This window comes from Capra hircus, chromosome 2 (assembly GCF_001704415.2).
Source record: "Capra hircus breed San Clemente chromosome 2, ASM170441v1, whole genome shotgun sequence".
Taxonomy (NCBI): domain Eukaryota; kingdom Metazoa; phylum Chordata; class Mammalia; order Artiodactyla; family Bovidae; genus Capra; species Capra hircus.
In genome coordinates, this window is record NC_030809.1 from 28556269 (window position 1) to 28818857 (window position 262589).

At 48.6% G+C, this 262589-nt stretch overlaps 15 protein-coding genes, 1 long non-coding RNA gene and 1 other non-coding gene across 42 annotated transcripts; 11 read left to right on the top strand and 6 right to left on the bottom strand.

The window, feature by feature from the left end:
* PTPRN (protein tyrosine phosphatase, receptor type N) lies at window positions 224–19635 on the top strand. Of its 2 annotated transcripts, none has more exons than XM_018058998.1 (23): window positions 224–569; window positions 2008–2058; window positions 2325–2438; window positions 5110–5206; window positions 6204–6465; window positions 6548–6902; window positions 7327–7458; window positions 8669–8703; window positions 9380–9654; window positions 9869–9955; window positions 10267–10346; window positions 10542–10606; window positions 11259–11477; window positions 11891–12091; window positions 12192–12339; window positions 12491–12564; window positions 12773–12850; window positions 12973–13092; window positions 14309–14475; window positions 17705–17758; window positions 18413–18477; window positions 18692–18765; window positions 18979–19635. In XM_018058998.1, the coding sequence occupies exons 1-23, from the start codon at window positions 455–457 to the stop codon at window positions 19048–19050; spliced, it is 2940 nt and encodes a 979-aa protein (XP_017914487.1). In that variant the 5' UTR covers window positions 224–454; the 3' UTR covers window positions 19051–19635. The 2 variants fall into 2 exon arrangements, with proteins under 2 accessions (XP_017914487.1, XP_017914491.1); XM_018059002.1 differs by having other exon boundaries at window positions 492–569; window positions 1939–2058.
* Window positions 15360–15496, top strand: MIR153 (microRNA 153). Its single transcript, NR_129601.1, has one exon. It is a non-coding gene; the product is annotated as a microRNA 153 (primary transcript).
* Window positions 21537–29091, bottom strand: DNAJB2 (DnaJ heat shock protein family (Hsp40) member B2). 5 transcript variants are annotated; one of them, XM_018059013.1, is made up of 10 exons: window positions 28899–29087; window positions 28548–28649; window positions 27746–27855; window positions 26622–26675; window positions 26317–26439; window positions 25193–25285; window positions 24884–24986; window positions 24624–24694; window positions 23572–23778; window positions 21537–22469 (listed from the first exon to the last, which is right to left on the bottom strand). In XM_018059013.1, the coding sequence occupies exons 2-10, from the start codon at window positions 28610–28612 to the stop codon at window positions 22459–22461; spliced, it is 837 nt and encodes a 278-aa protein (XP_017914502.1). In that variant the 5' UTR covers window positions 28613–28649; window positions 28899–29087; the 3' UTR covers window positions 21537–22458. The 5 variants fall into 5 exon arrangements, with proteins under 5 accessions (XP_017914502.1, XP_017914492.1, XP_017914509.1 ...); XM_018059003.1 differs by having other exon boundaries at window positions 21537–23778; window positions 28899–29089; XM_018059020.1 differs by lacking the exon at window positions 25193–25285 and having other exon boundaries at window positions 28899–29088.
* Window positions 36463–42443, bottom strand: LOC102178119 (tubulin alpha-1D chain). Its single transcript, XM_005676582.3, has 4 exons — window positions 42331–42443; window positions 38697–38919; window positions 38241–38389; window positions 36463–37497 (listed from the first exon to the last, which is right to left on the bottom strand). The coding sequence occupies exons 1-4, from the start codon at window positions 42331–42333 to the stop codon at window positions 36514–36516; spliced, it is 1359 nt and encodes a 452-aa protein (XP_005676639.2). The 5' UTR covers window positions 42334–42443; the 3' UTR covers window positions 36463–36513.
* LOC102177846 (tubulin alpha-4A chain) lies at window positions 53325–57117 on the top strand. Its single transcript, XM_018059034.1, has 4 exons — window positions 53325–53405; window positions 55183–55405; window positions 55680–55828; window positions 56073–57117. The coding sequence occupies exons 1-4, from the start codon at window positions 53403–53405 to the stop codon at window positions 57042–57044; spliced, it is 1347 nt and encodes a 448-aa protein (XP_017914523.1). The 5' UTR covers window positions 53325–53402; the 3' UTR covers window positions 57045–57117.
* Window positions 58547–61948, bottom strand: STK16 (serine/threonine kinase 16). Of its 5 annotated transcripts, none has more exons than XM_018059087.1 (8): window positions 61884–61948; window positions 61335–61524; window positions 60571–60790; window positions 60187–60320; window positions 59896–60016; window positions 59675–59770; window positions 59143–59264; window positions 58547–59036 (listed from the first exon to the last, which is right to left on the bottom strand). In XM_018059087.1, exons 2-8 carry the CDS (start codon window positions 61418–61420, stop codon window positions 58898–58900), a joined length of 918 nt encoding a protein of 305 aa, XP_017914576.1. In that variant the 5' UTR covers window positions 61421–61524; window positions 61884–61948; the 3' UTR covers window positions 58547–58897. The 5 variants fall into 5 exon arrangements, with proteins under 5 accessions (XP_017914576.1, XP_017914599.1, XP_017914593.1 ...); XM_018059110.1 differs by lacking the exon at window positions 61884–61948 and adding an exon at window positions 61824–61880; XM_018059104.1 differs by lacking the exon at window positions 61884–61948 and adding an exon at window positions 61760–61877.
* GLB1L (galactosidase beta 1 like) lies at window positions 62001–70049 on the top strand. 3 transcript variants are annotated; one of them, XM_005676574.3, is made up of 17 exons: window positions 62001–62176; window positions 63380–63506; window positions 63673–63839; window positions 64090–64240; window positions 64402–64462; window positions 66605–66699; window positions 66798–66972; window positions 67061–67119; window positions 67223–67344; window positions 67455–67495; window positions 67692–67810; window positions 68123–68197; window positions 68288–68377; window positions 68491–68604; window positions 68892–69023; window positions 69248–69463; window positions 69634–70049. In XM_005676574.3, exons 2-17 carry the CDS (start codon window positions 63438–63440, stop codon window positions 69889–69891), a joined length of 1944 nt encoding a protein of 647 aa, XP_005676631.1. In that variant the 5' UTR covers window positions 62001–62176; window positions 63380–63437; the 3' UTR covers window positions 69892–70049. The 3 variants fall into 3 exon arrangements, with proteins under 3 accessions (XP_005676631.1, XP_017914565.1, XP_017914572.1); XM_018059076.1 differs by lacking the exon at window positions 68892–69023 and having other exon boundaries at window positions 62012–62176; XM_018059083.1 differs by lacking the exons at window positions 63673–63839; window positions 64090–64240 and having other exon boundaries at window positions 62055–62176.
* On the bottom strand, window positions 70006–76490 carry ANKZF1 (ankyrin repeat and zinc finger domain containing 1). 3 transcript variants are annotated; one of them, XM_013972832.2, is made up of 14 exons: window positions 76334–76490; window positions 75900–76075; window positions 74715–74827; window positions 74397–74499; window positions 74081–74274; window positions 73578–73690; window positions 73337–73484; window positions 72839–73067; window positions 72522–72668; window positions 71358–71829; window positions 71086–71197; window positions 70786–70953; window positions 70558–70649; window positions 70006–70335 (listed from the first exon to the last, which is right to left on the bottom strand). In XM_013972832.2, the coding sequence occupies exons 2-14, from the start codon at window positions 76045–76047 to the stop codon at window positions 70212–70214; spliced, it is 2163 nt and encodes a 720-aa protein (XP_013828286.1). In that variant the 5' UTR covers window positions 76048–76075; window positions 76334–76490; the 3' UTR covers window positions 70006–70211. The 3 variants fall into 3 exon arrangements, with proteins under 3 accessions (XP_013828286.1, XP_005676637.1, XP_013828282.1); XM_005676580.3 differs by having other exon boundaries at window positions 76184–76490; XM_013972828.2 differs by having other exon boundaries at window positions 75900–76078; window positions 76184–76490.
* ATG9A (autophagy related 9A) lies at window positions 76667–86145 on the top strand. 5 transcript variants are annotated; one of them, XM_005676570.3, is made up of 16 exons: window positions 76667–76821; window positions 77830–77887; window positions 78317–78448; window positions 78571–78614; window positions 79139–79203; window positions 79955–80116; window positions 80298–80439; window positions 80665–81413; window positions 81493–81646; window positions 81756–81935; window positions 82335–82583; window positions 82786–82964; window positions 83070–83187; window positions 84158–84380; window positions 84581–84726; window positions 85009–86145. In XM_005676570.3, the coding sequence occupies exons 3-16, from the start codon at window positions 78346–78348 to the stop codon at window positions 85012–85014; spliced, it is 2520 nt and encodes an 839-aa protein (XP_005676627.1). In that variant the 5' UTR covers window positions 76667–76821; window positions 77830–77887; window positions 78317–78345; the 3' UTR covers window positions 85015–86145. The 5 variants fall into 5 exon arrangements, with proteins under 5 accessions (XP_005676627.1, XP_013828250.1, XP_013828247.1 ...); XM_013972796.2 differs by having other exon boundaries at window positions 77833–77887; XM_013972793.2 differs by lacking the exon at window positions 76667–76821 and adding an exon at window positions 76941–77188.
* ABCB6 (ATP binding cassette subfamily B member 6 (Langereis blood group)) lies at window positions 86686–94313 on the top strand. The gene is made up of 19 exons (XM_005676573.3): window positions 86686–87393; window positions 87692–87829; window positions 88076–88262; window positions 88459–88560; window positions 88728–88911; window positions 89731–89852; window positions 90358–90467; window positions 90652–90717; window positions 90888–91013; window positions 91154–91230; window positions 91319–91382; window positions 91493–91578; window positions 91791–91848; window positions 92417–92521; window positions 92945–93119; window positions 93263–93375; window positions 93619–93713; window positions 93785–93853; window positions 94041–94313. Exons 1-19 carry the CDS (start codon window positions 86845–86847, stop codon window positions 94144–94146), a joined length of 2532 nt encoding a protein of 843 aa, XP_005676630.2. The 5' UTR covers window positions 86686–86844; the 3' UTR covers window positions 94147–94313.
* ZFAND2B (zinc finger AN1-type containing 2B) lies at window positions 94418–97289 on the bottom strand. Of its 5 annotated transcripts, none has more exons than XM_013972816.2 (10): window positions 97211–97289; window positions 97024–97088; window positions 96667–96761; window positions 96295–96426; window positions 96015–96166; window positions 95693–95788; window positions 95557–95617; window positions 95404–95471; window positions 95045–95117; window positions 94418–94706 (listed from the first exon to the last, which is right to left on the bottom strand). In XM_013972816.2, exons 2-10 carry the CDS (start codon window positions 97064–97066, stop codon window positions 94653–94655), a joined length of 774 nt encoding a protein of 257 aa, XP_013828270.1. In that variant the 5' UTR covers window positions 97067–97088; window positions 97211–97289; the 3' UTR covers window positions 94418–94652. The 5 variants fall into 5 exon arrangements, with proteins under 5 accessions (XP_013828270.1, XP_005676618.1, XP_005676620.1 ...); XM_005676561.3 differs by having other exon boundaries at window positions 97012–97088; XM_005676563.2 differs by having other exon boundaries at window positions 97024–97085; window positions 97211–97275.
* Window positions 97352–105774, top strand: LOC108637653. Its single transcript, XR_001919209.1, has 2 exons — window positions 97352–97659; window positions 105499–105774. It is a non-coding gene; the product is annotated as an uncharacterized LOC108637653 (long non-coding RNA).
* On the bottom strand, window positions 120850–126926 carry FAM134A (family with sequence similarity 134 member A). 2 transcript variants are annotated; one of them, XM_018059231.1, is made up of 9 exons: window positions 126532–126926; window positions 126136–126242; window positions 125322–125352; window positions 124825–124872; window positions 124331–124415; window positions 123906–124049; window positions 123654–123748; window positions 123346–123481; window positions 120850–123090 (listed from the first exon to the last, which is right to left on the bottom strand). In XM_018059231.1, exons 5-9 carry the CDS (start codon window positions 124347–124349, stop codon window positions 122471–122473), a joined length of 1014 nt encoding a protein of 337 aa, XP_017914720.1. In that variant the 5' UTR covers window positions 124350–124415; window positions 124825–124872; window positions 125322–125352; window positions 126136–126242; window positions 126532–126926; the 3' UTR covers window positions 120850–122470. The 2 variants fall into 2 exon arrangements, with proteins under 2 accessions (XP_017914720.1, XP_017914715.1); XM_018059226.1 differs by having other exon boundaries at window positions 124825–124960; window positions 126532–126922.
* CNPPD1 (cyclin Pas1/PHO80 domain containing 1) lies at window positions 127765–131957 on the top strand. 2 transcript variants are annotated; one of them, XM_018059240.1, is made up of 9 exons: window positions 127765–128039; window positions 128286–128373; window positions 128835–128943; window positions 129490–129571; window positions 129734–129854; window positions 129940–130068; window positions 130642–130703; window positions 131078–131195; window positions 131412–131957. In XM_018059240.1, exons 2-9 carry the CDS (start codon window positions 128305–128307, stop codon window positions 131955–131957), a joined length of 1236 nt encoding a protein of 411 aa, XP_017914729.1. In that variant the 5' UTR covers window positions 127765–128039; window positions 128286–128304. The 2 variants fall into 2 exon arrangements, with proteins under 2 accessions (XP_017914729.1, XP_017914737.1); XM_018059248.1 differs by having other exon boundaries at window positions 127765–128034.
* Window positions 134418–140734, top strand: SLC23A3 (solute carrier family 23 member 3). 2 transcript variants are annotated; one of them, XM_005676557.3, is made up of 12 exons: window positions 134418–134815; window positions 134927–135084; window positions 135189–135286; window positions 135471–135544; window positions 135881–136062; window positions 136379–136502; window positions 136673–136787; window positions 137552–137805; window positions 138301–138406; window positions 138715–138882; window positions 139911–140006; window positions 140101–140734. In XM_005676557.3, exons 1-12 carry the CDS (start codon window positions 134651–134653, stop codon window positions 140385–140387), a joined length of 1827 nt encoding a protein of 608 aa, XP_005676614.1. In that variant the 5' UTR covers window positions 134418–134650; the 3' UTR covers window positions 140388–140734. The 2 variants fall into 2 exon arrangements, with proteins under 2 accessions (XP_005676614.1, XP_005676615.1); XM_005676558.3 differs by lacking the exon at window positions 137552–137805 and having other exon boundaries at window positions 136410–136502; window positions 136742–136787.
* Window positions 141652–232085, top strand: NHEJ1 (non-homologous end joining factor 1). Of its 2 annotated transcripts, none has more exons than XM_005676555.3 (8): window positions 141652–141891; window positions 145007–145278; window positions 146199–146411; window positions 153190–153328; window positions 154261–154319; window positions 228711–228828; window positions 229626–229744; window positions 230502–232085. In XM_005676555.3, the coding sequence occupies exons 2-8, from the start codon at window positions 145102–145104 to the stop codon at window positions 230574–230576; spliced, it is 900 nt and encodes a 299-aa protein (XP_005676612.2). In that variant the 5' UTR covers window positions 141652–141891; window positions 145007–145101; the 3' UTR covers window positions 230577–232085. The 2 variants fall into 2 exon arrangements, with proteins under 2 accessions (XP_005676612.2, XP_017914773.1); XM_018059284.1 differs by having other exon boundaries at window positions 145102–145278.
* Window positions 244162–250356, top strand: IHH (indian hedgehog). Its single transcript, XM_018059293.1, has 3 exons — window positions 244162–244616; window positions 246934–247195; window positions 248935–250356. Exons 1-3 carry the CDS (start codon window positions 244305–244307, stop codon window positions 249591–249593), a joined length of 1233 nt encoding a protein of 410 aa, XP_017914782.1. The 5' UTR covers window positions 244162–244304; the 3' UTR covers window positions 249594–250356.

Consider the following 262589-nt stretch of genomic DNA (forward strand, 5'->3'; position numbering starts at 1 on the left):
AGAGGACACATTCTATTCACTTTTATGCTTCACATCTTAAGGTTTATACTACCGGACTCACTTATCCTTCCTGGTCCCCACCCAACGGGACCCCTTCTCGCCAACCCTGAGACTGGGTGATAGAGGCGGTGGCCCTTGGGGAGAAGAATATGTCAAGTTGAGGCCAAGTGAGAATTCTAAAGAGGCTCCTACTGTTGGGTGTAGGAGGGCTGGGGTGAGTAGGAGCCCCACGAAAACTGCGCTTTTACGCCACGAATGACGCAAATCGACGCCAGAGCCGGGGGTGGGGATGTCGTCACCAGCCGCCTGGGGTTGGCAGAGTTGCGGAGAGAGGGGCGTGTAGACCCCGCCTCGGTGGGTGGGGAGTGGCAGGCCCCGCCTCGGCCCCGCTGGCAGGCTCGGGCCGGCGTCGCTGCGGCTCTGGCTGCCGGGCTGGAGAGCCGAGCCGGGAAGGATGCGGCTCCCGGGGCGGCCTGGGGGTCCCGGGGGATCGGGGGGTCTCCGGGTGCTACTATGTCTGCTGTTGCTGGGCAGCCGCCCGGGAGGCTGCAACGCCATTAGTGCCCACGGTCAGGAGGAAATGGGGGTGGGGGAGGGTGCCGAGAGCAGAACTCGGTGGGGTGTGCTGCGGGTGTGGAGGGGAGGGAATGGGAAGTATCACGAAGGTCGGAACCTCGGCTGGAAGGTGTGTGTGGAGTGGGGAGGGGGAGGCCCGGTGAGCGGAGAGAGAAGAGAGGGCGTCTGCGAGGAAAGGGGCGTAGGCCTGGAGGTGGGGCTGGGAACCCGGGGGCGGGACCTAAGAGAAGAGGGCTCAGGGCAAGTTCGGGGTTTGGGGAGAAGAAAAGGGGGTGCGTGTGGACAGAGAGACCTAGAGACGGGATACGAGAGAAGGACGTGTCCCCGAGGCGCCAAAAAGTGGCGGCGCTGAGGGGTGGAGGAGGGGAAGGAAAGAGAGAACCCTGGTTTCCAGGCAGTAGAAGTCGGGCCCACGAGCTCCGGGGTCCCAGATTTCCGTAGAGGATCAGGCCAAAGGAGGGGCCAGGGTTTCTCTCCTAGTCTGGAGAGGCCGATCGCTGTAATCTGATCTCCGATGAGAAGCAGACGGCTGGGGAAGGGGGCCAAAGAGGGTGAAGAGGGAGGGGTCGTCTCCCGCCCCCTCCCCACAGCCAGGCCTGGTGCTGACTCACATCTGAGCGGACCGAGACAGTCAGCGCTGACTCATGGGCAGGGGGAGGGTGGGGGCCAGGGGCGCGTGGGGGAAGGGGCGCAAGCTCGCAATCTGACGCCCTCCTCCCCCATCGGGCTTGAAGGCCAGGGCAAGGTACTTCCTGTGGCGCTGCGGGTTGGTTAGGGTGGAAGATGAAGGCTGGAATGGCGGAGAGGTCAGGTCTTTTGAAGGCTCCTCACCCGGTCGCCCTTCCCTCCCCTATAACTGCTTCCAGGCAAACCCTCAGAGGCGCCGGGCTCAGAGCTTCAGCACCGCGAACAGCGCCAACAGCTCTAGGGCCACGGACTTAGAGGGACAGTGTGGGGAGCACTGCCTTAGAGCCATCCCACCCTTTCCCATGCGAAGCGGAAGTGTGCTAGGGTTCCCGTCTCTTCTGAGCCCCAGGCCATCATAAGATACTTTTGGAGATATGGGAAGGAAAGTCCCTTTTCCCTCTGAATTTGAACAGAAACTACCCCGCAGTAATTCTATCAGAGTAGAAGTTTATCATTCTCCACCATCACCATCCCCATGCACCTGAAGGGCTTCTTCTCCCCATTACTTAGTTAAACAAACTGAGGCTTTTAGGGAAAGAATCGAAACTTGCAGATCTTTGAAATCCAAACCAGATCCCCCTCTTAAGAAGAGGAGGCCTCTTCCCTCCTCTCCTCCCAGCTTAAAGCCTTCCTTAGAATGAAAGACTGGATCCCATCTGCTTCCCCCTTCCCTAGCCTCTTCATCCATCTGACCACTGTATGCCTGGGGGTATCTGAGCCTCTCTGCTCACCTGTTCTCTACAGGCTGTCTGTTTGACCGCAGACTCTGCTCTCATCTTGAAGTCTGTATTCAGGGTGAGTGAAACCAAACATAGGACTTACAAGTCGGTGGGGGTGGGCAGGGTACACAATGAGAAAGTAGTGTGTGTGGGGGTGGGGGCGGGGGGTGGTGCCTGGAAGTCAGAAGGGGAATTGCACTTGGAGAGAAGGGGGAATGACCTGGAGGAGCAAAGCCCTCTGAAGCCAAGAGAGGAGATAGAGACAGAGCTCTCTATTTGCAACCTGGACTTTGGAAGGCCTCTTGTCCAAGCCCCCTGCTAACACCACTTTTGTGCTCTTAGATGGCTTGTTTGGACAGTGCCAGGTGGGAGTGGGGCAAGCCCGGCCCCTTTTGCAAGTCACATCCCCAGTTCTTCAACGCTTACAAGGTGTGCTCCGGCAGCTCATGTCCCAAGGTGAGGTCTGGAGGAGAGAGGCTGTAACTTGGTTAGATGAAATGGGGAAGGGAGGGACCGTCTGATTCTAGATTTTCTCTCATGGAACATTCCTATCACATCCACTGTGGAGCCTCAACTTCCCAGAACTTACTGGAGACAGGAGTGGGAGTAGAACCCTAGAGACATGCTGTTCACACTTAGACTCTCTGGAGGAATCCAGAGGAGGCTTCTGGAAGAAGCCACTGGAAGAGGCCAGCATTCATCTCTTTGAGATCAGCCCACTCTCTGGAACTGACTGAGTATTCCAGAGCTGTGAATCCTGGGGTCCTCAGCCAGGAGAACACTCCGCTCATTCAATTCATTCATTCAAACAAATTCATTCATTTATTGGGTACTTTTATGTGGCAAACATAGTTTAAGGTGCTTAAGATTTATCAAGGGGTGAAATGAAGGTCTCTGCCTTCTGGGGTTTATATTCAGGAGATGAAGGGAGGTGCTACATTATATAAATTAGAAAATATTCATATGTTAGAAGGGGATAAATGCCATGGAAAAAAAACAATTACAGCAGGATAAAGGGATCAGAAATGGTGAGGTAGGAAGCCATACTATTAAAATGAGTGGTCAAGATAGATCTTAGTGAGGCTAGGAAATTTGAATAAATACATCAAGGAGGTGGGGATGTTTTCCAGAAGGTTATCTTAGGAAAGAGTATTTTGGTTGGCCAATGATCTGGAACAAAAGCCCTAAGCATGAGTTTGAGGAGCACCATGGAAAACACCTCTACAGAAGGCTGTAGAGGAGTGATGGAGAGGCAGAGCAGAAGAAGCAGTCAGGTAGGTAATGATGTTCTAAGATTTTATAGGAGAATGTGTAGACTCTGACTATACTCTGAGTAAAAGAGGAAACCATCACAAGTTTTGAGCATAGGGGTGCTTGATATTACTTCTACTTTAAAAGGATCACTCTTGCTGCTGTGTTGAGAATAGAATGTAGGGAATCAATGGTACAAACAGAAGCACTAAACATTAAAGAATTAACTATGCAGAAGTATAAACTTGGGGAAGGGGGGCTCAGTTTTGATTATACTGAGTTCAAGATGTCCACTTAATTAGAATAGAAAGTTGAGTGTATAAAATTGGGGTTTGAAAGAGAGAGAGAAGTCTGAAGTCGAGATATAAATTTGGAATTCTTTGGTGTATAGATGGTAATTAAACCCATGAGATGGATGAAATAGTCAAGGGATTGAGTCAATATGAAGAAAAACCCTAAAGAATTCTATTAAGAGGACCAGGAGAAGGAGTGGAATCAACAAGGGAGGCTAAGAAGGGAGAGCTAATGGGGTAGAAGGAGAAACAGGAGTGTTTGGTATCCTAGAAGCTAAGTGAGAGTGTATCAAGCGGGAAGGAGTGATCAACAGTGTCAAATGATGGTGGTAGCTTGAGTAAGATGAGATCTGAGAACTGACCCTAGGTTTAGATACGCAGAAGCCACTGGTGATCTTGATGATAGTTTTAGTAGACTAGTTGGGGGGTGGGGAAATCCTGAATAGAGTGAGTAAGAGGGAATGGGAGGAAAGGAAGTGGATACAGCCAGCAGAGATAACACTTTCAAAGAGTCTTGCTACAAATAAATGGGGTGACATTTGGAGGGGAATGTGGGATTCAAGCAGTATTTTTATTATAACATGGGAAAAATTGCATTGTGTTTGTGTGTGAATGGGAATAATTCAGTAAACAACAGGAGAAAATGATGATACAAGAAAAAGGGGAGAATTGTGGGGAAGATGTTCTTGAGTAGGTAGCAGGGGATGAAATCTAGTGCCCAAATGGAGGATTGGCCTTTTATAGAAACACAGATAGTTCATCCAATGTTAATAGGCAAAAAAGCAGGTATAGATCCCATGATATGAGTTAAAAGCAGTATGAGTGTTAATCCAGAAGCAAGCAAAAAGGAATGGGAGTAGGTGGGACTGGAGAGTGGGAGGTTATCCTTTTAGAATAGATGACTGACTTTTCCTGCAAGCAGATTTCATGGAGGGAAATGGTCAAACAGGAGATCTGCCTTCAGGATAAGATGATGTTGATGAAGGCTTAAAACAGGTATATAATGCTTTGGAGGTTTCCAAGCATTTTCAAGTCCCTGATTGCATTTAATCTTTACTACAGATCCATAAAGTATATGTTATTCCCACTTAAACCGCCACCACCACCACAAATAAAGAAAACTAAGGTTCAGGATCAATAAAAATAAGATGAATAATAATATTGATGATGATGATAATACTCATGATGTGTCAGGTACTATTCTAACTGTTTATATTGTGTTTTAATATCACAAAAATTTTAGGAGGTATAAACCCCTATTTTCCAGATGAGCGCACTAAGGCTCACAGAGGTTCAGCTAAGGACATACAGTTAGTAAGTGGCAGAGGATTTAAACCCAGTCTCACTGGAGGCAGTCTCACTTCCAGATCTGCACCTGGGGATGGAGTTGGGGGGTAGAAGGGACAACTCAGATCACCCACCAGGTCTCTGGACCCCCTCCACTGCTCCTGGACTCTGCCCAGTTCAGTACACTGCAAGGTAGAGGGTACAGTTTTGATCTGCACTGGCCCCTGTTACTGAGCCCTCAGACTGTCCCAAGCCTGAGGGACAATCTCCATCTCACTCTTTTCTCTCCCTGGAAGGACTGTCCTGGCATGATGACCTCACCCAGTATGTGATCTCCCAGGAGATGGAGCGTATCCCCAGGCTTCGCCCCCCAGAGCCTCATCCAAGGGACAGGTAGAAATCATTTGTCATCAACTCTAGCATTGCAAGGCTTGTGCATCTGTGGTCCTCCTGATGGAGAGAGGAAATTATGTACAGAGACCAGCAGACTGGGGCATGGGGGAAAGAGGCTCTGGAGTGGTCATTTGATATGCCCACATGCCCAACATGAGCTGAGCTCATCCCTGGGGATCTAGCAAAACAAGAGCATTCAAAACTGGGGGATTTTTTTTTTTTGCCGGATAAAGTCTTTTCTTAAAATTGTTATCATAGCATAGTTGATTCACAATGTTAAAGACTGCTTTGAAACATTTGGACATTTGATATTTTAAAAGAAGCATCAAAGCAGTCATCATGGAACAGATTAGAACTTTGTCAGACTGAGGCTGATTAATGTTCAGTTTTATTACTGCATGGTAGGAGGCACCATCTTCCTATCGTGGTTAGGGGCTCTGAAGGCATCATTCAGGCCCTGTAAAGCAAAGGAAAGTAAATGAGGGCTTGGGGCTCAGAGGATGATACCAGCTGAAGAAGGCAGAGTGGGGTAGGGCGGGACACGGCATTGAATGTTTGGATGTGTACTTGGGGACATGCACACAGGGGCAACGGGGCAAGTTGCAGCCACAGTTCATCTAGAACAGTTCCCAGCTCCCTTCCCCTACTCCCCACTCTCCCCTTTTCTGTCCTTAGCCTCATGCTTCATCAGCTCTGCTGCTGTGTTTCAGGGACCCAGGCACCCTTACCAGGGAGGTGATGACCTCTACCCAGGCGTAGACCTCTGGCCCTTCTCCATGCTACTCTCTCCTCTCCTGAGGCTACCTCATCTCTTGAGAGATCAGGTTTACTTTAGGCTAATCCTGCCTGGCCCCCAGCATCTCTGCCTCATAAATTCTGTACACCGTTGCCCCATACAACCAACACATGCCCGCACACACATGCGCTCACACACACACGCGCACACACACACGTGCACACACACACACCCCCACACACACTTTGCTTTCCTCCTCAGATCTGGCTTGGTGCCCAGGAGACCTGGTCCCGCTGGGGAGCTGCTTTTACAGGGCATCCCCACTGGCTCCGCCCCAGCTCCGCAGCATCGGCTTCCTCGACCTTCAGTAGGTGGGGGAGGAGCTGGGGCGGGCTCCCCCCTGTCCCCTTTGCAGGCTGAGCTGCTGCCCCCTCTCTTGGAGCATCTGCTGCTGCCCCCGCAGCCCCCGCATCCTGCCCTGAGTTATGAACCTGCCCTGCTTCAGCCCTACCTGCTCCATCAGGTGAGCTCTAGACACTGGCCCCCTCCCAGCCCCAATCCCCATGCTGACATCTGCTCTTACCCCAATCTCTGGTTTCCCACAGTTTGGCTCCCGCGATGGCTCCCGGGGCTCAGAGAGCGCCCCAGGCATGGTCAGTGTTGACCCCCTGCCCAAGGCTGAAGCCCCTGCCTTCCTCAGCCGAACTGCTTCCAAGAGCATGTTTGGGGCTCACCCTGGCCACTCCTATGGGGACCCTCCAGGGCCTCCACCTGCTCAGCTTTTCCAGGAGTCAGAGCTGTTCTACCTGGCCCAGGAGTCACAAGTGCCCAGCAGGGCCAGGGCACCAAGGCTGCCAGAGCCAGGGGGCAGCAGCCGGGCAGGGGACTCCTCGGAGGGCTATGAGGAGGAAGGACTAGAGGGTCGTGAGGAGAAGCCTCCCGCCCCAGCAGAGCAGCCAGGTAACCATGGCCTCAGCATCCACTCCATGCCTATGGGGCTGCTTTCTGAGGGGGCAGAGATGAGGGGGTCTGTCCTGACTATGCACGCACTTGTTAATTTGTCCTTAAAGTCATCTGTACACTCAACTAATGCCTATTGACTGCCTGCTCTCTGCCAGGCATAAGTAGGCACTGGGATACAGTAGCGGGTGGAGCTGACATGTCTTCTCCAGCTAGGGAATTGAGGAGTCCCTACTGGGCCTGAAGTTTGGTCTTGGCATCCGAAGGGCTTTCCCCCAAAGTGTGGACATGGACGGGAAGGGGAGGGCATCAGTGTCCTGGTGTTTGAGAAGTTCCTAAATGTGGGGGTCCCTTCCCACCTGCAAACTCATCCCGTAAGTTCATCCCTGCACTAGTCCTGAGCTCCATGTTTGGTTCCCAGCAGATGCGACTCTGCAGAGAGTGGCCGCTGTGCTGGCGGGCTATGGCGTGGAGCTGCGTCAGCTGACCCCAGAGCAGCTCTCTACCCTCTCGACCCTGCTGCAGCTGCTGCCCAAGGGTGCCGGACGAAATCTGGGTGAGTGTCAGGGCAGAGAGACTGCCAGCCCCACAGAGGCCTCTTGCCCCACTTCTCAAGGCCACAAGAAACAGTCTAGAGAGGAAGGGCCAAGCTCAGGGGAGGGAGTTGGTTTGAGACACAGAGTTATTGACAGCCACAGTCAGGAAGCAGGGGTGAGGTGGTGAGCTGAAGAGTTAGAGCAGGAAAGGACTGGGAGATGGAAGTAATGGGAAAAGAAGCCAATGAAGGTGTGAGCTGGGGATCTGGAGGCACTGGAAAGGCTAGGCAGAAGATGCTGAGGACCTAAGGTCATTGCCAAGAAGCCACTAATTGACAGGTAAGAGGACTGCGCAAAGAATAGCTTTGAGGGATGTGGCCAAAAATAGGGAGGAGTTGATCAAGCAATGGTTGCTCAGAAGGTGAAGAGTCTGCCTGCAATGTGGGAGACCCGGGTTCCATCCCTGGGTCGGGAAGATCCCCTGGAGAAGGAAATGGCAATCCCACTCAAGTATTCTTGCCTGGAAAATCCCACGGGTGGAGGAGCCTGGTGGGCTACTGTCCGTGGGGTCGTAAAGAATCAGATACGACTGAAGTGACTGAGCGTGCATGCATGAAGCAGAAGGGACTTCCCAGGTGGCGCCAGTGGTAAAGAACCTGCTACCAATGCAGGAGACACAAGAGACATGGGTTTGATCTCTGGTTGGGAAGATCTCCTAGAGGAGGGCATGGGATCCTGCTCCAGAATCCCGTGGATAGAGGAGCCTGGCGGGATACAATTCATGGGGTCACAAAGAGGCGAATACCACTGAAGTAACTGAGCCCATGGTGCAGAAGCCCAGAAACATGGGGCTTCCTAGGCGGTACAGTGGTAAAGAATCCACTTGCTAATGCGGGAGAAACAAAAGAAGTGGGTTCATCCCTGGGTCAGGAAGACACCCTGGAGAAGGGCATGGAAATCCAGTCCAGTATTCTTGCTTGGAGAATCCCATGGACAGAGGAACCTGGTAGGCTACAGTCCCTGCAGTCACAAAGAGTCAGACACGACTGAGGAATTAACACACACAGAGGCATGTTAGGATGAGCTCAACAACAGCCTTGGTTACTGACTGCGGGGAGAACCCATAGCAGATGTCTCAGACTCAGAGCTACCAGCCCTTTCTCCTGCCTGCGTTGTGTGGACCTTGGTCTTGGCCCTTTGCCCAGAGTCTTGTTTTTCCTGTCCCTACAGGAGGGGTTGTAAACGTTGGAGCTGACATCAAGAAAGTGAGTTTGCAACACCTCCCAGACCCCTAAGGCAGCAAAAACCCTTAGCTGAAATCTAAATCTCAGGCTCAGGACGCAGAATCTGCATTCTCTGACCCTGCAACAGAGACCCAGAGGCTGCAAGTCATTGTTTAAAGTCTCACCTCAGGCTGAAGGCAGAGCTGGGACCAGAAGTGAGAATTCTTGATTCAGTCCTTTTTTTTCACTACAGTCGTGTCAGACCACGGTTTTGAAATGAGATCCTTAGGCGAAGGGAGGGAAGGGAGTAGGCAGACTCCTGATTGCCCTACGGCTTAAGGCGCTCTGTCTGTTTCACACGTTGGATTTCTAAGATTTTGTGGCTAAACAAAAGTCAAAAGAGCACTGCCTGTCTGTTCATCATCTCCCCTAACTCCAGCTTTCCTCACTCTCGAGTTTCTCCCCACTCCAGCCCCATCCTGTCGATTATTGCTTATCATGAATAGTCACTCATTCAGCCCTTTACTCATTCATTCATTCATCCACTTGGCTCACTTTCCTGAATGCCCTCTCGGTACCCAATGCTGACCTGGGTCTGGGGATAGAAAGATAATCAAGTCATAAGCACCCCATGGGAGCTCAGGGTCCAGATTGTAGACCCCCTTTCCTTAACCCCTTCACTGTTAGAGACCTTACCTCTAGCCTCTCTTCTAAACAGACAATGGAGGAGCAGGTTCAGGGCATAGACCCAGCAGAGCCTCCGCCCCCGATGCCCTCCCTGCCTGGATCCCCCACGGGCGGTTCCACCTCCACTAAAGCCCAGAAGGAGCTGAGCGCCAGATCCTCTGAGTCCCCCAAAGCTGCCGGTGCCCCCGCCACACCAGTCCTGGTAGAGAAGAAAAGCCCGCTGGGCCAGAGCCAGCCCACCGTGGCAGGGCAGCCCTCCGCTCGACCATCAGCAGAGGAATACGGCTACATTGTCACTGACCAGAAGTAAGGGCTCCCGTGTGGGGCAGCCTCTTGGTCCCTTGGGGGTTGGGCTGGCCTGCCTTGGGAGGCAGAGAGCAGAATTGCAGATGTGAAGTAGATAGGGGTGGAGGGGGGACTGCTCTGCACCCCTGGATGTCTTGGCACCCTTGGAGGGTGTTTCAAGAAAGTGGCCAAGAGGGTCCCCACTTTCCTTCCTCTACTGGCTCTGCAACTCCAGGCCCCTGAGTCTGGCTGCAGGAGTAAGGCTGCTGGAGATCCTGGCTGAGCATGTGCACATGTCCTCGGGCAGCTTCATCAACATCAGGTGGGGCTCTATCTGGCTGGGGTGGCAGGTAGCTTGAAGGGAGTGGGGCCTGAGGGGCTCGGGGAAGGAGGGGAAGACATACTCCAGGTTAAGGGGCCGAGGTCAGGTCACAGATGTTTCCAGCTGCATTGAAGTTACAGCCACACTTCTCCCTGCTGCTGGCTTGTCCAATATCTTCCCTCCTGAAACACCCCCGTATGGCATGGGTTTCAGCCCCATCCTCTAATAGGGAGAGAGGACCAGAGCGGATCTCTCATTTTGAATCTGGGATCTGTGATGGGTGAGGCAGTAATATACCTCCTATTCGGCAGTGTCGTGGGACCAGCCCTTACCTTCCGCATCCGCCACAATGAACAGAACCTGTCTTTGGCCGATGTGACCCAGCAAGCCGGTAAATACTTCTTGGCCCCAGCCCTAGTTGTATAGATCCAGACCGGTGGCTGATGCTCTCCTTGAAATATTCCCAGACCCAGGAATATTCCCAGACCCAGGCCATGTGGGCCCGGCCTGCCACGGGGCATTGCATGGCATGGGGTGGAGACCATATGGGGGGCTGGAGAGGATCTGACCTCCGTCCTCCCTGCAGGGTTGGTGAAGTCTGAACTGGAAGCACAGACAGGGCTCCAGATCTTGCAGACAGGAGTGGGACAGGTATGAGATAACTGAAGAACCAGTCAAAGTCCCCGCTGGCTGATGCTGCCCACCAGAAATGAAGGCAGTCTTGGCAGAACAGGAGCTGAAATACACCACCTTTGCTGAAGCAGCCCTCCTCCATGCAGTTTTCTTTCCGACCAGCAGATGGCCCCAGTGGCTCCAGCTCCCTGCAGGATCAGCCTTCTATAGGCAGCCAGCTCACCTGGAAGAACTACCTGAGATGGCCCAGCCGTCCATAGATATGCTAGAGCAAAGTCTCAAATTCCAGGGGAAAACACTACACAGAAAGGACTTTGAACTCAAAATATGCTTCTATTATGCATCCAACACTGATGCCTCATGTTCTACTGTTTGACTTCCTGGGTCTCTATACTTCTCTACATCCATTTTTTAATGTAAAAACTCCTAGGGAGAGTCACCCACTAAGTCTCTGGCAGTACAGTGTGGTTGAGTTGGTCCCATGGGGATTGAGAAAGAAGGATCTTGAGTCTGTGTGAGTCCCTCTGCCTGTACCACCATGTCCCTGCCTCTCAGCTTTTCCCCAGGAGATATACTAGCAGGGAGTGGGGTGTGGGACAAGGGTGAGGAGCAGCTCCTAAGTCTCCCCCCACCATCACTGCCCACCTTGATTCTAACCTTGTTCCCACAGAGGGAGGAGGCAGCCGCCATCCTTCCCCGACCGGCCCACAGCACTTCTCCCATGCGGTCCGTGCTCCTTACTCTGGTGGCCCTGGCAGGTGTGGCTGGGCTGCTCGTGGCCCTGGCAGTGGCTCTGTGTGTGCGGCAGCATGCACGACAGCGGGACAAGGAGCGCCTGGCTGCCCTGGGACCCGAGGGGGCCCATGGTGACACTACCTTTGAGTACCAGGTGTGCAGCCCCAGAAGCTTGTTGATGAAAGGGAATGGAAGGGGCTCAGGAGTCTGGGTCTCATGTAAGATGAGGGCAGGGAGTTGGGTATCCAGGAATGGGCTGGAGAAGCCCCAGAAGGGGTGTCGTGGAGGCATTTTGAATGGATGGGAATTGAGGACAGGTGGTTCCTGTTCCCCAGTGGTTCCCCAGTACCACCATTCAGGGGGTTCTGGATTCTGCTCTGTAATATCTGAGGTTGTCATGGGCCACACCCAAGCAGAACAGCCCTGGAAGGGATGAGACCCAGGGCAGAAGACCCTACCCCAGGGGAGCAATCCAGGACCATCCTAAGGACTCTGTTGAATTGAGTCCAGAACTCTGTTGAAAAGGCTTCAGGAGAACATGGATCCTGCCCTGTCTTTCTTCTGCAGGATCTATGCCGCCAGCACATGGCTACAAAGTCCCTGTTCAACCGGGCGGAGGGTCCACCTGAGCCTTCTCGGGTGAGCAGCGTGTCCTCACAGTTCAGTGATGCCGCCCAGGCCAGCCCCAGCTCCCACAGCAGCACCCCATCCTGGTGTGAGGAGCCCGCCCAAGCCAACATGGACATCTCCACGGGACACATGATTCTGGTCAGGATGGGGCATGGGCCCAGAGGCGGGGAGGGGTCCAAGTGGTGGGAGGGGCAAGGCTGGCAGTGGGGGCCGGCGCCAGGCTGTGGTGTCCCTGCAGGCCTACATGGAGGACCACCTTAGGAACAGGGACCGCCTGGCCAAGGAGTGGCAGGCCCTGTGTGCCTACCAAGCAGAGCCCAACACCTGTGCCACCGCCCAGGGCGAGGGCAACATCAAAAAGAACCGCCACCCTGACTTCCTTCCCTGTGAGTGAGTCTTGCTGGCCCAGCCTTCTGTCTGCTGGGAGTCCGGAGGGCTTGGGGTAGGGGCTGGGCTCCTGGCTCAGGCTGAGTGGCAGAGGTGCCAGGACCCCAGTGACCGGAGGGGTTTCTGGGGTGGGGTGTGGGGTCTGTGCAGATGACCATGCTCGCATCAAGCTGAAGGTGGAGAGCAGCCCTTCTCGGAGCGATTACATCAATGCCAGCCCCATTGTGAGTGGCTCCTATCTCCTCCCCATTTTCATCCTGCCCCCATAGACTCCATTTCCTGCTCCACAAGGCCCTGGAATTGTGGGCCTGATATCCGGCATGGAAACGGGAGTTCTGAGGGTCCCCCAGACCCTAGCCTGCTCCCTTTGACCAGACCTCTCCATAATGGCATTTCCTATTCTGGTTCATGATGTATTTTCCCTGCCCCCAGATTGAGCACGACCCTCGGATGCCAGCCTACATAGCCACACAGGGCCCGCTGTCGCATACCATTGCAGACTTCTGGCAGGTGGGCTTTTGGAGGGAGGGTGTCTCCAGGGACCGGGGTCCCTTGTGGGCAGCCAGGGCCAACCAGGTCCCAGGGAGGTTGGAGTGGAGCTTACCTGGGTGCTAGACATCATCCGTCCCTAGATGGTGTGGGAGAGTGGCTGCACTGTCATCGTCATGCTGACCCCGCTGGTGGAGGATGGTGTCAAGCAGTGTGATCGCTACTGGCCGGACGAGGGCTCCTCCCTCTACCACGTATATGAGGTCAGCAAACCCCATGGCCAGGAGACAATGGGGGTGGGGACAGTGGGCGGTGCACAGTTCATGCATGTGCAACTGTATGTGTATATAAACATCCATGTGTCACACATATTCATGCATGCTGTGCCGTGGTGTTCTTACTCACTTAGTCATGTCCAACTCTTTGAGACCCCATGGACTGTAGCCTGCCAGGCTCCTCTGTCCTGGGGATTCTCCAGGCAAGAATACTGGAGTGGGTTGCCATGTGCTTCTCCAGGGGATCTTCCCAACCCAAGAATTGAACCCAGGTCTCCTGAGTTGCAGGTGGATTCTTTATTGTCTGAGCCACCAGGAAAGCATTCACATACATACATATATGCATATACATGTGTGTATGTGTGTGTCCAGTCTAGGGCTGAAAAGCACTTGTAGGGACCTGTGATGAAAGGTACAGATATAAAACTATAAAGCCACTGAAACTAAGGTAAGAAGCTAAGAGCCAGGAGTACAGTTTTGAGACAGGGAAGATAAGTATACTCGAAGACCAAGACTTAATCCTACTTTTATTGAGTCTAGTTTAGATCTGAGTTTCCTGGAGGCCAAAGCAAAGAAAAAAATGCTGCCAATCACACATGTTGCTTATGAAAAATAGAAAAACACTGGGGGGTCTGGGCAGAGACAAAGTAGAGGAAGGAGAAACATTCCTGACCAATGGGAAGTGACCCCCTCCCCCCGTAAAACAGATGTTATTTGCACAATAGAAGCTTCTTATCTCTAAATGAGCTCTGGATAACAAATTTTCAGCATTAGATGAGCATACAATACTTTTTCTTTTTAAGCTTTAAAAATTGGTCCTGCTTGGGGTTAAAGAAAAAAATCAAATGAAAATACAGAATTTTATCAAAGTTTATGGTGTGTGTGTAGCACAGACACTGTGCTAGTCTTTGCGCAAAAGAGGAAGGAGAAACTGATTCCAGGAAACACACAGGACTTCCCGGAGGGCCCAATGGTTAAGAATCCGAGCTGCCACTGCAGGGGGCACGGGTTCGATCCCTAGTCGGGGAGCTAGGCTCCCGCTGTGTCTAGATGGAGAAGCCGCCAGTTGTCGTGAGCAGTCCATAAGTGACACAGATGGCTAGGGTTCCTGGGGACAGTTGAGTGAGCTTCTTGACTGGCCTGGGAGGCCGGGAGGATTTGGAGGGGCCCTGCCGCGCTCAGGCCTGCGCCCCCACCCTCGCAGGTGAACCTGGTGTCGGAGCACATCTGGTGCGAGGATTTCCTAGTGCGGAGCTTCTACCTGAAGAACGTGCAGACCCAGGAGACGCGCACGCTCACGCAGTTCCACTTCCTCAGCTGGCCGGCAGAGGGCACCCCGGCCTCCACCCGGCCCCTCCTGGACTTCCGCAGGTAAGCGGGCACCCCTGGGCGGTGGGGCGGCCCGAGGAAGGCTCCCAGGAGCCCGGGAGAGAGCAGCCCAGGAGCAGGGGGGCCGGGAGCCGGGCTCTGGAGCCTCCCCGCAGCCCATCAGCTCCTCCTGGGGCCCCCGGTCAGGAGAGGCAGGCCCTCTCGCCCGACCTGGAGCCTCAGCTTCTGGTCCGCTGGTGCCCCCTTCTAGACACCCCCAAACCAGGACTGACTCTGACCTCCTGGCATCCCCTTCTGGACACCACCCCCCAAACCAGGACTGACGCCCTGTCTCGCTGTGCCCATCCGTCCACTGCTGTGGTCCAGCTCCTGACTGCTCGCTCTCTCTGCTGTCTGGCTGCCTCTTCCCTCTCTCTTGCCCTCTTTTTCTATCTCCCAGTCTTCCTCCATAACCTTCCTCTCCCTCCACCCCCCTGTACCCTGAAAGGCTCATCTTGTTTGTAGCCGCCTCCCTCTCTCCTCTCCTCCTCCTTGGTCCTTGCTGTCTATTTCCTCCTGTCCCGTGCTTCCTGGTGCCCAGTCTCTATGCCTGCTGTCCCCTTGCTTTCTCTCACTAACCCGTGCCTTCCCCCTTCTTCACCCTCTGTGTCTCTTTGCCTCTATTTTTATTTCTTTCCCTCTTTCCCTCCCTTCCTTCCCACTTTTCTCTCCTCCACCCTCCCTCTCCCCCTCAGCTCTCTCCCATGGTTCTCACTGTCTCACTCCCCCACTCCATCGACAGTTCCCCCCTCTGCACCCCTCCCTGTTCCATCTCTCAGCTGTTTCCTCCACCTCCCTCCCATCTCTGCCTATTTACTCTGCCTCTCTTTGTCTCTCTCTCCCCACTCCTCTCTCTCTTTCTCTACATGTCTCTGTCTCTCCGTTGCTGTCTGTCTCCCCTCTCTGTCTCCTCCCTCTTCTCTCTCTCTCACGGCTGCCAGCGTCATTTTTGTGATCTGCAGCTAGTATTCTCACTCCAGTTGCATAGTCACAAAAGTGATCACTGGCAGGTGTGGCCGCTGCATGGATGGGACATGAGGACGTGTGGCCCAGGGACCACCCTGAAGGGCGCTGGGAGAGCTGGGGCTGGGGAGATTCAGGGAAGGGACAAATGCTATCAAAGGGAGTGGGGGGGATCTCTGGACTCTTGGGGACTCATGGAACCAGGTGGGGGCTGGGACAGGAAACCAACAGGGGGACTTGCCCTCTTCAGATGCTAAAACCATGTCCAGGCCTCCAGAGTCCCCTGCCTTCCCTCCACAGATTGGTGGCTGAGAAGCCTGCTGCCATGGCAGGGACCTCACCCACACTGCAGCTTCCTTCTGCTTCTCTGCCCCTTGCCAGGCCAGTCTGAGGTCTCTAGGTGCTGGGCAGAAAGCAGAGGAACAGAACTGGGGTGGGAACCTGGGGGTAGTTTCTGACCCTCAGGACAATGGTTTCTAACTGGGGTCCATGCAACCTGAGGTACCGGCTTCTTGAAGGTGCCATCAGGGGTATCAGGGGTATTTTTTGTTTTCCATATTTAAAAATCTTTATAAAATGAGTGCATGGACCTATTTTAAGACTGCACAGGTAAGCGAAAAGGTTATGTTTCTTTGCTTCAGGCTGGAATTATGTAAACTCAATTGGCTTAGACACACAGAACAAATTAATTGCTGCTTAATAAATACTGTTTTGGTGAAGGTCCATCAGAGGAAAGGCAAAATAAATTTTGAAGTCTTAGAAAATGACTCTGATCAAGTTCCTTGACCTCCATCTGTTTTCTTATCTGTGAAATGAGATTGATGACCCATACCTTAAGGGATTGTTACAAAAGTCAATAGCATGAAATCTATAAAATCTACTTTAAGTGCCAGGTACATAGCAAAAGTAAAAGTGAAAGTGGCTCAGTCGTGTCCAACTGTTTGTGACCCCCTGGACTATATAGTCCATGGGATTCTCCAGGCCAGAATACTGGAATGGGTAGCTTTTCCCTTCTCCAAGGGATCTTCCCAACTCAGGGATAGAATCCAGGTCTCCTGCATTGCAGGTGGATTCTTTACCAGCTGAGCTACCAAGGAAGCCCCAGCACATAGCAAAGGCTCTGTTAATTCTAAGTACTATTTGTTGTCATTATTATTAACTGATTGGGAGCCACTGTGACAACTTCTGTTCAACCCCAGCCCTGATCTACCAGCCGATACGCTAAGGAATCATGTGGACTCCTAGAAAACCATTCAAAGTCACCTGGCCCCAGTAAGTCTGGGGGTACCAGACTGGGGAACCACTAAGTTCTAAGCTCCTCTGAAATGCTCTAATAACCCTTCAAAATGTTCTCCCTCGCCCTTGTCCTTTGGGAGTATCAGGAGTCTGCAAGTGACTCTCAAATCAGGAATGTGATAAGGAACAAGGGCAGGTTAGACTGGGCCACGAGAGAGGGAGAACCCACCTGCCCCTTGCTGAGCTGTGGTCCAAGAAGCAGAGTCTGAGGTCCAGGTGGACCCACAGTCTGACTATGACCCAATCACAGAGCACCTGTGCTTACCTGCTGGGGTAAGACTTACCCAGGGAGACAGTGGGCGGCAGCATATTCAGAGCTGAGGGGTTGTCATCCCCTCGCCAGAGGAACTCTGCGCCCAGGGCTGCAACCAGACCTCACTGCTGGTGAGGACCACAGGAGCCCGGGTGGGGAGGGGAACACCCGGGGCAGAGCAATAGTGTGCTCTGACAGCCTTGAAGTCACCAGAACACCTATCCTCCCTGAACTTCAGGCAGGGGAGACTGTTAATATTATGACATATTATCTTTAATAGTGCCATCATTTAATGAGTACCTGCTGTGTGCCAGATTTATCACTTAGTCCTTTATATGGATTACCTCATAATCTATGTAATAAGAACGCTAAGAAGGAGGTTACTATTACTATCATCCCCGTTTTACAGGTAAGAAAACTGAAGCTTGAAAGGTTTTTATCAGTTGATCTGATTTATCAGGTTTTATCTGATAAATCAGACCAACTGATTTATCAGTCGTTCCAGGTGCATAGCCTAGGCCGATAGTGACAAGGCAAGCCCAGTGCCCCCCACACCATCTCTGGTTCTTGGCCTCCAGCCACGACTCCTCTGTCCAGCCCTCTTCCCTCCTCGGCCCTGGGCATGTGGAGAGAAAAGGAAGACAGGCCCGCAGGTGTGTGTCTCAGCTCCCCTTCCCCTCTGCTGGTGCCCCTGGCCCTCATGCCCATTTCTTGTTGCAGGAAGGTGAACAAGTGCTACCGGGGCCGCTCCTGCCCCATCATTGTGCACTGCAGGTGCGTACAGGATTGGAGGGGGGTGGGGGCAGGCCAGGCCCAAGCCAGAGGGCCCTGAAGGGGGCAGCTTCGCGGTTCCCACCCCTTCTCTGGCCCTGCCCTCCATGTGCATCTCCCGAGCACGCTGTTTGCCTGTCCCCTTGATACCAGCAAACAACAGCCCATGGGCCAAATTCAGCATACCATCTATTTTCTTAATGGCCCATGAGCTAAGAATAATGTTCCCATTTCTAAATAGTTGAAGGAAAAAAAAGAACACACGACAGAGGCTATATGTGGCCCACAAAGTTGAAAATATTTACCATCTTGCCATTTACATAAGACGTTGGCTGAAGGAAAGCCTGGCCAGTGGCTGGAAATGGCTATTCCCATTCCTTCTCACTGCCTCCACCTCAGGGTGGAGCCAGGGCTCTCCTTTTCAGTTGGCTCTCTGCCCAAGAGACACCCCACGAGTCCCAGGCTCCCCACTCAAGGCCCAGTTCCCAGGACCCAGGAGCCATGACCCCATCCCTCATCCTCGGCTCACTCATGCCCTCCAACCCCGCAGCTAACCCTAACGGCTCCACCAGCGTCTCCACCCCAAGCCTCCATGTCCCCTCCCCTCCCCCTTCTTGCTGGGTCCCCAGCTCAGCCTGTCACCCTCTCTTCCTGCAGTGACGGTGCAGGCAGGACAGGGACTTACATCCTCATCGACATGGTACTGAACCGCATGGCGAAAGGTGAGGCCCCTCCCCACCACGTCCCCAGCCCAGCCCCAGATTAGAGTCTCCCCAGCCCCTGGGGTCACAGGAGTTCATGGAGGGCAGGTCACCATACCCCCAGGCTTTATCCAGTCCTCTGAGCCTCCCATCCCAAGATGCCCTAGGCTTTCTGGGTCCTACCCTCCTCTGGACACCCTCTGAGCATCTCTGTCCCCACACCCCTCCCCACCAGGAGTGAAGGAGATTGACATCGCTGCCACCCTGGAGCATGTCCGTGACCAGCGGCCTGGCCTTGTTCGCTCTAAGGTGACTGTTTCTCTCTATACCCACCCTAGCCATGACCTTTCCCCAGGGAAAGTGGCAGGGGCCTGCCTCTCCTGCCTGCCTGCCTCCAAATCTCCCCCAGAAGGGCTCCCTCCTTCTCCCCCAAGTGACCACCCCAAAGCCCCCCCAACCCATCCCAGGGCAGGAGCAAAGGCTGGGCCTCCCCATGACCTTTCTCCCTCTACCCTGCCCCAGGACCAGTTTGAGTTTGCCCTGACAGCTGTGGCGGAGGAGGTAAATGCCATCCTCAAGGCCTTGCCCCAGTGAGACCCCTGGGGCCCCTCGGTGGGCAGCCCAGCCTCCACCCCCTCCTTGCCTGCGTGAGCATCTATCTGTGCACTCGCTCTCACTGCCACACCCGCCAACTCAGCCCCTCCTGGGCATGTCCAGCCCTTCCAAGAGGAGCGTGTAAGGAAGGGGAAGCAAGATGGGGCATACAGGAACCCCCGGTGTCCCCTGGGGGAGCTGGCAGCCGGTCAGGAGAGGAAAGTCATGGGCACCAAATTCTACCCACAATCTCCTCCTGTCCAAGTTCCCTGACCCCCATTTCCTGCCACTCTAGATGCTCCCAATATATCTGTGTGGATGCCCTCTGCCATCCAATGTGGCTAGAATGGGGCAGAGGGGCCACCATGCCCAGATCGTCCTGCTCCCCTAGCCCCTGCTGCCCGCTGTCCTGCCTCCACGACCCACACTGTGGCCCTTGCCCCTCCTGCCCCCTCCCGCCCCCTCCCCCCACCCTTCTGCCACGTGCCACTCAACTTGCTCCCCCTGGCACAAGAGAACATTTCTGGAAAAATCTACTTTTGTATCAATGTGAATAAAGTTAGTGTGTCGTGTGTGCAGCTGCAACCCAGACCTCCTATGCGTTTCTCTGCTCTGCTTCCAAGCTTCAGCCCCAGTCTCAGCCTGGAGCAGGCCCTGCTGCGTTTCAGGAGATGCAGACAATTAACGGGAGAGCCGGGCGGTGGAGTCAGGCTCTCCAAGGCTTGCATGGAAGCAAATGACAATCAGGCAGTAGTTTTTTATGCTGTACTTCCTACATGTCTGATAGCCTCCAAGGTGCTTGATAACCATTAACTGGTTTAATCTTCAGGACATGCTACCAATTATTAGCCCCATTTTACAGACAGAGAGACTGCACAGAACTTGCCTGAGGTACCACGACTAGTTAAGTGGTGGAATTGGGATTCCAACACAGGCACGCTTAGCCTCTTTGCTGCATCCCCTCTTAGTTCTAGGGCAGCAGCTTCGCACCTTTTGGCCTCAGGAATAATATACATCACGCAGGACGGAGGTTAGGACTAAATGAGGTGATACAGGCCAAGTGCTCACCACAGCTTAAGCAGAATTAGCTAAACTTTGGTAAAGACTCACAGATAGGCCTGTGAGATGTCACAACATTCATTCACCTGGGGGCAAAGGGCACTTTCTCCCCATTCCCCCAGAATGCCCCCACTCTGTGTGGCCTGAGGAGACTCCATCCACATGTTCCTTGGACAACCGTGGTATACATAGAAATGAGGCAAAAAGAGCCTTGAGCCTGGAGCTACTCAGGAATTAATTAGGGCCACCTCACCTTGCCAAGGCTCAGAAAGTGAAAGTGTTGGTCACTCAGTCCTTTCCAGCTCTTTGCGCCCCCATGGACTGTAGCCCACCAGGCTCCTCTGTCCATGGGATTTTCCAGGCAAGAATACTGGAGTGGGTTGCCATTTCCTTCTCCAGGGGATCTTCCTGACCCAGGGATCAAACCCGTGTCTCCTGCATTTCAGGCAAGATTCTTTACCATCTGAGTCTCCAGGGAAGCCCAAGGCTCAGGCCCCCACATCAAAGATGGGCAAGTACCACCTGTCCTGCTCAGAGAATGAAGGGACAGTGTGTGGACCTGTGGCCCTCCACCCCTCATCTGTGCTCTGCTGCAGCTCAACACCACTGTTGGTCATCGTAAAGGCGGGAAGTGGGCAGAAACTTCCAACAGATTCTCTCTCTCTCTCTCTCAAGACGGAGGCTTGAAATTCCTTTCAGGGCATGCTGCTTCCTTGTTTTGAGGAAAATACAATATAGGTCCTTTGGCTATTGAGGATGAAGCCCAGTGCTTACCCCCGAATGGAAGAGAGAGTTGGAGGCGAACCACACTGCCCTGCAAGATGATGGAAAAGTGCTTGTCCCGTGGCTGGGAGGGCCTCTCTGCAGGTGTCTGAAGAGACAGGATGGGAGAGGTACCTAGTTTTCACCTCCCTGGACCCTGGACCCTGCGTGGGGCAGACTTATGCTACTCCATGTGAGAGAGGCAGGCTTCTGACCCTGGGTGCTAGCCATAAGCTAAGAGGACCTGTGGAGGTGGTGCTTAGTCTCTGGGCCTCAGGAGGAGGTTTTTAGAGGTGTTTCACCACGTTTCTGGCTTTCTGTTGGCCTCAGGTTTCAGTCCAGTCAGCTCTGGTCCTAGCTGTGCTTGCAGACCCTGCAGTAGTTGGGTGGTGGGGTCCTGCATTTGGAGAACAATAGCTGCCTGTGAAAGCCCAGTGCGGGGTGGTGGGGGGGCCCGGGGGGGGCCCCAGAGGTGAGGCATGTGAGCACAGCCTGGGATTCCACACCATATTAGGGGAGGGCCGCCTGGTCAAAGAGGGGACTTCTGCTGTCAGCTGGGAAGGCTTGCGACCTCTGGATGCCTGAGAAATAAAGGGAGGTGTGTCACCCGCTGGCCCCACAGGGTTGGCTGGCGGGAAGGAAGCACACAGGACACAGCACACCACTAAGCTCTCGAAACTCAGCTTTATTGACTTCCAGTGTTTCCCTCTTGGTCTGAGCTCAGCCCAGCTGGCTTTGATAGGTCACTGAGACTCAATGGCACAGGGGCTGGCAACACTCCAGCTCCACCACTTCCCTCCCCGGCCACCGGGCTCCCCAGGGAGGGAGGAGGAGAGGCAGTTTCTGTGGTGTTGGAGAGAAAGAATGGGCAGCAGGGTCAGAGGCCAAAGGAGCCATACAAGCAGCGGCATGCCCGGAGCACCCATCACACGCTGATTCCAGCCACACACACACACACTCAACACACCCCAGAGCGCTAGGGTGGCCTTCCACCTTCCAAGCTCTCACCAGCCCATGCCCATCAGCCCTCTTGAGACCACGCCCTGCTCAGCCAATCCGCCCTGGCTCATTCTCAGACCCCAGGACTGCCCACAGGAAAATAACCTCTCCCAGATGCCTCGGGGCCTTGATTTGTACACTCTAACCCCAGCGCTAGCAAGAGGTATCAGGGGAAACGAAGCTCACATTCCCCCTTCATCCACATTCTTGCCACCCCTGCCAGGGACAAATCAAATGACAAGATGTCCCCATCTCACGACGAGTTAACAGGCCGACCAGAGCTGGAACTACATATCCCAAGATGCACAGCTCCGTTAACTGCGCACCACTTCCTCCAAGCATGATCTAACAGAAAGGAGGCGAGGTGCGTTGCATTCTGGGACTTGTAGTCCCCAGGAAACAGCACCAAACACCCTGGGAAGCATTTACAGGCTAAGCCTACCTCCCACCCGGCCCCCGCCCACCACCCAGGCCCAGCTCTATGCTCAGCACGGGTGAGCGAGAGGGATGGAGGGTCCCTCCCAGTGCACAGGGTTGGGCGCTGTCCTGTTGGAACTGTGCAGCAACTCTGGGTCCCGGACATCCAGCTCAGAACACATCTGGGGAGAGAGCGGGGGTGGGGTGACAGGAGAGAGGATCAGCCGCAAGCCGTGGAGGGCAGAGCTAAGCATGCAGCCCTGGGCTAGCCCTGTGGCCTCTCCCTGAGCCCTGATGCATGGTGCGGGAGGATGGGATGCGGTCCCTCCTAGACCTCCCTCCTGGGGCACCCTGGCCCTATCCCCCCTCTCCAGGGTTAGCCGGCCTCACCTCTGGCTAGTCCGGAGGCTGGGGGCAGGCTGAGGCAGCAAGAGGAAGGGAGGAGGAGTAGGCTCCGGTTCTGAATCTGGACGGGCCGAGAGGCTCCCGCCCCACCCAGCTAGCCTCCCCGGAAGACCTTATGGCCCTACGGGCCACAGCATCTTCCTCGCCACAAAGAGGCTTTCTGGGGAAAAGGAAGAAGGGAGTCCCAGCCAGGCAGGAGGCAGTGAAAGCAAGCGATGTAGCCCGCGGGGAATTGCAGAGAGAAGAGTGCGAGGGAGGAGAAGCAGCACCAGGAGGGAAGCAACAGAGACATCAGAGCTCAACACTGCGCACGGAAACCGGGGTGGGGGTGTCTGCAGCCGACCAGGAGAGCTGTGGCTGCCCACTCTGGCTCAGAGAACCTCAGGCCAAGTCCTCCTTCCTTGACATCATTCAGCAACACAGGTGGCAGAAGGCCTGGGCATGAAAGGCCCAACCCAAGCCACTAATGCCCCTTAGAAACTCCCCGTCTAATAAGAATTAAGTTCATCCTGGCTCCTCAGGCCCTCCCGCTGCCCTGAGGTCCCCCCACGCTGGACTTCACCAGGGACCCATCAGCCGTGGGCTGAGCACAGCAAATCCACACTGGAGGGAGGGGTGGACCTGGGGAGGGAGCGCCGAGGTGGAGAGGGGCTCCTGCAACTCAGGCCATGCCCTTCTCTGACCAGGACTCCCAGTCCCCCCGAATCGGGTGGGCTGGGCCTGGTGATCAGAGGATGAGGCAGCGAGTGGCCTTCTCCTCCGGAGAGGGGCTGGGCTTGGCTGTGTCACCCCTTGCACCCTCATGGGGCTCCCGCACGCCTGGATCGTGGTTCTGGGTCTTGGGCTGCCCCTGCCGTCGTCGCTGTGCCCCCCGCCCACCTGCCGGTTTCTTCCCAGATGCCTCCATCTCTGACAGGCTGTAGGCCATGGCAAGCTGCAGGTCCTCATCCTCCTCAGAGAGGCTGCCATCGAGGGGTCGTGACACAGGGGTCTGCCGGACCTGCGTGGCCCCTGACCTGGAGGTGACAGACTGCTGCTGCTCACGACGGCTCAGCTCCAAGCCCAGGGCCAGGTCGTCTGGGATACCTGCAGGAGTCACGGCCACCATGAGGCCCTTTGATCCAGGCCTCGGGAAGCCTGCCAGGTGGCCTCATGCACTCTAGCCACTCTCAGCCCCTCCTTTGGAAGTGGGGGTGCATGCATTTTGAAACCTACATGGTTATGAGCATGGCCAGTTATTCAGCTTCAGCAAGTACAAGCTGTCTCTTTGGACAAATTACTCAATCTCCCTAAGCCTCCCTTTCCTCATCCATAAAATGGGAATGACAAGAGTGCCTACACTGTCAAATGGTTCCAGTGATTAAATAAGACAGCTTACGAAGTGTCCTTATTAGCACACAGAGCTCCCAGGGTCAGCGGGCACCAAAGGGTGACCATCCTGTACCGCGTGGCATTGTGGGAAGAAGAGGTCAGCCCCAGGAACCCTGCATCCTGTAGTATCATTCCTGGCTTCACCCTTCACTAAGTAGGTCAAAGCCCTGGGCGTGGGGCTACCCAGGAGTTAGGACCGTTTAGCTATGCTCAGGGTCCGTCCCTGCAAATCAAATGTAGGGCGAGTGCAAACTGCCCTGCTTTCCCCTGGTTCTTGTAAGAATACTGGGGATATGGTGGTGTGTGTGCAAGGGCTTTGAAACTAGTCACGTGCTCTGCAAACTCCAGGCATCCCAACTCATGACAATGGTGGCTAGCGGGCCCTCTGAGAACCCATGATTCTGTGTCCCGGCACCCCCACCCCTTCCCCCAGATCACCATCTCTGATCCTGCCAGTCTGGCCTCCCTGGCCCAGGGGAGTTCAGAGAGGAGTAGGTTGGGGAGGGGGCTCTGGGGCCCCGGGCTTCCTGCTAGGGATTGGTGGCTGGGCCCTTCCTCACCGTTGATCGTGACGGACTTCAGCTGCCCATCCTCCTCCACTTCTACCCGTTCCTGCCCATTCTCCATAATCCTGTGGGAGACAGCATCGTTCACTGGGCAGGCCGGCCTGAATCCTGCGGGAGTCTGTCCGGGTTCCGTGCTGCACTGGACAAGACATACTGGGCTCTGCCCTCAGGGAGCTGCCTCTCGAGTCGTCTGCAGGCCCCCCCACTGCCACTTCACCCTGCAGCCCTGGCATGGTCCCAGAAGAAGCCCTCACCTGCGTGTGGTGATGCGGCGTCCTTGGACAAAGGTGGTGGATGTAGAGACGGAGCGAAAAGCACCAGCCCCAGGACTGAAGGAGAAAGACGAGGAGGAGAAATCTGGCATCGGGATAAGGGGGGTGGGGGAGGAGGGGGCATTAGACAGAGGCTGCACCCGGCAGGCAGGCTGTGCTCACAAAGGGCCGGGAACCTCTGTGAGGCAGGGCTCTGGAGACATGAGAGAGAAGGCGTGGGAGAACAACGAGCTGAGGTGAGGGGCTCCAGGACTCCAAACGTTTGCAGGCATGGGAAAGAATGGCACTTACCAGAGTGCCCAGGGAAGGAGGAAGAGAAGGTGAAGAAAGGGCCCGAGTGTCGGGAACCCCGGTTCTGAAGCTCTGAGAAGGGGCCCAGGTCATCTGCAATGAGTAAGCAGATGAACCATCATCTGGTGAAAAGATCCTCCCCTGCCCCCCAGAATGTGTGAACCCTGCTCTTATTATTATTTTTTTTAATATTTATTTGTCTGCACTGGGTGTAAGTTATGGCATGTGGGATCTAGTTCCCTGACCAGGGATTGAACCCCAGTCCCCTGCATTGGGAGCACTGAGTCTTAAGCCACTGGACCACCAAAGAAGACCCTGCTGCTGCTGCTGCTGCTGCTGCTGCTAAGTCACTTCAGTTGTGTCCGACTCTGTGTGACCCATAGAGGGCAGCCCACCAGGCTCCCCCGTCCCTGGGATTCACCGGGCAGGAGTATTGGAGTGGGGTGCCATTTCCTTCTCCAAAAGAAGAAGACCCTGAACCCTGCTTAATCTTAGTCTTGAAATAGAAGCTGCTAAGCAACTGGGTATATTTCAGCTTGGACTGATCTATAAATCAAATTCATTTTTAGTATTATATATGATAAAGTTCCCTGGTCAATTGCGGCCACTGTAAATAAAGGAAGACGGGCAGAAAGAACATCTCCTTCAGTTTTAGGCATAAGCCTGGTGTGATGTCAGGCAGACACAGCTACAAGTCTCCGCTCTGCCATCTGCTGTGTGACTCTAAGCAAGTTGTTTGAATGTGCCTCAGTTCTCTCATCTCTAAGTGGGGATAAAGTTATCCATTCAAACAGGTAGCGTCTGTTGTTGTTTGTAACGGCATTATCACTGGTCTCATGATGCTCTGAGTCTTGCTTTCATGGCTGTCACTGTGGAGGTTTAACAATGAATTACTGTTGTGATCATTTACGTAAGGCGAGTCTCTGAAGTGTCGCTATAGGGTCACGTGGGTTCTGGCATGTGTGAGGTTCTGTCCCAGTGCTCACTTCGATCCACCCCCACAAAGTCTTCTGTCTGTGGAATTCTGTTTCCCTCTCAGCCTCCTGCCTAAGGCCTCCTGGCTGATGGAGGGCAGGCCTGGAGAGAGAAGTCCAGCTCGTCAGACGCCCACCAAGTCCACTCACCAAAGAGCTCTGCAAAAGGGTCTCCGCTCCCGAAGAACTCCCGGAAGACCTCCTCTGGGCTGCGGAAGGTGAAGGTGAAGCCAGGCCCGCCACTACCAGCTTCCGCGCGAGACGGGCCGGTTCCTGGAGGAAAGGCAGCATGGGGAGGGGGCTCAGGGCAGGCACCTTGCCCTGAGTGAGGGGACCCCACCCGAGGCTCGGAGACTCCAGGAGCCTGGAGTGAGAGCAAGAATCCACTGCAGAAGACTGGCCTCCCTGCTCCTCCCTGACCCACTTCTGTCCTGGGGTGTCCCCACTCCACCTACCTGCCCCAGTCAGCCCTTCCCGGCCATAGAGGTCGTAGATCTCACGCTTACGCTCTGAAAAGAGAGACTGGATCATTTTTCCCTCCCTCTGGGATGACGGCCACCACTCCCCCAACTTCCAGGCTAGGCCCCTCTGAAGACTGTCCAGAGACTGACACTTGAGGGGCAGGAGGGTGAACAGGGGACATGAACATGGCCATGGTTTTAGCAGCAGCTCAGCCCTTCACACAAGGGATCCTTCCCATCTGTATAATGGACACAATAACAACACCGACCTCATAGCTGCAAGGATTAAATGAGATAATCCACCTAAACTGCCTAGCACAGTCCCTGACACTCACTGCTTCATAAATGTTAACTAACGATTACTGTGTTATCATTAATCAGGGCTTTAACCTAAATGTCACAGAGAGACCTTCTGTGACTACCTAACAAAAGTTGGTGCCTGTGATTCCCTACTCCCTATCACATCACCCTATTATTCCTTTAGCGTAACCGTGTCTCTGCATTTACTTGGTTAACGTCCATCCTTCCTGACCAGACTGTGACAAACCCATCAGGGCAAGGACAGAGCCTGTTTGTCCTTCACTGTTCCTCTGCCCAACAAGAGCCTGGCACCTTAAGCACTCAGTGAATATTTTTTGAATTAATGAATGAAAGACCTGGAGTCATATTCCTTGAGCAAGTTACTCACTTCTCTCAGCCTCAGTTTTCTTGTCTGACAAATGGGATGATAAATCCTGTCTTGAAGAATGACTATGAAGACTCATGGAGATTACACCCCTAAGGCCTGGCTCAGAGAAGGCTCAGCATACCTTGGTTCCCTGCCTTGCTTCCTTCCCCTTATCAGGACCTATGCCGCAACTATCAGACCCTGGGGAACAGACACTGAGACGGGGGATAAGGGGAAAAAAAAAAAGGGTGCTTGGCACACAGTAGGTGCTCCTCTGAATTGAAACAAAGAATTCCAGAGTCCCTGTGAGAGAGGAGCACTTAATTGCCAGGTTGAAAGAGGCATGGAGGCGATGAGGGTGGTGGCAGCATGGCTTTGGGAAGCAATGTGATGGGCATGAAGTTGGAGTGACAGGTGCTGGCCTGCCCTGACCCCTGACCCTGGCCCTTACTGTCAGACAGCACTTCATACGCCTCGGCCACCTCCTTGAACTTCTTCTCAGCAAACTCTTTATTATCTGGGTTCTTGTCTGGGTGCCACTGTAATGCCTTCTTCCTATACCTGCAGGAAGTGGGTTCAGAGCGGAGGGTCAGGGGACAAAGGCAGGCACTTCCCACCAGGAAACACAATGACCCATTTCCTGTTAGTCCACCATAGCCCTTCCACCACTCAGATCCGGGTCAGTCCCAGCCGCTAGGGCTGCCTCTGCAGCAGTGTTTTAGTGGAGTCCCTCTCTCTCCACTCTGCAGCCAGTGCTAGGACTACATACTGTATCAGCAGACGATAACCTGAGAGTGAGAAAGTCCCAGCCCTAACCCCTCCTTGGGGCTAGCTGGGTCTGGGGTTGCAAAGGACGGTAGGTACATGTGTCCATGCAGGGTACGGGGGCCGCTGGTCCCTCCTGGTCTCAGTGCTTGAGCATGTCTGCACTGCACGCTCAGAAATCCCACACTTAAGAGGCTGGGGGATGGGGTAGGAGTGAAGACTGAGGGAAAGAAAGGACGGGAGGGTGCACTGGAAAAAGAGCTCACACTGCAGCTCGTAAACAGATCTTCTCGCTACACATTTTCCCCTATCCATCCAGAGGTTTCCTTCCTCCGTGCAGGGGGTCACTCTCTGAGGAAGCCTCCCACCCCACCCCAGTCTTTTCTAAGGACCTGGCTCTCTCCGCACTGCCTCTGAAGGGCCCCAGGGTGGTGGTGGCGGGGTGGGGTGGGGTGAGTGGCTTTCTGATGCACGGCGGAGGCACTTACGCCTTTTTGATGTCATCAGCGGACGCACTTCGCGGTACGTCTAGGATCTCGTAGTAGGATGCCATGGCAACTCGTTAGTCGTCAGGCGGGTCTCCTTGGGGGCTGCGGGGTAGAGAAGGTAGAGTCAGACCCGAAAGAACCGAGAGCCCCTCCCTGGGGCTGGAGACCCCCGCAGGGGGCAGCAGAGCCCGCCGGCTCTCCTCGCGGCCGGTGACTAGACTCCCTCCGGCAGCCTTATCGGCCCTGGCAGGCGGGTGCCACCGGCTATCTCGGGACTCAGAGTCGGGGCGCCCTATCGCAGCCAGCAAACGCCAAGGGCCCCCCAGCCTGACCGGGGCCCCCCGCCCGCACCTCCTCCGCCAGGAGTCCCTGGCCTCCTGCAGCGCCCCTCCCCTGCCCCCCTCCGGGAACCGTCTGGCACCGGCTGCCCGGCTCGCGGCTGCTGCGTAGGACGCGGCCGGCCCAGCTGTGCGCGCAAGCGTGCGTCAGCAGCACGGAAACTACTAGAGACCCAGAGGAGGCCGGCTCGGCCTGTCACCTCGGGGGTGGACTGGGGGGCGTGCTGCTGCAGGGGCTGCCGGGAGATGGAGGCGGAGCCGGCTATTTTGGGCTTGCACCAGGACAACGTCATCCCCAGATGGGACCTGGGAGACAGCGGCAGGTTCCATTCAAGCGTGACGCATTCGCCAATAAACAAGCCGCCCAGCCCCTGGCCCCTCTGTGGCCTTCCTACAGACAGACTCGGTGACCCGGGGAAAATCATCACCTCAAGGGCTCACAGACTCCCCTCGCGGCCTAAATCCTCCTCTTTCTTTCAGATCCCTGCTCCAGCCCCATCGTCAAAAGAGGCCGCCTGATTTCCCTGAGTAGGTCAGACCTGCCTCTCACAGCTGTTCTTGGCATATTTCCTCACACTGGTCACAGATACAGATTAGCATTTGTTTATTTGACTGATATTCACCTCCCCCACTAGAATGTCAATTTCGGAGGGCAGAGATTATGTCCTTTTTTTTTTTCTCTCTCTCACTAGAGTATTAAGGACAGTTAGTGGGATTCAAAAATAATCCGTTGGATGATTAAATAATGAACAGATGGGAACATGTTGTTATGACACATTTGACACATTTGGGGTGGGGGGCAGAAAGAGAGGAAATTCCCCAGATTCGAGGTTTTTCTTTCCAAACTGATCCTGAATAGACCTCTTCCACTTTAAAGTGATTTCTAGCCCATGGCCTCATGGGAAATTGAGAGAACCTTCTAGAACTGGCTTCCACTTGCTATCCAGGCCAATCCACAAACATTAATTGAGCATCTTATATATTGTAGATGCTGTCAGGATGTAAAAAGAAGACTGTGGCCCAGTCCCTAGCTTCACAGAGCTCCAACCTAAGATACCAGCCCAGCAGTATAGACCACTGGGAAACCTCAAGGCTTTGGAAACAGACAGACCTGGGTTTGCAACCTGGTGCTACTGTGTGACAGGAAAACTTCTAAGGACTCGTTTTTTCCTCCCTAAATACAGGTAATGCCTAGGGCTCTTTGAAAGTCACATGAGGTATCGTGAATAGGTGGTACAAGTGGGAAAGAATCCACCTTCAAATGCAGGAGACACAAGAGATGCAGGTTTGATCCCTGGGTTGGGAAGATCCTCTGGAGTAGGAAATGGCAACCCACTCCAGTATTCTTGCCTGGAAAATTCCATAGACAGAGGAGCTGGCAGGTTATACAGTCCATGGGGTCGCAAAGAGTCAGACACTACTAAGCACACAGCACAGGCTCTTAGTACAAAAACTCTGGCATCATTACCGGCTGAACAATAATGGCTATGGGAATCCAGTATTTTGAGCTGGGTGACCCAGAAATGCTTTCATCAAAGAGAAGGGCTTGAGCCAGACATGAAAGCAGAGCCTGGAGTGCATTTGTCCGGTTTTCCTGGCTGCTCAGTCTCTGAGCCTCCTACCTACCTACACCTGGCGAATTCCCACTGTGTAGGCTTTGATGGGAAGCAGGCCACTACCTGCCACAAGACCCGAAACTTGCTCTCCCAGACTCCCTGGCTCCAAGGGTGCAGGCAAAAGCCAGACATTCTGCCAGTCGGGAGGGCCAACTGGGAATCTGGAATCTGGAACAAGTCACAGAGAGGCAGGGGCAGTTGAGAATTCATTTCTACAGCGGTGGCGGCAGAGCCAGCAGTGGCCTCTAGTGTCTGGAGGAGGGAATGTCAACCTCAATGCCTGGGTGGGAGGAGGCCTCTCTGCAGTGAATGGAGGGGACAGGGGTCTTTTAGGCAATCTGTCCCATGCCCTGACCTTGACTGTACCTGTTTGCAGAGTCTTGTTTGGCAGCCCTTGTATCGATTCTGTATGCTACCCAGTATCTCTCCAGTTGTGTGTGTGTGTGTGTGTGTGTGTGTGTGTGTGTGTGTGTTGGGTGAGGGTGGGATTGGGTGGATGATTTCCTGTTTGTTTGTTTTTTTATTTTGCCAAAGTTTCTACTGTTTCCAGTCTTGACTGACCTTGGTATAAGAGGAAGGAATCAATTAGGTTCAGTCAGTTCAGTCACTCAGTTGTGTCCAACTCTTTGCAACCCCATGGACTGCAGCATGCCAGGCTTCCCTGTCCATCACCAACTCCCAGAGCTTGCTCAAACTCAAGTCCACCAAGTTGGTGATGCCATCCAACCATCTCATCCTCTGTCGTCCCCATCTCCTGCTTTTTAAAAATCTTTCCCAGCATCAGAATCTTTTCAAATAGGTCAGTTCTTCACATCAGGTGGCCAAAGTATTATAGTTTCAGCTTCAGCATCAGTCCTTCCAGTGAATATTCAGGACTGATTTCCTTTAGGATTGACTAGTTTGATCTCCTTGCAGTCCAAGGGACTCGCAAGAGTCTTCTCCACAGTTCAAAGGCATCAGTTCTTCGGTGCTCAGCTTTCTTTAGAGTCCAACTCTCACATCCATACATGACTACTGGAAAAACCATAGTTGTGACTAGACGGACCTTTGTTGGCAAAGTAATGTGCCTGCTTGTTAACATGCTGTCTAGGCTTGTCATAGCTTTTCTTGATTAGTTTAGGTCAATCCAAAGTCTTCCAAATCTCTTTCTTTTTACTTCTTTTATCTCAACAGAGTTTTGTCTAGCACTTACCATGTATGTGGTATTATGTTAAGACTAGGAATATAAAGAGATTTAAGTTTCAGTCCCTGTACTGAGGGAAATGAAAACCTTGTTGGGGCACAGGCCAATGACAGCTGAGGAGAATTATGTGGAACACAAGTAGCAAGCAAAGGGTTAATTTCCTTTGTTCACAAGGATTCCAACAAACTTATGAGCAAAGACGAGCAATGTAATTTTTAAATGGGCAAAGGGCACAGAAAGGACAGTTCACAGAAGAGAAAGTACTGGCTTTTAAATATGGAAAGTTGTTCAATCTCATTCATAGTAAGAGAACTATAAAGGAAAGCTGCAAGAAAATACTTTCACTTCTCAGATGATTGATGCAGATCAAAAGGTGTGTGTAATATGGGCAAGGCTGTGAGCACAGGTGGTCTCATACATTGGTAGTGGGAGGGGTAATTTGGATAACTTTTAAAGAGAGCAGTGTGAGGTATATTTCAAAATTAAAGATGTGTGCCCTTTGACCCAGTAATACCAATTATAGTAATCTGTAGTTGTACATATATGCAAAAAAGTATGTGCAAGTGTTGCAGCATTCTTTTCAATAGCAAAGAATTAGAAATAACCTAAATACTACCACCATTAATAGCAGACTGGTTAAGTAAGTAATGATACAATGCACTATGGAATACTATATTGTCACCAAAAGAATGAGGCATATCTATATGTGATGCTATGTTATTGTTAAGTGGAAAAACAAGATGTAGAGCAAAGTATATTTAAATGTGTACACACATTAGTATACATTAGTGTGCACACTTCAGCAGTCTGGAAGGAAATACTATAATAACAAAAAACATGAGCAATGATGGCTGCCAAGAGGGGACTAAATGAAGAGGACTTATTTTTGCTGTTTGTCAATCTCTTTGGTACCTTTTGAATTCTGAAGTGTGTGTACATAATAACTGGTCAAATACGCATGTAATCTTTTAAAATCTAGTTGGGGAAATGGGATATCAGAAAGGAGCTGAGTGCTACGCTGCAAGGCAATGCATGCCAAGTATCGCCTGAGCAACAGAGACAGAAGAGAGAGGCTGTAGAGGAAGGAGAGGCCTCAGAGCTGGACAGGTCCTGGGTGACTGTGGCCTAAACTGGAAGGAATGGCAACAGGCAAGAAGGGGAGGGAGGCTAGAAGGGAATGCAACTTTGGAGGCAGGCATGTTCCTGACTCATCAGAGGTAAGGGAGGAAATGTATTGGGTGGAATCCAAAGTTGGGGCTCTGTCTCTTGTGTCTGCCTGCAGGAGGTAATTGTACCCTGGCTTTAGAAGCCTCGGGGATGAAAGCATTCCCCTACACTGAGGGAGTCCTCAGGAGCCGGGCTAGATGGGCACTCCCAGCTACCCCATGGAGATCTGGGTTGCCACCTCCCACACCCACACCCACACCCAGCCCAACCTAAGCCTGCCAGAGCTTGCCCACAGAGTTACTAACTGGGAGGCCTCACCAGATCCGAGAGGAGGTGATCCTCCAACTACCCAGAGTGGGCTGGCTGGTACAGCCATCAGGAGGGGAGCCTGGCCACCTCTGTGGATGCCCAGCCATGTTGCCAGGTGAAGACCTCACCTTTCTCAGGGCCTTTCCTCACCTATTGGAGGTCAGTTGTGGGGAGCTTTTGAAGCTTGGCCCCAGAGACGCCTTGGCCCTTGTTCAGCCCTGGAAGCTGAGTCCCTGCACCGGCCCCCCCTAGCCCTCTCCCACAGTGCCTGGCCAAGGGAGTGTCAAGCGTCACCCCCTCCCTGCCTTCGAGGCAACTGAGTCACCGTCTGGGCACCGGGGACCTGGCAGGTCTAGACGAGGTGACGTCTGGAGGGGTGCCCCGATCTATTGCAGGCGGGAGAAGAGAACACCGAGGAAGAGGAGGCAGCAGTTTTGGCCAGACTGACCCAGGTTTCAATCCCAGCTCCTCCACTTCCTCGCTGAGTAGCCTTGTGCAAGTCACGTGACTTCTCCAAGCCTGTGTCACCACATCTATAAAAGAGGCATTCATTAAACAGATTTGAGAATCTAATATGTGTCAGGCAGCATTCTGGATCCTGAGAGAAGAATAGGTCTTGTTCCCATGGACCTTCCAGTCCAGTGGGTACAATAATTATATTTACCTCAGAAGGCAATGGCATCCCACTCCAGTACTCTTGCCTGGAGAATCCCATGGACGGAAGAGCCTGGAAGGCTGCAGTCCATGGGGTTGAGAAGAGTCGGACACGACTGAGCGACTTCGCTTTCACTTTTCACTTTCATGCATTGGAGAAGGAAATGGCAAACCACTCCAGTGTTCTTGCCTGGAGAATCCCAGGGACAGAGGAGCCTGGTGGGCTGCTGTTTATGGGGTCGCACAGAGTCGGACATGACTGAAGCGACATAGCAGCAGCAGCAGCAGGATTAAAGAAGGTAGCATTGGGCATTCCTTGGTGATCCCATGGTTAGAATTCCATGCTTCTACTGCAGGGGCACAGGTTCAATCCCTGGTCAGGGAACTAAGATCCCATCAGCCTTGAGGGATGGCCAATAAAAATTCATTAATTAAAAAAATCAAGAAGATAGTATGAATGTGGGGCCTAGTATATAGTAGGTGCTTAATAAACAACAACAATTTTTCTTGGGTTTTAAAAGCTCCTCAAATAACCCCTCTTCCCTCCCCAAGTTTGAATCCAGTTGATAGAAAGACACAGGATAGAGATTTGAAATTCAGCCCTTTTAGAGGAGAAAAAAATCAATAAAAGCAGATTGGAGGATATAGCTGAGCTAGCTATTCAGCCAAAATGGATTTCAGAATAATTAAATGATTCTCCGAAGCCCGTCGCACAAATATACACACAATTGCAGGCCTCTGTCTTCCCAGGAGAGAGTTTACCTGTCAGCTGAAATCCTCAGAGAGGCACTGAGAATCCTTTCTGTCTCTGAGAAAATCATTGCAAAATAGAGGGAGGAAACTGTTGGGCTGGGTGTGCCTGTTTTCTCCTCTAAACTTCTCACCATCGTGGTGCCACCACTCCATCCTCTAATTACAAAATAATTGTTGAGACAAGAGACAAGAGTGACAGGGACAGGTGAGGGGGACCATATGGGGAAGGGGAGGAGCCACTCCCTTTCCAGTTTTACCTGAGTGGCCTCCTGGGCTAGGCCCAGGTGCAGGTGTGTGGAGGTAAGTGTTTTATTCACCTCATTCTGGAATCACCCACCTTTCCTGCCCTGGTTTGTATCTCACAGGCTGCACCTCCTTTTCCCTAGGTCCTCTCTTACCAGCTAGTGTGTGTCTCCGTTCACCCAGTGGGAACCACTGGCTGGAGATTGAGGGTGTAAGGAAAGGCGAAGCCAGTTTATTTCTCTTTCTCTCAAAATCAGAAAGTAACTCAGGTGATGCTGTGTCTCCTGCACGGCTCTGGTATAGTATAGTGTTATTTGCTCAGGCATGGCCTATGGGGTCGCACAGAGTCGGACACGACTGAAGTGACTTAGCAGCAGCAGCAGCAGCAGGCCTACTGTTTGCAACCCCAGGGATTGTAGCCCGCCAGGCTCCTCTGTCCATGGAATTCTCCAGGCAAGAATACTGGAGTGGGTAGCCATTTCCTTCTTCAGGGTATCTTCCTGACCCAGGGATCAAACCCGTGTCTCCTGCATTGCAGGTGTATTCTTTACCGTCTAAGTCCACCAGGGAAGACCCTGACAAACACCCCTCCCTCCTCCCCGCTCCTGCTCCCTCTGGGTAGCTCTACTGTGGCTCCAGATGTCACCTGGTGATCTCAGCTCCAAAGCTCTGGCATCATCATCTCATACCTTGACTCTTCCAGCCCTAAGGGTGATAGCAGCTTTCTGGCTTTGCTGACTTTGGGATTTCCTTGCCAGCATCCAAGCCTGGGAAAGGGAGGCTGCAGGGAGGACAGTGCCAAGGACAACACTAGGCACTGTATCTCTGGGGCTGCAGTAGGGGCGGGGATTGCCCTTGCTCTAGACCTTCAGTAGTCAAACCATCCCTCCACCCCAGAAGGCATTACAGAAAATCTACACACAAGGATTTTGGGGCCGTCGTCCGGTTGGAAGTTGTGCTTGTGGCATAGGTTTGAAGACAGGTTGTTTGTCTTTATCGAAAAGTGGTGAGTGAGATGGTCATTTCCTGGGGGTAGGTTCCCCCTTGACCCCTAGCCATTGCTCCACGGTTGCTGCCGCTATGCCACCATTCTGTCTCAATGCCAGCTTCTGGACTCTACCTCTCTTCACTCAAACCCCCTGCCTGAAGAGGACAGGAGTGGCGCTAGTGAGCACCAGCTCTATCAGACACCATGTCAAATCTCCTGGCCTTGACCAGGCTCTTGTTGCAGCCCTGTGTGGCTCAGACCAGCTTCACAACTTAACAGCGCCTCGCCTCCTGCCCCCAGGTCTTCCCTGTTGCCCTTCCGCCCAAGTGTGTGCGACCTGGAAGTAGAGGTGAGTTAATGCTTGATGTGGGGAAGGTTTAACCAAGGCAAGAATGGAGCCAGTATAGAAATTCCCCACCCTCACCTCCTCTCCTGCCCAGTCTCCCAAGGAATGGTTCTAAGTTGCCATTTATCCCGCTACATCCTCTCCAGGATGAATTCTTCCTCCTTCTCTGCTTTACCCACATCAGCCTTCATTCTGCTCCCTGGAATGAAATCTGAAGTCAGATCTGATTTCTGGGGAACCCAGGCTAAGATACTAGCCTTCTTATTTCTTATGAAGGAACCCACCCCCAGTGGTTTTCCCAAGAGAAAAAGACATTTGGGAGACAATGAGGCCACAGCACTTTATTTAGGACAGACACAAAGGATTCTGCTAGTATTCGTCCCCCTCTTCCTCTTCTCCCTCCCCCTCCACACTATCCATGCCCACCTCCTCATAATCCTTCTCCAGGGCAGCCATATCCTCCCGGGCCTCAGAGAACTCACCCTCCTCCATGCCCTCGCCCACATACCAGTGCACAAACGCCCTCTTGGCATACATCAGGTCAAACTTGTGGTCCAGGCGGGCCCAGGCCTCAGCGATGGCGGTCGTGTTGCTCAGCATGCACACAGCACGCTGCACCTTGGCCAGGTCTCCCCCGGGCACCACAGTGGGGGGCTGGTAATTGATACCGACCTTGAAGCCCGTGGGGCACCAGTCCACAAACTGGATGGTACGCTTGGTCTTGATGGTAGCGATGGCGGCGTTGACATCCTTGGGTACCACGTCTCCACGGTACAGCAGGCAGCAGGCCATGTACTTGCCGTGGCGGGGATCACACTTCACCATCTGGTTGGCAGGCTCGAAGCAGGCATTGGTGATCTCTGCCACCGACAGCTGCTCGTGGTAGGCCTTCTCTGCAGAGATGACTGGTGCATAGGTGGCCAGGGGGAAGTGGATGCGAGGGTAGGGCACCAGGTTGGTCTGGAACTCGGTCAGGTCCACGTTGAGGGCGCCATCAAAGCGCAGGGAGGCTGTGATGGAGGAGACAATCTGGCCGATGAGGCGGTTGAGGTTGGTGTAAGTCGGGCGCTCGATGTCCAGGTTGCGGCGACAGATGTCATAGATGGCCTCGTTGTCCACCATGAAGGCACAATCTGAGTGCTCCAGGGTGGTGTGAGTGGTCAGGATGGAGTTGTAGGGCTCCACCACGGCCGTGGACACCTGGGGGGCTGGGTAGATGGAGAACTCCAGCTTGGATTTCTTGCCATAGTCAACAGAGAGCCGCTCCATCAGCAGTGAGGTGAAGCCAGAGCCAGTGCCCCCTCCAAAGCTGTGGAAGATGAGGAACCCTTGGAGTCCCGTGCACTGGTCAGCCTAGAGCGAAGAGAAACGTGAGCTCTGAAGCACTGCTGACCAACAGCAGAGAACCAGCTTGTGCTGTTTGCCATTTCCCCAAAAGTTTCATAAAATCCTTGGAAGACTTTTCCAAGGGCAAAAAATAGGCTCTGATACGGTGGTCCCACTCTCCTCTCCTTGCCCCTCCTCCTCTCTCAAACCTCCTGAGACCTTCCACAGACATTTCTCTTGATTCTTGTGCCAACAGTCATTTATTATCATAACTTGCCAATTCCACCTGGTTTTCTACCCATGCCCATCTCCCGATCTAACTTCTGATGTCTCTGGAGGGCTTCTTTACTGAGATCAATAACCCAGAAACCTGGTCCACATTCTTGCTGAAGGCCCAAGTTGATCAGAGAGCCTTGGGCTGGTGTTGTTTGGATCCCTGTTTTTCACAGGGCCTTCTGTCCACATCCCTACAATACAGGCTGACAATCTGGGACTGCTTATGGGCGCTCATAGCTTGGGCAGGCAGCCTATCGACTGATGGCCACTCTGCACAGCATCGGGCCAGTTACTGCAGTAGATAAAGGAGACACCCAGCTCTGGGGTGGAACCCACCCTTTGCCTCCCCTCCTCACTAGTCCTGATCCTGTGTGTTTAATTCTTGTCTGGGAGACTCTCCCAAGGATGGAAGCTGCCCTTCCTTATCTGCCCTCCAGATCACTTCATGACAGGAATGCAAATTCCCCTTCTCCAGCCCTCAACTCTTCTCTCACCAGCTTCCGAATCCGGTCCAGCACCAGGTCAATGAGCTCTTTTCCAATGGTGTAGTGGCCTCGGGCATAGTTATTGGCAGCATCCTCTTTGCCAGTGATGAGCTGCTCTGGATGGAAGAGCTGGCGGTACGTGCCCGTCCGAACCTCATCTGCAATGGACAGAATTTTAGGTGCCCCGCCCCTTGCAGCCTGGCTCCCAGAGCCCCAGGGTACACAGAAGGGGTGGGGTCACCAGGCCCATTCAGGCAGTTGCTATTGCTCTTGGCTTTAAGGGTACGTCAATAAAAAGGAAAGGGATGTGTGGTGACCTTGAGACTCTGGAGCTGAGTGATTGGAGATCTGGAGTTCTGATTGGCTGCAGCAACTGGGAACCGGAACTCCAGGGCTCTCCAGTTATGGAGAAGGACTTGACGGGGTACCTGGGGCAAAGCGTGACAGGGCCTGATCATTACTCACCGATCACAGTGGGCTCCAGATCCACAAATACCGCCCGGGGCACATGTTTTCCAGCCCCAGTTTCACTAAAGAAGGTGTTGAAGGAGTCGTCCCCTCCCCCGATGGTCTTGTCACTGGGCATCTGCCCATCTGGTTGGATCCCATGTTCCAAGCAGTAGAGCTCCCAGCAGGCATTGCCAATCTGCACGCCGGCCTGCCCCACGTGGACTGAGATGCACTCACGCTGAGTGGGCAAAGGGCAGAGAGAAGGGTATCATGTCTGGACACGATTCCTGCCTTCCTTCCTTGAGTGGTTCTCCAGCTGAGAGCAGAAGTTCCTAGACTTTGCTCTCTGTGCCCCCATCTCCCGGGGGATGTGGGGTGGGGATAAAACCCGCAGGGGAAGCAGAAGATGTGACCATTTCTAAAATTATAGAGTCCTTCTCAGTGACTAAGCATTTAAGGAACATTGAGGGGCTCAGAAGAGTCTGCCAGAGCACAATAGTCAACCCACTCACGTCTAGAAAGAAAGTCGCATCCATTAATAAGGAAAGCAAGAACCAAGTGAGGTTTCAGGGCTGAGAAGCAAGGATGAGGTTTATAAGAGCAGAAAGAACTCTGGATTCACTTTACAGTCAGAAATGCCAGTGAAGAAGGGGGACGAGGGCCTGGAATGGATGTGTGTGTGCTGTTCTTTCCTCTTGGGTGTGTGTGGTTCTGGAGCGAAGAGAGTCTGGGAAGAAAGTTCTTCCTCACATGGTTCAAGGCTGGTGGTCAAAGAACTGCCCATGAAGTAGGACTAGGGTAACCTGCTTGGTCCTAGAAAAGAGAAAGGTCTCGGCTCTGGGGAGCCCCATGAGCATCAGAGAGGCTTGACTCACTTGCTTCATCTTGTATTGAGCCTCCATTCTGTGCCTGACGTTGTGCAGGTGCTGGAAATTCATAACACTTAACACCTGGTCCCTGTGCTTAAGAAGCTCACTGTCTAGGAAAGGGAGACTTTCATATGATTAAGATATGTGACAGTGTGGGAAGTGGGATCCCAGAGTGTTTCTTCCTGCTCCCCTTGAGAAGTGTTTATGACAGACCTTAAAAACAAAATGAAGGAATTCCCTGGCCATCCGGTAATTAGGACTCTGTACTTTCACTGATGAGGGTCAGGGTTCAGTCCCATTGTATGGCCATAAAAAAAAGAAAAACAGAAAACTCAAGCACATTCACCAAATTTCCCCAAGCTTTAAGGCTTAGTCATGTGGCAGTTGTGGAGACATGAGAATTCTCACACTGCTGCTAGAAGCCCAAAGTGCTGCATCTGTCTTGGAAAGTGATTTGGCAATAGCAGAAAAGCTGAAGATGCTCTTGCTCTAGAGAAATTCTCACACAGGTACACAAGAAAACAGGTGCAGGAACAGTCACAGCACAATAGCGCCGGAAGCCAATTAGAAGGCCCTCAACAGGAGAAAGTGGATAAAGAATGATTCAGACGTGGGCGTGGGTGAATACAAGAAAGAATCTTACCCCAAAACATTCTTACCAGAAAAAAAGCAAATTAAGAGGAATCATGACGTTACTGTTTATGTAAATCTTCAGCTTGTATGCATCATCTACAGATACATTTTTATGTTTGCTATATATTCTTGGAATGTGTTACCAAAATAAAAAAAGCAAAGGAAATATTAACACCCAATTTGGAATAATGGTTTTGTTTGGTAGAGGAGGGAAGTGAATACAGTCAGAGGATTCTCTTGCTTAAGCTGGGTAGCAGGTGTTCATCATATTATCCTTTATACCTTTTTGCATATCTGAAATATTTCAGAATTTTTTAAAAGAGGATGCTTTCCCCACAAATTGAACACTTCTCTGACTTTGTAAATATGACACAAGGGCCTTAGCTTCTTGTGATTTCTTTGGATGACTGGGATTAATACAGAGAACATCTGTATCCCAGCCCCATTACTTCCCCACTTGCCTCAAGCAAGAGTCTTCAATACTCTGAAGGCATCTTCCCTGAGAAATGACAATAATAAGAGCCCCCTCCTAGAATTACTGGGCAGATGAAAGAATGCAAGTTGCCTGGCTCACTGCACAACACAGACTAGGTCAGGCCATATTTCTATTGGATCCCCTTATCCATTCCCCCATCACCCAACCCCGGGGGTCATAGTAAGAGAAAGTCACAGGGACTTCCCTGGTGGCTTAGTGGTAAAGAATCTGCCTGCCAATGCAGGAGACACACGTTCGATCCCTGATCCGGGAAGATCCCACATGCCGCAGAACAACTTAGCCCGTGTGCCACAACTACTGAGCCTGTGCTCTAGAGCCCGGGAGCCGCAACTATTGAGCCCTCGACCTGTAACTACTGAAGCCCGAGCGCCCTAGAGCCTGCGCTCCACAACAAGAGAAGCTACCGTGACAAGAAGCCCACACCCGGAGGCTAGAGAATAGCCCTCGCTTGCCACAGCCAGAGAAAGCTTACATAGCAACAAAGACCCAGCACAGACAAAAAGAAAGAAAGAAAAATTTAAAAAGAGAAAATAATGAATTAAGCTGGGAGGGGTTCAGGGTCAAAGGACTCCAGAAATCCCCAGGTCCATGAGGGAGGGCTGACTCAGCTCACCAATCACCCAGCAGGGCCGGCGCCTGCTGCTGTATCTCAGAGCCTGCCCAGGTCCCATGCACAGAGCCAGACACTGACCTGGCCTCCACAGCTGAGGGCCCATGCAAGGCATGTCTGACGTGGAGAATGCCTGAGACTCTGGAAACAATGCCCCTCACTCTGGGTGTGGGCACAGAACCCAGGCCCTGGAGTCACACAGACTTGGCCTCAAACCCCAGTCCCTCTGGGACGTGGACAGAGTCGCTTCAAGGCGGCTTCTCCCACTGCCTTTCCTTATCGGTGAAAATAGTATAATTTCATACTCTGCAGGCTTTGTCATTTGGGTGCTTAGTTCCATGTGTTAAGTGCTGATTAGGTGCCAGGCACTGTGCTAAGCGGTTCACACACTATCTCATTTAATCTTCATAACGGCCCCCTTAGGTAGGTATTTTTATTACCCTATTTTACTGACTCTCAGTGGAGTCAAACAACTTGCTCAAGGTCATGAGCAAAACTAAGAATATTCAGAGAAGGGACAGCCTGGCTCCAACCACACTTCTAACTGCTCTTCTGTCCTGCCTGGGAGGCAGGTTTTCGGAACAGATATCAAATAAGCCCCACCCCCCATAGCACCCTCCCACCCCTTCTTTCTCTCCCTCCTGGTACATAGCTGAAATGAGGAGTCAGATCAAGGCACAGGGAGAGGACAGTCTAGGAGGATGGGTCCTTACAGCTGGGAGCTGGAACCAGAGGCCAGTAGGGGCCCAGGTTTACAGGAAATTGCCTGCACTTTCTACTTGTGTCCTGCTCACCCCATTCTACCCCTAAATTCAAAGCCCTTCAGCAGCTGCTCAGGCTCTTACCCAGGTCCTAGTTACCATCACCTGTCCCTCTCCACCCCCTGAACAGGCCCCCACATACTAGCACATTTGGGGGGCCACACTCCCATCTGCAAGTCTCTTTCCCTTTCCCCTACCTCACCTGCCTCAACACTATAGCCCATGAACCCCTGGACACAAGGGACTCTCATTTGTGTCCTCAGCCCCCACCTCTGCTTACCATGCTGCCTGGCTGGGACTAGCTGGGGTTCTGTCTGTCTGCTGCAAGACCGAGGCTGGGGACAGATCTGTGAGGGACACAGAGCCTGCTGGCCTCCTTATACTCTCTGGTCTGCTCTCAGTGGGGGGGAATGTTGTTAGAAACGGCCCCAGGAGGGCAGGTCTGTTGACTTGGTTACCGGGCAGCAGGCAGGCGCTGGGCCCGGGCCCAGGCAGGGAGGAGGTGCCTGCGGAGGAGGGGCCCACTGGTAGCCCCACACGTAGCCCCACAGGTATCCAGGTCTCTGGGTACACGGTGTCTGTTGCTCAGTCATACAACCCCTGGTGCTTCAGCCTGGCCCTCACAGGTGGGAGAGGATTTAGAAATTAAGCTGTCTGAGCTCCAGCACCACCCCCCACCCCTCCTAACCCCCCAGGGTTGGTGAGGACTGGAAGAGGAGTGGGCGGGGCTCAGAAAAGTCTGCAGTGGACCAGAAACAATGAGTTACCTAGGGCAGGAGTTCAACTTGGGCCTTTCTGGGTAGAAACTCAGAATATTAGAGAACAGCAGAAACTAGAGCTCAGGTTAGCCCCATCTCCAGGAGACATAAGAGACATGAGTTTGATCCCCAGGTCAGGAAGATCCCCTGGAGAAGGAAATGGCAGCCCACTCCAGTATTCTGGACTAGAAGATCCCATGGACAGAGGAGCCTGGTGGGCTATGGTCCAGAGGGTCACAAAGAGTCAGACATGACTGAAGTGACTTAGCACACACTTAACTTCTTTTGCCTCAGTTTTCTCATCTGTAGACTGGGGAGAGGTGGTATACTGTGAGATTAAACAAGATACATGTGCTTAGTCCAGAATTGGCTGTTGTCCACAGGCAAGGCAAGATACTGAGCAGGGTTTCAAGGCTATTCCTCACAGTCTCTCCCTGTTCTAATGCAAGTCTTTGCTTGTCTAGTCTGGCCTTATTTCCCACAGAAGTAGTCACCATATGGCCTGGGACAAAATTATGAAATAAAAATGTTACTCTCTCCCGTTTGTATCCTGCTTTGTTGTTCTCAAGGCAGCCTCAACCCCCGACCCCCCATGCCCTTATCTCCTTTGAGTCCCTCAACAACTTTGTGTGAGGTAGGCAAGGGAAGGCCTCTACTCCCTGAGGAATAAAAGGAAATTGCTGCCTCTTGGCACGAGGGAGTTAATTAGGGGCAGAATTACGGTTCCTCTGGGACTCAGGATCTGTGCCTCTCCCATTTCCACATGGCAGAGTTTTTGATGTTCCTCATCCTCTCCTGTGTTTTTATTTTAAATTCTGTGGTCAGTGGTGATCATTCCCTTGCATACTCCTCAACTGCCTTGTCTCCCTCTAGCTTCAGTTTCCTTGACTGACCAAACCACAACTCTGGTTAAATCCATTTGTTCACCAATTCTGCCTGCACTGACCCGCTAAACAGTGGCTGTAGAAAACCCCAGAACTATATTGACTGATCTAACTTCAAATGCATGACCACTAACCTCAAATGGTCCCTAATGTTGCCTTGAAACCATGTTGCCTCTCTCTAGTCATACTTCCAGCCAGCGCCATGACCAGGAATAGGAATGTCAAATTTAGCAAATAAAAGAATCTTGTCTATTAATAGCAACCCTCTCCAGGAAGTAGTTTCTAATGTGAATCTTCAGTCAGTATGGCAAATGGTGAAAGAATTATCTTGAGGGTGGGGCTTTATCAGAGCCCTTTTCATCCTAGAATACCAGGGTGTGACCCAGAATATTAAGATGGTTAACTCTAGTTTGGGCCATGAACTGAGGTCTTCTCTGTTCTGCTGCTGCTAATTCGCTTCAGTCATGTCCGACTCTGTGCGACCCCATACATGGCAGCCCACCAGGCTCCCCCATCCCTGAGATTCTCCAGGCAAGAACACTGGAGTGGGTAGCCATTTCCTTCTCCAATGCATGAAAGTGAAAAGTGAAAGTGAAGTCGCTCAGTCATATCCTACTCTTCGCAACCCCATGGACTGCAGCCCACCAGGCTCCTCCATCCATGGGATTTTCCAGGCAAGAGTACTGGAGTGGGGTGCCATCGCCTTCTCTGCTTCTCTCACCTACCTGGAACTAAAAGGCCAGGATCCCTGGAGAGAAGACACAACCAACCAACACTTCAAAGGTGAGAAAGCCCAGTCTACACTGGGTTGATCCACGAAGCCACAGAACTCTGGAATTATTATCCAGATGGAAGGATTTGGGGCCCACTGTGCCCCAGAGTGTCCTGCTAGCACTCCACCTTCTACCAACTGGTCTTTGAAGATAGGCATCTCAAAGTCAACCTTGACAACACTAATTCTGCAAAGAAAATTGTCTTCAAGGCAGGCAGGGGGAGGGGTCTCATATAAAACAAGAATAAAGAGACTTATTTTTTTTAAGGTTTTTTAAATATGGATGATTTTTAAAGTCTTATTTAATTTGTTACAATATTGTTTCTGTTTTATGTTTTGTTTTTTTGGCCATATGAGGCATATGGGATCTTAGTTCCTGGATCAGGGATTGAACCCCCACCCCCTGCACTGGAAGCTGAAGCCTTAACCACTGGACCACCAGGGAAGTCCTGAGATTTTTTTTAAGAGCATGTAATGTATCTAAGTTATAAAATGAGAGGTGATCAATATTCTTCATTCCTTGAACAAGGTTTATTGTCTGCAGTATGCCAAGCACTGTTGCCAGAGATACAGTGGTAGTAGACAAAAAGAGTCTGTGCTTTCAAGGAGTTTGTATTTTTGTGGGAAGACAGAATAACTAAACAAACAAGAGAATTTCAGATAGCAATGAACACTTGAAGAAAACAAAACAGATAATGGCACAGAAAGAGATGGGGTGGGGGCAGAGTAGGAGAGGGGGCTACTACTGAGAAGAAGCCACTCTCCAGGAAAGTGATGTTTGAAATTAATAAGGAGTGGGCCACACCAAGATCTGAACTGTAGTGCTCTGGGCAGAGAGAATAGCAAGTGCAAAGGAGCAAGCCTGGTGTATATAAGGAAATGGAGGGAGGGAGTTCACAGAGGGAAAGGGACCTGGGAAGGAGAATGGCTTAAAAAACAAAAAGAATTATTTACTTATTTGGCTGCACCAGGTCTTAGTTGAAGGCTGCGGGATCTTTAGCAGCAGCATGCACACTCAGGTGTGGTGTGTGGGATCTAGTTCCCTGACCAGGGATGGAATCCGGGCCTCCCGAATTAGGAGCTTGGAGTTTTAGCCAATGGACTACCAGGGAAGTCCTGAGAATGGCTTTTATTACAAGTGTGATGGGGGGTGGGGGGTTAAGCAAGCCTCATGGCTTACTTCGTGTTTTGTTTTAGAGAGAGTATTGCAGCTGCTATGTGGAGAGAACATTATAGAGATTCAAGAGTGGGAGCAGGAAGCTGTGAGGAGACCATGGCTAATATCCAGAAATGAGGGGATGGTAGCTTGGACTAAACTGGGGGTGAGGGAAGTAGCTGAGTTGAAGTGATAGGACATGCTAATCTGGGCTGTGCAGAACTACCCAACAGCCTTACCTGACCCCTGCCTCCATGTCTTCTTTGCTGGCATGGTCCTGATTTTGTATAATTTTTCACCCTTCCACTTGGTCAAGGAAGATGGCCTTTCTCTAGACCTAAGGGTAAGTATGCTGCTGCTAAGTCACTTAAGTTGTGTCTGACTCTGTGCGACCCCATAGACGGCAGCCCACCAGGCTCCCCCATCCCTGGGATTCTCCAGGCAAGAACACTGGAGCGGGTTGCCATTTCCTTCTCCAATGCATGACAGTGAAAAGTGAAAGTGAAGTTGCTCAGTCATGTCTGACTCTTCTCGACCCCATGGACTGCAGCCTACCAGGCTCCACCATCCATGGGATTTTCCAGGCAAGAGTACCAGAGTGGGTTGCCATTGCCTTCTCCAAGGGTTAGTCCAAACCATTCATGGTAGTTCCAGTGCCCCCTTCCAATGACTAGTTTAGGCCTGAGGTCAGTGAGATACAAGGGAAAGTCTGCTGGGGTGCTTTAAGGAAAGGTTTTTCTCTCTGATAAAAAGAGATGTGGGAGGAAACCATCCCCCCTTTCCTGCCTTAGGATGGTGTCATATGAGGGCATGATACTTGGAGCTGTGGTTGTCATCCTGTGATCAGGAGAGAAGACGTCACCAAGCCATTGAGGATGCCAGAGAAGAAAGCTGGACATACTGGACTTACTGGTGACATCACTGAACCAATCCTGGAACTGCCTTCCATTCAGATTTCTTGCGGGATAATAATATACCCATTGTTTAAGCTGCTGGTAGCTAGGCTTTCCATGATTTGAAGCTAAAACATTCTAATTAATAAAAGAGTGGAGGAAGAGAATGAAAGAGGAATAGAGGACAGTCCTCCGTTTTTACCTAAGGACTTGGGAGGAAGGTGGTATTATTCACTCAGACCCGGGGCTTCCCTTGTGGCTCAGCTGGTAAAGAATCTTCCTACAGTGTGGGAGACTCAGGTTTGACCCCTGGGTTGGGAAGACCCCCTGGAGAAGGGAAAAGCTACCCATGCCAGTATTCTGGCCTAGAGAATTCCATGGACTGGTATAGACATGACTGAGCAACTTTCACTTTTAGGAGCCTAAGACAGAAGCAGGTTTGGCAGGGAGTGTAATAAGAGTTCTACTTTGTGTTGTGTTGAGATGTCTAAGGGGCTTTCAAGGTATGATATCAAAATGCCAAACAGTCATGTGACTCTGAACCTCAGAGGAGAGGTCCAAAATGGAGGAGTACTTTTGAGAACCATCAACATATAGGTGATATGGCTTTCTTTTTATTCTATTCTTGCACTGCAGCTTGGGATGTTTATACTCTAGCTATTCTTTTTTGAGTAACCCTAGATAAGTTACAATTGCTTTTAATTACAGACATTTAAAAATACACCCCTTGCAGTCCAAGGGACTCTCAAGAGTCTTCTCCAACACCACAGTTCAAAAGCATCAATTTGGCATGCTGAGATTCATGGGGTCGCAAAGAGTTGGACACGACTGAGTGACTGAACTGAACTGAAAAAATACACCCCACAGTAGAGATAACATAATAAAACCCCATATACTCATCACCCACTTTCAACTATTGCTCCTTCAGGGAGAAAAAGCATGTGGAAAGCCTGGGAATGAGCTATGAGGAACACCCTTTAGAGGTAAGCCATCAAAGACCACCAAGAAGGAGTGGCTAGGACAAAAAACAGAAGCAGAAGTGTCATCAAAGCCAAGAACGAAGTATTTCAACTATAAAACACTATAAAGAAAGGATCAGTTATGTCATACTGCTGAGAGGCTGAGAAAGATGAAGAGAGAGGCATGATCTCTGGTTTGGCAAGGTGGAGGTCACTGGCGACCTTAGCAAGAACATCTCAGTGGAGCATCTGAACCAAGCCAGCGTGGACAGCAGGGAGGAGAGAAGACATGGAGCTATCCCATAGGAAAGATGGTGCTGTGAGGAGGAGGACAGCTAGTAGATGCTCCAACTGAAAAAAAAAAAAAAAAATGGGTGTGTAGTAAGGCTCAGCTCCACCTCTCCCTAATGGAATCCATGGAGACATTTTAAACTTTGATGGGGACTTTTCTGGTGGCTAAGACTTTGAGCTTCCAGTGTAAGGGGCTCAGGTTTGATCCCTGGTCAGGGAACTAAGCTCCCACGTGCCACATGGCACAGCCAAAAGCAAACAAAGAACTTTGATGACCTTGCCACACTGCTTCAAGATGGAGGTGAGACTCTGAGAAGGAGTTAGGAAAGAGGGAGATAACAGTAGGCACGGTGAAGAGGGAGAGCGATCCAGAGAGTTGACACCCACGTTGGGTGAGTGGACTAAACAATACCTCATCAGGAAGTGTTTGGCGTTGTCTTCTAGATTCTATGTGAATGTCCAAGAGTTTTCTGTGTGGTAATATGGACTATTACCTGCACAACTACCAAGAGCTTATGGCCCTTATTCAGGGGATCTGTCTATATCCTGAGAAAATACATGCTCACTCAGTCATGCCTGTTTGTGCATGAGCATGCACGCTCAGACACACATGCCCAACCAGATGCAGACTCTCTATTCCACCAACATGCCTTGGGCGTGTCTCTCTGCACCCTGTCTTCTCCGTTTTCTCTGTCAGGAAGCCTGCTTAGGGCTGTGAACTCATTGCTGCAGGAGCCAGGCTAACATAAATGTGTGATGTGGGTTGAGCATGTGATGTTAAATGACAGTGGTCACTGGTCTTCTGTGTCAGGGAGACACAGAGTAACGAGGGCTGGGTGAACTGGAGCAGCTTGTTGCCCATCCTAAGAAGGTAGCCATCACCCAGCTACATTTGTTGCCGCATTGTTTTCCTATCCAGGCTGTAACAAATTGCTACAAACTTAGTAGCTTAAAACAACAAAAATGTATTTATTATCTCACGTTCTGGAGATCAAAAGTCCAAAATAAATCTTATGGGGAATGCAATATTATGATTTATAAGAAAAAAACTGTGACTACTCAGATGACCAAAATGTATTTCTTATATATTATTTGGTCTTTGTCCATTCTTCTTGGCTTACAGTTCTCAAAACCCTGAGAATTCCCTAAGTGTTGAGAGTGGTCAAGGCGTCTTGCTATGTTAATGAGGTGACTTTTGGACCCACCTAAGGATGGGGGCTGCTTGCCAGTGGAGCCAACTGAGCAATTAGAGGTTTAGAAATTTTGGTCCCATCATGCCCTTTCTGACCTCCTGAGAGGGGTGGGTAACTGGAGATTGAGTTCAATCACCAATGGTCACTGATTTAATCAACCATGTTTATGTAATGAAGCCTTCATCAAAACTCAAAAGGATGGGGTTTGGAGACCTTCCAAGGTGGTGAACACATGGAGATGCTGGGAGAGTAGAGCACCTGGAGATGGTATGGAAGCTCACGTCCTTTTACCATACATGGCCTTCTGCATCCCTTCTATCTGACTGCTCCTGGCTTATATCCTTGTGTAATAAACCAGTGATCTAGTAGGTAAAATGTTTCTCTGAACCCTATGAGCCTCTCTAGTAAATTAGTTGAACCCAAGAAAGAGGTGATGGTAAGCTCTAATCTTCAGCCCATCAGTCAGGACAAGTAACCATATGGACTTGTGGTTGGTATCCAGAGTTGGAGGGGGGTGTTGGAACTTCCAGTTCGTAGCTTGCGGGTCAGAAGCTTAGGTAACAACTGGGACTTGTGACTGGCATCTGAAGCAGGAAATGGGGGGTCAGTTTTGCAGGATCAGACCTTTAACCTGTGGAACCTGATGCTATCTCCAGGCAGAAAGTGCAGAATGGAGCTGTATTCTCGAACCCCTTGCTGGTGTCTGAGAATTGCTTGGTGGTGTGTGGGGAAGCCCCCTCTCCCACCATTGGAATTGGAAACCCGTTTATGGATAAATTCAAGGCATTGGCACGGTTGCTTTCCTTCTAAAGACTTTAGAGGAAAACATGTCCCTTGCCTTTCCCGTCTTCTAGAGGCTGTCTGCATTCCTTCACCACGGCCTCCTTCCATCTTGAGAGCCTTCACTCTGACCTCTCCCCTTCCCTGACTTGACTCTCCTGCCTCCTCCTTCCATTTAGAAGGACCCTTCTATTTCTCTTGGTAAATGTCACATTCCACTTGAAAATAGGTGGGTTATTTTCAAATATCTTTTGATATTAATTTCTAACATGATTCTACAGTGATAAGAGGAGCGATTCTGTATGATTTCAATACCTTTAGATGGTGAAAGTTTTGCACCTTGTTTTATTCCAGTGTCTTCTAGTTTACAGTCTGTGGGAACTTGAACAGAATTTGTATTCTATTGCTGTGTGAAAATTGTATAATCTTAACTATGTTGAATTGGTTCATAGTGCTTTTCAGGTCTACTAGATCCTTCTACTCTGTAGAAGATAATTAATTTTTGAGAAAATGGTATTGTATTCATTGTATTAATTTTTGAGAGTTTGATATTGAAAGCCCAACTAAAAATCTTAATTTATCTACTTTTAAAAATAACTATAATGTATAGTGGAACTATATGTAACCTTGTTCTCTATTTTCCAAGTCTCTTGTTAATGTGTTATCATACTTTCATAATTAAAAAAAATTTTTTAATTAAAACAAGGACTTGTGATTACACTGGGCCCACCCAGAAAACCCCAAATCTCCCCATCTCAAGACCTTTACCTTAATCACACTCACACTGTGTTTAGCCATGGCAGGTAACGTAGTCACGGATTTCAGGGACTAGAATGTGGACATCTTGGGGGGAGTGCTATTCTGCCTATCACAGTTGCTAAGTGGGAATACAGGCCTAGAATAGCCATCTCTTCCAATTTGTTTCATGATAAGCTAGAATCTGGATTTTTACATGATCAAAACAGTTAACCTAGCAGGCCTGAGACAGCTATCCTTGGAAAGGCCTGCTCACAAGGTTGGCCCTCAGCTAGCATCTCAGAACTTGGCTCTTAGAGTACTCCCAGTCAACAGCTGATTGATCAAGATGGTTTGTTGTGCCTGGACAGTGTGCATAAATGATGTGATTTATGCTGAACACCCATTTTTCTTCTGAGTCTGGAATTTTGGCACATGCAAGGCAGAAGTGCCTCTGTGAACAGCCCCCACTAAAGACCTTGGGTGCTGAGTCTCTAATGGGCTTTCTTGGGCAAAAGCACTGCAGGGAAATGTTGCTCCATTTTCATTTAGGAAAACAAGTACATCGTGTAAGCTCTTATGGAGGGGAGGGGGCATGGATTCCTTCAGACTCCTGTTGTGTCTTTTCCCCTTATTATCCAGCTGTGTATTGTTCTTGCATCACTGTAATAAACCCTAGCTGTAAGTACAAGTTTATGCTGAGTCCTGTGAGTCTGTCTAGTAAGTCTCCTAACATAGGGGTGGTCTTTGGCGATGCCCCATACATTTTTTTCATATTCTAAACGCAATAGGGGTTAACACTGTGGGAGCCAGATGAAACATTTCAGAGAAGGAATTTGTTTTCCAGGCTGCTAATTTGAAACTTCTGGAGTCTTAAGAGTTTTACCTTACTTTCAGTCCCATCTCTATAATGAAACAATTCATCTGACACACACTTAGCAAATGTTACCATGTGCCAAGTGCCATACTAGGAACTGGGGAACACAAAAGTGAACAAGACACAGTCTTTTGCTTCAGCAAGATCACTGTCTAATAAGATGGACATATGCATGAATAACTGCAGCATGAGGTGCTACACGCACTAAAATAAGTGAACAAAATGCTCTAAGAGTCCAGGCAGCTGGATACATAGTGCTTTCCTGTGTGCGTATGCATCCTCCAGTTCATCTGGTCCTCACAATCCAAAGTTATTATCCCAGTTTTACAGAAAAAGAAGCAGAACCTGAAGAACAAATAGGTTTGGGGTTTTGCCTAAGAGAGCACAAGTCTCTTAAAATACTCACTCTGCAGGGTTGGGCTGCACAAGGAAAACAGAGGGCCAGGGAAAGTCTGAACGAGGCCGCGTATTCTGTAGTCACCAAGGCTCCTTGCTCTGTAGAGACCATGACCCCATTTCCCAAAGCAACCTCATTATGTGCCCTTGCCAGGTTTCTTTTCTATGAATGAGTCTTGTTCTCCCGACCATATGGTTAGTCTACTGGGAAAAGAGACCTTGTCATATTTCACGGTGTTTCTTTCCATGCCTTGGTAAAGTAAGGTATCAGTTAGCTATTTTGTTGGTAGAAAGTTGCCATTGCTAGTTATTTTATCCTGCTGTGTTATATTGTCAGGCAGTCTTGGCCCTAGGAAACACTAGGAGAAACAAATAGGAGAGACAGGTGAATCTTTTCCCAGGAGACAGGATGTACCAATAGGCACGTAGGGCACTTCTGATGATTTCTGCAGTGAAGAGAGACAGGTAGAAAATGTAAGGCATGCAAGGGAAAGCAGAAGTGGGTTGAAAAGCCCATTCTTGCGAGACATGGGGATGAAAAGTAGAAACAAGGAATAGCTTTAGCTGAGACCTCTGCCAGAGCTCGGAGGGCTTTGAGATGCAGGTAGCAGATCCTGCCCATGGCTTAAGGACAGAAGAGGATGGAAAAGTCAAAACCAGCCATGACATCAGAATCTCCATTTTCTTTTTTCCTGCTCAGAGTCAACAAACGTTATAACACCTCACAATGCTTTCTGGGGATGGGATCGTTATCTCCTTTAACCGGTGAAGATGCCTAGAATTCAGTGAGGTTAAGTCACTTGCCCAAGGTCACATAGGGTAGTCAGGATGCGAATCCCAGAAGCTCCAGCGGTTCTGGGTGCAGGAGAGTGGGCAGGTGGCTATGGCGAGGGCCGGCTAATAGTGACGGTGCTGATGACGGGGCCACTGACCAGCGGGCAGCCGGCGAGACGCGAGAGATTCTGGGGGTCGGCCCTCGCAGACAGACTGTGGGGTTCGGCTCTGCGGAGCAACCTAAGGGATCGGCAACCTGGGGCTCAGACTGTGCAGCTCCCGGTCCTCGGCCGCCCGCGGGCGTTGGCGAAGGCCAGCCGTCCCGGCCGGGGACCAGCAGGCCTCCTGCGACGACTGCAAGCCGTTCCTGGGGGACGCGCCAGAGCCAGGCAGTCGGCCGGAGCCTCCAGAGAGGCGGGACGAGGAGGGCACAGGCGAAAGCTGGCTGCAGCCACTCCGGAAAAACAGCCTCTGCCGCACCCGGCCTAAGTCAGAACACCTTAGCGACAGGCGCCCCCACGAAGTAGGTGCAGGAGAGACACATCCTGGCACCGCGCCTTGCGTCCCAACAGCGGAGCTCGGGAGCTCCGAGTGTCGGCGCAAAGCCGGGAGAGAAGGGTTTAAGCTCGGGTCGCTGCTGCTCACTCACGCGGGACAGGTGAGGGACTCTGGCACGCCCCGGGGAGGGGACTCGCTCTGGCCCCACCCCTCCGGGCCGCCTACCTTTCGGGGGCGTGGCGTTTGGGCCGCCCCGCTCCTAGTGGGCGGTCGGAGCGCGCGGGCCCGCCCCCCGCATATAAGAGCGGTGCGGCACTGCAGCTAGCGCAGTTCTCACTGAGACCCGTCACCCGGACTCTACGTGAGACCCACCGCCCGGACTCACCATGGTGAGTGCGGCCCCGCCGGCATCGCGCCCGTCCCCTAAGTTCTCCTCTTCTTCGGGGAACCTCGCTCTAGGGCTGCTCGGGGCCCTCTATCCGGAGTTTCAGGTCTCGAGGTGTTGGAGGGGGGTTGCCTTCCCCCCCGCCCCCCCGCCTCTCCCGGTGACTTTGGCTGGGCCAAGTTGTCCACTTTCGGATGCTAGGGAGGGTGGTAGAGCGGGGTGGGAATCTTCAGTAGCAGAGAGGAGTCCTCCTGGAATCCCCTCCTGCTCCGCCAAGTATTTGTGTCCTAACCCTCCTGAGGGGAGTCACGCGGTCCCGCGGCCCGTCCTTTCTGCAGTCGAGGGAGACCCCGCTTGGCTGCCCTCCGCCCCTAGCCTCCCCCTCACTCCCGAGTCCTTGGAACTGACCAAACACGTGCTTGGTGCAAGAAGGTGGGAAGGGGTCAGATCACTTGGTTCAGCATCTCCCTTTCCTCCGACTGTGGGCGCATCCCTTCTACCCACAGCACCCCCACCTCGTGACTCAGCACCCCTCTTTTGATCCTGGAGGGGTGGCGAGAATGGGGTTCGGCCTAGTGAGGCGAGCCGGAATCTCTCCGGCCGGAGTCCGTGTGCACGGACGGGCAGAGACAGCTGGCGCTTGAGCGAGAGCGCGGGCCGAGGCCAGGTTGGGGGGAGGGGAAAGAGGTGTGTGTAGGGGGTGGTATTTATAGCCCAGCGACGGGGGCCGAAATCCAATCCTCGCTTTCCACTGGGATGGACCTGGAAAGAATCTAGAAGGGGCAAATACGGGGCCAGACCGCAGAATGGCGCTCACCCCGCCCAGGGCAAGGCAGGTTACCTTCGGGGCCTCACCGCAGGTTCCGCTTCCTTTTCTGGGTGTTTGCAAACCGTCACCCCGCCATTTCGGTGTCGAAAAGGGAGGCCGCGCCGGCCCTGCGCTGCACCACTTTGGCTCTTCAGAGGTTAATTCCAGACTGGCAGGAATGAGCCTAGGGCAGCGAGTGCCCCAGTGCCCACAACCCTTACTGCCGGCGCCTTACTGCTCTCTGCAGTTTCCATAAGGGCGCCGCAGTGGATGAACGTGGTGAAGATACCCAGGGTGTGGGGGTAGAGGTGGAGAGAGCAGCCAGATGGGATTGATCCCCAGAGCCAGATGGGATTTAAAGGTGGTGAGGGCGAGGGCATCCTGCTGGCCAGCATGGTCAGTTGATGCCTGACCGGAAGGCTGAGACATCTCTACAGTTCGCAAGAATGAAAGGGACAGAGGGTTATATGATATTCTAGTTGTTCATCCTCAAAGCAAAGAATTAATCAAGGGCGGACCTCTAGCTATAAATTCTTAGCTCTGGAAAACCTTCTGTCCCTTCTCAAGCTCTTGAGAAGCTGATCTGTGGGAGTAGGGATTGGTAACAGCTGAAAAAATCGCTTGTCCTTGTCTCAGTGACTGCAGTGTCCGCCTGTCTCATATGCACTTGACCTCTCCGTCCTGCCTGAGTGTCCTGTGAATATGGCAGGGTCATATGGAGCCACAGCTCTTACTTGACAAGGTCCCCATGGAGAAGTAGGCTGAGGAAACTGGCCTGCCCTACTGGGTGCCTCCAGTTGGAAAGTCCTATGCAGGAGAGCCTGGGCAGCATGCCAGCCTCTTTGACCTCTGCTCAGGCCCTTTTGCCAACTGAGTCATCCTAACTGGTAGGTGATAGGGTGGGAGAGAGGCTCATGAGGTAAGGACTTATGTATGTGGGGCTTATGTCATGTCCCCTCTCTTTACCCTTCAGCGTGAATGCATCTCAGTCCATGTGGGGCAGGCAGGTGTCCAGATGGGCAATGCCTGCTGGGAGCTCTACTGTCTGGAACATGGAATTCAGCCGGATGGACAGATGCCCAGTGACAAGACCATCGGTGGAGGGGACGACTCCTTCACCACCTTTTTCTGTGAAACCGGTGCCGGAAAGCATGTGCCCCGGGCAGTTTTTGTGGATTTGGAGCCTACCGTAATTGGTGAGCAGAAGAGAGGGTGGAATTAAGGATGTCTAGATCTGGCTTTCCTGGCTCTGCAAAACCCCTTGCCCTGTTGGAAGCTAAAGAACGGAGGCTGACCGCAGACTGGCCTGGGCAGCAGGTCTGGGTTTCTCTCACACACTGCTATCTCAGGCTGGCAGGAGGATGAATGCTTCCATATATCTGACCACAGCCACCAGGCTGAGGGAGGGAGGTCTGTGCTGAGCATAGCCTTGTGGTTTCTGCTCTAACGATGTGATGAATGCCTTTTCAGATGAGATCCGAAATGGCCCATACCGGCAACTCTTCCACCCCGAGCAGCTCATCACTGGGAAAGAGGATGCCGCTAACAACTATGCTCGTGGTCACTACACCATTGGCAAGGAAATCATTGACCCAGTACTGGACCGGATCCGCAAGCTGGTAAGAATTGGGGGTAGAAGGAAGGAAGCTTTTGAAATGATGCTAATGGTCAGAAACATTTTTTTCCAAATCCATTTCATGGAGTCATCTTTAATTATATATGTCCCAGAGCATGCTGTGGCTTTGGGATACTCATTAGTCTGCCTTAACACCTGAGAAATTTTAGACTTTTGTGAAGCCAGAACATAAGAGATCCTCAGGTCCTTTCCCCACCCACATTGCTCTTTTCCTTCTTGTCTTTCAGTCTGATCAGTGCACAGGACTTCAGGGCTTCCTGGTGTTCCACAGCTTTGGAGGGGGCACTGGCTCTGGCTTCACCTCACTGCTGATGGAGCGGCTCTCTGTTGACTATGGCAAGAAATCCAAGCTGGAGTTCTCCATCTACCCAGCCCCCCAGGTGTCCACGGCCGTGGTGGAGCCCTACAACTCCATCCTGACCACTCACACCACCCTGGAGCACTCAGATTGTGCCTTCATGGTGGACAACGAGGCCATCTATGACATCTGTCGCCGCAACCTGGACATCGAGCGCCCGACTTACACCAACCTCAACCGCCTCATCAGCCAGATAGTCTCCTCCATCACAGCCTCCCTGCGCTTTGATGGCGCCCTCAACGTGGACCTGACCGAGTTCCAGACCAACCTGGTGCCCTACCCTCGCATCCACTTCCCCCTGGCCACCTATGCACCAGTCATCTCTGCAGAGAAGGCCTACCACGAGCAGCTGTCGGTGGCAGAGATCACCAATGCCTGCTTCGAGCCTGCCAACCAGATGGTGAAGTGTGATCCCCGCCACGGCAAGTACATGGCCTGCTGCCTGCTGTACCGTGGAGACGTGGTACCCAAGGATGTCAACGCCGCCATTGCTGCCATCAAGACCAAGCGCAGTATTCAGTTTGTGGACTGGTGCCCCACAGGCTTCAAGGTTGGTATCAACTACCAGCCCCCCACTGTGGTGCCCGGGGGAGACCTGGCCAAGGTGCAGCGTGCTGTGTGCATGCTGAGCAACACGACCGCCATCGCTGAGGCCTGGGCCCGCCTGGACCACAAGTTCGACCTGATGTATGCCAAGAGGGCGTTTGTGCACTGGTATGTGGGCGAGGGCATGGAGGAGGGTGAGTTCTCTGAGGCCCGGGAGGATATGGCTGCCCTGGAGAAGGATTACGAGGAAGTGGGCATCGACTCCTATGAGGACGAGGATGAGGGAGAAGAATAGAACCGCTGCCTGGAGCCCACTCACTATGTTTATTGCAAAATCCTTTCGAAATAAACAGTCTCCTTGCACGGTTTCTCGTCCCTCTGTGAGTGCTTGAGCTTTGCTGCCTTCTCCTTTTGTGCTGCTGCTGCTGTTTCTGCTGCCGCCCTAACTATGTGCTGCTCATGACTTTTTCCTTCCATGGATGAAGGTTAAACCTGCCAAGGGGCCCTTGCCAGGCCCGGGAAACATGACCCCATGTATTATCCTAGGAGTGCCCAGGATAGGGGGGAGATGAGGACCGGATCTTGGACCTGTCCAACATGAGCCATTAAAGGATCTGAGGCTTCACTTCCTTTCCAAGTAGGAGTTTAAGCCCAGCCGTTTCTGTATTTGAGAGTTAGACTGCTACCCTATTCTTCCTGCTGCTCTGCATTCACCGAGACTGGAAGCAAAGCTTGGCCCAGACACCTCTGTGCGTTTTAAGGGCTTGGGAGTGGGGCTGAACAGGCCCAGAGTTCCTGGGCATGGAGCCTAGTCATAAGCTTGGGGGCTGGGAGGGAACAAGGGCGATCTCCCAGAGTTGTTTGTGTCCGTGCACCTCCCAGCAGCTTTGCAAAGCTTACTTTTGGTCTTGCTGTTTTGCTGGGGCCTAGGGTTGTGCCATTAAAAGCCAGGTCATCTCCCCTCTGTTTGTGCTTTCTTTCTGGCCTCAGCTTCTGTGCTAGCTGGTGGGAGCCTCCTGCCAGGGCCCTGGGGAAAACTTCAAGGTTGCTAATAGGCACCCCAGGACCCACACTGACGTCAGCAGTTGGGGGGTGGGCACAGTTGGCTGAGGGGGGGCCTCACTCTCAGGAGCAGGAGGTGCCAACCCTGCCCTCCCCTCCCCTCCCTGGTGATTCAGGGACGCAGTGCCCTTCCCAAGGGAACAGGTTTCCAGCCCAGCAAAGGCAGGGCCCCTGTTTACTCAGCAGAGGAGGCAGGAAGTGGCAGCTGGATACTGCCACACCACACAGGCCCCATTAATCATTAACCATGTGTGAACCAGAACCATCTGGGAGAGATTCTGGACTAAAATATCCACCACTTCCACTCCCCTTGCCCCCAGGCAGAGGCTGGAAACCAGTTGTGTGCTTGTCCCAAAGCTTCCTCAGGTGTCTCCACCCAGAAGCCCTTCCTGGAAAACCAGCTGGGCTTCTCTGACTAAGCTACCCAGCCATGGGAATGAAGAAAGAATGAGGTGAGGGTGCTTTAAGGGGGCCCTTAGCTCAGTTCTTGGAATAGAAAGCAGCTCAGGCCAGAGCAGTTTGAAGTTTTTGACTAAGACAAGCTAGGAGAAGAAGTGCCCACTCCCCCACCGGCCAGATCTAAGGTAGGGACACCTGCCTCCAAATGTGGAGGGATGGTCACGCCACTCCTGAGGCTTTGCCAGTCCCTCTTCTCTCCAGGCTCTCCCTCAGAAAAGGCAGCCAGCCTTTGGGTGCCCTGCACCTCCTCTCACTCCAGGAACAACAAGACTAAGATCACACCAAGCTGCTTTCACTTTATTCTTGTTTTATACATTCTCCTGCCCCCAGATTTGGAAGCAGATCATGATGTATGCTCAGCAGTCCTGCTCAGAGCCTTGACTATATTCTACCAGTTCCCCTCTCCCCATCCCCCACTCCCCCCCAGGCAGGCCTCCAGTCCAGTTACTGCTCTTGGGGGTGAGAGAGCAGAATCAGAGACAAAAGACCGAGCAAACTGTCCCAGGCCCCAGCTGCCCCCAGTGACAAGGGCACGGTCCTGGACTGAATGGATGGAGATTCTAATGAGGGAGGGCGGCTCCTTGCCAAGGCACAGGGGCCAACTTCTCAACGTGGCCACGGGTTTGTTCAGATGTGGGTAGTGTGCTCGTCCCGAGCCGAGGGCTGCAGCACCTCCAACTGACTCAGGAGCAGAGGAATGTGAGGGCGCTGCTGGGGGTCCACAGTCATCATTGAGGTCAGCAGCTGCCGCAAGGCTGAAGAATGCCTGCAGAAGGAGGAGGGGAGCGTGAAGGAGGCGGCCGCCCCCTGTGCTCTGACCCCTGCAAACGGAAGGGAGGAGCCTGGAGTGCCCCTGCTCCTTTCAAGCTCACCTGGGGCTCTGCGGGATGCTGAGTTGGTTCTGCACTGCAAGGGCCACGCTGTCACCCTTCTGGAACACCATGTCGTAAGGGCCTTCCCCAAACATCATGGCATATAGCACACAGCCTAGGGACTGAGCATAACTTGGTTATTCCTTGGAAGAGGACCAATGGAGTCATCTCTCTCTGTTTCATTCTGTAGTGAAAGGAGGCTACAGTATGCAGACTTCAGTCACGTGACACCACCAGGGCCCCAGAGAAACTGCCAGTTAGCTGGAGGCCTCTGCATCTTGTGCTGAGCTGCTGCCTCCAGCCCTGACATTTAGTTATACTTATCCTGCTCAAAGGGCAAGATTATATCACTTCCTGAGCAACTGAGTACAGTGTCAGTGACAGTTCCCAGGAAGGAAGTCAATGGGGGGATTGGGACATACATGCTTCCTGGGGCCCCATGCACTGGAAACCAAAGACTTGCTCCTCCAGTTCACAGCAGCTACAGAGCAGCACTCCTCCCCTTCCATGTTCCCACCCACACGCTCCTCACCCAAACATCAGTCCGCTCATCGATGACACAGTGGCTTTGCACGGAAAAGAGCTCCGGGGCCCGGTAGGAGATGGTGCACCGCTGGGCTGCCCAGTCCTGGAACAGTGGCCCCAGAGCTCAGAAGCAGGGCACAGGTTTTGGTCATGTGACAAAACTGGGGCATGTACCAGAAGGGGTTGAGGATGAGGAAGAGATGGGCAAAGGACTCTGGAAACTCTTACCTGGAGGGCCAGAGCCTGGCGGGACCCCTCCACGTGGATGCATGCTTGATTCATGGACCCCAAGTCCATCAGAACCGGCTGCCCCTCATCGCCAAGCAAGATATTGGTGGGTTTCAGGTCCCTGCAGGCAAGTAGAAATGACCCATGAGCATCCCTGAACCAAAAGCCCAAGATCCTAGGGGGGCAAAAGAATCACGGGGACTGTTCCTGGAGAAGAGCACAGAGATCTCTCATTTCTCTTCATGAGGCTCTTCCTTTCTGTCCAGCAAGTACATGGAGCCTCCCACTGACCTGTGGGCATAACCCTTGGTGTGAATAGCCTCAAGGCCTCTGCAGATACCCAGCAGCAGCTGAATGATTTGCTCTTCAGTCAAGAAGTTGCCTTTGTCCTTCAGCTTTTCTATCTCATTCCACAGCGTACCTCTCTGCAAAACAAGTTTCCCCGCAGCTGATGTTTTTAGCCTCTGCTCCCTGAGCCTGATTCTTTCCCTATGTCAGAATTTATAGCAATTTCACCACACACCCTACAGCCCCAGGTGGGTTCCTTAAACCCCAAATCTGAAATGCTCAAACCAGAACATGACTTCTGCTTCCTAATGTGCTTGAGTGCTCATAATAGCCCTTGGCACACACCGCTCTGTTGCAATCCCATCCATAGCCAGGAGACTTTCTGACCTTGAAGAAGGGTAGCAGCAGCCAGGCCTCATGTTTAGTGCCTCGCTCTCTCAGACAATAAGCCACGAGGTGAAGGATGTTGGGGTGATGGAAGAGGCGATGCATGTCTGCTTCTCGTTGGGCCTCCTCCCGGTCCTGCTGCTCATGACACAGGATTCGCTTCAGGGCGTAGAACTGTCCATCATGCAACCCCTCCACTAGGTCCACAAAGCTGAACCCACTGTGGGCCAAAGGGGTCAGTGAAGGACCAAGGTCATCTCCCATACTGCTGGGATCCAGAGGAATTCCCTGGGAAGAAGTGCGGGGGGGGGGGGGGGGGTGTCTCCCATTTACTAGCAACCCTCCCAAGGTGTGACTCTAAAAAGAAGTCTGAAGATTATTCACATAGAGCAAGGACACAGTCACTTTCTAGGTCCTATGGTCTTAATGCAGGGCTTCAATAAATACTAAATAAATAACAGCCAACCTTTATGAAGTGCTATTTATCAGGCAATAGGGGAGACACTTGATACGAATTATCTCATTTAGTCCTCACAGCCCCATCATTGAAGCAAAATTAGCTCTAATAAGCAGATAAAGCAACTAGGGCTTATCAAGGCCATACATGGTGACTCTAGGAAGACTGGTTCCACAATCCACTTTCTTGACCATCAAGGAGCTGGGCTCCGGCCGGTGAATTAGAGGCTCTGTGCCCCTATCTTGTGCTGACTGCTGTCCTTCAAACACCACAATTCTTGGGACTAAATGATTTCCAAAACACTCACCCCTCCCCCAGTTTATGGATGAAGAGGTAGCGCTTATGGTCAATGGTGACAGTTCCCCGAGAGCAGATGCAAAGCGCGTGGCCCATAGTGTCTCAGTCATCCTTCTCAAGGACGGTCTGAAGCTGCCAAAGGGTTCGTCCAGGTCGAGTAGTCTCTTTCAGGCAAGTTGCTGGGGCTCCAGCAGATCATGCTGGAAGGAAAAGAATGGCAGGTCATGGGCGGGGCACAATCCAGATGACCCCCCCTAAAGGGCCAACGTGAAGCGCTCAGGCCCAGGTCTCCAAACCTAGAGAAAATAAGCCCTGGCAACGCCCGCTCCAAGAAGGCTCGGGTCAGGTGCCTTAAAAAGGCCCAGGCCCCGCGGCGACTCCCAGGCCACTTCCTCCAACCCCGGCCCACCTTCAGGCAGCCCCTCACTCGCACACCCCGTTGGGCTGTAGAGGCAGGGCACGGGGTAGATCCGGAGAGGAATGGGAGGCCTGGACCCACCGCTTGCAGAACCCACTCCGGGTCTCGGTCTGGGTGGGCCAGCCAGGACACCACACTCACCCGGCTTCAGCGGGAAGGAAGCGCCAGGGACCGGAAGCAGTAGTACGTCATCAGTCCGCGCCGGCGTAACGGCCCGCAGTATCCTAGCAACCGCTGAGCACTAGGACGATGTGGGGGCGTGGAGCTGAGAGGCCGGGGGCGGGTTAGGCCTGGGGGAGAACGGGTCCCAGGACCCGGGTGAGGGTTCCCCACCTGGCCTGCAGTGAGGGTCAAGACGCAGGCACCTACGTCAAAGGGGAGCAAAGCCGGGCTCGGCCCGAGGCCCCCAGGACCTGCCTCTCCCAATGCCAGAGGTAGGAGGCGTCATACCTCCCGTGCACCGGGTGGCCGACTGGGGTCCAGCCTGGAGGTGGATGCTCAGAGGGGGCGGGAGCTGGCAGTTTGCACCCCTTTGCAGCTCTGATCAGTACAACCTTGGGGGCTCTGGCCTGTATCTTATTACCGTAATCACAGTAGTTAAGAGCTCAAGCTCTTCAACTAGACTAGGGTCGGAATCTTAATAGCCCATTAGCTGTGTCACCTGGACAAGTTACTTAGCCTCTAGGAACCTCACTTTCCTTAACTGTAAAATAGGTGTAAGAGTACCTAAAGTTAAATGCATGAACTTTGAGGCCAGACTGCCTCATTCAAATCCCAGCTCTACTAAACTAGTTATGTGACCTTGTTAACGGGCTAATATTTCTATCCTCCAATCACCTCATCAGTAAAATGGAGATTATTATCTACTTCATGGAGTTGTTTGAAGATTAAATGAGAGGTGAAGTGCTTACTATAGCGATTGATGCATAGCCCTGAGTAGTGTCCATAAGCAGAAATAACAATAATAACTATCCTGGTCTTCACATCCCAGGCTTGGGACTGTGAAGGCAGTGAGTGATGGAAATTCACAAATTTCCAAACCTTGGAACTTTGATGTCTCTTGCCCAGGCAGGGGTAAATTGGAAAGGGGCGCACATCCAAAGATGATAGGATGGCCTAGATGGTCTCTTTTGTTGAAACAGGACAGGATTCTCTAGGAAGAAGATTCCTCTTGTAACCTGATCCCCACCCCAACTCCCACTCCCCTTTCATATACTGAGAAGATATCCTCTGGTTTCCCTTGGGTCTGAACCTAGATCTGACATTCATCTAGATTTAACCTGCTGTGTACTGAACCCTGTGATAGCAGCAGAGGACTCAGGATGGACAAGGCTCTCCCTATCCTCAGGGGGCTCAGTGTAGTAGAGATCTACTTCTCAATCCTGAATGTGCTCAGAGCACCCGGAAATCTTGTTAAAATACAACTTCTGATTCTACAGGTCTGAGGTAGGGTCTGAGACTCTGCATTTCTAACAAGCTCCCATGATGAAGCTGGTTCATGAACCAGTAGCAAGATCTAGAGGGGTTTACAAACTAGTAGAGTAGCAGGCAGTTGCAGGCTGGAGACAAAGTCCAGGCTAATCGCCTGACAACTTGCAGTGGTCTCCGCCCACTTGCTCGCTGAAGTTCTCTCCCAGGAATCTGCCACGTGACCGTCGGACCACCGTCTCTGACTGGAAGAGCCCCGAAAGCGCCATGGCTCCCAAGAAACCTCTCTGCCTTCCCTCCCTGCTGCTCCCGCTCCTGACGCTGCTGCTGCCCCAGGTAGGATGGGAGAATCGAACCAGCCGCTGGGTGCGGTGAGACAGGCGGAGGAGAGAGTGAAAGTGAAAACAACAAAATACTGGGAAGGGCTAGTTCAGTCTCCTCTGCTTTTGGGAGACGCTGACCCCGGACTCCAGACCCGTGAGCACGGTCTCTCCCCTTACAGGCAGACACTCGGTCTTTCGTAGTGGATCGGGATCATAACAGATTCCTCCTGGACGGGGCCCCTTTCCGCTACGTGTCTGGCAGCCTGCACTACTTTCGCGTACCGCGGGTGCTTTGGGCAGACCGGCTTTTCAAGATGCGAATGAGTGGCCTCAACGTAGTACAGTTGTAAGAAGTGCTCATGAGAGTCATGGAAGGGTGGGATTCACTCCTCCTATCATGCCCTTAAGAAGGGGACCAGGACAGGAAGACTGGCTGGGTATGAGGATTGTAGCTCCAGGGCTTCCCTGCCAAGGGTGGGAAAGGGGAAGGCCAGGACCTCCTTCCCACAGCTTCCTGGAGATTCCTGCAGGCCTGAGCCCCTTGGCCTCCCTGGCTTCTCCCTGTCTTGGGCCCTGTTAACCTCTTCCTTTTTCAGTTATGTGCCCTGGAACTACCATGAGCCAGAGCCTGGGGTCTATAACTTTAATGGCAGCCGTGACCTCTTTGCATTTCTGCAAGAGGCAACTTTAGCGAACCTGTTGGTCATACTGAGACCAGGACCTTACATCTGTGCAGAGTGGGAGATGGTGAGTTAGTTGGAGAAGGGATAGAAGCAAAGCTTCCCATGTGCCTTGACTCTGGGGCCACTTCCATCACTATCCTCAACTTCCTCCCTTCTTACCTACCCTATTCTACTCTCACACAACAAAGCCCACTCACTTTTTTGTTGTCTTTATGTTTGTCTCAGGGGGGTCTCCCAGCTTGGTTGCTTCGAAAGCCTAAAATTCATCTGAGAACCTCAGATCCAGGTGGGTAGAGAAAAAAACAGACTGGACTCAGAAAAAAGCAAACAACAAAATGGGTCATTTGGGTACCCAAAACAGAGATCACTCATTCAAATTATTTAGTTTTAATCATGCCCAGCAGGATGCTGGGAACTGGGGGACCAGAGGACTCAGTGTGGAAGACACATTAATTAAAAAAAAAAAAAAAACCTATATAAGATTATTTTAAAAATACTACACAAGAAAATGGACAAGGAGTTGAGATAGTAAGTAACAGGGCCTCTTTAGGTAGGAAAGCCAGAAAGGCTTTTCTGAGATGATATTTCAGTTACTCTAGGAAAGGGAAAGCACTGGTCATATGAAGAGTGAAGTCAGAATGACCAGGTAGAGGAATGGCGTACTTTTCTGGGGGGAGGGCTGTGCTGTGAGTCTTGTGGGATCGTGGTTCAGATAAGGGATTGAACCTGGCCCCTTGGCAGTGAAAGCTCAGAGCCCTAACTACTGGACCACAGGGAATTCCCAGGTATGGTATGTTTTAAGGCCCAGAGGTAGGACAGAACACTGTTATGAGTGAGGCCAGCATGGCTGGAACACAGCGGGTAAGGGAGAGTAGTATGAGAAATTGGAGCTATATAGTGAGTGTTAATGCAGGACCTTTCAGACCATTGTAAGGGGTTTGCCTTTTATTATAAGCACAGTAGAAAGTCATTGAAAGAGTTTAACCAAAATTATCTGATTTGTTTTCAGACTACGTTAGCCTGGATGTGGAAAATGGATTGAGGGGAGCAAGGGTAGAGGTGGAGAAACTTAACTGGGAGACTATGATTGTAGTTGAGGAGAGAGAGATGGCTCCTGGTTGTGGTAGTGGTGGAAATGCAAAGAAGAGGGAAGAAATGAGCTATAGGTTGGAGATAAAGGTCAACAGGACTCAACTGACAGATTTTGATGAGAAAGGGAGCAGTGGCGGAGGGGCGGGAGGTCAGTATAGGTAAGATGAGGAAAGAAGGGAATTAAGTATCCAGCCAGTCAAGGTGGTGGTGCCATTTACTGACTTAGGGAAGACAGAGAAGACTAGGGGTGGCAAAAGATCAACATTTGGGGGAAAAACAATAGTTCTGGTCATGTTAAATTTTTATCATTCAAGGGACGCGATTTAATGTATGCTTGGATTAAAGGAGGCAGTGCAACCTGGCCCTCCTTTATACAGAACACAAAATGTAAAGGAATTAAATGTTTTAAGAATATAAAGATAGCCTCTAAAACATCTTTCATTGACTCCACCTTTGAGAGTCCGCTGTCTTCTAGGCATTGTCCTCAATGACAGGGATGCAGCCAATGAACCTGACAGACGAAGGTTCCTGCTCACTAGTAGGGGAGACAGACACAAACGCTTAATTTTAATTTCTTAAGCACTTGAAAAGGGAGTACGAGGTGATGTGAGAGAGTGTAACGGGGAATCTACCCTCATCTAGGATATCAGAGGTTTTCTTGGGGAAGTGAAATGTAAGTTGAGACCTGAAGCCTGAGTTGGAGTCACCTAGGTAAGGAGGCAGAGGTCATGCATGAAGACCCTGAGGGTGAGTCAACAAAAATCACCAACAGGAGTTGAGAATTGAAGGCATGCCACCTCATATAATGATCTTTCATTTGCTGACTTAAATGTCCTGGACTGGCAGTTCCATCAGGTGTGGGTCAGACATTCTACAATTTTGTGAATTCCCATGCTACTTCATACCTGAGTCTGGTGGGAGCCTGTAACCCCTAGAGTCCATGGGGTCACAAAGAATCAGACACGACTGAGCACACAGGCACACAAGCGTGTGTGCTATGTCATAGCGATCTCAAGTGTATATTACATCTGGTTACCTAATAGCTCCATGTGATGTGTTTTACCATTTTTTTATGACATTTAAAAAATGAATTCTCAAGAAACACTGCTTTGTTTCCTATGCTTAAATTTCATTGCCATGCAAATATACAAGTGCCTAGGGTTCAGAGTTTCCTCTGACAAGTCACTGCTTCCCAGACGGAGTTATGGACAAGTGGGATGGTACACAGTGCTTCCCTGAGTTCAGGTGGCACTCAAAGATGCTAGCACTGATGCTATGGGTGGGGGCCAAGGAGGTGGCAGTGTCCTAACTAGCAGAGCACTGCCCCTTCCTTTAGACTTCCTTGCCGCAGTGGACTCCTGGTTCAAGGTCTTGCTGCCCAGGATATATCCATGGCTCTACCACAATGGGGGCAACATCATTAGCATTCAGGTACCAGTGGAAAGTTGACTGGGCTAGGGGAAGGAGGTGCCAGTGCCCTTAATTTCTCCACCTCAGAGCTGACCTCCACTTTTCCTTTCCCTTGGCAGGTGGAGAATGAATACGGTAGCTACAGAGCCTGTGACGTGAGCTACATGAGGCACCTAGCTGGGCTCTTCCGATCGCTGCTTGGAGACAAGATTTTGCTCTTCACCACAGATGGGCCTGAAGGACTCAAATGTGGCTCCCTCCAGGGACTCTATACCACTGTAGATTTTGGCCCAGGTCTCCCAAGCAAGGGTTCAGAATGAAGTCTGGGAAAGGGGCACCTGTTTCACGTTGCTTACCTTGCACCTTTGCCTCTTTTCTGCAGCTGACAACATGACCAAGATCTTTGGCCTGCTTCGGAAGTATGAACCCCGCGGGCCCCTGGTGAGGAGCCAGAGGGGAGGCCAATCAAAGCAAGAGGCAGCGTGGGGAATGGGTGGAGCTCAGGTCCCATCTTGCTCACAGCTCCTTTCACTTCACACTCTAGGTGAACTCTGAGTACTACACAGGCTGGCTGGATTACTGGGGCCAGAATCACTCCACACGTTCCATTCCAGCTGTAACCAAAGGACTAGAGAAAATGCTCAAGTTGGGAGCCAGTGTGAACATGTAACTGGAGGCACTGGGGCCAACATGAAATCTGTAACTGGGTGTTAGGGATGAAGGTTAAGATTCAGTGGGTCAGCTTCTACCTTTCCCCCCACTCTCCCCCACTTCAGGTACATGTTCCACGGAGGTACCAACTTTGGATACTGGAATGGTGAGTCTAGATGGTCTCTGGGGTGGAGGCAGGGAGGCAGCAAGGAATTAGAGTCTGAGGAATGTGTGGATTAGGATGTCTAGAAGCTGGATAGGCTACCACCATCCCTTCTGAGAGCAAAATTCTCTGCATGAATTTCTTTGCTTAGGCCTGTCATCTGAACGATGCATTGAATTAATTAAATTGGTTTGACTAGGTGCTGATGAGAAGGGACGCTTTCTTCCAATTACTACCAGCTATGACTACGACGCACCCATATCTGAAGCAGGGGACCCCACACCCAAGCTTTTTGCTATTCGAAATGTCATCAGCAAGGTGCCCTACCACTTCATTAAGTGCCAAAGGCTTTTACTAATTTAGGGGGAGGGGTGCCCAAATTGTTCGTAAAGGGGTCCCATAAGTCAATGATTGTTGTCTGGACCACAAAACCCTCTGAGCAGCCTATTGCAGCATTTCTCACTCAGATGGGACTTCCTGGGGAGATACAAATACATACAATATTAGAGAATCTTCATGACCCCTGAAGCCCTTCCCTGGACCCCCGGTTAAGAACCCTGCACACTAGGGTCTTGGAATAGGGTTTCTTTGTGTGCTTTTCCTATGGCTCCTGAGAGAATTTGGGCTCAGTTCCAGGAAGTTCCCTTGGGACCTTTACCTCCCCCCAGCCCCAAGATGACGCTTGGACCTTTGACCCTACACCTGGTAAGCTCCTCCCCATTATTCTCTGATTCTGCCCAGCCCTCTATTCTGAAAGTTCCCTTATATTCTGATACTTTCCCCTTATTCTAATAGGATGGGAATTTGCTGGACTTCTTAGACTTCCTATGCCCCCAAGGTCCCATCCATTCAGTCCTGCCAATGACCTTTGAGGCTGTCAACCAGGTAAAGCATAATCCACCAACAGCTATACCAAGGGATCCCGAGTTATGCGTCTTCCCCACAGTATCCTTTCTTGTCTCTCAGCACATCTTATTTACTCGTTCTTCCACACCTAGGTCCATGGCTATATGTTGTATCGGACCTATCTGACCGATACTGTTTCTGAGCCAACACAACTCTGGGTGCCAAACAATGGAGTCCATGACCGTGCCTACGTGATGGTGGATGGGGTGAGAACCTAATTCCAGGCTACCTATGAGCCCATTTCCTTTCCTCCCCAGCAAAGTTTCCGGTATCTACCTTTTCCCATTGCCTGCTCACATTTGCAGAGGATAAGGTGGGATGAGGAAGAGTTTGACAAAGGATAAGGTTCTAGAAGGAACTGACAGAAGGGCTTCGTTCTCTTTGCCCTCTAAATAATAGTGTCTATTATTAGTGTCTATTAATGTAGCTTCCTGGGTGGTGGCCACAAGCTAGATGCTGAGCCGCTCCCTTTCACAGATACTCTCATCCACAGGTGTTTCAGGGTGTTTTGGAACGAAACATGAAACATAACCTATTTTTGATGGGGAAAATAGGGGCCACACTGGATGTCCTGCTGGAGAACATGGGGAGGCTCAGTTTTGGGTCTAACAGCAGTGACTTCAAGGTGAGCTCGTTTTGCCCACTCCCTCGCCCCCATACTCTTCTTTACTGAACTCCCTAGAAAAGATAAGGGCCTAAAGGAAGAGCTACAGCCTTAGGGCTTAGAGAGCAAAGCAGCAGCTGGTGGGGGATCTGGACATGGCCACTAGGTGCATTCCAGGGCTTGAGTAGCAGTAGTCTGGCCTTAGAACTTAGTAAATGATGATTTTTCATTTGCCTTCTTCACAGGGCCTGTTACAGCCACCAATTCTGGGGCAGACAGTCCTTACCCAATGGCTGATGTTCCCCCTGAAAGTTGACAATCTTGTCAAAGAGTGGTTTCCCATCCAGCCGCTGAAAAGCTCACATCCTCAGGCCCCCTCTGGCCCCACCTTCTACTCTACCACCTTCCCAATTTTAAACTCAGGCGGGGACACATTTCTGTTTCTACCTGGATGGACGAAGGTATTGCTGATGGTGGGGGTGGGGTGAGAGGTAGGGTGGTAAGAGGGGAAAACCATGGAAGAAGGGAGAGCACAGATTATTCCTCTGATTAGGAAACCCCCCCAACCCCCCAGCAAGGGGATAATTCTACCCCTCTGAGAGCTGATCCTTTCTTTTCCTCTACTCCCCAGGGCCAAGTCTGGATCAATGGGTTTAACTTGGGCCGCTACTGGACAAAGCGGGGGCCGCAACAGACCCTCTATGTGCCAAGACCCCTGCTGTTTCCCAGGGGAGCCCACAACAGAATCACGTTGCTGGAGCTAGAAAACGTGCCTCCTCAGCCCCAAATCCAGTTCCTGGATAGGCCCATCCTCAATAGCACCAAGCACAGGACGTACATCTATTCCCTCTCAAGTGCCTCTGAACCAATGGAGTTAAGTGGGCACTGAAAGAAAGGTAATCCTTGGACGTGGGACAAGCGCAGTGGGCAGGATCCATTCGTGCTAGCCATGGTGACCGTAAGGAAACAAAGGCCACGGGCCTGAATGGAAGTACAAGTGCAGTTTCCTTGCCAAACTTTATTGTGATTAAAGTTCCAGAGACAGTACCAGCTCCACAAACCTCTGTGGCCCTGTCTTTGCCCTGGTTCCTGAAATGTCCTTCACCCTAATCTTCCAAACACTGGTTCCGTGGGGGAAGAAGCAGCCTAGGGCCAGGGGGAGTGTGCCTTCTCAGGCCTAGCACTGGCCCCAGGTGGAGCTGTAAGGGATCAGGAAGAGGGCTTCCCAGCCTGACTGCGATGATCCCGGAGGCAGCGTGTGGAGCAGAAAGAGAAGTCAAGGTAGTGAAAAGGAACAAGGCCTTGGAGAGACATCCCACAACTCCAGCAGCGTCTGAATAAGAGGGAGAAAATGGCTGGAGAGGAATCCCAGAAACGTTCCAATCCAAGCCTTCCCCACCCACCCTCCTGTCACTTGTTTTTATTCCAGAGGTTCCCAAAACATCTCATATCCCCTCAACAGCCGTTGTGAACACAGAGCAGCACTTGCTCTACTTGTACAGAATGGCCCCGCCCACATCACTGCCCACCCCCCACACCTGCCCCCTCCACATACGGAATATTGCTGACGGTGACGGCAGGGTCGGGGGTCTGAGGGTTGGGGGCTCCCAACTGGGCAGCTAGTCTGCGCTCTGCAGCCAGAGCTCTCTGAGGGGAAAAGAAGCTGTGTAAGCACAAGGCCTCAGCAGTGGAGAACGTGTCTAAGAAGTGACGGCTGCACACCAGGGAAGAGATCAGACCTCTGGGGAAGTGTTGCTGTGGAAGGAAGAACCCCCAGCCTCACCTTCTCCCGGTCGCTGAGGGCAGCAAATCGCTGCTGCTCTTCTTGCTCCTGCTTCTCCTGCTCCTGCCGCTTCCGCTGCTGTTCCTCCCGGTGCCGCCGGGCTGCCTTCTGCTCCCTTCTCCGAGTGGCCTGCCGTGCCTCCATTTCTGCTGTTAGCGGCCCCGGCACCTGGAGGATTTCCAGGAAAGCAAAAGGTAAAGATCTGTATAGACTATCCTTGATAAGACTGTAGGAGAGTAGAAAAGATCTAGCGAGCATCTCTGATGCCTTCCCATTCTGCTGCTTCCTTCTCCAGCTGACCTGAGCTTTGCTGTAATCACAAGCATCTGGATTCTTCTCCATGAACCTCCGGAACTCATTGCGTGTCAATCTGTCAGCTGCAACTGTATACGGTGGCCGAGCTCGGGAATCCCTAAGTGCGAAAAACCCCCAAACAGGTTCGGTTTGCCTGCTGCACCTCCCAACATCGCCCAAGCAGACCAAGGGAAATATTGTCAATTAGGCAAGGCCAAGATTAGCATCCAGATCATCCTCTGTACCCTAGCGGGGATCGGCATGAAGACCTCACTTACTGCACAGTGGGGTCCGCACCTGCCTCCAGCAGCAGGCGAACCACTGAGCCTCTCCCAGCTGCGGCCGCTGCGTGCAGAAGAGTGAAGCCACCAGAACCCAAGGGGGCACTGAGCAGAGGCAGAACTCCAGGGTCTAGGGGGCTGGCAGTGAGTCGGTCCTTCAGCATCCCCACATCTCCAGCTCGGCAAGCAGCTAGAAGCACATCCCAGAGCTCCGACTGACAGGGGGACGTGGCCTCATCCCAGGGAGGCTGCAAGGGGGCTGACCCTGAAAGGGCCTCATCTTCCTTTGGTTGCTGGGAAAGAGTCATTTGTGCCCCAGACTCCAGGTCTTGCTTTCTCTCCCTCTTATTCTTTTTTCTCCTCCTTTGCTTGGGAAATACCTCAAACTCACGAAGATCCAGCGTTCCCAGTGTCACCTCTACTACTTCCAACTCTACCTGGGAGCCAGCCTCTCCCTCTGACTCTGATCCTAGGGGGAAAAAGTTGCTATGTTAGATCCATCTAAGGAATAAGCAGAGGGTAGAAGGGTGTGGGCTGCCCCAGATGCCTAAGAATGTACATAGAGAGATAATCCAGATCACTTGAAATAAAATTGTATTTTGTCACCCAAGATAAAGTAGCATATCAAGAGTTGAAGCCATTAGTATCTTGTGAAGATATAAGGCTCACAGCCCCAGGGCAGACCCAGAAGAAGCTATTCAGGGACGAGAGTCCCTGGACATTCCCATGACAGCCTTAGGGTAGTCGGAACAGAGGAGCATGGAGCAGCTGACAACCATGCAGGTGATAGTCTGCCTCATGGGAAGCAAACCCTAGCTCCAAACCAGTGCATCCAAGAAGGCAAGTAAATTATGTTAAGATCCACACAACACACGTCCAAGCATCGACTTCATGCTAAGACTTTTCTAAGACCTAGAAATACATCAGTGATCAAAAGAGATGATAGGAGATTTGGAAAAATCACAAAATATATTTCAGTAATTGCTACCACGAACTGAACAGATGTGTCTGTGTGTGGGGGAGGGGGGGCGGGGTTAGTATGTAAGGGCTTACCTATAAATAGAGAAGCGGGTAAAGTTATGACAGTAGATTTACCGCTGCATTTCTAGGACAGACATCCCCCCAGAGAGAGACCTGACAATTGCCAGATGGTGTGCAAACCCTGTTTGGGAGCTTCCTTGTTCTGCCCAAGTGCCTCATTTTCATCACTGGGGACCTTTCTTTCTTCCTCGATAACTTTCCTTTCTCTCACTCTCTTCCTGTGTGTCTGAGGTAAATCCAACCTGCTTGTCTCCCGGGGGTCTTCTCCTGCCATAAAACAAAAGACTTAGCTAAGGAGAAGCCAGCTCAGGTTTCTGTCAATGAAAATGGCATCAGACTGCAGTCCAAGGGCTAGAAAACCATCTGGATGCATGAATGAGAACCTGAGGCTCGGATGGAACATTTAGAGAGTATGGGGATCTAGAAAGAAAGCTCACCATGGACGTATAACGTGGTCAGCTTATGGAGTACACGCTGTAGCTCCTGAAAGGTGGGTCTTCGGGTAGCGAGGGGGATATCCCAAAGTCGGGGATCTCCCTGGCGCAGGGGAGCCTCACGGCCCCCGAAGAACAAGGACCGGCCAGAGCGGGGGGCACGCAGCAGTATTGTCCCAGCCTCCTCCAGTGCCTTAGCCCAGTCTGGCCCTGCCAGCAGGTCACGAACTTCCTAGAGAAGACAGTAACTCAGCTCTGTAATTCTTCACTTGCTACTTTTAAACCTCCAACCAAACACTGACGTACAGATGACGTGTAGGGAATGGGGAGTGGAGAATGAGAGGATTCAGACTCCTGGGCATCCACCCCATTCTACCTTCATCTACCCAGAAAGAACAAAGACAGGGAACAAAGGAGCCAGCCTCCCTGCTGTACCATTTAATTAGTCAAGAGGAGAGAAGTGGGGATTAGGGGCACACCTGACTTGGACACATAACTCACCTTATAGAGTGCAGCTTCATTGTAGCGCCTCAGACTGGCCCCAGCAGAGTGAGCAGCTGCACCCCGGGCATCCCGAAGCCCCTGGGCTGTGCCCCGCTTGGCCCGCACTGTGTAGCGGTGAAAGGTTTTGTGTGTCAACACTTCTCGTCTGTAGACAGCACAGACTCAGTACTGGAAATCAGATGGTACTCCCAGACTAACAGGATCCATTCCATCCTTGCCCCATGCAGCACCCTCTCACCCTTGGAAAATGGCACCAGCAAAGTGCCCAGCAGCAGCCATGAGCACCACACAGTCCCTGGGACCTCCACTCTGCAGATTCTGAAGCAGCAGTTCTGGTTCTTCAAGGGGCACCTGGAGACACAGGAGTAGCACAAACATCTCTGTGGCACTTACTGGGAGTAAGAAACAAGTGCCAGGGCTACGTGATTCACAGGCACCATCTCTTTTGATACAATAGCTTCATGCTTGCCTCCATTTTATAATAAGAAAATTAGAGACTTGCAGAGGTAGTCAAGATCAAGTAGGAGAACCACAATTCCAACCTAGATCCGTCTGTTTCCAAACTGAATTCCACTACACTTGACCCTTCTAAGATTCAGGCCAGTTCAAGACTGTGCCATCAAGTGTGACACCCACCCTGAACAGGAAGGAAGGGAAGAAATGAGAGACTGTGCTGAGGGGAAATCTAGGCTGAGTGTACAAAAGGCTGGGACTGACCACACAATGTGTGCTGGCACTTGCCTGGCGAGGGCCTAGGACACAGCGATAGGCATAAAGAAACTGGCCCTGGGCATTTTGGAAAAGAACCCGATGCGGGTGGAAGCCTCGGGGTCGCGTAGGCTTCTCAAAGTCAGCCCTCTCCTTATCCAGTATCTGCAGGTCCTCCTCACTGTCTGAGTCTGAGTCTTCTGATCCTGAGATGCTGGAAAGATCACCTGAGAACAACAAAAGATACGAAAGCTTGGTGCCCCATCTTTGACCTTTCTTCAAGCTCCTCAACTAGGGTCGTTCTCCATCCCCATGACTGATTCGCACATGCTTTCCCACCAGTCATCACCTGTGGAACTCTGCTTTTCAAAATCCAGGGCAGACAGGAGAGGCTTGTCCTTGAGACGCTGCTTTAGGTTAAACCGATGCCAGTCAAGCTTGTAATGTTCCCTCTGGTACAAGGCAAAGAGAGAAGAACAATGTGGAAATATGCCTGACCCAGCCTTTTATGTTACACGAGACCTAAACAAGAACTCCACCAAGTATGACCAGGTAATACTAACTTCCTTACTTAAAATGTAGACCTTCACTAAAGACAAATTTCTACCTCTTTACCCCAACCATGACATTTTTGTTTCCACATTTAGCTCTGCACCTGGTCTTTTACCTGTTCCTGGTGGTTCTGGAAGACCTGGTCACAGGTTGAACAAAACAACTTCTCTGAAATATCCAGAGGACCCTGGAATGGTCTTCTTTCTGGGCTTATTCGCTCCTCTGAACCTAAATAAGGGGAGGGTAAACAGAGGTAGAATGGGCCTAAATCCGCACTATCTAGGATTACATTCAGTGTCTGATATACAAAGCAGAAGATATAAATGAGAGAGATGGCATGTCATTGCCTTCAAGGAATTTAACAATCTAGTAGTCACGAAATAAATGACACAGCAATCACTTTATACAATAAATATGCTTCTGAAAAGATATGCATAGGATGAATATAAACATTGTGTGTAAATAAACAACAGGGATTGTTTAGAGGAATTCTGAAAGTGAAAGTGTTAGTCGCTTAGTCCTCTGACTCTTTGCAATCGCATGGACTGTAGCCCACCAGGCTCCTCTGTCCATGAAATTCTCCAGGAAAGAACACGGAAGTGGGTTGTCATGCCCTTCTCCAGATCTTCCCCACCCAGGGATCAAACCTGGGTCTCCCACATTGCAGGCAGATTCTTTACCATGTGAGCCACCAGTGAATGGTTTCTGGTAAGGTTAAGATTATTTTTAAACTGTGCAAATAACTCTTCCCCAATACCATCTTTTTAGCTTATATTTCCTATTACAGTATGCAGTTGATTTTTTTTTTAAAAAGTATAAGAAAACAGCCAAACTAAAGTAGTATGAAACCAACAGTAAGTTGTTCTATATTCAGCAAGAAGGAATGATTTGATTGGAATAGTTATATTTGGGTGATATCAAGGAATGGTGAAGTGTTTTTGCAGGCAGTGGTGTTAATGTGATGAGGCATAAGCAATGGCAAGAGATTTGCTTGGAGACAATTCAGGAGCCTGTTCTAGAAATCCAGCGATCGAGTGAAATTTTTTCTTTTTTAATCAGAAAACATGTACAAATGTTGCCTTAAATTCATAAGTTAAGAAAAATATACACAAACTTCAGCGTAAAAGTAAAAAAACAAACACTCTGCAGTTGGGAGCTGATAAATTTTATCCAGTGGAAGATGTCAAGAAGAGCTCCTAAGCTGGGAAACACAAGTAAGAATGTGTTCCCTGGAGGAGCAATAAGCTCCAAAGTGTCCTGTCATATCTCTCACGGGTCCACCCCACACCTTCCCAGATACCTGGACAGGAAGTCTGCAGAGACTGGGCCAAGGCCTCCTCGGGAAAGTGGCTCACCAGGCGCAGGCCCTGAAGAACCGGAGCATCCGTGCTGAGGTCAAACAGGGAGACCGACACAGGAGCCTGGGCTGCAGCTGGAGCCGGCGACATGGCTGAGCAGAAATTTACTTAGAAGCAGCTGCTGGAGCAGAAAGGAGGTTAAGAAACAGAGCTTCCCAAAGCAAGGTCCTGTGCCGCGTCCCCAGCCAGCGTTTCTCCCACTCCGCAAGGAACCACGGCCACTCACCCGGGTATCAGGGGTGGGCCCAAGGTTAATACGTGATCCCAGCCCGCTTTCTGAAATTCCCAGTCTCCGACCACACAAGAGTGAAATGGGCGCGAATTCAGCAACCAAATCGACTCCAGCAGTGTTAAAATCACCGTTCCCTTAACCAACCTCTCCTCGTTACCCGTGCGGTGAGTTCCAGCAGTGACTACACCGCGTGGCCTCGCCCCCGCCCACAGTAGCTGCACTTAAGGTCACAGGGAGCGGAGAGGCACGGGAGTCTACAGTTCGAAGCCCGGATTTTTGCAACACCGTAACAAACTCGTCACTACGGAGTAGCGAAGAGGACCAAAGGCATTGCCTGCATCTGAGCTCCGCCCCATATAGAGCGCACAATTGGTTCTCTGACCTCCAGGGCCCGCCTCTAGCCTTTAGTCCCGCCTAGGACGCCGAGCATTGGCCATCGTGTCTCCACCCCCATGTTCATTGGCCAGGCTAACTGCGGCTGACAGTGAGTGGCAGACGCCAGGCCTAGCTCTCCGGGTCGGGTCGAGCCCAGTGGAGGCGACGGAGCCCCTGGAATCACCCGGGTCACCGTTCCTGAGGTGAAACGCGAGCCCGGTTACCGAAATCTCACGACCCGTGTCGGGCCTGGCCAGGTATGCCCGCGGAGTCCTAAGCGGACTTGCGGCTGGTAACGGGGGAAGGGGGCACCGCGGGCGGGGCGGAGGCGCGCAGCCGGAATGTTTTGATAGCGGGGGCGCGCGGACGGGGGCGCGCGTGAGCGGCGGAGCCGCGCGCAAGATTGTCCGCTGTTGGGAGCCGAGCCCTTGGCCTGGGGCTGGGCGATCTGGGGGCGCGCTGGGCTCGGGTCGTGGCAGCTGGGTGTAGGAAGGCAACCCAGCTCAGCTTGGGGTATCGGCTGTCGGACTGGCTCGATTCTTCCAACGTCCGCAGGAACCCCTGAGCCCGGGCCCGGCTGACACGGGCTCTATGGGCCCTGGGTCTACACTGACCCAGTGAGTGGTGAGTTCCCTGAGGGCTTGGTCAGCTTCTTAGGATCCAGGGCTCTCACTAACTCGGGGAATCCCACTGGGGCCAGGCTGGGCAGTGCTCCACAGCTTCGGTGTCTGCACTGACTGGGTGAGTGCCACCTAGATCATGCCTGTCTCCAGGACCAAGAGAACCCACAGTTGAGCCAGGATCTGAGTCTACATTGACCCAGTCAGGATATCCCATTTAGGAACTTAGCCTGCCCGCTGGGTGTTTGCTAGGGAAGCAAGAGCAGCTCCTTTTTAGGAGAGACTCTCTTCTTGGGTTTTGGATTTGGGACTTTGCAAACCCCGAAAGGTCCACCTAATTCCTGAGGCTAAGGTGGGGCATGGAGAAACAGTCCAGCCCTGTACAGACTCAGTCTCGACGGGTTCATTAAGCCACAGCACAGGACCCTACAGTTGAATGAGTGGCCTCATATGTTACAACCAGAGGAAGTGTGCATAGCCTTAGGCTAGGAGGGGTGCCTCTTTCTCACTGCAGCCTCCCTGCCCCTTGCTTGGCTTCCCCTGAGCAGGGTTGGGAAGTTTGGTGGGGGTTGGGGGGAGTGGTAGGGTTGGGTTTATTTCTGTTCCCACTCCCCACTCTCTGGGGCCTGACACCTTCTCCTCCAGCAGCTGCAGAGCCAGGGCATCGAGGGCTGGAGTGGAGCTGACACTGTCCATGGAGCTGGTAGGGCCATGTGCTTATCTCAAACCTCTGTTTACAAAGTGCTTCCAAACTGCTAGTCTCTTGGGAGACCAGAGTTTCTCTAGGAGGGGAGTGGGAGGGCCCCTTCTCTCCACTGAATAGAAGATGAAACAGACCCTGCCGCCTACCCCCCCCAAAGGGGCAGAGTCTGTCTTCAGGCCAGCAAGGCCTCAGTAGACACTCAGTAAAGGCTACGGGAATGACTGACCTCATTGGTCAGTGAGTGTCTCCCAAGCCCTAAGCATGTTGCTTTCATTGGGGTACTACTCTTCCTCTGCCTTTGATCCAAGACGACTAGTAGTGGAGACCAAGCCCAAGGATTCTTTCTCATTCATTTCTGTCCTAGTAGGCAGGGAAGAAGATGAAGGCAGAAGGTCTAAACCTGGGTCTCTCTTTCCTCTGTATCCACAGGTGGACAGGGTGGACAGGGGGCGGTGGTGATGGCGCAGTTTGACACTGAATACCAGCGCCTAGAGGCCTCCTACAGCGATTCACCCCCTGGAGAGGAGGACCTGTTGGTGCATGTTCCTGAGGGGAGCAAGTGTGAGTTCTTGGACAGGACAGCCAGAACTGGGACTTGGGGGGAGATTTGGTGGAGGGACGCTGAGGGAGCAAGGGGCTTCCATTTCTTCGGGGCTCTGACATCTCTGCTCCTGTACCCACAGCACCTTGGCACCACATCGAAAATCTTGACCTCTTCTTCTCTCGAATATCCTTTGTGTCTCTGTGTTGGAGCTCTTGAACTTTCAGTCCCTCTCTAAGCCAGGCCCCTTGAGGGGAAGAACTTGGTGTGGGTTTGGCTCTAATCCCTCAAAGGAGAATGGAGTGCACCTTGAACCTAAACAGAGGCTAGGGAAATAATGACAGTTATAAATAATAATATCCTATATCTATTAAGAGCCATGTGTGTTGTACTTTGTACTATTAATTTATAAGGAGCCTCTCTGAGGGTGATTCTCTTGATGGTGTGCTAATAATTGTAATAATTAATGTCTTTTTGATTTTGTGTCAGTTCTTTGTTAAATACTTTACATGCACTATCTCAGACCTAACAATCCTATAAGACAGGTGCTATTATACTACTACAGACAGAAGCTTAGAGAGGTTAAGTAACTTGGCCAGAGTCACACAGCTCAAAAGTCAGAAAGCCAGGACTTCATCTCAGGTACATGACACCAAAGTATGTGCTTTTAACTGCTGTCTCTACCAACCACTTTTTCTTAACAATTGCACGTTTATAATCTACACCAGAAGAATGGTTTCACTTGTATGCTCATCGGGGAGATCTTTGAGCTCATGTAAGTACAAGGGACGGATGGTGCGGTGAAGGAACACATCACAGTGTTTCCTGTCTCTGAGCTCAACTCCTGGCCCAAACTGCCAATGCAGCTAGGTGCAAGGCTCCAAACTGCAACCTTTATAGTTTAAGCCTGGGTGTGGCACCACGTTTTACAGCCTTATCTTTTTTAATCACCCTTACAAGGAAGGCTTTCCAAGTCCTGTCTCTTCCACAGAGAGAATTCAGACTCATCAGAGCTCCAGTAGAATGAGCATGGTTCAGTCAGGAGGTATCAGATGCCAGATGCTTACTTGAGAAAAATGTCTCTGTTCTGCCTTGGATGTACCTTAGACCCACTGCTGAGTAGAGGGGCTTCTGGGAGCCATATGGCTTTGCCAAAGAGTAAAGGGTGGAAAACCTGCCCTCCTTAAGAGAAGAATTTAAATCTGCAAAGGGGTTCTATAATCTCAACAGGAAATCAGGGACCGGGGACCAGAGACCACACAGTCTAAAACCTTTGAAAGAGTGAGTGTTGGCAGAGATTACCATGAGATAGAAAAGCAGGCTGATTCTGTGGTGCCTGAAGCTAGGAGCCAAAAACAGGTGCTGCCTTGGGTCTCCCGGGGCCAAGCAGTAGAGAGAGGCCCTCCATTTCTCCAGAGGCTGCTCCCTAGTCTTAGTCTGCCACTTCCAGACTCTCACTTTTTCCCGGTTATTTCACTGGTGTCTCTCTGACTCTCAGACCGCACCCCCTATGCCCAACTCCCCAGGCAGTTCCTCTTTGTGGTTGCCTTTACCACCTTCCTGGTCAGCTGTGTGGACTACGACATCCTATTCGCCAACAAGATGGTGAACCACAGTCTTCACCCGACCGAGCCCGTCAAGGTCACTCTGCCAGATGCCTTTCTGCCTGCCCAAGTCTGTAGTGCCAGGTGAGCACTGCAGGTCAGAGGGCACTAGAGCCTGTAGTTCAGCTAGCAGGTGGGGGATGGGGTGTGAGGCAGTAACATTACCCAGAACACAGGTTCAGCCTCTCCGAATCTTTCAGGACAGCAGCATTTCCGCCCAGAGGCCTCAGGCCACTCTTCCTCCCCTTTCCTGTTCCCCCACCAGGATTCAGGAAAATGGCTCCCTTATCACCATCCTGGTCATCGCTGGTGTCTTCTGGGTCCACCGGCTCATCAAGTTTATCTATAACATTTGCTGCTACTGGGAGATCCACTCCTTCTACCTGCATGCTCTGCGCATCCCCATGGTGAGACTGGGAAGCTGGGCAGTTAGCGCCACAGTCCAGGATGTCTTCCACCGCCTGGGAAGGGTGGGGTATATTCCTGGGCACCAGGCAACCTCCTCCATCCTTGGTAGGTCAGGCAGGGTCTGCTTGAAGGCTCCCAAGGACCCCTGAGCCTCACAGCTCATGGAGGGCAAGGGGCTGAGGCAACCACCCCGCCTTCCATCCCCTGTCTCTTCCCCACCCCAGTCGGCACTTCCATACTGCACGTGGCAAGAAGTGCAGGCCCGGATCGTGCAGACCCAGAAGGAGCACCAGATCTGCATCCACAAGCGTGAGTTGACAGAGCTGGACATCTACCACCGCATCCTCCGGTTCCAGAACTACATGGTGGCGCTGGTGAACAAGTCCCTCCTGCCCCTGCGCTTCCGCCTGCCTGGTCTCGGGGAGGTTGTCTTCTTCACCCGGGGCCTCAAGTACAACTTCGAGCTGATCCTCTTCTGGGGACCAGGCTCTCTCTTTCTCAACGAATGGAGCCTCAAGGCTGAGTACAAACGTGGGGGGCAACGGCTGGAGCTGGCCCAGCGCCTCAGCAACCGTATCCTGTGGATCGGCATTGCCAACTTCCTGCTGTGCCCCCTCATCCTCATCTGGCAGATCCTCTACGCCTTCTTCAGTTACGCTGAGGTGCTTAAGCGGGAGCCAGGTGCCCTGGGTGCGCGCTGCTGGTCGCTCTACGGCCGCTGCTACCTCCGCCACTTCAATGAGCTGGAGCATGAGCTGCAGTCCCGCCTCAACCGAGGCTACAAGCCTGCGTCCAAGTACATGAATTGCTTCTTGTCACCACTGCTGACACTGCTGGCCAAGAACTGCGCCTTCTTCGCTGGCTCCATCCTGGCCGTGCTTATTGCCCTCACCATCTATGATGAAGACGTGCTGGCTGTGGAACACGTCCTCACCACCGTCACACTCCTGGGGGTCACCGTGACCGTGTGCAGGTGGGCCAGGGCAGCAGGGGGGAGCAGGCTGGCATTTCCGGGAAGGGCTTCCGTCTCACCACAGCCCTGATCCCACCAGGTCCTTTATCCCGGACCAGCACATGGTGTTCTGCCCTGAGCAGCTGCTCCGCGTGATCCTCGCTCACATCCACTACATGCCTGACCACTGGCAGGGTAATGCCCACCGCTCGCAGACCCGGGACGAGTTTGCCCAGCTCTTCCAGTACAAGGCAGTGAGTGGAGTTGGAGTCAGGGCCTGCTAGAGACTGGCTGACAGCTTGGTGCCAAGGGCTGGTCTCCTTTCTGCTCTCTTGTGACCTCAGTCCCTTTCTTCCTCTCTAGGTGTTCATCCTGGAGGAGTTACTGAGCCCCATTGTCACACCTCTCATCCTCATCTTCTGCCTGCGTCCACGGGCCCTGGAGATTATAGACTTCTTCCGCAATTTCACCGTGGAGGTTGTCGGTGTTGGAGACACCTGCTCCTTCGCTCAGATGGATGTTCGCCAGCATGGGCATCCCCAGGTATTAGGAAAGGCGGGGGGGAGGCAGTTGGCCAGAGGTGATGCTGGCCTATGCAGCATTTTGGGGCAAACTGCAAAAAGATACCCCTTCTGAGCCAACGAATCACAAAGTGGCAGCCCTGCACCAGGGCACACACGGCTTTGTAAACAGGAGCCTGGACTGGATTATAGCCTTAAACTTGTACCCTTGGCCAAGCTCCCCTGAGAAAGGCACAAACCAAGCAGCTAGCATAGTATGTGGCTACTCTTAGGGTGGCCACTAGGGCCCCTGGACGAGATACAGCAGTGCACTGTGGTCTCTGTCCTCCAGGGGCAAGGCCTCCCCCCTCCACCGCAGGAAAAGTACCAAAAGGGCTTCTGTAAGGGGCCAGTCCTGCTCACTGCAGCCTCCCTTGTGCAGTGGCTGTCCGGTGGGCAGACGGAGGCCTCAGTGTACCAGCAGGCCGAGGATGGGAAGACAGAGTTGTCACTCATGCACTTTGCCATCACCAACCCTGGCTGGCAGCCACCACGTGAGAGCACGGCCTTCCTAGGTTTCCTCAAGGAGCAAGTTCAGCGGGACGGAGCAGCTGCTGGCCTTGCCCAAGGGGGTCTGCTCCCGGAAAATGCCCTCTTTACGTCCATCCAGTCCTTACAATCCGAGTCTGAGGTGCGTTCCTAGGGACTAGGATATGATGGGCAGAGTGGACGCCAGGAGCTGGGACTTGAGGGTGTGGGGCAGAAGGGTCCACCCTGTCAGTTTCCTTCTCTCTATTCATTCAGTCTGTGCCACTGGGTTCTAATGTGCAGAGTCCTGGGGGACCAGAGGCCTCCCTGTGCCCTGAGAATTCTACCACCCTTTTTATTCACAGCCACTGAGCCTTATTGCAAACGTGGTAGCCGGCTCATCCTGCCGGGGTCCCCCACTGCCTAGAGACCTGCAGGGCTCCAGGCACAGGGCTGAAGTCGCCTCTGCTCTGCGCTCCTTCTCACCTCTGCAGCCTGGTCAGGCTCCCACGGGCCGGGCTCCCAGCACCATGACAGGCTCTGGGTGAGTAGCAGCGGGCCATGAGGGGAGGGTGTGGCAGTACCCCCAGCAGTTTGTGCCGGTCTCAGAAATGTTGATGACTGCTGTCTGTGCTGGTGGTGGGGACAGGGTGGATGCCAGGACAGCCAGCTCCGGGAGCAGCGTGTGGGAAGGCCAGCTGCAGAGCCTGGTGCTGTCAGAATATGCATCCACTGAGATGAGCCTACATGCCCTCTACATGCACCAGGTGAGTGGGCAGGAAGGGGCAGGGCCGTAGAACCAAGATGGCAACTGAAAATAGAATAGAGGGTTTTAGACGTGGAGAAGCAAGACATGGGCTCGAATCCCTTCTCGGCCATTTACCTGCTCTGCAATTTTCATTCCCCATATTTCCTCTTCCTATCCTTTTCAGACAAGCTTACTTTCACCCAGGGCTTTTCCACACTTGTGGTTTCCCCTGCTAAGAATCCGCTTCCCTGACATAGCCGCATGGCTCCCTCCTTCTCATTCAGAACTGTACCATCTCTGGCCACCCTGAGTAAAAGCCTCCCTTGCCTAGGGATCTGAATCTTCCAGTTCTGTTTTTCTCTCCATAGCATTTAGCATCATCTGACACTGTATTTTTTCCCTATTTATTGGTTTATTGTCTGTCTCCTCCCACCCCATCCAAGTATATAAGCCCCAGGGAGTTGGGGTTTTTGACTATTTTGTTTACTGCTGTATCCCCAGCACCTAAAAGAGCTCCTGGCACTTAGATTCACAAACAGTTTATTCTGGAATCAGATGACTGGGGAAAATGAGAGCCATTACAATCTGTGCACAGGCTTGTTCCTGGAATCTGCTGAGAATTTAACTTGGAAAACATTACATGTATGTTACATGTTATTAACACGACAGGTACTCTGAGTGAGTGGTTCTAGATGAGGCAATATAAATCAGAACTGGCCAATACCATGGTGGAGAGTAACTATTTCAGATATTTTTCTGTCCCCAACTGCTTCCCTGTGGCTCAGCGAGTAAAGAATCCACCTGCAATGCGGGAGACCTGGGTTCAATCCCTGGGTTGGGAAGATGCCCTGGAGAAGGAAAGGCTACCCACTCCAGTGTCCTGGCCTGGAGAGTTCCACAGACTGTACAGTCCATGGGGTAGGAAAGAGTCAGACACAACTGAGTGACCGCACTTTCTGTCCCCAACTAACGAATTTCCCACTTCTCAGCTCCACAAGCAGCAGGCCCAGGCTGAACCTGAACGGCATGTGTGGCACCGCCGGGAGAGTGATGAGAGTGGGGAGAGTGCCCCTGAAGAGGGGGGCGAGGGGGCCCGGGCCGCCCAGCCTATCCCCCGCTCTGCCAGCTATCCCTGTGCTGCACCCCGGCCTGGAGCTCCTGAGACTGCTGCCCTGCATGGGGGCTTCCAGAGGCGTTATGGAGGCATCACAGGTATGCACTGGGGGTACAGAAGACAGAGCTTTCAGGGAAGAGTGGTCCTTCTGGGGCCTCTAGGGGAGGAAAGAGGTCAGAGGGACTAGACCCAAGAAGACTAGTCCCTCCCTGGCGCCTCCAACTCCCCCAGTAGCCCCAGAGCCTGTCTCCTCATTCCTGTCTGTGTGCAGACTAAGAGTACTCACTTGTGTCTGTAGATCCTGGCACAGTGCCCCGGGCTCCCTCTCACTTCTCTCGGCTGCCCCTGGGAGGATGGGCTGAAGATGGGCAGTCAGCATCAAGGCACCCGGAGCCTGTGCCTGAAGAGGGCTCAGAGGATGAGCTCCCCCCTCAAGTGCACAAGGTAAGGGCTCCAAGACCTGAAACCGACAGCCAGAAGTAGTAACTTCCAGGCTGAGGTCAAGCTTCTCATGTGAAGGGAGGTGGCCTCCTGAGCAGATGACACTGCAACTTCTCCAAAGTAGACTTCCTTCTCTCCCCTCACCAACTATGAAACCCAGGACTTGATTTTTCCTTTGCTTACCTGCCCCAGAATCAAATTTTCCTTTTCCTTTATCTCCAGGCCTCTGTTGTGTAAGCAGATTGCTGAAGACCATCTCCATCACCAACCCATTTCTCTCCACAGGTATAGACGAGGCGGAGGAGGGTCCCTATGCCTCAGGATGGAGGCCATCGTTGCCCTGCCGTCCCAGAGGAGGGTCCCTGTGCCCCAGGATGGAGGCCATTGCTGCCCTGCCATCCCATCCGTCCGTCATGGAGGGCTCCCGAGTGCTGCCTGGCTCCATGCGTGTGGTGTTTGTGTGTCCGTGCCTGGCCAAGGGAGGTGCCAATGCTGGGCTCGCCACAGCCCCAGGAGAGAGACGGGGGGCCTGGGAAACAGGGCACACGGGACTCTAGCCTCATCCCCAGGACCCCCCTTGGCTCAGAGTGTGGTGCTAGAAACTGGTCCCCAGCCCAGCCCCAGTATTGCCACCTTTGCACCCACCCCTGCAAGTCTCCAGAGGACTCCCCACCCCAGAAGCTGCCAAGCAGGGAGAAGGTGTGCCAACTGTGGAGTGGGAAGGTTGGGCCTGGACCGTCAACCTCTGCAGCCTCCTTCCCCACCCCCGAACAGATGAGCAGCTCAGGCTGTGGCCCTTACCTCACCCCCAGTTCTATCCCAGCGCTGCAGCCTGCTCACCTCTCCCCTGCTTCCTGCACATACATCACTGGCATGTTTGCCACTTGCTCCCTTTCTGTTCCCTTGCTCCCCCCTTCTGTTCAGCTTTTGCTTTGTGTTGGTGTGGAGGCTTTAGCTCCCAGCTCCCCTCATGCTATCTTTTGACACTAAGAAGGAAGGTTTCTAAACTGTGGAGCAGGGATGGAAAGTCTTTGCTGTCTTCTCCAACTTTTTAGGATGGGCCCCTGGGAGACTCGAGGCCTTCCTGGCCCCCATTGCTGCTTATTGTACTCCGTACCACCTGCACATGGGATGGAAAGGGCCGGAGTGTGACCTCGGCTGTCTGTCTCCCAGCAAGAGCGCTCTGGCCTGCATCCCGCTGTTCCGAGAGGGGGATGCAGGGGCGACAGGATGGCTTCGCCCTCGGCTTTGGGCTGCCGCATTGCATGCTGGGACCCAGCTCCTTTCCCTCCCCCCGCCCCCCTTCCCCAGCTCGGGTCGGCTGTGGGTGAGCGGTTGAACTACCCAGCCGAACTTACAGCGGAATGGGGTGGGGGACCGTGTACAGCTTGACAACCTTTAATAAAGAAGGGACTGACTAGGTCGCGGCTTGTTGTCCCGAGCGGCCAGGTTTTGGGGGGGCAGGAGGGATGGGGTGTCTGTGAACCACCCAGGTGGCTGGGAACTGCCCGTGAGAAAGCTCTCCGCCCCGTGAGAAAGCTGGTCTATGCGATCACTTGGATCTACCGACCTAGCGGGCGAGCAGAAGGGCAGCTTTCCGAACCACGGTTCCTTGGAGGTCAAGGACTCCGGCAGGACGTGCGGTCAGATTTCCCGCCCTGAGCACGTGACTATGCCGGCTCCGCCCGTCTATTTTGCCCTTCCCTGCGTGCGCCATCCCCCTCACCCCCCTTTCGGAGACTCTCGCCCAATGGGGACCTGGGTAGGGGCCAGGGGCAGCCCTGGTGGGCGGGGCTGCTGAGGAAGAGAGTCGGCGGAGTCGGACGTTGAACACTCCCGTGGGCTCGGACCCGGCCGGAGGGTGCCGTGCCCCGATCACCGGCCGAACGGCGGAGACAGCGTACGTGCCCGGCGTGAGTGCGTGGCGGCGGCGCGTGCGCGAAGCGAGTGAGTGGTGTGGCCGGGTCCACGTGCGACCCTGCCCAGCGACCCCCGCGGCTCAGCGCCCAGAGGATCCATGATCCGAGATACTCCGGATTCTGCGCCCCGCCCCGAGCGGCCGCCGCTCCAGTTCTCCCGTCCCTTAGTCCCCGCAGTCTCGGTTGGTGGCCACGCATTGCCATGGTGACTGTGGGCAACTTCTGTGAGGCCGAGGGACCCGCGGGTCCGGTCTGGGCGAAGGGTGGGCTCAGCCCCTGCTTCTTCTTCACGCTCGTGCCCTCGACTCTGATGGCCCTAGGGGCCCTGGCCTTGGTGCCGGCTTTTCCCTGCAGACGGCCGGAGCGGCCTGGTGGCACCGACAGGGTGTCTTGGGCTGCCGGCCCTCGCGTCGCTCCCTACGTGCTGCAGCTGCTTCTGGCCACAGTTCAGGTAGCGCTGCCCCTAGCTGGCCTCGTTGGCCGGGTGGGCACTGCCCAGGGTTCCCCACTACCAGGCTACCTTTTCCTGGCTTCTGTACTGGGGACAGTGGCCAGCGCCTGTGGTCTCGCGATGCTCGTGACAGAACGGAGCCAGGCACTGCAGAAGCTGGCAATGGGCGTCTGGATCAAGTTCAGGCACAGCCCAGGTCTCCTGCTCCTCTGGACTGTGTCTTTTGCAGCGGAGAATTTGGCCCTGGTGTCTTGGAACAACCCACAATGGTGGTGGGCAAGGGCGAACTTGAGCCAGCAGGTGAGGGACCTCGTAGGGGGAGGGGGAAGCCTGGCGTGTCTGCTCACATTGCTTCCACGCTTTTCAAATGCCTTTAAGAAAGGGAAGAAAGGAGGGGCCAGTGCTGCTGGGAGCTGATAGCCAGCTGGTGGGGAGTGGCGGTGCTGAGTCACTGTAGACTTTTTTAAAGCCTATTAGATGCTGGGCCCCTGAAGAGGACCTGGGTGTGTGTACTACCCCAGTGCCCAGCTGTGTTACAAGGAGTGAAAATGGGACTTTGGCCCTCAGTGATAGTCTCCCCGCCTATGTTTAATTCTAGGTTCAGTTTAGCCTGTGGGTGCTGCGGTATGTGGTCTCCGGAGGGCTTTTTGTCCTGGGGCTCTGGGCCCCTGGACTTCGACCGCAGTCTTACACCTTGCGGGTCAATGAAGATGATCAAGATGTAGAGAGGAGCCAGGTACACCTCAATTTCTAAAACTTAGGGTCTATTGTAATTCCATTCCCCGTCATCATTTCTTCTCACCTTAATAACTCACTTCTTTCCTAAATCTGAATCCCTGTTAGCCTTTCTGAGCCCATCAGGGGTCACCTGTGGGTCCAAGTTACCTGGGAGCTATAATCCCATATGTTTTCCTTAGGGGGTTTCTGGCTAATGCCGTTTTGATTTCTGAGCTCCCCTCCCCTACATGTTTCACCATCCTAGGTTCCATCAACAGAGGGGCCATCGAGGTCTACCTGGCGAGATCTAGGCAGGAAGCTCCGCCTACTGAGTGGCTACCTGTGGCCTCGGGGGAGTCCAGCTCTGCAGTTTGTTGTGCTCATCTGCCTGGGGCTCATGGGGTTGGAGCGGGGACTGAACATGTTGGTACCCATCTTCTATAGGGACATAGGTGAGGGGGAGAAGGAGGAGGTCAGCTTAGCTCTCTGGTCCTTCATTGGCCTGGATGGTGGTGGAGACTAGCCCAGGGAAGTGTGACAGAGTTGAGAACTGGGTGGTCAGTAGAGGCTGTGGCTGGTGCCTAGGGCAGTTTCTCCCAAAGAGAGTGCTAGGGTCTCTGAGTGGGGTTGGACTCATTTTCTCCATAGTGAACTTGCTGACCCAGAAGGCACCTTGGAACTCCCTGGTCTGGACGGTCATCATCTATGTCTTCCTCAAGTTTCTCCAGGGGGGTGGCACTGGCAGTACAGGTATGAGGGACTCTGCTCTCACCCTGGTTGGTATTGGCCACTGTCCTTCCTCCCACAGGCGTCCCTCCCCCAGCCCCCTTGGTGCTCTCAGACCTTTCACATCTTGCTGCTGGGCTGACGTCATTGGGCTGCTCAGCCCTACCGAGGCCTTCCCTGGCTCCCCGCAGGCTTCGTGACCAACTTGCGCACGTTCCTATGGATCCGGGTGCAGCAGTTCACCTCGAGACAGGTGGAACTGCGCCTCTTCTCCCATCTGCACGAGCTTTCACTGCGCTGGCACCTGGGGCGCCGCACAGGGGAGGTGCTGCGGATCGTGGACCGGGGCACATCCAGTGTCACGGGGCTGCTCAGGTGCCATGCCAATGGAAAGGAATTGCGGGAGGGCAGGCCTGGGGAAGCAGGTGGAGGGGCTGTCAGGACAACCCACCCAGCTGGAGGAGTTGCCTCTCTGTCCTCTTTTTTTTCTTAAATTATAAAATTAGCATACACATGCCCTCAGAATTCCAGTAAAGCAGACAGAACAAATCTCTCTTGAATTCCACTCACTAGAGGTTCCCAGTCTGTATAGTATGTAGAGTTCTGCTTTTTTGCATTTTTTTACATATGGACATGTAGAACTAGTAGGTATTGTGGAGGTGTTTCTTAAAACAGATGGTAGCATGATGTAGGCATCGTTTCTCAGAATGGCTTTATTATCAAAATGTTAGGGAGATGTATTCTTATCTGGGCTTCCCTGGTGGCTCAGTGGTAAAGAATCTGCCTTCCAAGCAGGAGACACAGGTTCAGTCTCTGGGCTGGGAAGATCCCCTGGAGAAGGAAATGGCAACCCACTCCAGTATTCTTGCCTGGAGAATTCCATGGACAGAGGAGCCTGGCATGCTATAGTCCACAGGGTTGCAAAGAGTCAGACACGACTTAGTGATTAAACAACAACATTCTCATTCATACGTGAAGATCTTTCTCATGCATTGTAATTGATCCAAAGCATTCTATAGTTTGGGCATGCTATGGTTTATTTAGCCATATATAAGGGGCATTGATTCTTAAGGGGCATTTAGCTTGACTCTAGTCTGTTGCTATGGAAAACAAAACACTGTCGAAATCCTCCTAGGTAGAGTTGCTGGCTCTGAGCCCTTAAACTATTCTTCATCGCTTGACTTTGCCTCCTAGCTACCTAGTATTCAACATCATCCCCACACTGGCCGACATCATCATTGGCATTGTCTACTTCAGCACGTTCTTCAATGCTTGGTTTGGCCTCATTGTGTTCCTGTGCATGGGTTTTTACCTTGGTGAGTGATGAGAGATGGCTTGGTGAAACCATCTCCCTGAACCATTTATGGAGTGCCTTGAACATGAGTCCTGCCCCGACTCAGATGGCCCAGCTTTGAGAGGCTGTAGATCAGTGGGCTCCAATCGGCTCCTGCTGCTCCCCACTGTGATGGATGAGCATCCTCTGTCAAGGAAACCCCAGCTCTCCCTAGGGAAGGACATCCTGGTCACTTTAGATTCCCGCTGTGAACCTCAAGTCAAGGAGGAACTTCATGTGATAGGATGCAGCTTGCCTCCATTGGTTCACAAAAACTGTTTTCACACAGGCTTTATGCAGACTGTGATGATGTCTTGGACACAGCCCCTTCCCTCAGGGAGCTTAAGACTCCCACCCTTGGGAATCTGGGTCCCTGGGTTATAGCACAGGGTTAGTGTACGCGTGACTAGCAGCAGACATACACATCGTCTCTGCTGCTGGGAGTGACTTGCTCTCTTCTCCTTCCTCTCCCTTCTGTCACTCTCTAGCCCTGACCATTGTGGTCACTGAGTGGAGAACAAAGTTTCGACGGGCTATGAACATGCAGGAGAATGCTACCCGGGCCCGGGCTGTGGACTCTTTGCTAAACTTTGAGACGGTAACAGAGACCTCGGTGGCAGTTTTGTGAGGTTTGGAGATGTAGAGGAGTGTGCCTGGGGTCGTTGGGGCCGAAAAGGAGCAGGGAGGGTGCGAAGTGTGCTGCTTACAATCAGGGAGGAGGGATGGAGAATGGAGCTGAAAGCTGTGGCTGTGTGAAACAGCGCTGGTTTGAAATTCATCAGGTGAAGTATTACAATGCAGAGAGTTATGAAGTGGAACGCTATCGTGAGGCCATCATCAAATATCAGGTGAGGATGCTGGTTTGAGGCCTACTGAGAGCAACAGCCGGGACTTGTGGAATCACCAGGCCTGAGAGGAGTAAAATTTGGGCTGTGAGGTTGATGTGCCTGGGCTCAGGTTGGGATTTGGTGACTGTCAACATGTGTATGACATTCCTTCCTGTTTGTCATTGCCCAAGAGTTTAGAGTGGAAGTCAAATGCTTCACTGGTTCTACTAAATCAGACCCAGAACCTGGTGATTGGCCTTGGGCTCCTTGCCGGCTCCCTGCTTTGTGCCTACTTTGTCACTGAGCAGAAGCTACAGGTGAGGGAATCGTCCTGGGCCTGGGGGCTTTGTCTAGGCCATCAGGTTCACAGGTGGGAAGGAGGTAGGGGGTAGCTAGTGGGCAGGGTGACAGCCCAACAGTCTCCTGTGACCCAGTTCTCATCCCTGGATGTCCACAGGTCGGGGACTTTGTGCTGTTTGGCACCTACATCATCCAGCTGTACATGCCTCTCAACTGGTTTGGCACCTACTACAGGTAACCTGATGCCAGCCCTCACCTGTCCAGGATGCAGTGTTATCTCCCCAGCTCCCAGGAGGAGCTCCAACTAGCCCTCTTCTTGCAGGATGATTCAGACCAACTTCATCGACATGGAGAACATGTTTGACCTGCTGAAAGAGAAGACAGAAGTGAGTGAGGAGAGAGGAGTGGGTTTGTAGGGAGTGGGAGCTGGCGTGGTGTTCCTCATGTCTGTAAGGTACCAGGCCTGTAATGGCACACAATGGTGGCACTCTCCCAGGTGAAGGACCTTCCCGGCGCAGGGCCCCTTCGTTTTCAGAGGGGTCAGATTGAGTTTGAAAACGTGCACTTCAGTTATACTGATGGGTGAGCCCCTCCCCTTCCACTGTCCTGCAATCCCCTTTCCCATGTCCATTTACACACTGCTCCTCCCCTTGCCCTGCCCCCCACTTCTCAGCTCACCACCATCTGGGAAGACAGTCTGAGCGAGAGGTGGCAGGGCCCAGTAGTAGTTCTAGTGGTGGAGGGGACCCTGGCAGTATAGCCAGCCTACCGACCATGCTCACCGTTCCTTGCAGGCGAGAGACCCTGCAGGATGTGTCCTTCACCGTGATGCCTGGACAGACACTGGCCCTGGTGAGAGGGGACCCAGCCAGCTGACCCAGACTCCTTGAGCTTCCCTTATTCCAGTGCCCATGGTAGCTGGGGACCCAGGCTGTGGAGGTCAGAGGGCCCTGTCTTATTGGGTCACAGGACTGAATGTGGCAGCCTCCATGGACATTGGTGGCCTCTTGGAGAGAAAGCCTTCAGCCAACAGGCCTGAGAATGTTTTTCCATCCTTTTTTTAAAAAAATTGTTTTTTTGGTTGTGGTGGGTCTTAATTGCTATGTGAAGGCTTTCTCCAGCTGCAGTGAGCAGGAGCTACTCTGTTGCAGTGCACAGGCTTCTCATTGTGGTGGCTTCTCCTGTTACAGAGCACAGGCTTCAGGCACATGGGCTTCAGGAGTTGCAGCATGCAGGCTCAGTAGTTATGGCTCTCGGGCTCTAGAGTACAAGCTCAGTAGTTGTGGTGCATGGGCTGAGGTGCTCCAAGACATGTGGAATCTTCCCAGACCAGGGAGCAAACTCATGTGCCCAGGTGGGCAGATTCTTAGCCACTGCACCACCAGGGAAGTCCTTTCTCCCTCTCTTTTTCATGCAACAGGTGGGCCCATCAGGAGCAGGGAAGAGCACAGTTTTGCGTCTGCTGTTTCGCTTCTATGACGTCAGCTCTGGCTGCATCCGAATAGATGGGCAGGATGTTTCACAGGTAAGGATGCTCGGGGGAAGACTATAATTTAGGGGCCCATATGTCAAAGAACGGTGGGTGCTGGGCATCCAGGGAGTAGAGAAAGAGCTGTCACCCCTGCAAAAAGCTGGGTCAGGAGACATCAGCCTTTCTAGTGGCACATGGTCTGTATAAGGAAAGTAGTCACGGGAGTGATTCCTAGGATGCCGTATGAGGCACAAAGATCTGCAGCCATCTAGGGCAGCAGGGAGAAAAAATGAATTTTCTATCAATGGGGAAACAGAGTTAGAGAGATTAAGTGATTTGCCCACACAGCCGGGGTCTGAGGAGGTGAAAGCAGGACTCTCACACAGAGTCTCATCCCACGTGCTTCCCACCAGCCCATCCTACCTTCCAGGCCTGGAGGGATCTCACAGGCCAGAGTATATGGTCTTTTGGCCCCAGGTGACCCAGACCTCTCTCCGGTCTCACATTGGAGTCGTGCCCCAGGACACTGTCCTCTTCAACGACACCATTGCCAACAATATCCGCTACGGCCGCATCACAGCTGGGAACGACGAGGTGAAGGCTGCGGCTCAGGCTGCGGGCATCCATGACACCATCATGGCTTTCCCTGAAGGTGAGCCTCCCCTTCAGGGTCTCTCCCTGCCCAGTTCAGGCCTATTACTGCCTCTGACCTCCATTCTACCCCGTCCTTGCCCACCTGGTCGCAGAAACCAAGTGTAGTACGTGTGACTTGAGAGAGGTGGGCAATTTCCACAGGGTATGATACCCAGGTGGGCGAGCGGGGACTGAAGCTGAGTGGTGGGGAGAAACAGCGTGTTGCCATCGCTCGCACCATTCTGAAGGCTCCAGACATTGTTCTGCTGGACGAGGTGAGGGCCCTGAGATGCCTTACCCCACTCCTTCCTCCCTGAGCCTGTGCCCAGCCATTCCTGCTGAGCACCGTTCTTTGTGTAGAGAGCCAGCACCAATGCATGTTTCACAAAAACACTTCTCAGTTTTCAAGCGCAAAACAAGGTCCTTTTTGATTCCTGAGGCCTCGGCCAGCCACTTGCATCCTCCTCCTACCAGGGGTCTGGTGGGATGGACAGTTTTACCTAAGTCCCTCTCTGTAGGCAACGTCTGCGTTGGATACCCATAATGAGAGGGCCATCCAGGCTTCTCTGGCCAAAGTCTGTGCCAACCGCACCACCATCGTGGTGGCACACAGGTATGGAACGGGCAGCAGGTGGAGGGGCCCCCTCGGGTGTTGTGGTGGGTGACTGACCTCTGACCTCTCAGGCTCTCTACGGTGGTCAGTGCTGACCAGATCCTCGTCATCAAGGATGGCCGCATTGTGGAGCGAGGACGGTAAGGGACACAGCATGATAAACAGGGATGGGCCTCTGAAGTGGGGGCCCCAAGGAAAGGTCGTGGAATCCCAGGGGTTTCTGGAAGGATCTCCCTCACCAGTTCCTTGTCATCTCAGACTGGTGGTGAGGACTCTTGGGGTACAAATAACAATTGGTTGGGACTTACATTTTTCTCCTTGCCCCAGGCATGAGGCTCTATTGTCCCGAGGTGGGGTGTATGCTGACATGTGGCAGATACAGCAGCAGGGACAAGAAGTCTCTGAAGATACCAATTCCCAGACTAAGGCATGATGACAAAAGTTGTGGCCACTTCCTTCCTGAAGGATAACTCTGAGGGGAATACACAGTATCCCTCTTCCCTGCCATGTTTCATCCTGGTCTTGGTGCTAGCTACAGTGATGGAACGGGGACTTTCAGAAGAGTATTGTGGGGAAATAAAAGCGTGGACTGTGTTAGGATCACTATGACTTTGCGGTGTGGGGAACTACAGCAGGTCAGATGAGCATTCTTGATGGGACTCTTCTGTTTTTGATTGGAAAAGAGAAAGACACACACCACTTTGTTGTCTTACAGACTGCCCATCCTTTATTGTTTCTAGCCTGTCTCCCTGCCCCCTATACATGGAGGGGAGCCCCAGTATATGGGGGATGACAAGATGCAGGGGGGCCGAGTGGGACCTGGCCAGGGAGCAGTTCAGAGCAGCTCACTCCCATGCAGCTGGAGCAGCCAGCAGAGCCCTCTGTAGGCTCAGCTCCACATGCTGTTTCTCCAGATGCTCCCTGGAGGTGGCCTCCATGTCACTCCTCTTCGTCTTCACTCTGGCTGCTCTGGGCCTCCTTTCCCTGTGGACCCTAGAGGTGCGAGGGCCACAGTCTTCCTCAGCTGAGCCTCCCTCCCCAAGCCCAGGGCCCTAGCACAGGCTGCAGTTGGACGGCTTCAAGCTGCGGCTTTGAGCCTGGAGCAGGGGGAAGGGAAGGAGAGGAAGACAGGGTGCAACGTCAAGGAAATGAGGGACAGTCCTTACTGCAGAGCTCAGCATGGGCTATGAGTGGAATCATAAGGAAAACAAAAGGATAAACACCACCGTAAACTCAACCACTTGGAAGAACACCCTCCCTGCCTTCCCCCCTACCCTGCAAACTCCTTACTTACTCCCAGCACAGGGCCCATCTCTATGCCGTCCTCATACCTGCTGCTGTCGGTATTCTGCCTCACTGGCCGATAGTGCTTGTGCTAAAGCTAAGTCTTCTTCCTCCTGAGAACTGGGAGGGAGGAACAGCTTAACTTAGTATCTAAAGTGTGAGCATCTCCTCTGTTAGGCATCACTGTGCTGAGCCCTTCTAAGTACTGTTTCAATTTTCACATGTAGGTTTTTACAGGATGTTGGTATTGTCTTCCTTTTATTGAACATATAAACATGGGCTAAAGAACTTGTCCAAGGTCATATAGTTCAAAAACTTAACTTTGAGCCCAAGTTCCTACTATCCTGCGTTGGATGATAAACTGAGCCTTCGCCCACGCCCCACCCTTTTACCAGTGAGTAGGTACCTTGGGACCTGGGGTTTGGTCTCTGCCAGGGACAGTTCCAGGGCTCGTTGCAGAGCCTCATCCTCACTCTGCAAAAGGAAAAATAAGACCAGGTGCCTTGGACTTCACTCTCTGTGGGTCTGCTTCTGTCCATCCAACCTCTGCCCCACTCACCAAGCCACTTTGCAAAGTAATCACTGGAGCAGCTGTCCGGGTTGGAGACTGAGTTGAGGCTCTATGGCAGATATTCAAGAGGCTCAGGTCAGAGATGCGAAGGGAAAAAAGGGGGAGGGGAAACAGGCAGGCCTACCTGCTGGCAGAGGAAGACGAAGGCAAGGTCTGGTTCGGGCTGGGGATGGTCTTTGTAGAAGAAGCCAGGCTTTGTGCTCTGGAGATGGCAGCCAGTCTGTAGGAAGAGACACTCTGGGCATGCCTCCAGGCACCTTTGGCTTACAAGTTCCTCCCACCCCTGACCCAGGAAGTCAGGAGGGGAGCTCCTCCAAAAGATCTGGAAAACATGCACTTGAAAGAAAAGACTCCCTAGCCAAAGGAGATAGGGTGAAGCTTCCCAACTGTTATGACAAAGGTTCATTCAGGTCCCAAAGGCAAGTAGAGAACTTGGTTGCAATTACCCTGCCCTACTGGTGGGATGCCCCTCCCCAGAGCAATCATGGTCCAGTGGGTGACGGTGCTTGATGCAGAAATTTCGGCCACAGCGGTCGCAGGTCAGTTTCATCATTTCCCGCTGCCGGCAGCCAGCGCGTTCACACTTATTGGTGAAGATCTGAGGTGGAGTAGGAAGGATTGTCTCTGCTGAGATCTCTGCTCCCTTTTCAATCCTGTCCTAACAGCTGTGCAGAGTTCCAGGCATTTGTAGTCCCAGGTGACCATGGTTGATCCTCCAACACTTACCTTACGTTTTTGTTGAGCTGGATCTGAGCGACAGTCTCGGTCAATGTGCTCTCCAACAGCTCGGTCAGGGGACTCCCCTCTGGCCACAGGAACAGGCACGTTACAGAGTGGGCATACAGGCACCTGGATATCCTATAGTTAGGGAGCAGGGTTCGGTCTGTGGCCTACTCCCAGTCCAGCCAGATCTCTGATCCTGAGAGAATCCCCCTGAAAGAACCTGGACATACCCTCCACAAACGCAAAAGAAAATAATGTTCCCAGCACTGAGCCTCAAGAAGACAATAAAGGAGGGGAAATGTGAGGCAGAGGGGTTCCGGAGATTTTTCACGCATCCTCCACCCGCCCCCTTTCATCCTCAGACCGCCCCCTCACCTTTTGGTAAGCAGATCCACAGTGATGCTGGGCGTAGGCCACATGGTCTGCGCAGAAGATGCCCGAACAGGCATCGCACTTGAGCGGCAGAAAATCTGCAGGAAATGGGTCAGACTGCAGGTCCAGTGGGACCTCGACGTTCCTGCTCACTCAAGCCTTCCACTCAGGGGCAGGAAAACGCTGCCTCACTCGGAATCAACTGCACCCTGGCCCTACTCCACCATCTCCTACGCCACGCCCCAAGCCCGAGCTCCGCCCTCCTCGGGCACTCCCAGCCCAGGAGCCCGCCACTCCGCCCAGCCCCGCCTCTCGAATGCTCCGCCCCTCACCCCTTCACCCGCTTACCCAAGCGCTTACAGCTCGGCTCCGAACAGTGAGCCCCAAGGTCCGGAAACTCCATCGCCGGGCTGGACGGGGACCTGCTGGGAGAGGACGCGATGCTGAGCTCCCCGAGGGCTTCAGCTCTGGGTCCAAATCGCGATCCCGTACTCTGGGGGGAACTCCTCGTCCCGCCCCTTCCTCTCCCCGACCCAGCCCGCTTTACCGGAGCGTCAGAGCCTCCCGGACCGCAGTTCTCACTCCTCCCTTGGCGCGCGCGGGCGCGTGACGTCATCGCGCAGGGCGGGCACGTCCCTCGCTGTCGGCGGGGGCGGGGCGCATCCCGGAAGAGCCGAGGCCCGCCTCTCCTGTTTTGCCAGGCGTCCGGGAGCTGGATGTTGTCTCCTGGGCTACCGAGTGTCCGCGGGTGGGTTTGGCCGCGAAGGCGTTAGGGCGGGCGAAGACAAAGAGAGATTACATCTTCGAGGCTCAAGTGGTTTGGGGTCTTTCACAATTGGGTGCTTCGCCTGCTTCTCACTCTGCATCCTCCCCCAGCCATTTAGTTCACAGCCGCTGCTATACCTGCTCTACGAACTGCAAACACCCATGTTTCTGTGAGATCCACATTTCTCTTCAGAACCTTCGCTCCTCCACGTTTGGTTTCGCTGTCCTTTGGTAAGACTTCTCTGACCCTCCTCAGTTTGAGCCCAGTGCATCTCTTGTGGTTTCCCGTCGTTCTTTTCTAGCATCCTATCACCTTATTGTAATCATCTCTTCTCTCACTCCCTTACTGCCCCCTTCCCACATTAATATAGTGGTAAGACGAACCACGTCTGCCTTCCCTTGAGTTGGGCCCAGCACCCAGTGCAGTGCCTGGAACTGTGAATCACCTGCTTTAAAATGCGGATTCCTGAGCTCCCGCCCCCTCCCCACCCCCGGAAGCACAGGCGAGAATTCGGACAGATTATCCATCTACTACAATTTGAAAAACACATGCCTGGAATATTCTGAATGCTTACTTAATGTTTCTTGAGTGAAGCTAGAGAGTGGCTGGATTGGTGTCCTGCTTGACCCTAGGGAGCCCCAGGTTGAGACTTCCATTTCAACACATTTTCTCACATGCCTCTCTGGCCCTTCGTGCATGGGCTTGGTTGCCCTAGCTTCACATAAATTTGGGCATGAAGATAAGTAAACAGATGAAATGCTTAGAGTTGAACATGTTCTCCAAAATGGAGAGAGAACCAGCTACAACTGGGAATGAGACAGCTTTCTTCTCTTCTCCCTCTCTCCCTCCAGCTTTTGTTTTTTTTCCCCTCTGTGTCTGTTTCTTACATCCTTACAGCTCTAAGGCTACTGGAAATTAAAATCATTTTTTTCTCGGTTCTTTAAGCAGAAGGCCTAATTTCAGCTCCGACTGTGCCCATTTCCCTTGACTTGGATCGTCCGCCAAGCTCTGACCTGTGGCCTAGGGTCAGGGTATGTGATGTTCTGACGTGCCAGGCGTGAGTCTCATGTTTGGGGGAAGGGAGTCAGCAACACTAAAGTGAAAATTAACAAACTGGCTTGGACAATCCTAGAAAACCCAAGAGAGTCCATTCAATTCCTTCCTTCATTCAAGAATATACTGAGTGTCCTTCCATGTTCTTGTCACTGGATGACATATGCAAAGACTAGGAAGTACTAGGCAAGACGGCAGTGCATTTCAGGTACACCCATTCTGGAGTTGACAAGGCAAAGCCTGAAGGGTAAGTAGATGTTGGCTAGGTGAAGGCCAAGGGAGAAAGGAAGGAGGAGGAAGTAGGTGCTATTTCAAGCAGAGGAATCAGCAGGGACAAAGACCTGGAGATAAGAGAGAACAAGATCCTTTAGGTAAAGCTTTTAAAAAGCTGATAACATCAGGATCTTAGAGTGTAAGAAACAGCTTGGCAGGAGATAAAGCTGGAGAGTTAGCAGGGGTAAAATCTCCTCAGATCATGGAGGCCACATTAGTTGTTGAGAATTTTAACATAAACATAATATCAGCTTCCCTTGTGACTCAGTGGTAAAAAAAATCTGCCTACAATATGGCAGACTCAGGTTCGATCCCTGGGTCAGGAATATCCCCTGGAGAAGGAAATCACAACCCACTCCAGTATTCTTGCCTGGAAAATCCCATGGACAGAGGAGCCCGGTGGGCTACAGTCCTTGGGGTCACAAGAACTGAACAACAACAAATGAGGAACTATAATAGCTTTAAGAAGGAGAGTAATATGATCAGATTTGTATTCTGGGAAAGTCACTCTGGCTTCAGAGTGGAGAACAGACTGGTAGAAGGGAGGCTAGGCTGAAGGCTGTTGCTATAATAGAAGCAAGAGATAATCATGGCCTGAACTAGGTGGGGATGATGCTTAGAATTAATGAAAGCTCAGTATAGAACTTAGATGTGAGATAGATATTTTAAAATAAGTAACTTTCAGGACTTCCCTGGTGATTCAGTGGTTAAGGCTTTGTCTTCCAGTGTAGAGATTGTGGGTTCAATCCCACAAGCTAAGCTCCCACATGTCTTGGGGCCATGAAAGTGGAAACTTAAAACAGAAGCAATATTGTAACAAATTCAATAAAGGCTTTAAAAATGGTCCACATCAAAAATCTTTAAGTAGCTTTCCAATGTATCACTGAGAGGATAAAATGGTTTTGAAAAAAAGGAAAGAGCTCTCCCGACTTTTCCTGGTAGCATAGTAGATAAGAATCTGCCAGCCAGTACAGGGGACATGAGTTCAATCCCTCCTCTGGGAAGATTCCACATGCCACAGGGCAACTAATTCTGAGCACAATAACTACTGAGCCCATGCTCTAGAGCCCATGAGCCGAAACTACTGAGCCCTCGCCTAGAGCCCGTGCTCCACAAGAGAAGCCACCACAAGGAGAAGCCTGTGCACCACAGCAAAGAGTAGCCCCCACTCGCTGCAACTAGAGAAAGCTTGTGCAAAGCAACAAAGAGCCACCACAACCAAAAATAAAAATAAATAAATGACTATTTAAAAAAAAAATGTTTTGGCTACACCACACGGATTATAGGATCTTACTGCCCCAACAAGGAATTGAGCCCCAGCCCTTGACAGTGAGAACAAGTCTTTCAGGGAAATTCTGGCAGCTTCTTCTTCAATCCATCCTCACCCCTGGGGTAGGCTCTGGGCAGCAGTGTTTCTGCCAAAGATGATTGGTCTGGGAGTGGTCATCTGACCCATACTGGTTATCTGAGTTTGTGTTCGCCAAAAGCATAACCTGAAACAAGGATTTCAGTGCAGATAATTCATATAGGAGGTAATCCTAGCCAGAGTAAGAGAGTAGGGAAGAGGGAGACAGGGAAGGAAGGGAAACCAATGAAGAGTTATTGAACTGGTTACTACTGGGAACCATCAGAGAAGGCATATAAGATATGCCTCAGAATCATCCTTCTAAAGGACAGAAGGCTGGGCTGACTCCTGTCTTCAAGTTGAAAGTTTTTCCTAGGAGGTGATAACTCCCCCATATCCACCTGGCACAGTGAACCTGTACCTATGTGCAAGCTGATTCAAGCTGATTGAAGTATGAGGGATTTGGGGAAAATCCTGGAGGCAGGAATACTGAATCTGGCTTGGCTTGGAAGTGGGAAGCCATGAGGACTCATAGGAGCTGTCCACAGTGACATGTGAAGTCCAAGATGCACCAAGCAGCCAAGGCACCAGGAGCATCTGCTATATTTGGCCAATCAGATTCCTTCCTGGGAATTTGAAATAAAGGCCGGAAGAATCAGTATTCATAAAGCCATTGGACCTGTAGCATATAAGCTATAGGCTTGCCATCTGCCATACTACCATACTGTCATACTGACTGAGGGACAGGGAGGGATTGTTATCTACCATCCTCTGACTGATGGAACACAGTCCCATAAAAAGAGACTGATCTTGTAGCTTACACACAGGGTTTTAAGTCATATCATTACCTGATTCTTGCCTCCTCCCAAAGTCTACACTGCCCAACAAAACTATGGCTAACTGCCATTATTGCATTAGTTTAACATTGTCCCTTTTAAGATGGTTGAATCTTAGATTCAAGATATTTCTCATGGCACTATCACACTCTCTGGTCATACCATGAAGTCAGGCTATTGATGTGTGGGAGACTCTTGATCTGAGTATGCACCTGTCATGGGGATTCAACTTTCAGCCTAGGCCCTTTAGAAAAGACAGTTGTTGAAGAGCTTGTTGTTTGTGAGTTCCAAGACTCCAAAATCCAGCAACAGTTCTGACAGATACAAGCATATGAAATTGCTAAGACTTGACAATTTTTTTTTACCAAAATAATTACATGTGGTTTAATCTATTAATAAGCAGCACATGTCACAGGCACGAATTATTTTTCTTCTGATTTTCTGTCTAATTCTCACCCTGCTGGGTTTTGGAGCCCAGATAAGAAGACAAACAAGCACCATGAGAGTATGATGTGCAGTCTAGCAACTTCCTGGTGGTTCAGCAATTAAGACACTGTGCTTCCAATGCAGTGGGTGCAGTTTTGATCCTTGGTCAGGGAATTAAGATCCCACATGCTGCCCAGTGCAAAAAAAAAAAAAAAATGTCCACACACCTTAAAATCAGATGTGTCAAATGTCTGTGTACCTTCAGTTCAGTCATTCAGTCGTGTCTGACTCTTTGCGACCCCATGGACTGCAGCATGCCAGGCTTCCCTGCCCATCACCAACTCCCGGAGCTTGCTCAAACTCATGTCCATCGAGTTGGCAATGCCATCCAACCATCTCATCCTCTGTCGTCTCTTTTTCTTCCTGCCTTCTATCTTTCCCAACAGCAGGGTCTTTTCCAAGGAGTCAGCTCTTCGCATCAGGTAGCCGAAGTATTGAAGCTTTAGCTTCAGCATCAGTCCCTCGAATGAATATTCAGGACTGATTTCCTTTAGGATTGATTGATTTGCTCTCCTTGTTGTCCAAGGGACTCTCAAGAGTCTTCTCCAACACCACAGTTCAAAAGCATCAATTCTTTGGCAGTGAGCTTTCTTTATGGTCCATATGTGTCTACTGGAAAAACCATAGCTTTCACTAGATGGACCTTTGTTGGCAAAGTAATGTCTCTGCTTTTTAATAAGTCTGTGTACCTTAGCACTTTAAACTTGTACTGTTTTCTGCTAACAGTGTATAAAGAGAGCATATTGGTTAGGATATAGGTTAAGCTGCCATAACAGGGACTCAAAAATAGTGGCATAAATGAGAAAGAAGTTTAATTTCTTCCTTATGTAATTATACAGGGCTGGCTGGTATGACAGCACCTGTCAGGGACTTGGACACCTCCTATTTTGTTGCATCACCATCCCTAAGGTGTTGCCTTTGTCTGTGTGGTCCCAGATGAGTTCTTGTTCTAGGCAGCAGAAAGAGGGAGAAGAAAAAGAAGGCATCTCCTCCATCCTCTCCCTGCCCCCTGTCCCCCACCATTTAAAGGTATGACCCTGATTTTGCCTACATCATTTCTGTGACCCTAGTATAGCCCAGCACTTAGACACATGATCATACTTAGCTCCAGAGAGACTGGGAAAATAGTCTTTAGCTGGGTGGCCATGTTCCCAGATAAAATTTCAATTATGTCAGTTAAGGAGAGCAGATATTTGGGGGACAACTAGTATCAAAAAAGCGGGGGCCAGGGAGGGTGACTTTAATGATATTTGAGCCATCCTGAGCTTGAAGTAATGAAGCAGATAGTGAAACACAGATATACAGTAGCTAGAAGGCATTTCTCTCAGCTCAAGGGGTTTGAGGAGGAGAACAACAAGACCAATCACTGCTTGGTCAGTCTTCAGTTGTAGGCTACTCGACCAAAAAGTCATTCCCCAGTTCCCTCCTCAAGGACAAAACTCTGATTTTAATCATCCTTTTCCAAGCAGTTGTGTTTCTCATGGGTCCCTTTCCTGCTCCCACGAAGAGTCTTAAATGGTTTAAGTCAATATTTTTCAAACTTTTAAACAATTTCTCACAATAAGAATTACATTTTATAACCTAACACACACATACCTAATACTTGATCTTATTGTGCTTAATATACTTTGATGTTCTATTTCATTTTTAAAAAATTTTAGTTGCCAAACACTACATTGATTTCCATCTACCATCCCATAAGCATCTGAATGCAGAGTTCCAAAGAATAGCAAGGAGAGATAAGAAAGCCTTCCTCAGCGACCAATGCAAAGAAATAGAGGAAAAGAACAGAATGTGAAAGACTAGAGAGCTCTTCAAGAAAATTAGAGATACCAAGGGAACATTTCATGCAAAGATGGGCTCGATAAAGGACAGAAATGGTATGGACCTAACAGAAGCAGAAGATATTAAGAAGAGATGGCAAGAATACACAGAAGAACTGTACAAAAAAGATCTTCACGACCCAGATAATCATGATGGTGTGATCACTCACCTTGAGCCAGACATCCTGGAATGTGAAGTCAAGTGAGCCTTAGAAAGCATCACTACAAACAAAGCTAGTGGAGGTGATAGAATTCCAGTGGAGCTGTTTCAAATCCTGAGAGATGATGCTGTGAAAGTGCTGCACTCAATATGCCAGCACATTTGGAAAACTCAGCAGTGGCCACAGGACTGGAAAAGGTCAGTTTTCATTGCAATCTCAAAGAAAGGCAATGCCAAAGAATGCTCAAACTACCACACAATTGCACTCATCTCACATGCTAGTAAAGTAATGCTCAAAATTCTCCAAGCCAGGCTTCAGCAATACGTGAACCATGAACTTCCTAATGTTCAAGCTGGTTTTAGAAAAGGCAGAGGAACCAGAGATCAAATTGCCAACATCCGCTGGATCATGGAAAAAGCAAGAGAGTTCCAGAAAAACATCTATTTCTGCTTTATTGACTATGCCAAAGCCTTTGACTGTGTGGATCACAATAAACTGTGGAAAATTCTTCAAGAGATGGGAATACCAGACCACCTGACCTGCCTCTTGAGAAATCTGTATGCAGGTCAGGAAGCAACAGTTAGAACTGGACATGGAACAACAGACTGGTTTCAAATAGGAAAAGGAGTATGTCAAGGCTGTATATTGTCACCCTGCTTGTTTAACTTATATGCAGAGTACATCATGAGAAACGCTGGACTGGAAGAAACACAAGCTGGAATCAAGATTACTGGGAGAAATATCAATCACCTCAGATATGCAGATAACACCACTCATGGCAGAAAGTGAAGAGGAACTAAAGAGCCTCTTGATGAAAGTGAAAGAGGAGAGCGAAAAAGTTGGCTTAAAGCTCAACATTCAGAAAAGGAAGATCATGGCATCTGGTCCCATGAGTTCATGGGAAATAGATGGGGAAACAGTGGAAACAGTGTCAGACTTTATTTTGGGGGGCTCCAAAATCACTGCAGATGATGATTGCAGCCATGAGATTAATAGATGCTTACTTTGGAAGGAAAGTTATGACCAACCTAGATCAGCATATTGAAAAGCAGAGATATTACTTTGTCATCAAAGGTCCGTCTAGTCAAGCCTATGGTTTTTCCTGTGGTCATGTATGGATGTGAGAGTTGGACTGTGAAGAAAGCTGAGCACAGAAGAATTGATGCTTTTGAACTGTGGTGTTGGAGGAAACTCTTGCGAGTCACTTGGACTGCAAGGAGATCCAACCAGTCCATTCTAAAGGAGCTCAGTCCTAGGTGTTCATTGGAAGGATTGATGCTAAAACTGAAACTCCAATACTTTGGCCACCTCATGCAAAGAGTTGACTCATTGGAAAAGCCCCTGATGCTGGGAGGGATTGGAGGCAGGAGGAAAAGGGGATGACAGAGGATAAGATGGCTGGATGGCATCACCGACTCAATGGACATGAACTCCGGGAGATAGTGATGGACAGGGAGGCCTGGCATGCTGCGATTCATGGGGTTGCAAAGAGTTCGACATGACTGAGCAACTGAACTGAACTGAACTGAACTGATAACCTTCAGTTTGGAGAGAGAAAAAAAAAATACAATTTTTCTAAGCCAGCAAAACTTCCCCTTTGTTGAGGCATGTAAAACAATTTGTGTCTGGAAGAAAAATTTATCCCAAACTTTAGAGAAGAAAAAAATTGATCATTCTTTTAAAAATATACTTCTAGAGTTTTCCTAATAAGCCAACTTAACCTTTACCTGATACTCTTGGGAATATAACTGTTGTCATGGTATATTTGATTACGTCCACTACCGATAAAAGCACAGAGTTTACACTTCCGTAACATTAACCTGTAGAAACTGATAAGGTTTTGTTCTTGTATAGCCTTGAAGAAACATTAACCTGAAAGGTGTTATTTTTTAGTCCTGTGAAATGTTAATCAGTTTTGTACCTAACCTAATAATTTTGTTCATTTATTGATATGTATACATTTCTCACCTGAAAACACTCAGAGAATTAACTTTTTGTATTTTTTATCAGCTCCCTCATTAATGATTTAAATGAAACCTTTATATGTGTATACAATCTGGATGAAAATTTTTTCTGCTCTGTTTTTTTTCAGCTGTGACATCTAGCACTCAGGCAGCTGTTTTGTGACCATGAGTGGAGCCAAGCAGAGAGGACAAGCCAACATGTTGAAGATGGATGAGAAGAAAGATGGGAAAGTTCCAGGGTCGCTGATAAATTAACCAGCCTGGGGATATTACATGTGGCCTCGTGTTATGTAAGAGAGTAAATGTCCTTATTAGCAACATATTCTACATTTTGCAACCCAAAGCTCCCTTGGTGATACACCTGTTGTGGCAGCTCATCTTAATAAAAATGAACATTTGATTCACCCAGGTGGAATTTTTGCCATGTATTGGCAACATATGTTGGTAGCTGTGATGGTAGCAGTGGAATGATCATTGGGCTTCCCAATCAACTTTAGAGAGCCTCCCCTCACAGCTCTGGAAAGACTCCTGATACAGTGACATCATATCCTGTGGATTCATATTCTGTTTACTTGTTTTTATTTTTATTGATTTATTTTTGTTTACTTTTTTTAATTTTAAATTACTGCCAGGGCCTTATAAATACGTTTAATATATAGCTGTCTGATTTTTAAGAACATGTGTATTTATTTATTTTTGGCTATGTTGTGAAAGTTTTTCTCTGGCTGTGGCGAGAGGGCAGCAGCTCTCCAGTTGTACTGCCGCGGCTTCTCATTGCTGTGACTTCTCTTGTTGCAGAGCACAAACTCTAGGTGTCGAGGCTTCAGTAGTCGCGGCTCCTCTGGGATCGACAGCACAGGCTCAATAGTAGAGGTATATGGGCTTTAATTGTTCTGTGACATGTGGGATCTTCCCAGATCAGGGATTGAACCCATGTTTCCTGCACTGACAAGCAGATTCTTTACCACTGAGCCACCGGAGAAGCCCTAGCTGTCTGATTTTAAATATTTTTAAAATTTATTTATCTATTTATTTTATTGTTTTTGGCTGTGCTGGGTCTTCATTTGTGTGTGTGGGCTTTCTCTAGTTGCAGAGAGCAGGCTCTAGAACTGGGCTTAGTCGTTGTAGTACACAGGCTTAGTTGCTCCATGGCGTGTGGGAGCCTCCGAGATCAGGGATCAAACAAATGTCCCCTGCATTGGCAGGCGAATTCTTAACCACTGGACCACCAAAAGCAAAAATATTTAGTCGCTCAGTCGAGTGTGACTCTTTGCAACTCCATGGACTGTAGCCCACTAGGCTCCTCTGTCCATGGAATTCTCCAGGCAAGAAAATGGAGTGGGTAGCCATTTCCTTCTTCAGGGGATCTTTCTGACCTAGGGAGCAAACCTGGGTCTCCTGCATTACAGGCAGATTCTTTACCCTCAGAACCACCAGGGAAGGCCTATTTTTTTTTCATGTTAAAATATAATCATTTGGTTTTAAGAATTTTACTTATTCATTTTCTCCCCCTCTACACTCATGACTTTAGAGTTGTTGGTTTTCAATTTCTGAAACCTTATTTGGAACAGACCTCAGCTGGTAAAGAATCCACCTGCAATTCGGGAAACCTGGGTTCAATCCCTGGATTGGGAAGATCCCCTGGAAGGGAACAGCTACCCACTCCAATATTCTAACCTGGAGAATTCCATGGACTGTATAGTCCATGGGGTTGCAAAGAGTCGGACATGACTGAGCGACTTTCACTTCACTTCACAAACAAAGAGAAACGCTGCCTCTCTCCTTCTCCTACTCCATGAATGCTCAGATAGTTAAAAGCTTAGAGAACCCTAAAAGTAAATTCTATGCAGCTCTGTCTTGAGCATGAGCCAGAGTGTTTTAACTGCCAGAGACCCCGAGAGACCACAAGAGAGAATGAAGCCCTCATAGTTTCTTTTTTCTCAGGCCAGACTTTTCTTGACTGATGGGATATAGTCCAGATTAAGCTATTCATGCCAATCAGCAGCCTAGGAGCTTCCCAAGATTTGAAAGGATGACGAACAGACCAAAGCCACCACCTCCCTACACAGTGTGGATGTAGGTTCCTTGTGTCCTGAATAAAGGAATAAGGAGGAACAGTGAGAAATCCAGTAACACTTTCCACATTGAAAGGGCTGTGTCAAAAGATCAGTCTGTTGAGTTCAGTCACTCAGTTGTGTCCGACTCTTTCAGACCCCATGAATCGCAGCACACCAGGCCTCCCTGTCCATCACCAACTCCCAGAGTTCACTCAGACTCACATCCATAGAGTCAGTGATGCCATCCAGCCATCTGTTGTCCCCTTCTCCTCCTGCCCCCAATCCCTCCCAGCATCAGAGTCTTTTCCAGTGAGTCAACTCTTCACATGAGGTGGCCAAAGTACTGGAGTTTCAGCTTTAGCATCATTCCTTCCAAAGAAATCCCAGGGCTGATCTCCTTTAGAATGGATTGGTTGGATCTCCTTGCAGTCCAAGGGACTCTCAAGAGTCTTCTCCAACACCACAGTTCAAAAGCATCAATTCTTCGGCGCTCAGCCTTCTTCACAGTCCAACTCTCACATCCATACATGACCACTGGAAAAACCATAGTCTTGACTAGACGGACCTTAGTTGGCAAAGTAATGTCTCTGCTTTTGAATATGCTATCTAGGTTGGTCATAACTTTCCTTCCAAGGAGTAAGTGTCTTTTTTAATTTCATGGCTGCAATCACCATCTGCAGTGATTTTGGAGCCCCCCAAAATAAAGTCTGACACTGTTTCCACTATTTCCCCACCTATTTCCCATGAACTGATGGGGCCAGATGCCATGATCTTCGTTTTCTGAGTGTTGAGCTTTAAGCCAACTTTTTCGCTCTCCTCTTTCACTTTCATCAAGAGGCTCTTTAGTTCCTCTTCACTTTCTGCCATAAGGGTGGTGTTATCTGCATATCTGAGGTGATTGATATTTCTCCCAGTAATCTTGATTCCAGCTTGTGTTTCTTCCAGTCCAGTGTTTCTCATGATGTACTCTGCATATAAGTTAAACAAGCAGGGTGACAATATACAGCCTTGACATACTCCTTTTCCTATTTGAAACCAGTCTGTTGTTCCATGTCCAGTTCTAACTGTTGCTTCCTGACCTGCATACAGATTTCTCAAGAGGCAGGTCATGTGGTCTGGTATTCCCATCTCTTGAAGCATTTTCCACAGCTTATTGTGATCCACACAGTCAAAGGCTTTGGCATAGTCAATAAAGCAGAAATAGATGTTTTTCTGGAACTCTCTTGTTTTTTCCACAATCCAGCGGATGTTGGCAATTTGATCTCTGGTTCCTCTGCCTTTTCTAAAACCAGCTTGAACATCAGGAAGTTCACAGTTCAAGTATTGCTGAAGCCTGGCTTGGAGAATTTTGAGCATTACTTTACTAGCATGTGAGATGAGTGGGCGGGTCACGGTGGAGAGGTCGGACAGAATGTGGTCCACTGGAGAAGGGAATGGCAAGCCACTTCAGTATTCTTGCCTTGAGAACCCCATGAACAGTATGAAAAGGCAAAATGATAGGATACTGAAAGAGGAACTTCCCAGGTCAGTAGGTGCCCAACACACTACTGGAGCTCAGTGGAGAAATAACTCCAGAAAGAATGAAGGGATGCAGCCAAAGCAAAAACAATACCCAGCTGTGGATGTGACTGGTGATAGAAGCAAGGTCCGATGCTGTAAAGAGCAATATTGCATAGGAACCTGGAAGGTCAGGTCCATGAATCAAGGCAAATTGGAAGTGGTCAAACAAGAGATGGCAAGGGTGAACGTCGACATTCTAGGAATCAGTGAACTAAAATGGACTGGAATGGGTGAATTTAACTCAGCAGACCATTATATCTACCACTGCGGGCAGGAATCCCTCAGAAGAAATGGAGTAGCCATCATGGTCAACAAAAGAGTCCGAAATGCAGTACTTGAATGCAATCTCAAAAATGACAGAATGATCTCTGTTCATTTCCAAGGCAAACCATTCAATATCACAGTAATCCAAGTCTATGCCCTAACCAGTAACGCTGAAGAAGCTGAAGTGTCAAAAGATATCAATTAGCAATTGAGTATTGCTTCAATTGTTTGTCTTGTAGATCAACAAAGCACACGCAAACTTGCTAAGCAGCTTTGTGCTTCAGCTGAGCTGCAGTCTCCCACAGGCACAGCAGGAATCGGCTCCTCTACAAATCAGCAGGTGGAGCCGCAGCCAGACACTTCCTATATCAGCTTCAGCAGGTTTAAAGCAGACAAGGTCAAAGTGAAGGTGTCAGTAAGGATGTCTCGGGCCCAAATCTACTCAAATATTAATTTAACGGTTTTCTCTTTAGTGGTTTTCCTCCTCCTCAGTTGACTCTTTAGTGAGGTTCCCCAGTGGCTCAGTGGTAAAGAATCTGCCTGCAATTCAGGAGCCACAGGAGAGGTGGGTCAGGAGTATCCTCTGGAGAAGGAAATGGCACCCTGCTCCAGTATTCTTGCTTGGAAAATCCCCTGAACAGAGGAGCCTGGTGGGCTACAGTCCACAGGGTCACAAAGAGTCAAACATGACTTAGTAACTAAACAATAACTGTTGACTCTTAGAGAAACAGTGCATACTAAAAGGGAAAGAAAAACCATATTGCTGACTGTCCTGTCCTACGATTACTCATCTTTTAGTTTATTTAATTCCCCATGAAAGCCTTTTGAAGTGGATATTACGCATTCCCATTTTGTAGATAAAGAAAACTGAGATTGGAAGAGATGAAGTCATTGGCTTATGGAGATGGACTTTGAACCCAAGAATGGGCATAGCCTTAAGTCCCATGTTCTTTCATTGTACAACACTGCCTCTCCCACATCGACTCTGTAACCTCGTCAGTAACTGCAAAGATCTTAAGTGGTGATTTTCTCAGAGTGTGGAAAATCTCAAATCTCTCCATGCGTTATCAATATTCAAACACCCTTTCAGCCCAAGTGAAGTGTGTTAGTCGCTCAGTTGTGTCCAACTGTTTCTGACCCCACAGACTATAGCCTGCCAAGCTCCTTTGTCCATGTTAAAATTTTGAGCACAAAAAGGTTTGTTTATAAAGCATTGTTGCATCCCACAGACTTCAAGAGAAATCAGAGATGTCAATGGACAAAATAAACTTCCATTGCAAGAATAATAGTGTCTTCGTTCTACTTTAAACAAGTATATTAGGAACAGGATACTGTCAAAATTAATATAGGGACTTCCCCAGTGGTCCAGTGGTTAAGAATCTGCCTTCCAGGACTTCCTTGGTGGTTCAGTGGCTAAGACTCTGATCTCCCAACACAGGGGCCCTGGGTTCCTTTCCTGGTCAGCGAGCTAGATCCCACAGGCTGCAACTAAGAGTTCTAATGCTGCAACCAAAGATCCCACATACCACAACTAAAGCCCTAGAGTGGCCAAATAAATAAATAAAACTAAATATATTTAAAAAAAAAATACTCCTTCCAATGCAGGGGAAGCTGGTTTGATCCCTGACTTGGGAACTAAGATCCCACAAGCCACAGAGCAACTAAGCCATGAGCTGAAACTAGAGAAAAGCCTGAGCACTCCAATGAAGACCCAGTGCAGCCAAAAAATTTTAAAGTTAATATAGGTCCTCTGCATCCGAATCTCAATCTACAGTCAATGAAATTGAAGAAGATGGATACAAATCGGAAATTTTCCACTTGAAACAAAACTTTACCTTGCTACAAAATTTACCTTGCTACAAATTAAAAAAAAAACACACACACAAAAAACATATAACCACGTAAAGAAACAAAAAGATCTCAAAGTTACCAAATGAGGTAAAATTATTTGAACAAGAAAAAGTTGGGGAACTGTATTTGAAGTTAGATTCATAACCATCTCTTAACATTCTTTTGAGTAGTACAACACCAGAAAGAGCTTCTACCAATCCCTGTCAGGCTCTCCTGTCCATAGAATTCTCTAGGCAAGAATACTGGAGTGGGCTGCCATTTCCTTCTCCAAAGGATCTTTCTGACTCAGGGATCAAACCCAGGTCTCCTGCATTGCAGCCAGCTTCTTGAGCCACCAGGGAAACCCAAAGGAAAACACGAGGTGTAAAACTAATGCCATGATTTGGAGCAAGGTACTATTCAAATATCTATCACTATTTAAATAGCCAGGTGTGGAAGCTCTTTGATTGGAAATGACTTCAGATCCCAGGAGATTTGAAGATGGGCCTGGCTCTTCCTTCACGGAGGTTTGCCTTGCTTTCTCAGGTATACGATATAGTGAAACAAACTTTGTGATGACATTCAGTTACTTGTCCTGAAGTGCCTTAGCTCTCCCATGGATCAATTGAAGACTCTTAATTTAGCATATAGTTCAAATTCACATGATTTTACAGGTTACATTTATTTGATTCAATCCAAGACTTATCAGATTTTATACAAGGCCCTGGGCATAGAGGTGACTAACTTAAGGTCTCTACCCTGTAGTTGTTCAATGTCCAGAGGAGGAGGGGGATAGAAAGGGAGAGGGGCTCCTTGCATCTAATAAGTTGGATGCTGCTAAACATTCGACAATGAACAGGACAGCTCCTATCACCACCAGCAAAGAATTATTTGGATCAAAATGTCAGTAGTGCATTTAGTCAATAGTACTGATAAAGCCTGATTTAGATGAAGTATAAAACTGGAGTTCTTCTGAGTGAGCTCAAATTGCAGTGCCAATAACTACTAGCTGTTAGAGGTTGACAGATTGGCAAATAACTTCACTGGTATTTCAGTATTTATTTTACAGAAAACAATAGTTTACTTTAAAAGCCAAATGTTAAGCATTTTAAAAAGTAAAATTTCTTGATATCTTTGAAAGACACACACACACAACTAAATGTAAAAATGTAAGCTTAAAATTCATGAATGTTAAATATACATTAATATTTTAATATGGATGTTAGATATAAAATTAATGAAGTATTATTTTAGAGTAAAAAACTAAATGCCAATAAAAGTAAAAATATAAAAATAATTGGAAATAAAATTATTTGCTCTTTCTTTTAAATGAAATTTATTTTTACATCTTTATTTTATTTTATTTTGGTCACCTGGTTTGTGGGATCTTAGTTCCTGGTTGTTTGTTGTTCAGTTGCTAAGTTGTCTTACTCTATGCAGTCCCATGGGCTGCAGCACACAAAGCTCCCTTGTCCTTCACTATCTCCTGGAGTTTGCTCAAACTCATGTCCATTGAATTGGTGATGCTATCTAGCCATGGGACCAGGGCTCAAACCTGAGCCCATGGAAGCATGGAATCTTAATCACTGGACCATCAGGGAATTCCCTATTTGCCCTTTTTAAAACTAGTGATCTCTTAAAGAAATATATTAAGATATCACTGTTAAACTGTAAGTGTATTTTTGGTACAAATTTTTCTAGCTGCTTTAAAAAGCTCTTTCTGGTGTTGTATTTCTCAAAGAAATGGGAAGAGATGGTTATAAATCTAACTTCAAATATAGTTCCCCAACTTCTCCTCGTTCAAATAATTTCACCTCATTTGGTAACTTTGAGTTATTTTTGTTTCCTAGGTGGATATATGGGCTTCCCTCAGTTGGTAAAAGAATCTACCTGCAATGCAGGAGACCCAGGTTCAATCCCTGGGTCAGGAAGATTCCCCTGGAGAAGGAAATGGCAACCCAGTCCAGTATTCTTGCCTGGAGAATCCCATGGACAGAGGAGCCTAGCAGGCTACAGTCCATGGGGTCGGCAAGAGTTGGACATGACTTAGTGACTAAACCACCACCAGGTTCAGTTCAGTTCAGTTCAGTTCAGTCACTCAGTCATGTCCGACTCTTTGCGACCCCATGAATTGCAGCACGCCAGGCCTCCCTGTCCATCACCAACTCCCGGAGTTCACCCAGACTCACGTCCATCGAGTCAGTGATGCCATCCATCTCATCCTCTGTCATCCCCTTCTCCTCCTGCCCCCAATCCCTCCCAGCATCAGAGTCTTTTCCAATGAGTCAACTCTTTGCATGAGGTGGCCAAAGTACTGGGGTTTCAGCTTTAGCATCATTCCTTCCAAAGAAATCCCAGGGCTGATCTCCTTCAGAATGGACTGGTTGGATCTCCTTGCAGTCCAAGGGACTCTCAAGAGTCTTCTCCAACACCACAGTTCAAAAGCATCAGTTCTTCGGCGCTCAGCCTTCTTCACAGTCCAACTCTCACATCCATACATGACCACAGGAAAAACCATAGCCTTGACTAGACGGACCTTAGTCAGGTGGATATATATAAATATATTTTTAATTTCTAGCAAAATATAGTTTTGTTTCAAGTGGAAAATTTCTGATTTGTATCCATCTTCTTCAATTTAATTGACTCTAGATTGAGATTCTGATGCAGAAGACCTATATTAATTAAAAAAATTTTGGCTGCCCTGGGTCTTTTTTGGGGTTCTTGGGCTTTTCTCCAGTTGTGGTTTAGTTGCTCTGTGGCATCTGGGATCTTATTTCTCAGATCAGGGGTCGAACCAGCTTCCCCTGCATTGGAAGAAGGATTCTTCCTTTTCTTTTTTTTTTTTTTTAAGTTTTACTAATTTATTTGGCCGCTCCATGGCTTTAGTTGCAGTACGTGGCATCTTTAGTCGCAGCATTAGAACTCTTAGTTGCGGCCTGTGGGATCTAGCTCCCTGACTAGGAATGGAACCCAGGGCATCTGTGTTGGGAGCTCAGAGTCTTAGCCACTGAACCACCAAGGACGTCCCGGAAGGCAGATTCTTAACCACTAGACCACTGGGGAAGTCCTTATATTAATTTTGACAGTATCCTGTTCCTAATATACTTGTTTAAAGTGTCTTTGAACTAGAATAATTATTCTTGCAATAGAATTGACATCTTTTGATTCCTCTTGAAGTCTGTGGGATGCAACAATGTTTTATAAACAAACCTTTGTGTGTTCAAAATTTTAACATGGCTATACCTCATTTATAAATCATTCAGAATTCAGATTTCTTTTTCCAATGTTGAAAGAATATTTCTACCTCAACTAAAATTCTATTTTGGTACTTTAAGATATGAGTATGTGAGAATAACAAAATGCTGAAAACCAGTATTTTAATCACAACCAGCTATGCAACTTTGGGCAAGCCATTTTACCACTATGCCTCAATTTCGTCATCTGTAAAATGGGGGTAGGGTGGATGGTTCCTACAGTAAAGCAGGATGGTGAAGATTACAGAAAGGATACATAAACTTAACATATGTGTATTTTTTATATCCTGTGTATAATATATTGTTGCAAATTTGTTCATTTATTTGTCTTTATATTTATAATGTGCAGCTTGTTGGCCCAAATTCTTGAATATATTTTCCAGATCAGTTTGGTGTAATTGTTTTAAAATATGTCCACAAGGGAATTCCCTGGCAGTCCAATGGTTAGGCCTCAGTGCTTTCACTTCCATGACCTAGGTTCAATCCATGGTCAGGGAACTAAGATCCTGCAATCAGCATGGCCCCCTGAAAAAAAGTCCACAATTTTTTTTTTTCCACAATTTTTTTTTCCTACTTTTCCCTTAAAGAGCATGAGCTGGACTCAGTAGCTTGCTTCTAATGTATATAGTGTGGTGGAAGTGATAGAGCGTGACTTTTGACACTAGGTCATAAAAAGCACTGTGGCTTTCTTCTTGCTCTCCTGGACCATTTGCTCCAGTGAAGGAAGCTTTGGTGTTGTCATGACACTCAAACAACCATGTGCTGTGCTGCTGTCAGTTGCTCAGTCATGTCTGACTCTTTGTGACCCCATGGACCATACATAGCCTGCCAGACTCCTCCGTCCATGGGGATTCTCAGGCGAGAATACTGGAGTGGGTAGCCTATCCCTTCTCCAGGGGGTCTTCCGACCCTGGAATCAAACCAGGATCTCCTGCATTGCAGGAGGATTCTTTACCAGCTGAGCTACCAGGGAAGCCCCCAAGCAACCAGGTTAGTGTGATGAGGGAGAGGTTAGTATCATGAGGAACTGAAGCCTCTTGTCAACAGCAGGTATCATGGGAGCAATCTATCCACATACACATACACCCATATGTGCCATACACTGTGCTCATACGAAGATTCTATGTGATCTTTGGAAAAACAGCAGTATACTGAGTAAGCATTATATAGGTCTCCTATCAGGGCATGATGTGGGACATCAGGGGAGCCTTCAAATATGGGGTGTGGTCTGAAGTACATCTTAAAAGACAAGTGTTTAGCAAGTGGAGGAATGAGAGGTGGGAGTGTAGAGCAGGGGTGGAGGAGGGCAATGCAGCTGAGTAGAGGAAAGGATAATCTTTTGGGGGTTTGGTGCTGTAAAGAGCAAGACAGGGCAGATCTCAGAAGGCTTCTTAACAGTATTAGGAAGCTTGAATGATACCTTGTAGGAGAGCCTTGATTACTATTAAACAGCAGAAAGATCATCTAATTTGTATTTTTCAATTATTTAGCCACATTGTTGGGCATAAATTTTGGTAGGAGACAAGAGTGTGGGCAGAGAAACTGTTGAGATGAGGAGGGTGTGAATCAAGGCTGTGGCAGGGAGTGAATCAAGAAATAATTAGAACATCAATTTAGCAGCAACTCGGGATTGACTGGGTATGGGATGAGAGAGAAGGATGTAGGTCTTTAGAGTTAGTGGTGGAAACAAGCATGATAAAAAACACAGAAAAAGCCTATCTGTGTAGGGAAGTTGGGGGGTGGAAGGTGAGGGGAGAGACCATGTGTTTAGTTTTTGGTATGTTGAGCAGAAGTGCCCATGGGACATTCAAATGGAGATGCCTAGTCAAAAGTTCTGGGAAAGGAGCTAAGATTTAGAAGTCATCAGTTTCCATATGAGTGGAAACTAGATGGGTGAACATGTGAAACTGTCCAGGCAGAGTGCAAAGAAAAAGTGAGCCAGGGATAGACTCAGTGAAAAACCAAAACTTAAGGGATTAGGAGGAGGAAGTCCATGAGACTTCAGACACTAAAAGCAAAATAACACGGTGATATACTGTCCTTGCATGATGGAAAATTCTTACACTCTCTGTCCTTGATCTTTGTACTTCTAAAGATCTTTTAAATCTGTTTTGCAATATCCCTTGAACAGAGAAACAAATTCTGCCTACGCGGTTATTTTTTTAAATTTTTTTTTTATTGAAGGATAATTGCTTTACAGAATTTTGCTGTTTTCTGTCAAACCTCAACATGAATCAGCCATAGGTATATATATATATATCCCCTCCCTTTTGAAACTCCTTCCCATCTCTCTCCCCATTCCACCCCTCTAGGTTGATACAGAGCCCCTGTTTGAGTTTCCTGAGCCATACAGAAAATTCCCATTGGCTATCTATTTTACATATGGTAATATAAGTTTCCATGTTATTCTTTCCATACATCTCACCCTCTCCTCCCCTCCCTCCACGTCCATAAGTCTATTCTCTATGTCTGTTTCTCCACTGTTGCCCTGTAAATAAATTCTTCAGTACCATTTTTCTAGATTCTGTATATATGTGTTAGAATATCTTTCCCTTTCTGATTCACTTCACTCTGTATAATAGGTTCTAAATTCATCCACCTCATTAGAACCGACTCAAATGCATTCCTTTTTATGACTGAGAAATATTCCATTGTGTGTATATACCACAACTTCTTTATCCATTCATCTGTTGATGGACCTGCCTACACGATTATTAATCAAACTCTGCTCAAAGATTTTCTACCTCAGAAGTCCTACAGATAACCCTGCAAAGTTTGATAGCCACTGAAGTGATTTAATTTTGCATTCCCTTCTTGGCTTAAACATTCTCTGTTCCTTCACAATTCCCCATGTGCTCCATGTGATGGAATTTTCAGCATTTATTTCTGGTGATTCCCTTCTGGGCACGCGTCAATTTGTCACTTTGTCCACAAGGGTAGCAAGGCACCCTGTGGAAGTATTCTAATTTGTGCACAGTACACCTTAGCTATCATATTCTCCCCAGTAATACAGCCCAAATTTAAGTTTATGAGCAGCAACATTATACTATTAGCTGTTAGAACACATAAAGTGCATTGCCCTCCCCTGCAAACATAACCATGTAACTAAGCCTGATGAACTATGGACGGAGGTTCATGACATTGTACAGGAGACAGGGATCAAGACCATCCCCATGGAAAAGAAATGCAAAAAAGCAAAATGGCTGTCTGAGGAGTTACAAATAGCTGTGAATAGAAGAGAAGCAAAAAGCAAAGGAGACAAGGAAAGATAAGCATCTGAATGCAGAGTTCCAAAGAATAGCAAGAAGAGATAAGAAAGCCTTCCTCTGCTATCAATGCAAAGAAATAGAGGAAAAGAACAGAATGGGAAAGACTAGAGATCTCTTCAAGAAAATTAGAGATACCAAGGGAACATTTCATGCAAAGATGGGCTCGATAAAGGACAGAAATGGTATGGACCTAACAGAAGCAGAAGATATTAAGAAGAGGTGGCAAGAATACACAGAAGAACTGTACAAAAAAGATCTTCACGACCCAGATAATCACAATGGTGTGATCACTCATCTAGAGCCAGACATCCTGGAATGTGAAGTCAAGTGGGCCTTAGAAAGCATCACTACGAACAAAGCTAGTGGAGGTGATGGAATTCCAGTTGAACTCTTTCAAATCCTGAAAGATGAGGCTGTGAAAGTGCTGTACTCAATATGCCAGCAAGTTTGGAAAACTCAGCAGTGGTCACAGGACTAGAAAAGGTCAGTTTTCATTGCAATCCCAAAGAAAGGCAATGCCAAAGAATGCTCAAACTATCACACAATTGCACTCATCTCACACGCTAGTAAAGTAATGCTCAAAATTGTCCAAGCCAGGCTTCAGCAATACGTGAACCATGAACTTCCTGATGTTCAAACTGGTTTTAGAAGAGGCAGAGGAACCAGAGATCAAATTGCCAACATCCGCTGGATCATGGAAAAAGCAAGAGAGTTCCAGAAAAACATCTATTTCTGCTTTATTGACTATGCCAAAGCCTTTGACTGTGTGGATCACAATAAACTGTGGAAAATTCTTCAAGAGATGGGAATACCAGACCACCTGACCTGACTCTTGAGAAATCTGTATGCAGGTCAGGAAGCAACAGTTAGAATTGGACATGGAACAACAGACTGGTTCCAAACAGGAAAAGAGTACATCAAGGCTGTATATTGCCACCCTGCTTATTTAACTTCTATGCAGAGTACATCATGAGAAACGCTGGGCTGCAAGAAGCACAAGCTGGAATCAAGATTGCTGGGAGAAATATCAATCACCTCAGACATGCAGATAACACCACCCTTTTGGCAGAAAGTGAAGAGGAATTAAAGAGCCTCTTGATGAAAGAGGAGAGTGAAAAAGTTGGCTTAAAGCTCAACATTCAGAAAAGGAAGATCATGGCATCTGGTCCCATGAGTTCATGGGAAATAGATGGGGAAACAGTGGAAACAGTGTCAGACTTTATTTTTGTGGGCTCCAATATCACTGCAGATGGTGACTGCAGCCATAAGATTAAAAGACGCTTACTCCTTGGAAGGAAAGTTATGACCAACCCAGACAGCATATTCAAAAGCAGAGATATTACTTTGCCAACAAAGGTCTGTCTAGTCAAGGCTATGGTTTTTCCAGTGGTCATGCACGGATGTGAGAGTTGGACTGTGAAGAAAGCTGAGCACAGAAAAATTGATGCTTTTGAAGTGTGGTGTTGGAGAAGACTCTTGAGAGTCCCTTGGACTGCAAGGAGATCCAACCAATCCATTCTAAAGGAGATCAGTCCTGGGTGTTCATTGGAAGGACTGATGTTGAAGCTGAAACTCCAATACTTTGGCCACCTCATGCAAAGAGTTGACTCATTGGAAAAGCCCCTGATGCTGGGAGGGATTGGTGGCAGGAGGAGAAGGGGACGACAGAGGATGAGATGGCAGGATGGCATCACCGACTTGATGGACATGAGTTTGAATGAACTCTGGGAGATGGTGATGGACAGGGAGGCCTGGCATGCTGTGATTCATGGGGTTGCAAAGAGTCGGACATGACTGAGTGACTGAACTGAACTGAACTGAATCCTTCTTTCCCCAGGCTGTACTTCTAGTTTTTTGTTTAGCCTAACTGTAGGTTTCATATTTCTGCTTAATTTTTCTTTCATTCATATGAAAAGCTTTCTTCTTGTCCCTTTCATCATGAGGCAGGAAATGGCCAGAATACCTGGTAATGAAAAACTGTAGACAAACATATAACAGCCATCGGACCAGGGCAAGTGTCAAGAATGGACTCTCATGGAACTCCAAACATTTGGTTAATGTTCTGACCCAGTACAGTCTTCTGGCTCTGTCTTCAAACTGCAGGTTAAACAAGGAAATAAAGGTGGGGCCACGGCAGCAATTGTTTTTTGGATTAATTCTATTTTTTCCTGAATTGTCTGTTTGATGATTAGAATTGTCTGTTTGATGATTAGAATTGTTTGGCCATTCTCTTCAGACATTTCTAGATGATTACAAGTTCATGTTCCTCCAACAGCAAGACAGGGAGGACACTTGAATCCCTGAAAGCCTTTCAGGCAAATGTGAAACACATGGAAGGAAAAAATTCTCACACACTTAGAAGAGATGCAGCACAGAAATCAACCTCAAGGAGCCAGGCAGCATTGCCAGATCGAGCTTCCAGCTGAATGGAGGCCAAGGCTGTGAACTCATGAAAAAAGCCATCTGTCCAGTTTTGGGCTCTCCTCTGAATGCTGTTCTTCCCCAAAGAGCAAGGACTGCTAAGAGACCAGTCTTTGTGGAGCTAGGATAAGCAGACTGCTCCTGTATCATTCCCACATCTTTGAGCATATTCGCATCTGGGCCCTATTGATGGACTGCTACTGCTAAGTTGCTTCAGTCGTGTCCGACTGTGCGACCCCATAGACGGCAGCCCACCAGGCTCCCCAGTCCCTGGGATTCTCCAGGCAAGAACACTGGAGTGGGTTGCCATTTCCTTCTCCAATGCATGAAAGTGAAAAGTGAAAGTGAAGTCGCTCAGTCGAGTCCGACCCTCAGCGACCCCATGGACTGCAGCCTTCCAGGCTCCTCCGTCCATGGGATTTTCCAGGCAAGAGTACTGGAGTGGGGTGCTATTACCTTCTCTGTATTGATGGACAGGGGCTCCCTATTATAGGGTGACTGCTGGAGCCAGACTGCCTGGATTTGGATTCTGGCTCCATCATGAACTAAGGCCCTGACTTTGTGAAAGGTAACTTCTATAAAAGTATCTATGTCAGGGTTCTGATGGAAAAACAGTTAGTATAAATCACCTAGAGGAGTGCTGAGCAGGAATGTTGCATTGTTAGTGTAAACACTGTTTCTTTCATGTTCCTGGGCTTGGAATCAGTCTTGTGTCTCTTTTTGACTGTGCTCTGTGGCATGTGGGATCTTAGTTCCATGACTAGGGATCTAACCCTCGCCCCCTCTAGTGGAAGCGTAGTCTTAACCACCAGACTGCCAGGAAAGTTTTTTAATATTCTTTTATTGATGGATTGATGGCTGCACTGGGTGGGTCTTTGTTGCTGCACACAAGCTTTCTCTAGTTGTGGCGAGTGGAAGCTCCTCTCCAGTTGTGATGGGACGCACAGGATTCTCTTGTTGTGGAGCACAGGCTCTGAGAGGGCTTCAGCAGTTATGGTGCAGGGGCTCAGTAGGTGAAGATCAAGGGCTCAGTAGTTTTGGCACATGGGCATAGTTGCCCTGCAGCATGTTGGATCTTCCTAGACTAGGGGTCAAACCGGTGTCTCCTGCACTGGCAGGATTCTTAACCACTGGATCATGAGGGAAGCCCCTCGGAATCAATTTTAATGCAGGTATCCAAGTCCTGCTTGTTTGCTTCTATCAGGAGAGACAAATGAGGATTGAGGGAGTTAACCGTCAGTACACAGATGGGTAAGGACTTCTTACCTAAGTGTTAAGCTTGTGGACAACACTAGAAAACAACTGTTGTGGTGCACAGTGGTCTCAAGTTTCTGATTGGGAAGCTGAAGCAGCTTCCTCCTGCACATACTTATTTGCACATGCTAAACCTTACTAAGCATATCACAGAGAACTCAGCTAAGGGCAGGTTAGGGCTGTCAGGGTAATCCTTGCTTCTGGCCTTGTTTTGCACCAAAGTAAATAAACAGCCAGGAGCAAACAGGGGACAAGGCAGTAGGGGCAGAGCACAGAGGGAGACAGAGCTCAGTGAGGCAGGCAGCAGCAGTTCTAGCCATCAACACTTTATTTTTCCAGTCAACACCTGCACAGATGTTACTGTCCATTTCCTGACCCTAGTAGGGGGTCCCACCACACTTGGACCATGACCCAGAGAAACAGATCTCCTTACTCCTAAGATAAGAAAGCCCCTTGCCCCACAAGACAGAGGTCCTGCTCACTACCACAGCGCTGGCGTATGTGCTGTGGGATCCCTGCTCTCATCCTGTATAGGGAAGGGCCAGGATGAACAAGGGCAAGGGTGCAGTGGAGGTTCCACGGGCTACAGTGACTTAAGTGCATTAACTACTGACCCGACCCACCACCCCAGGTTTCATCTGTACCTCCCAGACGGGAGCCTCCCTAAAGCTTAGCTGGGGCCTGCTGGGGAGGAAGAGCTGGTAAAGAGTGGGGATTGAGCTGCTAAGGACAGGACACAGCAGGGAAGTAAAGCAGAGAGGGGCTGGGATAGGAAAGAAAAATGATAAAGTGCCTGAACTAAACAACCGAGTGGGACACGAGGACAGAGCAGCACAGGTCCCTGAGGAAAGGAGGAAAAAGAAAAGGACAGACCGTCAGGGCTTGGGGCATTGTGGAATGAGACTAGAGATGAGGCGGGGAGGCAAGTGGGAAGGACTCCCCTAGCCCTGTTCATAACCACTAAACCCAAATGTAAAATTATTTACAAACTTAAAACAAATCCCAGGTACTGTCCCAGGCCTGGGACGGCAGGCAGGCAGGCAGGCAGGCAGGCAGGCGGAGGGTGGACTGGCTCCATCTGATAGCCAGCTTGCCCACATATTGCTCCTCCCCAGGAGAGCAGGGAAAGGAGCCAACAGTGACATCCTTAGCCAGGAAGCCCTACTGTGCCTGCAACTCGTTCCCCCAGGCTTATGGCTCTGCCACGGCCTGATCCTCCTGGTCTGACTGTACCAGAGACGGGGTGTCGGGCCCTAGGGGTGGAGGGGGTGGAGCATCAGGGGGCTCTGGGCATGTCTCTGGACCCAACCCCATCTCTGCATTTAGCTGCTCCAGCTCCCCCTGATCCAGCAACTCAAAGTCCTCAGTGGTGAGTGCCTCTTCTTCCTCAGGGGCAGGCAGGGGCTGGGGTGAGTCCTGGGGCAGAGATGGGAGTACGGAGGGGGAGGGGACTGGGTCACTTTCCGCAAGGCCAAGTAGGGGCGACAGAGTGCTGGGAGGAATGGTGAGGTCACCACTCACTGCCTCCAGGCTCAGTGTCTCCGCTGGTCCTCCAGGGGAGAGCATCACTCCATCTGTGGGAGACCCTGCCCCATTGAAGTGCGTGTTCACAAAGTGAAGGGGGGATGAGAGCTGAAGCAAGGCTTCCTTGGATGCCACATCTTCTTCCTCTAAGTCCAGGTCTTGTCGTGAGAGGGCCTGAGGAGAGCCCAGCAGGTCTTCGGGAGGGGCCAGGTCTGTCTCCTCTCCCTCCCCTAGCTCCCGACTCAGGGCCTCCTCTGGTTCACTTGGCAGGCTCTGCTGGTCCAAATCTGTGCAGAAAACAAAGGGCCAGGAATGGGCCTGCTGTTCTGAGTAGCTGCAATGGATCACTCAGTTCAAGGATGAGAACTCAGGACATAGGATGCTAGGCCAGGCCTTAGGTGTTAAGGTCTTTCAGGAACTTGGTGTACAACTAGGGATGAGCTCCCCAAAGAAAACATTTATGGGGGCAATCACCAGAGAGCACAGCCAGCATCCCATGATAGGGAACAGGAAAATCAAGAGGGACAAAGGACTTCCCATACCCTCCGAAACGTCAGTTAGTTGTGGAGTGGTTGCCCGGGAGACAGAGAAGCCACCGCTTTCCAAAATAGAAGCCTCCTCATCTGACAGCTCTGAGTCTGTAATGGCCAAAGCCAGTGCTGTTTTCTTCACATCCACCTGCAGGGGAACCACGATGAACACAACAGACAAAAGGGTGAGAGAGCCCATTTCCAGGAACATCCCTGCCCTGCCACCGACTCCCATCCCCTTGAGAGGTGGCTGCTCTAAAGCAGATTTTCCCCCAGCCCTATACTCGACAGCCCATCGCCCCTGGACCCCTGGACCTCACCACCGGGGAGAAGCCAGCCAGTTCTGCCTCGCTCTCACTCTCTGTCTCCGCCAGTGGCTCATCACCTCCGGGCGGTGCATTCTTCCCCTGCCGCTCTGGAGAACAACAGCAGGGCAGTGACCAAGCAGGAACAGAGATGGGGGACAAACATAGCCACAGGTATCTGGAGACTATCTAAATCCCAGGGCATTTCACAAGCTTCAAACCAAGGTCCTCCCCGCCTTCCCCTCCTGGGTCATGGGATCCCCTTACTCCTCTTGTCGTGTTTGTGATGCAGGGCATCAGCTTCTGCCTTCATGCTGTAGTCCAGCTGCATAAGGAGGGGCTCCAGGCGCGTGTACATCCTCTGGATCAGTTCATGATACACCACCAGGGGCCATAGCAGGATACTCAGCACTGAGGGTCAGAGAGTCCACTCAGAGCTCCCTATGCCTATTACCTAAGAGCCCTCATTCAACTGATGCCTAAATAGGAAAGGCTGAAGGAGACAAAGTCCCTTCCTGAGGCTGTCCCTTCCACATCCACTGCCCTCCTTCCACTTATCCCACAGCATCCTCCTGAAGATCTCTGTAAATGGGTAAATGGGCAAAGAGAGTGCAACAACCCCCCTTGGGTCAGTCCAAGAAAAGAAGACAAAGAAAGGGCTTTGGAAAGGGCAGGGGCCAGATACTACTCACAGACAATGTAGGAAATCATAATCCCTGGCACATAGTGTCCCAGCACAGCCAGCACAGCACAGCCAGAGCAGACACGCGCGCAGAACTGCGGAGAAGAGCACAGGGTCTAAGAACAGGAGACTGAGGTATGTGCTCCACTTATCCGGGGAAAGAAATATTATTGCTCCACTGGTGGAAGGAAGGGCATGTCCTCTAAGAACGCAGTGATCCAGTTTAGTCAAGAGGATGTCCAGGATCATCGATTCAGGAAGTTTGCAACTGACATTAGCCAAACACCTATAATTCAAACTTGGTCTCTCTTGGCAAGAAATAGTGTCAGGACACCAAAAGCTTACTCTGCCTCTTGTATCAGGCTACTAGCAGTAAATTTTGCCTCAAGAAGGCCCCAGGCCTTATCCTTCATCTCCAGTCAAGGAGTTTGAGTCACTCCTCCCCATCCCCACCTCCATTTCTCCACCGGGTAGAGCACTGTTGTGTGATGAGGGGGAGGTTACCTGAGCTGGATTCTGCCTCTTGTACTGCAGCAGCTCCTGCAGATGAATCTGGAAGGTGAGCCAGCTCTCAGCCAGGTATCTGCACAACTCGGGCACACTCAGCAGGTGCGGCCGGGCTCCTGACCCCGCACCCTCACTGGGGAGACATGATATGACCCCTGGAGGCCTCAGACACCAGCTTCCTAGGCACTCAAATCCCTCTGAGAATGCCCATGAGCTCTGTACTCTAAGAAAGTGGACAACCCTGCCTCCCAAAGGGAGGCTGTCTGGGACCTGGGAAATAAAGCCCGGGGCTCCCAACCCTTTGCCCTGAAAACAGCAGGCACACAAACACCTACACAAGAACCCGGGACCAAGCTTGCTACAGTGCATCCACTATGCTGAGGGCTGTGCCTGCAGAAACTCCGTATTGCTCTGCACCGTGGCGGTGACACTGGCACCAAAGCAAGACAGGGTTTGGACATTTGTCTGTTCTTCAAGGGGTGGTCTGCACTCACCTGTCAGAGTGTGGCTCCTCCGGGGATGATGCTATAGAGAGGGAAGGGAGACAAATTACTGAGGGGCAGAGCTCTGGGAAATACTCCCCAAGCCAGAAACAGTTGCCCTTCCTCTGCAGTCCCAAAGTGCTTTCTCCAAATGCCATTTGCAGGAAGTATTACATTGTTATGTTGTTTGTATGTCTCCTTCCTCAGGCTTTACCCTTTTCAACAATAGGAACCCCATCTTATTCACATTCACATGTACATACACCCCAAACAGCTCACAAACCTGGCACCCAGTTCTCTAAACTGTCTATTAAGTAAACATGTGGACAAGAAAACCCTGGTAAGAACTAATATTCCCACCATATGTGAAGTTCTACAATAAGCATATGAAGTGTATTTATAAATTCAAGAATATCCTCCTCCTTATGAAACTGGAGATCGAGTGACTTTTATAAGGTCACGTACAGGGTAAACGGGAAGCAGGCAATGGAACCCAGGCAATGTGGATGTGGAGTCCACAATCTTTACTACTACTACACACAATAAAGACTGAAGTCAGGAGGAGAAGAGGGCGGCAGAGGATGGGATGGTTAGACAGCATCACCACTCAATGGATAAGAATCAGACACGATTTAGCGACTGAACAACCACACAATAACATGAATTTTGAGAAAGGGGAAATTTATTTCCCATCTGGGGAAGAAAGCAGTCATGCTTTGGGAGGCAGGTGGCCTGCGGTACATGTGTCTCACCATTCAACCGAAGCCGGGTGGGTCAGGCACAAAACAAGTGCTCACTGGGGCTTGCTGAATGAAGTCACACTCACCAGAGATGTCAGGGAGGAAGCGAGGCTGCCACAAATCCAGCAGAAAATAGGCCAAAAGTGAGATGCTGAGTAGGAAGAAGGGCCGTAGGGAGGACGAAGACAGCAACCTTCGGGAGAGACAGGCACTCAGCGGTGAGTGGGTGAGAGAGGCTCCTACACCCATCGCGAAAGGCCGAAAAGAGCCCACTGATCGGGGAATGGGAACCTTCAGGCCGAATTCGACACCAGAAGACAGAGGAAAGGGGCAACCCAGGCTGACAACGATCTTTAAACAGCAGGAGGTGGACCAGCCCTCCAGGACAAGCGTCTTCCCCAGAAAGGGGAACGGTACTCCGGGCTCGCCCGCCCCCGCTCTCGCGCGCTGCCCGGCCCCGCCCCCTCCTCCCCGGCCGTTACCAGAAGAGGCCGTTGAGCGCGGCCGCCGTGACTAGGCTGTGCAGCGGCTTCTCCCACACCAGCAGCCGCTGCGCTGCGGCCAACACCGCCTCCCAGCCGCGGAGCCGCAGCCACAGCGTCGTGGCGAGGCGTCCCACCGCCTCGGCCGTGGCCGCCTCCTCCTCCGCCTCGCCGGTGGCCTCACCCATGCCGAGGCCCAGGCCCAGGGTCAGGCCCAGCCCCGGGCCCCCACCAGTGCCGGTGTTGCCGGCGCCACCGCCACTCGCCATAGCCCCGCCGCAGCCGCCGCCCGAGCCCGCGAGGAGCCAGGGCTGCGCGGCCGCCGCCTGGGGCGCGTCAGGCGGAAGGGGGCGCACACCGCGGAGAGGGCCGCCCAGGCCGCGGACGGGCGTCACGTGACGGCGGAGCGACGAGCCCGGCACGTGATGTGCCCTAACCGCCCGGATAGGGTGACCGGCGCCTGCGCGCAGGGGGTTGCCGCTGACCCTGCTCCTACGCAGGTGTGTGTCTTGGCGGCGCTGGGCGGTGTCTCCCTCTTCCTGACAGAGGGGCTGTATCTCCGCTTTTGCCCACTCCAGCCAGTTTTCTTCCCCCTGTGTGGGCAGGGCGGCTAGGGAGGCCGGTCCTGGCCTGGATTCCTGGTGTGAGGCAGCCCGAAGCGGCAGGAAGTCAGCTTTCAGATGCCCCCGTGGGATCTTTCTGCTCTGGTTAGGACGGCGGCCGTCCCTTTACTCAACCCTCGACGCACTGGTCCTCCCAGTTCCCTCTCAGCAAATAAACACCAGCGCGTGACTCGATCGGCTCAAAAACAGAAAAGTTGTTTCCGTCTCAACTTTCTGTAAACTCTCCCTCCTTTCACGCATCGGAACTCCTTCCAATACCTTAAGCGAGCTATTGGGGTCTCGAAGTCTAAAACTCTGTTTAGGTGCTATTTACTCTTGGCGGGGGCGTTAACACCACTTATTGAGGTTTCCAACGTAACAAGCGTGGTGTTATCGTGTTCCCTCAAGAACATTTAATCTCGGCAATAATCCTACAAAATATATAGCCAAAAATCAGTGCCCTTGCTACTTTGTACACAATTCACCAGTTAAAATTTTTGTACTCTTGCTGATTTTATTTTTTAAGTGTATAATGTTCTGTGTGTGCATACATCTCCCCTTTAAAAGAAAACAATTGCGAGCAACTCCCTGTCCCGAGTCTTTATTTACATTTATATCTACACCGGCACGAAAAGGTCAGCCGGGCTCGCTCGTCCTCAAGTGTGCCACGGTCCCCTAGGAATTGTCCCAATTTCTCAGACACGCTGGGGCTCAGCGATATCAGGAATTCTAGCCCAGCTCCTTCCCAGCGGTCGAAGCCGGCGGCTCGGCCCAACTGGCCGCAGGAAGTGCCCGGCGCTGACTTAGCCCGCGACGCCCCCGCGGCTTGTAAACACCGGGCAGACGCGCGGCGCGGCAAAGGCACAGCACGCGCCTCGAAGCCAGGACTCCTCTCTACTCGGTGAGGTGGGCGCCCGGGCCCTGGAGCTCCACGCCCCGAGTCGGGAGCCCAGAACCCGGAGCCGGGAGCCCCGCCCGGAGCGGAACAGGAAGAGGCTCTGCTGCCCGGCCCCGCCTGCCGCGGCTGGCGCGAGGGGAGGGGGCTGCACCGGCAAGGGCGGCGGCCCGCGGGAGGGAGCCCGGCGGACAGGTGGGCAGGCGGGCAGGGACGGCTCCGCGGCCCCTTTAGAACTCGTTCCCTTCCCTTCGTAGGACAGTGGCTGGCGGCGCGATGGACCTGGCCGGGCTCCTGCTGGACGAAGAAGGCACCTTCTCCCTTACCGGCTTCCAGGACTTCACGGTGAGCTCGCGGCCCGCCGCCTCCCTAGCCTCCCAGCGCTTGGAGCCGCGACCGCGGGCACTCCCTCCGCGCCCCTCACCGGAGCCCGAGCGGGGCTGCGAGCTCGCCTGATGGCTCTGCTGGGAAACTAGGCGGTAGTCGCTCGACCCGTGCCTACTCGAGGCCCTGGCTCCTTGGGCCCATGGGGAGAGCCGCGGGGTACAGGAATGGGGTAGGAGGTAACCAGCCCGGCCCCTTCTTGGAGAACTTCTCCTCCAGAGCCCTCGGTGAGGAGGACTCCACCCCCTGTGGACAGAGAGCCACTAGCAAACAATCCAGAGAATGCGGGGCTGGGTGGGGCACGGGCCCCACTAGCCCTGAGGCAGGCCTGCCGCCCCGTAGCCCCCTTCCAGCCAGGAGCCAGGATCTTCAGCATACCCTTCCTGCCCTTCACCCTCCACCCACCTCCTGCCCTGTTTCAGTTCCTCCCAGGACACCAGAAGCTGAGTGCCCGGATCCGAAGAAGACTCTACTATGGCTGGGACTGGGAAACCGACTGTACCCTGGAGGAGCTCTCCAGCCCCGTGGCAGGTTAGACAGTGTTGTACGACCGGACTAGTGAGAAGCCTGAAAGTGGGGTTGTCAGCTGTCATCAAAGTGACTCTAGGTGTAGCCTGTGAACTACACTGCCTCTTGGTAGCTAGTATGTTTGACAGGTGTAAGAACTAGGTTTGTATTTCATTTTTTCCTTAAATCCAGATGAGTAGGAAATATTGCTGCCTTACAAATTTGTATTATTCTTGATCTATATACTAGAAACTTTTAATTTTCCAAGCATATCTATCGTATATTTCCCCCATCAACAAGACATGTTTATCTTCTCAAATGAGCTAGAGTGAAGGTCGCTTCTAGGTAATTGCAGGTGACAGGGAAATATGCCTTCCTGCTGGAAGGAGCTGGAATTCAAATTTGGAATAAGCCTTTTGTTTCAGCGTGGGAGAATAGGATCTCTGCTTTGTTACTGTGGTCCTGTCTCCAAGACCTCAGATAATGTAGATCTGGGTCTTCTGCTGATAGCAGTGGGCCCAGCTGTGGGGGAGTTGTTTGCTCACTCTTGTTATCCTTCTGCCTCTGCAGATATTGCTGTGGAACTCCTGCAGAAGGCAGCCCCCAGTCCTATTCGCCGGCTCCAGAAGAAATATGTAGCCCACGTGTCCCGGTGAGTTCACAATTGAGAGATACAGAGTGAGAGTGTTTGGGCTCTAAAGAGAGGGGAACAGTTATCTCTAAAGAGAACTAGTAAAGATACAGGGATGAGCATCATAAGTTACAAGAACCGAAAGATCCTTGCGTTTAATTCCTAATGCTTTCTGATACCCAGAGAGGCTTGCATCTCTCCGTGTGCTATGATGCTGGCTCTGGTATACATTGAGCGGCTCCGGCATAGAAACCCGGACTACCTACAGCATGTGTCATCCTCTGACTTGTTCCTGATCTCCATGGTAAGATGCCCCCTTCCCTTCATCTCCCTGGTAAGCCCGGAGCCAGGTGTGAGCTCTCCTGATACCACCTCTGGTTCCTCTGCAGATGGTGGCCAGTAAGTACCTCTATGATGAAGGGGAGGAGGAAGAGGTCTTCAATGATGAATGGGGAGCTGCTGGGGGTGTGGCCGTGCCCACTCTCAATGCCCTGGAGAGGGGCTTCCTGAGTGCCATGGTGAATAGCTCTTCTCTCTCTTGCTCTGTTTTCCTGACCTGTTTTTATGTTCTTTTCATCCTTTGTTTTTTTATCTCCCAGCTTCCTATGGTCTCTTCATTTATCTTTCTGTTTGTCCTCTTTATGTCTTCCCTTATTAGCATCTTGCCCTCTAGCTTTTCTGGAATAAGCGCAGTCTTTGGAGGTTCCTGGCATGGTGAAGTCAGAAGTGGAGACCTCCCATTGTCAGTCTTCCAGGTCCCACAGAGTACACTCTGAGCCAGAGTTTATCTTACTGGGCTCTGGGTATTTTCTTCCAGACTTTGCCTTCCCCTAGATTCTGGGCTTCCTATGGGCATGAACCATTCCCAGGATTATTTTTTGCCCCTTGTTTTTAATGGAGGGTGCAATGTGAAACCAGATATGTGGTGATTAAATAAGTTAATACATAAAAGTTTTTGGAACAGTATCTGGCACATGGTAAGAGCCAAGTGTTACCTGTAGTGGAGGTTGTAGTTGCTGCTGTGGGTCTGGTTATTAATTGACTGTGGCTCATGTCCAAGTCTGGTTGGATGCTCTTCCCTTTATCCACAGGATTGGCGGCTCTACACTGATCCTCGGGAAATCTTTGAGGTGCTGAGCTGGCTGGAGGGCTGGTAGGTTCTAGGAATTGGGAAGAGGGACTTGAGGATTTGGAGGCTGAGGCCTAAGCCATAGGAGCTAAACAGAGGTGAGGGTCTGTGTAACTGGGGGTGGGGGGGAGAAAACGAGAAAGAGAATTGCCCAAGATCATGGTTCCTAAACGAGTCTGCTCTCCTCTGTGTGATCATCTTTGGAAGAGTGGGAGAAGCTTATTTAAAATACAGATCTTGGTCTCACCTTTATCTTTGGAATCAACGGGTAGTCTAGGAGTCTGTACATTTAACAAGTTCCTCGGTGTTCCCTGGTAGGTCCCCAGGGGAATGAGGGTGCCGGTGGGCAGCTGCAGGGAGATTGCAAACCCTCTCTGTGTTTTCTCCTATCCCTGCAGCGTGGCTGAGCAGCAGGGGCGCCGGCGGGGCTGGTACACCTACACAGACCTGTGTGTGCTGCTGGAACAACCTGCCTGGCAACTGGCGCTGGGTTCCCTCTGCCAGCAGCTGGCAAAGGTGAGGCAGGTCAGGAAACAGAGGGAGCTTGAGCTGGCTGGTGATGTAAAGCAAATACAGAATGGCTCAGGAGATGGGTTGGAAGTAGATGGTGACTGAGAGCTCTAAGTTGAGTCCACGTGTCCAGAGATAAGGGATGGGTATGTTAAAGACAGTTAAAGAGGGTTCAGGGGAAGGGGATTTGGGGACTGACGTTTCTTAACTCCTCTCCCCCAGCTGTCCTGCCTGTTGGCTATGGCATATGTGAGCAGCGTGGCCCTCGCTGTGGCATCGATGGCCGTAATACACCAGTCATTAGGGCTGTCCTGCAGCCCCCCGCCTGGCCCTCCAGACCTTGGACTGGCCTCCAGGTGCCTTTTGGAACCCTGCATACCTTCTCCCATGCCACAGTGCCTGCCGTCTCCTGCTAACATCTCCGGCTGCCAGGAAGGCGATGTAGTGTTGCGTTCACTGTGGGGCAGTCTGCTAGCCTCACTGACTCCCCCACCGTTGCCTCCTCCAGATCCTCCTGCTCCTCCCACTCTTCTTCACAACTGCCCCCTTTGCCAGAAGCTCCAGAAGGACTCCCCAACCTGCCGTGCCTGCCACCACCTCAACCATACTGTCCCCACGGGGCCCCCCAGTCCTTGGTCCCACTCCCACGGCCTGGCTCCCCCCTGGCCTTGGAGCCCAATGCCTCCTCTGCTCCCACAGCCCCAGCAATGTTCCGTTTTCAGCATCATGGAACTGGCCCGCCTGAAGTCTTTCATTTTCCCAGGCTAGGTATGGTTCTGAGGAATGCGTTAAGAGGATTTGGGAGTCCCTGAGAGCCTGGAGGGGCAAAGCTTGATCTGGGTCCTTGGCTGGTCTCCTGTCCTCCTGGGTGATGGAGCTTAAGGGGGTTGTGTGGCAGAAGGACTGAAGGTCACTTGCTCTTCTGTCCCTCAGGGGCTGACTGCCTGGCCAGGGCAGTGGTGATTCCAGGGAAAGCCTCAGATCAGTGACCAGGGGCATGTCACAGGTGGACAGGGGCAAGGCTCCTGCCTCTCCTGTCCCCTGGGCTCTTCTAGACTTTTGCTTTTGAGTTTCCTAGGATTGGACGAGGGAGGGAGGAAACATTGACCAGGGTCTGTTTGATGTCCCTGAGGTAGGAGAGGCGGGGACTGACAGGGCCACCCATGGTAGGAGTTGCTGAGGGAAGGCGGGAGGCGGGGAACCTCCCACACTCATGCCAAGTCTAGAAGAACCAGGGGCTGCTGGGACCTTCACCTCGGCCCTTTTGTCTTCCAACATTCTCTTCTTAGTCCCCTGCTCCTGGGCTTTCCTCTCTTCCGGTTCCTCTCCTGGGTGTTCTCTTCACGGGCCTCTCTGGCCACTGCTTTATATCTGGATTTTTCACGCTTTTGTAGAACTAAGGTTTCAATAAACAGTTTTAGTTGCATGGCCTGGACTCTTCCTTCTGCAGCAGCCCTCAAAGAACTCTCCTGCCCAGATCTTCCTTCTCAGTCTCCCTACTCCCTGATCCTATCATCCTGCTGCTCATTCTCTCTGAGTCCCATTCCAGAACGTCCTTCTTGTTTGATGGTCATAGATTCTCATATCAAGCTGTTCCCTCGTTCCTGCTCCCAGCACCCTGGGGCCCCTAACACTCCTTGACTCTGGTGCAGTGGGGCATAGATGGTGACTGTGCCGTGCCTAGGGGTAGGCACAGATGGTTGACTGTGCCGTGCCTGTTTGTCACAAGTTCTGAGTGAGCACCATCTTTGTGGATCCCAAGGCCATCTCATAGAGAGCGTATCCAGCAGAGCCCCGTGAACTCCTTGAGGGCAAGCCCAAGGACACTTTGTCTCCTGACTTCCTTTCTGGGCTGACAAATGGTGGTAATTACCACAAAGGCTTCCATGGTGGCTTAGCAGGTAAAGAATCCGCCTGCAATATAGGAGACCCTGGTTCAATCCCTGGATTGGGAGGATACCCTGGAGAAGGAAATGACAACCCACTCCAGTATTCTTGCCTGGGAAATCCCATGGGCAGAGAAGCCTGGTGGGCTACAGTCCATGGGGTCACAAGAGTCAGACACAATTTAGTGACAACCACCACCAAAGAGAAGACCAAGGCTGGGTTTTCACTGGAAGAAGAGCAGCCAGCTGAACCGTGATGATTTGGTACCACAGAGGAAGATACACAGTAGGGGTGGTACTGCCACCTAGGGGGCATCTTGGAACTATATGGGGCATTTTTTGGTTGACAAAAATTTGAAGATATGGGACTTACTGGCACTTAGTCAGCTTATATAGGAAGCTACACATCCAGAAAGGCTTGAGAATTCCCTTCTTATGAAGAATTCCCGAGGCAACTTTTGAATGACTGGTGGACATCATGTATGACTGTTTATCTGAGCCTGGAAGTACTTATTTTCTCTAAGCATGTAAACAGAATAGATTTTGCCCATTTGGAAAGAGTCTGTTTCCCAGGAATGCATCTCTGGGTACATTAAATCTACACTTTGTTCAGCATGTTATGAAGAACCTGTTCACTGTTTTGGAACATCGGGTCACGAATGGCAGCACTGCCGGTGGTACACATGTCATCAGGGAAGCACCAGTATCAGTTGGGATTGTAGCTGCCGCATCCGTGGCAATTCCACATGAGGGGTGGGCACTGGGCTACTTCATTGTCTTCCAGTTTAGTTGGACCCAAGCTTTCCCACGGTGAAATAAGTCATTATAAATTACTTTGAGGACTTCCCCGGTGGTCCTGTGGTTAGGAATCCGTGCTCCTGATGCAGGGGCCCTGGGTTTCATCCCTGGTCAGGGGAACTGGATCCCACATGCCACAACTTAAGAGTCTGCACGCCACAGCTAAAGATCTCGCATGCTGCAGCAAGGATTGAGGATTCTGCTTCCCCCAAGCAGACTTATTTGGACTGGAGCAGCCAAATAAATATTTAAAAAATAAATCACTTTGATTGCTTCTTTATATTACAATGAGGACATTGTATACAGAGTTGTGATCACAGTTGTCATACATGACGAAGGGATGTTTCCTCTTGAGGTAGTCTGGGGGCTTGACCCTAAAAGGCTTGAGAACTACTGTGTAATTTCGATGTTCCAAATGGCAGTGGTGAGGAGGCAGTACAGTCTATCAAAATTGCCCTGGCTATGCTAGGGGGGGTTTCCTCCCCACCACTCCTGTCCTGGGACAGGAGACCCAGATGGAGATTCTTGGGATGGGGAGGGACTCGGAACTTGGTTCCCAGGTTAATGGGTGATGGAATTTGCACAAGAGCTGGGCAAAGGTGAAAGGGCTGCGTCCTTCCCCAAACCCCTCATCTCTTCGCTCTGCTTCATTGACACTCCCGCCCCCTCACTGCTCCAGGCAGTTAACTTCACACAAACTCTGACCTCTTTCTCTCTCTCTCTCTCCCTACTTAACTCTGGCCCAGGGTGGCCAGGACAAGACAGAAGGCAGGGAGCATGAGCCAGTCACCGCCCAACACCATACAGCTCCAGTCTATGGGTTCCCAGGGCACCCTGGCTCCCCTGCCACAGCCACCCGATGTCCAAAATCCCCCCTCTCACTCTTGGGCCTCTCTGTGTGGGCCTCCTCCCTGGGGCCTCAGCTGTCTTCTGGCTCTGCAGGTAGGAGGCAGAGGTGCCTGGGTTTCTGCTGGCTGAAGAGGGTGTTTGGAGGGTGTAGGTGTGGCATGAGAAACCCTCTGGAAATACGTATTTCTGCCTAATCGCCCGCAGCATATCTTGGTGTTGGCTTCTCTGCTCTGCGCCTCCCACCTGCTCCTGCTTCAAAGTCTCCCAGCAGGAGGACTCTCTTTCTCCCCTGCCCAGCTCCTGGCTTCCAGCCTCTTTGCATGTGGTGTGTCTACCTCCCTGCAAACTTGGATGGGCAGCAGGTGAGAGGAACTCCCTGGAGAGAAGGTGACAGGGTCCCAGAGGGGAGGTAAGGCTCAGGGAGGCTGGCGACTGCCCCACATTACCAGACCTGCTGTTCCTTCAGGCTGCCTCTTGTCCAGGCTCCGTCCTTACAGTTTCTTATCCCCGCCTTGGTGCTGACCAGTCAGAAGTTACCTCTGGCTCTCCGGACACCTGGAAACTGTGAGCACAGAGCAAGGGCACAGGCCGAGGGTGGGGTTGGGTGCTCCTCTGAGCACACAGGTGGACTTGGGTGCAGGGTTGAGATGGGGCAATGATGAGAGGGCCAGACGCCAGCCAGAACTGTAGAGCAATGGGTCTCCATCCTGTTTCCGTCTCTCCTCTCCACGCCCCCAATATCTCCCAGCCTCCCTTGTCCTGCACCTCTGTGAGGGGCCTGGCTGCCATGGCTTGGAACTCTGGAACACTTCTATCCGAGAGGTACATGCTTGGGGATGTGGAGGGGTAGGGAGGGACTAAGAGTGCTCCCAGGGTTGGGGAGGTTCTTGTTTCCATTTTGTAGGAACTGAGATGCTCTGGGGAAAGAGGTGGTGGTGGGGAACCCCTCCTGGAATTTTTTTTTTTTTTCCCATATCATGCAGCTTGCGGGATCTCAGTTTCCCAACCAGGGACTGAACCTGGTCCATGGAAGTGAAAGCCTGGAATCCTAACCACTAGGATTCTAGTGAGCTCCCTGGAATTAGTTAAGAAGTCCAGGCTGAGGTCATCTTGATAAAGAAGAATGTTTGCTCTTTGTCCTTTTCTTCTCTCCACCAGGTGTCCGGGGCTGTGGTGGTCTCTGGGCTGCTGCAGGCCACTCTGGGGCTGTTGGGGGGTCCTGGCCACTTGTTTCCCCACTGTGGGCCCCTAGTGCTGGCCCCCAGCCTTGTTGTGGCAGGGCTCTCTGTCTACAGGGAAGTAGCTCTGCTCTGCTCCACTCACTGGGGCCTGGCATCGCTGTACGTAAGTCCTGAGAGGCATGATGCCTGGTGGGTTGTGTGGGAGCAGGGGGAGGGGAGAGCTGCTACTCTGCCAGTCCAGCAGCTGTCTCAGCAGGGATAACACTTGTGGGTTTGGAATCCAAGACTTTTACTGGATTCGTTGGTCACCTTGACTTGTACCTTGTCTCCCACTGACCCCCAAGGTGCCCTCCTTCGCTCTCCACAGGGGCATTCTTCTCTGGAACCCCCTTTCGTGGTATTCTGCCCCTCCCATCTCACTCCTTGCCTCAGGGGCAAGCTTCCTCTTGCCCCTAAAGCCCTTTCCCTTTTCTAGGCTGATTGTGCTCATGGTGGTCTGTTCTCAGCACCTGGGCTCCTGCCTGCTACCCCCACGCCCCTGGAGGCCGGCTTCAACCTCTTCAACCCATACTCACATCCTGGCCTTCAGGCTCCTCTCGGTATGTGGGGGTTTGGGCGGGGGGCAGTTGGAGTTAGGAGGGCTGGCATGGACTGCTCACTTGGCCCCTACTTGGTTGTTGCTTACCCCTTTAAGAAGGTTGGAAGGTTCTGGGGGAGGGGTCTTCCCCAGAAGACCCTTTTCTGAGTCTTTCTGAGACTTGTCCCTCAGGTGCTGATCCCAGTGGCCTGTGTGTGGATTGTCTCTGCCCTTCTGGGTCTCAGCATCATCCCTGGGGAGTTGTCTGCCCCCACCGGGGCACCATGGTTTTGGCTGCCTCATCCAGGTAGGCTTTCTCCTAGAACTCAGAACCTGCACTCAGGAAGCTTATAATATGTCAGGGAATACAGATACTAATTCAATAGTTACCTAAGTGAGTGTAGAATTGCATGTAGTAAATACAGCAAAGGACATGTACCTTGTATGATGAAGGTTTACAATGGGAAAAAATCTGACTTTATTGGAGAGGTTAGGAAAGGCATTCTTTTTTAAATGGTTTTTATTTTTATTATTTTTTGACCATGCCACACAGCTTGTGGGATCTTAGTTCCCCGTCCAGGGATCAAACCTGGGCCCTCAGCAGTGAGAGATGGAGCCCTAACCACTGGACTACTAGAGATTTCCCAGGAAAGGCATTCTTGAGGAAGTGATCACTGAGCTGAGATGTGAGAGATAAGTAGGAGCTTATTAGGGAAAGGCAAGAGACAAGAGCATTCTATGTGGAGCGAACAGCATATGCAAAGGCCCTGTGGTGGCCAGCAGCACAGCAAGTACAAAGGCCTGGAGCAAGGCCAGTGTATCTGGAGTGAAACAAATGATGAAGAGTGTGGTTGTAAATGAGGCTAGAGAAAGAGGTAAGGGTCAGACCAAAGGGACCTTGTAGATTGCAGTAAAGGGATGGGTTTTTACCCTGAGTTTGATGGTTTTGTCCCAAGACATTATCTTCAAAGACAACGGGGACTTTAGGCTTCCTGTGTCACAGGCTTTTGCAGGCAGGGGGATGCTTCAGACTCGAGTCTGGCCCCAAAGTGGCTCCTTCTCCCTCCCCAGCTGAGTGGGACTGGCCCTTGCTGACACCCAGGGCTCTGGCTGCAGGCATCTCCATGGCCTTGGCAGCCTCCACCAGCTCCCTGGGCTGCTATGCCCTCTGTGGCCAGCTGCTGCGTTTGCCTTCTCCACCTCCGCATGCCTGTAGCCGAGGGCTGAGCCTGGAGGGACTGGGCAGTGTGCTGGCTGGGCTGTTGGGAAGCCCCATGGGCACTGCATCCAGTTTCCCCAACGTGGGCACGGTGGGTCTTCTCCAGGTATGTGAACAGGGGTGTGGGGAGAGGAACCGGAGGTGCAAGAGAGGGAAGGGAACTGACGGCTTGCTGCGCCCAGCCCTCTGTCGGGCTCTTCACAGTGGCCGTCTCATTGAGAGAGGTGCCTAGAAGTGGTGGGGATTAGGAGTGTGAGAGAGACACTAAGTCACTACTGAGCTCCTTCTGTGCCTCAGGCGATTGTACCAGGGCTGAGGTTCTAGAGAGGAAGGAGTCAGATGAAGTCCTTGTTCTCTTGAGGACTTAAGAGAGAGAGAGGCAGACGCGTTAGGAGAAAAGCAAAGATACTTTCCAAAAGTGATAAGTGCTATTAAGAAAACAAAGCAGGGGATGGGAAGGGGGTTGAGTAAGAGAGATCCCTTTAGGATGCTTCTTGGGAGAGTAACATTTGAGTTGGGATCCAAAGGATGAGATGGGGTTGGCCAAGCAAAAAGCTTGAGTGGTCGAGGAGGTGTGTTCCAGTGTCTCTTTACCACGTAGGCTGGACCTCGGCGAGTGGCCCACTTGGTGGGGCTGTTCTGCGTGGCACTGGGGCTCTCCCCGAGGCTAGCCCAGCTCCTCACCACCATCCCGCTGCCTATGCTTGGTGAGTGGGCCTGTGCTTGGTGAGCGGATGTCTCAGTAGCACTAGTATTGAACCAGGATCCCTCAGCAGGGCCCAACTGGTTGCTTGTGGTCGATACCCTTTCTTTCTGAGAAGCCTCCCTAGTATGTGGCTGTGAGTATGTGGCAGCTGCCCGCATTTTCTCAGCCACATCTTGGCTTCCTGACTGGGCTCCTGGGCTCCTGGGCTTTTTGGTCGTCTCTGCCCATCACAACCTGCCCCGCCCTATAGTAAGTACTCTGCTGTGCCAGCCCTCTCCCAACCTCTTTGATTACTTCCGTACGGCACAGGTGGGATGCTGGGAGTGACCCAGGCAATGGTTCTGTCTAGTGGATTCTCCAGCTTCCACTTGGCTGACATTGACTCTGGGCGGAATGTCTTCATTGTTGGCTTCTCCATCTTCACGGCCCTGTTGCTGCCGAGGTGGTTTCGGGAAGCACCAGTCCTACTGAGCACAGGTGGGAGGAAGGGGAGGGAAAGAGTAGTTGCCTGACAGTGGGCAAGCAAGGGCTCAAGGCCTGAGTTTCTCTGGACTCCAGGCCCCACACCCTTCTCTGGGCTTGGGGATAAATAGTCTGTCCATTTGTTTAGCAAATATTTACTGAACACCATGCTAGCTTCCCTGGGATACAAAGGTGCCTATAGATTTACAGTCTAGTAAAAGAGATAAGATGTGTAGAAATGCAACTAGAAAGGCTCAGATAAAGAGCTGTGATGCTCTGCAGTGAGAGAGATGGCTTCTGTTGGAGATGATCCCGATAACTTTTATGGAGAAAGTAACATTGAGCTGGTCTCGAAGGATGGTAAGATTGAAACCTATTTGGTGAGAAGGTCATTCCTGGCAGAGGAACCACAGTAAACAATGCTGAAATAGGAAGTCATAGCATATGCTCCCGGAGCAGCAAATAACTTAGTTTGTTAGCTCAGCTTAGCAAACAGCAGTGATTTTAACTGAGGACGGTTTTATCCCACAGAGAACATTTGGCAGTGTCTGGAGACATTTTTGGTGGTTACAAGCAGGGGAGAGGTTACTTGCATTTAGAGGTTATTTGCATTTAATGGGTAGAAAGATGCTGTTAAACATTCTATAGTGCCCAGAACAGCCTCTCTCAAACAGAGAATTATCTGGTCCAAATGTCAGTAGTACTGAGGTTGAGGCACTCAGGCTAGAGCATAAAAGGTGAGAAGGAGGAAATAAGGTTGGGGATTTTAATACCAAACTTTCCAAAGACAGGGAGCCTGGAATGATCAAAGCATATCTGGAGGGCATGTGGATGCCCAGAAGACAGGGTGTTAAGCAGGGGTCCTGTGGGAAAGGTCTGGGTGTGGGAAATAGAGAGCAGAGGGACAAAGTGGGGAGGGAGAGATAGAACAATTCAGAAAGATATGCCCTCCATCCAGTACTTAAGCTTAGGTTGGAAGTATTAGACCCTTGGTTTTGCATAGTGTCAGAGTCCCCCTCCTGCTTGGTCCCAACTCCTTGCAGGCTGGAGCCCCTTGGATGTGCTACTGCGCTCATTGCTCACAGAGCCCATCTTCCTGGCGGGACTCTTGGGCTTCCTCCTAGAGAACACCATTTCTGGTAAGTTGAGGCCAGGCCCCAGCAGACTGGGGAGTGGCCAGAAAGTCATCACTCCCTGGGTTGGGCAATGTCCTGACCACTCTGTCTTTTGCAGGCACACGGCTTGAGCGAGGCCTAGGGCAAGGGCTGCCACCTCCTTTTACTGCCCGAAAGGCTCCGATGCCTCAGAAGTCCAGGGAGAAGGCAGATAAAGAGTACGAGCTTCCTTTCTCCATCCAAAACCTGTGTCCCTGCATTCCCCAACCCCTCCGTTGCCTCTGCCCGCTGCCCCAAGACTCTGGGAATGAGGAAAGAGGGCCCGCTGAGCCCGGAGAGACAGCTGACTTGCTGCCTGACTTTGGGGACCAGTGCCCTCAGCCTAGCAGAGGAGAGTCCCAGTAATTACCAGGACTCCTGCTCTAGTTAGTTTAGTCCTAACTCCCAGCCTGCTGAAGAACCAGATCACAGGCTCCACTTTTTCCCTGGGAGAGGATGTGTGTGTGTGTCTCACATGGGCCCCCCAAAAATCTCACTACCCAATAGGTGTGTTTGCCTTTTCCTTTCTTAGTTAGGCCTGTTCCAGAGCAGGGGCTGTGAATGAATGAGTGATATTTTGCCTGTGAACTATCTATACTCGAACCCTAGCATTCACTTAACTGATATTTATTATCTCCTATGTGTAAGGTCCTGGAAATATAGATATGGATAAGACAGGGTCCCTCCCCTCTCAAATACTTATGATTTAAAAAGACATGTAATTACTGGACTTCCCTGGAAGTCCAAGCTTCCAGTGCAAAGGGTGTGGATTCTATCCCTGGTTGGGGAACTACTAAGATCCAGTAAGCTTTGTGGTACATCAAAAACAACAACAACAATAAAAAACATGTAATTACTAACTAAAATCCAAAGTGGAAGTCAGTCTTCAATAAAGATTAAAAGAATGCTATGGGAGCAAAGAGTAAGAAACAATGAATTCTGATTGGGGATAGTGGGAAAGACTTTACATAGAAGCAGCACTGGGGCTGGCCTTAACAAGAGGACTTTGGGTTGTGGAACATGGATGAGAATTTTTCAGACTTGGGTGTCCAGATGGAGCAAAACTGTAAGTTACACAAGGTACAAGATGAGTTGGATTGGTGATGGAGCATAGGTATGGTGGTGGAGGGAGGGAGAAAGCAGGCAGGAAGGTACAAGACAAGGTCAGACCAGGAGACGTATGCCTGGGAGACTCATCTCTGAAACAACCAGAGTGCTGGTGGGACCCAAGAGAGAATATCTAGTGACGTTCAATCCCCTCATTTTATTTAAAAATAAAACAACAAAAAAGACACGTAGGGTAGGGAAATTTGACTTTCGGTTTTTCAACAAATTCAAATTCGTGGTCCTTTTTCCTGCATTTCGTCTGGCATTCTTTCTACTCTGCCAAGGCAACTCTGCTGTGCTGAGCTTAGTTGCTTAGTCGTGTCCGATTCTTTGCGACTCTATGGATTGTATCCAGCCAGGCTCCTCTGTCCATGGGGATTCTCCAGGCAAGGATACAGGAGTCGGTTGCCATGCCCTCCTCCAGGGGATGCATCTTCCCAACCCTGGTATCCCGCATTGCAGGCGAATTCTTTACTATCTGAGCCTCCAGGGACGCAGGGCAACTCTAAAGTGCGCTTTTATCCTTCTACCTACCAGTAGGGCCCCTACCAGGGCCCCGGTAGCCCTCCGGCTCCGAGCACTCCAGTTATCAGCTCCCGGGGCCCAGATGCCCCGCCCACATCAGGCCTGGGCTCCGCCCCAGTGTCCCAAGACCCCACCTCCCTGTAGTGGGGGTGGGAAATGCTTCTACTCTAGGCCTTTTCGTTGGCGCGGGCGGGCCAGCCTGCCGCGGGGAGGGTGAGAGCTCTCTCGGCCGCTCACGGTAGGTGGGGTCGAGCTCTAATCCGGGCCAGGGCCAGGGCTAGGCAGCGAAAGACATCTCGGGCCCTGCGGGCTGGTCCTGGCAATAGCGCCTCCTCCCCACAAGTGTCCTGCCAGGAGGGACCCACGCGCGGCCAAGGTTCTGGGCCAGGCCTCCGGGGATGGGCGGGGGGAGGGGGGTGGTGGTGGTGGCAGGGGCCGCGCGTGCGCAGCTCGCCTCCCGGCCGCGGGGCGGGGTTTGTGGAGGTACTCCCAGCCGGCAACTTGCTGCGATGAAGCAGCCGGTTTTTGGCCTTGTTGCCGCTTGGGGAGTCCGGAGCCGCGCCTCAAGCAGCCGGCTCTGTAAAAATAGAAACACGGACTGGAAGGCCTTTCTAGCGAGGGCGAATGGAAACTGGCTGCCACCAGGCGGGGCTCCTGGGGTGGGGCTGTGGTAAAGGGAGGGAGGGTCCGCCCTCTCCCAGAGGGGTGAGGCGGGGCAGAGTCTAGCCCGGAAGGTCTTTGGCGTTCTGCTGTCCTCTGCAGGATGGCGGAGGAACTACGCCTAGAGGGCTCATCCCGACTCGCTTTAGGCAACCCCACTCCGCTGTTGGCACTCCGCTGTTGGCCCTCCACACTTCCCCTCCCTTCATTCAGTAATTGTAACAGGTGTACATTTGACTTCCCTCATAGCTCAGTGACACGACTGAGCGACTTCACTTTCACTTTTGAGAAGGAAATGGCAACCCACTCCAGTGCTCTTGCCTGGAGAATCCCAGGGACGGGGGAGCCTGGTGGGCTGCCGTCTATGGGGTCGCACAGAGTCGGACACGACTGAAGCGACTTAGCAGCAGCAGCATAGCTCAGTAGGTAAAGAATCTACCTGCAATGCTGGAGACCCGGGTTCGACTCCTGGGTCGGGAGGATCCCCTGGAGAAGGAAATAGCAACCCACTCCAGTATTCTTGCCTGGAGAATCCCGTGGACAGAGGAGCCTGGCAGGCTACAGACCCTGGGGTCACAAGAGTCGGACATGACTTAGCAACTAAACCACCACCACCACACTTGAAGCTAATATAATATTGTAAATCAGCTATACTTCAATAAAAAATTATTAGAAGAAAAGAAAAGAATAATAAACGGGTGAATCTGGTTAATGTGAAGTCATCCTGGAAGGAAATAAGAAAAAGCTGAGATATAGAGGCCTCAGAACTGGATGTGTGTGGTGAGAGCAGCTTACTCTAGGTGTGGTGCTGAATTTCTCAAACCTTTTTGGGGGGCTTGTTGACCCCCCCAGCTGCATTTTAAACTCCTCCCCAGCCCACAAAACACCATACAGTGTGAGGGTCTTGAGCATCCAAGCTTTCTAAAGTGACAGGCTCAGATAATCAGCCCAATTTTGATGACTGACAGGCTCAGATAATCAGCCCAATTTTGATGACTGAGAATGCACACTGGGGTGTGCCTAGAAAGGAGAGAAGGGCTTGGTGACTTGCTGTTTGTGACATACTTGAGGTTTGTGATCTTGGGCAAAGCGGGACTCTGGTCTGGTGAGGACTGGCTTCATCATTCCCAGATCTCCTCTGAGTAGGAATAGCAGGGGAACTGTGACTGAAATACCATCCTCCAGGCAGAAGGTTTTGAGGCTGCAGATAAAAGTCACAATATATGCATTTTTATTTCACCTGCCTAGTGACTGTACAAATTATGTTACAAGGCTGCACTAGGTTATGGTTGGAAGAATAATGGCTTAGATTGAGATGAAAATGACTGGAAGAATGGAGCCATGTTAACCATATTAATGAAATCCAAGGATTTTCATTGTTTTCTTTATATTCTTAAAGATCTGCCTCCCCCAACTTCAGTTTGTATTTATAGACTTTCATTATATCACTTTTTTTTTAACCCACAGGAAAAATGATCAAACTGCCTGTAAAGTAGCCACAGTTACTGAACATCTGTTAGGTTGAGGCTACACATTTAGTTATTGAAGTGGAAAGGCTGGTTTCCAGGATGTTCAGCAGGGCATGATATTGATGGCAGTGCCTTGGGTAGGGAGGTAGGCGATGAGGGAAGTGGAGTTATTTCATGGTCTCTACTTTTGCTATATTCTGTATCTTATATTGACTTCTTAGTCATTCAGGGTCTTTTTGAAATGGAGTTGGGGCTTTTCTCTTTGCTTTTGGACATGGAGTTATTAGCTCTTTATTTGACCATAACTGTGGACCTCTTCCCTCCAAATGGGTATATGCATGTATGCACAAAGTTCACGTATAATTCCAGAGAACTTACATGCATTGACTCTAGATTAAGAATCCCTGAGAATGTATCTATATTTAGGGAAAAATGTATTTAGAGGACATATAAGTATATATATATATGCATATAGTAATTTATGGAATATATATATATATATGTTTAGTGAATATACACACCTCTAGTATTCTTGCTTGGAGAATCCCCATGGACAGAGGAGCCTGGCAAGCTACAGTCAGTTCATAGGGTCGAAAAGAGTCAGACACGACTGAGCAACTAAACACACACACACACACACACACACACATATTTAAAATTCTGAGAGCTTCCAGAGTTTTGTTTTTAGATAATGATCAAATAATTCGAGTTTCCTGCTGATGACACTTAAGATGTTTTATAAAAAAGAACAATTTCTTCTCTTTTAGGAATTCTGGGAAAGGATAGCACTGACATTTATTAGGAATGTGATAAAGATGCGATCTTTATCACTGCCATCAATGATATCATGCCCTGCTGAACATCCTGGAAGCCAACCTTTCCACTTCAATAACTAAATGTGTAGCCTCAACCTAACAGATGTTCAGTAACTATGGCTACTTTACAGGCAGTTTGATCATTTTTCCTGTGTGTTAAAATGGTGTAGGTTTCCACAGTTTTACCATTGGAAAGCAGAAATTCTAGTACCCATTTATTGAGGCTTAAATGCCATAGAAGAAGGAGATATTTTACATCCTCTAGGAACTTAATATGAGAAAAAAACCGTCAAAATTCTAGATAGAATTTTAGTGATAGGAGGTAGTAAGACTGATGCTCAGCTTATTACATACCAGGAGGGTAGAGGAGAGGGGGAAGAAAGTAAATCCATTCCTTTGGTTTTCTTAGGATTTTCACGAAGCATATTTGATACAGAATTGTTTGAGTGGTGTCAGACCTGCAGGACCCTGGAGGCGCTTTGCTAAATTAAGACTCTGCTGCAGATGGAGGAACTGGAGCAAGGCCTGCTGATGCAGCCATGGGCATGGGTACAGCTTGCTGAGAACTCCCTCCTGGCCAAGGTGTATATCACCAGGCAGGGCTATGCCTTGCTGGTTTCAGATCTTCAACAGGTGTGGCATGAACAAGTGGACACTAGTGTGATCAGCCAGCGAGCCAAGGTAAGTGTGAAGAGAAGTACTGCTGTGGGTGGCAGGGGACATAACTTCTTCCCTAGTGAAGGTCAGGGAACATTACCATCTCCCAGCTTGTTGGCCTGTAGGTTGCCAAGGAAGGTCAAATCAGGATAAAACAATTGCCACCAGTGTTCTGCACTTCCGCCTCTAACCCTGGGATCTTTCCATATGGGTGTGGGTATATTTCTGTAGTGTATTCAGGAGAAGGAAGAATTGTGAAGTAGGCCAGAAATGTTTTCTTCTTTCCTGTTCTGAAGTTTTTATTTTCCCTCCCCTTCCTCTTCTGCCTACTATCTTCTCTTTTAAAAATGTCTTCATTTACATGGCTGCATCGGGTCTTAGTTGTGACATGTAGGATCTTTCATTCTGGCTTGAGGACTTCTTCTCTAGTTGCAGTGTGTGGGCTCCAGAGTGCACTGGCTCGGCAGTTTCTGCACACGGGCTTAGTTGCCCCTCAGCACGGGTCCTTCTCTTGCCCCTCAAGGTTCTGGATCTTCCCGAACCAGGGATTGAACCCTCATACCCTGCATTGCAAGGTGGATTCTTAACCCACTAGACCACCAGGGGAGTCCCCTGCCCACTGTCTTCCTGTTAACCAGAGCTTTCCTTTGCTGTTACCTATGAGAGTCCCAGGTGGCACTAGTAGTAAAGAACCTGCCTGCCAATGCAGGAGACGTAAGAGACTTGGGTTCAGTCTCTGAGATGGGAAGGGCCCCTGGAGGAAGGGAAGGCAACCCACTCCAGTATTCTTGCCTGGGAAATCCCATGGACAGAGGAGTCTGGTGGGCTGCAGTATGTGGGGTCACACAGAGTTGAACATGACTGAAGTGACTTAGCATGTGTGTACAAGGGAGTCAGTTTCCTTTTAGCATTCTCACTCTGTACAAACCCTGCTGTCTTTTTAGGAGCTGAACAAGCGCCTGACTGCTCCTCCCGAGGCTTTTCTTTGTCATTTGGATGATCTGCTTCGCCCGTTGTTGAAGGATGCTTCTTGCCCTGGCACGGCTACATTCTCTTGTGATCATGTGGAAGAGGCACTGATACTACGGGTGCGGAGTGAGCTTTCTGGCCTCCCATTCTATTGGAATTTCCACTGCATCCTAGCTAGCCCTTCACTGGTAAGTGCAGTTTGAACATGGGGTAGGGAAAGGGGTGCCAGCTGCTCCTTCTTCTCAAAGCTTCTCATATGAAGCTTTTGGTACTCTCTCTTCTTTTCTTTTTATTTGTAAACCCCATTTGAAATTCTTCTCCAATTAGAAAACTTTTCTTAATTAGAAAGAAGGCATAAAGTTTTCTTGACTGGTATTCCTTTCCTTATAAAAGGAGCAGAGTTTGGGTCTACATGCTTGACTGGGTATCTTTAGTCATTACTTGATTTATTGAACATTTATTAAGCATCTACTGTGGGCTAATTGTTGGGTGTTCAGATTTAAAACAATATAGCCTATTGGTGGCTCAGACAGTAAAGCGTCTGCCTACAATGCGGGAGACCTGGGTTCAATCCCTGGGTCGGGAAGATCCCCTGGAGAAGGAAATGGCAACCACTCCAGTACTCTTGCCTGGAAGATCCCATGGACAGAGGAGCCTGGTAGGTTACAGTCCATGGGGTTGCAGAGTCGGACACAACTGAATGACTTCACTTCTCTTCACTTTAGCCTATTTCTGGATTCATAATCTAATGAGAAGACAGACAAAAAGCAGGATAAAGGATGGTATATACGTTGATCAAGATAAGCTCAGGATGATTGAGAAATCTGGAAAACATTTTTGAAAAGATCTTCTGAGCTGAGTTTTGAAGATGAGTAGGAACTAATTGAAGAAAATGAAAAAAATCATTCTAGGCAAGAGTGCATTTTGAGAGGAGTGGAGGTGTATAAGTGTGGAGCAAGTGGGGGAACTTCATGACCAGAAAGTTGTGAGAAAAGAGGTAAACAATAACCAGATCTTGAAAGATTCTGATGAGTTTGGATTTGATCCCAAAGGCAACAGGGATTCATTGAAAAACTTTAAGCAGGGGTTTCAGTTCAGTTCAGTTCAGTTGCTCAGTCATGTCCGACTCTTTGCAACCCCATGAATCGCAGCACGCCAGGCCTCCCTGTCCATCACCAACTCCCGGAGTTCACTCAGACTCACGTCCATTGAGTCAGTGATGCCATCCAGCCATCTCATCCTCTGTCGTCCCCTTCTCCTCCTGCCCCCAATCCCTCCCAGCCTCAGAGTCTTTTCCAATGAGTCAACTCTTCGCATGAGGTGGCCAAAGTACTGGAGTTTCAGCTTTAGCATCATTCCCTCCAAAGAAATCCCAGGCTTAGCAGGTAATAGTCACTCACATTGGTTGATTTTAGTTGAGTTTATCAAAATTTCCACCTTGCTTTAGACAGAATTTTTGTTTAAAACCCCTGTACCTTTTTCTAAGTAACACCAGGGGGCACTGTTCCCTCAATAATGCTTGTTGTGGCACCAAAACATTTGAGCAGCTTTGGGGAAGCCCTCCCAATAGCTACCCTTATTTTGTATCACACAGCCCTGGAAATTCAGACAAGTGAGACTGGAGAGGCAGTTCTCATTGGAAACTTATGAGCTCTAATAGTTATTTCTTTCAAAAGAATATAGTAAAGGATACATGCATAATGATAATATAATGGAAAGTAATATGTTAAGAACACTTAGCTCTCCTAGGCAAATTTCTCTAGTCAGAGAGCGGCAATTTAAAAAGAGGCAGCAGTATTTAGAGTCGAATGAGTCTTGGTTGGCCATGGGGAGAACAATTTATTAATAATTATACTTCAAGATATATTATTCAAAGAAGAAGAATGCCATCTCAGGGAAACCCCTGTACCTGAGAAAGCTTTATAGGGGAAAATTTAGAACCAGTGGACATGGGCGAGGATGTAGGTGGATTCTGTTTCAGGCTTGTATGTGTCTGTGAGGTCACACAGTCATAATTTTTGTTTGTTACTCATTCTTGTCATAGCTCTTATTTAATTCTTTTTGAATGAGTAACTCATGCCAAAGGCAAACACTTCAAATGGCATTTAAGGGTATGTCATTAAGAAATCGATCTACTTTCTATTCCCTTCGCAGTCCCTCATTTTCCTTCTCTAAAACAACTACTGCTGTCACATTCTTGTGAATTCTTAAGGAAAGCTACATATATGTTTGTGTGTATGTATCTATACATTTATATATGGATATATGTATATATATGAATATACTCATACAGTCAGAATCAGATCTTTGGATATGTATGTATTTTCACAAATGTTAACATGCTGTTTGCAGTGTCCAGTACCTTGCTTTTTTCACAAGTTTTAGAACTTGGAAATCATTCACAGTAATACATTTAGAAGACCTGCCTTAATATTTTTTTAATGGCCACATAGCATTTTGATGAATGGATATATCAACATGTATTTAGTTGATCTGCTGCCAGTAGATGCTTAAACTCTTTCCATTCTTTTGTTGTTGTATGTAATAAACACCCTTGTGTTTACTTTTTCTATGTGTAAATGTGTGAGTAAATTCCTAGAAGTGGAATAACTGAATCAAGGAATACTTGCATCTTTAATAAATCGCTAACATAATGCTGTCTTGTCTTCTGGAGAGATTATGCAGTATAGCTCCTCCTCATCATACAAGAGAGTGACAGCTTCACTCTTCATACAGGGAGCTTCCCCACCTCCTCTACCACATGGTGTATTCACGTTAGTAATGTGTTGATAATAGTTTTCCTATCTCTGCAAGATATTATGGGAGATATAAAGCTTCCTAACACAGAGCCCATTTCCCCTTCTGGCCAACCTCTCTTCATCACCCACACCTTCCTACTGTTCAGTCTTTCTATTATCTAATCTAATTCTGTTTTGTTGTTGTTATCTTTTTTCCCAGTGTAATTCTTTTTTGGAAATAATTTTATTTCTCTGCTTTTGGCCACGCTGGGTCTTTGTCGCTGTGCCGGCTTTTCCGTAGCTGCGGCGAGCGGGGGCTACTCTTTAGGTGCGGAGCGCGGGCTTCTCTTGGTGGCGGCTTCCGCTATTGCGGAACACGGGCTCTAGGGCATCATGGCCTCAGCAGCTGTGGCTCGTGGGCTCTAGAGCACAGGCTCAGTAGTTGCGCACATGGGCTTAGTTGCTCCAAGGTACCCAGGTTCTTCCTGGATCAGGGATCAAACCCATCTCTCCTGAATTGGCAGGTGGATTCTTTACCACTGAGCCACCAGGGAAGCCCTAATGTAATTCTTGATATTCCATATTTTGAGTTTCAAATTTGTCACCTCTTTGGCAATTTTATGATTCCCAGGAGTCACATCCAAAGTTTGTTTTTTTTTTTTTTCCATAGTGGAAGGAGCACAGGGTTTGGAACCAGCAGACCTGAACTTGTAACTTAACTCCACCACTTTGACTACTTGTCTCAGCTTGGATAAGTTACTAAGTTTTTATGAGACTCAGTCTCTTCATCTGTAAAATGAAGATACCAATCATGACCTTACTACAGAGTTGTGAGGATTAGATAAGAGAATATGTTGCATTACTTGGCCTTAGCATTAAAGTGGACCTATGAGAGCAAATATTCCAATTCCGCAATTTTTTCTTTTTAAAAAAGACAGGGACCATGAGAGTACTTGGGGGTGAAGTCATTTTCACATCCAGGTATAGTTAGAACCAGGGTAGCATGTTAATCTGATTCCCAGTCTACTGTCTTTTTCATTAAATTCAAGCATGCTGTGTTTCATCTTGGGATTGATAACTGCTGTCCTGCTCTTCTGACTCATGAACATTTCAATGGGAAATCTGAAGACGTTGGGGAAAATTATAAATAGCTTTTCCTCTAGACAAGATTGGCAACTCCTGCTTCTATATCCACCACACTTCCTGACTTCCTTAGCTGTTGGGAGCTCTGTAAGGGCAGAGGCCTCGCAGGGTCAGAGCACATATTTGACACCCGGTAGGTATTTATTGAATTGACTTATTGAACTGCATCTTTCCATATGTTGCTGTCCGTAGATGAAGGGGAAGGAGTGTCCCTGGCCTATAGCACTTCAGCGTTTTTCCTTTTAGTGTCTGTGGATTTGCTTTGAAATCTATTGCTTCAGCCACAATGTCTTATTCTAATTAATTGATCTAAGACAGGGTTCAGCTAATGTTGAAATGAGTTATACCCTAATGATTCAGAGTGGTGTAACCCAACTCTGTGAAGTTATTTCAGAAGCTGAAATATTCAGTGATAAAAAGCTTTTAAAAAACGCTATATAGACATTGGAGTCCTATCAATAATTGAAATAATCACCACATTTAATTAGACATGGCATTGATTAAAAGCTGTTTCTCATCATGTTTCATGCTGTTTTATTTACTACCACTCAAAGGAATTGCTGTGAAAGTAACCCCCAGAGAAAGGTTGGTTATTAACTTTAGGAGTTTCTATTAGAGTGCTGCTACCAAATAGATGGTGACGCTGCTCAGTTAGCAGTAGTAGTTATTTTCAATTCAGCCCACCAACCATTGACTTGCTTTCAGATAAGTATTCACCTGTTTTTCCTCCTGGTTTCCCTTGAAAAAGTCCAAACTTAAAACAATTCCTAGGAAAGAGGGTTGAGTCTGGAACAGATACATTTTCCAAAAGCAGGACTTCTGCCACACTCTGAACAGTACTGCCTGGAGGTTTAAGTTCATACTAAGGACTGAGCTGGGAGATAGTACCTGGTTGGGGTGTGCTGTGTGATAGAAAGCAGGGACCAGTCTCTATGGCTGGACTTGACTAGTGGCCTCCCACGCTGCACTGTTACCCCTGCGTTTCTTGGATCCTGGTGCTGATACAAAAGCTGTTGCCATTAACCCCTAACCTCCCCCACAGCATCACACACCCAGTGTCTTCTCTTCTAGAAATCTGTCTGTAGTGAAAGATCTCTTCCTGTCAGTTTGAGCTGTGATACGCTTGAAGCCTTTAGTAATAAGTTTTACTAGAAAGTTAATGGAAATGCACACAGAAGAGTCTGAAGAATTCAGACTTCTGATCCTGGTCCAAATGAGTCTGGCTTGTACATCTTATTGGCCACTTCAGTACCTTTTCTTCATTTCAAGCCTGTGTGGGCTATCTTGCCTAAAAGTTCTCCTGTTCAGGTCTAGGGCAGGGATTGGCATACTGTGGTCAGCAGCCCAAACCTGGCATGCTGCTTGTTTTTGTAAAGTTATATTGGAACCCAGCCACCCCCGTTTATTACATGTTGTTTATGGCGGTTTTCTTGCTACAACAGCTGAGTTGAGTATTGTGGCAGGGACTGTATGGGCCACAGACCTGAAAATATTGACCATCTTGCCCTTATAGAAAAAAATTTGCTGACCTCTGATCTAGGGCATTTCTTCTTAGTGCCTCTTAAAAGAAACAATTCTCCTTGAGGGAAAGGAAAGGAACTTTCATGATACTTCCCAGGCATAAATGATTGAATTTAGCTATTTCTTTTTTTGGCTGGCTGTTGTACACCATGTGTAGGTGAATGGAATAGTTATTCTATATAACTATGCATTATCATATAAGCATCACCCTAGCTGCATTACCATATGGCCATGCTTGCATCCTTCTTTACCTCTGGTTAAGAGCAAGCCATGTGGAAGGCTAGCTTATTCCTTCCTAGGCTGGTCTTTCAGTGACTGGCTTGCTTCAGTTACAACAATGATCTTAGACTTTGCTGCATTTGTGGGGACAGATTGAAACTCTGGCCTCATTGTGGGCTGTTATCAGCCCTGAACATTCAAAAAGCTAAGATCATGGCATCCATTCCCATCACTTCATGACAAATAGATGGGGAAACAATGGAAACAGCAATAAACCTTATTTTCTTGGGCTCCAAAATCACTACAGATAGTGACTGCAGCCATGAAATTAAAAGATGCTTGCTCCTTGAAAGAAAAGCTATGACCAACCTAGATATTAAAAAACAGAGACATTACTTTGCTGACAAAGGTTTGTCTAGTCAAAGCTATGGTTTTTCCAGCAGTCATGTGTGGATGTAAGAGTTGGACCATAAAGAAAACTGAGTACCAAAGAACTGATGCTTTTGAACTGTGGTGTTGGAGAAGACTCTTGAGAGTCCCTTGGACTGCAGGGAGATCCAACCATCAATCCTAAAGGAAGTCAGTCCTAAATATTCATTGGAAGGACTGATTCTGAAACCGAAACTCCAATACTTTGGCCACCCGATCCAAAGAACTGACCCTGATGCTGGGAAAGATTGAAGGCAGGAGGAGAAGAGGGTGACAGAGGATGAGATGATTGGATGGCATCATCAACTCAATGGACATGAGCTTGAGCAAGCTCCAGGAGTTGATGATGAACAGGGAAGCCTGGCATGCTGCAGTCCATGGGGTTGCAAAGAGTTGGACATGACTGAGTGACTGAACTGAACTGATCAGCCCTGAAATGGCTCATAGTTAGTGTCTGGGTCTGATCTGACTTTCAAAGTTCTCTACTTTCTGCTGTTGTTTGTCTTCTGTTACACTCCAGCCAGCATACTGTTTTAGCTGGATCCACTTTCTTGAAGGTTACCTAGATCTTCTGCTTTTGTCTCTAAATTTTTGCTGAGAGTTGAGTCCACACTTACCTCTTATCACCTGTATCACAGCCTTCTTTTTACATCATGACTCGAGGTTATCTGTTCATGTGTGCTCTCCTTTATTCTTCCCATCCTCTTATCTGTGCCACAAAGAAAATCCCTGGACCTCTTTCACATACTTATTATTATATCTGTGTTTACATTCATGTAAACATGTTGCTTGCTTATAAAAATATAAATTCCTGTGAAAACACTTGTTTTTTTAGTATTTTTTCCTAATACCTTATACAGCGTTAGGGAGTACTTAATGTGTATCTGTTGACTAATTAGTATCTCTTTCATGGAAGGTCTCCCAACATTTGATTCGACCTCTGATGGGCATGAGTCTGGCATTGCAGTGCCAGGTGAGGGACCTAACAACATTGCTTCATATGAAAGATCTAGAGATCCAGGACTACCAGGAGAGTGGGGCTACACTCAGCCGAGGTGAGAGGACATTCTTTTAGACATCATGTGGGGTTTTTCATTTGTTTGTTTTAAATGATTTTATTTATTTATTTTTGGCTGTACTGGATCTTTGTTGCTGTGTGGGCCACTCACTAGTTGCGGCGCGTGGGGGCTATGCTCTAGTTGTGGTGCATGTACTTTTCATTGCAGTGGCTTCTCGTTGAGGAGCACAGGCTCTGGGGCACACGGGCTTTAGTAATTGCGGCTCCCGGGCTCTGGAGTGCAGACTCAGTAGTTGTGGCGCATGGGCTTAGTTGTTCTGTGGCAAGTGGGATATTCCCAGATCAGGGATCAAACCTGTGTCTCCTGCATTGACAGGCAGATTCTTTACTACTGAGCCACCAGGGAAGCCCAGGACATTCTTTGGGAGTTGGGTGGGGAGTGGTTGAAGGGCCTTTGGAACGGGGGAGACTCATTTGTATTAGGGAGGTGCTTCCCCGGGTGCTGGGTGCTAACCAGGAACTGGAGATTAGATGACACTTCTTTTGCTTCAAGTGTCTGGCTGGGGCCCAGGTGTCTAAGAGATGCTGTAACTGAGTCAGACATGCCCTAGGCAATGGCCAGGTAAGACTCTGGAAAGGGGCCGACAGCTGTACAAAATTGCATAAGGGCAAACATGACTTGGGACTTTAGAAGGCTGCATAGCTCCAACTTCAGATTAAAAATTCAATCCAACCTGTCTTTGTGGTGGGAAGACCTTTGAGTGCACATGCTGCCGCTGAACCCGTTGTCCTGGCTAATCATCCTTTCCTCCTCCTGCTTGTGCTCTTCTCCCACTGGATCGCTATCTCTGAATGTTGCATTTTTATCCTTTTCCCCAAGAAGTCCTGGGCTCTGTTCCCTTTCCATCTCACAGGTAGGGAGCTCGTTCTAAGACTCATATTTTCTTTCTGTCTCCCTTCTTGTTACAGATCGGTTGAAGACAGAGCCATTTGAAGAGAATTCCTTCTTGGAACGATTTATGGTAGAGGTAAAGTGTTCGTTATTTCCTTTCTCTATCTGCAACCTCCACTTTACTTCCTCTTTCCAGGTGCCAGAGTAGTGACTTGCATTTTGGGTATTGGGTTTGATTGCATGATTGAAAAATCTATTTTCTAGAAAAGTCACCTACAGAAAGTCTGAAAAGCTTAAGATGGAGAAGTTGGGGAGAAGTAGGGGGAAAGATGTAAAAGGTAGAAGTGGGCTGATTAACATTTGTAAAACATCTCTGCTGTAGTACCTAGGCATTTTATTTGGTATTCTCTTGGAAAGCTTGGTTGACCAGTCGCTAAATTTTTGCTTGTTGCGATTTGATCCCAGGTCTGGATTGTGGAGCAAGGGGCTAGTCATTACTTGTCCCCTTGTACATCCTGCAGTAGGGGATGGTGAAAAGCACAGTGCTACCATTTGGGGACGGTCTTGTGGGCGCAGTAGGCTGTGGAAAATCACAGTGTTTATGCAAGAGGACTGGCAAGGGAATGAATGGGGAGTAGATAATTGTGGCCTGTCAGAAGCTCCTTCCTAGGTTTCCCTTCTAAGGATTGAGCTTGGCCAAAAGAAACATCTATTAAATGCCAAGCAGGGGGAATATTAATAATAGTGACCTTTGATAATACCAGTCAATATTGATCTTTTTCTCTAACTCTTCTGGGAGTTGTTGGTTGTACAGTTAGTACCCTAGTATTATTGCACTATTTTCTAATTATACATGTTACCCAGGTTGGTACTTTATTGTGTAATGCTGTTATAATATTTATCATATGTATGGATTATTCATTTTTCTGTCTTGTCTTCTAGGCTAATTTGTCAGCTCCTTGTGGGCAGGGACTGTGACTCATACTTCTTTTGAACCTGAAATTCGTGCTTTTCACAGGGCTGGGCAACAGGCAGGTGTTCTTGATTCAGATCCTTCTGTCCTGCCTCTGTCTATTGACTGAGCAGTAGCTGCATGATGCTTGAGGTCTTAACAGTGAGAACCAAACATGTGAACGGAGCCCTCAGTCCCTCTACTAAAGCGGTTGTAATTCTGGAGGAGGAGAGATGCATTGCTAAGTCTTGAAGCAGAACAGGTTTTAGGTATTCATGGGGAAAAAGAGACCATTAAACCAAAACTTGGGACAGAGAGATTTCCTAGGCCCTTTTTCTTTCAGATAGCTTCTCCTGTCTATAGGTTTATGTATTAAGGAGGTTAATGTAGGCTGGTATGACATGCTTGTTCCATGCCTCAGCCCCTTAGTCAAACAATGTTAGGGTTATTCTTAGCTCATCAGGGAGGTGCCTTCCTATCTAGTGCCTGCATACCTATTCAGCTTGGTTTCTCAGCATTTTTTTTTTTTCTGTATATTTTATGTGTCAGCCATATAGAATGGCTTTGAATTGCCAAAAATGCTGTTTTCTCTCACCTTTGTGTCTCTGCACACATTGTTCCTTTATCTAGAATGCCCAACGCTCTGGTCTTTTCTGGCTTGTGAACGTCTATTAATCTTTCGAGTGTCAGCTTCAGCTTCTTCCGGAGACCTTTACAGACTGTCCTTGTAAAGATAATCCTTCTTTCCTGAGATGATAGTGCCTGGGTTCATGCCTCATTATAGCTTCATAATGATGTTGTTTGTATGCTTGCAAAAGTATGTCTTTTTCCACTGAGCTATGAACTCTTTGCTTCTCGGCCTTTTGGCTGAGATCGCAGACGGTAAAGCATCTGCCTACGATGTGGGAGACTCGGGTTCGATCCCTGGGTTGGGAAGATTCCTTGGAGAAGGAAATGGCAATCCACTCCAGTACTATTGCCTGGAAAATCCCATGGACAGAGGAGCCTGGTAGACTACAGTCCATGGGGTCGCAAAGAGTCGGAGACAACTGAGCGACTTCATGTTCGTGGACTCTTTGAAGGGCTTCCTTCCCTGGTGGCTCAGATGGTAAAGCGTCTGCCTGCAATGCAGGAGACCCGGGGTTCAATCCCTAGGTTGGGAAGATCCCCTGGAGAAGGAAATGGCAACCCACTCCAGTATTGTTGCTTGGAAAATCCCATGGACAGAGGAGCCTGGTAGGCTACAGTCCATGGGGTCGCAAAGAGTTAGACACGACTGAGAGACTTCACCTTCACTTTCACTTTCATGGACTCTTTGAGGGCAAGAACCATGTTGAATGTGTTTCCATGTTCCCAGCACCAAACATAGTGCCTGGAAGTAATAGGTTCTCAATGAGTTTGTGGGTAAATATGTTGATAAACCTATGCTAGAGGGATTTTATGAAAATTGTGGCTGTGTGGGCTGTGGATCCAATGTTGCTTGTTAGACTCATATTCGGGATCTTCAGTTTTTCTTCTGATTTACTTTGTGGCTTTGATAAATCACTTCTCTTGGAGCCTCTATTTTCTCATTTGTAAAACTGGAGGCTCATTTCACACTATTGAGGTGGGGGGAACACTGTGGAACTGAATGAGAAAGCATGTAGAAAACAGGTGTTAGCCCAGGAAGGAGATTGGTGTTTTCGAACCAACTGCGTCAAGAATACTGGTCCTCTAGGTTCTGGGTGGATCACATCCAAACTGCATAGACTTGTAGAGTTTTATTATATCTGGAAAAGATCTGAGAGATAGTAGTAGCTTTCCATTTCATAGCTTAAGAAATTGGGGCTCAGGGCCTTTCCTGGTGCTCCAGTGGTTAAGAATTTGCTTTGCAATGCAGGGGATGCAGGTTTGATCTCTGGTTGGGGAACAAAGATCCCACATGCCATGGAGCATGTTGCAACTAAGACCTGTCACAGCCAAATAAATAGATAAATAAAATAAAAGCAATTGGGCCTCAGAAAGGTTAAGTGACTTGCCTAAGGTCATATGGTGGTAGCTGTAGGTTTAGGACCATCCACACTTCTTGACTTGTAGTCTAGTATTATCCCTATTTTGTTTTGCTGCTTTTACTGGTCGTACACACAAATTAGAGGAGAGTCAAGGGCTGGGATAATGTTGAATTCTTATGACCTCTGGGACCACTGCACTGTCCTCAGAATGTCCTACAGAGCTGCTAGAACTGAAAGATTTCTTCCCAGGACTGCAGCATTTCTTATGGCCACTGCATCTTTTCAGCAACTCTGCTTGCCTGGGTCCTACAAACAGGACACAGAAGGGTCATAGGGTCACTCAAGACTGAGCTGAAAGGATGTGCCATCAAAATAAGCAACATAGGAAGATAAACAAACTGGGGACAGAGAGCTCGGGATGAAGGTGCAGGGGCCAGGGCCGATGTCAGAGGACTGTGCGGTCAGTGCCTGGGGTCTGTTTTCCTGGTTCTCACTGGGACAGTTGCTAGGCAAGAGGCCATCGAGATAGGGTGCAAGGGGCAGTGGATGGGAGGTTTCTAGGACACTAAGTCCAGGAAAAATATTTAAGGATTGAACAGGGGTTACCTCTCCATATTTAGACCTTTTGTTTTTCCTCTTCCCTTAAGAGCCTGACTTTCATTTCCAGGGAGCCCAAAGGGGCCAATCGATGGTGACCTAACTAGAGGAGGAATCCTGGCAATGCCCATTCAAGTCAGGGCTAGCCCTGTTCTCACAGAGGGCAACATCTTCACGTAGAGCATTTCCTAGGACAAGGGGCTGAGAGGCCCCTTTAGGAATGGTAGCCCCGTCAAGGATTTGGGGGCTCTGACTACACACCAGTCAGATCGGTGTTGAGGAGGAAGTTTAGGATGAGTGGGCTGGCATGGCCCTCGCTCAGCAGGGTCCACTGGAGGGAGTTCCTTCTCCCGGCCCTGTCCGTGCCTTCCTCTCTTCATCTGGTTGCCATCAGGCTGTGTGGCTGCTGGCGTGCTCTTTATTTATTTATCCCAGTGTAATGGGGTGAGGAGGGAGCTGGCCTAAGGCTGGCATTCCGAGGCCATGCCACGAGCCACAGGCGGTTTGCATGGGTGTGTGAGTCACTGGGGCTGCCTGCTGCTGAAACCAGAGGCAGCCGGCTCAGGGACAGCAGGCAGCCCAAAATAGAGCCCCGCCCTCTGCAGCTGGCAACCCCTGGCTGGGAATCAGCCCCGGACTCCGAAACCTGGGCAGTTGTGTGAAGTTGGCTTCCTCGGGGAGTGGAGCCTTCTCAGAGATAGAGATTTTGCAGTTCTTCTTCTCTGTCTTCAGTGGAAAATATATTCAGCATAGAAGTTACTCCCATGACTGCTTTCTGAATGCCTTGTCAGACTTAAATAATCTGTTCCATGTAATTCCTTAATCAATTTCTTTTTTGTTTGTTTATTTTTTTCCACTTCTTTAAAAAATTTTTTTCTTATATATATTTTATTGAAGTAGAGTTGACTTACAATGTTTCAGGTGTACAGCAAGGAGATTTAGTTATATATTATTTTTGAAATTATTTTCCATTATAGGTTATTACAAGATATTGACTATAGCTCTCTGAGCTATACAGTAAACCTTTGTTGCTTGTTGCATATCTATTTTTTAAAGTAGAAATCTACCATTCTATTCATACTAAGTCAAACAAGTGGAATCGAACATCATAAATTTTTTTAGTTAGGCAAATATTCATGTTTTCTATAATATATATTGCACACATTATTTATAAATATGTATACAAAGGCTTTTCTACCATGCTTGATAATAAACTTTTTATTTTGTGTTGGGGTATAGCTGGTTAACAGCGTTGTGAGAGTTTCAGGTGAACAGCGAAGGGACTCAGCCATGCACATAGATGTATCCGTTCTCCTCCAGATTCCCTTCCCATCCAAGTTGCCACATACAGTGAGCAGAGTTCCATGTGACCAATTTCTTTTATATAGTTCTAGTTCTACAGCTATAATTCACATTGATTTGATTCAGCATCCTTAATGCAGCCATGTCCTTTGTGTCTTGTCTGGCTTTAGGTAGTATTTTCATCCCTTGTCTGGTTTCAGCCTGATTCTAGAGCAGAGACCTCAAGCTCTGAAGATCTTCATGCCTGCTCTTACGAAGCTGGAGCTTATGTCAAAGACACTTGGGGAAGATGAGGAGTCCTTTCACCTGAAAACTGCTCTCCTGTTAAGTTCACAGACAACTTCTGCTTGGTTTCCTTGGCTGGCTCTCCATCCTTTCGCTGGCCCTCACATGCTAGTGTTTCCCGGGGCTGGTAACCCTCCATCCTCCTACTCTTCACTCTCTCTGGTGATCTCATCCAGACCCCAGCTCCAGCTATCACTAGCACAGCCCTGAGTACTGGTTTTCTATCTCCATTAGGTTTCAGGCTCATAGTTCTTTCTGCATCTTTGACATTTCCACTTGGATGCCCCACAGGCAATACCCTAAACATGTACAAAATTAATCATCTACTGCCCCAAACCCAGTTCTTTTCTATATTTCTTATCTTGGGGAACTGTACCACTATCTGTTTAGTTTTCTAAGCTAGAAACTTGGGAGTTATCCCCTCTTCTCTTTGTCCTTACTTTCAGAGCCTAACTTGTTAACCCCTTAAACATTTTTTTAAAATTTCTTTGTTTTGGATGCCCTGGGGCCTTCTTGCTGCGCACAGGCTTTCTCTAGTTGTGGCGAGTGGGGGTTTCTCTCTAGTTGTGGTGCATGGGCCTCTCATCATGGTATCTTCTCTTGTTGCAGAGCATAGGGCTCCAGGGCAAGCAGCCTTCCGTAGCTGCATCCTGTGGGCTCAGCAGTTGCAGTTTCCGGGCTCTAGAGCACAGGCTCAGTAGTTGTGGCACACAGACTTAGTTGCTCTGTGCCGTGTGGGATCTTCCTGAACCAGGGGTCAAACCTGTGTTCTGTGCATTGTCAAGTGGACTCTAAACCACTAGACCAACAGGGAAGCCCTTGTTAACCCTTTTTTGAATCTACTCTTCTTCTCTGTTTCAACTTCCATTGCCTGATTAGCCATCGTCTGCCCCATTTTTGGTTTGACCGTGTCACAGCTTCATAATTTGTCTCCCAGTTAGTACTTATTTCCCTCCAGTTGGACTGGAAGTTATGTCAGAGTGGTCTCTTTGAAACAGAAACCTGATGATGTCACTCTCCTGCTTAAAGTCCTTAACTGGTTCCCAGTTGCCTGCAGAAAGTGAAAGTGTTAGTCCCTCAGTCGTGTCGGAATCTTTGCAACCCCATGGACTATATCCCACCAGGCTCCTCTGTCCATGGGATTCTCCAGGCAAGAATACTGGAGTAGGTTGCCATTCCCTTCTCCAGGGGACTCTTCCTGACCCAGGGATCAAACGTGGGTCTCCTGCATTGCAGGTAGTTTCTTTACTGTCTGAGCCACCAGGGAAAGTTCAAACTCCTTGCTGCCACACAAGATGGTTCATGATGTGGTCCTGCTGACTTCTTCAGCCTGACATTATGTCTTTCCCCAGTAGCACCCCGCCCTTTCATCACGTTCAAGTATTGACAGCTTCCTGTCCATACATCTCGTGATCCATTAGCCTGGTAGTCTCTTCTTTCTTATCCTCATGACAATCTCTTGTTCAGCTTTCCCAGCTCCGCACTGGTGTCATCCCTTTCTTGAGTCTCCCATGACAATTTTTCCCTCTCTCAGTCTGCTCTCCAGGCATAAGTACACTACCTTGTTATCCCTACAGCCCCTTGTACTTTTTCTTTTTGACTATACCACGTGGCATGTGGGATCTTAGTTCCCCAACCAGGGATCGAACCTCTGCCCCTTGCAGTGGAAGTGCAAATCTTAACCACTGGACCACCAAGGAAGTACCAGCCCCCTGTACTTACCACTGCTGTAAAATTTGTCAACAGGGAGGATGTGGAAATGAAAAGGAAGGGTAAGGAGGCAGAGGACAATTGAGTTGGCTGATCTTTTCTTATTTGGGTTTTTCCTTTAGAATGCTTGTCAATTCCTTTTCCTTAGTATACTTTCTTAACGTGGCTTCCACAGCATGATACTCTCCTGTTTTTTCTGTCTCATGGGTTGTTCCTTTTGGACTCTTTTTCTGGTTCCTTTCCCTCACCTCTTAATGTTGGAGTGCCCTAGGACTCAATCCTTGATGCTCTGATCTTTTTTCTCTCCTTTAGTGATCTCATCTAGTCTCATATCTTTAAATATCATTGCACTGATGAATCTCAAATTTAGTTTTCATTCTAGACCTGACCCCCAACTCCAGACTGCCTGCTCAACATTTTGACATGGAAGTCCAATAGAATCTCACCTTTAACATGTCCAAAACTGGACTCCTAATCCTAACCCTCAAATTTGCTTTTCTAAAACCCCCTTCTCATGTTGATGGAAAGGGCTTCCCAGGTGGCGCTAGTGGTAAAGAACCTGCCTGCCAATGCAGGAGACAGTAAGAGAAGTGGGTTTGATCCCTGGGTTGGGAAGATCCCCTAGAGAAGGGCAGGGCAACCCATTCCAGTATGCTTGCCTAGAGAATCCCATGGACAGAGGACAATTCATAGGGTTGCAGAGTCAGAAACGATTGAAGTGACTTAGCATATCTAACACAGCACGTGTTGATGGAAGCTTCATCCGTTCACTTCATAGAGCCAAAAACCTTGGAGTCCTCCTTGAGTGAAATCTGTCCTTTTCCATCCTATATCCCGTTTATCAGTCTTGTGGCTTTACCTTCAAAGCACATCTGTAATTTCACCTCTGCTGCTACTACTCTTGTCTGAATCACCAGCATCTCTTACCTGAAGTTTTACATGAACCTCTTTATTCGTATCTCTGTTGCCACTTCTTCTCTCTTCTGGGCCCATTACCAACAAAATGATCTTATTAAAACCAGATCCCATCATGATACTCTCCTGCTCAAAGCTGGCTTCACATTTCATTTATGGAGTAAAACCCAAAGACCTGATGATGGTCTGCAAAACCCTACATGGTCTGGACCTCTCTTCCCTCTCTGCCCCCATCACTTCACTGAAGCTACACTGAACTTGTTGCTGTTTTTCTACATTTTGAGCATCACCTCCTTTAGGCGTTTATATTCCTATTCCCTCTGCCTGGAATGCTCTTTCTTCAGGTATTTGTATGGCCAAAACCCTCCCTTCTTTTCTGTCTGTGTTAGTTATCTATTGCTGTATAACAAATAACTCCAAAACTTCGTGGCTTAAAACAACAAATATTTTTCCTCTCACACAGTTTTGAAGGTTGGGAATCTAGAAGTGGCTGGGTGGGTGATTCTGGACTCAAGAGTTTCTTCTGAAACCACGAGTCAGGATCTCAGCTGAAAAGGCCGTCATCACAAGGGGCTAGAGAATTCATTTCCAAGCTCTCCGATGTGACTCTTGGCAGGGGGTGCCATTTCATTTCCACATGGCTTATCCATAAGGCCACTCACATGACACGGCTCTGGCCTCCTCCAGAGCCAGTAATCAGAGAGGCAGACTGGGAGACCAAGACCAAGAAGGCAGCTGAAGTCTTTTTATAACTTAATCTCAGAAGTGACACCTCCATCTTGACACCATCTTGCTATATTCTTTTCCTTAGAAGTGAGTCACCAAGTCCAGGTCACACTCCAGGGAAGGGTAATTGAAGGGGAGTGGACTTCCCTGGTGGCTCAGATGGTAAAGAATCTGCCTGTAATGTGGGAGACTTGGGTTAGATCCCTGGGTCAGGAAGATCCCCTGGAGAAGGAAATGGCTACCCACTCCAGTATTCTTGCCTGGATAATTCCATGGACAGAGGAGCCTGGCAGGCTACAGTCCATGGGGTTGCAAAGAGTCAGACACAACTGAGCAAGTAACACTTTCATGTTTGTTTCTTGAAGGGGAGGCATGTCAAAAAATGTGTAGACATATCTACATGGACTACAATCATGTCCTTGTTCAGGTGTCACCTTCTCAGTGGGTTTACCCTGATTATACTATTTAAGATTGTAAGCCACACCCCACCCTTCTGCACCTGGCACTCCCATTTCACTTCACCATGCTCTTTTTATTTTTTCACCATAGCACTTATATTCCATATTAGCATCAACTTTATTTTATTATGCTTATGGCTTATGGCCTATCTTCCCCCTGCCAGAATATTTAAACTCAGTGAAGACACGGATGTGTATTTTGTGCACTGGTTTATCCAAAGTACCTAGAACAGTGCTTCCACACATGGTAGGCACTCAGGCAGTATTTGTTAATGGGTGAAGAAGTCACATCTTCTCACTTTTCCTTATTTTTACTGTCTTATGAATAGTAAACCATGAGACCATCACCTTTTGGTAGCCTGAGACTTAGACAGTACTGCTATGAACAGATGAGTAGCTTAAGGAGAGGACCATTGTCAGATTCCCGTTCTAGTACCTGCCTTGTTTCCTTGGCACTTAGTTTACTGGGACATAGTCTCAATCTGGGGAAGTATAAACCTTGAATCTTTCATTATTGAGAGATCCTCTGTGTGTGTGTGTGTGTGTGTTAGTCACTCATTCATGTCTGACTGTTTGCAACCCCTTGGACTGTAGCCCACCAGGCTCTTCTGTCCATGGGATCCTCCAGGCAAGAATACTGGAGGGTTGCCATTCCCTTCTCCAAGGGATCTTTCTGACCCAGGGATTGAACTCGGGTCTACTGCATTGTTGGCAGGTTCTTTACCATCTGAGCCACCAAGGAAGCCCATTGAGAGATCCTAGAACCTCTTTTTTAAGAGCCAGTTAAGAAACTAAATATCTCAAAAACCAAAGGAGTAAGAACCTGACAAAATCCTGGAAGGAACATTAGTCATAGAGCCCGAAGTAAGTTATTAAGTTTCTTCCTTCTTCAGCATTTCCTGTCTCTGGGCTCTGCTTCCAAGTTTGGAGGGGCTGCTCCTCTGCCGCGTTTCTGCTCTTCACTATGCAGAGGAAGACATAGCATTCAGAGGACGTTTTTTCCCATCTCCTTCATGGGCATCGTGAAGAAGGGCAAGTCTAGATGCATGAGAACATCCCCCCTATGACTGTGTGTGTCAGTTCTCTGATCCTTGCAGCTAGTTTGTCCTTATAGAATTCAGTATTGTGCATGTGTACTATGCCAGGTCCTATGAGCATAAATGATGATGTTGCCATCAAAGAGCTCACTGTGCTTAATGAGTGGTTATAGGGGCCACAGTAGTGGAGTGATTGGAAAAAGCTTCCTGTAAGAGATAGGACTTGAACTGGACTTTAGTTTGTTTTGTTGTTTTTTTTTCCAAGATTTTCCTAGGGAACTATGTGAAAGAGATTTTAGGTGGGAAACACATGGACAAAGGATGTAAGTTAACAAGCGTGGGTGAGGATCGGTAGAAAATAAAGTTAGTAAGGTAATACTTGAGTTGTGGAGCAGGGGGCTTAGATGCTGGCCTAGAAGATTGGTGCTTTGTGCTCGTGGTAAATATTTTGTATTTCTTTTCTGCCTGTAATCCATTTATTTACCCATTTCAGTCCAGTTATTAACATCTGTCATTACATGTAGTGATGTTCAAATAGGGGCACGTCTCCTAGGAGGGAGATGAGGCGCTTCCTGCTTGCAGTTAACTACTGTTACAGAGAGTGGGAAACCATGGGAAGTTTTGACTGTATAAGTGACATATGAAAGTGATCTTTTAGGAAGATTAGGCTGTCAGTGCTTTGCCTATGTGATCTGAAGAATAGTGGTGCCATTGACAGACTGGAAAAATCATGGGTGGGGCTCAATTAAATCTAATCTTGGGCCTATAAAGGAATGGCTTTCCTTATTTAAAACACAAGTCCACCAGTATTTGAGGTCTGGAATTAAAATCTCCAGGGAGGCAGGGATGGCCGCACATGTTTCTCGGCCATATTTCTTCTCAATTTTGCCTTTTCTTTGGGGTTTTCTCATTGGGATTCCTGTAGTCACCCTCGAGCCCTGCTATCAGGGCTCACCACTTCTTTTTGTCCCAAGAATGTATAGAAAGGTCTCTGTTTATTTTTCTTTTACAAAGTTTTATAAGGGCCTATACTTTCAAAAGGAAATGTATTAAAAATATGAAAAAAAAGAACCACCAAAAATCAGAGGGAAAAACTAAAAGGAAATTGTTATAGAAAATACAGTGGGTTAAAATTACTCATTTCCAGAAGGTAGGCTCTCTGACTCTGGGAATCCCAATAGTGAAGGGCTCTGTCACTTTTAAATTCTCTTATCTCGAGTGAAAATGTAGTCTCTCAGTAGTGTCTGACTCTTTGCAACCCCATGGACTGTAGCCCACCAGGCTCCTCTGTCCATGGAATTCTCCAGGTCAGAACACTGAAGTGGGTCACCATTCCCTTCTCCAGGGGATCTTCCTGACCCAGGGATCGAACCTGGGTCTCCCACATTGCAGGCAGATTCTTTACCATCTGAGCCACAAGGGAAGCCCTGTCTCATCCTAACACACTCAAACCCAGATGACTGCATGGGATAGGTATAGTATAGAAACGTGTGTCAGACTGGATAAAAGACAGCAGGGTTTGTAGGGGCCTGTGGGAAACTAGATGGTGCACATCTAGATACATCGAGACCCAGCCTGGCTGACAGTATAACAGACACTGCTGCCCGGGCTGGGCATTTCGCTTCATTCAAAGGAAGTTACCCACTCTTCTAAAATGAAAACCACTTTTTTTTTTCTGTTTAGCTTTGCCAAATCGATTTGGTTTTAACCTCTGGTCTGAGAAATCCACTTAGTTCAGAATTGAGTCATGAGGCAATGATCACTGATGCCTTATTTCTGGCAAATATTGAGTCTTTTTAGGCCTAACCTATAAGCTTCATAGGCTTCCCAGATGGTGCTAGTGGTAAAGAACCTGCCTGCCAATGCAGAAGACATAAGAGACATGGGTTCGACCCCTGGGATGGGAAGATCTCCTGGAGGAGGGCATGGCAACCCACTCCTGTATTTTTGCCTAGAGAATCTCATGGACAGAGGAGCCTGGTGGGCTACAGTCCATGGGGTTACAAAGAACCAGACATGCCTGAGCATTCACAAATACAATAAAAGCTTCACATACCTCTGGAACATCTTGCCATGATTCACACAGTTGAGTTTCTCCCCTCATCCCCTAATAGAGGAACAATTTCATAAAAGTCCATTCATTTCAGTATGACCACTTAATGTAAGCCTTAGCTTGTTGAAAAAATAGTCAATGCCTTATATATAATCAGTTAATTAAAAAAACATGAGATGAGGATCTTTTTAAACACGTTGAATTTAAATTGATTATAAAACATAGAAGTGAGAATGTTCAGGAAAAGAGTTAAAAGAAATAGAGTTGAAGCTTAGGTTGGTAAAAGGACCCCTAGAAATAGATTTGGGACTATTCTACAAAGGAGCAGCATTTGAAGGCATTAGAATGGAAGCATCTTTTACTGGGAATAGCATGGAGAAAAGAACAAAAGTCCAGTGATTGAGATTTGGGGAACAAATGTAATTGGAAGGTTGCAGGAGCTAGTGAAGAAAATGTGGGTGAGATAGGAAGGGAATCTGGGTAGAGGAGTAAATTAGTTAAGGAAAGGGAACTAGCAGTTATCTAATACATACTGCCTGTGCTAGACACAGTGATAGGTGCTTTAGCTAAGGTATAACTTTTAATCCTTACAACAAACCCATGAGGTTGGTGATATTATCCTCATCTTAAAGAAGCAGAGGCTCAAAGGCTAAGTAATTTGCTGCAGGTCACTTCAGGTCATGGAATTTGTGTCATTTTTTTTTTCAAATCCCTTGCTCTTCCCATCACTGGGGAGGGGATCCACTGTGCTACACACAGGAGAGAGGCCAGACTGACTGCCCGAGGAAAGATCGTCATGCTGTTCAGGATCTTGGGTAACATCAGCAGATTAGAGGCAGCTAAAGAAGGGTTGATTGATATGACGGAGACAGTGAATATAGAACTTTCACTGGGAAGTTTCACAGTGAGAAGGTAATGAGAGCCAGCTGGAGAGCTAGAAGTGGCCTAACAACCTCTCTTTTTAAGATGGGAAGAGACATATGTGTTTGAAAACAAAGGATAAGCCACTGGAGAAGGAAACATTTATGCCGGTGACGTGAAAATGACAGTGTGAAAGCAAGGCTCTACGGAGTGGAGCAAAGCGAGGGGTTAGGCCTTCCTCTGGGATTTGCAGGTGGAGTGAAGGCACAGGTGATATTTTGAAGATTGGGGACTTGATTTCTGCCTATTTCCATCTTCTTTCCCCAGGAGACATAGCCTTTTCATCTAGGAATTTTGCAGTTCTTTCCAAGGGCATTTAATTCTCCTAACTTAAAAAGAGCATCAGATGGTTCTATGATGTTTCTGTAATGCCAGAAATAGTGAAACGGACAGAAGTCAAAGTATAGGCTATATTCTTTCCCTCGTCTGAGCTCCCACAATGCTTTGTATCTTTCCTGTGTCGCGTCTCACTTTGGCTTTGTATATGAGAATTTCTATACTTATCGCCCCTTTTAGGTGATAAACTCCTTCAAGGGCAAAACTGTCTTGCTCATTTTGTTTCCCTTCTGAGTCTACAGCAGTGCCCAGTAGTAGGAGTTCCAAAATAATGAATGCTTGTAGCTCAGAGGTCTTGGCATTGGAGAAGTTTCTCCCGTTGTTCAATGTCTCTGGTTATAGAAATGAAGAGAAAAAACAAAAGTATCAAATGAATTACCTTTAAGCTTTGCCTGATCTATAGACTTTATAACTTCAGCCTTATACCCATGTTCTCTTATGATGGCTTTTGCTTGTGGGTGAAACCTCTTTTGGAGCCACAGTGAAACATGAGACAGGGAGGCCTGGCATGCTGCAGTCCATGGGGTCGCAGAGTCGGATATGACTGAGCAACTGAACTGAACTGAAACATGAGAGTGAGACTGAGGTCTGTAGGTTGGCAGCTCACCTGTCCAGTGTTTAGGGCACAGACAGCAGGATTCGTGGGTGTCCTTGCTATCTCTTATAATGAAACTGTCAAGGGGAAATTGACCCAGAGTCTCAGAAAGCATTTTTTTCACTCTGTGTGGGAGATCTTTGGTCTGTTTGTTGTTGTTGTTTTTTAATTTGGAAATTTAAGCTCTATGTGGACAGTACTTTCTAAGTACCAGTGAAAATATTAAACAACATGGAGTCATACTGAAAAGTTAAAACGTGGTCTCTGCCCTTGAAAGTTGGACTTTTGAGAGATTAGGTGTATTTACACTATGCAAAGAATATTCTAAATACATAAAATATATGTTGTCTGAGAGGAGCAATAGATTCATTTGGGTGGCATCTGGGTTTCATACCAGGCTAGTTTGGATAAGGTATTTCTGGAAGAGGGAAATCTTGAGCTAAAATTTCAGAGGGATCTTGTAAGGTGATAGGCTGTTGAAGGAAAGACATGTCTAGGGACTTGATTCAGTTATGCAATCTGAGAAGCTCTCCCCGGATATGGTGGTTTGAGGGAATCCTGCAGAAACTCTGATAGGCTTCCTTCATAGCTCAGTTGGTAAAGAATCTGCCTGCAATATAGGAGACCCCAGTTCAATTCCCCGGTCAGGAAGATCTGCTGAAGAAGAGATAGGCTACCCACTCCAGTATTCTTGGGTTGCCCTTGTGGCTCAGTTGGTAAAGAATATTCCCACAATGTGGGAGACCTGGGTGTTATCCCTGGGTGGGAAGATCCTCTGGAGAAGGGAAAGGCTACCCACTCCAGTATTCTGGCCTGGAGAATTCTATGGACTGTATAGTCCATGGGGTCACAAAGCGTCAGACACGACTGAACAGCTTTCACTTTCACTTTTTCTTCAAACTCTTTGGCATCTGTTACTCTTACACTTGAAGGCTGAGCAGTTCTAATGCTGCTTCGAATCTTTTACTTCAATGAAATCCTTCCAGCTTGGTGTAAGTGAGGCTAGGAATGAAGAGGCACTTTTGAGACAAGGATGCTGCTGCTGCTTGGTGTAAAGAAGGAATAGTCAGGGACTTCCCTGGTGGTCCAGTGGCTAAGACTCTGTGTTTCCAATGCAGGGGCCTTGGGTTTGATCCCTGATCAGGGAACTAGATCCCACATGCAGCAACTAAGACCCAGCACAACCAAATAAATAAATAATAATAATAAGAAGAAGAAATAGTCATTGAGCATCTTAGCATTTAGTTCTCTGCAGTGCCTGGCAGCCGGGGAAAGAGCACAGTGAAACTGCTGAATTGAGTGGGTACCTAACGAGATGCTAGTTTCAAGAAGAATATCTCCCCAGGTTGGGGTCATGTCTGATACTGAGATAAATAATAATCGATAGAACCTGGGTGAGATTAGCTATCTACAGAAGGAACCCACCCATCTGTTTGTAAATATATTGATTCTGAGATGAGGTTACACATCTCAAGGGCCCAGGCTAGTACCTTAAGAAGGAAATCATGGTTGAGAAGATTAGAGCTGTAGAATTTTAAGAGCGGGAAGGGGCTTTATCAGTCTAAGGATATATCAAAGCTCTTTGTTTTACTCATAAGGAAATTAGAGCTTGCAAAGATAAAAGAAAGTAATGGAAAATCAGTGGTAGATGGGCACCAGGATCCAGGGCTCTGCACTTGCCGCCCAGTATTCTTCCATTGTGTCCCATTGCCTTGCTACATATTACACAGCTACACCTAGAACTTCATGTGGGCACTAGGCAAGACTGAGAGCCGTCTACGAGCAGTAGGGAGACTCCTAACTACCTCATAACTTAATTACAAGATGGGGAAGTGGCCATGGCTAGAGAGCTGCCCCAAGAACTGCCTCATTGCTTACTCCATATCCTTTTCTTCTCTTTGTCTTGCACACCTGTAGGCTCTTATAAGCAGTTTGAGAAAAGCTGTTATACAATTAATTCATGAAGCCTGAGGAGATGCACTAACAAAAGTCAGAATTGCATAGAATGTAGGAAGAGAAAAACCAGGGAGTGACAGTTGGTTAATTTGTCTACCCCAGTGCTGCAGCAGTGCTAGTGTGAAATAAGGATGAATGGCCAGCTTTTTCTGCAATGTATATGAGCTAGTCAATAAAGTCATTTGTTGTTTTTGCCTTTTTTCTGTGTTTAGCAAGGAGGGCTCTCGGTTTTTATCTATCTTCTCAGGAAAAATCAGCACAAGGTGTATCAGCCACTGGAATGGTTATAGCCCCCACCTTATAAACTAATAAATTGGCATTTTAATTTCTAAATTGGTCTCTTGTGATTTTAGTTAATATCAGTCAATCCTCTGGAGTCTGATTATCCCTAAATTAACCAGTGAAGACCAAGTTAGAGACTCTGGACCTTTGGTGACGCCTTCAAAGTATAGACTCCCACAAGATGCTGCTTTAGCAGCCATTCAGAGTCTCTCAAACTGTATATCTCTTTCCCTGCCTCAACACTTCTTATTGAAAGCCCTCAGTCTCAGGGGCTCCTCTAACTCTTTCTTGGAATATCAGGGTGATTTTAAATGCACCGTAGATCAGTCCTCAGAGAGTGCTTATTGAATGCTCTGCCTTTTGCTCAGTGTGATAGATGGACACGTGGCCCCTTTCATTGAACCTAACATGTACAGTAAGAAATCCTCCCATCAGTTTTGAGGCTTTGCCCAGCTGGAGAAGCTCTTTGGATGGTGAATGGGAAGTATGAAATGCTAACTGGAAGGGGGTCTCTCCCAGCACTCCCTTAACTCGTAGCTTTCCTTTCTTTGACTTCACCCACTAGCGGATGGGGAAAATATTGGTGCCCCATTGTCTCGCTCATGCCCAGTTTAGGAAATTTAGTGTCAGAGGACTTCCTGGAGTTTTGTTCCCCTGATCTATCGAGCCCTGATACTTCAGAGTTCGAGGATTGGTTCTGGCTGTACTGATCTGGTCAGAACCGCCTGGCTCAACCAGCAATCAACTGACACACAGACCCCATAGCCTCTCTCTACTGAATCAAATGGCCATTGTACTAACCTCGTATTGAGGCTCAGAATGTCAGTTTCAAGCTTGTCCTCATATATAAATATAGGTCTCTCTAGATATAAAAAGTGAGAGAGTCTGTAAGTTGCCTTTTTTTTTTCTATACCCCCTTTCATGGGGAAAGCTAATGAGATGCATATCATTAAAGACCCGATGTTTTGTGGGACGGAGCCTTTTAAACTGGATGTGCCTGGCTTAGTCATGGCAAATATTTACCAAAAAAAAAAAAAGGGACATACCATATAAAATTAGAGTTCTGAAAATAGTACTGAGAGAGGGAGAAAGAAAAAAAAAAAAAAAAAAAAACCCAGGACAGAAAATACAGGCCAGTCTGTTTGGGGAAAAGGGAAAAAGAGATAAAATGAGAGAAACCTCGCAGTAAAAACAGCATCTTGGTAAACAGACTATAAAAAAAATTGTGACCTGCTTTCTGGCAGGCCTGGCGGCTGTCGAGCGGGTGAAGGTGGCGGAGCTGGCGTCTGTGTGGACACACGGTGCCCCGGGCGCACGGCTCCCCTGGCCGCGCAGGGCGTTAAATTTAGCCACATAATGATGGGCTTGAGGACAGCCTCTTGTTGACCACACCATAATTACTGCTTCGCTTTATGAATTTTATTTTGCTTATTCTGTTTCCTCCTTCTTTGGCATGAAGGAGGCTTGGAGTGGGGGGGAGTCCCGCCCCCACACCCCTCCCCTTACTGGACAAATAAGTCTTCATAGAAACTTGGACTCTTGAGCCATCAGGGTAAAGAGTAAGCTCCCTTGATGAATCAGAAAGGGAGGAAGCTTTCCTGGTCCCCCAGGCTCTTGATGGATCCTCATAAAGTCATAAGTAGGACTTGCCAGCCCTACTTCAGAGTGCTCTTGGAGAAAATGTCCCGAAGTCTCTGGTCTTAGAAGACACTCTCCTGTGAGTCTGGGAGGTAGACACTCTTACTCTGTTTATACCCTGAGAGCTAGACTAGCAGGTGCTGTCGGATGTTTGCTTGGGTCTTTGGTCCTTGCTCCCTAGCTGGCTGCTAGAAGTTTAGTTTTAACAACATTCTGTGTCATGAAGAGGTGCACTATTTTATATACGTTAGTCTTGGTGATAACTGCGTTCGTAAAGCCGAGACTCTACTATAATTGACTCTTCAGATAACTTAAAAATACATGTTGAGAATAAGTTGTTGAAACCTGAGATATCGTTCTTCTTGGGCCCTCGGAGAGGTGCGAGTCTTCTTGATTTTAGAGTTAAAATAGCATCGTTGGCCAGAGCATACCATGGGCTTTGTTGGAATGGTGCTCTGAGGCCTAGCTTTACCTACCACTCCCCAGAAGTATGCCCTTGGTCTCGGACCAAAAGTACCGTATTGGGAAGAGAAAGTAGGCTGTAGAAGAGGCATAGGAAGAGCTGTATGGAGAACGTACTGGGTCATGGGGGGTGAAGTTCTTGACTAGTGACCTAGGCTGGCAGCTCCCTATGGCCCCACAGTGGCCCTCCAACTGAGGAAGTGGTGGAAAAGGAAAAGCAAACAGGGGTTGTGGTCAGGGTACTGGCTTGTCTCTCATTGGCCAGGACTGTCCTGTTTGTGTGTTAGGGGTGGTTGGGCTCCTCCCGAAGCCAGGCAAGAACGTGTCAAGGAGAGGCTTCTTGCAGCTCTTGTTTTCCCAAAACAAAGGAAGCTCCTTGCATTGCTGGAAGTCGCGTGCTTGGATGCTGAGTTTGTTATTGCCTGATAACCTGGCCACCAACTCCTGCCCTCCTCTTCACCCCATGCAGCCTGTGGCCTAGGGGGAGCAGCTTCCTGTTCCGCATCCTCCACAGCAGATTCCCTCTTTATTGTAACCAGGAGAGGGGAAAGAGCTGGTCCTCCTACCCCCAGACCTCTCCTCTTCTCTTGCCATGAAACCTTCTAGAATGGTGCTTTTCAAAGTAACCTGGTCTTACTGTGCATAGCTCGTTGCAGCACAGGCCACACATGACAGGATCAACAATGCTTGAACCGTTTTTACCCTGTTCACTGAGGTGAGTCTTCTGAACTTGAGTTCGGCTGTCATGGCAATGTCAGGTTCTGTACAGACTTTCAGATGCTTACACTTAACTTAGCCTGTGTGTGGTAACAAGGAGCCCATGGACCAGGACCAGTTTACTGATAACACTTCGGATAGCATTATTCTAGAACCAGGAGACCTAGTGAGTTACAGCCATTCCCTACGGGACATAGAGGTCCTACCCTAGACCTGTCCAGTGGGGGATGAACATAAAAATAAGTTCTCAAGGAAATTTCAGGCAGTAAGAAATAATCTGATTTCAACTGCCAGTGATACTCAGGTGTAAGGCTGGACTGGAGGATTAAAGGTTTCTTTCCCAGTGCCAAGGTTCTGCCATCCTAAGGTTAAATGCTAAGGCCAAGAGATAAAGTTAATGGCCATGATGCTTTCCCCTTAGGGTATTGATTCTAAGCCTTAAACTGTGGCTCTAGGTGACTTAATGAGGTAAAGAAAGAAAAGGAGGGGTGTTTTCCATACACTTCATTTGCTAGTCTGCCATTATCATCCAGCTATGAGGTCTTTCTTATACAGATTGATCATGTGTCTGGGCAGTATTATCGTAGTCTTCTGTTAGGAGGCCCCCAAATTGTTTCTAAAGGTTGAAAGATCTAGGATTGAGAAGAAAGTAAATATTGGCAAACTTGGTGGAATTCAAGTAAGAGATAAGAAATGGGCCTTGGGTTAGAAATGTGAACTCTTGGCTGGGTGACCCGACAGTCCTCATTGGAGAGTGGGGGCTGGGCGGGGACGATACTCAAGAAAGGACAACAAACCAGATGGAAGCTCCTGATTAAAGTAAATCTGGTCACGTGTGCCTGCTGAAAATTAATCGGTCACTCCCTATTGACCTTAGGATAAAGTCCAAGCTCCTTAGTGAAACCATGAAGGCCCATATGATCTGGCCTCTGCCTGCCTCTCCCACTCTTTTGCTAGGCCACAGTTCAGTTCAGTCACTCAGTCGTGTCCAACTCTTTGCAACCCCATGAACTGCAGCACTCCAGGCTTCCCTGTCCATCACCAACTCCCGGAGTTTGCTCAGACTCATGTCCATCAAGTTGGTGATGCCATCCAGCCATTTCATTCCCTGTTGCCCCCTTCTCCAACTGCCCTCAATCTTTCCCAGCATCCAGGTCTATTCTAATGAGTCAGTTCTTCATCTCAAGTGGCCAAAGTATTGGAGCTTCAGCATCGGCCTTTCCAGTGAATATTTGGGACTGATTTCCTTCAGGATTGACTGGTTTGATCTCCTTGCAGTCCAAGGGACTCTCAAGAGTCTTCTCCAACACCACAGTTCAAAAGCATCAATTCTTTGGTGCTCAGCTTTCTTTATGCTAGGCCACACTCACCCCCAAATCTACACTTCCAAATCTGTACCCCTAAACCCATCCCCGATCTTCACTTCAGTCCAGTGAACTATGGTCAGCTCCTCGAGCTCATTGTTGTCTTGTCTCTGGTCCTGGGCATGTGCTCTTCCTTCTGGAAGTGCCCTGCCAATCAGCAGCAAAGCCTTCTCATCTGGATGACTGCTGTTCATTGTTTGGGTTTCAGAGAGGATGTCATTTCTGCCAGGAAATTTTCCCTGGCCCTCTGAGCTCAGGTTGAAAAGTGAAAGTCACTCAGTCATGTCCGACCAACTCTTTTCAACCCCATGGACTACACAGTCCATGGAATTCTCCAGGCCAGAATACTGGAGTGGGTAGCCATCCCCTTCTCCAGGGGATATTCCCACCCCAGGGATTGAACCCGGGTCTCCCACATTGCACACAGATTCTTTACCATCTGAGCCACCAGGGAAGCCCAAGAATACTGGAGTGGGTAGCCTATCCCTTCTCCAGTGGATCTTCCCAACCCAGGAATCGAACCAGGGTCTCCTGCATTACAGACGGATTGTTTACCCGCTGAGTCACCAGGAAGCAAAAGTTAGTTGTCACCTGCCCCCTCCCCTTTTTTTAAGGCTACTTGTGCAGCTTGTAGGATCTTAGTTCCCTGACCAAGGATCCAATCTGGGCCCCCAGCAGTGGAAGCATGGAGTCCCAACCAGTGGACTGCCAGGGAATTCTCTAGTTGCCCTTCTTATGTGTGACTTTATTTGTTCTATCATAGGCCCTAGCAACATTGCACTGTAAGTACTAGTTTTTCTGGCTCCTTCTACTACATGGTAAGTTCCCCGAGGGCAGGGATATTATCAGTCTTGTTTAATTTGTCTGGTCCATTTTAAGTACTCAGCAAATTTTTTGGTGCTATGTATTCTGCAGAGAATTTTTGCCTTTATTATTTAATTTGATTCTCATAACTATCTTGTGAAATAAGCAGGTTTCAGTGAGGAATAGTCAACGTAAATATATTGATCACCTACTCAGATTTTTAAAAAGGCTATATAAAAAGAGAGAACAAACTTATGTATGAAAATTTTGCCTATATAAAAAGAGAGAACAAACTTATGTATAAAAATTTTGTTTTCACTCCCCTCTGGCCACTTCAGGATAAGGAGATATAATGGATTGGCTCAGAGAAATTTAATGACCTTGTGTCCACAAGTCATTGCAGTTGAAGCCAGACCTCATCCTTTGACTTTCTAGGACAGCTTTTCCACTATCTCACACTGTCTCAGAGACTCTGTTCTAATGAAATATATTTGAGAAGGGAGGATACTCAAAGAGTAAAAAGCGTTCCTGTGACTCCCCTTATATGTGTCCACTGAAACACAGGTCTGAAATGATAGACAAACGGTCAAGCCCCAAACCCGAGCATCATCACATAGAAGGTCAAGGAAAAATGTTAGGACCATGGGACGTGGACATGACCTGAGACACAGTTAGAGGGGAATCCTCTTTCTAGAGGGGAATCTCTGTATCTGGAGAAGGATCTAAGAAACACTGCCGTTTTCAGCTGCCAAAATGTTTCCCTTGGGGCTACCCTGGGAACAGGATGGCCGAGTGGGGTGAGAACAGAATGGGGTGGGACACTTTCTTGCTCACCCTCTTCCAGCTCTAACAATTTCTCAGCCACTGAACAAGTAAGGCAGAGCTGGAACCATTCAGGCTGCCCCTTGGTCCTTTTTTATCCTTCAGCTCTTGGGAGCTGGAGGGAATTGGTATCACCCAAATCAGTGGAAACCTCGTCTGTAGGCAGAGCTGGCCACAAGGCCAGGTTTCAAAATTATCCCTGCACCCTAGCTGTTGGGTAGGGAAGAGCACGGCCGGGTTCTCTTGCCAGCAGGGATCAGTAAATTCTAGCCATACAGGACCCAGACGCTCTTTGTCCAGCAATGTTTTCCCAGTGTCTCCTGGGGAGTGATTCAGGGCCAAGGTGACAGTGGGTTTGGAGCCTAGATGAAAGGATCGCGGGGACCACAAGACAAGATCCCTTGTGTGGTGGCCGGCTGGAAAGAGGAGGGAGTGAGTGTGTGTGGAGGTCAGTGACGCAATTCCCCTGGCTTGCAGCGATGGAGGAGGAGAAGGCTCCGTGGGTATGTCTCCTTATAAAGAGGCCCTTACCACATGAAGCAGGGGTGAAGGTGAGCCCACTGTGACTCACCCCGGAAGGGACGCCGTGTGCCTGAGCCCAGAGGAGAGGACTTGTGGATTTCCCGCCCTTTCCTTCTATGATTTTATGCGTAATACGGGTTGGTTTAGTCACTCAAGCTGCGCTGCTTCTCTTTCTGTCTTCGAATCCATTCTGTCTCATCCCCCTGCACCATCCCTGACGTGTGGAGATTCTAAATCAATTTGCTCTTGATTTTTATAGTTTTTTTTTAATCCGAAGTTTGATATCTGTTGATTTCAAGAAACCCAAAGCATTACTAATTGTGTTTGCCTTGGAGAAGATGGCCTGGTGGCTCTTTGCCAAGCATGGTTGTTCTTAGACTATATTTGCTCTTCCTTCTTATCTCCCACCAAGGCAGGTTCATATCCTGGACTGGAATCTGAAGAGATTCTAGGGGCCCCCGAATCCAATTGCCCCTCAGTTGAAAAGCGACTCTAGTCTGGGCTTTATTGAGGTCTGGGACTGCAGAGAGCTCCGGGGAGTGTCCCTGTAATCAGCCAGCCACCAACCCCACACTGCCTTGTAATAAAGCAGCTCTATATTTGTTCTGTTTATAGTCTCCTCTGTAATAATGCCACAGCCCTCACTGTGCTCTCTTTGGGGAGATTTTCTGGGTAATAGAAAATTTTGAAATGTTAAAGAGGGTGGTAGACTCAGAAAACGTTTTTTATCTGTGATGTGCCTTAAGTTGGGAAGATGCCTGGGAAATCCAGGCAGCCAGTGAGTGCTCATGGGGAGGAGTGTGCTGTGGCGAGTCTGCTGCATGTGAGATGCTGTTTCTCTGGGGACTGTGCAGGAGAAGGGGAGGTGTGGGAACACTGTGGTTGTAGGTGTGGAGCGCACCGCGCTTGCTCGTGGTGGCTCCAAGTGAAGCGTTTGGTCGGAATGGGGAGTGTGAGAGGTGTGCAGAGGGGCCAGTGCAATGATGGAAAACCCTGTTTGGGCAAATTTCAAAGCTGTCAGGTATGTTGGATGGTGAGACTAGAAGGTTAGCCTTTTAAAGCTCACATTCCATTCATTCTTTGACTGCTGTCTCGTCCTCGGGTCCCCAACATTTTCAGGCCTCCAGTGGTGCTGACATTCCTTCTTCCTTCCTGTTCCTTTCAGTTTATCATCTCTTTCTTTGTTAAACGAGGAAGAAGTTAGAGACAGACTAATCAGGAGAAGCAGTGGACTGGGAGCCACACTGATCTGGGCCAGTGAGAGCCAGCCCGATGGCCCAGGCTGACACTTTGAAGTCGAGCTACACGATGAATGCTGGGAGTTGTTGTCGCCAGGGCTCTCGTGAACAATTCTGATTCCTCCTTTTTCCCTCCCCACCTCTACCTCTGCCCACCCCCACCCCCCGGATTCTATAAATACTTTATTATATGGCACTAGTAAAACTTCAAGTATTTCTTTTATTAGAGCAGCATAATATGGTAATTGTGTGACAGAACACAGCTCCGTGAGCAGCCGCCACCCTCTTCCTAGGTGTGGCCTCTCACCACCTCAGCTGGGGCTCGGCCCATAGGCCTCTCTGTTCTGCATGTGTGTGTGTGTGTGTGTGTGTGTTTGTGTGTAAAGGGGGCTGGGTCAGATTTGCAGACAGAACTAAGGGGTCAAGGCCTTAAGTAGGATCAGGCAAGAGGAGTAAAGAGGTGTTTTCTAGTTTTAAACAAAGTCTGTTTTGGGGTGTGAATATAGCAGGAATCCAGTGATTAGCATTAATTCCCTGCATGGGGCACTTAACCTGCCTTTCAGTGGTATTGTCACGTGCCATAGAAGTAGGCTTTAAAAAAATTTTTTTATATATGTTTTAATTGGAGGATAATCACTTTACAATATTTATTGGTTTCTGCCATACATCAACATGAATAACTTATTTATTTCTGGCTGCGCTAGGTCTTCATTGCTGTGTGAGGGCTTTCTCATTGAGGTAGCTTGTCTTGTTGCGGAGCATAGTCTCTAGAGCATGCAGCCATAAGTAGCTGTGGCTCACAGGTTTAGTTGCTCTGCAGCGTGTGGGATCTTCCTGGACCAGGGATCAAACCCTGTGTCCACTGCATTGGCAAGTCAGTTCTTCATCCCTGGACTACCAGGGAAATCTTGGCAGTAGGTTTTGAACTTAGACCCAGAGCCAGGAGTATATGGGTTTCTTTGGTTGACTCTGATTCAGGGTACTTCTCCTTTATTTTTAATAATATTCATCATTCTTTCTGGTGTCTCCTGGGTTCAGAATCTGTAGGTGCTAAAAGAACCCAGGCTCTCTATCTCTTGCTCCTTCGGTGTTAGAACATCTTTTCCTTTAAGCCCAAGTCACTGGTCTCTATATCCGCTTATTTCACAGAAGGTGTGGGGCTGGAAATTCCACAGCCTGTAGGTCTTTCATTACTGTTAATGTGTGACCTGCTAACTGTATTTTGTTGCCTAAATGAGCCTGATTATTTGATTCTGGTTTTTGTCCAACGAAATCTGACTTTGAACCTTCCCTAGCCCTCTACGGTAGCTCTTGAACTAGGTCAGAATATCCCTACCAGTTCTCTGCATTGAGGATGACTTGAGTTTTCTGCATCCTTACTTCTGCAGAGCTTGTGAACTGGGATTTCTGCCTGGATAGCAGCTAACAGTGCTCTCAGTGCCAGGGACGTGGGCACAATGTTTAGTCCTTTCTTAACTGCCCTTGTGCCCAGTGTTTGCATAGGGGCCAACCCCCAACCAGACTCTGCCATTCAGTCTTTACTCCGCATGGAGTCGTATGGGCATATGCTCTTCCCACCTTTTGGGGCTAGCCAAGGTTAATATTAGACCTTCTAGCTGGGCTGCTGTTCCCGAAAGCCACAGGGTGTTGTTAATATTCATGTGACCGCAGAGGCTCATCCATATTCATGAGGTATCTGCAGCCTTCCTTCGGGCCCTTAGCTTGGAGAAAACAAGAATGATTAGAGTTTCTAGAAGTTAAAACTAACCCTATTTCCTGGAGTCTGTTGAGGAGGAGGCAAATCTTAAGAGTAAATGTCTGGGCCAAGAGAAAAAGGAGTTTTCATGCCAATATCCTGAACTGGTCTGACGACTTAGTGGAGTTGTGCTGGATGGCTGTTGTTCCTGCCATTGTCCTTGTTCCAGTGTGCTGAGTACCGCTGGGTTTAGGTTCTTGTATGAGGTGCTCTGAGGGGTAGGAAACTAGCATTGGTGAGTATTCAGTGAGTGCTAGGGATACAGCAATAGCTGACATGATTCCTGCTCCAAGAAGCACGTGAAAGAGAAGGGGAGATGGTTACGTGTACACAAATCCAAAGTGAGAGTGCTCTTCTGGAGATAACACACAAAGCACTGAGCTAGGACAAATGAGGAAGTCCTTCTTTGTGGGGAAATTAGTGAAGGATTCCCTGGGAGCTCTTGAAAGGAAAGGAAAGTAGAATTTCCTGTGGTTCCTTTAATAACCTTCAACGAGGCGTAAAGCCCCTCTAAATGTTCGCCCTGGGCGCCCTGCTTACCAGCCTTGCCTGCTACACCTTTTGTTGGATGCTTCGGCTATTCCAGTCTTATTTAATAGAACTTCTTTTCTCTATAAAGTATCCTTGTACTTCCTAGGTGAGAAAATTTCCCCCTTTTTTTATTTCAGATTTAACCAGTAAGAGTTCCCGACTGTGACATAATTTTTGGCATAGTTTGGTTATTTAAAAACATGAACAGAATTCCAAATTATGTAATTAAAAGAAGAGGAGGAGAGCCTGAGGCCACCCTTCTATTACAGGATTTTGGTGTCATGTTTGAAAGATGCATAGAGCCTGAGTGCCCATAGGAAAATCAGAAGAGTAGTAAGAGTGGTGGAAATAGAATTTTTTTTTAACTCCAAGGAAAATAGGATTAATTAAGAGAGTAGATTGAGTCATAGCTCATTCTTTTACATATGAAAAATTGGTGCCTGTAGAATGTGCTTTTTGGCATTTCAAAATTATATTACAAGAAGGGATGAACTTGCATTATAGCAATAAGGATATAGTTGAAGTAGAAAGAACAATTTTTCACCTGACTAGAATGTTACCAGGGAAACTTTGGAAAGTGCCCTGCTAGAATTCTTTAAGACTCTTTCCCTAACCACAGGTGTCATCTTGCCCTGCTTAGAAAGCAATAGTAGAGGGTATGGCTAACCCTAAGATTCTATGGTTAACTCTCTATTCCCATCGATTTGCTGGTGTATGCTACAGCCCAGCAGAAGCTTCTTCCTCTTCTACAAGATGACAATACTTTTTATGGAGCCCCACATATTTCCTGTGGTGACATTTGGGGAAATACTTGCATATAATTTAAGCTGTCAATCCCAGGCAGCCCTCCATACTTTCTACTAAAGACCTACTAAATCCTTCTTGAGGTCTGAGGAAGCTGACCTTGGAAGCTGGCATGCAATTCCTAGAGTTAGGTCCAGTAATGGGTTTTAGGAAAAAAACTCTTCTTCATAAGGAATATGAGGAGGGAATAATATTAACAGTTCTTTTTCTGTACACAGTCATTGTCCCACTCTGCGTATCTTTCTCCTTATATCTTCTTATATTTTTTCATTGTCTTTACAAAGTCTGATTACATTTTCGTCTTGATCTTTGCTGTTCACCCAGATATTCTTTAAGATGGGTGAGAAATTGCTAGACCACCTTAAAGAATCAGATAAATGATGCTAAAATGAAGAGTGCTTGAGAGCTGGGTGCTTGTATGTCTTATTCACCACTGTACCTCTGGCTTGTGCCTCCTAGGTGCTACAGAAATATTTGTTAAATGGATGAACAAATGTTTATATTTGTAAGATGAACTGGCTGCTCAATGAGCATGTTGCTTATTAGAATGTTTGCCCAGACCATAGTGAGGACCACAGGAATGGTGGAGCAATGCGAAGTATCTAAGTCATTACTTGTTGGTGACACTGCTTTCATTCTACTGTTGGATGACAAAGAATCATGTCATCTTGGTGCAAAATTAGAATTTCTACCAAAACCAAGAAAACCAGTATGATACAGAAATATTTTAAAACTATATAGAACTTATTGACTAGAGTAAGGGCTTGTTGAGTGTTCACAGTTCTCAGATCAGCAAGACTCTTGGAGAAGGAACTTCAGAGACCCATGGCTGTTAAGACTGGAACTCAGAACCCAGTAAGATGGTTCTGGCTAACTGGAGTTCCTATGATGTTGGTCCAAGGGAACCAGGAGAAGCATGAAGTCCTGAAGTTGTCCATTTTCCATTCCTTTCAGGGCTTGTGATGAATTAAAGAAGGTGAATTTGAGGTCCATCCAGTTTTAGGATGTAGTGTACGCAGCTGTCAGGAAAAAGACAGCAGGTGGCGCCAAAACATTGTCCTACTTCTGGCACTGGCTTGGGGAACACTCCAGGTGGAGAGGGTTCTCTCAGGGACAGGGAGTGGGGACTGGCTACCTTGGTTGTTGCTCAGGTGAGAAATCCTTGCGGGGCTCCGTGTCTGCTCCCTCCCCCTCACCCAGGGTCTGGACCCCCGCTCTCCTACTTCAGCCAGAGGACTGGTGAGGAGAGGGGGTTCCCAGCAAACCCAAGAGTGGAGGAGCCCATTAACTTCTGTCCCTGCCAGGACTGGGTCTCCTTCAGGGCCCGATGCTGCCAGATGCCCTGGTTCCTAAGGCTCTTGCCTCATTCTGTGATCCTCTATTTTTTCCTTTCTGTGAATTTCATTCTATCTTTTGACAGATGTCCATCTTAGGATACCTTTCTTGTTTCGGGACACTTTCCTCATGGGTAGATCTCTTTTTTTCTTTGACCCCAGTTTCTCTGAGAGGCAGGGAGTGGTGACTGGGGAACACTGGCTCCCAGACGAATTTAAACTGGAGGTACTGCCCAGAGGGTGGAGAAGGACAGGGAAAGCTGTTTCATGAGAGGCTCTTTGGTTCTGAGAAGGCGGCAGGACAGTGTCCAGACCGTGGGACACCAAAGCGAGTGTCCCGAGTCACCTCGGGATCTGCCAGAACTGAGGCTGGCTCTTTGGCGTCCAGGTGCCAGAGCAGGCCCGGCTCCCCGGCCCTGACCAACTCCCACAGCCCCGTCGCCAGCTCTCTTCCATCCTTGTCCCCAGTGCCCCTTGCCTTCCCCACTCCCTCCGCACACCCGCCGGGCTGTCTCCAGCCTTCATTCCTTGAGCTTGTTCCTTGGGCCTCCCCGCTTCCCCCGGGGCGGGCTTAAGGGCTGGGCGGAGCTGTCCGCCGAATCCCCTGTGGGCCCTTTGGTTCCTGGTTCTATATATATCCCTGTCCTTCTCTGCGCAGGGTTTGATACGGCTTTATGGGCATTTCCATGCGCTTCACAGGCACAGTCATCACAGAGGCGTGTTTCACCCGAGAAACCTCAGCGGAGCCTGGCCTGTGGCGGACTCAGTCTGGCCCCTGAATCAAGCCTCTCTTCTCTCCCTGCCCTCCCCCGCCCTCCCCCTCCATGTCCCCACTGCCTACCCCCAAGTGAATAACAGAGCTCTGGGGAGCACTCAGCCTCATTGGCAAAGCGTTTTGGAACTCAAGAGATTCACGGGGAATTCTTGAGTGTCCAGTTTCTCCACTCAGTTAGCTGGGGAAGGTGTGAACCCTGACATCTGGCTTAGACTCTGCTATAATAGGGCAGGTGGGCATTCTCGAACAGAATGGAATCTAGCGGCTGCTGGCAGGTTCTCTTGAGGCATGTGAAAAAGGAAGAAGAGCCTTATGAACTGGGGCCAGACAAGCCAATGGGGGGCCTAGTGCGAGGATCAGAGGCAGACCTGGGTCATGTGAGTTCAGAGTGATGAAAAGGGTACTCAACCCAGTGGGTAGGGAAGATGCTCCTCCAGGGGCCTCCCTTTTGGCTCATTCTCTGGCCAGGAGATGAACTGGTGGAATCTGGTTTAGAAAGAGAAAGTTTTGTTAGAACAAAGGGGAAATTTGTTAAGCAGGCTAAAATTTGCATGAGGAAGCAATAGACACTCCCCCCATTTTAGGATGTCTAACATCCCCAGGAATCATAATAGGTACCATTTTGGGGGGTACCTCTGAGTGCTAGGCCCTCTGCCTATAAATCTTGCTGGAACTCTTCGCCACCTTTTTATGAGTTGGTATTTCTCATGGTATAGAGAGTGAAACTGAGATTCAGAGAGTATAAGCTTCCTGAAGTCACTTAGCTAATAAATAAGGGATGAAGCCAGCTTTCAAAGCAAGTCAGCTAAATCTGAACCCATGCTCTTTCCGCTGTACCATGCTGCCTCCCTAAGGAGCCTGTATAAGCAGGTGACAGAGCTGCTCCTGACTTAGTTTGTGGTCTGAAAAATGTTTAGTCTCTTTCCGTTATTTAAAACTTCACATTTCCACGTGGTTCTGTAAACCTGACACCTGTGTTTACTTGTGAGTTTCCCTGACATCCTGGCTGATTCTTCCAGCCTGGGAATTCCCAGGGCACCGGGACGCTTGGCTGTGCCCATAAAGGACTGGCCCATCTATGTGTGCATCTCTTTGTTATTATCCAGCTGAGCTCAGGCAAGAAGGCAGCGCACTGTACCGTTGTTGCCTCAGGGCCTTCTCCTCTGGCTTAGAGACATCGGTCCATTTGTGACTCTGCTGTCCAGAGTGGCCTGGCTAGGTATTTTCTTTTCCCTGTGATGTTTACTGTTCTTTCGTGGGATTTCAGATTTCCATGATGGCGGAAGGCTTGTAAAATGTAGGGGTGGGGAAGGGTTACAGTGGCAGGAGCCTGGGCCAGGCCAGGTCGAGCCAGCAGCACAGACAGCTTTTATAATGGTGTGCAGGGCTGGGAGGCTTGTAAAGGCGATGCAGGCAGATAGGGGGATAAATCATGCAAGCAGTGGGCAGGGTGGTGAGCCGAGGTTAGGAATTAACTTTGTGTTGGATGGAGCCCAGGTTGTGGGATGGGAAGAGAGGCCTCTCCTCTTTTCCTCTCCTCTCAGCTCTGTTCTTTGCCTCTCCTTTCTGTTGGCCCTATTCACTGCAGGCTGTGACATGTTTGCGTAGCCCTTCCTGTCCCTCCTCCAAGTTGCCTGAGCTAAATCAACAAAGAAGAGGGTACCCCAGAGCAAGGGAAGAAAGTCCTTCATGCTTCCACCAATCAAACTGCTTTGTTCTATTGCAAATACGGAATGGAACTGGCTGCCGCGTTCCTTTCTATAGCCATGTGTATATCAGGGTGCCCATCCCGAGTTCCCTTCTGCTTGTTCTCATGTGTTATGACTTTTACCTAGAAAATGGACCTGATTCCTTCAGGATCATAAAGAAAGCAGAAAATACTCTTTCAGCCCTTGTGAAGTTACCCATCTTGATGTAAGATCTTGGCCTGTCTGAGCCAGGGTGTAGACCTTGACAGGCTTCTTTTGAGGGCTCAGGCAAATCCAGATTGCTTCTTTCAGGAATTATATATTGGATGACGGCCTCTTTTCCTCATGGTGTCTCTGTGTCTCATGTATGGAAATGAGGAGGGAGCTGGGAGCAATGCAGAGTCAGGCCACATGAGCAGTCAGAGTGGACTTTGTGTGTGAAAGAAGTCAAGGTTAAATTTTCTCTGAAGACGTGTGCATGTGTATATAGTGGCTGAGGGTTAGGAGGTAGGTGCTTATGCAGGGGTAGTGTTTATAAGCCTCTTCAGGTTAGAGCTACATCTGTTACGATCTTTATTCTTCTTTATTTGTACAGCCCTTCATGTGATGCTTTACAAATTTCAAGTGATCAATAAATGTTTTTGACTATGTGCTTTGGTTCCTGATTGGCATGAGCAGTCAGCCCCTTCTTCCATTGCTCTCTTCCCCCTCAGCATCTCTCACCATAAATTGTCCCTCTAATCATCACAGCTTTCAAGTGGATGGCTCAGCCCAAACGAAAGTCATTGACTGCATTTCTTCCTCCCCAGATCTGTAATAATAGCACTGCCACTTTTCTTTCTAATTAGGCCCTGATTGAAAACTGGTTGTATTTGGACTTTTTTTCTTCTGTTCAGCTTTTTAGTTCCAGTGGTGGAAAAATATTCAGCTGAGGTTTGGGTTTTTCTTTTCTCCACCCCCCCCCCAACCCCCAGTTTTTTTCTTCTCCTTTTTCCTTCTTTTTAATATGGTGGATTCTTTTGGAAAAGCTGTCCCCAGCCTGTTGGATCCCCACTCACAAACCCCAGCCTTCTCCTAGAAGACCGGGTCTTTTCAAGTGGTTTGCGTTGAACACGTCGGAGCCCCCAATGCCTGTGACAGTTTCTGTTAATTATAGAGGCTCTTTCCCCCTCTCACATTAGTCAAAGGAGTTTTGTGTATTTTAACAGCGCTTTCCCTTGGCTTGAATAAGACTCTGTTCAGACATTTCCTAGGGCTGGTGAGTGGGCAGCCCTCACTGGTACCCGGGAGCAATGTTTCCTTATTTACTTCTCTAGGGGCTTCAGAGATTACAGGGGGAAGGATCTTTCCTCATGTGCTTGAAATTTAGTTGTTTCTGGGTTACAGACAGTTCTTACCCAGTCAAAAGCTCCTGCAGTGTCTGAGCCTCAGCTAGGAATGGAGATATGCACTTGTGTATGGAAATGCTCTCCAGGTCTGTGAGTCCCTTCTTTGTGCTTTTACTTCGCTCCCAGCCTTATCTAGACCTTGTGTGAGGGTCCCCTGCTTGTCCTTACTGTTGAGCTACATCAGAGTGTTTCTGGGAACCCTAGCTTCATCTGTAATTCTTAGGGCTGAAAAAGCATTACCTCTTATAGCCCTTGGAGCATTTTTGGAGCCATCATCTTTGATATTAAAAGTGCCCTTTTGTCCTGAAGGCTCCCAGAAAGACATTTTGCTGGCTTAGTCAGATGAAGGCCTTCTCAGTGGAAATCAGCCCTGATACATGATCTGCCCTGATAAATGAGTTTGAGCAAGCTCTGGGAGCTGGTGATGGACAGGGAAGCCTGGCATGCTGCAGTCCATGGGGTCGCAAAGAGTCGGACACCACTGAGCAACAGAACTGAACTGAACTGAACATGATCTACTGCGGGACAGCCCTGAGAAGTCAGTCTCCCAGTTTGGCTAGGAGAGAGCAGAAGATCACGGAAACAACCATTGTTCAACTGCATGTCCTCAGTGGGGCTGCATTCTGTTGAATTTGGACAGCCTGAATTTAGTCTGGGAGGGGATCGAGAGGTTCTCACAGATGACACTGTGCTGTGGGTAGGGTTAAGAGACCCCCTCATCAAGCATCTCTGAACATGTCAGTTAAAAAAAAAATTATTGGAGTCTAGTTGATTTACAGTGTTGTGTTAGTTTCAGGTGTACAGCGCAGTGAATCAGTTATACATATATCCAGTCTTTTTTAGAGTATATAGGATATACTCTATATACTGTTTACAGAGTATTGAGTAGAGTTCCTTGTGCTATGTAGTAGGTTCTTATTAGTTGTCTATTTTATATATAGTAGTATGTGTATGTCAATCTGAATCTCCCAATATATCCCTCGCTTCCTCTTATCCCCTGGTTATTTGGACCATAAAGAAGGCTGAGCATTGAAGAACTGATGCTTTTGAATTGTGGTGCTGGAGAGGATTCTTGAGAGTCCTTTGGACAGCAAGGAGATCCGACTAGTCCATCCTAAAGGAAATCAACCCTGAATATTCATTGGAAGGACTGATGCTGAAGCTGAAGCTCCAATTCTTTGGCCACCTGATGCAAAGAACTGACTCATTAGAAAAGACCCTGATGCTGGGAGAGATTGAAGGCAGGAAGAGAAGGGGACGACAGAGGATGATGTGGTTGGATGGCATCACCGACTCAATGGATATGAGTTTGAGCAAACTCTGGGATATAGTGAAGGACAGGGAAACCTGGTGTGCTACAGTCCATGTGGTCACAAACAGTCAGACATGATGACTGAACAACAACCTCAAGTTTGTTTTCTATATCTGTCACCCTATTTCTGTTTTGTACCTAAAGAATATAAAAAAGAAAAGTTCATTTGTACCTTTTTTTTTTAGGTTCCACATAGAAGTGATATCATGTACTTGTCTTCCTCTGGACATGTCACTTCTAATTGCTGGATAATAATCATTTGTCCTACTGTGACCTTTATTATTTTCTTGGAGATTTACTTAGCTGTGAATTTCTCCTTAAGAATAGTTTGCTTTTGAAGATCTTGTTTTCAGCTCCTGCACCATGTTCTGAGCCAAGACACCCCCTCTGTCTGAAGCACTGGTTTTAATTTGGATGAGAACATTGAGGCAGGAGGATCTTGAAGAGTAACAGGCTGGCATGTTCTGTTCAGGCTTCTCCTGGGACACTGGCGCTTAGAGTGAAGATGGATTTTTTGCAGTATTAAATGGGTGGCACTCATAATTATGGTAATGCCTAGTTCCCTTTTTCTGGAACTAGGGAATTCTTGAAAATGCTATCATTTCTGGCTATAGCTTAACAGATGAGGAATCTTAGGCCCCTACAGAGAAGATCTGCTAGTTTAGCTAGCCTAGATTCTTCTATGTTCACAGAAGATGGAACTAAAACTTACATGGGGGGGCGTCCTTTGCTCATGGAAAGGATGGGGCTGGAGTAAAGAAAGGACTCTTTTTGACAAAAGAATAACACAAGCTCTTAGAGGCCCTGAGTGGCTGGACCTGGGGGCATTCTCTGTGTCCCTGCAGAAGGGTAAAACCAGAGTGTTACAGAAATTCACAATGATTCCATTTTAAAATCACTTCTTGGGTCACAATCCAGGGAAACTGATTCCCCACATGGAGTGTAACTTCCCCACTCTCTTCTTTTCTTTCCTGTCTCCCCCTCCCCAATTTGTTTGGAGTCTCTCCCTTAGCACGTGTTTGGTCTACCAAATGCAAGTCATCTTCCTGTCCTGTGACCACAGAGACTGCAGCGTTGGAAATTCCTCCTGAATTGCTGACATGGTTGTGCTGTACATTGTTTATGTTTTATGACAGTCGTTTAACAATATAAACTGTAATATATTAAGGTAAAACATTGAACAAGAGAAGCAGAGTCGAAAGATACCAGTGACGTGTTTGCTTAGCACGGAGGAGGTAAAGGACTTCCATTTCATCACTGCCTTTCTCACTTGCTGTAAGTGATAGATACTGGTTTGCTCCATGCTTTTAAGGCGTGGAGTGTAAACAGTACAAATAGTGTGCTACATAAAGACACAGGAGCTGTCTATAAAACTGGTGGTTAATTTCAGCAAAATCTATTCATGTATTGTTCAAAGTTGAAATACTTTCAGAGTTCTGCTTCTCCTTGGCAGAACTAGAGGGAACGGTGTTGTCATGCCTTATGTAGAGATTGGATCTAGGCATTTTTTGTGTATTCTTATTGGTCATGATAGAGAAGGCAATGGCAACCCACTCCAGTACTCTTGCCTGGCAAACCCCATGGACGGAGGAGCCTGGAAGGCTGCAGTCCATGGGGTCACTAGGAGTCGGACACGACTGAGCGACTTCACTTTCAGGCATTGGAGAAGGAAATGGCAACCCACTCCAGTGTTCTTGCCTGGAGAATCCCAGGGACAGTGGAGCCTCGTGGGCTGCCGTCTATGGGGTCGCACAGAGTTGGACACGACTGAAGCGACTTAGCAGCAGGAGCCGCAGCATTGGTCATGAAAGTCACAAGTGTAAAGGAAAGTGTAAAAAAGGCATCAGAGGTTTGGAACAGAACTAAGTTACCCTGCATCTGTGATGTTTGTTCCTGAAAAACCTTAGTTTGTCAGAGATCAGCTTTCAGGGAAATAATATTGCTGAGTCCTTTCTCCTCCTGCTTATCTAGATGTTTTGCGGCTGAGAGTGTGGCTTTGGGGGGCTATTTCAGCAAGCTGACCTCCTTGTCCTCCTGTAGCAAGGGAAAGATTAGATATGTGCCTTTGTTGTTGTGTTGGTTGCTCAGTCATGTCTGACTCTTTGAGACCCCATGGACTGTAGCCCATCAGGCTCCTCTGTCCATGGAATTCTCCAGGCAAGAATAGTGGAGTGGGTTGCCAATTCCTCCTCCAGGGGATCTTCCCGACCCAGGAAATTCAAGTCTGTTACATCTCCTGCACCTGGGAAGCCTGTAGGTATATGCCTTTAGGAGGCTTTTAAACAAGTCCAGAAGAAGCTTAGGCTCTCCCTTCTGACCCTTGACTTTGCTCTTAGAGAGACTGCAGTTTATTGGCTAGTTTGAGCATAAAGCTGCACAGTTAGCTGGAATAGAATGAATAAAAAGAATGATTGATATCTGTGTGGTATTTATAGTTGGCAAAGTGCTTACACTCACGTTGTCTTTTGGTTGTGGTCTTTGTGTTATTCACAAATTAGGGCAATGTTTTTATATTACCACCTCTATTTTATAGATGAGGAAGCTGGGGTCCCCAAATGTCCCAAGGTTACATAGCAAGTAAGCAGCGGAGCCAAGACTCAATCCAAGTCCATTTAGGTTGTTCCACTGGGTTAAGTTGGTCACCTGGTCTTCTACCTTATGACTCTTGGTTTGACTAAGGGCCAGGGTTCAAAAGGATAAGCTCCCCAGTGTTTTCTCCATTCAGTTTCAATCTCTGTTCTACTTCTCACTATTTTTAGCAGTTTTTCCTTCCTGACACTTCCTTTCCCCTCTCTATCCCTACTTCTCTGACCCCCCACTTTCAGAGACGGCTTTATTTGCTTTCCTAGAAATTCCTCTTTTAAGGCTTTTGGGAACTTTGACCTACCAGTAGTAACTACGTTTAAGAGAGTGTTTAAAATGTCTCCTGCCCCTCTCATTCATCCCCCACCCCCAAAGCGTGGCCTCGCCCCATCCTGCCATCACGCCGGCCAAGCGCGTGGGGCAGCTGTGGTCAGTCCCATTTATAAAACTGGTAAATATGGGACCAGTTTCTGTCCCCTCCAAAGGTCAATATTTGTGCAGAGTTTAATTTTAACTTAACAAGCAGTTGTTTTCTGCAGCTGCCCTGGTGTGTTGTGTTGTGTGTGCTTTCCTTTTCCTTCGTCCCCCCTGACTGTGTGCGTCTGTGTGTGTGTGTTTATCTGTATCCACACTGTAGACTTGGTCTAGTCTTCAGACCTGCAGCCCACTGGCTCAGCCAGGCTCTGTCTCACCAAGGACACTTGAACTGAAGGCAGCTAGATAAAATGTAGTGAGCCTCACATGTGGAGATAACAGACTTTTTTCTAGGGGGTCAGGGGACAGAGAACACTATTGAGCCTTCAGTGATCCTAATATCATCATTAGGATGTCACGTTCCTCTGCAGGAAAGATTCTAGAAATGTGAGATTTGAGAGAAACGGTCCCTTCTTTTAAAATCTGCACCATCCCCCTCCTTTGCTTTCTAAGGAGTGTTAACCCTCATGCAAGAACCCTGGATTCTAATTTTGGTAGTTGCTTCTTGCATAAGGTGAGGGGAACGTGTAAGATAATCTCTTAAGGCTTCTCCAGTTTTTTTTAAGTTTTTAAAAAAATTATTTATTTTTGGCTGTGCTGGGTTTTTGTTGCTGTGTGTGGGCTTTCTCTAGTTGCAGCGAGCAGGGGCTACACTCTAGTTGCAGTGGGCAGGCTTCTCATTGCAGTGGCTTCTCTTGGTACAGAGGGTGGGCTCTAGGTGAGTGGGCTTCAGTCATTGTGCCCCACAGCATATGGAATCTTCCTGGACCAGGGATCTAACCTGTGTCCCCTGCATTGGCAGGCAGATTCTTAACCACTGGACCACCAGAGAAGTCCTCCAGTTTTTAATATGCTGTGATTTCCTGAATAATAGAGCATCAGCCTGGGTATCAAGAGTAAATTCTATTCTACTTTCTAGCTCTAAAATAATTTAACAATTAATTCTTGAGCTAGCCATTTCCCCCTCTAGTTCTTAGTTAAGGGGATAATGACCTTTGTTCTTGGAAGGATTTTGTGTTAATGGGTGAGATTTTATTTAAAAGAACTCTGAGCTGTTTAAATAAAGAGAAATACTTTAATACTAAGTTCATCTTACCTAACTACCTGGGTCCTCTTTCACCAAGGTATTTACATTTTTTTTTTTCCTGCTTGTGATTAGTGAAATGTGGGCTTCAGCCTCAGTGGCCACCTCCTTACCGTTCCTTGGACATCCCAGACATGTGCCCCACCTTAGGACCTTCGTACTTGCTGGTCCCTCTTCTGAGAATGCTCTTTCCCCAGATACCTGCTTAGCTGGTTCCTCCACTTCCTCCAGCCCTTTTCCCTGTGCCTTCTAGTTGCAGACTTTCTGGCCACCCTATCTAAAATTTCACTCCCACCCCTACCAGTACTTTCTGTTCCCTTTCCCTGCCCTTTTTCCTTAGCAATTATCATTACCCAACATACCCTGGTGGCTCAGATGGTAAAGAATCTGCCTACAATGCAGGAGGCCCAGATTCAGTCCCTGGGTTGGGAAGATCCCATGGAGAAGAGCATGGCAACCCTCTCCAGTATTCTTGCCTGGAGAGTCCCATGGACAGAGGAGCCTGGTGGGCTACGGTCCATAAGGTTGCAGAAAGTCGGACATGACTGAAGCAACTTAGCACGCACAACATACCCCAGATTTTACTTCTTACTTTTTTTATTATGTTGTTTTCCTCCCCTGTGGAGGCATGAATTCTCAGTGAGGGCAGGGATCTCGTTTGTGTGTTCATTGACATCTCACCAGTGCCCCTAGAACAATGCCTGGCATGTGTATTTGTTGAATACATGGAAGGATGGAAGGGGGAGGGAAGGAGTAGTTTCTGTAAACTGATGATTCTTCCTAGGGGGTACATAACCCATAGGGGAGGTGAGGAGAACGCTTGGAGGCCTTTTCATACCCTTACCGAAAAAATTCCGTTATGTGCCCCCACCAACCCCAGGATGGTTAAGAGTCATTGCACGATGACCTATAGTTGCCGATGAAAATATTTGGTATGGCTCATGTGTGTTGGTTGGGAAAAAAAAGTCGAGAACCACTGTCCTAGGCAGGCTGACAGCTGTGCCCCTTCTTGGCCTGGGTGTTGCAGGCAGCCCTCATGATAGGAGATTTGTTGTTTGCTGTTTTTCTCTTCCTTCCCACCTTTCCCTACCTCCTATATACCCCCAGCTTGTGCCCCCTCTTCCCTCCCTTTTCCTTTATTCTCAGCCAGACACCCACCCACCTCCAGCACACAGAGGCTGCCTACATTGTGAGTGGTTGCAGTCAGGACACAGAGAGCCCTTGACGGCAGCAGGCACTTCATGTGACATCAGCTCTGTGGCTTTAGGGGGAAGGCTGTGGCTCCAGGTCCCCAAGGGAGGGGGCTGTTTTTCTCTTCTTGATCGTTCACGTTGGTGCCCGTCTGACTTATAAACTTTAATGGCCAGTTTTAAAGGTTACTGCCATGGGGCACCTTTGTTGCCAGTTTTAGTTTTTTAATTTGGAAACTTTTTTCCCCTTGTGGTCTTGGGAGGAAAGATTTGGGGCCATTTGGGGCTGGGAATTGGTATTTGTGGGTGATGATGAGATAACATAGCACCAGCATTCTGGTTCTGGCTCCAATAACCGGAATCTCTGGCATATTATCCAGTGGCCCAAATGAACCCCAAAGTGAAAAGGGGAAGACTGACATTGGACTGTATAGTCTTGGGCAGTATCAGTTGAGGGACTTAGAGGATTGGGAGCTTGTTGGGCGGTCTGAGAAGAAGGGCAACCAAAGTTTAGGCACTGGAGAACCAGGAAAGGAAGGAGATGTCTCACTTTAATTCTAAGCCCCCTTACCTCTTCCTTCACCTCTAGATGTAATCCTTTGCTCTGAATATGAACATCATTGACAATGGTCAGATATACTTGATAGTTGAGAATGTGGACCATTTTTGGTTGCCTCGATGTAGCGTGGATATAGACCTAACACAGAAAGCTTCACTGAGTCTTTTTGCCAAGTCTTTTGCTGTTAAACTGTATGCCTTTATTTTTTTTTTAAAAAAGCAAAACAATGAAACAAAAACTTTTTTCCACTCAGGGTAACTTCACAAAGCTTCATATATCCAAAAATGGTCATTGCCCACCTCAGAATCATCTGAATTCCTAGGGGAAAAGCCATAGGATAGAATAATACTCAAGTAATAGCATCTTGGAATCAGAAGGGATTGTTTATAGATGGAACTCTAATAAAACTAAAAAGTACCTGGGTACTTGTCTTGTTGTGGGGTAGTAATACAAACAAATGGCTAGATCATCTAACAAATAGACCCCCAAGAAGGGGCAAGCATAGCAATCCACGAATGCTTGGACACTTACTCAAGAGACATGCTCTTTATGGCCTGTTGGCTAATGTCCTTGATAGCTAAAACCTGTATCTCCCTAGTGTCTGAATGGATTAGCCTGAACTCAGGATTCATTTTTGGATGATCTTAAAGAATTCAGGAAAGGATGCTGGTGTAGAAGGAAGGGATAGCTCAGCTCCCCAAGCTATGCAGTACGCAGGCAGACTCCTTGGAACAGTTTTGATACCTTCCACAAAACCTATAACATAGGGTCTTGGATTCAGATCTCACTCCAGGCTGTTCTTCCTGGGCTGGACAAAGCTGGGTTTGCTTCTTGTTCCCTGGGCGGGGGAGGAGGTGTGGGGGTTGGCTCGGGGCTGGGCCACAATTAGTGACCTGGAAGCTGGGCTGGGCACCCAGAGACTATAAATAGCAGGCATGGAGCAGTAGCTGAGCGGACTCGAAGCCCAGCCAGACTAGCCGCGTTTCAAGTGGTCTGGGTGGGATTTTTTTTTTCCCCTCTGTTAACTATTTGTACATCTGGTTTCCTCAGTGTTAGTGGGCGCAAAGGAGGAGGGCGGGACTGTGAGCAGAACCAGAAGTTCATATGTGGAGTAGCTTCTTGGTTAGTTTTGCCATGTATGTATCTTGGTGCTTTGGGGGTCCTTAGACTTGTAGGCATCTGGGACTAAAGATGGTGACTGCCAGAAGATAAGATCTCAGAGCAGAACACGTGGTATGGGAAATGCAGAGCTCCCTAAAGCATGGTGAGCATTCCTAAAGAGGGGGAGAAGTGGAGTCTCACATGGAGCCACCCAGATTATTTTGGAATAGAGGGGGGCTTCTTAGTTCTCAGGACTCCATGAAACAAGCCCTCTGTCATAGCCAAGCCAGTCTGCTCACCTTCCTCCTTATAGGCATTGCTAATTCTTGCTTCTCTGCTTGAGTTCTTGTCATCTGCCCTTGGATTTGAAGGCAGAATACTTTTTTTTTTTTTTAATTATTGCAATATGGTTGATATACAGTGTTTTGTTAGTTTCAAGTGTGATTTGACATTTGTATACATTATGAAATGATCACCATTTAAGTCTAGGAACCATTTGTCCTCATATAAAGTTATTACGGTATCATTGACCATATTCCTTATGCTATAGATGACATCCCTATGGCTTATTTGGAGAAGGCAATGGCAACCCATTCCAGTACTCTTGCCTGGAAAATCCCATGGGTGCAGGAGCCTGGTAGGCTGCAGTCCACGGGGTCACGAAGAGTCTGACACGACTGAGCAACTTCACTTTCACTTTTCACTTTCATGCATTGGAGAAGGAAATGGCAACCCACTCCAGTGTTCTTGCCTGGAGAATCCCAATGATGGGGAGCCTGGTGGGCTGCCATCGATGGGGTCTCACAGAGTTGGACACAACTGAACGGACTTAGCTGGAGCAGCAGCAGCATGACTTATTTATTTTATAACATTTTATAAAACATTTTACTTTATACTTAATCCCCTTTACCTACTTTGCTCCCACCTTACCCATCTCTCTTCAAGCAGCCACTCATTTGTCCTCTGTGTTTATAAGTCTGTTTTCATTTTGTTTTATTTATTACTTTTTAAATTCCACATATAGGTGAGCTCATATAGTGTATGTCTTTGTCTGACTTATTTCACTTAGCATAATACTCTAGATTCATCTTTGTCATCACAAATGGCAAGATTTTATTTTTTGTGGCTGAATAACATTCCATTGTATATATAAATATATGTGTGTGTTTAATATCCCATTGTATATATATAAATAGATATAATATTCCATTATATATATTATGTACATATACGTATGTGTATATGTATATATTCTTTATTCATTCATCTATTGACACTTAGGTTGCTTCCTTAACTTGGCTCCTGTAATTAATGCTGCAGTGAACGTTAGTGTTACTTTGACTTGAATTCCAGTTCTTCCACTCATTTATTTGTCACTTGGACTAACAGATATTTAAGTTCCCTGGGCTTCTGTTTAATACACCTGTCAATGAGCAATTTTAATAAAATACCCCCTAGCTTTTATAAACCCATATATTGATTTCAGTCAGTCCATTTCTATTTTTCTTCTCCAGAATGTATATCTCTTCTTCGTTTGCATATATCATATGTTTCCTTGCAGCTATTTTCTTGCTATTTTCACATATTTATATTTTGTCTCTTCAAGTAGATTACAAGTTCTTTGAAGCAGGAAGCCCCATCTTCTCTATTTCTACCACTCACTGCCCTTACTATGAATGTTGTCGGTGGCATTGAAGCCCACTAACACTTTCCTGGGAGGCTAGCAGGCAGACTTGGAGGGGATTGGAACAGGAAGCAATGAATCTGTTTTCAGCAAACTGTACTTTGAGAGGTGACTTTGTTAGCGTAAAATGGAAAACAGTGATATAGAGCATAGATAGGAGATTGCATGTGTTTTTCTGAACCACAGGATTCCAGTCCTATTGATTCTCTTTCTTTCTACTGTTTCTTCTTTTATTTTCTCTTGGAGGAGCTTTTACTTATGGGTACAGTCTGAAGCAATGGTTTTTTTGGACACTGCTTTAGTATAATCCTGAGTATGGGGCTATATTTTGCATAATGGTAAAAGGACTTTCTGTTTCAAGCATAGGCTCTTTGTATTAGGTTTCAGTCCTTCTAGTTTCAGCAATCCATCTGTTTGTAGACCTGTATGCCTGAAGATGAGGATAATAACACTTGTTGATAGCTGTGAAAACGTATGTGACATTGTTTTCTCAGTCCAAGGAGACCAGTGTCTCTCCTGGTTAGCTTTCCTGTCCCAGGGCTTTGATCTTCCATCCCTTGTTTCATCCTTTCTCCTACTTTTAGCTCTTTGGACCAGGCTAAACAATTCCTCCCCTCTTGGGTGTTTACACTCTCCCAAAGTTAGCAGCAGGTTATCGTGTCCAGTCTCAGGCGTCACTGAGGCCATCTGCCTGGCTTAAGCCCCTAATCATTCCTTTTTCATCCTTTCCTCTCCCACCCTGAATCAGTTATGTGGCTCTTCCTAGAGCTCCCCCAAACTTATTTCCACAGTTTTGGTGCCAGAATGCCCAATACTCGCCACATGAACCAGGCAAGAAAGAGATCATTTCTCTAACCCCAAGGCATGATGCCTCCCAACCCTGGGATTTGAGGCCAGGAACTTAGTTTTGTTCTTTATGTAACAAACATTTATTGAGCACTTATTATATGCTTTCTTCTTAGTAGACACCAAGAACGTAATTCTGTTTTATTAAACTTAGCAGACATTTAAGTAATGACTATTTACAAGGTATTATGTTAGAAGATGGGAGTTCAAGAGTAACTGAATCCAGAACTTGGCCCTCAAGGAGCTTATAACCCATTAGAAGGGTCCCAGGCATGTATATACTGAACTATAATGTAATGCAGAATGACATGAGAGCAAATGTGGGTCTAAGTAATGAGCTTTGGAAGGAAAGAATAAAGTAGGTTTGATTTTGGCTCTTTGAAGGAGGTGGAATTGTGGGCAGCAGGAGGGGATCAGGGAAGACTTTGAAAAAGAGAAAAATTTGAGCTGGACCTTAAAGAATAAGAACTCCCCTAAGTAAAGAATGTGGAAAGGGATATTAGACAGCGTGAACAACATTCATTCTTTGTTCCCAGAAATATTTTTGAGAGGATGGGGAAAGGACAGCACCTGTTCCTTCTCTGGATATGTGTTAGTGCCAGCTGTGTGCCAGTCACTGGCTCTCAGAGAACTGATAGTCTGGTGAGTTGTCTAAATGAATGTGGTCTTTTTTCCCTGTCCCATTGCTATATCATTCCTCGTGCTTCCTACCGTGCTAAGTTCTTTGAATTGAGAAAGATCGTATCTCTTAACTCTGTGGGCTTTGTAATCTATTTGGTGTCACCTACGTCTTCCTATATTATTCTTCTTAGCTAGAGTTATGATATATCAGTAACAGGGACCAGATTCTGCCCAATCCTTAGACAGTAATGATGACTGATACTTTTGATAAACACCCCATGTCATTAGAGGGGCTTCTCTGGTAAAGAATCCTTCTGTAATACAGGAGACTGCCTGCAATACAGGAGACCCAGGTTCAATCCCTGGGTCGGGAAGATCCCCTGGAGAAGGAAATGATAACCAACTCCAGTAGTTGGTTTGCCTGGAGAATTCCATGAACAGAGGAGCCTGTCAGGCTACAGTTCGTGGGTCTCAAGAGTCTGACACGATAAACCACCAGCAGATAACCCACCACCACCACTATGTCATTAGAAAGTGATAAGGTGTCTTTATTTTAGTGTTATTTTTATCTTATAATATACTTTCAAATTCTTTGAAAATTGATAATCTGTATATGTGACAAATAGTAAATATTAAACTAGAAAATGCGATTAACCAGAATATCCCCTTCTCAGTCAAGCATATGATTGATAGTATAATCATAGTTACCTTGGCTGAATCTTCTCTGTTTCTTTCAGTTACTGTACTGATTCTCCGGGCCCATATTCTGCCTGCTGATGTATGTTTCTGTTTTACCCATGGTCTTTTCATGGCTTTAGGCCATTTTAATTTGGTCAAGTTAAGCCTTTCTTCCCAAGTCTGCAATTGCCTTTGCCTCAATTCTAAGAGAGGCTGACAGCAGGAATGAATCCAAAATTCCATTCATTTTATATTCACCACATCTGGGTTTCTTTTAGCATCATTTTTCCTCTTGAGAACATTTTCAAGGTTCTCCCAATTTTCTAGTTTTTTTTGGGCGGAGGAAGGGTGCCTTTTATAAGATTACTAAGAAGTTTCCAGGACTGATTATCTAGTCTTGAGTCTATTTATGTATATCTCCCTGCCTTCTCTCTTTCTTCTTTAAAATTTATTTATTTTAATTGGAGACTAATTACTTTATAATATTGTAGTGGTTTTTGCCATACATTGACATGAATCAGCCATGGGTGTACATGTATTCTCCATCCTGAACTCTCTCCACCTCCTCTACCACCTTCTCTGGTTTGGTAAATTCTAAAATTTTAAAAGGTGAATCCTTTCCTTTTTTCATTTACTCTGTAGGTATCTTATTCTTGAGACCCAAGATGTGGGTGATGTTTATCATCTTTTCCACTTTGTCTCCTATAGAACCTTTGATTGTCTAAAGAGTAGTCTTGATATGTCTTGCATGCTCTTAAAAGGGGACATTCCTAGGCAGAGAGAGCAGCAATTAGTTTTCATGTCTCTTGATTTCGCTATAGTAACTACCCTTGTTCAGCAGTTCTGGACTTCTCTAGCTAAACTTTGCAGTTGTTAACACCATTCTCAGCCACTAGGGGGCACTTTGTTTCCCTTGGCTCTTTTGGCCTAATTGTGGGAGAAATATCCCCTTGTCTTTAATCAACTGGGCTTCACTTGTGGCTCAGCTAGTAAAGAATCTGCCTGCAAAGTGGGAGACCTGGGTTCGAAACCAGCGTTGGGAAGTTCCCCTGGAGAAGGGAAAGGCTACCCACTCCAGTATTCTGGCCTAGAGGATTCCATGAACTGTATAGTCCATGGGGTTCCAAATAGCTGGACACGACTGAGTGACTTTCACTTTCACCTTTAGTCAGTTGGTGTCTGGTCCTGGGGCCACCACATTCAGCCCTGTGGGTTGTATACTGCACAAATAAGGTATGATGCCCTGCTATCATGAAATGCAGTGGTTCTGTATTTAGTTCAGCCAAGGCAATTTCAATTAAAACAAAAACAAAGAAAACCTTAGACAAAACAGAACCCAAAATACCAAAACCAGAATCAAAAAAACAAAAAACACATTCGGTTAGGAATAAATTCTTTCCCACACCATCACTACATTATTCATATAAATAATGCGAGTTCTACTAAATAAACACCTTACGTATGTGTGCTCTATGAGCTAGACAGGCCTGGGTTTGACATTCGGGGTTGACTGTACCATTTACTGGCCGTGTAATTTTGGTTGAGCAAGTTACTTAACTTTTCTGAATATGGGCTCCAGAGTTCAGGTGGTTTGGGTCCAAAACATGGTTCTACTCAGTTATTAGCTATGTGACTTTAAGAAAATACTTAACCTATCTGGCTTCAGTTTATTTTTCTGTAACATGGGCATATCAATGTACTGTATAGAGTTGTAAGAGCTCAATAAGGTATATAAGTACCTATATACTTAGGTACTTTTCGTAGTGTCTGGGCATGTAATAAACACTCAGAAGTATTGCTTATGTGTAGAACTGTTCTCATATTTCTTTCCATTTAGGAATCAGTATATTTAATAAGGATGGTATCCTGTTGGTTCAATGTTTATGTATATAAATGAATTTGAAATTGGTTCCCATTATCCTTAAACTGAAATATCCTTCCCCCCATAAACAGAAAAACAAAACAAAAAGAGTTCACATTAAATCAAGAATGAGATCTTCTTTTATCAGCTGGCAAAAATTAAGATTGGTTATTATAACTTTGGCAGGAATGTGGGGAATTGGGCTTTCCTTACACAATTTTAGTGGGAAGGTAAGTTGATACATTATTTTGGCAGGGGAGTTTTTAATTGAGCAGGTACGAATGTAATCTGCAGAATTATTAGCATGCAAAGATGTGCACAAATATGTTCAAAGGAGGCTTATTTGTAACAGGGAAAATTGGAAACAGTTTAAGTGCCTATTGTTATGCAGATATGAGAAAATTATCGCTTATCCATTCAATGTAAAACAAGGAAGTCATTGAAAAGAATGAGGTAGACCTTTCTATACCTTGAAAAGGTGGCCATGATATACTATTAAGTGACCAAAGGAAAAAACATAAAATCCCATTTTAGGGGGAAAATCATCTCTGTGTATATTTATATAAGAATAGAAAAAAGTCTGGGAGGATATACACCAAGCTGGTCACAGCGATTGCCTCTGAGGAATGGGTTGGAGGTGAAGAGAGAGAGTCTTTCACTTCTGTACTTCTGTAGCATTCAAATTTAAACGTTTAGTGTAGAACTTAGATACTGTCAGTATGTTTCTTTGTAATTTTTTTTAAAAGGAAGAGAAAGTAAATTGATGAGTTTACCCAGCACCAATTCCTTATCCTGAGAGAGTTCTTTGCCTTTTTTTCCTTAGTCCAATCAGTTTAGCTTTCAGGGCTCACTGGTCCTTGTTCCTTTCCTCAATCTTGTCTGGTTGGGTGGGTGTGTTGTGGGGGTAATTCTCAGTCCTTCTGGGAATTTACATTCTAATTCTCTTCCAGAGTGTAAGCTTTAGAGCCCCTCTGGCTCTCATAGATCACCCTAATTTCTGATCTTCTAATGAGGAAAGCACTTTCCTAATTGGCCCCAAGAATTCTACTTACCTCTGTAGGCCTATCTGGACTAACCTTACATCAATTTCACCCTTCTTAGCTCCTGGACCCTTGAAAACCCCCTTCTCATCTCCTGAGAGATATGCGTCTGGTTGGTTGACTTCCCAATATTAAAACTGGTGCAGAAATGTATCCTTTTGCTCTAGGCTAGTTCTAGCCTGCTAACAAAATAACAGAAGGCTTTCTTCTTTGTTCTGAAGATTTGTGTCCTCTACACCACCACTCCCCTTAGTGGACCTCCCACTGGATTCCACCTTCCAGTTTGAGGAACACATCTTGCATTTCCCTATTCTGTCTTTTTTTCCCACCTTTCCACAATTCTGAACACTTCCACTGTGCCTTCTGGGATTAACAATACAACATCAGCAGACTCTTCTTTATCATCAGTCTCTTATCTGGGCATTTCTTTCTCCTTCCTGCTCAGAAACCTGGCTTTCCCCTGAGGATTCTTTTTTCCACCCCTCTCACATGGTGGCTATTCTCCCATAGTCCTCTTACTGCTGAGCGGCCTCTCTGGTGGCTCAGACGGTAAAGAATCTGCCTACAATGTGGGAGACCTGGGTTCAATCCCTGGGTCAGGAAGATCCCCTGGAGAAGGGACTGGCAACGCATTCCAGTATTCTTGCTTTGGAGAATCCCATGGACAGAAGAAGCTGGTGGGCTATAGTCCATGGAGTCACAAAGAGTCAATCATGACTGAGTAACTAACAGACACACACATGAAGATGGGGGATACATGTCCATGCTTCTAATCGCTGCTTTCTGACCGTTCTCCCTCCTCTTCCCTAAAAAGCCTGGCTCTGAATCTCGTGTCATCAGACTGTATGATCCATTCTTCGTTGTTGTTGTGACACACTGACTCTGAGTCATTCCAGTTCATTTCTTGAGGACTTTAACTCCGACTCACCATCACTTTCTCTAATCTTCTCTAATTATCTTGACTTCTGCTCTGTCTCGTTCACTGATTGCTGTGGGCATACTCTAGAGCACTGGTTCTCAACCAGGGGAGACATTTGCCCTCAGGGAACATTTGGCAACGTCTGGAGACATTTTTGGTCGTTACCATTTGTGGTGTGGGTGCTGCTGGCATCTGGTATAGTGTGTAGCATCCAGAAAGATTGCTCAGCATCCTAGAGTTCACAGGATATGGCCCCCATGACAAAACATGCCTAACCCAAAGTGTCAGTAGTGCCACTGCTTAGACGTTACCTTAGGATCTACTGTGGACTTTGTCATCGGCCAGTAATCGCAGCCTCTCCGTAATCTCAATTTTATACATCCTACTTTCTAACCATTTCCTTTTCTTATCATTCTGGCTCTCTTGCTCTACCTTGACTCAACATTCCTTTAATTCCACAGAGACCTCCAGTCCATTGATCTTACCCTCCTTTCATTGTCCTGACCCCTTTGATGTCCTGCTTCCTTTCTTTACCCAGTTTCTATGGTCAATCATTATAATCACTTCCTTATATGCACTTTTGATTCTATTGCCCATCTCTTGTGTTGTATACAGTTAAACCCAACTTTTCTACTTTTTCATACCTGCATGTGTAGCCAAGTATAGTCAGGGAGGCCAAAAAAAAAGCATGCCAAACTAATTTCAATTTCAGGTTTTTTTTTTTTCTTACTTTTGGCTGCATGGGCTCAGTTGTTGCGGTGCTCAGGCTTAGTCACCCAGCAGCATATGGGATCCTCATTCCCTGGCCAGGGATTGAACCTACGTCCCCTGCATTGGAAGGCAGATTCTTAACCACTGGACAACCAGGGAATTTCCTCAATTTAGATTCTTGGCCAAGAACTTCAGATGCACTCTTAATACTGTCAGGTAGTCATACTTCCCTAATCCATGCACTCTCCCATCATTCTAGATGACTGTTTCATACCTTTTTCTCTTTGCTTAAGTCCCTATCACCTTAAGCTTGCTTTCTGATTTGCTGGGGGTTGGGGTTGGGGGAAGAATCAACAAGAAGTGAACTATAACAGACTTAACATCTTCTACTTACTACTAACATATATACCCTCATCCACTGCCTTTCTGCTTGTTTGCATAGATAACTTAGCCATCCTCCTATCCAAAAACAATTCCTCTATTTGTGCAGTTAGATGCCATGTCATCTAATAAGGAAATTGCTCCAGTAATTCTTCCCTCTCTAACTTTTTGCCTTCTATAAGTTTATCATATTAGCATACAAATGTGCTATTATTTTTTCTATATTTAAATTTTTTACTTATTTATTTTTGACTGTGCTGGGTCTTTGTTGCTGTTCTGGCTTTTCTCTGGTTGCAGTGCACAGGCTTCTCATTGTGGTGGCTTCTCTTGCTGCAGAGCATGGGCTCAATAGCTGTGGCTCCCCAGTTCTAGAACACAGGCTCAATAGTTGTGGCACTTGGGCTTAGTTGCTGCACAGCACGTGGTATCTGCCTGGACCAGGGATTGAACCTGTGTCTCTGGCATTGGGAGGCAGATTCTTTACCACTGAGCCACCTATTTTTCCTATTTTAAAAATCCTTTAAGATAGGATTTTTCTATTTTTTTTCCTATCTTAAAAATCCTTCATTTGATATTTTTCCTATCTTAAAAGGAAAGGGAAGCCCTATTTTTCCTATCTTAAAAATCCTTCCTTTGATATCTTGCTTTACCCAGAAGTTACTCCCGTACTTCTTTGCCCCCTTTGCTGCAAAACTCCTTTCAACAGCTATCTGTTTTCATGATGTTCAATCTCTCTCTTGCTCTCTTTTAAAACCATTTCAGTGGGGTTTTGACTCCCCCCCTCTACTGAAACTGTTCTTGAAAAGGTCATTGCTGACTGTCTCCTTGCAAAATCCAATAGTGAGTTCTTGGTCCTCATCTTTTTTGATCTACAGGAAGCGTTTGATATAGTTGGTCATCCGGTCCTTCTTGACACACTGTCTTCCTTTGGCTTCCAGAGCTGTGCCCTTTCTTGGCTTTATCTTCAGCTTCTTGGTTGCCTCCTCACACCTCCTTTGCTGATTCCTTCTCTTCTGCACTCTCTCTGGGGCGCAGTCCTTGCTCCTCTTCTCTACCCACATTCACTCTTATTGGCGATTGCATTCCATCTCATGGCTTTAAACACCATCTTTACGCATGTATCTCCAGCCTGGATCTTCTTAAACCCCATGCTTGTGTTTCCAATTGCTTGTTCAACATTTCCACTTAAAAGTCTAATAGACATCTCAAACTCAACCTGCTCAAATTGAATATTTCCTCTGCTTTGTGCTCCCACAAGTCTTAAAAGCCACTCTGGAACTAAACTCAGTGGAAATGGGGAAGGAAGAAAGCTGATTTGGCCAAGTGTTTCCGTAGCTTTTGTCTCATATCCACTGCCCACCTTTCCTTTCTAGGAAGGGACTAGTACATCCTTTCACAACCCTTGGTCAATCTTTTCTTTTAGACCCTCCCTTTGGTGCCCTTCTACTCTGGCTGGTGGCCTTTGGGATGGAGTGGGGGATGGGGATTGTTATTCTCTGGGGTGGGTATCAGAAGGAATAAAATTCCTCTCCCACCCTCTTCCTGTGTTTCTGTGGGTTGGAGGGCCAAAGCCTTGACAGATAATGTTTTATGATCGGCAGGTGTTCCCAATGCCCTGTAACTAGAGCTTAGATTTGGTCCTTCCTTCATCCCCTCACCTGGAGATGAACCCTGAAGTAGCTGTTCTATTCCCTTGGGTCAGCCTGGTGTCATGGCTGTCTATTCTCGCCTCCTAAGTGAACCTGAGGGTAAGGGTTTAGCAAACTCAGTGGGAACCTTAAACCCTCAAGATTATGGCTTCCTGCAAGGAAGTGGAGAGTGTATCAGTTAGGAAATGCTTAATAAGGTAACTAGGGCTTTCTCTCCTCCTCAATGAAACCTGTATCCTAAGGAGTATGACATGTACTGTACCTAGAAATGAGTCCCTGGTCTACACCCGGGAAAGCAGATAGTGAGTGCAGAAACCCCAGGCTGAGGGACTAGAAAGCCTCAGGAAACAGCTTTTAGCCTCAAGCCTGATTATATCCATTTAGGAAAATTCCCTCCTTATCAAGCCTGCCTTGATCCCCCCATAGAGTCATTCTTCTCTCTTTTCTCAGCCCCCTTCTCCCACCATAGTATGACCACACTCCTGAGTTGTGGTCTGATTGAAGTGCATCTTTTAACCTGCGCTTTTCTCCCAGTATTCCATCTTTTACTGATCTCTTTTTAATCCTCATTAGGCCTGCTTAGTTTTCCCCAGACACTGGATTTCAGAGTCATCATTGGACAACTTTGGGTCACACCCTCCATCACCACCCCAGCCATGCATTAGACAGGTGCCCTGTTGTGAGCTGAACTCGTAGCAAGAAACTGAGGTCTAGCAATTAACCTGCTAGCACTTCAACTTTCTAACCCTGAGGTCTCCTAGGCCTCTTGATTTTCTGGAAAATGACTTTGTATCCAGAATTTTTTTTCTTAGAACCTCAGACTTTTTGGAATCTGTGCCCATCTTGAAACTCAGAGTCCAGGGGTGCCAGGCACTGGTACAAGTCGGAAGAACATGTCTCCCAGTGGGTTTACTATGCTTGGACTTTGATGCAGTGTTATGTTAAGTATTTTTTACTTTTTCATTTGGATATTTGATTTGATTTGGTTTTCACTATCTTTTAAATACTCTTACTATAAAATGTTATTAGAAAATATCTGACATATATAAGGTATGCTGTGCTGTTCTTAGTCGCTTAGTCATGTACGACTCTTTTTGCCTCCTTGGACTATAGCCCTCCAGGCTCCTCTGTCCATGGGGATTTTCCAGGCAAGAATACAGGAGTGGGTTTCCATGCCCTCCTCCAAGGGAGCTTGCCAACCCAGGGATCGAACCCAGGTCTCCCACATTGCAGGCAGATTCTTTACCATCTGAGCCACCAGGGAAGCCCAAGAATACTGGAAAGGGTAACCTATCCCTTCCCAACCCAACGAACCAGGGTCTCCTGCATTGCAGGTAGATTCTTTACCAGCTGAGCTACTAGGGAAGCCCCTTGAGAGGTATATAAAGGATAGTAAAACAAATACCATGTACCCAACACTCACTGAATTTTTAAACAATTGACAGTAACATTCAGTCCCTTGTCCCCGCACTTCTCCTTTCCTCTTTTCCCCCAGTGGGATGAAAAACAGTGGGAAGAGCAATGGAAGATGCCTCGGAGGTCATTCTGTTCTCTTCTCCACAGAAGAGGCCCCAGGCCTACATCTGTCCAGGGGGAGTTAAGTGTTGACCATCAGCATTGCTTTTGTAATAGGTAAGCTGTTCAGGACACAATTTATCCCCCTCAGTTTTCCCCCTCAATAAAATGGAATATCTCTTAAAGATACATCTTCTAAGAGGCCTTCTGACAACTTTGGTTTCTTCTTCTGGCCATTTGTACCTTTTTCTTGCTTTTGCCCTCCCTAAACCTAGAGCTCTACAATAATTCAGATACCAAAATCCTTCGGTGATTTGTCGTCCTGATCCATTTCATCAGGCTCCTACGAGCTCACTCTGTAAACTGCCCAGGTTTGCCTGCCAGGTTTAGCCACTTAGGAAGAAGACAGGCATGTTTCCCTCCTCCTCAGAGGCTTTGATATGATCAGCATCTGCTATAGTGGGTTCGTGTACATCAGCAGCAATGGGCTTTACAGAATTAAGATTATATATACTCTGAGCTCTAAAGGAATTCATAACCCAGTACAATGTTAATGTATACGAATAAACACAATGTATTATAAACACGGTTCAGTACACTCATTTATTTAAAGGATTATCTCAGTAGTTAATTGTAAAGAAAAAAAACCCTCAATTAGTTTAAGTAAAAAAGGAAATTTAGTGAAAAGGCCAAGAAGATCTGTCAGTACCTAATTTCAGGATGAAATGGTTGGATGGCATCACTGACTCAATGGACATGAGTTTGAGCAAGCTTCGGGAGATGGTGAAGGACAGGGAAGCCTGGAGTGCCGCAGTCCATGGGGTCTCAGAGAGTCTGACATGACTGAGTGACTAAATACTGACGACGACACAGAAACTTCCACAGAAACTGGAAAGGCAGTGTCCTTCCCTGGGATCTCCAGATCCACCCATCTCTGCCCCTCATGGTGACCTGCTGCCTGGCTTGTTTCCAATCCCGTAAGCTATTGACTGACATGTGGCTTTGGCTTGCCTTGCTGCTCTGACTAGGTCTGCATAGTCTTTCTGCTGATAACTAAGCAAGCACTGTTACCCAATGAGAAGCTTTATAGCAGAAGTTTTTCACCCTGGTCCATGAATCCTTTGAGAATTTGTGCTTAGGATTCAGGGTTCTGTGAATTGGATGGGAGGAAAGTTGCATCTCTATTTTCATTAACCTGTAACTGAAATTTAACATTTCCTTCTATTATAAACGTAAGCAAGGTTAGAATGGTTATCATCAAAAAGCCTACAAATGATAAATACTGGAGAGGGTGTTGGGAAAAGGAACCCTTCTACACTGTTAGTGGGAATGTAAATAGGTTCAGCTATGGTGGAAAACACAGAGTCAGACCTGACTGAAGCGACTTAGCAGCAGCAGCAGCAGCATTGGGGAAAACAGTATGGAGATTCCCTAAAAAAACTAAAAATAAAGCTACCATATGACCCAGCAATCCCACTCCTGGGCATATATTCCAAAAAGATGAAAAATGTAATTCGAGAAGATATATGCACCCCACTGTTCATAGCAGCATTATTTACAATAGCCAAGACATGGAAACAACCTAAGTGCCTATCAGCAGATCATTGGTTTAAGAAAACATCATACACACACACACACACACACACACACACACACACACACACGCACACATATATATTACAATATTAGCCACAAAAAGGAAAAGACAAACATCATGTATCACTTATGTATAGAATCTTCCCGGTGGCTCAGATGGTAAAGAATCCGCCTGCATTGCGGGAGACCTGAGTTCGATTCCTGGATTGGGAACAACTACCCACTCCAGTATTCTGGCCTGGAGAATTCCATAGACAGAGGAGCCTGGCAGGCCGCAGTCCGCGGGGTCACAAAGAGTCAGACTTGACTGAGCCACTTTTACTTTTCATATACAAAACAAAAACAGACTCAAAGACAGAAAACAAATTTCTGGGTTATCAAAGGAGAAACAGAGGGTAGGAGGGATAAATTAGGAGTATGAGATTAACAGTTACAAACTACTATGCATAAAATAGATAAACAATAAAGATTTACTGTATAGCACATGGAACTATATTCAACATCTTAACCTATAGTGGAAAATAATCTGAATATCTATCTATATCTGATCACTTTGCTGTAACCTGAAACTAGCCCAATTATTGCAAATGAACTGTATTTCAATGAAAAACTAAACAAATATATGCAGAAAATCACCATGTCATTAGCAGTTTCTGTGACTTTGTCACCAATAGAAATCACAGATCATTTTATAGTTGCTACAGATATCATGAAATATAGTTTATGCTCATCACTGCTTGAAATTCTGGTGGTTATTTGATCCACTGTAAGAGCTTATAATTTAATGTGTTAATAAAGAAGTACATGTAAGCATTCCAAAAGCAAGAACAGTCGGTTCTGGCAAAGGATATATGTCTGGGGTGGGGTGTGGTGGGAGGTAGGGATAGGGAGGTGAGAGTCTCCTTTTAAGTCCTACAGAGAAGGAATAACTAGAGTCCTCAGCAGTTTTCAAATTCAGTGCTCCAAGATTCTCACTATGGCTGCTTCCAGTAGTCTGAGCTTCTTTAACATTGAACCTGACCACCTTCTTGCAAAAGCCAGCCTGAGCTTGAGGGATGTTCCATGAGGCTTTAGTTAATAGAGTCAGCAGCAAATTCTCTGGGAATAGGCCAAGGGAACACTGTTTTCCAGGACTGGGAGATAATAAAATGGAAAGAATTATTTTAAAATCTGTTTCAGATTCTTTATTAAATGAACAAGGTGTGTATGCAAACACATACACACACATACATGGTCTCAATCCTTTAATAGCAGGAGATGGTTGTGACCCTGATCCCCTAGTCCCAAATCCTGATAAGAATAGCTTTACAAGGAGAGAATTTGCTCAAATGGCTCTGAGATTGTGTTGTTTGGCCTCACTTAACCTCAGCTGGGCTGTGAGCATGGGAATCTGGGACTGCAAAAGGATAAGATGTCCCTAGAGTTGCAGCCTCTTGTTTCTGGACTCAGTGAGAGACTGGCAGCCCAGGACTCATCTCTGACTGGGCTAGTCTGAAGAGGTCCTCAGCCAGGATTGGGATAAACGTCCATCCCAGAGCTCTGCAGCAAATATAGACTATAAGTTCTATGAGGGCAGCGGCCATGTCTCTACCCCCAAGCTGAATTCCCAGTGCATACTTCAGAGCCTGGCACATAGAGGTACTCAATGAATATTTGCTGAATGAACCTGAACTCTAGGAGTTTACAGTCTACTGGGAGAGATAGGAAACAAGTAAACAAATAATGGAAAATTATTATGACTGTTTTGAGGAAAAAGAATAGAGTGCTCCAAGAACAAATACTTTAGGTAAGGGTACCAGGAGAGGTACCATTTAAACTGAGATCTGAAAGATGAGAAAGAACCAGCCACTTGAAGAGTAGGGGAGATAGATACATAGGAGATGCCCGTAAGCCCCTGCCTGGTTAGTATTAATGCTGAGAAGAAAGTCAAACTCTGCCTGCCTGTTTATCTAGATTCTTGTAGGCTATTTGTAGAAAAAAGAAGGGGTCTACTGTTGATTCATGGTTAGTCTGTTCACCACTGCCCCCACCCTACCCCTGTTCTTCACATATCCAGCTTGATTTTATAATGCCTCAGACCTAGTGTTTCTGACTGGCAGTCAAAGACTCCAGTGTGTGCGCAGCAATGAGAACAATTATTTGTTTATGTGACTGACTCCCCAACCAGACTATGAGCTCCTTGAAGGCAGAGAACTCTTTCTTATCCTTAGGACACAGCATACTCTCTGGCATAGTCAACAGTTTTTTTTTTGTTTAATGACTTAATTAATAATAACAGTTAATATTTAGTGAGTGCTTTCTGGACTTCCCTGGTGGCTCAGATGGTAAAGAATCCCCCTGCAATGTGGGAGACCCGGGTTCGATCCCTGGGTCAGCAAGTTCCCCTGGAGAAGGGAATGGCAACCCAGTCCAGTATCCTTGCCTGGAGAATTTTATGGACAGAGAAGCCTGGTGGGCTACAGTCCACGGGGTCGCAAAGGATTGGGTATGACTGAGCGACTGGCACTTTTCCGTGTGCAAAGTGGTGGAGTGAGCACTTCACATGTATTACTTCATTTAATCCTCAAACTTACTCTAAAATGCAGGCAGTATTCTTATTCCCATTCTACAGCTGGAGAAATTAAAGCTTTGAAAGATAAAGCGATGGACTGGGATCTGAGTGCTTTGCCAAATTGAAGTGCTCCTGGCTTCCCTGGTGGCTCAGAGGGTAAAGCATCTGTCTGCAATGCGGGAGACCTGGGTTTGATCCCTGGGTTGGGAATATCCCCTGGAGAAGGAAATGGCAACCCACTCCAGTATTCTTGCCTGGAGAATCTCATGGACGGAGGAGCCTGGTAGGCTACAGTCCACGGGGTCACAAAGAGTTGAACATGACTGAGTGACTTCACTTTCACTTTTCACTTTGATTGTATTCAAGTAGTTGAGGTTGCTTAGAACTTCAGGAGAGCGGAATTAATATGTTACATACATGATCTCATTTAACAATCCTTGCAACAACCCTCATTGATAGGAATTATTCTACTCATTTTATAGAAAGAAAATTGAGGCTCAAAGAGATTCAGACACTTAGCCAAGATCATGGAAAGGGGGACTTCCCTGGAGGTCCAGTGGTTAAGCCTTTGCCTTCCAGTGCAGGGGGTGTGGATTCGATCCCTGGTGGGAGAACCAAGGTCCACATGCCTTGTGGCCAAGAAAGCAAAACACAAGACAAACGACATTGGAACAAATTCAGTAAAGACTTCAAAAATGGTCCCCGTTAAAAGAAAAATCTTTAAAAAAAATATAAAGACACTTAGCCCAAACTATGTAAGTGGTGGGCTTATTTCCAAGGCTAAGCCTACGTGACTCTAGAGCCCATGCTCTGTCCCCATTTGGTGCTAATGCCAGTCACTTGGCCACTAGGCAGGAATCTACTGTTAAAATCCTTTGAAAGAAAGAAAAAAATTCCTTTGACAGTTGTCCAGGCCTGCCTGTTGGGAGGATGAGAGTCTATTCCTGAAAAAAGTAATAGAGAACAGACAGAGGAGAGTGGGAGAATAGAGATTTTATCTTTTCTAAAAAATAAAAATAAAAAAGTTTTTTGAAAAATTGGGGTATAATTCACATACCATAATATTTACCAAAAGTGTATACAATGAAAATGTACAATGCTGTGCTTTTACAATAGTCATAAGACTGTATAACTACAGCTGCTATCTACCTCCAGGAAGGACCTTTTATCACCCCCCCAAAAGAAACAGTGTACCCACTTGCAGTCATTTTCCGTTCCCTGCTCCTGCATTCTTGGAAAATGCTAATCTACTTTATGTCTCTATTTGGAGTCACCTCTCCTAAATGTTTCATACAAATGGAATCATACAATATATGGTCTTCTGTGTCTGACTTCTTTCACTTAGCATTGTTTTCAAGGTCCATCTATTGAAGCAAGTATCTACTTTGTTCCTTTTTATGGATATCCCTTTATATGGATATACCATTTTGTTTATTCATTCATCAGTTGATGGACAGTTGGGTTGTTTTCCACTTTGGAGTTGTTATGAATAAAGCTGCTATGAACATTTGTGTATAAGTTTTGTATGAACATACATTTTCAGTTCTCTTGGGTATATACCTAGGAGTGCAATTGCTCGGTCATATAGTAACTCTGTTATTTAATTTTCAGGGCAATTGCCAAATTGATTTTCTTCTTTTAAAATAAAAGTATAAGATGCATATAGAAAAGTGCCTCTGTCGTAAACAAAGAGCTTGAAGAATCACAACATGAACATAGCTATGTAATCAGCACCCAAATCAGGAACTAGAAAATTTCCAGTACTCAGTACCTACTGTCTCCAAAGGGTCACTGTCCTGACTTCTAATACGATAGGTTAATTTTGTTTGTGGAATTATATGGTATATACTCTTTTGTGTCTGACTTCTTTCACTCAACAAAATTTTTTTGAAATTCATCCATGTTGATAGTACTTTGTTAATTTTCATTTTTATATTTTATTGTAAGACTGTACCACAATTTATTCATCCATTTGTGTTGGATGTTTCATGGTGGTGGTGGTTTAGTCGCTACGTCATGTCTGACTCTTGGTGACCTCATGGACTATAGTCCACCAGACTCCTTTGTCCATGGGATTTTCCAGGCAAGAATACTGGAGTAGGTTGCCATTTCCTTCTCCAGGGGATTGTCCCCACCCAAGGATTGAACCTGGGTCTCCTGCATTGGTGAGATGGATTCTTTACCAACTGAACTAACTGGGAAGCCCTGTATGCTTCATAGTTATGCATGTATTTAGATTTCATAGATACTGCCAAGCAGTTTTCCAAAGTGACTACATCAATTTGTATGCGCACAAACAATATATAAGAGTTCTGGTTTGTACCACATCCTTGTCAACACTTGTATTATCTGCCTTTTCCTTTTAGCCATTTATAGTGCATGTGTAGTGGTATCCTGTTGTGGCTTTTTAACTCCCCCAGTAACTAATGAGGTTCTGAACATTTTCATGTAATTATGGATCATTTAGCTATGACCAAGCCTTTTGTCAATTTTCTATTGGGTTATTTGACTTTTTCCAATTAATTTCTCAGAGTTCTTCAAATATTCTGAAAATGAGTCAGCCCTTTGTTCATTATATGTTTTACAAATATCTTCTCCCGCTTGAGAGCTTGCTTTTTTACTCTCTAAATTGTATCTTCTGATGAACAGAAGTTCCTAACTTTGATATAGTCCAATTTATCAGTCTTTTCTTATGATTTATGTCCTGTTAAGAAATCTTTGCCTACCTAAGGTCATGAAGATCAGGCCCTTATCATGAGCACGGATGTGTGTGTGCGTGTGTGTGTTATGGGAGGGCAGTGCATCACTCTGTAGGTTTCAGGAGGTGGAGAGGATAGGTGGGGTGGGGGTGGGGAGGCCCTGAGATCACAGCCGCCGTGATCTGTGTTCCCAGCTGTCAAGCATGTAATGGGGAGTGAAAGAGAATCCCTCTGGTGGTAGAGGTCCCACAGATGATACTATCAGGTCCTCTAAATCACCTCTGTGCCCTGCAGACCCAGCTGACTGTCCTCTCTTCCCCGCTAAAACAGGGGGAAAATGAAATATGTGCTCCTGCGGAGTGCTGGGGGCACAGGGCAAGGGTCACGCGCTTCAGTCAGATGCTTGCTGTATGGCTGTGACTTTCTTTCTGTCATTAGACCTGATGCTTTTTTCTTTTTGGTTCTCACCTCCTCATTTCATTTCCATTTGGAGAAGGGATGGTGAGGCGGCTGACTTGAGATGCGGGTTAAACTATCCTTCAGACTGGTTGTCCCAGAGAGGCGGGTCGGTGCCCCCCGCCCCGAGCCAGAGCTGACAGGAGCTGCTTGTTCTTCCTGGAGAAGGAGTGGGAGTAGAGAGAGGAGGAATAAGAGTTGCCGCTGCTTTTTCTGAGGGGCTCCGAGGATTCCTCCCCCCAGGAAACCACTCACGTCCCCCCTACTCCAGCCCCTTTGCTGCTTGTTAGTTAGAAAGCCGTGGTCTGTGCTGGGGCTGGGTGGGGCTTCAGGGACAGTTTGGGCTCCGGCTCTCCAGAGGGGAGGGGGTGGTTATGGAGCGAGCAAAGGGTCACTGCTTAGGCTGTACCATTTGCTTGTCACCTTGAGAAGTTCCACCTTGTCTAGCAAAACCTCCTTTCAGAGGCACCACCACAAAGGGCTCTTATGAGAGCAGCGGCCCCTGCCCCCACCTTCACTTCCACTCCCTTTACCATTATTTTTCTTTTGGGGGCAGAGCTGAGGGGCCTTCCTGCCATGACTTTGAGGGGCTGTACTTATTTGAAAAGGAGATTTAGAGTTGAGAGCCTCCCCGTACCAGAGATTCATTTCCCTGATTTTCTAGTCCCATTAGAGGACAGTCAAGGAGTTAATAAGTAAAGTGTTTCTTCTCTGGAGGGTGTTTTATCTTTTCCCTCTGTCAGTCTCTTGGGCTCTTTGGAGATTTAAGAAAGAAGGCAAGAGAGGTACATTTTAGTACTATGATGTCTCAGAACCAGGGCGGACCAAGCTCCTCCTGGGGAATGGCAGGTGGGGGATGGGAGGGACAAATGGCTGTTTCTGGGGGTGATTTTTAAAAAAATCTTATTTTATATATTTGTTTTTGGGTGTGCTGGGTCTTCATTGCTGCGGAGGCTTTTCTCTAGTTGTGACGAACGGGGGCTACTCTTTAGTTGCAGCATGCAAGCCTCTCATTGGGAGGGCTCTCTTCTTGAAGACCGTGGGCTCTAGGGCGCCCAGGCTCAATAGTTGTTGCACACAGGCCTAGTTGCTCCAAGGTATGTGGGATCCTCCTCCAGGGGTGATTTTTAAGAAGCCACATAGTGGAATGGTTCAAGTGTGTGTATGTTCTGGGGTTCAGCTTCCTGGGCCTTTTGCTACCCCATTCTGCTAATCTCTAGCTGTGGTGTTGGTCAAGTTTCATAACCTCTCTGAGCCTTTCTTTTTTCCTGTATAAATTAATGAGACTGATTATCAGATTACTTAATAGGTTTACTGTGAAGATTAATTGAAATAACACATTAGAATGCTTTGTAGGACATGTATTAACTTTGAAAAGACATCCCAATATACATTAGGTACGGACAAGTATTATTTAATTCCATTTATACTAGGTACCTGGAATAGTCAAATTCATAGAGTCAGAAGGTACACTGGTAGATGCCTGGGAGGAGAGGGGGTGGGGACGGTGGGGCTGGGGGGTGGGATGGGGAGTTAGTGTTTAATGGGGACAGCGTTTCTGTTTAGGAAGGTAAAAATTTCAGGAAATGTATTTATACATTTGTATGTATACATGTATGTTATACATAAATGAGAGTTATACAGTAATGTGAGTGTACTTAGTGCCACTGATCTGTACAGTTAAATATGGTTAAAATAGTATATTTTATATTATGTGACTTTTACCACAGTAAAAAAAATTTTTTTAATGTTTTGCCTAGTGCCTAGTACACTTAAAGCATTCCAAAATGTTAATCTCACTAATAAAATTCAAGCCTTCTGTTTGGACCTCTCTTTATAGTCTTGCTTTCCATCTCCCTTCTCTTCTGACTGTGCAGTTCAGGGAGATACCTAGGCCTTCCTTAAGCAAAACCAGAAAAATCTAGACTTTATCTTAAACTGTTTTGAATTCTGTACCTATTTTATCTCAGTTGCATTTCTAGCTCTGTCAGGGAGAGTGAGGCACAAAATGACCCCATTTTGAAGAGCGGGCCACACAAGATAGTGATGTAAGGATTTGACTGGACTATATCCATGCTTTGATGGGTGAGTGTACGCATGTGTCTATTCTCCCACCTAGTTATAAAGGTAGGGAGGACAGAGGTGAGCTATAATGAATGCGTAAAGTCTCAAACAGATTAGGTTCAGACCTATTTGTGTTTTTCCCTTAGTAAAGCCCCGTGCTGTGGGGGTGGGTGCACAGGAGCCAGAGGCCAACAGGAGAGCCTGGCGAGGTCAGTCTTCGTGGGGCATGGTGGTCAGGGTGGGCCTTGTGCGACCCAGACCCAACAAAGCCAAACCAGACCAAACACAGGGGCAGGTCAGCTGTCTCAACAACTTCACAGACGATCTCAAGGGCAGCTTGCCTTGTGTCCTTAGTGTGCCAAATCTCTCCCAAGTCACCAAGGTTTGTGATCACTGAACTGAGGGAATTCAGAGGGGTATTCTGTGAGGGTCAACACACACAGGGACCCCTTGGGCTAGGATACCGCCTGAAACACCGCATCCAAGTGAGCTGCTGTGGAAACATTTCAAGGGAGGCGAACGGAGGTTGAGCTGGTTGTCTTTTAGAAACCTGGACATTAATAAAAAAAAATTTTTTTTTTAAATGGGACTTACCCAGCGGTCCAGTGGTTAAAACTCTATGCTTCCAATTCAGGGAGTGGAAGTTCAATCCCTGGTCAGGGAACCAAGATCCCACATGCCACTCAGTGCCACAAAAAAAAAAAAAAAAGGAAAAATAAAAACCTAGACATTACCACCACTTCTCTTTTCTCTGCCCTATTAATGTTTTGTTGGTTTTTTTTTTCCCTCAAACTCTGAAGAAACTGTGAGATTAATCCCATCAAAAGCATATGACTAAAATATATATATATATGACTATTGGAACTTCCATGATGGTGCAGTGGACAAGAATCCGCATGCCAGTGCAGGGGACATGGGTTTGATCCCTGGTCCGGGAAGATTCAACAGTGCAGGGGAGCAGCTAAGCCTGAGGGCCACAACTACGGAGCCCAAGCTTTAGGGCCCGAAAGCCACAGCTGCTGAGCCGTTGTGCTGCAGCTACTGAAGCCACGCCCCTGGAGCCTGTGCCCTGCAGTAAGAGAAGCCACTGAAATGAGAAGCCCGTGTACCGCAACAGAATGGCACCTCCTCGCCACAGTCAGAGAAAGCCCACTCAGCAACAAGGACCCAGTGCGGTCAAAAATAAATACAATTTAAAAAATATTTTTTAAAGAACCCATATTTGGATCCAACGCGTGAAAGTGAAAAGTGAAAGTGAAGTCGCTCAGTCGTGTCCGACTCTTAGCGACCCCATGGACTGCAGCCCACCAGGCTCCTCTGTCCATGGGATTTTCCAGGCAAGAGTACTGGAGTGGGGTGCCATTGCCTTCTCCGATCTGCAGATCATGTTTCTCTACTTTCCAAATAGCCTTTTGTGAGTGTATATTGCTTCACAATGGAAACACCATACTAGAACCTCTTGCCTAGGCCTCACTAGGGAGCAGGAAACAATGGTGAGAAAAGGTTCCTGGTAGAACCATTGTTGGACAGGTTGGGCCATGTGGAATACTTTAGCTAAAATTTTTCAGAGAGTAAACTGTGCTTTGTGTGCTTCTGAAGTAGGAAGCTTTATTCTCCACTCTTATACTCACCACCTCCCCAAAAAAGAGAGTAAGGAGAATGGAAGTGAAACCTAGCCTTGTGGGTAGGTCCTGTACATTGGGAGAATAAGGCGGATCTTTGAGAGGCAATGAGAGCATTTGAGGGGAGGTCAGGAGACATCATTTACAAGGAGCAGGCAACCCTTACGCGTGTTATCTCATGCAGTCCTTCTAACAGCCTCATAAAAGTGGATACTGGTCTCCTCATTGTTCTGGTGAGGAGACAGAGGCTAAAAGAGGTTAGTAATATAGCTGCTAACTGGCAACACCAGGGTTTAAAGCCAGGACCTTGGTCCTTACTAGAGACTGAGGATTGGGCTTATGTGGTGATAGTGGACGATGAACTCCCCAGAGGTTACGAGCTAGGTTTCTGACCTAGCTGTATCCCCCTGACCTAAGCTTTGAGTAGTCCCTGAATTGTTGGAAGATCATATATTTTGGGATGCACTGGGGAGAGGTTCATAACTGGGTGAGACGCTGGCTGCTCTAGGTCCTAGAGCATTAGGGCATTTCTTGAGCTTCCTTTGTCCTGCAAAGGGAAAGGACAGCATTTCTTGGGGACTTACTCTACTCTTTCCTTTAATCTTTTCACAAACTCTGTGATGTTGATGTTGTCTGTCTCAGTCCTTCCTTTCCAGCCCCCATAACTACCCATCCCTCCCTCCGTTTCTCTCTCAAGATAAGACATTGATTAAATACAACTTGCCCAAAATGTCACAGCCAGCAAATAGAAGACCTTAGATACAAATCTGAGTCTTTGAGGCTCTAAAGCCAGAACTTAAATCTTGTTTTTACTTCTCTTTTCTTTTAGAGGGTTTTTTGGTCCTGATTCCTAAATAGTTTTGCTTCTTCTTCTTTGAATGAGAAGCCACTTTGGGCTTCTTTTTAAACTTTCTGATACTTGCATTGGTCATTGGGTTCACCTTTCTCACTCAGTCTCCCTCTTTTATTATCCACACTGAGTCTGTGCTGTTGATCCAGGGGCCATTTCACGTTATCTCTGATTTTATTTTAGGTTTCTGGATCATCACTCTGTAGCCTCTGCCTTATGTCCTAGAATAGAGATATCCTTGATTCCTCTCACATTCTGTATACCCAATCCATCACTGAATCCTATCAGCCATTCGTTCAGTTCAGTCACTCAGTCATGTCCGATGGACTGCAGCAACCCCATGGACTGCAGGACTCCCGGCTTCCCTGTCCATCACCATCTCCTAGAGTTGGCTCAAACTCATGTCCATTGAGTCAGTGATGCCATCCAAGCATGTCATCCTCTGTCATCCCCTTTTCCTCCTGCCTTCATTTTTTCTCAGCATCAGGATCTTTTCCAATGAGTCAGTTCTTTGCATCAGATAGCCAAAGTATTGGAACTTCAGCATCAGTCCTTCCAATGAATATTCAGGACTGATTTCCTTTAGGATGGACTAGTTGGATCTTCTTGCAGTCCATAGGACTCTCAAGAGTCTTCTTCAACACCACAGTTCAAAAGCATCAATTCTTCAGCACTCAGCTCTCTTTATGGTCCAACTCTCATATCCATACATGACTACTAGAAAAACCATAGCTTTGGCTAGATGGATCTTTGCAAAGTAATGTCTTTGCTTTTTAATATGCTCTCTAGGCTTGTCATAGCTTTTCTTGCAAGGAGCAAGCATCTTTTAATTTCATGGCTGCAGTTACCATCTGCAGTGATTTTGGAGCCCAAAAAATAAAGACTGTCACTGTTTCCATTATTTCCCCATCTATTTGCCATTAAGTGATGGGACCAGATGCTATGATCTTAGTTTTCTGAATGTTGAGTTTTAAGCCAACTTTTTCACTCTCCTCTTTCACTTTCATCAAGAGGCTCTTTTCTGCCCTGAGGATGGTGTCATCTGCATATCTAAGGTTATTGATATTTCTCCCGGCAATGTTGATTCCAGCTTGTGCTTCATCCAGCCCAGCATTTTGCATGATGTACTCTACATAGAAGTTTAAATAAGCAGGGTGACAAAGTACAGCGGTACTTTCAAATATACCCAGAATCTAACCAGGTCCACTGTTGCCACCCAGGCCCAAGCTACTGTCATCTCCCACTTGGTTAGTGCAGCAGCCTCCTAACAGATCTGCTTACTTGTCTTTCTGCACTCAAAGTGATCTTTTAAAAATGTATGTCAGCTCGTTCTACTCTCTTCTTTATAACTCCAGTGGCTTCCCATCTAAAGATCATGTGCTGTATTATTTTGTGATTTCACACAAACATGTGTCCACATACCTGCCATGCTTTTCCTCTGATAATAGGGGACCACCTAATTTATCATTCACATTGGAACCCTTATAAGGGAGAAGAGGAGCTCTGCTGACAATGACAGTAAACGCAGACTGAGGCTGACGAGGCAAACTGGGAGGAATCTGGTCACCAGGTCTAGAGAGCCACGTGGAACATTCTCTTACTTCCCCTAGGTCTCTAGAAAGTGTCACCTCGCAGTGAGGCCCTCTTTGACCACTGTTTAAAATTGCAACACATTCCTGCCCCAATCCCATATTGCCTGTGCTGATTCATTTTCCTCTGTGGTGCTGATGCCATCTGATAGAGTGTATGTTGTTGTTTTTTTTTTAATTTATTTGGCTGCGCTGGATCTTGGTTGTGGCATGTAGGAGTTATTAGTAGTTCCCTGACCAGGGATCAAACCCAGGCCCCCTGCATTCAGAGGGGGGAGTCTTAGTCACTGGACCACCAGGGAAGTCCCAAGAGTTTTTTTACTTTCGTTTTAGTTGGAGGATAGTTGCTTCACACTGTTGTATTGGCTCCTGCCATACATCAGCATAAGTCAGCCATAGGTATACGTGTGTCCCCTCCCTCTTGAACCTCCTTCCCACTCTCCACCCGATCCCACCTCTCTAGGCTGTCACAGAGCACCGTCACACAGCAGATTCCCACTGGCTATCTGTTTCACATATGGTAACGTATAAGTTTCAATGCTGTCCTCTCCATTTGTCCTACCCTCTCCTTCCCCTACTGTGTCCACAAGTCTGTTCTGTATGTCTGTGTCTCTATTGCTGTCCCACAGATAGGTTCATCAGTACCATCTTCCTAGATCCCAAATACGTGTTAATATGCAATATTTGTTTTTCTCTTTCTGACTTACTCACTCTGTATAGCAGGCTCTAGGTTCATCCACCTCACTGGAACTGACTCAAATTCATTCCTTTTTATAGCTGAGTAATATTCCATTGTATGTATGTACCATTATCCATTCATCTGTCGATAGACATCTAGGTTGCTTCCATGTCCTGGCTATTGTAAATGGTGCTTCAATGAGTACTAGGGTACATGTGTCTTTGAGAATTGCGGTTTTCTCTGGGTATATGCCCAGTAGTGGGATTTCTGGGTCATACAGAAAATGGCAACCTGCTCCAGTATTCTTGCCTGGAAAATTCCAGGGACAGAAGAGCCTGGTGGGTTATAGCCCATGGGATCACAAAGAGTTGAACGTGACTGAGCATACACACACACACACACACACAAACCCACATGGTATTTTTTATACCTGATTTTTTTAAGAACTCTCCATACTGTTCTCCATAGTAGCTGTATCAATTTACATTCCCACCAACTGTGCAAGAGGGTTCCCTTTTCTGCACATCCTCTCCAGCGTTTATTGTTAGTAGATTTTTTTGATGATGGCTCTTCTGGCTAGTGTGAGGTGATACCTCATTGTAGTTTTGATTTGTGTTTCTCTAATAATGAGTGATGTTATACATTTTTTCATGTGTTTACTAGCCATCTGTATGCCTTCTTTGAAGAAATGTCTGTTTAGGTCTTCTGCCCATTTTTTGATTTGGGTTGTTTGTTTTTCAGATTTTGAGCTGCATGAGCTGGTTGTATGTTTTGGAAATTAATCCTTTGTCAGTTGCTTCATTTGCAATTATTGTCTTTTCATCTTGTTTATGTTTTCCTTTGCTGTGCGAAAGCTTTTACATTTAACTAGGTCCCATTTGTTTATTTTTATTTTCATTACTCTAAGAGTATATGTTTTAATTGTTGCTTTTTGTTGTTGTTCAGTTGCTAAGTTGTGTCTGACTCATTGCAACCCCGTGGACTGTAGAACACCAGGCTCCTCTGAACCTGGAATTTGTTCAGTTTGATGTCCATTGAGTCGGTGATGCCATCCAACCATCTTATGGTCTGCCACCTGTTTCCCCTTTTGCCTTCAGTCTTTCCTAGCAAGTCAGTTCTTCGCATCAGGTGACCAAAGTATTGGAATTTCAGCTTTAGCATCAGTCCTTCCAATGAATATTCAGGGTTGATCTCCTTTACGATTGACTGGTTTGATCTCCTTGCAGTCCAAGAGGCCCTCAAGTCTTCTCCAGTACCACAATTTGAAAGCATCAATTCTTCAGCACTCAGCCTTCTTTATGGTCCACCTCTTGCATCTGTACATGTCTATTGGACAAACTATAGCTTTGACTATAAGGACCTTTGTTGGCAAAGTGATATCTTTGCCTTTTAATATGCTGTCTAGGTTTTTCATAGCTTCTCTTGCAAGGAGCAAGCATCTTTTAATTTCATGGCTGCAGTCACCATCTGCAGTGGTTTTGGAGCCCCAAAAATAAAATCTGCCACTGCTTCCACTTTTCCCCCTTCTATTTGCCGTGAAGAGATAGGATTGGATGCCATGATCTTAGTTTTTTTAATGTTGAGTGTCATGCTAGTTTTTTCATTCTCCTCTTTATATGTTTTAATTAGTTATATTTACTGTTGCTCTCCCCTCTCTAGAATATAAACTTCAGGAGGACAAGGGATTTTTATTTCTTTTGTTCAATGTACTGTATCCCCAGCATCTACATCATCCCAAACACTGTAGATAACCAGTAAATATTTGCCAAATGAATGGGTGAGGAAGCAAGAATTCTCTTCTAAAGAGTCTTTCTCCTTGGAGTTCTCTTCCCAAACCGGTTTTCTTATTCCTTTCTATTTATTTTGGTGACCCTTTGATAACTTGAGACCTTAGAATGGTTTTCCAGTGTGCTCATACCCCTATGAGGAGCTAATGATGCAATTAATAGGAAATGGCAACCCGCTCCAGTGTTCTTGCCTAGAAAATTCCATGGACAGAAGAGCCTGGGGGCTACAGTCCATGGGGTTGCAGAGTCATGATGGAGCACACACACCATGCTTTCCTAACCTGACTTGGGCCCCCTAGGGAAGGAAGTTTGTACAAGAGGGAGAAGAGGATTTTTAACCCTTGGGAAGTCACATGTTTGAGGCCCTACCCTGGAAGTTATGATATTGAGACAGGCAGTGTCAGATCTTGGGGCTGTGCCAGCTTCTGGGGACGGTGCCAGAACCAAGGACCTACTCAGCTGGTGCTGGGAGCTCCAGTTTGCTCCTTTCCCCTTTCTCCTCTGTCTTATAAACCTGTGTACTTCTCCTGTGGGTCCATATAGAGTAGAGTAAGCAGTGTCTCAAGGTCCAGCCTTTCCTGACCCAGACTTCTAAAATGTTTTTTCTTTCTGAAGCAGCCTCAGAGGAAAGAGTAGATGAAATGGGCGTGAGGTCTGGGGGTCGGATCAGACCTTTTGTTTCTGATTGGAAGTGGCAACTGGGATGGCTCCAACATCCTGTTGGGGTCAGGGGGTAGAAGGGAGTCTTAGAATTTCCAGACCACTGGGAGTGAGTTTTAGACTCAGTGAAGGTGGGAGTTATTGTTAAACAGGAGGGAAGTTTGGGGCCTAGCAACCAAAAGGAGCCGCCAGAAGGACAAGAAGGGGTGATCAAATGCCCTTTGTGATTTCTGTGACTTTTGTTTTCCTAACGCTTTTGATATGGCCATAAAGCAGAGGCCAAAGTCCTGGTGGGCTCGAGGTGAGAGAGTGACAGAGCTCTTGGGACTAGAGTGTGATGTGGCTCTTAGTCACAGTACTAGCAGGAAGTAGTGAAGAGGTTCTAGTGTAGCAGAAAACCTAGAAATGCAAACCTAGAGGAAACGCCTGATTACTCAACATGACACCTGTAATGCTATATTACGCTGTATCAGTAACAGTTTGAAGTCAGGGAAGCCTCGGCAAGCAGTTGTATAGCAGAGAAAGCCACTTTATGGAGCAAAAGCAGCTCCTTATGGGCATATCCTTAATTCAGAAAATGAAGTCCTTTACAGTTTGGTGGTCATGAATTAGCTGTCCAGTCTTATTTCCCATCAGATATTCCCACCTATGGGCTTCCCTGGTGGCTCAGATGGTAAAGAATCCACCTGCCAATGCAAGAGATGCGAGAGACACAGATTCAATCCCTGAGTTGGGAAGATCCCCTGGAGAAGGAAATGGCAACCTACGCCAGTATTCTTGCCCAGAGAATCCCATGGACAGAGGAGCCTGGTGGGCTACAGTCCATGGGGTCGCTAAGAGTCGGACACAACGAAATGACTACGCACATGCCCACCTGGCCTATCTTTTCACATCTTTGTGCATCAAAGACTTCCACTACAAAGTCTGACCTTGCAGAGGCTTCCACTACAAAGTCTAACCTTGCAAAGGCTTAATGCCATCACCTCCGAAGTGTTTTGCAGGACTCTCAGTGAGACTTTGTCCCTTTCTTCTTCGCTGGGTTCTTATTGCTCTTTGTTTATAACTCCCTTATAGCATAATGGCTGGAAAAAAAAACAAAACACATACAGGTTCCTTCTTCTATCTGAAAGTGAGAGCATTCCTATGAAACCTTTCATAAGCTGAAATGGTGTAAAGTGAAGAAGTACTTACCTTTCTACATAAAAGTGAAAATCTTTTTTGGATTTTTTCTAGTTAGCAAAAACAGGTACTAATGTAGGCTTTTCCTAAAAGCAAAGTTGTTGTTTAGTTGCTGAATCATGTCCAACTCTTTGCGACCCTATGGACTGTAGCCCACCAGGCTCCTCTGTCCATGGGAATTCCCAAGAAAACTGGAGTGAGTTGCCGTTTCCTCCTCCAGGGGATCTTCCCAACCGAGGGATCAAACCTGCATCTCCATGTCTCCTACCTTGGAGGTGGACTTTTTACCTCTGAGCCACTGGGGAAGCCAAAGCAAAGTGGCAGAAAGCAAATTTACAAAAAGTGGGGGATACCTGAATCTGCCTCTTTCCTATGTGTGACTGTAAACTCTTGGAGGCGGGGCTTCTGACTTATTTATCTTTGTACTAACTCTGTCCTGTTCTGAGGCAGGAAGGACTGGTGCATCCACTTCCCCTCCCTCAGTCCTGTAGTAACTGGCTCTTGATAGAATCTAAGTAGCCTTTTTGCCAAGTAGGATTGATTCTGGGTTAATCAGATGAACACATTATACAGTAGACTGACCTGGCTCTTCTTCCCCTCTCCATTCTGGGCAGTGACCCGCTTGTGGCTGGTACACCTTGCTCCTGGCTCAAGTGTACTATAGCAGGAGGCACTGCTGTTTGCTTTTCTTAGTCCTGACTCCAGCTTCTCCCTTTGATCTCTGCTGCTTGCCCCAGCTCACCCCTACCATTGTCCTGCCCAGGGAAATAATGTTTCTCCTTCCCAGGCTCAGGCCTCACCACCTCTTCCCTCACATACTCTGAGAATGATGCCCAAGGAATTCGTGATGATGGGGAACAGATAGAACAGGATTATGGGTATGACCCTTCAGCCTTCTGAGGGTTCCAGGTAGGGCCAGTTGCCTCCTTGTTATCTGCTCGCTTTTTTCTTTTCCTTGTCCCCCAAGGGATCTTGTTTCTGAGCTGGAAGGGACTATATACAGATGATCTGTGATGCCAAGAATTAAGGACCTGTAATCCTAGGGAAGGTTGTATTGTCCATTGAACTAAAATTCTATGCTTCAGAGAGGTCCCTAGGGTAGTCGTTACATGTGAGGGCCCTGACGCCTCATGGTCTGGATTCTAATCCTGTCCCACCAGTTACTAACTGTGACTGGGTAACTGCTCGGCAGCGTAGGGTCATCCTCATGCCCACCATGTCCATTCATTCACACGTAGTTACTGAGCCACTCCTGTGAGCCAGATTGTTCTAGGTGCCAGGAAGATAGCAGTGAATAAGACAAAATGGGTTGAACATTTAAATACTTAGAACAGTGTCTGTGCTGTGCTTAGTTGCTCCGTCGTGTCCAACTCTTTGTGACACCATGGACTGTAGCCCGCCAGGCTCCTCTGTCTGTGGGGATTCTCCAGGCAAGAGTACTGGAGTGGGTTGCCATTACCTTCTCCAGGGGATCTTCCCAACCCAGGGATCGAACCAGGGTCTCCCACATTACAGACAGATTCTTTACCAGCTGAGCCACCAGGGAAGCTCTAGAACAGTGTCTAGCACATAGTAAATATGTTTCTCTTCCTAGTCCTTTTCTGAGAAGGGATACTCAGATGGGATGACCTTTGGCAGCAGCTGCAGGATCAGATCTCTCTGAGAAGGGAAAGGATGGAGGAAGGGCTAAGATACAGGTTCTGGATTTGGACTTAGTTCCAGGTCAGCAATAGCTTGAACAGCCTGTTATTTCTGGCACTTTATTTTGAGACTAAATACATGCACTGGTTAAAGGTCACTCTGGAAATTGTATGAGTCTGTTTAGTTCCATAGAAAGGGCAGGAGGAGATGCCCCCGTGGACTACCTAGATTCCAGCTGGCTTTTTTGTGCAGACAGCACAGTGCCCACCCAGCCATGTGTGGGTGACTCTAAGAGAAGCCATGCTTCCTGAGCAGCATGAAGGGACATCCCAGAGACATGAGATGTGAGGACAGAGAACAGCTGTTTGTCTCTCTGCTGTCTGGGCTCTCTGGCCACGGCATAGAGGACTTTCTGCTGGAGGAGATGGCTTGGGTGTTGGAGAGCTGAACTTAGGAAGGAGAATGAGGTGAGGCAGAAGTCCATGACCTGTTTCAGTTCATTCCTTAGGGAATGCTGCTAAAGAGGACATTACACTCTGAATGTGATTGCTGCTGGAAGCAAAGTCTGCACTCAGGGCTCTTGATTCACTGTCTGTGGTTTCCAGTGAAAGTTCAAGACTGACAGTTTTTTTTGCAAGTTGGGTTGGAATAGAAATCTATGGAGTAGAAATCTTTCCTGGAATCAACCAGTTTTTCAGCTACCACCATAACTGGGGGAAAGAGCTGTGTAATCTTGACCATGGTTCAGCAACTACTTCACTGCCTCTCCCACTGTCTCTCTCCCATCCTTCTTCCACCGTGGGTTTGCAGAAATGCATGCTTTTATAGCACAACGGAAGTGCCCTCGATGTGAGATGGGAGCAATCCAGGATTCTTGGGTTCGTTCCCATGTGAGCTGCTGGCATGGCTTTCCTTTGAGACCTGCTAACCTGGCTGGGAACCACGACAGTCTGCATGCACAAGGACAGATGAAGTGGCTCTGGGCCTTTTCCAAGATCCTAAAGTACAGCCAGGTTTAGGTCCACTGGACACCATACTCTTTCATCTCATTTTGATTGCACTTTCTTCAGTTTTCAGCCATTACTTAAACTCAGTTCAGCCAAGTGTATGAAACTTGAACTAGGCAAAACATTTTGCTGTGAATGTAAACTCATAGTTCCTTCCATAATGAAGGAAACAGATCAATATGGTGTGATTATGGCAGGGTTTCTCAACTTTTTTCCTTATCAACTTCTAGAGGAACCTTTTAAGACATTTTCCCCTAATTATCCCGCCTAAGAAAATTTTAATACCACAGGTATACCAAAACTCTGTTTATGTACTATTTGTGTATCTGTGCCATATACATTAAAAGAGTAAGATTTTTTTACCCCTCCCACCAAGAGCAAATTTTCTCTGCCCTGGGTGGGAATATCACCCCTATTGTGAGTTCATGGATTATAGTAAAGCACAATAGGATTACATAAGTAATGTAAAATGGCAGGCAAGCTTCCAAACTTTGTAAACTTTGTTTCTCCCATCTCCTTTGACTGAACATCATAGCTCCATAATTTATTCTTTCTTTCAGTCTGTCATTTCCATTTTGCTCTCTTTCCCCTTTCCTTGATTTCATCCTTTTTCTCTCTCCACTGTAGAAGTTTCGGAGTAAATTTGATTAAAATAGTAGTCTGGGAACTTCCTTGGCAGTCCAGCGATTAACAGTCTTCCTTGCAATGCAGAGGATGTGGGTTCCATCCCTGGTCAGGGAGCTAAGATCCTACATGGCATGCAGCAGTTGAGCCTGTGCACTGCAACTGCTGAGCCGCTGTGCGCCACAGCTAGAGTCCATGCACTACAATGGGAGATCCCGCATGACAGCTAAGACCGGATGCAGCCAGATATGTATAAATAGAATAGTAATCTACAACTCAGGGATAATTTAAAGCATGTGATTTTCTAAGAAAGTTCTCTAAAAGGTTATCCTTTTGGAGGAGAGAACCTACAAACTTATGAGGTATTCGTGGGGAGGCATAACAGATGTAAGTATTGAGAGAAATAAAAATATTCGTTTGGAGTTGCCTTTCAGAAGAGATGACCTCCCAAGAGGTCTTCATATCAGTCCCAACGGGTTTGGCTATGTACTGGATCTAGTGTGTGAGTTGCTCAGTCATTTCTGACTCTGCAACCACATGGACTGTAGCCCACCGAGTTCCTCTGTCTGTGGAATTCTCCAGGCAAGAATAGAAGAGTGGGTAAACCACTCCCTTCTCCAGGGGATATTCCTGACCCAGGGATCGAATTCTGATCTCCTGCATTGCAGGAGGATTCTTTACCATCTGAGCCATAGCGTTACCATCTGAGCTATGACCAGCGTAGATAACATATTAAAAAGCAGAGACATTGCTTTGCCAGCAAAGGTCCATCTAGTCAAAGCTATGGTTTTTCCAGTAGTCATGTGTGGATGTGAAAGTTAAGAAAGCTGAGCACCGAAGAATTGATGCTTTTGAACTGTGGTGCTGGAGAAGACTCTTGAGAGTCCCTTGGACTGCAAGGGGATCAAACCAGTCAATCCTAAAGGAAATCAGTCCTGAATGTTCATTCAAAGGACTGATGCTGATGCTGAAACTCCAATACTTTGGCTACCTGATTTTAAGAACTTACTTATTAGCAAAGACCCTGATGCTGGGAAGGGTTGAAGGCAGAAGGAGAAGGGGACGACAGAGGATGAGATGGTTGGATGGCATCACCAATTTGATGGACATGAGTTTGAGCAAGCTCTGGGATTTGGTGATGGACAGGGAAGCCTGGCGTGCTGCAGGCCCTGGGGTTACAAAGAGTCAGACAGGACTGAGTGACTGAACTGAACTGAGCCACTAGGGAAGCCCCATATTGGATCTAACTTCTGTATATAAACTCTTTTGGGGTTAATGCCAGTTCTGCCAGTGGGATATCGAGTTTTTCTCTAGCAATCCCATGTAACCCATGATAACATCTCCTCTCCCCTGTAGAAACTACCAGAGGCATGCAGTGTTGGTGATGGAAGACCCTTCGCCACAAATCTGCAGAGTATGTATATGGCAGTCACCAGACAAGCGATTCAGGTGGGACAGAAGCATCATGACGCTGGTACGTAGCTCTAGAGGTGTTGGTCTCCCTGGGGTTAGAGTTAGGGTCTAGGTTTGTGCTGTCCATTATGGTAGCTCTAGGCAATAGTGACCATTTAAATTTAAATAAATAAAAATTAAATAAAATGAAAAGCTCATCTCATTTGCACATTTCAGGTGCTCAGTAGCCACATATGGCCAGTGGCTACCAGGTTGGACAGCGCAGATCACAAGTATTCATTCTGTCACTATAGAAAGTTTTATTAGGACTAGTCTTCATGCCTAGGAGAATTTTGTTGTTGTTCAGTCACCAAGTCGTGTCCAACTCTTCACGTGCAACGTCATAGACTGCAGCACACCAGGCTTCCCTGTCCCTCACCATCTCCTGGAGTTTGCCCAAGTTCATGCCTGTTGAATCAGTGATGCCACCCAATGGAGAATTAGAGAACCAGGAAAAAAAGTTAATCCCCCTACCTGAGATGTGGCAGGCAATACGGAGAACAGTTAGCTGTTTTGAGTCACAGAGACTCTTGTCCTACGTGGTTACAATTGGCCTGAGGAATCTTCACAGTAGAAACAGCTTTCCAAAAGTTAATTGGAAGTGAATTTGTGTCTGTTTACATACTAGTACCAAGGCGTGGACAGAGGGGCCTGGGATGCTACAGTCCACGGGGTTGCAAAGAGTCAGACATGACTTAGTGACTAAACAACCACAACAACCAAGGCCAGGCCTTTATCAGAATGCTTGGTAAATGCTAATGCCTTCCTGGTAAGAAGAAGGCATTTATCACTATCTTCCTTTGATCTTTCTGGTTTCAGGAGATCCCGAGACCTCAAGCAGTGCTTTCTCACATAGAACTGATAACCAACTTTTGAACCAGGTAGAAGAGCCGGTCTCCTCAACACCATCCCTCCCAGGACCTGAGACAGAGCCCACAGTAAGTCATGGGCAGCTTCCTAGATAGCATTTCAGGAGTTGAGAGTGTCTGGGGAATTTCTTGGTGGGCCAGTGGCTAAGACTTCTCGCTCCCAATGCAGGGGGCCCAGGTTAGATCCCTGATCAGAGAACTAGATCCTACATCCTGCAGCTAAGAGTTTGCATGCTGCAACTGAAGACCCCACTTGCTGTAACTAAAAGATGCCACAGGCTGCAGCTAAAGATCCTATGTTCCGCAATGAAGACCCTGTGTACTGTAACTAAGACCTTGCACAGCCAGATAAACGAATTAATTAAAAAAAACAAAAACTAGTCAGGAGAATCTGCATCTATAGCTCCCAAGCTGGTGGTCCCTGGAATTGTCACCTAGTTGACCCTGCCTTAACCCAACATGGGGGGATATTTGTGACCTGGCGTCCAAATTGTGGATTGTGGATTTCTAGATGGAGAGTCATGGTCTTTTCCGTGTTCCCTTGCTGTCATCTCTCTGCAGTTCTTCTGAATGATGGACCTTGGCTCCCTTTCAGCCTTATTGCACTTCCAGTGATGGTCTATGAAGTGGTTCCCTAGGGGAGAAGGGATACAGTGTGCCTCTCCTACATAGACTCTTCCATCGCATTCACAGCCTGCCATGGACATCAAAACCCCCGTGTCAGTCACCCTTCTTAGCCAGAGCCATGGGAGCAAGGAAATTCTTTTCCTAACTTAAGTGCAACTGTTCAAAACCTCTATTAACTTGGATTGCTTTTTTTTTCTAGGTTTCTTCAGGCCCTATGCAGAGACCTCAGCTGTTGAAAGTCAAGAGGAAGAAGCTAAGGGGGCTTTTCAGTTAACTTGTCAGCATCTCAACTGCTGAGGATGGACTTGGAGAGTAGTTTCCTAGTGTTACCTTGGAAGGAGCTCCTGTGGCAGCAGCATCTTTGACACAGAGTTATACAGTCAGAGACTCCACTGTAAGGGCCAGATAACTAAAGCTCATGTTGACAGGCATGGCTACTGTTAACAAGGGAATCCTGGCTCCAATCCACTGGGCACTGGCCTTCCTTGTCTGAGTGAAAGACAGTTTCTGGGAATCCCACACCCTCCTTTCTTTTAGGGAAGGTTCTCTAGACTTAGGATCTATCATGGACTTTAGGTATATGGGGCAGGTCAGCAAAAAGGCACAACATACTAAGGAAGTCTTGCCTATCTTTCTAGAGTCCTTAGCTACTCCCAGATGCTCCTCAGAGACACTCTCTTCTCTAGCACAGAATAAAAAGCACTCACACTCCTGCTTTTGAGATTGCTTATCTGTGGAACATATAACCAACCCATTACTGGATCCCAGCCCACTAATGTCTCTGGATGAAGTCAAGGCCCTTGTCCAATCCTTCAGGATTCTTTTTATGCTTCTCTTCTGTGGCTTGTGCTAAGTCTCCACTGGGGAGCACTGATCTTGAAACCTCTCTCCATAGTCTTGTGCCCTATGGCTTCTGTGCTTCTTGGTCCAGCTTGATACGGGGTGTTTTTTTTTTTATCTATTTCTGAGGCATAGACAACAGGTTAAACCACAACATGGGATTGAAATGACAAAGAACTGTGAGCCTTAGGGCCAAGTTAGTTTCCTGGAGTGGGAGAAAAAAGAATTTTGCTCTCCCATCCTTCACTTCAGATAGAGTAAATAGAAGAACTAGAAAAGATAGGAAGACTGGGAGTAGGAAATGGCCACGGTTCTCTGGGACCAACAGAACTGACGTATAGAATGAATAGTGCTTAGCAGGAAAAGATATAAAGCCTGTATGAGATAGACTTTCTCAGTTAGAAGGTCAACTTTTTGGACAAATTTAGCAAAATTTGGAACTTCCCTGGTGGTTCAGTGGTCAGGACTATGTGCTTTCATTGCCACAACCCCAGGTTCAATCCCTGGTTGAGGAACTAAGATTCTACAAGCTACATGGCTCAGCCAAAAAAAACAAAAACCAAAAACAAACAAAAAAAGATTTAACAGACCAGCATTCGTAAAGCTCTTTGGCCTTCTCTGCTAGGTTTTCCTCTATAGGTAATACCATCTGAATCTTTACCTTGGAGAGACAGGAAGGAGAGTAGAACTCAGACATTCACTGGGAGCTGTTAGGTAGAGGAAGGGGTCGGGGCAGAACCCACAGAGGCCTTTTCTGTTTTATTTACTCATGCTGGTCAAAGGCCTCCTCAGTCACATCGTCTCTCTTGGCACTGAGAGAGAAAAACATAAGACTGGTGTTTCTGCCCCCATGTCAAGTCTTGGGAGAAAGAGGACCATCCAAGTAATAATAAAATAATGATGATTGTAATAACAACAATAAACAGTTACCATCTATTAAGCAGTTAATGTGTACCAGCTACTCTACTAAGTGGCAACGGTGGTTCAGTCAATAACTGTGTCTGACTCTTGTGATCGCATAGACTGTGGCCTGCCAGGCTCCTCTGTCCATAATTTCCCAGGCAAGAATACTGGAGTGGGTTGCTATTTCCTTCTCCAGGGGATCTTCCCAACCCAGGGATCCAACCTGCCTCTGTTTTTTCTCCTGCATTGGCAGGTGGGTTCTCTTGCATTTGTGCCACCTGGGAAACCCCCCTATTAGAGGTCACACAGCTAATAAGTAGCAGCCAGAATTTGAACCCAGACTGCTGAGTTTTGAGCTGCCTTATTATATACCTCACTGAAAACATTTTCCAGGAAGGATGTAAAGTCATTCTTTTCTGTCTTCAGCTGTGACTATTTTTTTCCTGTGACCCTGCCTGTTTTTAAGAGGATGTTCTTACCACTCCCAGTTAGCTCTTCAGGGCTTTCCCAATGCCTCAGTGGTAAAGAATCTGCCTGCAAGGTGGAAGACACAGGTTCGATTCCTCGGTTGGGAGGATCCCTTGGAGTAGGAAATGGCAACCCACTCCAGTATTCTTGCCTGGGGAAAAAAAAACTCCCATGGACAGAGGTGACTGGCAGGCCACAGTCCATGGGATTGCAAAGAGTTGGACCTGACTGAGCAACTGAGCATATTAGCTCTTCAAGGGAGGAGCCTTGGCAGACTCCAGGACTTACCCCAGGCCTTCACCTGCTGGCAGAGTCTGAAAGCTCCACCATGGCTCATTCCCAGTTGCTGCTGATAAGTTTCTTTACCTCCAGGCCAGTGCCCCCGTCTGTGCCCTGGTGGGGACTGTCATTGAAGTACATAGGGAACTATGTAAAAACAATCTATCAGATGACTCACTTTGTTGTTTAGTTTCTCTTGGCATAGTATAGATAGACAGATTTCAAGGTATGAGACCACATGGAAAATGGAGAGACTTCCCCAGCAAATTGAAAGAAAATAAGGGTTCTTCACTCTAGGTAATCCCTCTGCCCTAAAAGCACAGTCTCAAGAGAAGGCATTTTTTAATCAGAGGGGGGATCAGGGGCTTGTGAATCCCCTAAAATTATAAATAAAATCCTAAGAGCATATATTTTTTTCATGTTCTCAAAAGAATGTGTAACTTTTTAAAAAGGTTAAATGAGAATATACCTAATGACTTCCCTGCCCACTGCCCCTTGTATCCCCAAAGCTTGCTGCCCCCATGGGACTATTGCCCAAAGGCACATCCTTAGAGAAACATTGCTCCCCGTGGCTCTGCCTCGGGCATTCTTGCCCTGAAGCCCTTGCCCCCCAAAGCAAGGGGTGGTGTTTGAAAATCATTCATCCCAGGGTAACTCCAGGGAAACCCCTGCCTTGACAAATTGGCCTAGCCAGGCTGTATTCCAGCCCTGCCCCCTGGCTTGGGCCCCTCCCTGAGGCCCCCAGCCTGGCCCAACCCCCACTCCGCATGCACATAAAAGGGTCGAATTCTCGTGGCTGCTCCATAAATTTTATTCCGTAAATATTAGTTTTCCCTGTGTTTAATAAAGCAGTGGCCCACCTCCCCGCCTACCCGCCCTCTCCCCGGGGCCGGGGCTGGGGCCAGGGCTGGCTGGTGGGAGAAGGGACTCTTTCAATTGCTTTGGAGTATTTTTAGAAAAAAAAATAATATAAGGTGGTTTACAGCAGCAAGCCAGCAAACCAGGAGCAGGACTAGGGACCTCGAGGAAGTTCCTGCAGGAACTTGACCTAAAAAGTAGAGAAATAGCGCCACCTAGGCTGCAAGGCCTTCTTGGCCTTGCTGGTGGTTCACCCCTCCCCCACAGTCAGCCCAGACAGACCAGCTCTTTGCTGGGAGACAAATCTTCATCCCTTAGCACTGCAGCTGGGCAGCACCTCCTCTCCTCCAGCTTCACTGAGGGCTTCCCCAGCAGCCCCCCAAAGGTAGAGCCCGAGCCAGAGCCCAGAAAACCCCACGAGGATCATTCTCTGTTCTGTCACCGTTCAACCAACCTCCAGATCAAAGACGGTCTCCAAAGGGTAGTAAAGTTAGGGAAAAGGGAGGAAGGAGCTTCTAGTCTCTGCCCACTGAATCCCAGAGTCCCTAGGGTGTAACGTGGCAGAGAGTGAGATCTGAGCTCCTGTATTCTGGACTGGAAAGAACCTGTTCCTCTTGGACTGTATCCTTCCACGGGTCTGATGCAGTTCACCTTCAGGGAGCACTTGGGGAGGAAGAGACGCTCAGGTCTCCTGAACTTTCAGCACAGTGCTTTTTAAATTTTGTCCTGTGGTCCATTTGAATTCCCTTTTGTTGCCTTCCTGTTCACATAAACCTCCTGACCTCCTCCACCCTGGTCGGCTGGGAGATAAGCAGGAGCCTGGGTGTCATTCCCTAAGAGATGATGGGAATGGGAATGGGAAAGGCCATGCCACCTAGATTTGGTCTTGTTCTTGACAGTATTCTTGCCTGGAGAATCCTATAGACAGAGGACCCTGGCAGGCTACAGTCCATGGGGTCACAATGAGTTGGACATGACTGAGCAACTAACACTTGACATTGTCATCGGGGGCATTTCCTTCTTTTCTGTCCTTCATTTCCTCCTATTTACAAAGCTAAGGGGATTTGCTCCACAGAGTATTGGGGAAACCTAAAATCCTCTTAATTAACCTTCCTCGTGACGTGGTAAGCTCATTTTATCTGTTCTTGCCACCTCCTCTCTGTGCTATTAATGTAATCAGCATTTATATACATATTTCCTATGGGCTTTTTGTTTCCATCCTTACGTTGGGTTATACTCAAGAGTATAACTTTGAGAACAGGGTCAGTTTTTAATGCTAACTCAAAAAATAGCACTGTGCTGGTAATACACTACTAAAGGGTGCCGCTTTTTGTTAACTGGGTTTTCATACAATCATGATGTGCTTTTCTGAGCTCTACCCAGAAGTATTTTTCTGTCTTTTAATTTTCCTGAAGAAGAAATAGTTCAAAAGGAGCAGGTGACTTTCTACAAGGAAGCCACCAAACTCAGAGCTCAAGACCTTTGCTTCCTAGTCCCTGTTACCAACATGAGTAAATGTATGGACTTGTAGAACTGTAGTGGATCCTGCTAGGCACTTAGATACAGAGAAGTGCCAGATTAAGGGAGCCCACGTTGTGGAGGGAGGGTTTTCCCCAGCTGCTGTGCCCTCCTATAAGTTGCCGCAGGGTATTCATGTCAAGGGCTTCTTCGTGCTCTAACTTTCTTCCAGGTTCTCTTGGACAGAGCTTCAGAAGATCCTACCCTGAGGGGAAACATTCAGAGAGGGGAGGGTGTGAAGTAGCTTGTCTGTGATGGGGAGGTACCCTAGGGAATCCATCTCTACCTGAGAATCTAGAAGCCCACCTATCCTCTGTCTCCCAGCCCAGACCCAGCAAGGAATACTGTCTCCTGAGACTTTGTTTATGGTGACCTCAATGCTTTCCCTCAATTCTGGGGTCTCTTTTCTACCCTGTCTCGTGGGAAGTCATGAGATAGCACCAAAACATTCTAGAAAAGGCTCAGCTTCTTCTCAGCTGTGGAATCCTACCTGCTCTCAGTCTCTCTGTCCTGGAATCCAACTGATTTGTGTGCTTTCTACACTTCTGGACCCTCTGAGTGAGCGCCAGCCTCTCAGCACCTAACTCCCATGGGTTCCTGAGAATCTGGGCCAGCCTAGGGGAACCCGGAAGGAGCACTGGAAGAACTCCAGGGTGTGGGGCGCGCACAGCCATTGACTCACCTGGGAATACTGTGCCAGGTTACTTGTCTTGCTGGGCTGGGGGCCAGGATTTAGAGGAGTACGCAGTGCCACACTCTTCCTCCCTCCTGTCACTTTGGGGTCAGAACTGGGGAGTGAGGTTTGGGGGGCTGCTGGAAGTCCCTTCTGAAACTTGGGTGTCGTATTTACTTTTTCATATTGGCAGCTGGAAGGGGAAGCCCATCCCAGCTCAGCATTGTTGTCTAACGTGGTTAATCAGATCCCATAATCCTGCTGTGGAAATATTGGGCCTCACTCAAAACAATAGAGACCAAGAATATTGTGGTTAAATTTCAACTAGCTGCCTCCCTGGCCTGTTTGCCTAACCCCTACCCCCCTCTCCTGGGCCAGAGTCCTCCCGGCTTTATGGACCCCTGATAGGATCGACAGCCGGTCAGAAATGGGTGACAGGAGAAGAGAGGATGGAGTAGGGGAAGGGTAATCCTCTCGACTGGCACTCCATCCTGCCTCCCCGCTGCCCCACCTCCAGGCCTTGAAGAGTGAGGAGAGGGGTGGTGAGATGAGTTTCTGCTTGTGGGGAAACCCCCCACGCCCCAGCAGAGTCTGGATGTGTGTTCTGGGGTTAAGAACAGTACTGCTAGAAATCCTGGGTGGTAAAGAGATCCTTTACTCAAGACAGAAAAAAAAACTCCTGCCAGATGAGAAGAAAAGACTGCTGATTTCATCTGTTCCTGCTGCCTGGTGCTTCCAGGGCACAAAGCAATGCCAGTTGGTCATAGGTTGCATATAGGGAATAGAAAGGCACTGGTTGGGGGAGAGAGAGCTGGTAATAAACATTTCTGTTTCATTAGTAACCTGATAAAACAGCAATATAAGTTATACTATGATGGTATATGAAGGTGGTACTGATATCCCAACTTGAGTGATTTTCTAGTAGTAGTAATGTCCATTATGTACTTCTTTAATAAGTATGAGTTAACTGTGGCAGGGTAATTTATATAATTAGAATAGCAAGACAGGGAATAGGTGAGCTGTACAATGGCATTTTGAAAAAAAGAAAAAGATGCAATGTCTGGCTTGTGCTAAAGGGCACAAATGAACATGGTGCTCTGTTCAGGAAAAGGCAGAGGACGTTCCTCTTGTAGGTTCTAGGACACCCAGCTTGTGAAGTAGCCAATTTTGAGTTGGTACTTGGCTGTCATGCACCCAGGATGCACTGGGCACAAGGTGCCACCACGCTGCTTTCGGAGGTGTCACCAGTGAAGTGAAGTAGAGTGAGGCCCCAGTTCACACCGTGGACTGTTGAACGGTCAAAGTGTACGTGTGTTCTTAGGACTTGAAGAATGAAATAGCAGAACTGTGCCTGTACTTAATTTCTTCATATAGGCTTCCCAGGTGGGTAAAGAATCTGCCTGCAATGCAGGAGACATGGGTTTGATCCCTGGGTTGGGAAAATCCCCTGGAGGAGGGCATGGCAACCCATCTTGTATCATTGCCTGGAGAATCCCATGGACAGAGGAGCCTGGAGGGCTATAGTCCATAGGGTTGCAAAGAGGGACACCACTGAAGTGACTGAGCACGCAGTCTCTTCATATAGGGCAGGGATGGAGCAACAGCAGAGAAGCTTGATTTTTCCTACCTGGGGTGATATGTGATGATTCAGGGACAAGCATGGCTCCTGTAGGTCATTCATCAAAGCCATTTTAAAGCAGGGACAACTGGTGGGAGCTGAGTTTCCCACCAGAAAGACATCTGGAAAATACCTCATGGGACTGAGAATCTAAAAGATGTGTATGCTTCTGGGTATGAATCTCAAAAATACCTTCATGGTAGTAATCAAATGGAATGGAAGCAGGTATGAAACTGATATCAAAATCATTTAAATATGACAGAAAACATTTCAACCATTAAGAAGCTTGGGTAACTAGTGGGAAGAATTCAATGTGAAGAAAGAGCCCCCGTGGAATCTCTAAAGAATGCTGTACTCCTGGCCAGGAAGGGATATGTAAGGAACCAAGTTGGTTATACTGCACAGAGACGTGAATTGCAAAATGAGAAAGTCCAACAGGAACATTCCAGATCACTGCAAAGGAATTCAAAGGAATGGCATGGGTTTGTTGGAACTGTGTTGGGAATGAGATACAAAAACCCATATTCAACAAGAAACAGAAATACTTAGATGTGTATTAACTCACATATATTTGAATGCTCATTCACTAGCCCTGTCACCAATGCGGGTATTATGCTATGTGCTGTATTTTGCCACAAAGACATATCTTCGGCTCTCAAGAAGTCTGCAGGCCAAAGATGATATTTAAAGCACAGGTTTTTTTCCCGCCAAAGTTTTTGAAGAGTGTGTGGTAGAAAGTAACAGCCATGACTATGTTTCTCTTTCTAAATTTTTTTAAATTTATGGATAAATCCTGTTTTATTACTCCTTTAACTTAATTATCTTGTGTCTATAGTTACATGACATAAATTCCTTTAAAGGGTCAGTTATCTTCACTCTGAGCTTCATAAAATGTTTGAAAAACACACTTGTGATCAGAAAGTCAACCTTATTCACTCGATTGCCCCTTGCTTCCTTTTTTTGGGGGGTGGGGGGTGGGCGACATGCCACATGGCTTATGGGATCTTAGTTCCTTGACCAGGATGGAACTCAAGTCCTTAGCAGTGAGAGTGCTGAGTCCTAAATATTGTACCACTGGGGAATTCACCAGCTTGCTTCATCTTTGATCATACTGGTCTCCTTGTTATTTCTCTAATATGCAAACACCTGAGGGCTTTAGTTCTTTGCATTTCTCTCTGCCAGAAACTCTCTTCCCTTAGGTATCTGCTTGAAATCCTCACCCCCTTCAGGTCTGGGCTTAAATCACACCTTTTCAATAAGTCCTCCACTGACTACCCTGCTTAACAGTGTCACCTGCCTCCTGACCTTGGATGGCTGCCCACAGGTTGGCTGTACTCTCAACCTTTCACCCCGTTTCAGGTTTTGTGTTCATAGTCCTTATTCCTTTCTAACACATTATATATTTGTGTTTTTTTAAACTTTTATTTATTTATTTTTATTGAGGTATAATTGGCTTATATTGTGTTCATTTCTGGTGTACAGAAAAGTGATTTTTTTCATATTCTTTTCCATTATAGGTCATTACAAGATATTTAATATAGTTCCTGGTGCTATGCAATAGGACCTTGTTGTTTGTTTATTTTATATATAGTAATATTTTGTTTATTTCTGTATTTAGTTTTGTCCCCCTGGTGCCTCCCCACTAGAATAAAGCTCCATAAGGACAGGAATCTTTTTTTTTTTCTCACATCTTGAGCACTTGACATAGTGTCTGGCATTTAGTAGGTTCTCAGAAACACTTGTTGAGTCAATATATGAAGGGTTATCACACTCACCCATCCCCTCACACGCACACACCCACCTCCACACCAGCAGTATCTTAAAGTGGTTTTATACATTTGTAGATATCAATGAATGTAATCTTTTTTGTTTGGGGCAATCAAGGCGAGGAAATTGGAAAATGGTACTGAATGTGTACTAAATAAAAGTGCGCATATGCATGCATGCTCAGATGTGTCTCTTTTGTGACCCCATGGACTGTAGCCCACCAGGACCTCTGTCCATGAAATTCCCCAAGGAAGAAAACTGGAGTGGGTTGCCATTTCCTCCACCATCTTCTTCCTGGGGAATCTTTCCAACCCAGGGATTAAACCCGAGTCTTCTGGAGTTTCCTTCATTGCAGGCGGATTCTTCACCTCTGAGCCCATCAAGGAAACCCAGTCCTAAGGTGAGAGCGGGAGTTAAATACCATTTTGTTAGCTATAACCATAACAGAATGAATTTGTCATTTTGCAGAAACTAAGAATACAAGTTATTAAAATGCAAGTGGCTATATACCTTCTTGCTTTCTTTGGCTATCGACCCTTGGCTATATATCAGGCATCATTAGGGTGCTATCTTGACCAAGAGAGACAGCTGAGTGTGGGTGGACTAATACAGAAAGCTGACAGGTGTGTCAGGAGCGTTGCTTGAGTATGAAGAGTAGAACTCTGCCCCCTTTACTGAACATTCACTGAACTAGTATCTTCCAAGAGTCTCTTTAAGCCACTAATTTCTTCCAAATAGACACTGGGATGGAAATAAAGCTCATTTATCAGTAAACATGTTATCATCCATATTCAGAAATATATTTATATATGTGTGTCTTTCTGTCTGCAAAGGTCTTTCTGTTTATAAAAAGTTTCCCACAGCCTTTAGTCTCTGACTTGAAGGAAAATACTCTTTGTAACTAATTCTGCTACTTTTTCCTACCCTGTCAAAGTCATCAAAACAAGGTCTTTAGAGCTTGAATCTCTCTGAAGTGCCTTGTAATGAGCTTATTTTTAGGGCAAAGGTAACTTGACATTCCCATTTTTAATCAATAGCCAGTATTCATAGTGTTGTTGAGTGGCTCTAATTGAATCTCCAAATGTGTCCTGCCCTGATCAGAAGCTTGAAAGACAGGCATGCTTCTTTCCTTCCTGCATATGGGTGAAATCTGGTGGAGTTGCTAACCTCTTCAATAAATCAACCATAGGAGTCAGGCTGATGCCAACCAGTTGGGGAAATGATTAGTCAAAGAGAGTATGAAGCTTAAAAGCCCAAGATGAAGATAACAAGAGTCTCCTGGATATGGAGAGAAAAACCAGTGACTTGAACAGAAGTTAACAGCCCAGCATGCTTGCCTTAAGAATTACTCACCAAGAAGCTGGATTATTATGGAGTCTTCCCCGATGGCTCAGCGGTAAAGAATCTACCTGCAATGCAGGAGACATGGGTTTGGTCCCAGGGTCAGGAAGAGCCCCTGGAGGAGAAAATGGCAATCTCCTCCAGCATTCTTGTAGAAAATCCCATGGACAGAGGAGCCTGGTGGGCTACAGCCCATAGCGTTGGAAAAAGTTGGAGACGACTGAGCATGCACACACGCATGCAAGCAGGCCTGGATTCCAACTCCTGCCTCTGCAACTCCCTCACAAACTCTGAACCTCAGCTCCTCATTCATAAAATGAAGATGGTTGTGTATACATCATAAGGTTTGAGTGAGGAGATCACATCGGACAATATTCGGGCTCCCCCCACCTTTACTAGGTCATCCAACTTGGCTCTTAATGATCACAAGTGCCACTGCCCTTTCCTGAATGTCCTCTTCTTTCCTTTCAGTCATTCCTTCCTCTCCTTCAAAACTGATTTCTGGATTTTGCTGGTGGTCCAGTGGTTAAGAATCCACCTGCTAGTGCTGAGGACGTGGGTTCTATCCCTGGTCCGGGAAGATTCCACATGCTGCAGGGGCAACTCAGCCCATGTTGCACAACTACTGAGTCCTTTCGCCCTAGAGCTCTGGAGATGCAACTAATGAGAAACCCGAGTGCTGCAACTAGAGAAAGCCTGGGCCAGCAACAAAGATCCATCACAGCCATAAATTAATTAATTTTAAAAAACCTGATTTCTTCCAAGAGGTCTAACCCTAGACCAGTTGTTTCTTAATTCCATATTCTTCTAGATCAAGTTCATCTTATCTATTAACCTATCTAATTTAGAATGCATCATTCTGTACTTGTTCATGAGTGGCATTCATGGCTTTGGTTGCCTTTTATTTTCATGATTTACCTTTGAGGTTGAATAGTAAATACCTTGAGGACAACAACTGTCTCTTCTATTTGTCTGTTTGCATTTTCTGTCCTTTTGGGCCTATTATACTAGCTTGCATGGGGTAGATGATTCCCTAACGGGGTGGCCTAAGCCCTACCACTGTCTTGGGCACACATACATATATGAACATTCTTATGTATTTCTCATGGATGAGTACCAGGAATCAGGTGTTTTGTAACTATTTTTAAGAGAAGTTTTGCCCTAAATTAGATCTTTCTCCCTTCATCTCTAATGCGAATACAACTCCTTTCCTAAACGTTTTCTGGCCTTAGAGATTAGGGCCATATCCTGCTTATTATCCCATATGCACGGTCTTGAAGAGCTGTTAATTTCAATTTCAGTCTTCTTTTCTCCAAGTGAAAAACAGTTTCTTTAAGCTTCTCTTGGAGGTTCTACCTTATAACCACTTATTAATAATGCTGCCTTTCTTCCTCTCATTTCTTCTCTTAAGCTGTGATCCTGTTGAATACAGATCTCTGGGTAAGATCTGATCAGTGTCACATAGGAATTATTTATGCGGTGCTAATGTAGCTTGATCAAGGATAGGTGATCTAGGATAGGCGGCCATGGAAACCTATGGGATTAGCCCCTGTTTGCCTGGATTAGGAGAGGTACCGACCTGGCTGAGTAGTGCACCCCAGAAATCTGAACAGGATTGGGGGGCTGGGTTCTTGAACCCGGAAACTCATATGTTAAGCATTTTGAAGGCTTTCAAGGAAAAGAAGCAATGTTAGAGTCACCGGTGCCTGGCAGGTAATCTGTGGCACGGAATCTGAATGCAAACAGGGCGTGGGGAGGAAGCACAAGCAAAGGGAAGCCAAGGAAACGACCCATTCTGTTTCCAAGGGACAGACACCCCTCCACCCTGGTGGAGCCGTCCCAAATACCCCTTCTGTGGGCCTCAGTTTCCTCTTCTATATTACGAAGGGCTTGGAGTAAACATTCTGTTTTGAGTCTCTTCCAATTCTGAATTTGTATTCACAAAATTGATTCCAAGAAAATGTGAGTATATCTGTGAAAAGCTACCAACATCCCAAACTCAGACTGAACTGGATGAGTGAGCGCTGCCCAGAGAGCCAGTCTGCTGGGTGGGCGCTGGGGCTCTGGGGTCAGCTGGTGGCAGGTGCTGCTGGAGTGGGACTGAGGTTGGAGTCCTTCTGCCAGGAGCAAGTTGCTTTTCTTCCTAGAACTGCAAAATCTTCATTTGCAAAATGGGGAGGATACTAACGCATTTGGAATTGTAGATTTAAATTAGATAATGCAAGCAGAATGCTTGTGTAATATCTAAAAGCTTCCATTTATCAACCACATAAGCAGTATTAATATTCTTGAAAGGAGAATTTTTAAACCTTTCTCGCCCTTTTATTTCTATCTGTATTAAATTTGTAGAAAATATTGCAACCAAATCAGGTAATTTGTTGTAATGGTGTTTGTTTTTTAACACACTTGCCTCTTCTCGTTTTAACGGAATGACTCCTAATTCATTCAGCCTTCCTGAATATCGTATTAAGATACACACACTATCCATGCTTACATCTCTAGATGCCATCACTCATTCTCTGTTCTTTTTCATTTGTGAAATAGAACTGAGAGAGTAATTATTTAGCAGCTCTCGTGTGCCGGCGGCAGCCAGTCGGGATTCCTTATTCCGTTGATGTCACCGTTTAGATGCTCTTCTCTACACCTTGGCCTAAGCCCCCGCAACTTCACTTTGCTCCTTTCAACAATGTTTCCACGTCCACCTCGTCCTCCATCTGACTCGTCATGAGGCTGGATGCCCCACTCCCAGCTTCGCACTGGGTTGATACAGAATTCAGCTCCACCAAGCTGAGAGGGCGCGCCTCCCCGGGCCAGGGTGGGGCACCAGGTTACCAGCGGCCTCCTGCCTTTTGGGTTTACTTCCCCGCAGGGGACACCGTAGGCGGCTATGCGGTCCGGCCACTGCCCCCCACCCCTCGCGTCCGGCCGCCCCGTGGGTTGCGGTCTCCGTGGGGGCGGCAGCTCCTGTACTGGAGGTTTGCGCCTGGCGGGGCACCCCGGAGCCGCGGGGAGCCCAGAGGCGAGGCCAGGCCGGGTGGGGCGCGTCCGGGCGGGGAGGGCACACTCAGGCAGTGCGGGGGGCGCAGAGGGCAGGGGCGGGCAGACGCGCGACGGAGGAGCGAGCGGAACGAGGGCTGGCTAGTGCCGGGGCCGCCCGCCCGAGGGGGAGGAGGCTGCGCTGCCCTTGCCGCAGGTTTGCTGTCGAGCGCGCAGGAGGCAGGGACATGGGTAGGGTGCGGTCTGCGCGGGGCCCAAGCCCGGATCTCTTCCATTTCCCCTCTCACTCGGCCCCGGGCTGCGCCGCAGACGGCAGCAGCTCCCGCTCCGCCCCAGCCGCCTGACCGCGGGGCCGGGGTGCTAACCGCGGGGCCCGCCAGCCGGCCGGCCCGGCCAGCCCAGCCCAGCCCGGCGGCCCGCAGCCCCGCCGCCCGCCGCCCCCCGCCGCCGCCGCGTTGCCAAAACAAACGGGCCGGCCTATTTATTGGCGGCCGGCGAGCCGGGCAGCTCAGAGTCGAGGCGCCGAGGGGGACAGCGCGCCGCCACCAGCCAGGGCCCCGGGCCCCCGCCCCGCACCTGAGTCCCGCCGGCCGTGCGCCGCGCCGCGCAGCCCATGGCGCCCCCACCTGGAGCCCCCAGGAGCCACCCGGACGCCTGAGCCCCCGCAGCGCTCCGGTCGACTCGTCCACCCATCAGCCCACCAGGCGTCCTCGCCCGCCGCTCCTCGGGGCTCCCTGGCCATGTCTCCCGCCCGGCTCCGGCCCCGCCTGCGGTTCTGCCTGCTCCTGCTGCTGCTGCTGGTGCCGGCGGCGCGGGGCTGCGGGCCGGGCCGGGTGGTGGGCAGCCGCCGGCGGCCGCCGCGCAAGCTCGTGCCGCTCGCGTATAAGCAGTTCAGCCCCAACGTGCCCGAGAAGACCCTGGGCGCCAGCGGCCGCTATGAGGGCAAGATCGCGCGCAGCTCGGAGCGCTTCAAGGAGCTCACCCCCAACTACAATCCAGACATCATCTTCAAGGACGAGGAGAACACCGGCGCCGACCGCCTCATGACCCAGGTGAGCGCGACCCGCCCTCGCAGGGCGCCGCCGCCGAAGCACCGCCACCTGCCCGGCCCTACCCGCCCCCTGGCACCTTTCCTTGACTGGCTGGCACGCCCCCTGGCACCTGCCCCTCTCGCCAAGATGGGCCGGCTGGGGTCCCGGCGGAGTGCTGGCATTCCCCGAGCCCGCCGGAGGCTATGAGCAGAGTTCCCCTCTGCCAAACGCCACAGCCCAGCGGGTTGGCGGTGGCCCCTTCGGCCCTGGAGTGCTGGCAGCTCAGGTCAGACGCGGCACCTGGAGGTACCTCTACCCGACTGCCTCCCGCGTTTGCAAGATGCACCAGTCCCTCTGGCCTAACCTTCCGCGTGGCTGCGCCCCTTTCATGTCGAGGCGATTCGGCAACCCGAGAGGCGAAGCTCCCGGCGTGGAGGGTCCCACTGGCCTTTCCTCCCCGCGCGCTCTCGGTTCGCTGCGCGGCCCCCTCCGGGGTAGGGGTTAAAGGAACAGCGGGCAATGGTAGAGCCAGGAGGCGGAGGTAGGGAAAGGATCTTGCCGGGGAGCCCACGTGTCTGTCCCCAGAGCCGAGCGGCGCAGCTGCAGTTGAAGGGTAGGGGTGCCGGGCCGCCAAGCTCTGGGACCGAGCTTGGGGGAATCCCTGGGTTTGGTACTGCGGATGGATTGAAAGAGAGGGGCTGGGGTGCCGGCTAGTCGTAAGTGCTCGGGACAGGAGGCGCGCTCAACCCAAGGACCGGGGGGAAGGGTGGGGGTGGCAGGGCGGGGAGCACATTTTCTTCCTTGAGGCCGAGTTCGGAGGAAGGAGGACCTAGGTCCCCTTCCTCGGTGGGTTTCCGCTGCAGGCAGGCAGCCTGCTTTCTAGATGCTTTGGGAAGGGCAGTTAGACCACGGCCCGCAGCACGCGCCCAGGCGCCGGGGCTGGCCGGCGGTGTCGGGCGAAGGTTGACTGGTGGCTGCTGGGCCGGGCCGGGCGCCGAGGAATGCAGATAAGGATCCGGGCCACGGACTGGGCAATCATTGACAGCGCGTGCCCGGGCTCTGGACCCGAGTAGGGGAGGGGTGTAGGGGGAAAAGTGGGGCGGGGAGCAGGGACCGCGGGACAGACATAGGTGGGTGGCTAGAAGCCTGGCGGCCAGGAGCACGCGGAGCTCCCTCTGGGGGGCAGTGAGCGTCCCCAGCTAGAATGCAGCCTCGGAGGACCGACGGGGCCTTGGGTTTTAGTCGCTGTTGGTTCCTGGGAGACTGAGTCCAAGGGTCTGTGGGGGCCAGCGGCTCTGAGGGGCGGAGTAGGTTGAGAGGTGGGCTGCCCACGCTTGGCAGCTCCTGGCACCTCAGAGTCAAGGACTGTGGAAAGACCCCTCTTCCCAGGCCCCTCTCCTCAGTCAGCTGCGGGCTCCAGATACGAAGAGAGCCAGCGCAGACGATGGTCTCTACCGTCCTTCCCCCAGCGCGGCTCGTCTCCCACTTCATGGGAGGCGGAGCATGACGTGGGCACCCCGAGGTCAAACGCTCCGTTTCTCGGGTCCTTTCCCAGATAGGGGCGACGCAGGGGTGCTGAGTGCTCTTGACTCAGGGAGAACTGCTACTTGGCCTTTATCAGCCCGGAGCCCACCCCTCGCAGCGGGAGACAAGCCGCGTGGTCCTCCATCTGGCAGGGTCAGGCGCTAGCCGATCACCAGCTCTGGTTCCCGGACTGCCGCTTCCCCGGAGCGGGCGTGGCCGGTTTGGGATCGTGAGGGTCCCAGCGGGAATGCCTCGTGGCGCCGAGGAATCCCGGCAGGCTTGGGATTCCCCTCCAACATACCCCCCAAGGCTGCCGAGGCGCTCCGCACCTGCCGCGCCCCGGCCGCTTCGCAGGCCTCAGCCCTGGGGCTACGGTGACACCTGCTGGGCACCTCGAGCCTTGCAAGCCTAGCAGGCCGGCCGCAGGCAAGTCAGCTCCGGTACGTCCTTTACCCTCCAGGCAGCAGGCGGTCCCCTGCTGGTCCCCTGGTGAGACTGAAGGGCCCGGCGCTCAAAAGGTGCAGTAACTCCAACAAGAGAGAGAGAGAGCTTAGAGACAGGCCCCCACGGGGGTGAGCGGATGGACGCGCCTTCCAGATTTGTGGCACCACAGCGCGGTCCAGATCCCAGTGGGGTCAGGGGATGCTAGAATGGAAGGAAGCACTTTAGGGCTCTTTGTTCCTAAGAGAGGAGAGAGCACCCTCCCCGGTTTCCAAGCTCCAGCGAATTCGGTAGGAGAGTAAGGGACGGGGCTGTGCGCTCACCTGCACACGGGCCAGCCCCTCCCCCAACTTTGTCCCCTCCTCTCCCGCAGCGCTGCAAGGACCGCCTGAACTCGTTGGCCATCTCGGTGATGAACCAGTGGCCTGGAGTGAAGCTACGGGTGACCGAGGGCTGGGACGAGGACGGTCACCACTCGGAGGAGTCGCTGCATTACGAAGGCCGCGCGGTGGACATCACCACGTCGGACCGCGACCGCAATAAGTACGGACTGCTGGCTCGCTTGGCAGTGGAGGCCGGCTTCGACTGGGTGTATTACGAGTCCAAAGCCCACGTGCATTGCTCCGTCAAGTCTGGTGAGCCGCTGCCGGGGGATTGGGCCCGGGCCCGGGGCCGCAGGGCGTGGGCAGGCGGCTCTGGGCCCTCGGGAGCCAAGAAGGTGAAGAGGCCTGCCCAGGGATGGAGGCGGGGACCTCGGGGACCAGGACGTCAGCGGCGCTCCCCCCTGCTGCTCTTAACCACCTGCTCTACCCGTGCCTGATAGTGTCATGGCAGGTGCCTAGGGAGACAGGGTCCTGTCCCAGCGATGCTGGGTGCTGACCAGGCGGTCCACAGTCCAGAGCCTGCTGCAAATGGTGCAAGACAGAGCAAGCTGGCCAGATGGAGAAAGCCAGGCTGACAGAGAGACGACCTCCCCATACAGAGTGGTGCAGAACTGGGAGGTGGGGGTGGGGCCAGGGCCAGGCTGTGCCCAGACATCAGCATGACTGACTGGGAGCCAGGAGCCCAGAGGTTCAGAACACGCAGCCTGGCTGCAGGTCAGGCCTTTTAAGGCACTATGTCTGCTCCTCTCAGGGGGCGCAGGCGTCCCCAACCTCTTCCCCGGGGCCCTGAAGCTGGACTTTGGGGGGCAAGGACAGCCGTGAGGGCAAGAATAAACAGAATGGACTTAATAAAGTGGATTTTCCCATATTGGCCGCTTTGTTAATCAGAATTGGCAGGCACTGGGACCTCGCCCCCTCCCTCAAATCTTGTCTGCATCCCTGCCACGTGCACTGAACCCGGTCATGGATGCCTCACATGGTTCCTGTGTGGACTGCCTGCAGGGTCCCCTGACTGCCGGCTCAGCCTTCCATGCTGGCCCCATGCAGCGATCACACTCACAGACCTGGCACACTGAGACCAGGCTCTCTTTTGTTCCTCATCCCACCAGGCTCACAGTGGTGACCCCATCTGGACCTTTCCCCTCTGCACTTCCCTGTCAAATGTATTTACTTCAGGTCACATCGACCCCTCACTTGCAAACACAGGCCCAATGCCAGTTCCCAGAGGCGTCACTTCCCTGCATTACTACTGACCCCCAAATAGTATCTTGCTTTCCATCCACTGATGCCATTGCGTCCTGTCCCCACACAAGGACCTAGCACATGAACTGAAGATGGTGATTTCATCCTGGCCACTGAGCTACATCCTGGCCACTGAGCTACGCCCTGGCCTGGCCATTCACTCTGAGTTTCCCCAGGAGTCTGTGTTCTCGCCACTGGCCCTCCTCTCACTTGCTATATAGATGCCAAGGGCCAGTTCTGGCATAGAACTTGGGATGTCAGTCCAAGAGGATAATTTGGGGGGAGTATCTGAGAAATGGGTGAGAAATAATGGGATATCCAGACCCCAGAGGCATAAAGTGACTTACATTCTCGAGGCTGCAGCTTTGGGGTGTCAAGTCACAGCTGACCACTTCCTGGCCCAGCTGACCCTAGGCCTCTCTGACTGCTTCAGTCTTATCAGGATTGGGAGTGGTGGGGGGAGGGCTTTACCTGGGCTTCTGAAGGACCCTTTCCCTCATGCTCCCTGGGCTTGGAGCCTCAATATGCTCCTCTCATGAGCAAAGCATTAGGCTAGGGAGGAAGGCACATCATACTGCAGGCTGGGGGTGGGTTCAAAGCTGCAGAGAAAGTGGGGGGCAGGGAACATGACATGGTGATGGGGGAGCAGCCTGGGAGCCAGGGGCACCTCTGGCTGTGCTGGGGAGGATTGCAATGACTGGGATTCCAAATTCCACCCAGTAATGCCTTCATGTCCCTTCTTCCTGCAGAGCACTCAGCCGCAGCCAAGACAGGCGGCTGCTTCCCTGCTGGAGCCCAGGTGCGCCTGGAGAGCGGGGCACGTGTGGCCTTGTCAGCTGTGAGGCCCGGAGACCGTGTGCTGGCCATGGGGGAGGATGGGAACCCCACCTTCAGCGACGTGCTCATTTTCCTCGATCGTGAGCCGGACAGGCTGAGGGCCTTCCAGGTCATCGAGACCCAGGATCCCCCGCGCCGCCTGGCACTCACACCCGCCCACCTCCTCTTCACGGCCAACAATCACACTGAGCCAGCTGCCCACTTCCGAGCCACGTTTGCCAGCCAAGTGCAGCCTGGCCAGTATGTGCTGGTGGCTGGGGTGCCAGGCCTGCAGCCTGCCAGAGTGGCAGCTGTCTCCACACACGTGGCCCTGGGGGCCTATGCCCCATTAACGAGGCATGGGACACTGGTGGTGGAGGATGTGGTGGCCTCTTGCTTTGCGGCCGTGGCTGACCACCACCTGGCTCAGTTGGCCTTCTGGCCCCTGCGACTGTTTCACAGCTTGGCATGGGGCAGCTGGACCCCAGGGGAGGGTGTGCACTGGTACCCCCAGCTGCTCTACCGCCTGGGACGTCTCTTGCTGGAAGAGGGAAGCTTCCACTCGTTGGGCGTGGCCGGGGCAGGGAGCTGAAAGGATCCTTCTACTGCCCTCCCAGAACTGCCCACATGGGTCCAAAGGCCTCCCCACCAGGAGGGCATTGGCCTTGGAAGGGACCTGAGCGGGGACACTGGTTCCCACCATCTCCTCCACCGCAAAGATACATCACTGAGACTTGTACTGGATGATGCCAGTGTCCCCCAGCCCCATCTTGGTATAGTGACAAAGCTGCAAGCTGAGCTGGCGATGGGAGGTGGTCTCTCCTTCTATCATTGAGACCAGTGGGTCCCAACCCAGCCAGCCCTCACTACAATTTTTCATTCCTGCCTCCCTCAGTGGGGAGGGCCCATTCTATCCATCTTAGGCCCCTCTTGGGTGGGCTTGCACCTCAGTTGATGCTGCTAGATTCCCTGGGAGCCGGCAGGGAGCTGGCTGGACTCAATGCTGCCCAGAACCTGCAGGGTAGGGCAGCCAGCCTGGCCATCCTGAGGCATGACCTTCCTCTCTGGCCACACTCCTCGGGACACACCCAGAGACTGTTGCTGTCAGTACACAGAGCTGTGTGTTCCAGCCAATGTGATCACAGTGCCCAGGACAGGGGCAGTGGGCTGGATGTCCTGCCCAGCCTCTGCCCAGGCTATACATTCCCATTTCTGCTGAACCATGACCCCCACCCCCTCCTCCGGTCAGTCTCCCCCACCTTATTTATTGGCACCGAGGGGGAAGCCCATGGGAAAATTTGGGGATGTTTTGGTCTTTTCTTCCTTTTGTAATAAAATTTATTTAAGTTGTTAGAGCCCTGGAGTCCAGGACACCAAGTAGGACTGATACACTGTTAGCCTAGAACCATGGGTGGGGCCATCCAGGGCTGTGTGCACCTTCCTCCAGAGACAAAACCTCCAGTGCTCCCACTCTCTTTGCAGGCCCCTTCTCATCCAGTAGGTCTGCCAAGTCACAACAGGGGGCTGTTCAGAATGGGCTGTAAGGCAGATGTGAATTCTACAGAATCTCTTCATGATCCACAGTGAAAAGTCAGAGACTCACGCCCTAATAAAGACCAGAATAAGCAGGGAAAGCCCCTTTACTTGGAAACAAGGAGATGTTTCTAGATAAGTAAAGTGATCCTGGAACTGTTAGATCAGTTCTTTCTCTGGTCTAACTGTGTTTAGGCAAACTTTGGGGTCAGCATGCAGAGGCCTTGCCTGGCCCTAGTTAAGGTGCCTTCCCTGCTGATTCTGGTCTTTCTCAGGGCCCGAATCCTGATTCGTGGTCCCACTTCTAGGATTCTTCTTTAACAGATCTAGATTGGAATGTCCCTTGTGGTCCAGTAGATTAAAACTCTGCCTGCCAATGCAGGGGACACGGGTTCGATCCCTAATTCAGGAAGATTCCAGATACCTCAGGGTGACTAACCCTGTAAGCCACAGTTACTAAACCCTGAGCTTCTAGAGCCCACGCTCTGCAACAAGAGAAGCCACCACAGTGAGAAGCCTGCACACCAAACTTGAGAAAGCCCATGTGCTGCAACGAAAACCCAGCTCAGCAAAAAAAAAAAAAAAAAAAAAAAAAAGAAGAAGAAGATCCAGATTGAGGCCCAGGAACTTATTTTTACAAATACTCCAAACATGGTAGATAGTCCATAGGTTACACTTTGAGAAACATCGCTTAGTCAGAAGGACACCAGTTTATTACCAAAACAGGATGACCCCTGTCTTCATTTTCTCTTGGTTTCTACATCCCACAGCAAGTTTTTCTGTACTCATTATAGACCAGCTGAGATTCCCAGGTCCGTTGATAGAATTGTTAAATATTCAGGACTACTCTGAAGCAGTTGAAATAGGCCATAGTGGGAATGTTTACACCATAGGAATTGGCATATGCTACCAAGTAGGGCTGCCCTGACTGTGGAGAGCTAGTCGTGAAAGCCCAGGTTCTAGCCTCTGATAGAGATTTCTGTCACAAAGTGGCGGGGGGGTCACTGCCCTGACTCTTACCTTACCATCCCCACTTCCATGGAGGAGTGCTCTAGAGAAAACTTCATTGCTCTGGAGACTGTCATCTGGGAGGAAGAGGCTCCCGCAGGCTGCAATGACAACTAATATCATTTAGTGAAGACTAACCATTGCCAAACATTGTTCTAAGTGCTTTACATGTAGCACCCACTTCATTTTCATAACAACCCTATATGGTATATATTATGCATGCACGCTAAGTAGCTTTAGTCATGTCTGACTCTTTGAGACCCTATGAACTGTAGCCCACCAGGGATACAGTCATCTTTTGTCCATGGGATTCTCCAGGCAGGAATACTAGAGTGGGTTGCCATGCCCTCCTCCAGGGGATCTTCCCGACCCAGGGATTGAACCCACATCTGTTATGTCTCCTGCACTGGCAGAAGAGTTCTTTACAACTATCACCACCTGGGAAGCCCAGTATATACTAGATTCTTACCATTTTCCAGATGAGAACACAGAGGTACAGCGAGCTTAAGTAACTTCCCCAAGATGATGCAGCAAATGACAGAAGCAGGATTTGAACCCAGGCATCTGGCTTGCCTTTTCATACTGTTCATGGGGTTCTCAAGGCAAGAATACTGAAGTGATTTGCCATTCCCTTCTTGGAAGAAAAGTTATGACCAACCTAGACAGCATATTAAAAAGCAGAGACATTACTTTGCCAACAAAGGTCCATCTAGTCAAAGCTATGGTTTTTCCAGTAGTCATGTATGGATGTGAGAGTTGAACTATAGAGAAAGTTGAGCACCAAAGAATTAATGCTTTTGAACTGTGGTGCTGGAGAAGACTCTTGAGAGTCCCTTGGACTGCAAAGAGATCCAACCAGTCCATCCTAAAGAAAATCAGTCTTGACTATTCACTGGAAGGACTGATGCTGAAGCTGAAACTCCAATACTTTGGCCACCTGATGCGAAGAACTGACTCATTAGAAAAGACCCTGATGTTGGGAAAGATTGAAGGCTGGAGAAGAAAGGGATGACAGAGGATGAGATGGTTGGATGGTATCACCGACTCAATGGACATGAGTTTGAGTAAACTCTGGGAGTTGGTGATGGACAGGGAGGCCTGGCGTGCTGCGGTCCATGGGGTCGAGAAGAGTCGGACACGACTGAGCAACTGACCTGAACTAATCTGGCTCGCAGGTCCACTGTTCTTACCAGAGGTTTTTCCTTTGGTAAACTTGGGTCCTTTCCAAAAGGTATGTTCAGTATTTCAGGACTGGAAATCTGCTTTGTCAGGCCACCTGGAGTGGACTGCACGTCGCCTTGTGGAAGACACTCTCAGACCAGGTCACAAGAACCAGAACATCTATGAACACATTTGCAGTGAGAAACAAAAGGTCAAGGTCAGGAGGCTGTGGTCCATTCATTTGCACATTCTGTCTTTTACAGAAATTTTGCATGGGGTGCGGGAGAGAGTGAAAGAGAGATTGAGGCTCTCCCTTATGGGAGGCCTACCTGCCCCTCTTATGGGGCCTGGGGACACTTGTCCTGTAGACACAGAGCCATCTGGTGTCCCTAGACCTTCTGTTCTAAAAGAGCTTCCTCAGAAAATACACTTATCTTCAGAGATGGCTGCAGAGATTCAGAAAAGCACTTTGAATCCAGACCCTGGAAAGACCAACCTTGGGATAGAGATGAGGCGTCGCAATTTTTCGGGGAGTCCTGACTCAGAACTGTGGTGATGGTACCAAGCTGGATGAGTAGAGTCCACCTGGAAAGTTATCCTTCACCTCTGCAGTGTGATAGTCCAGTTCCTCCCACCAGAACCAGCCTGCTTATCCTCCTTAAGATGCCAAGACGCAAAGGAAGGTCAACCATACTGCCCAGGCCCAGGGAGCTACTGGTCCCACGCCTGCTGTTTCTCACAGGCCTAAGCTCAGCCCTGAAGGCCATTGCATCCACAGTGGTCATTTCTCTCCCCCAGCTTTTGCCTGAAGGGCCTGCCTGCAGAATGGCTTCTGACAGTGAGCAGCGATGTTTGGAAAAGGCTGAGCCAATGCAACAATCCTTTAGGCAACCAGGCCTGCTGTTAGCACTTGCAGCTCCAGGATGGGAAGTAGAAATAGGTGAGTGAAAAAGTGAAGTGTTAGTCGCTCAGTCATGACTGACTGTTTGCAACCCATAGAGTGTTGCCTGCCAGGCTCCTCTGTCCATGGAATTCTCCAGATAAGAATACTGGAGTGGGGAGCAATTCCTTTTTCAAGGGGATCTTCCCAACTCAGGGATCAAACCTTGGTCTCTTGCATTGCAGGCAGATTTTTACTGTCTGAGCCACCATGAAAAATCTTAGTAAAATGCCCCTTCAGGAGATCCAACTAGAAAAGGCAACACTTCTGGCCTGGCACCAGGAAGTCTGTCTAGCAGGAAGCCTCACACCAAAGGCACTGAGCTCACAGAACGTCTGGATTTCAGGCCCCGCCCCGTTGTCTGCCTAGCCCTTGTGCAGTGTACAACTTGTACAACCTTCAACGCTGGCCCCAACTGGTCTGGGTCTCTACCAGGCTCAGACAGATTCTGCCAGTGGTGACAATTTGGAGAGAAGTTCCTACAGCATCACACAAGAGGAAGTGGGGAGAAATAAACAGGGGTAAGGATGGGATGTGCAATGTCTGGAGACTTCCTGGAAGTGGTTTGGGGCTTGGCATAAATGATTTGGGCAAGAGGAGGTGGATGGATCATTGGGAGCAGGTGTGTGGAGGAGAAGCGTAGGGCATGATCAAGGACTAGGAGCCAGGGTGACTGGGGCTTAAAGGTGCCAGGAGGGGAAATGGGAGTAGGGGAGGAGAAACACTGCACCCCATAAAAGGAGCAGAGGTGAAGGCCTGGTGAGAAGTGCTGATGCAAAAAACATCCCAAAGAAGGGATAGAAGCCCTCAGTGTCCCACCTGAGAGGGTGTCCCTGCTGCAGGAAAACTTTTTGGCAGGGATTGGTGGCAGCAGCTCTTCCAACACATGCCCTCTGCCCCTTGGGTGGAGCAAGTCTCCCGGAGCTTGGGCCCACATCCCACACCCCAGCCTAGTTCTCAAAGCCTCTTTGTTCCATTGGGCCAAGCTTCGGCCAGCCCAGATCTGATAAGGCCAGGTAGGACAGATAACGGCCCCACCCTGCAATCCTCAAGCCACACCCAGGCTGCCTCGCACGCACACACGCACGCACATCTCTTCTGCCCCAGAATGGCCTAGATGGAGGGACCTTCCCGCCCACCCCAGAGTTGGGGAACCTCAACCTCTGGGCTGGCCCCCTCCTGAAGTCCATTCAAGACCCCTCTCATATGCATGGGTAAGCAGGATAAGGGAATTACCTCCCATTTCAGAGAGAAATAAATGTAGTGTCCCAGAGGGAAAATGACTTGTCCGCAGTTATTTCTTCCACAATCAGGAGCATCAGTTACTAGCTCTGCTCTTTATGAAAGTGAAAATGAAGTCACTCAGTCATGTCCAACTCTTTGGGATCTCATGGACTGTAGCCTGCCAGGCTCCCCTGTCCATGGGATTCTCAAGGCAAGAATACTGGAGTGGGTTGCCAACCAACCCAGGGATCGAACCTGGATCTCCCGCATTGCAGCAGACTCTTTACCCTCTGAGCCACTAGGGAAGCCTCTGCTCTTTATATTATCTTTTAAAACCCTAACATCATGTGAAGTGAGGTTATTCTCAGTTCTTTTTTGGCAGAGAAGAAACAAAAGCCCAGAGAGGTAAAGTTACTTTCCTAAGGTCACACAGCACATTCCAGAGCAGAATTCAGGTCCCCTGCAGCAGCAAACTGAGGGAGATAGGAACTGATGAGTTACCCACCCTAGAAGGAGAGGAATGCACTCCCAGCCTTCACCTAAAAGATCTGATGGGGCTGGGGATGACCAAGAATCTCCAGGAAGGTGGTCCTGGAAAAACAACACTCTAGATGCCGTGTGTGTGTGTGTGTGTTAGTTGTTCAGTTGTGTCCAACTCTTTGCAACCCCATGGAGAAGATCTCATTCTGATGCAAGTGGCAATGTTTAAAATATGTCCATGAGTTATTTGACACTCCTCTTCCCTTGAATCTGGCCTGAGACTAAGTTAGGAAAGACCATATAGCTTCTATCTGGTTCTACCCTGAGCTTGCCAAGCTGGAAAGGCTATGGATAGGTGTTCCCAGCTCTAACCTAGCTGAGCTCCCAGCCAACAGCCAGTATCAATTGTCAGCTGTGTGAGTGCACCATCTTGGATGTCCAGTCCAGTGGAGCCTTCAGGAGGCTGCAGCCCTGGCCAGCACCTGACTGCAATGGCATGGGAGAGTCCAGTTGAGAACTGCCTGGCCAAGCCTGTCCTGAATCCCCAACCCACAATATCACAAGCAAAATAAAACGGTTGTTTGGAATCTTAGTGTACTTTCTTACACAGCAATGGTAACCAGAACAAAATGCAAAGAGGAGATGGGATTTGATGAGGACAATTTTTGGAGGCTTTCCAGAAGCCTTTAATACACTTTTACATGAAAGCTTTTTAAAAAATGAAGTGTGTATGAGGCTGGGAGAGGGGTGGTGCTTCTTCATCTTCTAAAGGGGCAGTGTGAAAAGACACACTGACACAGATAGAGAAAAAGGGAAGGGCTGGATAAGCTCATCTCCACACTCAGCTGATTGAAAGAATGTTCCATACCTACTCTGGTAGCAGGGTCTCTGGTGACAGCAAACTTGGAGGAGTGGAGAGCCTCTGGAAGGAAAGGAGTTTCTGCATGTGGGCTAATGGATAGCAAGGAGTTATGCACAGTTATAAGGAAGGCTACTAGAGGTTTTAAAAACCCAAATGTTAGATGCTGAAGAAAGTGCTCAGTTTGGGGCCAGACCTGAGAGAGGGGCTGGACATTCCCATGGATGGTTGGATGCTTACAGGGCCTTGACAAGAAGGTCCATGAAAATGAACTGAGAAGTGCACCGTTACCCTCATAAACTCCCTGTGTCTGCATCTGGTTTTTAGCATATGCCTCTGAATGCCCAACGTAAGAAAGCTACTCTGGGCATTCCCTGGTGGTCTCTGCATTTTAGGTGGTTAGAACTCTGCCCTTTCACTGTTGAGGGACTTGGTTCCATCCCTGGTCAGGGTACTAAGATTCCACAAGCTGCATGGCATTGCCAAAGATAAATATGTAAGTAAAGGGGTGTGTGTGTGTGTAAAACTCAGAGGAAGGTGACCAGGCAGGTCATGGGGAATAGTATTTCTCTGTGGAGTGGTTGGAAGAGTATAGATGGATAGGTTTCTGGGTTCTGAACGCTTAATTCTAGAGAAGCAAAAGATAGGTGTGTTCAGAATCTAATAAAGAGGAGGAAAGTGCAGTTTATGGTAGAAAATCCTAGCAGACACCACTCTAGTCAAGTGATCAAGCTCATCACCAGTAATACATATCGACAAGATGTACCCTCTGATATTATGCACTGAAAAGGGCCTATAATTCTGTTATGCTTCCCAATAATGCACATCTTACTCTAATCACAAGAAACAAACCAAGATTGAGGAATAATCTACAAAACAATTGACTGTACTCTTCAAAAGAATCAAGATCATGAAATACAAGGAAAGACTCAGGAAATGCCCAAGGTGGGATCCTGGATTGCATACTGAAACAGGAAAAGGACATTAGTGGATGAACTTGTGGAACCCAAATAAATTCTATACTTTTCTTAATAGTATTATTATATCAATGTTAATTTCTTCTTTTTGATAAGTGTCCTATGGTCATGTAAGAGGTTAACCTAGGAGGAAGCTAGATGAAAGGTTTTAGAGAACTACCTGTACTATTCTTGTGTACATCTAAAATTAACTCAAAATTTTTTTAATTAAAAAAAAAACTAATAAAAAGAGAATCTCATGGACCAAAAAAGGTAGGTTTCCTTACCATCTCTAAGTCCAAGTCAACTTCCACAACCAAAGGAAGCCAGTTACACTAAACTGGTGGTCATGTTATAACATCTTTACTTGAGAGAGGGTTCTAGTCAGATAGGGATTGGAAAAGAGTTTGAGGAATTAAATAGGGTGGAAAGTCACAGAATAATGGCGTTCTTCATTTATTCAAAACATATAATGAGTCAGACTCTGTGCTGAATTCTGTAAACTTCTCATCCCACTTAAACCTCATGACCTTTGAGGCAGCTGTTAGAAGTTCTTGCTGTTTACGGAAGAGGAAGCTGGATCTTACAGAAATGAAGGAATAAGATCAGACAGCTGAGGGCTGATGGAGTTGGGGTTTAAATCCAGTCTGATTTACTCCAGAGCTTGCTCTGATCCACTCCACTGTACTGTCTTCCCAGCTGTGACCTGCATTCAAATCACGGCTCAGGGTTCTGCACTGGTGTGGGTGGGGGAAGAGGAGAGAGGAGGCAGGAGGAAGGGGATGGCCTAGGATGGGCTGGTCGGCTGGAGCTGTCCATGGTTCTGGCCAGAAGGACGTGGAGCTGGGGAGCCTATAGGAGATGGTGATGAGGAAGACAGCTGGGAGAGCTAGTACAAAGAAGGAGCCTGCTCAGACTAGAGGGAAAGAGCAGTCAGACATGGTGGTAGGTACCAATAAGGAGGAATGAGAGAGAGAGAGAGAGAGACTCCAAATTTGGCTTAAAATAAATAACCACGTATACAGTAGCTGGTAAGGTAGGACTTATCCTTAGGTCTCACTTGCAGTCGACACAGCAGTATTATACTGTGTAGCTCTACTGGTTGTTAAAATCTGGAAGTACTGTTAGTGAGTGCCCTCAGTTGTGTCCAACTCTTTGTCACCCCATGGACTGTAGCCCACCAGGCTCCTCTGTCCCTGGGATTCTCCAGGCGAGAATACTAGACTGGGCTGCCATTTCCTTCTCTAGGAGATCTTCCTAACCCAGGGATTGAACCCGAGTCTCCTGAGGCTCTTGAATTGGCACGCAGATTCTTTACCACTGAGCCACCTTGTTACTAGTTAGTGGATAGTCACTGACCAAGTTCTCCGCTGCTGTGGCTGCTCTCCACACCTCACAACCTAACACCTAAAAGGTTAAGGCTGGCACAGTATGGGCTCTCAGGACCTGGCTCTGGCTCTAAGGCTCCCTGGTATCCATTCTGATAGGTCAGTATGCATACTGTACCAATTGTATTTTGAATACTGCCCCTGCTGCTGCTGCTGCTGCTGCTAAGTCGCTTCAGTCGTGTCCGACTCTGTGCGACCCCATAGACACAGTCCACCAGGCTCCTGCCTGCCCCTGGGATTCTCCAGGCAAGAATATTGGAGTGGGTTGCCATTTCCTTCTCCAAGGCATGAAAGTAAAAATTGAAAGTGAAGTTGCTCGGTCGTGTCTGACCCTCAGTGACCCCATGGACTACAGCCTACCAGCATCCTCCATCCATGGGATTTTCCAGGCAAGAGTACTGGAGTGGGGTGCCATTGCCTTCTCCGAATACTGCCCCTGTTTGCCCCATTTTACAGATGGGGAAAGTGAGGCTCTGACATGTTTAACCATTTGCCTCAAATTGTTCAGTTCTTAAATGGTAGAATCAGGACTTGAACTTAGTCTTCTGGGATTGAGCCTCATGTCCTTTTCCCTCCATCCCCCCTACTGTTGGCCTTGTGCCTATTCACCACTTGGTGCAGAGAATGAGCGAGCAAGTTGAACAGGTTCTTTGGGTTGGCACAGGAGAGTTAGAAAACCCTATAGGGGTCCCGGGCAGAACGGAACTCTTCCCTTTGAATTGTATTGCCATGTGGCAGTCTTCCCCAGCCCCTGACAATCTTGTATCCCAGAAGCCCTTTCAGGCTGGGGGTGTCATCAATCTCTTGACACTCTCTCTCCACACTCAGCAACTTTAGGGGGCCATGGCAGCTTAAGTGAAGAGGAATTAAAAAGCCTCTTGATGAAAGTGAAAGCGGAGAATGAAAAAGTTGGCTTAAAGCTCAACATTCAGAAAATGAAGATCATGGCATCTGGCCCCATCCCTTCATGGGAAATAGATGGGGAAACAGTGGAAACAGTGTCAGACTTTATTTTGGTGGGGCTCCAAAATCACTGCAGATAGTGATTGCAGCCATGAAATTAAAAGACGCTTACTCCTTGGAAGGAAAGTTATGACCAACCTGGATAGCATATTGAAAAGCAGAGACATTACTTTGCCAACAAAGATCCATCTAGTCAAGGCTATGGTTTTTCCAACGGTCATGTATGGATGTGAGAGTTGGATGGTGAAGAAAGCTGAGTGCCAAAGAATTGATGCTTTTGAACTGTGGTGTTGGAGAAGACTCTTGAGAGTCCCTTGGACTGCAAGGAGATCCAACCAGTCCATCCTAAAGGGGATCAGTCCTGGGTGTCCATTGGAAGGACTGATGCTGAAGCTGAAACTCCAAAACTTGGGCCACCTCATGCAAAGAGTTGACTCATTGGAAAAGACCCTGATGCTGAGAGGGATTGGGGGCAGGAGGAGAAGGGGATGACAGAGGATGAGGTGGCTGGATGGCATCACCGACTCGATGAACATGGGTTTGGGTACACTCCGGGAGTTGGTGATGGACAGGGAGGCTTGGTGTGCTGCGATTCATGGGGTTGCAAAGAGTCGGACATGACTGAGCGACAGCTGAACTGGCAGCTTAATGCAGAGAATGCTCCATGCCTTCTCCTAGATGCCCTCTTATCTATAGTCTTTTCTTCACCTCTCAGTCTGGGCTTATAAGATCTACTCTACTAATTTTGGAGGTCAGGAGCTTCTGTGGGAGAACCTACCACCTCATTTCCTTCCCCCAAACTTAAATACATCTTCTGATTTCAGAAGCAACACTGGAAACTGAGTCAGAGTTGAGGTGAAGAAAAGTGGGCGAGGGCTCTTCAAGTACTGGAGCTGGGTGCTTTGCCAACTGGACAGGAGATCATCCTGGCATGTCTTTTTGTCTTTCTCCACCCTAGAGCCATGGGCAGTCTCCTTCTTGGAGAAACAAAAGAGGAGAAACACTTTCTATCTCTCCTGTATGCAGCAGAGAGACTGGGAGACGGGAAGAGGTGAGGATGCACAGAAAGCTGAGTAGCAAAATTATAGGGACCTTCCACTTAGTGGGGAGGCCCTAGTGGCTCAGTGGTAAAGAACCTGTCTGCCAATGCAGGAAACACAGGAGATACAGGTTCGACCCCTGGGTTGGGAAGATCCCCGGAGGAGGAACTGGCAACCCACTCCAGTATTCTTGCCTGGAGAATTCCATGGACGAGGAGCCTGGTGGGCTACAGTCCATAGGGTTGCAAAGAGTTGGGCACAATTGAGCAACTGAGCACACACCCACTTAGCAAGTGACCTTCCAGTGTGTGTGTGTGTGTGTGTGTGTGTGTGTGCGTGTGTGTGTCTGTGTCTATCTTTGTTGACAAAGTATGCATCAAAGACTTAACATAGCTGACACTTTACATAACTGACTTTACATAACAGGCCTTTTGATAATTATCCCCAGGGTAAAAGTTGAGGCTCAGAGAGGTCATGGGACCTGTCCAAGGTCACACAGCCAGTAAGTGGCATTCAGGTCTGCGTGATGAATTAATCTCAGATCTGTCTGATTTCCCAGCCCAAAGTCTTCTGTATTTCACGGGAGGGATATTGGGGGAAAAAGCTTAGAAAAGATATTTTTGTGTGCGCTGAAGCCCAAATCACCGAATGTGTTTTATCTTTATCACTCTTGGCTTCTAGCCAGGAGGATTGGAGTCCTCCCATCCTCCTTCCTCCCTTTCTTCCACATCCTGGTCTTCATCCAGGTACTGAATCATCACCTACCCTTGTTCACAGCCTTGAACAAAACAGCGCCCACCCTGTCATCTTTCGTGAGTCCACGAAGGAGATGGTCCCCAGGACCCAGCACCCATTGTTCCCCACAGGTTCTGGGATCCTGAAATGAGGGACTTCTGAGGCAAGCCCAGATTTCTCTCCCCTTCTCAGTTTCCTCCATTGCCACACCCCTTTCCATGCTGTTTGCTTCCCAGGGCTAAGTCCAGCTTGGGCCTCTCCCTGGGAGTCTACCATGCTGGTTAAGGTTACTCATCAGCAGAGCTCCCAGGAGGCAGGCAGAACCTTGTAGAAGTAGAGCCCAGAAGTAGAGCCCAGCCCAACCAAGAATTCCCTCTCACTGTCCCAAGCCCAGAAGCCACCACTGACTGCACAGACCAGCTCTGGAGGGACACTCCTTCAGTGAAGAGGCACAAGGGTGTGCAGCTCTTGCAATAAGCTTTTCTAGCTCTAATCTCCTTAGGGTTTTCTTGCTGGGATTTCTGAGGCTACCACCAAGCCTTGCCTCCAGAGTTACTGCTCCTTATTTTTTTATGGCCGAAGAATAGACACACAGGTCCCTTTCTCTGTTCCTCAGGTTCAGCTGAGTCAGGCTGACCATTTCAAAAAGAGCTTAAAGGAAAACAAAAAGGAAATCATTATAGAAACCACAAGCAACACAGAAGTGGTAATGTCCAAAGTGCAGGTTTCCTATTCTGAGGATAATGTTAAAACCAGCGAAAAGCTCACCGAGTTCCACATTCCTCGATCCTGAGAAAACTCCAGACCTAATTGTGCTGGCATAACGTAATGGGCCCTGGCCTGACCCTTCCTTTCAGCCTCTGGCCATGTGAATCTCCCAGGCCAATTAGGGCGGCATTGTCATCTAAGTGTATCTTTTACTTTTAAACTCCAACTTTCCCAAAATTAGAGTTTATTTTTTGGGTTTACCCCTAGAGTCTCTCCCTATAACACCCACCCTCCATCACTGTACTAGGTAGTGAAGCATCTTTAATTGCCCATAAATGATCTCAGATTTTCAGCTTCAACCACCTAAGGAGTCTTCACCAAATGAGACTCTTCTCTGCAAAGGACATACGAACAAATGAACCAGTGGGCTTCCAAAAATCCATATTATGTGTAATAATGCCTTCTTCAAACATCCACCTTCAGATCCATTCAAGAGTTAGCTTTGTGCTGGGCTGGGGGAAATGCCAGGAGAAAATGCCTAGGAGACATTCCCTTCCACCTGCAAAAAGAATTCCTTTGCAATGAAAGTAAGA

What these genes read in the sequence shown, in the direction of transcription:
- ANKZF1 (XM_013972832.2), bottom strand. Translation starts at nt 76,047, where the DNA reads ATGTCGCCGGCTCCAGCTGCAGCCCAGGCTCCTGTGTCGGTCTCCCTG. An exon ending in TCTGCAGACTTCCTGTCCAG is followed by an intron (nt 74,828 to 75,899) that starts GTATCTGGGAAG and finishes CCCCTTATTTAG; the next exon opens with GTTCAGAGGAGCGAATAAGC. An exon ending in CAAGGAAGCTCCCAAACAGG is followed by an intron (nt 71,830 to 72,521) that starts GTTTGCACACCA and finishes TTTTCCCCCTAG; the next exon opens with GATCAGAGTCAGAGGGAGAG.
- CNPPD1 (XM_018059240.1), top strand. Translation starts at nt 128,305, where the DNA reads ATGGACCTGGCCGGGCTCCTGCTGGACGAAGAAGGCACCTTCTCCCTT. An exon ending in TATGTAGCCCACGTGTCCCG is followed by an intron (nt 129,572 to 129,733) that starts GTGAGTTCACAA and finishes TCTGATACCCAG; the next exon opens with AGAGGCTTGCATCTCTCCGT. An exon ending in ACTTGTTCCTGATCTCCATG is followed by an intron (nt 129,855 to 129,939) that starts GTAAGATGCCCC and finishes GTTCCTCTGCAG; the next exon opens with ATGGTGGCCAGTAAGTACCT.
- LOC102177846 (XM_018059034.1), top strand. An exon ending in TTTGGAGCCTACCGTAATTG is followed by an intron (nt 55,406 to 55,679) that starts GTGAGCAGAAGA and finishes ATGCCTTTTCAG; the next exon opens with ATGAGATCCGAAATGGCCCA. An exon ending in TGGACCGGATCCGCAAGCTG is followed by an intron (nt 55,829 to 56,072) that starts GTAAGAATTGGG and finishes CTTGTCTTTCAG; the next exon opens with TCTGATCAGTGCACAGGACT.
- LOC102178119 (XM_005676582.3), bottom strand. An exon ending in TCTGGAGCCCACTGTGATCG is followed by an intron (nt 38,390 to 38,696) that starts GTGAGTAATGAT and finishes TGTCCATTGCAG; the next exon opens with ATGAGGTTCGGACGGGCACG. An exon ending in TGGACCGGATTCGGAAGCTG is followed by an intron (nt 37,498 to 38,240) that starts GTGAGAGAAGAG and finishes TCTTCGCTCTAG; the next exon opens with GCTGACCAGTGCACGGGACT.
- DNAJB2 (XM_018059003.1), bottom strand. Translation starts at nt 28,612, where the DNA reads ATGGCATCCTACTACGAGATCCTAGACGTACCGCGAAGTGCGTCCGCT. An exon ending in GGAAGGGCTGACTGGGGCAG is followed by an intron (nt 26,440 to 26,621) that starts GTAGGTGGAGTG and finishes CCTTTCCTCCAG; the next exon opens with GAACCGGCCCGTCTCGCGCG. An exon ending in CCCTTTTGCAGAGCTCTTTG is followed by an intron (nt 25,286 to 26,316) that starts GTGAGTGGACTT and finishes TACTCATTGCAG; the next exon opens with ATGACCTGGGCCCCTTCTCA.
- ZFAND2B (XM_005676561.3), bottom strand. Translation starts at nt 97,066, where the DNA reads ATGGAGTTTCCGGACCTTGGGGCTCACTGTTCGGAGCCGAGCTGTAAG. An exon ending in CATCCCACCAGTAGGGCAGG is followed by an intron (nt 95,789 to 96,014) that starts GTAATTGCAACC and finishes CTCTTCCTACAG; the next exon opens with ACTGGCTGCCATCTCCAGAG. An exon ending in TCGTCTTCCTCTGCCAGCAG is followed by an intron (nt 95,618 to 95,692) that starts GTAGGCCTGCCT and finishes TATCTGCCATAG; the next exon opens with AGCCTCAACTCAGTCTCCAA.
- ABCB6 (XM_005676573.3), top strand. Translation starts at nt 86,845, where the DNA reads ATGGTGACTGTGGGCAACTTCTGTGAGGCCGAGGGACCCGCGGGTCCG. An exon ending in AAGATGTAGAGAGGAGCCAG is followed by an intron (nt 87,830 to 88,075) that starts GTACACCTCAAT and finishes TCACCATCCTAG; the next exon opens with GTTCCATCAACAGAGGGGCC. An exon ending in ATGGGCAGGATGTTTCACAG is followed by an intron (nt 92,522 to 92,944) that starts GTAAGGATGCTC and finishes TTTTGGCCCCAG; the next exon opens with GTGACCCAGACCTCTCTCCG.
- NHEJ1 (XM_005676555.3), top strand. Translation starts at nt 145,102, where the DNA reads ATGGAGGAACTGGAGCAAGGCCTGCTGATGCAGCCATGGGCATGGGTA. An exon ending in TGGAACGATTTATGGTAGAG is followed by an intron (nt 154,320 to 228,710) that starts GTAAAGTGTTCG and finishes TCTCCCCTGTAG; the next exon opens with AAACTACCAGAGGCATGCAG. An exon ending in GACCTGAGACAGAGCCCACA is followed by an intron (nt 229,745 to 230,501) that starts GTAAGTCATGGG and finishes TTTTTTTTCTAG; the next exon opens with GTTTCTTCAGGCCCTATGCA.
- GLB1L (XM_005676574.3), top strand. Translation starts at nt 63,438, where the DNA reads ATGGCTCCCAAGAAACCTCTCTGCCTTCCCTCCCTGCTGCTCCCGCTC. An exon ending in GCAACATCATTAGCATTCAG is followed by an intron (nt 66,700 to 66,797) that starts GTACCAGTGGAA and finishes TTCCCTTGGCAG; the next exon opens with GTGGAGAATGAATACGGTAG. An exon ending in CCTACGTGATGGTGGATGGG is followed by an intron (nt 68,605 to 68,891) that starts GTGAGAACCTAA and finishes TCTCATCCACAG; the next exon opens with GTGTTTCAGGGTGTTTTGGA.
- IHH (XM_018059293.1), top strand. Translation starts at nt 244,305, where the DNA reads ATGTCTCCCGCCCGGCTCCGGCCCCGCCTGCGGTTCTGCCTGCTCCTG. An exon ending in CCGACCGCCTCATGACCCAG is followed by an intron (nt 244,617 to 246,933) that starts GTGAGCGCGACC and finishes CCTCTCCCGCAG; the next exon opens with CGCTGCAAGGACCGCCTGAA. An exon ending in GCATTGCTCCGTCAAGTCTG is followed by an intron (nt 247,196 to 248,934) that starts GTGAGCCGCTGC and finishes TTCTTCCTGCAG; the next exon opens with AGCACTCAGCCGCAGCCAAG.
- SLC23A3 (XM_005676557.3), top strand. Translation starts at nt 134,651, where the DNA reads ATGAGCCAGTCACCGCCCAACACCATACAGCTCCAGTCTATGGGTTCC. An exon ending in CACTGGGGCCTGGCATCGCT is followed by an intron (nt 136,063 to 136,378) that starts GTACGTAAGTCC and finishes TCCCTTTTCTAG; the next exon opens with GCTGATTGTGCTCATGGTGG. An exon ending in ACCAGTCCTACTGAGCACAG is followed by an intron (nt 138,883 to 139,910) that starts GTGGGAGGAAGG and finishes AACTCCTTGCAG; the next exon opens with GCTGGAGCCCCTTGGATGTG.
- ATG9A (XM_005676570.3), top strand. Translation starts at nt 78,346, where the DNA reads ATGGCGCAGTTTGACACTGAATACCAGCGCCTAGAGGCCTCCTACAGC. An exon ending in TGTTCCTGAGGGGAGCAAGT is followed by an intron (nt 78,449 to 78,570) that starts GTGAGTTCTTGG and finishes CTGTACCCACAG; the next exon opens with CACCTTGGCACCACATCGAA. An exon ending in GCCAGCATGGGCATCCCCAG is followed by an intron (nt 81,936 to 82,334) that starts GTATTAGGAAAG and finishes TCCCTTGTGCAG; the next exon opens with TGGCTGTCCGGTGGGCAGAC.
- STK16 (XM_018059087.1), bottom strand. Translation starts at nt 61,420, where the DNA reads ATGGGCCACGCGCTTTGCATCTGCTCTCGGGGAACTGTCACCATTGAC. An exon ending in TGCTGCTACCCTTCTTCAAG is followed by an intron (nt 60,321 to 60,570) that starts GTCAGAAAGTCT and finishes CTTGTTTTGCAG; the next exon opens with AGAGGTACGCTGTGGAATGA. An exon ending in ACCAAGGGTTATGCCCACAG is followed by an intron (nt 60,017 to 60,186) that starts GTCAGTGGGAGG and finishes ACTTGCCTGCAG; the next exon opens with GGACCTGAAACCCACCAATA.
- FAM134A (XM_018059226.1), bottom strand. Translation starts at nt 126,800, where the DNA reads ATGGCGAGTGGCGGTGGCGCCGGCAACACCGGCACTGGTGGGGGCCCG. An exon ending in TATGATTTCCTACATTGTCT is followed by an intron (nt 124,050 to 124,330) that starts GTGAGTAGTATC and finishes TCTGACCCTCAG; the next exon opens with TGCTGAGTATCCTGCTATGG. An exon ending in ACTAACTGACGTTTCGGAGG is followed by an intron (nt 123,091 to 123,345) that starts GTATGGGAAGTC and finishes TTTTCTGCACAG; the next exon opens with ATTTGGACCAGCAGAGCCTG.
- PTPRN (XM_018058998.1), top strand. Translation starts at nt 455, where the DNA reads ATGCGGCTCCCGGGGCGGCCTGGGGGTCCCGGGGGATCGGGGGGTCTC. An exon ending in CCGGCAGCTCATGTCCCAAG is followed by an intron (nt 2,439 to 5,109) that starts GTGAGGTCTGGA and finishes TCTCCCTGGAAG; the next exon opens with GACTGTCCTGGCATGATGAC. An exon ending in CCCTCTACCACGTATATGAG is followed by an intron (nt 13,093 to 14,308) that starts GTCAGCAAACCC and finishes CCACCCTCGCAG; the next exon opens with GTGAACCTGGTGTCGGAGCA.